General features: G+C 45.9%; 3 protein-coding genes across 22 annotated transcripts; all 3 read left to right on the forward strand.

Annotated features, from left to right (window-relative positions):
• The first annotated feature begins 8,926 nt into the window (after positions 1–8,926).
• On the forward strand, positions 8,927–75,999 carry MYH9 (myosin heavy chain 9). The gene is made up of 41 exons (XM_072329568.1): positions 8,927–9,063; positions 23,287–23,639; positions 28,341–28,497; positions 39,045–39,072; positions 39,850–39,943; positions 43,817–43,909; positions 44,598–44,661; positions 45,189–45,287; positions 46,127–46,270; positions 48,435–48,530; positions 49,597–49,715; positions 50,672–50,824; positions 52,651–52,824; positions 53,732–53,905; positions 54,506–54,620; positions 56,981–57,174; positions 57,511–57,632; positions 58,024–58,093; positions 59,040–59,200; positions 59,947–60,055; positions 61,037–61,168; positions 61,733–61,939; positions 62,387–62,524; positions 63,020–63,143; positions 63,962–64,133; positions 64,701–64,913; positions 65,325–65,469; positions 65,974–66,180; positions 66,985–67,089; positions 67,420–67,572; positions 67,892–68,140; positions 68,632–68,844; positions 69,838–70,050; positions 70,389–70,550; positions 71,235–71,363; positions 71,717–71,805; positions 72,009–72,132; positions 73,235–73,443; positions 73,884–73,992; positions 74,211–74,383; positions 74,755–75,999. The coding sequence occupies exons 2-41, from the start codon at positions 23,307–23,309 to the stop codon at positions 74,870–74,872; spliced, it is 5,883 nt and encodes a 1,960-aa protein (XP_072185669.1). The 5' UTR covers positions 8,927–9,063; positions 23,287–23,306; the 3' UTR covers positions 74,873–75,999.
• A 10,471-nt stretch (positions 76,000–86,470) lies between these two features.
• On the forward strand, positions 86,471–242,238 carry RBFOX2 (RNA binding fox-1 homolog 2). 19 transcript variants are annotated; one of them, XM_072326448.1, is made up of 15 exons: positions 86,471–86,900; positions 118,757–118,807; positions 189,541–189,765; positions 199,849–199,995; positions 210,818–210,871; positions 219,872–219,964; positions 222,723–222,783; positions 225,166–225,219; positions 225,356–225,448; positions 226,511–226,643; positions 231,950–231,989; positions 237,018–237,094; positions 239,693–239,781; positions 240,729–240,801; positions 241,907–242,238. In XM_072326448.1, exons 1-15 carry the CDS (start codon positions 86,697–86,699, stop codon positions 241,959–241,961), a joined length of 1,449 nt encoding a protein of 482 aa, XP_072182549.1. In that variant the 5' UTR covers positions 86,471–86,696; the 3' UTR covers positions 241,962–242,238. The 19 variants fall into 19 exon arrangements, with proteins under 19 accessions (XP_072182549.1, XP_072182553.1, XP_072182550.1 ...); XM_072326452.1 differs by having other exon boundaries at positions 237,018–237,057; XM_072326449.1 differs by having other exon boundaries at positions 199,852–199,995.
• A 12,458-nt stretch (positions 242,239–254,696) lies between these two features.
• Positions 254,697–260,040, forward strand: MB (myoglobin). Of its 2 annotated transcripts, none has more exons than XM_072358642.1 (3): positions 254,697–254,788; positions 258,524–258,746; positions 259,630–259,859. In XM_072358642.1, the coding sequence occupies exons 2-3, from the start codon at positions 258,594–258,596 to the stop codon at positions 259,774–259,776; spliced, it is 300 nt and encodes a 99-aa protein (XP_072214743.1). In that variant the 5' UTR covers positions 254,697–254,788; positions 258,524–258,593; the 3' UTR covers positions 259,777–259,859. The 2 variants fall into 2 exon arrangements, with proteins under 2 accessions (XP_072214743.1, XP_072214735.1); XM_072358634.1 differs by lacking the exon at positions 254,697–254,788 and adding an exon at positions 256,362–256,518 and having other exon boundaries at positions 259,630–260,040.
• The last annotated feature ends 24,811 nt before the right edge of the window (positions 260,041–284,851 follow it).

Below are 284,851 nucleotides of genomic sequence, written 5' to 3' on the forward strand. Positions count from 1 at the left end.
GGCGTCTATTTTTAAAGAAGACATCACAGTGATCTGAAGAGACCTTGGGCTCTTGTATCCTAAGAAGCACAAATAAGGCATCATTATGTGTGCCTAATTATATAGAGTTTTTCCCTCTACTGCTTTACATATTTTCCTGCTTGGGATTTTCTTTTCCTCCTTCTTAATTAGAAGACTAATTTTAGAAATTAGTTTTGTCCACTCTGGAAAACAAATAGAAAATTAGTGAAAACGTGGTAGCATGGAAATGAAACTGAGCCCGAGGAAAGGTAATTGTTTATAACCGAGGGGTTCACTTGACTCCTGTGCCTAATTAACACACCACAAAGGGGAGCCTTTGTTGAAGGCTCCACACCCTGCTTTTCCAATTAAAGTACAAGAGAGATCATAGCAAAAAGAGCTGGGAGACAGCTGGCATGTCCCCTAGCAAAGCCAAACCTGACTTAGCATTCCTTAAGTTAAAAAAACATAATAATACACATACCTCCTCTTCCTGCATGCATTTTTCTCTCCGTGTAATGCAATACTCCTTCTCATGGATTCCAAGTAAGAACTAAAACCTTATCTTTCTGATTCCCATCACTGATGTGTTTCTAAACCACAAGGAAAAGGGGTCAGGGTGGTTATTTTAAGGGTTCTGATGGCTGCTGAAAGAAACTTTGCAGGAAAGCTGAATCAATGGATAAGCATCTAGTTCTCATCTTTATGTGTTCTGCTGTCCCACATCTAAGGGGTGGCTTACGGAAATTCAGAAGGCTTTGAAATATGTACATTCTTCTGTAAAGAGTCAACGAATTAATAGGCCTCCGTACTGTCTCACAATTAGCTGCAGATGTGTATATAGGTGAGTGCCTGAAGTTCAGTGCAGCTGTTGTTGGGGCAGTGGCAGAGCAGCAAGGACCAGAGAATCATAGAATTGTTTGAGATGGGAGGGACGTTTATAGGCCATGTAGTCCAACTCCCCTGTAATGAACAGGGTGCTTCCGCTCCATATGTGAACAGAAAATGCAAGGAGAGAGAGGACAGGACTTCTTAGCATGCTTATTTAGTACATGTTTTCACCCAATAGGTAGAAGACAGTAGAGCTTTCTTCTCATTTAGTGTTTAATATCTGTATCATGTGTGGGCCTCTATCTCTAGTCTGGGTACTCTCCCACCAACTCCTATATCCCTGCCCAGAAGACGGGGGCGTGCGGCACTGCTTCCCTCCCAGCCTAATGCAAGCAGCTGCTCACACAGAGGGGTTTCACAAAGAGCCCCTGAAAACATCTCTGGTCTGTGGGTTTAGTTCTACGAATGCTTTCCTGCCTCTTGATAGCTGAGAAATACTGCAGGGTGGGTGCTAGCTGGAGGTTGGGCAGTCCAGCAGCCTGCTGCTCCTCAGTGACGTATTGATTTTTGACAGGAATTCGTTATACAAACACAGAGGGTGCCCTGTGAGTTGCTTTCTTTGTTGCAGAATAATCCCAGGAAACAATGCTCTCACAAATAGGGGAAAAGGTGGCTGCGTTAAGTGGGGCTCTTGGCTGCATCTTGGCTAAAATGTGCTTCTCCACTGTGCTGGTACCTCATCTATCTGTTGGTATTTTTTCACACCCTGCAAAGATAATGACTCAGTAAGTCTCCAGGACTCATTTTCTGCCTTCTCTCCTGGTACTGTCAGTTCTACAGGTCTTCTGTTCCAGGGCTGAAACAAGGACACTGCACGCATCTCTGCCCAGCTTCCTGCTCTGCCCCATATGTTCTCAAAGGCCGTACAAAGCTGTACCAAACAGTGCATGCTGGCAGTGGGAGGCTGGAGGATATGGGAGAGTGGAGGAGGCTCTCAAGGGAGCAGGGAAGAAAAAAGTCCCAAATGTGGGAGGGAATCTTGGCAGAACGGAAAGGGGGTTGTTGAGGAAAGCACGCACTGGCTTCAGCCGCACAGAGCTTGCAATATGTTACACTGAGAATCTGTGGGTGTGTTTATAAGACCTGCTGCTGACTTGCATGCACAAAGGATGTAGCCTCCTCTTATCAGAAAAATGTGGCTCCAGGCTCACAGAAGAGGGTAAATGCTGGCGTGACTGCACATCGAATCTTCTTTCTGGCTGTAGAGCCGTAGCCCAACAGAATGGGCCCAAAGCTTGGCTTTGACCGGACCGACTTTGGTTTTTGGCAGACAAAAGCAGTGTCTTTAGTTGTGGTAGGCTATAAACTAGTTAGTTCCCCTGCAGTTCCCACAACAAAGCTGTAATGGGCATCTGGATGATTTTCTACAGCACTGGAAAAATCCCTTGTTCCAAGCATCTCTTGGGTATACTTGAATATTTCAAGCTAGTTTCACTTCGTCCCCAGCCAGCTCACTGGAATGAGAACCACAGAGTCACTCCATTTGAGCAAATATTTGGCCTCGATTACTCTTGCAGGCTGAACTCAAAACCAAACAGCAAACATGAGGTAAGCTTCAAGGCACCATTAGCACACACACTGTAACCTTTGGAAAGGCAGCAGGCTGAAAGGGGGGCTGTTTCCATGTCCTGCAGGGATGAAAAAAGGGAGAATCAGTTCCCTCTGGAGGAAGAAGATGCCTGGGGAGGGGGCCAGGGAAGTGAACATCGTTAGATGCCCTTTGTATATAGGACTGTTAGAGGCGAGTGATGAGGAAATGCAGTTTAAACAATGTAAGCATTGTGCAGTAGCTAGCCACCTTTCACCTTTGCAGATTCTCTGAACTTGGTCCTGTTTTGCTGCTACTCTGTTCTTGGTTCTGTGAAAACTGGGCCCAGCCTGAGACCAAGGAAGAAAAAGAGAGGCAGAGGCAACGTATAGCTCTCCATGGTCCTACCTAACCAGGAAAGCAGCATTTAGATGACTTTCACAGAATCACCGAATCACAGAATTATAGGGGTTGGAAGGGACCTCTAGAGATCATCGAGTCCAACCCCCCAAACTTTGGCGATCCATTGCAAGTATTTTCTCCTTATCAATATCTGATCCAAGTCTGGCCAGTATGTTTGCAACCTGTGTGTCACAAACATGACAGCTGCGGGGCGACAGGGATGTTTATTCCCCTTTCAGCTTATCCTCTACTGAGTAAAGAATGCCCCCAAGCCCTTCTGAACTCAGGAATCTGAAGCATTTCTTACCCCCACTAATAAAAGGGAGAAGGACAAGGAGGAATTTGAGATGGTAATGAAGGACGGGTAGCAATTGCTGAAAGAGAGAGCTGTGAGGCCAGGGCAGGCAAGTCCAAAATGTTTTGCCTGGTAGTGGTTGAATTATCACTGAAGGAGCTAAACCACAACAGTTTGTGTGAAAATGATGTTTGTTTTCTGTGGCAAGGAGATGGCATGTTTATTTAAGGTAACAGGATGTGTTCTGCTGGCATTTTGGACAAGCTGCACTAGGCTCAAGGCAGGCAACTCTGATCTCACGTGTTAGTTGGGCAAAGATATTTTGCTGCATGGCTTGCGTTTCTGATATATAACTCCTTTTGTATAATTGCTTTCCTGGCTCTTAAGGCTAGATAGAAAATAGCGATCAGCAGGAGAACAGGAATAGAGGAAAGAAGGTTAGGAAGGAGGTATACTGAACTACAAAATGTATTCTGCTTAGCACAGTGCTTGCATTTACATGGCAGCAATAATTATATTTGAATTCCTTGGAGGTAAAGAGCTCTGGGCCATTGTTCTTGGTATGTCAGATCAGGAATGCGGTGTCTGCAACCTTGCATAATGGAGTTACAATTCCATATCAGGGTTTGGAGGAACTCACAAGCTCCAAGGAGAGCTTTTCTCTACCTAAAGCTGAAGTTTTCGTTTAGGTGTGTTTCAGAGGACACTTCCCATGATTTTAAGCACAGTTGTGACAACCTTTCTTAGTTAGGTCCCTTCTACAACACAGCTTCAGTTCTGTTGTATTGAAAGGAGGCTCTCTGGTACAAAGTAAATTTACTTATGGTGCTACCTACTGATGGGTAGAGATTTATGCCTCTGACCTATACCCCAGCTGAGCAGTGATGCTGTATGTAAATGTTCCGTCTTCCAGCTGCAGGTCTTGTCAGTGGTGCGTTAAGAAAGTAAGAACACATTTCTCTTTCACTGAATCTGAAGCAAGAACCACAATGAAGGGACAGGAGTTCAACAGGTCGTTCACACAAGACTGTGTGGGTGGAGGGCTGGGCAGAGGTGGAAGGTAGGAGAATAACTGTTTGAAATGGTTAGGCACAGCTCTTCCTCCTCCTCCCCAACCTTGGGGTTCAGCTATACTGCCCTCCTATTTTTCCATCAGCAAAGTCAGCTTGAAAGATTCTTGTCTCAGACCCACAATTTAATCCCTCTGGTTGTGCTGCTTCGTCTCTCTCTCTGTGGGCCTATAAACTAGATCAGTGAGCCGATCTTTCTTTCTTAACCTTCTTTTTTAAACTCCAGCAATCCACTTTACAGTATGGTTTGTGAAACATCTACGTCAGCACCACTGTGGCAATGGTGGCTGTGACACAGTATGAGGAATGAGTGGCTGGGGGGAGAACAGATAACATCTCAAGCCAGTTTGGCTGACAAAGACATCATTATAGAATTGCATATGGACACGTGAAAATGAGACAATGAAGCTATACCTTCTTCAGAGCCATAGCAGGACCTGGGTAGGCATGTGAAAGGTAACCTCTTCCTGTAAGAAAAGGGCAAATATATTCTCTTCCTACTGTCTGCTTCTGGCCGCTTCTGAGACAGGTTGCCTGGCCACATTTACGTTAGTGTGGTTCAGCGTGGCTCTTTTACATCAGCTGTTCCTGTTAGAATTTGGAGGAACAGAGCTAGAATTTGGGCTTAAATAGTCATGAAATTTGTAAGCTCTGATGCCCCAGTGGGAACATCACTTGCTTTCACTCCTTCCACATCTTATGTTCATGGTTTCCCACCTTCTGTGCTTTCACAGTTTGAATTTGGCATTTGTTACGGGAGCAGAACAATAAAGAAATGGCACAAGGGGAAAAGGAAGTTATGTGCTAATAGTTGGTGCCTAAATTCCAGACAAATTTCATGTTGTTCAGAGAGCACAGGCAGTGAATGGTGAAGTCCACAGTAATGTTGCTTTCTCCTCCTACATACTCAGTTCCAATGAGCTGTTTCCTTCTGTTACAGTATGTAAAAACCCTTCAAGCTCTCATCTGCACTCAGAGCAGCTGCTATGTATGGGTGTCTGTATTAAAGTCACTCCAGAGCTGCTTTTTTAATTAGTTCCAATTATGAAACTGCTCTGAAACTACTGATGTTTCAGGCATCTGCAAAAGCAGACTTAAAGCTTCTTAGCAATAGCAGATTGTGACATTCTCCAGACCTGTGTGCGTGCGGTTTCTGTGTGTAAAGTCACTGTGGTTAGCATTTAGCAATGTGACTTCTCTGATAAAGTAAACAACTTTTGTCTCCTGTCACTCTTCTTTAAGTCTCTAAGAAACTTCTTTTGGAAGAGATTTCCTCTGCCTTGCGAAGCACTTGGAAATTATTTATCAAAATGAATTTGGATACTTTGCCTTTTGTCAGATATAGAAATCAAATGTGGCCAGTGTTCATCACAAGAGTTCAGGCTTCAGCCTGATTGTCTTGGGTTAGGCCACTGTAGGAGAAATCAGTGTCATTTGGCGAACTGAGTTTGTTTGGTGCGTAGCGAAGGCTGGCAAACTGAGGAGTAACTTCTGGATACTCAGCATTAAGGGGTTTTCTTTTCTCCAAGAATACTAAAATGGTGTTATTTTACACCCACCAAACTTGTAAATCTAGCTGCTGCTGAGAAGCTGGTTTTCAGAATTCAATGACCATTATAAGGATGCTGGCTTACACGCATTGGTGGAAGATGTGAGTGGCATCGATCAAAAGGACCAAACAAACATCCCATGAATTTATAGACAGTAACGGAAGTATAAAATTAATCTGTTAGTTTTTTTTTACTCATACTTCTTTCTTTCTGAGGTGTGTCTCATTTCCTGGGTAACTTCCTGCCATCAGATCAGCACTAAAACCCTTTGCACTTACTTCCAAAATAATCAAGCTACAGAAAATACTTTTCCAGTCTGACTTGTCTCAACTACCGTGCATCCACACATCTGAGCACTGGGCAAATATGCAGAGTTTTCAAAAGAGGTGTGATACAGCAACCTCTGTTTTGAGTTCAGTTTTGGTGCTTGAAGTCATCAAGAAAGATTTGCCATTGATTAAACTGGAAAGGAACCAACTTCTCAATTTCTTTATTCAAGGAAAAAAAGAAGCCAAGCCTGAAGAAGACATTCCAGCCTGATCTTAGCCTGAAGTCTGTGACTCAGGATGTGCAGAGTACATGCAAAAGTATGAGCCAGAAAAGAGCAAGAAAACTTGATATGTTCCCAGATCATGCAGTCCTTAACAATGACCGACAGTCTTTTAATGTCTGCATTTCATACTTGCTATCATTACCTTTTATTTCTCACATTACTTTTGTTGTCAGTTGAATTTTGCCTTTTGTGTTCCTTTGACTGCTTTTATCCTTCATAACCTTTACTTAGACTTGATATTGACTGCTTGCCTTTGTTTACCTTCCTTAGCATTTGGCTGAAGACACAGCCTCTCCTCTTCTTCAAAGGTTTTTTATGTATGTTGTAATCCTCAGTATTTTCATTGTCTCATTTTCATGGGAGAAGTGCAGACTGTGTCCCCATTTAAGATACCTGATCGCTTACATATCTCTGGTTGCCTCATTTCACAGTTCCAGCTTCCTTTCATCCTTTCCCTTAATGTACTAGCTAAGACCCATGTTTCCTTCTTGCTGCCAAATTCTTATTTCTGTGTTGTACCTATATTTATACCATTCATCTCCACCTTTAACAATGACACCTTTGTATCCCTGAGACTCAGCTGTACAAATCTTTCAGAGCTCTCTGAGATCTCTTCCACTGCCTTTTGTGTCTCAGACATCAACGCCTGGCATTGTTTCCCAACTGCAGCGTTGAATCTTTCTGAGCCAGAAGTGTTTCACTTGGACAAGAGGTGCTTACTCAAAACACTTCTCTGCTGATGTCTTGATTGCAGCCTCTTTCATTTCATTTGCCTCTGTGATATTACCTGACAGTACAGAATCACAGAATTGTAGGGGCTGGAAGGGACTTCTGCATATCACCTAGTCCAACTCCCTGCTAAGGTGGGTTCCCTACAGTAGGCTGCAAAACAAAGTGTTATGATAGGTCTGTAAGATGTCCAGAGAAGGAGACTCCACAACTTCGCTGAGCAGCTTGCTCCACTGCTCTATCACTTTCACAGTAAAGTTCTTTCTTGTTTGTATGGAACTTCCTCTGTTTCAGGTGTTTTTTTTCCCACTCTCTCTTGTTCTACTGCTGCACACTGCTGAAAAGAGCTTGGCTCCATCCACTTGACTGCTGCACTTTAGATATTTATAAACAGTGATTAGATGCCCCTCAGTCTTCTTGATGCTGAACAGTCCCAGGGCCCTCGGCCTTTCCTCATGAGGGAGATGCTCTAGACCCCTCACCACCTCAGTGGCTCTCTGCTGGACTTTCTAGAAGTTCCCTGTCTTGATCTTGGGATCCCAGAACTGGACATAGCACTCCAGATGTGGCCTCAGCAGGGCAGAGGGGAAGGATCATCTCCCTTGACCTGCTGGCCACGCTCTTTGTAATGTATTTCAGGATACCAATGGCTTTCTGGGCCACAAGGGCACACTGCTGGCTCCTGGCCAACCTGTTGCCCATCATGACACCCAGATCCTCTTTGCAGAGCTCCTTTCCAGCAGGTCAGCCTCTCACCTGTACCGATACATGAGGTTATTCTTTCCTAGGCGTAGCACTCTGCACTTGCTCTTGATGAACCTCATCGGGTTCCTCTCCACCCATCTCTCCAGTCAGTCCAAGTCTTGCTGAATGGCAGCACAGCCTCCTGGTGCGTCAGCCACTCCTCCCAGCTTCATGTCATCAGCAAAACTGCTGAGGGTAAACCCTATCCCTTCATCCAGATTGTTGACAATGATATTGAACAGGACTGGGTCTGATAACGAGTCCTGGCATTGACAAACTCCACCCTCAATTTTCTGTCATCCGCAAATCTCTCTTTATGGAAGTAGGGAGCCCCTTAGAGAGGTATCCCCGTGTTAATGTGCAGCAAATCTCATCTTTATAGCTGGATCTGATGTCTGGCCTCATGCACACTGTATTCACCGGGCTTTTGTCTCGTTTTTGGCTCCTGCTTCCTCCCTTTTCCCCGCTCAGTTTCGAGACTTTGGAGATGGCCGCAGCGGGTGCCAAGAGGGAGGATGACATCACCTCTCCCTTTTCACACCTCTACTGTTTTGGCGTGCGTTTCCCCATCTGTTTCAGGCTCATTGCTCAGCACCAGCGGCTGGCTATACCCGCCTTCCCGCTCTCCCCAGCCCTGCCCTTTATGGGCCACAACGAAACCCCAATGCTTGCCGTCCCACCGCTACCAGAGCCCGACCCGAGCCCTGCCCGAACCGCCCCTCAGTCACAACGCTTCCGCCGGGGCGCTGCCCGGCGCCCACCCGGCGCGGGGCATTGTGGGGCCGGGTTGGCACAGCGCAGCGCCTTGTGGGAGCGGCTTGGCACGGCGCGGGGCGGCGGGGGAGGGGAGAGGAGGAAGCGGGGCTCGGCCGGGCCGCCAGCGGCCTCAGGGCTGGGCCGGGCCGGGGCGGGGCTTACGTCTGCCCGAGCGCCGCTAACAGCAGAGGGCGCGAGGCGCCGCCCCTCCCTCAACGGCCGCCCGCTTCCCTCAACGGCCACCTCTTTCCTCAAACGGCCGCCCGCTTCCTCGCCCTCGCCCCGCCGACGTCTCCTATTGGTGGTGACGGCCGCCAGTTCTCCCCCATTCGGCCTCTCTATTGGCTGAAAGGCGTCGTGGAGCGGGGCAGTGGGCGGTGCCTCAGCCCCGCGGCTCCTCCTCCCGGCCGGGCGCCTGGCAGTGCCGGTGAGCGAGAGGCGGTGGCGGCGGTGCCTGCGGGAGGAGCCGGCAGCGTGCAGACGCCACTCTCTCGCCGCCAGGAGCGCAGCGCGGCGCTTCCTCACCTTGCCGGAGCCTGGCTCAGGTAACCGCTGGGGTGTGCCGGGGGGGCGGGCGGGCTCTTTCCCTTCTTTCCTCGCGGAGCTCCGCGCCTCTTTGTCCGCCGGAGCGCTGCCCGTCCAGCCGAGTTGCGCGCCTTGCCGTGTTCTTTCCGGCCCGGCCGCGAGGAGCGCCTCGCTGCCCTCCCGCCCTGCCCGCTGCCCCTCGCCGTCTCCCGGCCCTCCCTCCCTCTCACCCCGGGGGCGGCCGCCCCTTCTCCTCTCCTCGCCCCGCCGTCCGCCCCTTGGAAATAACGGGAAGGGGAGAATGGGACCGCTTGGCAGCTGTCAGGGCTGCAGCCTGAGTCACGGGCTGCCCGTCCTCCCGCAGACATCGCGCTGGGCTTGGCTTCCGCCCTCACATCTCCACTTCCTCATTCGGTTGGGGCTGCAGAGTAAGGCCAGGAGGCAGAGGGAGGAGGGAGTGACAGGGCAAGATGAAGCTTGCAGCAGGAAGGCTTGCAGATAGCTCGCTCTCGCAGGCATCACCTCCGACGGGGTCGGAGCGGCGATCCTCCGCCTCTCGGTGATATCCCGGCAGGTGTGGGGAGGAACAAACCTCCCAGCCCCCCTCAGGAGTGGGTTTCCTCAGGCGGGGCGGCTTCTGCTCTGTCTAAACGTAGGGTGAAAGGAGCTGTGAGGGAATACCTCATTTCTGGTGGAGAAGCTTTCTGTGGGCTGTCTGTTAAACTCACTTTTCTTTTCCTCCTTACAGTTCCTCTCTTTGTCTCCTCAAGAAATACGGTGTTTTTCAGCTTTCCTCTTGTGTACCTTTTCCTTCTGCATTAAGTGTCCTGAGCCATGCTCTATAAGAGCATACTAAGAATGTTGGCTTTTCTCTTAGCTGAGTAGCTCTGTCAAAAATGCATCAACGTGCCAAGTAATGCATAAGAAAGTCATGCTTCAGACCTGGAGAGATATGGCAGGAGGTGGACTTTGACCTCCGCCTCGTTGTCTCTACCCTACGCTATAAAGAAATATAAATTAATCTGCACGGAGGCCGTTCAGCTGTGGCTTCAAAGGCTAAATTGCATGCCCTTAGCTCTCATATACATCTTCCTTCTGCAGACCTCAGTGTGGTGAAGTTTTAACTCCTGAATAGCAGCACTCTAATTGGTTGCTGCTTGTGCAAATGCTTTTGAAATTAGTCACCTGGTGACGATGTGGCTGGGTTCACTTATCCTTGGCGTTCCAGTGAAAATGGTAAACCACGACACAGATATTTATTGACTCATAGATGCAACTGTGGCTCTCTTTCCTGAAGCTGGAATGAGATAAGCAAATATTTTTGTTAACTGGAAAGTTGTAATGGGGAGGGGAGCGACTGATAAGTGAAACTGCGTTTGGCACAAAAGGGTTTCGAAGCTGTTCATCACAACCACCATCACCTGTACAAGCACAAGATCGTGCTGCTAACCTGACCTTGTAAAAATAACTACAGGGTGAAATCATGCAGCGGTTCCATGAAGCTCTGCGTCAGGTACAGGTGTTTAAATGGACACGTCCCTCTTCTTGAGAGCTATATTCCTTGTGCTTATTGGTAGCAGCTGATCTTGCTGGAGGTGGACAGGCAGAAGTTTCAGTGTCTTAAAGTTACCTGCGAAATTGCTAGTAGCTGATGGGAAAAGGTCAGAACTTCTTGTATTTTCTGTCTTGGCACCTTATTACGTGGTGGTTCTCTGCATGTGGAGTCATCTCTTGGATGATTGGTTGGTGGTGTTAAGTTTTGATTTGGAAGCTCTCCGATATCTTGAGACTTTAACCTCAAAGTTTGCTCTGTCAGGTAGCAAGAGTGGCTGTTTCTGTATAAACAAGGTGAAAGAATAGTTGGCTATCTATCCCAGAAGAATGGGTGTAGAAATGTAAGGCCTTTTATTGCACTTTGCACAGTTGGTGGGGATATTTCTACTATGGTTACATATGGTTTGGGGTTTTTTTTCTCTCTTTCAAGTTATTCCTGTAAGGGAAAAAAAAATCAGGGTGGTATCTTCATCTGCAAAGTAAAAGAAGGAATGATCTTACTGCATTTTTTTTCCCATTGGGTTCTCTCTCAGGTGCTTTTTGATATGCTTCACAAAACTTTAAGGCCGCTGGCTTGAAGCACTGTACCTGAATTTAAATGAATCATTAATAAGTGCTCTAATAACAGATACAATTAAATGTCTGGCAGAGGTGTAGAGGAGGGATGAAAAGGATTTCTTCCATGGGAGGCTGAAGTGACTTGTGTTGTCCCTCGGGTTACCTTGGTGGGTTTCTGTTTCTAGTTGAGTTCGGTGCTGCAGGTGCTTAAATTCTTCCTGGCAGTACTTGGCACTGCAAGTATTCCTTCAGATATGCAGAGAGCTTTAGCACCACAGCAGGCTAACTTCAGAACCTGAGCCATTATTATCTTAGCAGGTATGCTAAAAAAGTGCTGTACAAAATGTATGTTATAACTAATAATTCCCAGGTTAGCTCTCTGTTCTGGGAGCTTCAAGTAGTCTGCTTGTGCCCAGAAGCTCAGGGTTTGTTCTGTTAATCCCAGGATGCTAAACGGCTGGGAGAGGGCACGTATTGTAGGTGTTCTGGTTTCCCAGCCCATTTTGGAGTTTTACGTGCCTTTTGCTGGAAGGAATGATTCTGTACCTTTAAGTCTGGAAATCTGATGGCTGTTCTGCTTGAGCCCGGTGTCTTGACCACACTGATACATTCGTGTGGCTGCAATAGGGTGAGTTTGTGAGCGGACCCACTGGAGGTACAGGAACTCTTGTGGTTAATGCAAGATCTACCAAAAGGGGAAGTGTTAGTTCAGGTTGTTTTTACCTCCCACCCTGTGTGCCGCATTTGCTTTCTTGCATCGTGACTTCAAGTTATTGGGTAACATATTGAAACTAGCTGATGACTAAAGTGTACTGTGGAGGCCTGGAGTTAGAGTGCACATCTACTAAGAGGTTTCCAGACCTTTAGTGTATATGTATAGGGCTTAAATATGGTTTTGTATGTTTGACTCAAAAATGCACTTGGTGCCCTCTAACATTGTTCAGATTTTTAATTTCTTCTATGAATATTTTTTGTCTTTGTTTTCCTAGCTAGTAATTGAGGCACAGCTGTTTGCATGTTAAGTAGAGAAATTGTGTGCCTGACGTTAAGTCTTTTGTGGGTTGGAACAAAGCTATAATAGCATAGGATTGCCTACAGCAGCATTGTTTTTGCTGGCAGTCGCTCTAGCTCAGTGGTGGCTTGGTGACCTTGTACCTTAAATTTCAGTTAAAGCACATCATGGCTCTAATTGAGTTTTCTGGTGTAGAAAGATATGGAAATTAGTAACCTGATTTAAAAAGGGTATGAGGAGACAAAAACACGCATGCAACTTCTGCCCTGGAAGCTAATGCAAATGGGTGTTGTCCAACTAAATGAAATGCATTGGCTTACAAGTTCCTCTTAATTTCATACCAGTGCTTAATTATGGTTTAGTCCTCTTGCATTTTTTTTTTTAGCGGCTGTGAGAACTTGTTCTGAACACCTGAAGTGGTAATCTCAATGCTGATTGGTCTTGCTGTGCCAGGTTCCTGTAGCAATTAAACACCTTCCCACCAGACTCCAACCCAGTGTTGTTCAGCATAATGCATTAGGTCTCCGGTTATGGCCTTTCAGTCTGTGTTTGGTACCACGTGCTTTCTCTCTGAGCATCCTACAAAGTCTGAAGAACCCTTGGTGTCCATGGTTTTCCATAATGGAACTGCCATTGAATTCACTGGATGGGGAGCCAAGCACTGCAGTCGTGTCATTTTTAAACACAGCAAAGAGGAAATGGTAAAATTGATCTAACATACTTGTCTACTGCAAGTTGTTTCTTAACAAGTATTACAAATGCACTGCTGTTGGATGCAGAAAGGCGTAATAAAATAGAATTCTGCATGCTGTGGTTTGACTCTGTGACCTCTTTATGAAATGTGTACCTCTAGAGGTTTGTACACAGGGCTTGGATTCTGCTTGTCTTCATGACTGCAGGTTTAAATTTCTCTTTAATACATGTATACTGACTCTTCAGAGAGCAGTAAATAAAACCACATGGATGAGTGATTTCAGTAAACTCAAGCTAATAATCAATATGTATTGAGGGAAGCTGAACTTGGAAACTTGTATCGTAAAGTCTGTGTAACTGATGAATACATCTATTCATCAAGAGCTACCATTTTAATGAGCCTCGGCAGGAAAACTATTGTGATATATGCCTCAATGCTGAACTGAAGTTCTCATTTAAACTAAAGCGAAGTAGACATTTAGGCTGGTAAGAAAAGAGGTTCTGAGAAATACAGCAGCTTGGCTTTGATAATTCTGTGTGCGGTCAAGCATTTTTTTTCTGCTGGGCTGCTTCCTGTTTAAAATATAAGACTTAAAGCATGCTCTTGTAATAGTTTACTTCCCGTTTAATTGTCTGTAGTGATCAGAGTACTGCATTCGTCTCTGTTTTTCTTTTAAGGTCAAGACTTGAGCAGCTCACTTGAATGTAGGCTCCCCTAATCAGCCTTGGAGGTACAGAAGATTTGACTTCAACCAAATTGGAATATCTCCAATACTCAGTGCAGCTGGTCTCATTAGCACACAGAGTTGATCCAAGTAGTCATGAAAAAGAGAAGCACTGAATTACACTTAGACAAAACTCCAACCAAAAGTTCATTTTTGGTGGTTTCAGTCTTTTTTTTTCCCCAAAATGTGACTTAAAGCAACCTGCTATAATAATTTGTAGGTACGTTTTTAGGCAGTAAACTCACACTGGCAAGGACTGTCATGTTTCAGGTAATGCTTGCCATTTAGGGCAAGAGAATTTGATCATAATGTTCTCAGAATCAATAAAATGGATTATTTGGAGACAAATGACTGCAAAAAGAACTAATCAACAGAGGATTTTTTTAATTGATAGACTTGTAGAACTTAAGTATATTCGAAGCAATGTGTAATGCTGAAAGGTAGGAACTTGGCAACGAGTACTGAATGAAAATCTGAAGTCATCAGAATGAACTGGATGAGGAGGTTCTTAGTGGAGCACTTGGAGTCATTTTGTTGATGAGTTAGATTGATTTCTAACCCTTTTGTTGTTGTGTTTTTTTTTCTGTAGATGTTGAAGCCAGACTGCATTCTTCTTCTTTGGCTTAGTTGTTCATAGTTTAAAATGCAGAGGAGGCTGTGTACATTTCTTGTTCTTTTTTTGAGTGGCGCTTGTGTGCGTTTTCAGACTTAACGGGCGCAAAAAAACTGTTTAAACCATGACTTAAAGTTTGTTACTTAAACTGGTTCTCGTAGTTTTCGTCTTGTGGGTTAAATACAGCACGAATGTTAATAGCAGATACTGAAGTCTTTGACCTCTTGTCATGCAGTAAAATATGCCGAGTTATTTTAATGGCCCTTCCCAAGTCAAAGTTTTGCTTAGATGAACTTGAGCTTAACGCAGTACATGATGGGAAATGTAAAATGAGAATGCACAAATGTGATGAGGCAGGCGATTAGTCATCATTTTAAAGCGAGACTGTCAGTTTATTAGACAAAATGGTGTAATTCTTAAGAACTGTATATTTGCATATTGACCAGATAGAGCTGCCATATACGTGTGCATAGTCTGGTTATTGTCTTCATCCACATAGTAGCGGGTGTTAGTCTTTTACATGTTTTTTTTTAGGAAAAAAAACTACATATCAGCAGATTTTCGTTGTATTATACTCCTAAAAACTTAACGTAGATGTAACTTATAAATATTACCACATCGTGTGATACCATTTTTATCACCTCCAGTAATGGCTCGCTGCTGCTTGTGTAGATAAGGGGAAGAATACAGGTTGATCTGAATCGGCTGCAATGCTTCAGTGTGTCTGGTCGTGGAGAGTGCTGCTAATTGTGGTAGCAACACATGAAACAGTTCTGCTCCTGCATGATCACTATTTCCTGAACTTGTTTTTGTCTTCTTAGAGCAGAAAGCAAAACAGTGCTGGAAACTTCCTGATCACACGTGCCTCCTTTTATTGGGAGAGTGGAATGGCAAAGTGTGTGAGTCCCTGGTGAGGACAGGAGAATTTCTTGTTTTTTTTCCCTAAAAATCTATTTTCCTCCCATGCTGGAGCAAGAGGGGAGAGAATGAAGTGTTCCTTGTGGCCACTGTTGTAACAGTTCAGATTAGATTCCTGCTTTACGTGCCCTTCTCGCACTAACTGCACATTGAAAGCCAAAAGCCTTTATGTCCTTTCTTACAAAAATCAGTGCTCCAGGAGGGCACAGTTGGGTGAATTCTAAAGTAAGAGAGATCCTTGTGAAAGGTTGATATATTTGATGCTTTGGGAAGGAAGCGTGGGTCAGGACAAAGCAAACTAACCAGAAAATGAGCATGAGGCTGAGCAATGCAGGACAGGCACTCTGCATCAGAGGGCATTCTCTAGGACGGTGGTTATGATGGAGGTGGTTATGATGGAGGGCTAAGCAGGGAGCTGTGAAGCTGTGAAATACCTTGGTTGAAATGAGGAAATGTTTCCTTCCTGGTGTTTCAGAGCTTTCACTAAATAAGTATATGATCAAGAAAGCTGTTTTCATCCTGACCTCCTTCACCCATCATGAAGCTTAAAGCTGTGTAACTTCTCTTTCCGTGTAGGAGTTGTACTTGTGTTCAAGGAAGTGTCACTGTCCTGTCTTCCTGCTACCACCTCAAAGACTGCCATCACACACAGGAGTGGGTCCTCTTAATCGCTCCCTGCTAGCTGGACTAGTTGCAGATCTAATTTGGACCCTGCAGAGATGGCTGACTTCCCCATGCTAGGCTTTTTGCCTACCATGCTGTTGTTAATGGTGAAGGAGACTATCTGAAACAGGGAAGAAAGTGTGAGATGTAGCAGCAGGAGGCTGTTCGGACATGGCCGTGGTTTTGCTCAGCAGGTTGAGTTGTGAACGTCTAGAAAAGCTTGGTTCTCACTGCAGTGTAAAAATAACCCTTTAAAAAATGTCTTGCCAGACGTATTTGCAGGGTTTCTTGGTTCTTTCTGGTGAGATCAGGAAGAAAATTGTTTTTACCAGTGTTGAGACCAAAGCAAGTTTTCTGCTTAATGGAAGTGAGAGTAATTGTTCCTGGCAGATAACTCAGTCTTAGCCATGTATGTGCTAACTGTCTGTATCTAAAAGACTGGACTGGAGTCATATATATATATATATATGAATTTATCCCTGTCTTCTGACTAGGTATAATTTATTCCTTGTTCCACCTGGAGTTGACAGAGGTGATAGAGAGTGCTAATTGTTATAAAGCTGTCTATTAGCAGAACGGCTTTGTACTTCAGTGCTTCTGAGAGCTCTTGGCAGATAGCTATTTATCCTTAAATCAGAATATTAGGGAAGGGACGGAAAGTGACTCTGAGATAACAAGGACAGGCTGAAACTTTCCAAACTCTCTCCCCTTCTCTCATGAGATGTCCCTGGGGAATTCTGCATGCCCGATCAGAACTTTTGCAGGCCATTATGCTGCCTGAAAACAAGTCTTCCAGCAAAACAGCTTGAACAGCAGGGATGGGCCGCAGTCCGCTGAACTACAGCCGTCTCCTTAAGTGGGATTACTTTGCTGAGTGGTCACGAAGAATGCGTTCTCCCCCGGAATGTTTTCCTTGTGGGCACACTGTCTCTGGAAGAGGAATTCTCTCCTCTGCTGAGAAGGCATGTACTGTACATGCACTAATGAGAAACAACAGTTGCAGAAAGTGTATTATGCAGGATTGTAAACTTGGAATATTTATTCAAAGTGAATAGGGTTGGGTGGCAGCCAGCCTAGCTTTGTCATGCTAAAGACTGGACTTGAAATTAACTGGAGGCCTGCCCTCCCCCTCCGTAAACCAGTGCTTGGGGTGTTTAAACAACTGCACAGGCTTCAGAGAACTGGTTCGCTTTATTGGTGCCGTGTTCGTTGTAATATGCCTTTGTATCTCACTGCAGTAATTAAAACACAGGGTAGTATAACTCAGGGATGCTCAGTGTGGACATATTTGCCCGTAACCTACAGATTAAGTGTTTTTATGGCATGCAGCACAGTTGCCCAGGAGCTTTTCTGTGTGTGTGTAGTTTGTGGTGAAAACTTGTGTTATTCCATTTTTTGCTGCTTGGTACCCAAGCTTAGCTTGTTCAGATCCGCATTAATTTACATTACATCCATGTGTGCTTAGTTTGTAGCTTCTGATTGTAGTGTGAATCTAATCTTGTTCTTTTCTTAAAGAGTGGAAAAGGTGACTACTAACCTGGCATGTAAGGACAATGTCTTACTTGTGTAGGGCTTTGTGGTGTTTGCAATTTGCCGTGAAAAGTCCCAGCTTCACAGAGCAAACCTCCTGTGTCAGCTGTTATAGTAGAATGTGCAAGTGCTGCCTCATGCATACCAGAAAAGTGTTGCTTGACAGCTGATGAAAAGAACTGGATATGAAGAAATTGAGAAACTTATTCTGTGTTTGTTCTGATGATGCCTGCCAGCTACCTCTAGGCCACCTGGAAGAGGCAGAATTCCTTTCAGATCCTTTCTTCCATCTTGCAGCATGTGGTCTGGTCGGTAGGTCACTCCTGAGTAATACAAGTGTTGCTTCTGCAGTAGATATTTAGATACTTTCCTTCTTCATTCTTGGAACCCTTGGAGCTTAGAGAGAAAGTATTTCAGTGTTCTACCTTGTGTTCAGCTTATGGTAATAAACATGGTAGCTGGCAAGTCTGGGCAGCACTACAGTCAAACTGAATGTGCAACAATAATTGCCAGCAATCTGCATTCCAGTTATGAAATAAAGCTTTCAACAATGCATTGTGTGCGTCAGAATGTGACTTGAGAGGAAAGAAGTGAACTGCAGTAAGCCTAATAGCAACCATTATGAATCCCAAGTAAAGCTGAACTAGAAGAAATGAGAGTGTATGGCGGCTCAGCGTGCTGAACAACAAGGGTAAGTGTAGCTGACTGCCTCTGCAGCTCAGTAGGTTGTCTGAGGGAGTATTAATTGTGAATTTGCATACTTGCCTGATGTATTCCCCCAATGGAGTAGCTGAAATTTATAATTCCTGAGCTTTCTATTGAAGAATCAGGTACTGGTGTGTCGCAGTGTACTGGACTTGAGAAATGGGTAGATATAAGCAGTCCATCAGGCTCAGCTGCATGACAACTTTTCCCCTTCCCTTCCTCCCTCCTCCCCAGCAAACCATCACCCTTGGTGATTCAGGCTTCTTTTCTTATATAGGTGTTAGCACAAACTACTCTGACTTGTAAATAACAAACTTCACAGTTTTCCTTCCCTTTGGCATCCTGGTAGGTGAAGCAGAGAAGTGTCTGTCTAGCACATTCTAAGCAGATGAGAGCTAAGCAGTTTCTTAGTGAATCCAAGGGAATTAATCTGTTTGGGGGTGAGTCTGTCCTGCACATCCTACTTGTTGCACTTTCTCCAACTGTTTCTGTTTCTTCTGACTGAAGAAAGTGAAATAGTTGAGTTTGCAAAGGTAATTCAAGTATTATCTGTTCAGATTGTATGTGTAATGAGGATTTCTGGCATAAGAATGTTACTGATCAAACTCAGTTGGAATCACCAGCTTCTCGGTGCCAGGTTATTTTTAAACGCTGTGTATTAACAAAGGATCAAGTTTCTTCACTGAGGAAAGTTGAGCTGTATTTGAAATGGAACTATAAGTGACTGCTAATGCTGTAGTTTTCTAGCATAAAAGTTGTGTGCCTGTAGAAAAAGGTGTACATTCCTGCACTCTGTGAAAGGGCTTCTTGTGCTGTGGGCTCTTGTGTCACAACCTGCTAAAGGTAAGCCAGTGTGAAAAACAGCATGGAAACTTTGTTCCTGAAATGCTTCAAAGATGTATGAAAAATAAAGGGTTGTTTGTTTAAATGTGTTTGCATTGCTATTTATTGTTCATTCTTTTCATCACCTTCATCTTAAGGGTAGTACCAAAGGGCATCGAATGAGCTGGGGGGAGTACACAGAAAACTCTTATAACGGCATCTTACTGGTGGATATGAAGCAGAAGAGCTTTTCTCTTACCTACTTACGTGCTCTTCTGACCATATTATGCTTACAGCTACAGCCCTTACTTCCATAGCTTAACATAACACAAGCTCATCTTACTGAACAAGTGGTTTAGTCCTAGAAGCAGCAATTCTGTGGCTGCTGACAGACTTAAATGGTGTAGGGGTGGAATAATGCAAATGGTTCTGGAAAACTGAATTGCAAACAGATAGCATGATGTGCTTTTAGTGCTTGCAAAACACTAATTCAAATTCAAAGGAGAAGAACTTTAGCACAGACAGCTTTTAGACCTTTCAAAGCTGGCAAGGTGTATTTCTAGACTTTTGTGGAATACTCGATGCCTTAGGTAGGGAGAGAAGTGAGTGCCGTGTCTCCTAATTGGAGCCTTACAGCTATGAAAGTGTAGCAAAGGCCAAGGCAAACTTGTGTCCATATGATGAATCAAATTAGGGTTTTGGGTAGTTCTGCCTAGTTCAAAGGGAATGCTCAGCATTTTAACTTGAAGCCAGCATTTAGTTTATTCATCTCAGAAGAATCTGCGGGAAAATGTGTAAGTAAAGGTTTCTCGTAATTCTTTTAAGATTGGCTTATATATTGATGATGTCTGAGTCTCCTCCTACTCAGGACCATAGAGATCACTTTTTCCTTCTTGTGTAACTCCATGGCTTCTTTCTGACAGCTATGGAGCTAGTGAAATAGGGTAAGAACCTCATTTGGCGCCTGAAATATGGAAAACAAGCTATGTTTGAGCAGCTTGTTCTCCAGACTGCTGGGAAACACAACAAGAGCACGCTGGGTTAATAGGGAAGTGACTCTGGAATTTCATTTTTGGAAACAATACTAGGAAGGAGGCATTTAAACTGAAAACAAGGATGGTCCATGTCTTCCTTCTGTATTTTTGTGTCTATTACCTGTAGACTGGTATTGCGGCAAAAACAATATTGTTAGCAATATGCTCATTTGACAGTTGCACAATAGCCGGGTGAAGATAAATGTTCATTCCCCACGTAATTATCTACACCCCAAGTGCAAACTACTGGGCAAACAAATTGCTTCCTAATTTGTTCCTAAAATGGTCATGACTTGTGTTCAGCAGGGCTGTCGTTGAGTTGCAGTTCATTGGTCTGACCGACTGACTGTCCCTTGAGGAGTTCATAGAAATGCTCCATGAAACACATGATAAACTTGGAAGATAAGTTCTGGAGACCACGAGACAGAACTTGCTGAATCTGATTCCTCTGTTGGTTCTGTACTTGTGGACAAAACCAACTCAATGGTTAGAGCTTAGAGGCCCTGTGGGGTAGAAGTCAGCCATGAGAGGAGCGCTAATACCATGTTATTGCAGCATGACCCTCCAGTGCTTTAGTTTTGGTACCTCAGGGTTCTTCTGTTGTGGGCTACTTTGAGATGGTGAATTGAGAGTAAGGCTGTTTCCTGCTGCCCTGCACTAGTTTAATTCTCAAGTGCGTTTGAAGTCTGAGGTGCACAAGGTCTTCTAACCTTGCTATTTAGTAGTACAGCCATAAAACAAACACCCAAAACAAAAACAACCCAACCCTTGGTGTTTGGTGAGATTTTAGAACAGCTGTGTTTGGCCATTTATCATCTTACTTGGATAGCTGTTGTTTTGAGCACTGATAACGAAAGGATAGATGCTCTGTGCGGTGATTCTTTAGGGGCTGAAGAATGCAGTCTTGCAGTTACTGAAACATTTCAGGACTTCTCCTGTAAGGAGACTTGACTCACCTCCCTGTAGCTATTTTCTTAGTTCTTTTAGGATCTAGAGCTGGCTGGGAGTACCTCCTGAAAGGGTTCTCGTGGTCTGATCTATATTTCTTATCTAAAAAGAACCATTCTTTATCCCAGCACAAATCTCCAAGGTGTGTTGACTGCACGTACTTTAACAGTAAGGTGGTGAGGGCTGTGTTTCAGTGTAATGCAGGACACTTGAGGCAGCTGGTTACTTAGGATTCCTCAGGAAATGATGAAACCGAATTTAGCTGAAGCATTCTGCCTCTGTGTCCTGCCTGATTATAGCCAAAAAAGGCAACCAGTTAGAATTTTGGGAGTTGCAAAGGCAGGAAACTGTGTAATGGAGGGTAGAGCACAGCTGCTGCCTTGCCAAACCTGATACAACTCTAGACACAATTGAATACTTATTTCCTTTATTTTACTTCTTCTTCTTCTTTTTTTTTCTCTTTTTTTTTTCCCCCTCTTTTCCTCCTCTCCCTTCTTTTAACCCTTTGACCACAGGAGACACTGCAGTGTCACAGACTCTCAAAAGTCTTTAGACTTCGCTGTTTCCCACTTGCTTTGTCAGGCAAGCAAGAGGGCTTGCAGCTCTCTTGACAAATGAGTGTTTCATGGTGAGCTCCTGATATCTGCACCGCATGTCTGAGTCAAATCTTGTTGTTGTGTTCTCATCCAATTCTGGATTTTCAATAAGAACATGAAAAGCCAAGGAGGTGGAATGGCTCTGGGAATTGTCACTGCGGTGATTGAGATGGAACTGTCAATGACTCTGGCAAAAGAAAGATGATGCAAAATGTGGGGGTGGGTGTTTGCCCTTTCCTGTAAGGCTAAAGACAAAGACTTCAAATGCAGGCTAAAGGGAAGAATTGTTTTTTGGACTTTTCTTTCTGTTTGCTGAAGAGTTTTTGACTCTTAATGTACAAGTACCGTAGTTGCTGGCACAAATTCACATAGCACATACAGTGATACATTTGTTGAGAGGAATTTCCCCTCATGCTTACAAGTGTCTGGTGTGGGCATTTTGTGTCCATCTTTATTGCAGCTGATGTTTTTCTGGCTTTGTTACTGTGAGTGCTGAGATGCAACATCGATTGCTGCTCTTACAGTTTTAATAGGTGAAGCTCAGCCCCTCCCTCAGTACTTTTTTTTGGCATTATCTGTAATCAGACTTCACCTATTTGATTTGTAGGTTGGCAAGTAAATATGCCTATGTTCTGTAACATAGTCATCCCAGTAGCTCTACGAATAGTTATCCCTGTAGCCTTCCATGACGTGAATATTGATATTTTAATTTCCTGTTCCTTCTGGTGGTAAAGAGCTCTAGCTTCTATCCAAGTTATGAGAAGCGTATATTAAGGATGCTGATATCTTTGTGAGGAAGGATCCAAGAAGTAATGTTTATGGGACCTTATAAAGAGGCTGCTGTTACGTGGTTAATGAGCCTTGATGCATGAAGTTCTTTCTCGTGATTGAAAGAATTCCTGAATGGCACCAATAAAGCTGTTGCCTTATTAACTGGAAAATCCCTGGCAGTTGTGCTCTGGTTTTGATGAAATGCTAAATTTAGGGTGCTGTTTTCTTAGCACGCTGCCTACATCTCCTCCTCATAGAGGTGACACTCTCTTCTACCCAAACACAGCTTTGTAACTGCTTTATAGATGGATCTTGGGGAAGAATTTTTGACTTTAAAGTCTTGACAGCAGTATTTTTAGGTTTTGTTTTGTTTTTTTCTCCTTTTTAACTGACGTGGAGCTGTTCTGCTGCTGAACGCTGACTAGAAAAGAGATACCAAATGGTGGGTTTGGTGTTACTACTGAGCTAGTGGTGGAAAGGATGTAGGGTCTGTATTAATTCATGTCCTTAAATTATTCAGTGTCTTCTAGGAGTGAACTGTGTCTCTTGCATCGTCTAGACTGGAATATGATGTTTCTGTGAAGCTGTGAATTTTGTTGTTGTTGTTCATAGTTAATCATGACAAGGAGGTAGGAAGTAGAATTGTTGGTTAAACTTTTTTTTTGATATTTCTGAGCAAGTATTCCCACTGAGTAGAGCGCTAAGAGCTAATCTTACCTGAACATTACCAACGTAGTATCTGATGCTGTGAATGTTGGCACATCTTCTGAATTGTCTGATGCTTGCCACTTTAATGTGCTTTCTCTCTTCTGCCAAATAATGACTTCCAAATGCTTAACGGTCAGTTTTTTGTTCTCTGTTGTTTCTCTTTTTTTTTTTTTAACTGCTTGCTAGTTTGTTTTTTCCCATCCTCTTGGCAGTCAAAACCTTGACCTTATTGGAAGTCTGACAGCTTACCAGTGCTTACTAGCATGTAACTGAAGGCGGGGGGAGGCGTACTTTGACAACGAAGAGCTCGGAGTATTTAGCATGTGCCCATCTGCAAGGAATTTGCGTGGCAACTTGAGGCTTTAAAAATGTTTCTTTTTTTTTCTGTGGCAGGTCCCCAAATCTAAACCACAATGGCGCAAAGAGATGCAGATAAGTACCTTTACGTGGACAAAAATATCATTAACAACCCCCTTACTCAGGCTGACTGGGCAGCCAAGAAGTTGGTATGGGTTCCCTCAGAGAAGAGTGGATTTGAGGCAGCTAGCCTAAAGGAAGAAGTGGGAGATGAGGCCATCGTGGAATTGGCAGAGAATGGGAAGAAGGTGAAAGTAAATAAGGATGACATCCAGAAGATGAACCCTCCCAAATTCTCGAAGGTGGAAGATATGGCTGAGCTGACGTGCCTGAATGAGGCTTCTGTGCTTCACAACTTGAAGGAAAGATACTACTCTGGACTGATTTACGTGAGTAATCTTCTCCATTAAAACAAGAGTTCTCTATTTTGTAGTGTGGGAACTTACTGTAATCAATTTGCTTTTAAAGGGTACATGTTAACCTTTCATTGCCCATATACATAACTCTCACGTGACTCAGCATCATCCTTCTACTTACAGTTCTTTCACTAAACTGTGCCAATACCCCCCTCTAGTTAATGTAGAAGCTTTCAAGGAATGCTGTGGTAAATCAGTCTTTCACATTTCAATGTCTTCATTTGCAGAATGTTTTGAATGTTGCTTAACTTGCTTTTAGCAAGAAGTGAGAGCAGTTGGAAAGTGGTAAACAGGAAGTCTGAACTGAATTAAATAATAAAAACATGATCTTAATATACCTAACATCTGAGTTGCTTTTTCCCATGTCTGGAGCTGGGAAAAAATACCAGTGCCAAGCTGGTTTTTTGTTTGTTTGTTTGTTTTTAAACACAAATTCTGGATCTCAGAGTGTGCTATTAGAAAAGGCACATATATTCATGTGTGAGTTTACAGATGTGGTAACACTTCCTTCTCACCCCAGAATGGAATTATTATTACTATGGAAAAGACAAAGATACCATGTATGGGGCCCATGACCATAACCCTCTAAAGCATGCAATGACTGCTTCACTGCATACCAAAAGTAGCAAATAAGGAAAAGTGAGGAAGGAGACTTTCAAACTTTGACTAGTTCTACAAGTCCCTTCTATCTTAATTCCTATGCAGCCAACAGAAATCTGTCCTACTACTTTTTAATACTCTGTCAACGCAGGGTAAATAAACTCAATAGTAATGTAAAATTTGGCTGCAGTGACTGCTTAAAACACAAAGAAGTGTTCCTTGGCTTGTTTGTTCTCCATATGCCCTCTACTTACAGAATCAAAATGGGTCTGCCAGAAAGAAAATTCCTGACGGATGTAGAAATACTTGATGTTCAGTATTTTAAGACATTATGAAATGTTTTTCACCATAGATTAGAAGATCTACTAGGATGCATTAAAGAATGAATTTAATATGTAAACATGTATATTAGCCCAGTTCTAGATAATAAAGCATATCTAGATACTTTTTCTCCTTCCTTTTGAGCTTCTAAACCCCCAGATCTGCCTCTTTCTTTATCTGGAGATGACACCATAAATAAAAACTGTTACCTTTCTGTATGTTTTTGGCTTTGGTATTGTGTTTTTTTCCCTCCTTTTGTAGTGTTTTTGTTGTTGTTTCTTTGTTTGTTTTGTGTTTTGGGGTGCTTATTACTTCACCTTACACAAAGAGATTTAGTCTTTTTTCTAGTCATCTTATGAGGAAAGCTGTAGACAATTTCTTCTGTCCTAACAGAGCCTGGTTATCTTCAAGCTGCCGCATAGCAGGAGTTCACACTAGTTATCTATCTTGGTTAGAAACCTCTATGGATGGTTGTATTCTAAATTAAGAAACATGAACACAAGCTAAAAGTTCTGACTGATGCTGTGACCACAGCTCTTCTAGTGTGGCATGGCGGTGCACGCACAACCTCTGCTTAAATCATCATAGAACACCTGCAGGGTGCAAAGCTCGTATAAATTCCGTCACCTTCTGGTCTCAAGATTTTGAGACTTAGGAGGTTGATGCAGTTAGTTATTCCATGCAGCTGAACAGCTCTTCTGGCTATTGGTCAAAACGTCTTATCAGAGGGAAGAATCTTGGTCTTGTGTTGAAATAGGATATGCAAGATCATGTGTGTAACATTTTTAGAACAGGATGCATTGCTAGATTATGTAATAAGGTGTTGAAAATAATTCACCAGTGTTGTGTAGTCTGTTGTGCACTGTACAGTAGACTATTTCATTTATCTTGCAAGACATCCTCTGAAATTTCAGACATGATCTCTGGCTGTAATAAACTGAGTTCTCTTAGTTAGGTAGAAAGTAGTATTAAAAGTAAAAAATCCACACCCTTCACACATATAAACTTAGAGTAGTAATGCTCTATTATGGAGCCTTGAACTTGCCAAAATGGTGTTTGTGTGCACTTGTGAAATGGACTGATCTTACCTGTCAGCAGTTCTCTGCAAGTCAGAAGATTAACGTGAATGCTTACGATACTTTCACTGAAGCGGCTGTTGCTTGATGGTTAATCCTCTTGAAGGAGTACGTGCAGTGTACATAGGTCACTCTGAAAGTAATGCCTCCTATTTATTTCCATGGAAACTACAGCTACAAGGAGCATAGCGCTATTTGATAGAGCAGACTCTCAGTTACAAAACACTGATTGTTGACACCATTCATAGCAAGGAAGGAAGGTTTTCCTGCAGGCCTGTTTCATCAGTCTGAGGAAGTTAATGCCTGCCTTCTTCTAAATTGTTGTTCTCCTCCAGCAGAGTGCTTCAGTTCAACTTCAGACCCCTGCGCTATTTTTGTTTGAAAAAGGACTGTTCTTCTTTGTGGGCAACATGTCCATAAGAAGTCATGCAAATACAGACAGGAAGACTTCAATTTCCTTTTCACATATTGCCACTTCTTTCCACTTGCTCTCACTTGTACTCCTCTGTGGCATGAACTGAAGTGTTAAGGAGAACATGTAATTTCATCAGTGCTAGAAATTCCCATGCTAATATAGGGGGAAAAAGGTGTAACGAGTACACAATGAATACAGTACTCTGGAGTAGACTGCTTTCTACCTCTCCACTACTGTAGTCAAAGATGAGGAAAGCATGACCCAGACTTTCAGCTGCTGTTTTCGTACTGTGCAAGTGCTGTCTCTCAATGGTGGAGGACTGAAGCTGAGGTTAAAGGAACTAGCAATGCTGTTAGTTTCTGCAACTTGCTTACAGTTCCTTTCCATTGCTATGTCATAGCTAACTTAACTAGAATATCACTGACATTTAGCTTCCTGAAGTCCTGTGCTGTGTGAATAGGTTAATTACCTAAGATTTAAATGAGTGCATAGAAAACTTGGATATAGAACTGTGAACTGTGTAGTGGATGCTATTTTCATCCTTCTGATCACCGTAATTCTTTCCTTTATCTAGCTAAGAGGCTAAATCTGATTAAGTACTTTCTGCACTTACTGTAGAGAACTCTTTACCACGTCAAAGCTCTCTTCATTGAGAAAACAATGGAAGAGATATCAGCAATAGAAGGTGCTAAATGTACTCTTCTGGTAGCACTACAAGTATCTGTAGAGAGCTACATATATCCAGATGTTTTGGACAGCTGCCTCTAAAATTGACAGGGAAGTCTAAAACTCAGCACCAAGGCATGGAATGCTATTCTTAGAACATCTAAGCAACATGGAAGGTCTTTTCCTACTGCCTTTGCAATTAAAACACTTGTTAGATTTGCTTTTAGATATTTAGATTTCAAAGGTATTTTGGGAAAAAAAAACAACAAAACTTTCACTAAAGCTATTGTATTAGAACTGCAGAATTCAACTCAGTGAAAACCAATAGAGAAATTGAAGTTTGCTTTCAGATCAAAAAATTTTGCTATGGAATGCGTTAGAAATAAACTTTGGCAAATGTTCCTGACTCTTCAAGAATGGAATACTGTTATATTGTTCTCTATACTCACTAGTTTGAAACTACGTTACATTAGTGGCAGTACATTTCTGATTCTAGTTCTGATTACAATCATTACGTGTAAATCACAAAAGACTTTGGGTTGGCAGGGTCCTCAGGGGGCCATCCAGTCTAACTTCCCATTGAGAGCAGGGTCAACACTGAATTCAGCCTAGTCCAGTCATCTTGAAAATCTCTAAGAAGTATAGAAGTATGTTGGTATTCTTTTAGTAACTATTTTGGCACGATTCCCTATGTTGGAATCATGTTTTGACTAAGTGTGGGATGGAGGGGCAACTTTTCATCAAATAAACTTTATATATGTCAAGTTGCACTTATCTGGTCTTCCGCATCTAGAGAGGTGTCCAGCCTATTTTCTGCATACTGAGCATAAGTGAGCAGGGAGATAATAGAAAACAAACAAGCCTGACTCCTACAGGGAATATATTGAGGCCTCACAAAGTGATTTGATGCCACCAGTAACACTCATCTTTCAATAAGACTCCAAGAATGTGTTATCTGTCCTTTCATCTATTTAGTAGCTATCATTTAGCATGAAAACTGTTGAGTGCGGACAAGAATATCTTCTTGAGTGTTGTGCTAGAGTGCCATCCGTGAAAGAGAACGTATATCTTTGCGTTGTGTTTTCTGTAATATCTTGCTGTCTCTCTGCATCATCTGTGCCATTTCTGGACACAAGTAAACTGATTTGCTCTCATGTGAAGTTTCATTATGTTGTAGTTGATTGATTACTAAATAAATTCATCTAGTAGATACACAAACATGATGTAAAATGCTTCTTTTCTAGAAGCTGAGTGCCTATTTTATGTAATGAAATAGACAAATATCAGGATTTTGAAAGGAGGCAAAGCCACTCCTCACAGACTGTTAATTAGCTAGGGAGTAGGCCACTTTGATTATCGACGTGACTAATGTGTCAGTTGATGCTATTTGCATACTTTGAAAGGTTGAGTACCATCCAAGTTGATATAACTTTAGGCGTTGCTGATATTCTAATATTGCTTAGTGGGAGGCATCCCATTTAACATCACTGGAAGAAGCACTTGAAAATGACTGATCCGTTTTCAAATAATATGTTGTTAAAAGGCACGAGTATACAAAATTTTAACTCTTTATTGCTGGGGGCGTTTTCTTTCCAGACCTACTCAGGCCTGTTCTGTGTGGTAATCAATCCTTACAAGAACCTGCCAATATACTCAGAAGAAATAGTGGAGATGTACAAAGGCAAAAAGAGGCATGAGATGCCCCCTCACATCTATGCCATCACAGACACAGCCTACCGGAGTATGATGCAAGGTGAGTGCTTACTGAGGTAACAATTTATTTGTTGAAATCACAAGTCAAGGTTGCAGTCAAAACACTGTAGAACAACATCTTACTGCTATCAAAAGGCATTGCTGCACCATTGCTTACAGACACGACACCTGCTTGGTACTAGTTCTTGTGCTCAGCTCTCTCCTGGTCTGGTGTTTTGAAGAACATTGCAGAAGAGTCTGACAAGTGCAAAATTACATAAACTGATTGTTTTCAGCACAATGGGCTTTAGAGAAGCATGCAAGGATAACTTCCCTCTATAATTCTATGGAGTCATAACTACAGATAGGTGTGATCACTGTTAAAATCCAGTCATGCAGTCTGTTTGGATGAAGCAAGCTGGTATAACATGCATTTTGAGATGTGATGATCGGTAGTAGTTTTACTGATGATTAGTTGTTCTGTTACATTCTTGTTCTGTTAGAAATTTATATCAGACGATACTAAATACATTTGTTGGTTTTTTATGGGTAAAAGCAAACAAGCAGGTTGACATGTTTCTCTAATACCTTGCTTTGTATACCAACGAGAAGAAGAACCATATATATATTATCTCCTTGATAGTCACTTGAGAATTTACTTATGGAGTTCTGAAGGCTGGGTATATATCTCTCCTTCTCTGAGGAGGTTTTTCACAGAGTTGGTGCTGATGTGTGGGATGCCTGGAGAGTGTTCAAACATGGAGGTACTCCGCTTTGCTTCCTGTTTCTTCTTAGGTTATGTGAAGAGGCATGCTTTGTATGTTTAAAAGACAGTTTGATTTGGCTGGTTTGTATAAATTTGACTTTTCTGATGGATGGCAATGATGATGAAGGTGTTGGACTCTCAGAGTCTCATCATTAGTTTCACTTTTTGAACAAATGCCAGTTATAATAAAAATATACCTTAAAATTCTAATTAGACTCAATCTTAAACACTTGTGTTTTTTCCTTGCCCTCACTGTTATTTGTCATTGCAAGCATGGGAAGACTATAACAATGTGGTTGCCCAGAGTGGAAAGAGAGCAAGGAAAACTTCTTCCACTTGCCAGAGTTAATGACTTTAAACAGTTTTTCCTTGTGGAGGATGTCAAGGAGGTTTGCTGAGGTGTGGTGCCATGTGGAGCAGAGCACACAGGAGAGTTAAGATGATGGATAAATTAAGCTGTATTGGTAAAAAGAGTGAAGGGGAGAGCCATACAGCAGTGGACTAGTAGCTACTGATGGCAGTTCATTGAAGATGTGACAGGTCTGAAGAAAATACATCTATACTACTTAAACATTACTCTGAAAGAAGTACTGTAAGCAGATAGAAAATAAAAACAAACCTGAATCTACATAGGGCCTTAATTTCTTTGAACCAAGACTGGATTTGCCATGAATCGCAAAGATAAATGCACCTACTGCACAATATATGGCAGTATGATTGTCTGTAAAGCTCTTATCACTGTTTCACTTCCTTTATTACTTCCTTCTTTCTCTTGCTCACTCCTTCTTGTCAGCTGAAGTACCAGCATATATTTTCCTTAAATAAGCTATTGACTAAGCCCTACCAAAGCTACGGTTCCCTAATGAGAAATCTTTTTTACATAGTATCAGAGACAGACTCTTTGGTATTGCTGTAAGGAGACTGAAGATGTCTTTATCCTTCCATTGTTAACACTTAAACCTCATTCTTTTTCCCTGCCAGATACACCAATATGTTGTAGTGTATGTAGAGAGCTGCAGGAAGGGACAGATGAACTTTGTTTGTCTGAAAGTACTTCAGAGATGGTGATTGATCTACAGGGATATTTCCTTTCCTTTTGAAAAGAGAAGTGTTTCCATTGGATCACTTCTTGAGTGAAGTCTAAAACTCAGAAATCTCAGACTTGAATTGTGTTGGTGCTCAAAGCTGAAGACTGGAAGCCCTGCTACTGTTTTTCCTAGCAGCAGAAAGTTGCTATAAGCTCTTCTGGAGTGTTTGCCTTTTCCAGAATCGTAGAATCACAGAATGGTTTGGGTTGGGAGGGACCCTTAGATCATCTTACTTCCAACCCCCCTGCTATAGGCAGGAACACCTCCCTCTAGACCAGTTGCTCAAAGCTTTGTCCAGCCTGGCCTTGAATGCTTACAGGGAGGGAGCATCCACCACCTCACTGGGAAGCATGTTCCAGTGTCTCACCACCCTCACAGTAAGGAATTTCTTCCTAATGTCTAGTCTAAATCTGCCCTCTTCCAGTTTAAACACATTTACCATCATCCTGTCGCTACATGTCCTTATAGAAAGTCCCTCCCCAGCTTTCCTGTAGGCCCCCCTCAGGTCCTGGAAGGTCGCTACAAGTTCCCCCCAGAGCCTTCTCTTCTCTGGACTGAATCTGGGACAAAGAGCCCCAGCTCTCTCAGCCTGTCCTCATAAGGGAGGTGCTCCAGCCCCCTGAATCATCTTCACGGCCCTCCTCTGGACCTGCTCCAATAACTCCATGTCCTTCTTATGTTGGAAGCTTCAGAACTGGACTCAGTACTCCAGGTGGCGTCTCAGAAGAGTGGAGTTAGAGGGGTAGAATCACCTCCCTCAACCTGATGGTCACTCTTTTCTTGGTGTAACTCAGGAAACAGTTGGCTTTCTGAGCTGCAAGCACACGTTGCCAGCTCATGTTGAGTCTTTCATCAACCAACACCCCCAAATCATTCTCCTCAGGGCTGCTCTCAAGTCATTCTTTGCCCATCCTGTATCTGTTCTTGGTATTGCCCTGACCCAGGTGCAGGACTTTGCACTTGGCCAAGAAAAGCCAGAACTATTTTAGCTACACAGTATTCTCAGTAATTTTGACAATCTAGAGGCTTGTCCCAGCTCTTCTCTACACATTATGTCTGTATGTTTGCTAGCAAAAATTGCCCAGAGATTGTTATAGGGTTATTTGCTGCTTTATTTTAATGGCTAACAGCGGCATTCCACTGTATGCTACTGGGAGCAAAGGTGAGTAGGCTATTGTAATGTCTCTGGTCCTGGCTAGCCTCTAGGGCAATGGAAAGCAACATTCCTATTCTACTTTCTCAGTGCTGCTTAGCAGTGGGGGAGGCTTGATGCAGCAGCCAGTGGTATGGCAGGAATCCATTCAGAGAATAGAAGATAAAAGGGTACAGTTCTCCACATGAGCTAGAGGCATTTAGGATTAGTCTGCCTTCCCTACCATGCTTTCTGAGCCCCAAAGGCAAGGATTCCCTTCATAGTCCGAAGAAGGATAGCAAGGCTGGTGACTGACTTATGCCAGCATATTGTGTAGTTATCTCTTAAGCTGACAGAGTGGAAAAGCTTTGCATGTTCATTGATTTGGACTTTTTATTTTTTATTTTTCTGATTTTCAATCAATTTATGGTATTCTAACAAGCAAACCTCCTAAAGGGAGATCCTTTAGGAAAGGGATAGGGAAGGGAGAGGAAGATGAGAATTTTATTCCAACTTCTGCTAATCCAGAAACTATTTAACCCTTTTCAGGCATCTGTGCCAGTGCACTAAGTTTGGTCCTCTTTTTGTGTCTTCTGTGGTTAGTCTATTCAGGAAAGTGTCACGTGGCATTCGTACATCCCAAAGGGTTAAGTTGTGGGGTGGGTTTTTTGGGGTTGTTTTTTTTTTTCTTTTGGTTAAACTTCACCCAAAGCATTTCTCCTTGCAGCTATAATATAATGGAAAACGTGTTTTAAGTATTTTTTTTTTCCCCTCCTTTTTTCCAACCAAGGACATTAAGACTCAGAAATGAGATAAACCCACAATTTTGCTGCATGGTGCTCGGAGATACTTCTTAAGTTTCAAGAGAAGAACTCTGAGAAAATTATAACATTTTTGTTTTCCAAGAAAACAACCATTTGTCTTAATGTTTCTGTTCCCTGGGTAACCTGAATTCCAGATGCCTCAGGTCTGACTGCTTTCAGAAGAGTTATTTTTCTGGCACCGATGATGGAAGCAGAGTGCCTACAAGTGGAATGGTGTCTTGAGCAGACAAATCATTATTGCAAAGCAGCAGATGTGCATTGAAGGGATAAATTCTCTACCTCAATTCATGTTCTCCAGAGGATCTATTAAGAAAAAAAAAAAACAACAAAACCTTTTAAAGCTATTAAATGGCACCTGTTTGTCTATTCAGAACACACAAAGGAAATTTTCTGTGTCAAATACTGAAGCTAGCAATAAGCTTTGAGTTTTCTTGGTGTCTGGAGCATGATGACCATTGTTAAATGTCAGTGTCTGAAACTTCTTTGTAATAGCTTTGACGTGTATGGTTATTCGGGAACGCTTTCTCCAAAACTCTTTCCTTGTACACGTTCTCTGCCTGTCTATTAACCTTTGCTCAACTAAAAGATGGGTGGGAGAAGGTATAAGCAGCACACTGCTATTGAATGTGCTTCATCTCGCTTCTCATCCAGTTTTTCTGCGTATCAGTATAGGGTTCCTAATGGTTCACCGAACAGAACACTTAAAAACATTATACAGTTATTAAATCCTCCTTGACCTTGATGGATTAGTCTGCAGAGGAACCTACGCAGCCAGCAGCTTTAAGGTTTAAGCAGTCAGTGGGTTTGGTATTTAAAAGAAAAAATCATGAAGCATAGCACCTTTTGAAATTTCTTAGCCTTGTTATATTAAGGGATGAAAGGGTTAGCTATTGTAAGACAAATTACTTGCTTTTGCAGGTCATTAGATGCACCTTAGACCCAGCTGTCATTTTTATAAGAAACAGTCCTTTAGATCTGCTCCTGTGGAACATGACCTTGAAGTATTTTATTCATATTTCTCAGATGGTGACATATTTCTTAAGTTTCCAAGCTAGTAGAATACTTCTGTTCTAATTTCTGGATCTCAGTGCTGCTTTCTCAGCTTGGTTGGTCACTCTGTTCTACTATAATGCACTGTGTGCTGTGCTGCCCCAAAACACCTTTATTTTCTATAAGATATTCTCTGTGTGTTTACCAATTCAGGAGTAGCTGATAGAAGGTCTTCTCAGATTATGCAGGGGCACAGATGTCTCTCTCAAGTTGCATGCAAAAGTCAATTCTGTTTCCACTAAAACCAAAGGAAAATAGCATGTGGTTTCACTAGTTTATTTCTGAGATTTGTCCAAATTTCTGATGCAAAGGGCAGCGTTAAATTGGGATACCAATTACAGAGGATGTTTGTTTGATGCTGTCTGAATACAGATTGCAAGAAAAGATGCACGTAGTTTCTGATTTTTCTTAGGAGGTGTTTTACGTGCTTGGAATCATTTGAGCTTTCTGAATGCAACTCTGAAAAGAAAGCATCTTGAAATGTGGTTCTCAATAGAACAAGAAGCTAAAAAAAGTCCATTGCCCACTTGTTTTTTAGTACTTACCACACCCTTTTTGCTTCATTCCTGCAAACCAGAGCAAGAGCCTTCTGGCAGTTCTTACATAACAGCTCAGCCCTTTCTGTCAGTCCCCCCTCTGCACACTGTCCTACGACCATGAGCAGCCTGAGCTTTTGCAGGCTGTATAGCGGTTTTTCTTTCCTGTCAGAACTTCGTAAACATTTGTGTAGCCTAAAATTACAGCCTAACTTATTTTCCCATTTTGCTATCTCCAGATTCAGTCCTGAAATGCTAGAGAAAGGGGTGAGGGCTTTAGTCCAAAAACAGGCTCAGGGAAATAAATATTTACATTTCATCCTGTAGGATGTATTTCATTTTTTGAAATGGCACTTTTTTCTTTGTTCTTGCCCTCCAGACTTCACGTACCGCAAAGCTGAATCTTGGCACTGTAGCTATCCTGCCAAACCAAGTGACTTTTTCCTTATTCACATCTAGGAGCTGTGTTTTGTAAGAGCTGTCTTAAATATTCCACGCTTATCCTTCTCTTTTCCTCGTGCTCGATGGTAGGTTATTCATATTTAGAAACTTCTCTCCAACACATTCCCAAAATGGGAATGTAAAAAGGAAGTTTTCAGTCTGTGTCTGGGTGTTTCCCTGGGGTGTTTTTGATCCTACTCAAAGCAGCACGTAGGTTAAAGCACCGCTGTGAATACATTTGATGAGATTCTATGCCAGCAGGGTTGTTCCAGTAGCACAGCATTGTCAGGTGCCTGGGGCTCCTCACGTGTCTGGGCCCCGAGGGAAGGACGTGCTTGTAAGATTGCTTTGAGGTCAGACAAGAAGTTTGAGGAGAGACAAGGAACTGAAGCTGCTGCGTGGCTGGAGCGTGCATTTCAGCCCACTTCTTGCTTTAGGTCACCTCCCTAACTTGGCCAGCAGACGGTTGGTTCCCCCAGTTGGGCTGCAGGCCTGCACAGCCTTACAGTAACGGAAACCTACAGGGACGGGCCCGTGGTTAGGAGGTGGGTGGTACCATCTCGCTACGGTTAAGCTTGTAGCCTTAATGAGTCAGCTATAGGCAGCGGATAGCAAGCCAAGCCTTTGCCTTTCAGCTACACTTCCTCTTGGCTGGAGGGATGATGTCACCATTGTGTGAGTGCTATAGCACTTCTCCTTTTATGGAGATGAACAGGCCTGCAACTGCAGTCACTCATGCAGAGGAAGTGGGTGATAAAGGCCTGGTAGGATGTGCTGTAACTGAGGTGGGGAGCCTGAATTGCACGTCCTGTTCTTCTGTTCTAACCTACTAACCTTCTTCTTCCACCCCCCAAACGTATTAAAAGAATTCAAGAGTTTGGAGCTCAGTTCATTAATCAGTATTTGATCGATGTATTCGAACACAGTGGCTCAGAATTCTTCTAGATCTGCTATTTTACAGTAGAATATTTATCTGAGCACCACTAATGTACAAGATTTCTGTCATGTCGAACCAAATTTTGGCTTAATTAAGCTTTTAATGTGTCCTGGAAGGTCCTGGAAGCAGTCTAAAATGAGATCTTTTATTTTTAAACTGAGAGAAGTAAGATATGCTTTTTTCATATAGTAAAATTAATCTAGAGATCTCATTATACCATCCTGCTGTATAGCTTAAATGTGAAGGATGTCTTACTTCCTGCATTTCTGGATGCTTGAGCCCAGTGCTTCTTAGGGTCTCTTGAATACCGTGGTGATGAGAACTGAGGAGGAGCCTAGATAAAAAGCCTTCCTCGGCAGCTGGTCTGAAATACAGAGCTGTTGCTATAATTAACTAATGAGTTGTTATTCCGAATTGTTTTTAATAAGTGACTCTGTTTAGGATTGAAAAGCAGATGCAGATTTCTTTTAATCAGGCGTTTCTTGATTGTGTTATTATAAGCGACTGAGTTTATGGTACCCAGCACATTCTCTTTTGCTGAGTAGGTTGCTTGCACAACTGACAGCACCGTAAAGGCAAGTGCTGACTGAGGTTGTGCAGTACGCCCATGTCGAATGATCGTCTAAAAAAAGTGTGGGGGAGTGGAGGTGGCTTCTTGTCTGGGCAATTGGATTTGGATTCGTGATGGCACAAGTCAGCATTGTATAGAGAATAAATATTGGCATTTACAACAAGTCTTAATTGGAAGCGTGTCTAAGAGTTATGCTTTTGTATTTGTTAGCTCTTTGGCCCTTTGGTAGGCTCCAATTTCCTGTTGCTCAACACATTATTCAGTTGTCTGTCTGTACACAATTAGAAGAATTCCAGCTATCCCAATGACTGCCGCTTTGCCGTCCTGGGAAAGAATTTCCCCCGGATTGCAAACAGGAATGTTGCCTTTTATGGCAGTGTCTGCACGCTGCTGGTGGCTTGCCTGCACTCGCAGGTACGTTCTTGCTGGCTTAAAGCAGAGGTGACTAACGCAGCTGCAGCAGGCCACCAGACAAGTGTGCTGGGGGAGGTAACCCTACCACCAAGACGGCTTTTAAACACTGTCTGTGGCTCTTCCTGCTGAGCACCTGACAACACCTCGCTTTGTGTTAAGGCCTAGAGAGATCCCTTTGCTTGCCCCTTTGTGGCTTCTTGTGGTAATTCCTGAGTGTTGTTGCTGCCTTGCCCCATTGTAGCTCTAACAAGAGCTTCTCAGCAAGTCAACAAAACTTGTGATGATCATTTTTTGTGCCAAAGGAAAACGGAGGATTGTTTGATATTGGTCATCTCTTTTTCCATGCGACATTTGGTTTGTCTGCTTACCAATGTGTTTTTTAAGAGTAAGGATCCTACCTTGGAAGTCAGGGAAGAGATAGCATATGGTAAGGAAGAACTTAAGAGTTCCACTGCCTGTATGAGCCCCAGTGCACAATTCCAACACCAAAGTTGGTTACCAGAAGTGAGGAGTGTCATCAGGGGCATCTTTTGTTCTCTAATAGGCTTCTTAGAAGAGCCACTGTGGTACCTGAATGCAAATATAAACTTTTCTAGAACAAGTGGGCTAGTCAAGCTTTTGTAAGACAGATGTTATTCAGAGGCACAATCTTATTCTTTCACATAGCTGCTTTGTGATAGAGCATTGCACCTAAGTGTTGCACTACTACAGAATACATTTCCTTAGGCGATCCATAAATGAGTCATTAGTTATTCCCCTGATCCACCTTCCCAGTGCCCAGTCATGCAGATGTGCCTGCTGAGCCATTGACCCACTGGGAACTTGGAATGGGTGAGGCCTTTAAGGCTGCCTCACATCTACTCTTCAGCTCTCCCTCAGCAAAAGGAGTACGTATCTTAAAAGCAAAAGAATATAATTCAGCACTTGAAAAAAACAAATGTGCGATATTAATAAACTTGCAGGTGACTGATTTTAGATGTGAAGTGTTTTCTGATCCAAAACTGTATGAGTGACAATTTTCTTTTGCTTGCTTTCTTCCAGTCCTAGGCTGATCAGCTCCTTCTGAGGATGGTATTAACTGGGATAAAGCAGATTATTTTCCTCTAAACTTTTATGCTCACTTGAATACAGGCAGTTTCCAGCAAAGCAAGTTCAGAGCAGGTTACCTCTCCGTAGTGTGTGAACTTAATGTTTCCAATATTGTTTTCATAATAGTTTAAGAAAAGACAGAATCTCAAATTTGGTAGGTTCACCTGCTTTTCCTGCTCTATGAAAAGTCTACCTGACTATAAAGCCTTCCCTAATTAGAATTCAGTCTCACTATCTCACACAAAGAAACTTGAATGGTGACTCGGTTATATCTTCTAAGCAGTTTTCTGGAGGGGAGAGCATGGAGTGCACTTAAGTTCTCTAAGAGAACGGAGAAATGAAAAGAAGTAGCTAAAATGTGGAGATGGTCATAGTTGTAAACATACTGATGAAAGCTACCAATTGCTGAAATAGTTTATTAGAGGAATTCAGTGAATTTTCTATTTGTGAATGCTTGGGGCTTGCAGTCTGTTTAGAGATTAGGCTGGAGTCTGACACAAAGTTGGAGTTCGATGTGGAAAAAGAACAGTAACGAGATGAAATGTAACTGCTGTGACACAAAGGCTCTCAGAGTGGATCTTAACCTAAATAAATAAATAAATGCATTTTGATGGCACAGTGCATGTCTCAATAGCTCTTGGGTGATGCAGGACTTTCTGTGCATGACTTGCAGTTCCTGAGTCTGTTCTGTGTTTGAACGGGTCTCACTTCCTCTCAGATTCCTACAAGCTAGTGAAGCTGTACGTAGTACAGGCACTCTCCAATCTGCCCAGTGCTTCTAACTGGGGGGAGAATATGGTGCAGACTCTGGGGGCTTAAGTGGAACTCAGAGTGGAGGGGTGGATGGAAAGTGAAATAAAGGCAGAAGCAATGGAGCATGTTTGCATAGAAGTGGTTGAGGATGAAGGTGGGATGAGGACCAGACAGGGATTGCCTATGAGGAGGTGGAATCATAGGTGGAAGCTGAGAGGAGGTTAAAGATGTTGGGGAAGATAGTGTAGATTAGGCTGGGTGAAGTAAGTTCTGTAACTGGAAAGATTTCGTAATCCATAGCTGGGAAATGAACGCAGGAATTAGCATGTCTACTGTTTAGCATTCAGCACAATATTCCTGTTCCTGCTTTTTGCAACTTGTCAACATGAAAAGATTCTGCTTTTTTCGACTGCTCTGTTAATACAAAGGAATTGGTGCCACAAATAAGTAATCTGTATAGCAGTTAGGCTGCTGCTCAGCATTGTAGCTTTCAAACCCATTTTGTATAAAATAAGTAACAGTAATTTCTCACTGAGCTTCTAGTGTTTCTTTTTGGGGTGGAAGCCTCAGCTTGATGTGAGCTTTTGACTCTTTGGAATTTTTAGTGGTTCCTGCCCCATTTCCACCTCCCAAATGTATTCTCTGCTCTTCTGATCATTGTTGCAAGTTAGTATGGACCCAGTATAATGGAAGGGGAGGTGAGATGAATAACTAGTATAAAATGATCTCTGCGATAAAGAAACATTCAGCGAGAGAATTCTGTGATGACTGCAGAAAAATTGATGCAAGCAGTATTCTTTTTCTGGATGAAGAAAACATGATGGCACTGCTGAAATTTAACAGATGGTGGGAAGTTGGCTTCTGCTTCCATGAAAGGGGTTATGTGGCCATATTTCTGGTGATGCTCGTCAGAATTTACTGGTTTTGTATTTGATGTTGATTTGTTTCTGTCACATTGATTTAATTTTCAAGTCTAGATCTAACTGCTATTTTAAATTTTATTCTAGACCGAGAGGATCAGTCCATCCTTTGCACGTGAGTATATACATTTGCAAGCTTGTTGGGATGTCTGTGTTAAAAGTCTTGGCTGGAGGACTCTTTTAATAGTTAGCACTTGGGGGTGGGCTTAATTAAATTGAATATTCCTGGAGGGTTAAGGAAGGTCCTGCTTCAGTTCCTCCAATATTTAATCCTTCTGCAGAATAATTTTTATGGGAACTGAAGGAAGAAGGAAAGGAAGAAGAGGTTTTTAGACAGCCCAAATTCCTGAAGTAATAGGAGTTTGTCAATGGAAAAGTCTTGGAGAACTCCTTAAGATTTGATGCAACTGTTGTGATTAACAGCATCAGTGCTGATGAGCCCGATGTTGTAACAAATGGATAGTCTTATTTATTACAGCAGTTTCTCTTCCTGACACAGCAAAATTGGTTGGCTCTCAGTTGGGGACCTTCACTCTGAGAGATTCATTTCTTTACCTTTCACTGCTAGCTCTATAACTGCCTCTGGACTATTCCTCATCCACTTAGAAGTTTTCATATCTAAGCGACTAAAAAGTATAGCTCTTGTGCACATTGCCTCCATTGTACCAGCAGGCAGAATCCATGCCCATTGGCAGACTAACTAGCTGAAGGCTATAGCCTTCCATCCCGCTCCACTCGTGCAACTCTCTGGTATGATTCAGTTTTTGTTGGCTTTGACAGAGGTGTTATGATAGAGTGGATTTAAGGAGCTCTGTAGCCCCTTGGAGTTAGAAATGTGTCCCCCTGTGTCTTGTTTTTTTGTGTGTGAATGAATTGCAGACTTTCTTTACAGAGGTGAATCAGGAGCTGGTAAGACGGAGAACACCAAGAAGGTCATTCAGTATCTGGCTCATGTTGCTTCCTCGCACAAGTCTAAAAAAGACCAGGTAAGACCTAGGTTTAATTTAATGACGCTTTATTGTTGTGCTGACTTTGGACAATAGATGTGTATTGGCTGTCTCCAGGTTACTCAATAAAAGCTTAGATGGTAACATCTCTCAGGGGACTGAGGAGGACAGTGAACCATAAAATAATAAAAGTTTATTGAAAACTGTGAGCCGGGGTACATTGTTCTAAGTCAAACCTCCTCCTTTGAATTCAGTGGAGCTACAGCAGGAATAAACTCATCTACAACCTCTTGGATTCGTGGGTTAGAAACACTGTAAATGAAACATCACCCATCCTGATCTTTTTACACAGACATAAGGCTTACAACCAGTCCAGGAAGTCTAAAACTGATCCTTCTGTGGAGAAGTTGTCTCCAGCCTTCTGTACCTTTGTATGTTAGGCTTGACTATTACATATAATGTCCCAAAACTGGGTAATACAGTGGTAGTTTAGTAAACCTCAGCTGAAAACTTTGAAATTGTAGGAGAACATTAAAAGGGTGGAAAAGAGCCAAGTAGCAGCACATGAAAGGAGGGTGGTGGTGATGGTGGGAGGACTATGAAAATGTCTCACTTATATTTTTTTCCCCTCCCTCTCCCCCGGTGGACTATTGCCGAATTCATCAGTTGTATCCTCGTAGGTGAGCTGCACGTTTACTGCACGTTCTGCACCAGGAATGCGTTTTCTGTCCCATTGTGTGATTTATTTATTTATTTATTTTCTTGAGCAGCTTTTCACTCCACACCAATATCACTTTCTGCAGCTAAACCAAACCCATAGACAATTCACAGTTGTTTTTTTTTGTGTGTGTGTGTGGTGCACAATGATCTTTTTATTAGGATGTTCGATTGAGGACTAAAGTAATGTAAAGAAGGTATACTTGTGTTCTGTGCTAAAAGCTAGCTTATATTTTAAGACTTTTCTTGCAGGAGTTCATGAACAGTTTATTTGGAAAAATACTCCTCAGAGGCAATAGAACTGGACCAGACTTTCATAGAACTGAATATCTAGTATGTGTGGTGTTCCTAGTAAGATAAATGTAGGCATGTGTTTAGCTTTCTCCTCCCAGCAGTGAGATGTGACTGCAAGTTGCAGAGGAAGATGGATGAGGAAGGCTGACCTGCAGACGGGGTGTTCCAGGACTGTGAGCTTGTTAGTCAGAGCTGAACACTTTGAAATGTTCGCTGGTGAGCTGTGTAATAAAATCCAGATGCCAAGTGATCCAGTGTTATCTCTCGGTAAAAGTTTTTTTGCTTGTAGCTTAGTGTATAGGCATGCCTCATGTGTGTAGAGTATATGAATAAGGCATGCTGTGCTTGTGCGCACACATTCTTATAAGTCACTTCTGGAATACAACCAAAAAAAAACACCCTTCTACATGCCAAACTTTGAGACATATGAAGGCTTTTTCCGTGGTCTGTCAGTAGCTGTATTTAGAAACATTCTCCTTTTTTTTTTTTTTCTTTTTCTTTTTTTAAATGTGGAAAACAGAATCGTGGGCTTAAGCTAAGTATTCTTCCACTGTGTAACCTGCGGATTCTTAAATGTTAGTTGGTAAGGAGAGTTCTGGGCAACAATCCTTTACAAATCTGAAACTTGGAACGGGATTATGAGGGGTTATACATTATTTGTTTTTGAGCATCTGGGATCTTGATGGATTTATTCTTTAAGATAGAATATGACAGTGTCAAGCCTTCATGCTGTGATACCAAAAACCCACTGCTAGCACTGATTAGCAAGACTAGATGTGGAACTTTGTCAGTGACAGAGTAGGAAGTATTGACACTTAATCTACCAGGAAGGTTTCTTGACTGTCTTCTTGTCGAAGTTTTGATCTTAAGCTCCTGTTTATTGAAGTATCTTAGCAAAATCTGATTTACAAAGCGTATTTGTCAGCTGTAGCTCTATTGCTTTGGAGGTTGTGGCTGCTTCCACCAAGTCCATCGCATTGGTATATTTAGCTAAATAACTTCTAGCTGCATGGTGTGAGTACTAAGTGCATTAAAGCTGCTTTTGGGGCCTAATGAATTGAATCATATAAATACGTTTTCACTTAATCAAGCTTCATTTGTGGAAGCTAGGAACAATGTTTTCCCCTTTTTAGTCACTCCAACACCTGTGTGACACTAAGGACGCTTTCTTACTGAGGAATTAAAGAGGAGGTTGGGTAGCAAAAATTTCTGTCAACTTTTGACATTTGTGTAGCGAAGCACAGTCTTAATTTTATTTCTAACCAAATAATTGAGCAGATTCAGCCTGACTTCTTTGTAGAGGAAAAAGCAACTCTTGATCTCTTCCCTCCTTGTGCCTTAGTTGAGTTGAAATGTTGACCTCTCCTGCATAGCAACAGTTTGTAGTCACAAACAGAGGCCTGAGACTTCACTGCAGGGTGGTGAGGGAAGTGCGTTCCAGTGTTAATACATGTGCCAGAATAGGAGAGAGAAATGTGATGGCTACACAGTTTCAAGGATTGAAACCTAGTTTCAAGGTTTTCTCCTTACAGAACTACACACTGGCTCTGTTGGGAACAAGTATCCCAGCTTTCCCTTTCCATGGTTAACCAACCCCCTTGTTGTGTATACTTAACAGTGAATGGAAGTGTTTGCAGCAGCTGCCCCCTGTGTGTGTGTGCAGTTCTGCAGGGACTGGAGGTCATGTTTGGGATTTTGTTTGGCGGTGCACTTTGCAAGCATGAAGTGAGATGACTGTGGAATCAAGAAGAGGAGCACTGGTAGTTCTTTGTTTGGTTACTGATGCACCACCTCTTTAAAAAACAAAACAACAACTACACAACACAACTCTACTGCTTTTTCAGAGAGACAATGACCTGTTCCGTAGTGCACTTCAAAAATGAATGACAACAATTTTCCTTTATAAACACCATTAAATATTTTGCCCATGCATTCTGGTTCTCACACATCAAACTCAATTTCCATCTGTTGTGCACAGGAAGTCTTGAATATATACTGATAACTGCTAAAAAGAGAACTATTAATCTAAACAGTCGTCTTCTGTCTCCAGAAGTTTTCCAGGTAATATGCAGAACTCCACATACTTAACACAAAGGACAAATGTTTTTAATAACAGCCAGAGATGTATCTAGATGTATCTGAAGGGAAAGGTGTACATGCTCCAATGATTTAGCACTTGGCAGGGATAAGAGTTGGGATTTTGTTTTTTTCTGCAGCTCCAGCATTTTGTGTTCCCTGAGGGGAGGAGGAGTGTGCAAATATGGCAGTAGAATGTGAGCGATCCTGCAGTTTGTGGGATACCACTAACTCTCTTTTTTCTGTGTGCCTCCTTACAAAAGAGTCTTCTGCTTGTTTGTATTGTGGAAAACAGACTCTTAGCACAATTTGGTATTGCTGTTTTCTTTATATATATGTTTGTTTGTTTTTACAAACATTACAGCTTTTCAGGCTAACTTATTAACCTACTGTTAGCAGAGTTCAGAACTGTCTCACAGTAGCAAGAAAGGATTTTTCTCACTCTTCCTACCTAGAGGGCAAGACATGTCTGAGATGGGGGCCTGATCTTGGATGGAATGTTTTTTCTGTTTGTTTTGACTCTGGGAAATCTGTGGGGGTGTTGTGGCCAAGTGACTTTAAAGGGCTGCTTGTTAACAGAAAGACAACACTTGGGACACCCTTGTCTTGGGGAAGGGAATAAAGTGTTTTTGTGAATGCTTCTGTTTTACCTGGATAACTAACGAGTCTCCTTTTGAAGGTTCTAAGAGATCATCTTCTAAGGTTTAATATGGCTTTTCTGCTACAGATACCAAGCTAGTGTGAGCTGAAACCTCAGCGCTGGTTTGACCCAAGCTTAATGCAGCAAACTGCTACCTACTTTATTCATTTCTAATTTCTCTCTAGGGAGAACTAGAGAGGCAGTTACTTCAGGCTAATCCCATCCTGGAGGCCTTTGGAAATGCCAAGACAGTAAAGAATGACAACTCCTCAAGATTTGTGAGTATTACTATCCAGCACGATTTCCAGTATGCTAAGCTTTTCTGAGTGAGGAATTTTTTTGGTTTTGATTGCACTGGTATCTTGGGATAGGACAGCTATCTGTGCGACTTCCTTGAGTTAATCTGGGAAGAGAATTTCATTCAGTGAATTATCCAGAAAGTGCTTCTGGTAGGTCTCTAGTGTGAAGAACCTGATCCTGTGCCAGGACTGTTTGCACTGATTTTTATCCTAAGTTTATTACAGTTAGTTTTATCCTAAAGAGCAAATAACAACTCTTACTTTACTTGCTCTGGAAAGATGGACAAGTGTCTGAGGCAGACTGAGGAGACAGAGCTGAAGCTAAATGGAAATGGTTGCTGTTGGGCATTGAGGGAAGCAAACTGTTGGAACCGTATAGCACAGAAAACTGAAAATACAGTAATTGTGGAAAATCTAGGTTGAAACATAATTAAGTTGAATTGTAGGCTGTCCATCCTTAGTTAAAGGTGTTTGTTGTCTTGGTCACTAAATTGCTGTTGCGATCAGTAGACTTTGGCTATTGGCTGGTCTTACGTTTTGCATTAAACTTGCCTGACCTGTTCTGAATTTCCTTTCCTCTATTAAAATGATAAGGTTAGCTTTTGCTGCTTATTGCAGTTGCTGGATAGAATGAATACTAACCTTTTTGCCAATACCTTCCTTTCAGGGCAAGTTCATCAGAATCAACTTTGATGTCAACGGTTACATTGTTGGTGCCAATATCGAGACCTGTATCCTTTTTCTAGCCATTTAAAAGTAACAGGGTATTGAGAGTGGCAGTAATAGTGCTTAGCAAACTTACCACACCTTACCTTTGTGAAGTTGAGAATGTGTCAGAAGGCACTTAGATTTTTGCTAGCAAAATTACTGTTGTAGTGGTATTGTATTTTGTGGTCTTAGTGACCACAGTGGATATCTCTTGTGAATTAGTGAGTTCTAAACATAAGAAGCTGAGATGGCAACATGAACTGCTACAAGATAAATGACTTTGGAATTTCATGAGCCACTTTTACCTCTGTGCCTGCAGATGAATGGCTGCTATTTCTCTGTTTATCAGTTAGTATTCTCTTGTCATAGCCATCATTAAGAGGCTGATGGAATTGAGACCAGAACTCAGTGGCTTGTTGGCTGATAACAATTGCTAAATCAATACCTCTGTTAATTGGCACGAGGAGAAAATCAAGTACTACTAGGTTTTCTCCTGTGATAAAAGAGGAAATGTTTTGTATGTTCTGCCATATGCCTTAACTCTTAGAAGATCTACTGGAGAAGTCACGTGCAATTCGTCAAGCCAAAGAGGAGAGAACTTTTCACATCTTCTACTATCTACTGTCTGGAGCAGGAGAACATTTGAAGAGTGAGTTTGATTTTTGTTTTAGTTATGGAGTTTTCTTTTTACCATAGCAGAGGGTCCAAAGTCTTTATGCACTTGCACCTGTTCTTTCATAGTTTCATGCCTCTGCCTCTTAGGTCTGGCCACCCCTTCTCCACTTCTGCATACACATACATCCCTCTGCCCTCCCCTTTCAGTTCCTGAAAACTTGCTTCTCTGGTTCCTTCCTGTGCTTGTCTCCTTGCCAGAAATGAATCTACACCCTTCCTTATCTAAATCACTGTCCTGTGTTTAGTCTAGTTTTGTATGATGTAAGCCCTTCTTGTGCAGGAATGATCCTATTGTGATATGCTCAGCATTTAACTGAATGGAGCAAAGCATCTGGCACCTATGCAACTCTAGGATGCTAGCACATCTACCTGTAAAGCCTCAGCTCAATATCGGACTGCATGTTGTATGAGAGCTGCAAATTGATCTGGAGGAATAACAGAAGGAGAGGGCTTTTCTCATAGCTGCTACTATTTCGAGAGCTATATATTAACCTTCATGTGACTTGAAACAACTAAGGTTTCTGAAGTTGAAGGCAAACTTACTTCAAAGTTAATACCTGCTTTTATAGACCTAAGGCATAATGATGATTGGCACTTCTGTAGTGGAGTATTCCAGAGGAAAGAATAGAAAGAAATAAGGCAGAAAATCTTAACTTCTAATACATATTGTATTTTCATCTGTTGGTAAAACTGATCTTAATCTCAGATTCATCCAGCACCTGCTAGTGTGTGCAGGTGAAAAATTTTCTCTCAGTGGTAGCTTGTCTATTAAAATAACATCATAGTAACTTCCTTCTCATTTTTTATCTTTAGCTGATCTACTTCTGGAACCTTACAACAAATACCGCTTCCTTTCCAATGGACATGTTACGATCCCGGGTCAGCAAGACAAAGATATGTTTCAGGAGACCATGGAAGCCATGAGGATCATGGGCATCCCAGATGAGGAACAATTAGGTATGAGTCCTCTGGAGAGCTTGAAATGTGAGAAAATCAAGGAGGAAATGGATCACATCGCTCTAGACCTTTATTTTTGATTTGTTTCCATTTGTTGGTATTTTTTTGTTGTTACTTTGTTTCTCCTGCCTCCATCCCAAACCGAAAGTGAGCAGGGTGCACGTGGTGAGCTTAGTAGCTTTGGGGTAAACCACCTCAGGATATACCAGCATACTTTCAGTTCATACATTCAGTCTTAGAAGTCAAACTGCCAATGAAAACATTCATCTGTTTGCTGGTTTTGATCCTAGTCTGAGGGCTGTGTATCTGGTTTATGAGTAACACGTCCAAGATACAAGACTTCCCTCTCTTTCTGGAGTAATGCAAGGCTTCTGTGCTCCCCTGCCCCCTAAGGAATGGCTTTTAAGTATCTAATCTTAGTGCTGGCTGGATTAGTGCTTTGAAAATGGCCTGCTCGTAGTGCCTTTCTTTCCAGCTTAACACTGAACTGCTGATCAGAAATTAAATTGTCTGATTCTGGGAGCACAGTTCCCTAGAATCTATGAAGCCAACGCAAAGTGTAACAATACTTAGTCACTTTTTCTGTGCTCTCATTTATAATGTGCCTTACTGCTTGGGAACCAGTGCTCTGCCAAATTTCAGTTTGTAGATGTATAAGGTCTTATAAAACTGGAACTTTTTTTCCTGCATTGAAACAAGCATCAGGGATTTTTTTTGAGGTCACTGCTTCCTCTGCTGGAGGCTGTAACTCTTGTGGCTGGGATATGTACTTGTGCCTTAGCTGTTGCTCTTCACAGTGCAGCCAGCAATAAATCCATGCTTCTGTTATCCACGATTTAATACTATATCCTAATTCATCGAAGACTGAAACTGCTATATAGAGTTGAAGACATGTTTGCCTAAACAGAATTAAATAATTGGCAGCCTAATTTATTGCTAAGATGTCCTACTGTATTGTGTTTGTTGTTCTTGTTTGATTTGCAGTTTGTTTTGTTTTTAATGTATGCTCCAGGGCATGTCTTTGCTGTCACATAGATGAGCTATTGGTTCCAACTACTGCAGCAAAGATAACTGTAGTATTTTGTACTTGCCATTCAAGGTATGAAGTTTGTCTGGGCTTAAAATAAGAATATCTAGCCTGGGCAGTAAGGTTACTTAGTTTTGTTGTGTGATCTAAATGCTAACTTTCTCCATGTATGAGACAGCATCAAAACAAGCTGTATGTCCAAGTGCCAGGACTCCAGATTCAGCTGTCAAAACACTGGATTTCAAAACATGCCACTAGAAACATATATGGTTCTCTTCTGTTAGTCCTGATGTAGTATCTGTGGAACCTTTGTGTGTTCTGCTATCAAAACGATATTGTTTTAAAGCAGCTGTTTCTGTAGCAGGTAAAAAAATAGGAGATGAAAAAAAATCTTTGGCATAAGACCATTTTTATGAGTGACTATCAATTTTTTCAAGGCAACAAGAAGCTGTTATGCAGTGAGCTCTGATAGGTACATAGTGCACGTTAGATTGATGCTGTGACGCTGAATGTTTTTTTTCCCAGTCCTAATGTCTGATGTTACATTTGCACTGTTCAGAAGTACAAATATATGATTTAATAATGGTTGAGATGATTCAGCAAGTGATTTAGTTACGGTACAGGCCCTGTTGCCCACATCCTGCTGCCCTTCCTATATTGTAGTTTGTCTGTATGGTCTACAGATCTTGGTCATGGAACTGAAAGTAATATGAAGTTAAAGGAGCAGAAACTTCCTTCTCTTAATTGGTTTGCACTCTTAATAACTGTATTTTTCATTTGTTCAACAGTATTCGTTGAGAAAATAGTGCATTTTGGTAATCAGGAGCAAACATCAAAAAATGTGGATGTTACAGGTTGAGGTGTGACTCTGGCTCTTGTCTCCAACTTTACTATAGTGATGCTGAGGGTGGGCATATTCCCAGGTTGCACAGTCTTGCACTGGAGAAGCAGGGAAAGTCCTGTGTGCTGGATGGGAGTCCTGTAGAGGAATTACTCATCTGTGGTGGGTTTTTTCCCTCAAATTCCAGAAAGATTTTTTGCTGTTGAGAAGAGCTGCTTATTTTTCATGACATGGTTAACTGGGTCATACTGGGGCTTTTGCTGATGTCTGACACTGAGCTGTTATTATTTCAAAAGGTCTTCTGAAGGTTATCTCAGGTGTCCTTCAGCTTGGCAACATAGTCTTCAAGAAGGAGCGCAACACAGACCAAGCCTCTATGCCAGACAATACAGGTAACCAATCTCCTTTCCCTACCCCTCCACCCCTAAAAAAAATCCTCCATAGAAAACTGCAGAAAAAAAAGTCTATGGGAAGTTCTTGCAAGTAGAAAAATCAATTACAGTATGTAGGGAATTCTGCCGCCCTATTTTTCTATCAGTTGGCTTACTGTCAAAGGAGATGACATGCCCCTTCATATGAATATAAAAAGAAATGCTTTGTCTTGCCAAATGTGGATTTGCAGCCACTCACGGGCAGGAATGTGGCACTGTTATTGTTAAAGAGCTGGGCAGAAAGTACACATAACAGTGACCAGATGAAAAGGCTTACTCTACTGGAACACTTAGCGTGTGACTGTTTTAACCATGCTAAGAATGATTACTTAGATACCTGATTAAGAAATATTTACTAACTTCATATTTAGTAACCTTTTAATTTCATTGCCTATTATTACATGTGTAAGTAGCACTGTATTTCACACAGTGGAATTCTGCATGTTGGAAGGCATCATAAAGTTCCATTATAGAATTACTGCAGAAATGTTAAGAGGTGGCTGATTGCTCTTTAAATGTTTTTATTTTTGGCTGTTATAGTAGAAATTGTGCCTTAAATGGTACCTTAGGAAGGAGAGTAAGATATTTGATTTTTGTCATTTTAATCTGAAATAAAAAGAGTTGCCCCAAAAGCTACTTAGCAGATGAAGACAGTACAATGAGTTTGATTAAGTCAGTCACTGGTGGTGTCTTAAATTTGATGGTAAATGTGAAGTTTATGAGGATTCCGTGTTATGTCTTAGTGGTATGTGATAGTATTGTGTCAGATGGATTCATGTGGCTTTGAAAGTAACCTGTAACCTCAAGCATGGGCTGCTTGAGCTTTTTGGGAGGGTTTCTTTATTTCATTAACCTGCTCTTCATTTTATGGCTTTTTGAGAGCAGTCCTTACTGTCCTGGGAATGCAGTTGCAGAAATGTTTTCTTTTTCTTGTTTTCTTTAAGAAAAACAGAAAACAAACAAGCAACAACAACAACAACAACAAACAGCACATGAATATCTTTGTTGTTTCTTTTCCCTTCTTTAGCTGCACAGAAAGTGTCTCATCTTCTGGGTATCAACGTGACAGACTTCACCAGAGGTATTCTGACTCCTCGCATCAAAGTTGGACGAGATTATGTCCAGAAAGCTCAGACCAAAGAACAGGTAGGCATTCTGTACAAGAGAATGAGTATTTCAGTCTTCAGTTTTGCTGTCGCAAAGCTAACAAATCTATTAAAATTTTCTTTAGCATTTAGTGGCCATCTTCATGGCCGCAATGTTGGCAGCTACACTTAAATAATACAGCATCTGTGTTCCTTCTAGTATTAGCTCTTATGATCTGTATAAAAATAGAAATCACCCCTGCCCCTGTAGCACTTCTTCTCATATGAGGAAAAAATGAGAGCACGACTCTCCTAATTTTAGTGACTGGCTGTCCCAGAGGAGTAAGTTTCTTCAGTGCTCTGTGCAAGGATGACATTTTCAAGTTGCTATAATATAGAAAGCACCATTTCTGAGTAGGCCAGCTACTCGGATAAGAGAATTTGTATCACACCCTTGAAATTGTTTGTATGTTTCTTAATAGTCTTGAATCAGGCTGTGCTGAATGTGTTGTTAAAGTGAACCTGAATTCAAAGCTAACTAATAAAGTAGAGCCCCTGTGCTCACTCTCTGCGTGGCTTTTTCATAAACACATCATTATTCTCAGTGTAAATAAACATGCCCCATAACATGAGAAGGACTGGGAAGTGAAAGTGAGATCTAGAAATATTCACAGACTGTCCTTCTGTTTTGACATTTGATTTCTTACTCCGTATGTTTTTATTTTTGTGTTAATCGCGGGTAGGGTCATGGCACTGAGGGGAAAAAAAATGACTTCCACGAATTCTAAATTACAAAGTAATTTAAATGCGTTTCTTTGGATATATGTGAACATACTGTATTACTTTGGAAGGGAATTGATTTTATTTATTTTTTCTTGAATGTTAGGCTATGGTTTCTCAGGTGGGCAGGGTCCTGAAAGTTGGCTTTGACACGCTACTTTATTAAGACATTCTTTGCTCCCACTTACGGAATATCACTATTATAGTGCGACTACTGATATTTGTCTTTCTACGTAGGCTGACTTTGCCATTGAGGCTCTGGCTAAAGCCACTTATGAACGGATGTTCCGGTGGCTGGTTATGCGCATCAACAAGGCGTTGGATAAGACCAAGAGACAGGGCGCATCCTTCATTGGAATCCTTGACATTGCTGGTTTTGAGATTTTTGAGGTAAGGACTTATCAGGTCCCTGCACTCAGCACAATTTGCCATGGAGCCAGGTAGGAAATTGTTGAAGGAAATAGTTTTAAAACTGGAATAAAATAGAATAGCTTTGGATATCGTGTGAATCCTGCTTTTATTTGAGATCCCTACTGATTTGAACTGTCAGGTTATTTAATAAAGTGTCCAAGTAATTCTTTCTTTCTTTATATATACTACAAATATATTCTTGTATATATATATACAAATATATATTCTTTATATATACTACCCATTGCTTTCTGTTCTGGTGCTTGCATCCTTTTTGTCATGTGCATCACAATTACTTAAATTTCATAGTTCTGGCCACTTGTGATTCTCTATAATTCAACACGTATGAGTTTGCTAGCCTACAAAAAAAAGTCTTTAAAATGTCAAGTGGAGTTCAAATTTTGTCCTATTAGTTTATCCCAAAGCATTAAAAATACAAACAATTGAAGCCTATTTGCATCATTAAGAATTGTTAGAAAGTCTTTCTGCTGCTTAGTTTTGACAAAGGCTTCTGAAAAGACAAAAGAAGGGAGGGAAGAGGGGCAAATCAGGTTCCATGTATTCTCATATATTCTGTGTTCTGTGAGAAGTGTGAAAATCAGGGCTCAGATTCTGGTTTCACATCTATCTAAACTGATGTAACAGTTTCTTGATGAAGGAAAGGACTAAACTTTCACCTTTCCCCTTCTGCTATTCCTAGCTGCACCCTCTTATACTGCTCAGTTTTCCAGCACTGCAGATACCGTTTTTCTTAGGGTGGCATATAATTGAGTCAGTCTGTGAAGGGGAATCTAAGCACAAAAACTGATGCAAGACAAATGTAACAAAAGAAGCAGCTGAAGGAAAGTTGAAGGAAAAGATGGAAAAGGGAAAGTGGGAGCTCCCTCTATAGGTAACAGGGAATGGTTAGGCTAAATCATAATATCCATGAAACTACAGTTTCAGAACGTGGCTTTGCTTTATGCTTAGTCTTAAATAGTCACAGGCTAACACCAGAAAAGAACCATCCTGCCATCCCCATGGCAGCCAGACAACTCCTATAAGCTTGTGTTTTTCTGAATCTAGCTTCTTTTCAGCTGCTACGTTACTTGGTCCATTTATTAATAGAAAACTAAGCCACAGGAAGATTGCATTGTTTCTCTCTGATCACGTTGTTGATCCAACTGTACTTTTGGTTTAATGGTTGCTACATCTCATAATGTGGAACTGCATGGTTAGGAATTATTGGAACATGGAGGGAGTAGAACAGAACCATTCTGTCCAGCAGTTGCATTAAAATTAAGTATGGTCTAACGTGAAAATACATCCTTGGTTTTTAACCTTATCCATACAGTTTGAAGAAATCAGGACACAATGAAGAAATTTTGCTCAGTTTTCTCGTTCTGATTTTATACATGAGGATTAAAAAAGGAATTCCCAGTAAGCATGTTTTCAGGAATCTGCCTGCAGACCTCCATTGCTTCCCCTTCCTATGAAGAGGACTTGCCAGCTCTGAGTTTGTGAGAAAACCGGAGGCTTTTCTGCTCCGGGGTTAAGTGGCTACAGTAATTCTTCTGCTGTTTATGACAAAACATTCTTCTGCAAATTCTGAGGAGCAGCGTGTGAATTTCCCTTGGGAATGACGCAGTGTTTCAGTAGCATGTGACAGGAAATGCGGTTCATAAGCAAAAGGGTTTGAAGTTAAGACAAGAACACTAGCTTAGAGTTGCTGAACTATAACTATAAATGTGATGTTTATTGCTAGAATAGTAGATATGCCCTCAAAAGCAACTGTTCAAATATCTTTCTACCCTTTTCTTCATTAGCTGAACTCCTTTGAGCAGTTGTGTATTAATTACACAAATGAGAAGCTGCAGCAGCTCTTTAACCACACCATGTTCATTCTGGAGCAAGAGGAGTACCAGAGGGAGGGCATAGAGTGGAATTTCATTGACTTTGGCCTGGACCTGCAGCCCTGCATTGACCTCATAGAGAAGCCGGTAAGAAGCTCGTTCTCCTGTCCGTGGACAGCAAGAGATGGCTGCACTAGCTGTGTCATAGAAAAGCTAGTCTCTGTATACAGCTAGCTTTTGTAATCCTCTACTGACATGCTGGTTTGATAAGAAGCAGAAATGAACTGTTTTCTCTTGGTTTTGAAAGTATGTCATCAATAAAACTGTTAGTGTTGGTTCTGTAGGAAGTATTGCATGCAAACAGGTCACCTTGTCACCCGTTTTTTCTTCTCAGAAAATTATCTTTGTGTAGAACTGCATGGTACTAGGTGCATAAGTGCAATTTAGGATAAGTAGTGTGAACTTCCTTTGTTGCCTACAAGTGTGAAGAGAGGCTGTGAACCTCTGTTGCTTTCACTCTACACTTGTAAAACTTTGAAATTCACACATTTCACAGCAGATGTTCCAATAGTAATAACTAGTTTCTGCAATTTTCTGCTCTGGTCTTCCGTAGTGTTCCTTTTACTAAAATATATAAATACATAGTATTTCACTTAAAACACCCTGTACAAGTGTCATGAAAGAGACCTTCTGTTAAAAATGTTCAGAGGCTGTGGATGTCCCATCCCTGGAGGCATTCAAGGCCAGGCTGCATGTGGCTCTGGGCAGCCTGGTCCAGTGGTTGGTGACCTTGCGCATAGCGGGGGGTTTGAAACCAAATGATCATTGTGGTCCCTTTCAACCCAGGCCATTCAATGATTCTATGATTTCAGAAGAAGATCTTGAGAGATTACTAATAATTTCTATTACTATGGCAGCAGTTGAACGGATACCACAGGACAGGGGGGTGTGACAGGGATCGTGGTTAGGTGTCCTTTTTTCCTAGCTGTCCAAGGGTTTTAATTACTGACATAGTCCTGTACTTAATGATGTTTGGATGTTTCCCTCTTTTAAGGCTGGCCCCCCTGGTATACTGGCTCTGTTGGATGAGGAGTGCTGGTTCCCAAAAGCAACAGACAAAAGCTTTGTGGAAAAAGTTGTACAAGAACAAGGCACCCACCCCAAATTTCAGAAGCCAAAACAGCTGAAAGACAAAGCTGACTTCTGTATCATACATTATGCTGGCAAGGTAAAGAATTAATAGCTAAACTGCATGAGAAGAATGTCTGTATTATTTTCCACTGCGTAACTACTGTTTTTTAGAAGTAGCTACTTACCAAAGTGACTGTGTGTGGGAAGACATGGGAGGTTGGTGGGAGACCTCACAAAGCCATTTCATTGCTGTAGACTTTACGGGGCCTAAGGAGATTTACCTGCAGATTATTTGTGTATAGTTGAGGACATGTCAAATCGACACCAATTTAAATTTGTTCTCTGTGACTTAATGGGATTGGAGATAGTTCTCAGAAACCTTGTGTCAAGATTTCATCACCAATAATGGTGGTGCAGCAGTTTTTTGCTTCACGCTCAGGATGATGCATACTAGCATTGCAAATCCATTCCCGTAATTTCTATTCTATTTACCAGTAGAACAGAAAAATCAGCATTCTGGGAGGGGGGGTTGGTGTTTGTAGATATACTTGCTTTGATGACACATTCAAGAATAATTAGGCAGTCTGTTGTTGATTATGCAAACCTTGATGCTGCTTTTCTAGACCTTGCAGAATCTTGCTGGATCTTGTGCTGCAGAAAATGGTCTGGAGTTTCTTGATGTGTTTTTCTTCTCCAGGTGGATTATAAAGCAGATGAGTGGCTGATGAAGAACATGGATCCACTGAATGATAACATTGCTACTCTTCTCCATCAGTCGTCGGATAAGTTTGTGTCTGAGTTGTGGAAAGATGGTATGTAGATAAATTTAATCTCATATATTTTCTCTTCCTGTTTTACAGGGAAAAAACTTGTTGGTTCATCAAAAATCTGTTATGACCTATGTTACTTTTTTTTCCCTGGGGACTAAACCACTGAGATGAATATTATCCAGTACTTCCTTTGCTTAGACCCTGGTACTGCATTTAAAATTCACTGTAACACAAAAGAAAGGCTCACATGCATTGACTTACATTAAGCTTTCTGCATATACTGCAATTATTGTTCCAAATTGAGAATGCCAGATTAAAATATGAACACACCAATGCGTCCTGGCAGCTTGCTTAGCTGCAACACTCAAATGCAAGATCTGAGGTTGAATCTAGGTTTTCTGTCCTGCAACTAGCGTGTTTTTGCCGCAGTGTTGTTCAGTATTTTATTCTATCTCCTCTGAGTTTATCTGCTTTTGAGTCTTACTGTTGCTGTCACTTTCTGTCATGGGTTTTCTTTGACGTCTCTGTCTGTTGCAGAGATGCAGAACATTCAGAGAGCCTATTTCTATCAACACTTTCCTATTCTTCATCTAGAACCAGGTGACTGAGAAATCCAGCTGTTGTGTCATGTGTGTAATGCATCCTAGAGCCATGCAAGAAATGCTTCCATTAACTTCTCTTTGTCCCTTTGTCATACCTGCTTGTCTTTCTTGTTCATTTCCTTTGCTTTGTGCTAGTAGCTCCTCATGGACTTAGAAAAACAAATCCTTGTGAGTGGATACAAGACAAATATGGACACATTCAGGCACTAAAGGTGTTCTTGCAAGACTTTCACAGGAACAACTAAAAGCAAGTCCCTGTCAAATGTTTGAACATAGAACCAGTAAGGCTATTTTTCAGTCCAAAACTTGGAAGAAGGATTTCTAAGGCTGTGTTAAAACTGAAATTCAGTTTAATGCTGATTTTAGTGCCGGGGTTTGCTTTCAGCCACAGATCACAAAAAGGAAAGTTAGTTTGGAAAAGGAATTGGTACTACATGAAAAATATCTATCAGCAAGTAGTACCCAGTAAGGCCTTTGCTGTGTGAGACTGGCACATGCCTTTTGGAATTAGAATGTCGATTGAACCACAGCTGATCAGATCTCATCTATTGTTCTTAGCTGGATCTTCTGTTGCAAGTGACTGTCTTTTTTGCCATATTGATGTAGATTGCAGGGCTCAAGTTTTTAAGAGGATTGTTCCAAACAGAATCTGGGACATTCTTCTATGGATTTCCCTGTGGTGTCATCTAGTAATCTTTTCTTTCTGATAAGACAGCTTTGGCTCTATTCTAATGGCTGCTCTAGAGGTGAGCAGTTGTAAACTGACATTAACTGTAAATGAGAGTGTTTGTCCTTTCTTGTTTCTTCATTTGTGGGGATTTCTCTTGACAGGTTTTTTTGATCAATCCAGTTGAGCATGTTATATATTTTCAGAAGTTAAGACAGGGAGCCTGAGTGTAGGCATCAGGCAATCACTGAGGACAGTATTGAGACAGTAGATTGAGGCCCTTGAGAAAAAGCACCTTAGGGTGTGGGAATTTGTAGTGGTTGTGAGCGTGAATATTTATTTCAACATGATAGAACAACGGGAAGAAGGAATGCTTTAGTTTCTTCTGACCAATGATACTCTCAGATCTAACTGGCTTCTGTTGAAAAAATACAATCTCGGAGTTTACCCATCAAGATGATAGCTTCATTAGTACTTGGGTGTCATTGTGGCATAGTGGAGAAGCTGTTGGGGCAGGGAGTTCTGGCTTTCTCCTAGTGGTGTTGTTTGTGTCTGTAATTCATAGACTACTCGTACTCCAAAATAATTCAAGCAGTGCTGTCTTGGGATTTGGTATCTATCACGCCTTTAACCGTGTTTGTTCAGTTAACAAGTAGATAATGGCTTTTCTGATCACCAACCATAGCAAATCTGCTTGTGACTGAATAGTCAGGCTGGGCTTTTTCTCTAACTGTAGCCCCTTCTGGATCAGAGTTAACTAATAACTCTGGTGGGCTAGCAGCTAGAACTCTTGGTTTGTTGTTTTCCATTGTAACCTAAGCAAGTGGAAGCATCTGAAACGCACTTCTAGACTGCTCTTCCAGATCTGCCCTCCAGAGCATCAGTAGGCTATGTTTGGGAGTAAGTTTGATTCCATCACTCAAACTTCCTGTAGTGAGCTGTTGCTTTTTTTTCCTTCCTGCTCCTATCCCTGCACAAATTCTGTACAGGAGTCGACATCTGTGTAGAGATGAAGCAAAAAGGATCCTGCAGCTCCTCTCATTTATCCTGTTCTACCCAGATGTTCTTTGTACAGAGCAATGTTTCCTCTGGTTGTGGCTGAATTTTAATGCCCTTTCTTGTGTTCTTTTTAGTTGATCGTATTGTTGGACTGGATCAGGTAGCTGGCATGTCAGAAACAGCGTTGCCAGGAGCCTTTAAAACCAGGAAGGGTATGTTCCGAACAGTGGGACAGCTTTACAAAGAACAGCTGGCTAAACTGATGGCTACCCTGAGAAACACCAACCCCAACTTCGTCCGTTGCATTATCCCCAACCACGAGAAGAAGGTAAAAGAGGTTATAACTACTGCCCATGCAGTCATAGATGGACTTCCTTGGCAGGGTATGACTGGGTTGTTATTCCCAGTTTTTGCAACAGATCTTGTAGCGGTCCTACTTATTCAAGATCTCTCTTTACAGTTACCTTAAGTAATGGCACACTTTCCAGTTTGGTAGAGACTGATCTTTGCAGTTATTTCTAAAGTGGCATAAAAGCTTTTGATTTCTTACAACCAGAAAAAACAGAGAACCAGCTGCTTTACAAAAAAGGGGAGGAGACAAGGTGTGTTAAGCCTCTTTTGTACAAGGTTACTGGTATTAAGCAAATGTTTTTTTCCTTAACAGGCTGGAAAGCTCGACCCCCACTTGGTCCTTGATCAACTTCGCTGCAATGGAGTGCTGGAGGGAATCCGTATTTGTCGTCAGGGCTTCCCCAACAGAGTTGTATTCCAGGAATTCAGACAAAGGTAAAGACTAGAAAATAATCTGAATTAGTCTCTACCCTGCTATAAGTATATATATATATGCACACTATATATAAGTGTGAAAACTGAAGTATTTTGTTACAACTAAATCAATGCTGTTTTGAGAGGCAGCAACACCAGAGCATCTATCCCTTGCTATTCCCCTGCACAAAGCCTCCCGAAAGTATCTTTGTCTTTTTCTCTACGGAGCATGGAGTTGTGCTAAGGAGCAGAGGACCCTATACAAGTCTGCTGCTTCATGTTCTTTTGTCTACAGGTGCAATTTCTTGTTCTAACAAGACCATTAGACATTGAAGTCAAAATGTGATAGGAACTAGTGCTTTTTGTTTCCATGTATAACTATGTAATTAACCCAATGCATTCTGCTCTTCAGATATGAAATCTTAACTCCAAATGCAATTCCCAAAGGATTTATGGATGGAAAACAAGCCTGTGTGCTGATGGTAAGACATTCCATAAACTCTGAATAGAATAAACATTATGGATGTGGTGAGGAAGCTGGGGTTGTGCATTCTGTAAGCATAATAAATATATCTTCTACACACAGACAGAAATTCAAAGGACAAATGTTTTGTCTGAGAGAAGGAGGGTGCAGAAAACTGACTTGCCTTCACTTGTGAAGGCTCTCGACTAGCATGAGGTTCAGTAATCATGGGCAAAGAGAGTCCTTCTGTTTCCACAGACGTGTGCATTTTTAGATGCCAACAATATTCACTGAATCAAAATGTTAAGAAGCATTGTTATCTTTAATTATATACTTGAAGTCGAAGCTTCAACAAACTTTTTGTAAAGACCTGCTGGTGGCAAACACTTTCAATGGGAACTCTATAATTTTTGCAGAAATGCTTGAGAGGGAAAGTTTTGGCTTTGTAGCTTGATGACTAGGGGGCACTGAATTGAATTTAAGGGATTCCTGTTTATTCTGTCTCAGAGGAATATAGTTTCTTCCTTTGAACTGGTATTAGTATTGACAACAAATCCTTTAAAGGAAGGCAAAGTTGATTGGGGTGCCTTTCAGATTAAAATTGGGAAAACTTAAATATGAAGAATCAAGAGATGTATTCTCCTTAGGCAAGGAAGAGGACTTTTGGAAGGACAAATGTATTCCTTGCAGCATCCTTGTATCTTTGGGTACTAGATGTGCTGTTATATTAAATTATTGCCTTCTAACGTGTTTTCTGTCTTATATTGCCTCCATTTCATGCTGTGCTTGGCTGGACTCCAATTCTTGTAATTGAGACAGGGCTTTTGCAGGAGTTACCAGTGTTGGCTGACCTGAGTGGGTTACTGTGGGAGAAAAGGGGTATCTTACAGCTGTGACACATGTTTCACAGTGTGACGTGAAGCAATCTTTGCAATAAATGTATTCTTCTCTTTCTCTCATTTTAGATCAAAGCATTGGAGCTGGATTCTAACCTTTACCGAATTGGACAGAGTAAAGTGTTTTTCAGAGCTGGAGTCCTTGCTCATCTTGAAGAAGAGAGAGATCTGAAAATCACAGATGTCATTATTGGCTTCCAAGCGTGCTGCAGAGGCTACCTGGCCAGAAAGTAAGGATCAGATTTTACAAAATACATTATAAACATACGTATTTCTCCTCTTCAGGTGCAAGTTTCTCTTCCCCCCCAAAAAAAAGCTGACTAGGAATTATTTTCTTGTCAGAAAGACCACGATTTGTTCATTGTGTATGACAGCTGATAATGGTTTTAGAGTTGTCCAATCTCTGTAATATTTGAGTTCTAGCACCTAAAGAAAATATATATGCTGCTTTTCTACATACAGAGCAGTAAAGTCTATTTCCTTCACTATACAGCAATACAGCAGGCAACCTTTTAGGTTTGGGTTTTAAGGGTTTTATTTTTGTGGAAGAGCTGCAAGCTACAAATGTGATATCTCAAAGGTCCTAGCAGAGGGATTTCTCTGAAGCTGTTAGGTAGGACTGCAAATGGTATATATCTAAAAACAAGAGTAGTAAGGTACAAAACACCTCTGTTTTACATCTTGTTGTGGGGAAGTGAGAACGAGACTTCTAACATTAGAAGGTGCTAGGGAAAAACGTTTTAAACAGAGGAAGCTGAGTAAAGGAAGTGATAACCTGCCTTACCTGAGCAGAAAAAGGCTTCAAAAAGCTGGAGGAGTTAAGCTGCAAATTTTGTTCTCCTTTTTTTTTTTTTTTTTTTTGAGAAAAGAACCTTCTAAGAATATCATCTCCAGTTATCCACGAGTGGTCTTGATTGAGAGATTAGTGTCCCACTGCGGGTTCCTTTGTTATCTCATCTCCATTTTTACTTTGTAGAGCTTTTGCCAAGCGCCAGCAGCAGCTGACGGCCATGAAGGTGCTCCAGAGGAACTGTGCTGCCTACTTGAAACTGCGGAACTGGCAGTGGTGGAGGTTGTTCACCAAGGTAATATTTTTTCCATTTATGAGAGTTTTGGCGTAAGTTTGTAGTTGTGACTTAAGCTTCTCAAGTTGAACCACAGAAAAAAAAAAACACCAGAACAACAACAAAAAACCACTTCCTTTCCAATTGAACTTACTTACAACTGCACCTTGATTCATTTAGATAGAGGATATTGTGACATATTTTGTATCTGTGCAGTGTGCCTGTATAAAATAGTGCAAGGCTATGTGCAAGTAATGTGGAAAAGCAGATTTAATATTTTATGCGTAGAGGAGGATTGCTTGCTTTGGTAGTATATCACTTCAAAGACTTGCTTACTACATGGCTAGTCAATTTGGCTGGACAAAAATTGTTAACATGGAAAGAGATCTGTCATCTCTTCCTCCAGAATTGTGAAAACAAAATGGAAACACTGGAGTCTGATTCTGCTGTTAGATTTGCACAGGTTTATCTTTATAAAGACAATGAGCACGTGAAGAAATGGTCTTTTTCCCACACTTGTGGCATTTTTTGCTCCTCAACTATGGAGACATTGCAGCTAAATCAAAGTTGAAAGTAGTTTTCTCCTTCCTATGAAGACTTTTAAGGGTTTTTGGTGGGGAAGCACAGAGATGAGTGGTGGTGTTGTTTTCTTTACATTGACTGCCCGTGAACTGTAACTTGCTCCACTGGATGGCAAATCTATTTTACTGTTATTATTGCTTACACCTTGAGAGTCCTGAATTTTTTACCCATTGCTTTCCTGAATTATCCCATCCTGGAGGAAACATTGGTTAGTCAGGCAAACAGAGGGTTAGTAACAGTACAGATTGTATGTAGTCCTCTGTGATTCTCCCATGGTTCATAACAAAGTAATTGGTCAGTCCTTCCAATACAGTACTTATGAAAAACATTGTTTTGTTGGATGCTCATCACGTACAAGAGCATTTTGTCATGTTCTCAGTGTTCATTAAATACATCCCAATCCCTTGGTTTCCTTTTCAGGTGAAACCCCTGTTGCAAGTAAGCAGACAGGAAGAAGAGATGATGGCCAAGGAAGAAGAACTAATAAAGGTTAAGGAGAAGCAGCTAGCTGCAGAAAATAGACTGAGTGAGATGGAGACATTCCAGGCCCAGGTGAGTTGTGTGTAAAACTCATTCTGTCCACTGCCTCAAAAGCTGTTCCTGTGCTTTAATGGTCTGATGCTCAAGCTGCGGGATTCTTGCTTGCTGAAATATGTGACTTAGCTCTACCTTGTTCAGTTTTGCTTGCCCTTCTCCCCAGCTCAGTTAGCACAGTGAATAACTACTGCCTTATTACAGCTATTATATGTAAAGTCTCCTTTGGCTGAGTGTTATAGCAAGCGGTTGAATTCAGCCTCATCGTAAATGGAATTCTTTTTGTTTGGAACTCAGAAGGTGCAGCAGGCTTGTTTTTCTGCAGGGATGGTACTTACATTACTTTTGCAGGGGAAACCAAGCAATCAATCTAAAACCAAACAGTCAAAACTAAACAATTTCAAGCGATCATGGTCTCTAGACCATGTGAATGTGGCTTTAACTTATAGTAGAAGACAGCTGAAGTTGTTATGATATAACTGCAGAACACTGGGGTATATATCCTCAATTAATATAAATTGCTTAGTGCTTTGGTAAATTGGAGTTTGTCTTACTGTTGTTTCTGTTTTGTGTACTGTGAAGCTAATGGCAGAGAAAATGCAGCTGCAAGAACAGTTGCAAGCAGAAGCTGAACTCTGTGCTGAAGCTGAGGAGATAAGAGCCCGTCTGACAGCCAAGAAACAAGAACTAGAGGAAATTTGTCATGACTTGGAAGCAAGGGTGGAGGAAGAAGAGGAACGGTGTCAACACCTGCAGGCTGAAAAGAAGAAAATGCAGCAGAACATTCAGGTAATGCATTAGGAATGCCATCTATGATATCAATAAGCAGGCTAATAGGAGTCAGAGTGGTTTGTTTGTCTTATTTTGGAGGGAATCAGAAGAGTGAGAATAACAAATAAAGGAAATACAATTGAAAAATCTATGCATGGAAATAACAGGGCAGAACAATTCTGATGCCTCAGGTATTCAGTCATCTGGAATGTGTCGTTCCATTCTCAAAGGTGAAGATTATGGCTACTTGTCAACTGGACAAGCTTTTGCTTGAACTGGGTGTTTTGGGAACTGCAGTATTCTTTGCAACACAGTATTGTTTTCTTCTGCAGTAAATTTTATTTGCTAAGGTGCAGTTTGTTGCATCAAGTCAAGACAGAGAAGTCAGTTCTAGAAAGTGCTAATATTATATTGGCCAGTAAGCAGCACTGACAAATTCCTTGCTTTTGTGTTTGTGTTGTGAAGGAACTAGAGGAGCAGCTTGAAGAAGAGGAAAGTGCAAGGCAGAAGTTGCAGCTGGAAAAAGTGACCACAGAAGCTAAACTGAAAAAACTAGAAGAAGATGTGATAGTTCTGGAAGATCAGAATCTCAAATTGGCCAAGGTAAGACTCCTGCAGTTTTCCATGCAGACTAAAGATGTTCCAGTGACTCTCTTGGAGCTACTTGCCAAAGGCTGACCTTTCCCTTTTTATGGGAGGCTTATGAATTAATTCGATCTAGTGATAAGCAGCCCTAACTAGAATTTGTTTATGAAATTAGATGTCTGTCTGTATTTTTTACAGATCAGTGTTATATATTTAAATACAGTTAGTCAAGTTAGCCTTGACTAACTAACAGTAGGTAAGCAAATCTTTTCTGGTACATTGTTATGCCAAGCAGTATCAAGTTACTTCACAAACAGGCTTTGAAAGGGTTGTCAGATACAGATCTGTAAGCCACTGTTTATTGGAGTATTATCTGTAATCCTGAATGGGTTTGTTTCCTTCTACGTTTCCTTGTCACAGTAGTAGGCACTAATGACATGAATATCTTCTTTAAGCATAGTCAACTCTGAAAATTCCAGCAACTGCCTTGACAATAAATTCTCAATTCCACAGGAAAAGAAACTGTTGGAAGACAGAATGTCTGAATTCACAACAAACCTGACGGAGGAAGAGGAGAAATCAAAAAGTTTAGCCAAACTCAAGAACAAGCATGAGGCCATGATCACAGACCTGGAAGGTGCCGTTTTTTAATATATTTTAAAAAGCAGATCCTGCATAGGAATTGTTTGTTCAGTCTTTGGTGGTTTCTTGTTTAAAGCTGTGGAGTTTCAGTTTCATTTCTGAAGCTTGAGTCTCACTCTGGTTTTTGAGGGGTTAAAAACTAGTCTATAGTGTGTATGCTATTGATTGGCTTGATAGAGCTGTTCAGTGGCTGGGTGAAGGTTATGTGCCTCATCAGCTGAGCCCGTGATCTAAATAAAAATCCTCTCCAAAGCAGCAGGCCAATGGAGAAGAGAAGCTGGTTCTCTTTTTTCTCCTACTGTGGAAGGGTCTCTACCTTTCTACTTCCAGCAGCATCGGTTTGTCAGGGTTAGTGTGGGTTTTGATGCTCCATTTGTGCAAGTTCTTCAGAGTTCAAGCTAGATGCACTTTATCGTGGGGCTGGCCAGGTCAACACAGCGGGAGATGGCCTATTTAATTGCAGTAAAAGGAGAGCAGTCCTTGTGCTCAGCATCACTTAATGAATGTCGTGCGGTGTGGATGCTGGGAGAGACTAGCATTGTGCTTGTTGTTTATTGTTTTTTTACAATGAAGCGGGGAAGGAGGTTTGGATGTAAAATGAGGGAGAGGAAAATTGCACATACATCTTTTAAGTGCAAAATACATGAGCCATCTGCATTATCCTGACAGAATAATGCACTCCAGCTAGTTTTTACGGTTGTATTACCAGGAAAGATATTATTGCCTGAATAGTATTATTTTCTCTGCCTTTCACAGTGTTCTTTGAATGACTTTGTGTCATTGTGCAACTTACTTTGTCCTTGTCTGTATTAGAACGTCTTCGACGTGAAGAAAAGCAGAGGCAAGAATTGGAGAAGACTCGTCGAAAGCTTGAGGGAGACTCCAGTGATCTGCATGACCAGATTGCTGAGCTGCAGGCTCAGATTGCAGAACTCAAAATACAGCTGTCCAAGAAGGAAGAGGAGCTGCAGGCAGCCTTAGCTAGGTGAGAATCTGACCTGTGGTACTGCCACATTTGTTAGGAGGTATTTCTTCTAGTCTTGTGTCACTTTGGAATCTTATGTATTTCGGTCTGAACTGTTAGGATTCATATCCTTAGCATCAGAGTTCTTTGGCTGTTACTCACTGCCACGTTCTCTGTATAGAGCTAGGCTATCACTGCAATGTGCGCTGCGGAAGTTTTGCTCTAGGATTTTAGAGGGGGTTAAAAAATAGTGGCAGGGTGCTGTCTCTCTGCGGTAGTTGCTATATTTGTCTATTCAGTGAAGTGTCCAACTTCCATTGTAAAGTGGAACTTTTCCTTCTGCTTCTGTTCTGCTTCTCTTGTCAGTCTCTCTCTGTCCCCTTCTTTAAGGTAAGTAATTGTGCTCTGTCAAGTATTGAGAGTTAAAACTTAGAATTTTGTAGGTGATCTGTGGATCAAAGTTTGAAAGTAATCACGTAGAGCCTATCTGTACCAGCTTTTTTTCTGGATTATTCCTGTAGGACAGGTGGTTTTCATTTATGTATGCTTTATATCTGGCTCTGACCAGAACTCTTATCTTAAACACAGGGTGGAAGAAGAGGCAGCTCAGAAGAACATGGCCCTGAAAAAGATCAGGGAACTCGAGTCCCAGATCACTGAGCTGCAGGAAGACCTGGAGTCAGAGAGAGCTTCCAGGAACAAAGCCGAAAAACAGAAGAGAGACCTGGGAGAGGAGCTGGAAGCATTGAAAACAGAGCTAGAAGACACTTTAGATTCTACAGCTGCTCAGCAGGAGCTCAGGTAACTACAACATGTAGCTTGTTGTATGGTCTGGTTTTGTTTTTGACTTCTTTATTAAAATAAATGCAAGTCTTTGTCAGAGCATGCTGGGTAGCAACCTCCAATGGCTACAGAAGGAGACAGTGTGCAAGCTGTAGTCAAGACTGCATTCCCTTGTCTGGTGTAAGGAAGTTAGTTTGTTCTGTAACCCTAGTGGTGGTGATACCCAAAACATTCATGCTTTCACATTCGATTGTTAGTGTAGTGAGCTTGTACTTAAGAAGGGTACAAAGATAAGTGTTAACTTTGAGAAATGTATTTGTAGCATGTAGGGCTAACCAAACCTTGGTGTTTTTCTGCATTAGAGATGCTGTTTGTGGATACGCTTTGATTCTCTCCTTGCCATCTACATAAAAGCTGTGAATTTTGCAGGTCAAAGAGAGAACAAGAAGTAACGGTTTTGAAGAAGACCCTTGAGGATGAGGCGAAGACACATGAGGCTCAGATCCAAGAGATGAGGCAGAAACATTCACAAGCCATTGAAGAACTGGCAGAGCAATTAGAGCAAACCAAACGGGTATGTGGAACAGGGAATGCAAGACCAAAGCAGTCAGCCTCTCTGAAGTGAATGAAGTGATAGCTGCTCTGTGGCAGTGTCTTAATACATGATGCACATACTTTTCGTTCCTTAGTAGATCATTTTGTACTATGAAGCATATTACAGTTGTATAAATAGTTGCATTCATTCATTTGTTCCAATCAGGCATTTTCTACCGAATAGCCAAGATATTGTTTAGTTCACTGCTAGCATTTGTTGAGCTGTACAACCTTTAATTTGAAACTCTGATGGTGCAAGACTATCTCCTTTATTATTGTCTGCTCTGATTGTTTAATTGTCTCCTGCTTATCAGGTGTTCATATTGTTTTTTCTGAATAAGCAGTGTAAGACTTAGCTGTAAAACATGCAAAATTGGTTTGTTGGAATAATTTGGAGGGGAAAAAAAATGTAATGACTCACTGGATGTATTTTGCTGTATCTTCACTCTGAGGTATTTTGCTATTTTTTCCCTCCCCCCTCCAGGTGAAAGCAAATCTTGAAAAAGCAAAACAAGCCCTGGAAAGTGAAAGGGCTGAACTGTCCAATGAAGTAAAGGTACTTCTGCAAGGCAAAGGGGATGCAGAGCACAAGAGGAAAAAAGTAGATGCTCAGCTCCAAGAACTGCAGGTGAAATTTACAGAAGGTGAAAGAGTAAAGACAGAATTGGCTGAGAGGGTGAACAAGTTGCAGGTGAGTGGCATGGGTTTTCCTTAGCTTCTGTTGTAGCCAGGGAATAGAGAGGAAAGGAGGTTATAGGGTGGTACCTTCCTATGGTTAATTTGAAAACCTCTTGTTCCTCCAGAGGATAAAGTTCCTACAGAAAAACACATAGTTTGCTTCCCAAGGACTCGGCAAACTCCTTAACTCGTTATCAGCTCAGGCCATCAGGACTGATGTCATTAATGAGCAGCCACCAAAAGGTGCTTCCCTTCAGCGTGCAGCAGTTTGTACTGTACAGTTCCGTAACCTTTCAGCTACTTGTGAGCCAAGAGTGGCACAGTCTGGTGATTTGGAAGAACGTATCTTGATAGTTTGTAATGTGGTTGATGGTGAAGAGGAGTGGCTAAAGGGAGATGCTGAAATTCAGGATTTTCTCCAACGCTCTTCAAGATAAACAAGAAATACCTTTGGTTCACACCAAGCATTGCCTATTTGGAGGGCTATCATTAGATGTTTAGCAGTGCTGGTGTATGCATACTCTTCTGGGGTCTGAAAATGTAATTTGGAGTATCTACATGCAGTCCTGAAGCAAATCATATGCGATAAAGAGATTTAAAGACAGAAGGTTGTTGCAATCGAATCTCTTTTGGATTCTTTGTATTTCATCCCTAGGTACCTAGAAATAACACATTTCTTCTCCCAAGAGATGATATGCATGCCTTACTTTTGAGAAGTGCCTTGTTTTTCACATTCAGGTCTTGCAGCTGTTCCTGGCTTTCTTCATCTTCACCTTGCTGATGCATTTAATAAGTGATACTCTCATCTCTCCTTCAGGTTGAGCTGGACAATGTCACGGGCCTTTTGAACCAGTCTGACAGCAAATCAATCAAATTAGCGAAGGACTTCTCTGCTCTGGAGTCACAGCTTCAGGATACTCAGGTGAGAGCTTCGGAGGCCAAGACATCCATATCATCTGTGTATCTTACATCCACTGGCTGTTACAAACGGTCTCAACTAAAGTGAGAAAGCAATCTGGACTGCTGTTAACTGACTATACAGCACTTCAAAGGATTGAATCTGGCTGTTTTGCTAAGGGGCTGTGCTGCATGGTGTTGAGAGCATTACTGAAGAAACGAGCTCTTTCTCTTCCTTCTGCTTCTTCAGTATATGGAACATACGTAACTTTCCATGTCTTAGAATTAGAAGTCTTCCTCTATCCTTGTAAACCAAGGAGATGTGCTGAGTTCCTCTGTGGTGCTTGTATTGTAGGAGCTGCTGCAGGAGGAGACTCGCCTAAAGCTGAGCTTCAGCACTAAATTGAAGCAAACAGAGGATGAAAAGAACGCTTTGAAAGAGCAACTGGAAGAAGAAGAGGAGGCAAAGAGAAACCTAGAGAAGCAGATCTCTGTTCTTCAGCAACAGGTACAGTCTACCTTCTGTAAACCAAACACTTGAGAGGAGAGGAAGTAAAATGTAAATGAGGAATGGGCATCTAATGAGAGAACCTTTGATGGACAAGGGTGATCCTGCTTACTTCAGTGAGTCTCAGATAATGATCTTACTGTAGACTTCTGCCCAGGAATTCCTTTGGAATCACTGATACAATGTTGATGGTTGTAGGTGATTCCTTCAGAACTCAACAGACTTATTTCCTCAGCTCATCCAATGCCAGTAAACCACATACAGTGTTGTGCTACGTGTGGTGTATGCACACTCACATGCAGTCTTTTCTGTCCTTCAGGCAGTAGATGCCAGGAAGAAGATGGATGATGGTCTGGGCTGCCTTGAAATAGCAGAAGAAGCCAAGAAGAAGCTGCAAAAGGACTTGGAGAGCTTAACCCAGCGTTATGAGGAGAAGATAGCTGCATATGACAAGCTGGAAAAAACAAAGACCCGCCTGCAGCAAGAGCTGGATGACATCGCTGTGGACCTGGATCATCAGCGCCAGACAGTTTCCAACCTAGAGAAGAAGCAGAAGAAATTTGATCAGGTATAACTTCAGTCTCAATCCATTCAGTGTAGGTACATCTGACTAGGCAGCTTTGCCTCTAAGAATATCTAAACAGTGCTGTTTGGAGAACGCACGTTTATTTCTGAACTGAGGTATAGCACATAAAGTGGAGAGAGGCTGTCATAGAGGGAAACTTGTTTTGTTTCATGCACAAGAAGTTTAGTGATGCGCCTTTTCCCAAAGGGCTAACATTTATACTGATAACAACATCAAGTTGTAAACGCTGTCTGCAGTTTCTGAGGGGCTGTCGGAACTGATATGGTGGATGCCTAGGGAATCAGAGGTTCATTCATGTGGGGTCAGCACATTATTGAAGATGGGATAGTATGCATTCTCTGAAGACGGGTTTTCTTGAATCTTTCTGTCTGTGGCAGAATGCTACTTAGAAGGCAGTAATGGAAAAGGTGCATGTTTGCCTTGTTCACAATGGCTTAGTGATTTCTCAAAATGCTAATGCTGTGCTCTTGTAGCTCTTGGCGGAGGAGAAGAACATCTCAGCCAAATATGCAGAAGAGAGAGACCGTGCTGAAGCTGAAGCCCGTGAGAAGGAGACAAAGGCCCTCTCCCTGGCCAGAGCCCTTGAAGAAGCCATAGAACAGAAAGCTGAACTGGAACGAGTCAATAAGCAGTTCCGCACTGAGATGGAAGACCTGATGAGTTCAAAGGATGATGTTGGGAAAAGCGTAAGTATGGAGCTAAGGTGTCTGTGCAGGACGTGTCACAAAGACAATAATGTTAGTTTGATGCTGCAGAATATTTATGCTAGTGTTAATATGGTGAATTGCAGTAGAGAGAACTGAATGCTTTGAGGATTTGTGAATATTACATTTGTATTACATTAGTGAGCAGGAAAGTTGAGTAGAAAGAGCCTGGAAATGACCCAGATGACATAGTGTTAGAGACTTGTATTGTGATGAAGAAGGTGTGATGTGAGATGAATTAGAGGCTGTGGCAAAGTGAAAGTTGGCCTTTTCTCTTGCATAGCTGGTGATAGGACTAGAGGGAATGGATTCACATTGCACCAGAGGGGCGTCAGCTTGGTTAGGAGGAAAACTTTATTCTCAGAAAGATTGGTCAGGGACTGGAATGGACTGCCTGGGGAGGTGCTGGAGTCACTGGCCCTGGAGGAGTTCAAGAAACGTTTAGATGTGGTAAGGAGGGACCTGGGTTAGTGGGGAGATACTGGTGGTGGGTGGATGGTTGGACTTGATGGCCTTGGAAGTCTTTTCCAACCTTAGTGATTCTATGTGGAAAATGCAGGGAATAGTTGGACGGCAGAACACTGTAACCCAAACATTTCATAATAAGGAAGGGGTTGTGAAAACAGGAAGAACTAGATTAAAAAAAATCATAATTAGAAGCTAAAAATTACTTTCTTGAATTCTGTCAGAACCAGGGGTGTCTGTCCACCTCTGGTAAGTCAGTCAGGATTGCACTTACAAATACTTCTCCTCATCACCACACATAGATGACCAGAGCTAATAGGTAATCGTAATCCATGTGCAACTTGCAGCTATGTGAGCAGCTGGATCGGAGAGGTATCCCTGCATTAATATAAGGAACAAATACAGTGTCCTTGTGTCTTGTCTAGAGTGGCTGCTCTCAGGCTTTTTTGTTCTTAGGATAGGTGAAACTGTCCTCTTTGTGGAAACCCTGTATGTGGTACTGTGCTGTAGGTCCATGAGCTGGAGAAGGCTAAGCGAGCCCTGGAGCAGCAGGTGGAGGAGATGAAGACACAGCTGGAAGAGCTGGAGGATGAACTGCAGGCCACAGAGGATGCCAAACTGCGGCTAGAAGTGAACCAACAGGCCATGAAGGCACAGTTTGACCGAGACCTCCTGGGACGTGATGAACAGAACGAAGAGAAGAGGAAACAGCTGATTAGACAAGTAAGAATTGCTTTGTAAATCCTGAAAGTGTTCTGCAAAGGCATTTATGCCCAAAGATGGCTAAGACAGTGCCAATCCACTCATCGTTGTCAATGATAACTCTCCAGTCAATGCTTCAAAAGCTTTCCCTTGTGTGCATGACTTTTCAGACAGTCTTTGCCTACCTGAAGATCCCGTGTTGCTTTCTTAGTGAGGAATGTTAGCCCTCATCCCTCTGCCAGTAGGGATTAGAAGAAGTCACGTGCTTGCACTTGAGTGCAGTTTGTAAGGTGGATGTGAAAAGCAGCTTTGGGGAAATCAAGAAGCTGAAACGCTGATGCCTGAATTTCTGTGTACAGGTGCGGGAGATGGAGGTGGAATTGGAAGATGAACGAAAACAGCGTTCCATTGCTGTGGCTGCCAGGAAGAAACTAGAGCTGGACCTGAAGGATCTGGAAAGCCACATAGACACTGCTAACAAGAACCGCGATGAAGCCATCAAGCAGCTCCGCAAACTGCAGGTGAGGAACTGCAATTGTTTTAGTTGTCAGTGGAAAGCATATTTACCCAGGGAAATGAGATACAAGATTTCACCTCATGAGAACCGTGCATCAGTGTCGCAGGAACAGCAACTTGGTAGCAGTTTACCAGGAAAGATTTATTGGCATTTCAAATATCTTTCTAACCCCCTTCTGCCTGTTTAATTCTCTGAGAGACAAGCTGCTGGGAAAGTCTGCTCGAGCGCTTGCCTCATATCAGTGTTTCTGTAAAGGATTATGGAGTTGCAGAGCTAGAGAGACTTAAAAGATGATGTAGGCCTTCTCCCGCCTGAAACGGTTCTGTCATAGCGTTCTAATTCTTACAGGCATCTGTCTGATCCGTTCTGAGGAAAAACGCCAAATCCTCCCTTAGGCCATCCATTCCACTGCTTCACTAGAAAGCTTCCTGTACTCCTCCCTCCCCATATCTAAGAATTGTTTTCCCCTGCAATTTAAGCAACTCTATTTATGTCCATTATGAATTCTCCTTGTTTCTTGTGAAACGAAATGAGATGATTCCTTCATTTTACAGCAGCCTTTTAGGTAGCTGAAGACTAACGTAGTCCCCATTTCCACTTTCCCTCCCTGTATTTCCTGTAAGGTAAATGTAAGCATTTGTTCACGCAGATGCTCTGAAATCCATCCATTTTCATTCTCCTTTTTCAGGCACAAATGAAGGATTACATGCGGGAACTGGAGGACACACGTACCTCCAGAGAAGAGATTTTGGCTCAGGCCAAAGAGAATGAGAAGAAGTTGAAGAGCATGGAGGCAGAGATGATCCAATTGCAGGAGGTAATGGCATATGCATGCAAGTCAAGGGTTTGTTTGTTTTCTTGACCAGGAACCAAGCATGGCAGCTTGAGCTTGAACAGTTGTTCTTTTCCTTTCTTTTGTGTTGTTTTTTTCACTCTGCTCAAATACGAGGTCTGTTTCTAACTGCAGAATTCGGTTCTTTCTTGACAGCTGCAATAGGAGTGATGCAAAACAAAGGAAGTTGTGAAGTGGGAGGGAAACAAACAGTGTCTTATAATTCAGTCTGGATCTAGCCAGAGGCTGTACCACCCATTACTGTTAACTTCTTTTTCCTGTGCTGTATTAGTTGGTTGCTTCCCATTGCATCAGTGACCGTCTCATTTCCATTCCAGGAACTTGCAGCTGCTGAGCGTGCCAAGCGCCAGGCCCAGCAAGAAAGGGATGAGCTGGCTGATGAGATTGCCAACAGCAGTGGTAAAGGGTGAGTAATGTTCCCTGCTCAAGGGTGGAGGAGCTGGTTGGAGAAAATACTTTGCAGGCTGTTATTTTTATGTAGGCTGCAGTATGTCCCGCATCCTCTGTGCTTTCGGAAGACGGAGCTTGTTTTATAAAACAAGAGGTGGCAGGTTTTCCCCCAAGACATTAATGCTGCCAACATCACGTGAATGTTTGTGTGTCCTACAGAGCACTGGCCATGGAGGAAAAGAGACGCCTGGAGGCCCGGATAGCACAGCTGGAGGAAGAGCTGGAGGAAGAACAGGGCAACACTGAGATAATCAATGACCGGCTCAAGAAGGCAAATCTTCAGGTACTTATGCAGGCTGGATGTGTGAGCAGAGGCTCTCTGACCTGTGTAAATTGTCAGGCTGTGCTCTGGAAAATGCCAGCTGCTGCTCTGTGGATGTTACGGGCCCTGGGAAGTCTATAGACATGAGCAAGATAAAAAACACCTGAATGCCACAACAGAAAACGCGGTGGGCAGTTGGAGCTCATGTTAACTCACTGGTTCTGATCCTGGAGTATGAGGTGATTTTGGTAGCTGGAACCATCTCCAAAGTTTTTCAGGAATTTCCTTTTTTTTCTTTTTTTTCCCTTTTTTTTTTTTTAAATTGAGGATCTATGAGGAATATGATCTGGAGTCTGTTTTTCTGTCTTGGCGTGCTGAACAGTGCCACAGTGTGTTTGGAAAGCGACTTTTCCGACAGTTCTATGCTTCTTCAAATGGACTATCCATATGGAATTTGTTAGGCTGCTATAGAAACGCTGATCCTAATCTGCCTGTTCTCTGCTGTGCTTTATCTTTCCGACTTTAGGAGTCAGGCATGCTGTTCTGTTAGCTCTCTAAAGCCAAGAAGTTGGCTGATGGTTTTCCAAGTGGTGGCTCTACTCCAAAGAACATAACTCTCTCCTTGACTATCAGCCAGAGCCCTGGATTGGAAGTGGATTGAGTTTTTGCCCTTTTGTCTTTGAAAGTCAGTAGTTTTGGGCTGCTTCTTTGTAGTTGAAGCAGAGACAGCAAGTAAGCAATAGATCAGTAAAGCAGTGAGCATGTGTATTGAATCCACTTGCCTTCAGGATGGATGCAGTTCACTAGGACTGGTAATTACTGCGTTAAGTGCCAAACTGCTCCTTCACCTGGGAGAGGCACATGATCGGCAAACATAGTCCTAAGAGAAGGGTGATAAGCCTGTTTTTTCAAGTATTTACTTTAAAAAAGTTGGAATAAGCTAAGAAGTTTTGAGTAGTAGTCTGCATCTCTGCCTACAGACAGCTCCTCCTGTAGCAGTTATTCCAGGTGTTCAGCTCACCCTTGAGGGTCCTTTATCTTTGCGTGTCAGCATGTGTCTGAGAAACAAATCAGCCTTTCACACTGGGACACCCGATATGCTAAGGGCTGCTTCTCCCCACAGATTGATCAGATGAACGCCGACCTGAACGCTGAGCGCAGCAATGCACAGAAGAATGAGAATGCTCGCCAGCAGATGGAGCGCCAGAACAAGGAGCTTAAGCTTAAGCTGCAGGAGATGGAGAGTGCAGTGAAGTCCAAGTACAAGGCTACCATCACAGCCTTGGAAGCGAAGATAGTGCAGCTGGAAGAGCAGTTGGACATGGAGACCAAGTATGTCCTAGCCAGAACTCTGGTTGTTTTACAAGCACCCGCCCTCTCAGGAATTTTAAGCCCTTCTGAGCAAATTCTACCTTGTCTGTATGAGGCCCTCATTGTAGAGGTACTGGGTGGTGCATCCTTGCTCTCATTGTAGAGTCTTCTTTGCTTTAGCCAAACTCAACCAGTCCTAAAGCCGCAGCTGTGATGCACTGTTGCTGTTTCTCTGTAGCATCAGGAGAAGTGTCTGTGGCACCAATACCTTTTAGTAGCTTTTAATCATCACTAGGAAACCTTGCTTCCCATCCTTTTTTTTTTTTTCTTCCTTCTTTTGTAATCAAAAATTAGTGTGATTTCTGATATCCTCTTTGTTTCCAACTTACCAGTGTCAGGTCTTGATGGGGGGACAGCAGGGGGTAAATTCATGTCTGAGCTGTCGCTGTATTTCTGTGCAGGGAGCGCCAGGCTGCCAGCAAGCAAGTGCGCCGTGCTGAGAAGAAGCTGAAAGATATATTGCTGCAGGTGGATGACGAGAGGCGTAATGCTGAGCAATTCAAAGATCAGGTGTGTTTGGTTACCTACAGCATTGTGCAGTCTGCTGGTGGGAGGGTTTCTCTCCTGTGGTCGAGGCATCCTCTGTATTTAAGAGGAAAAGCTTGGAGCTGCCAAGTCCGAGGCAGCCTCTTTCAGGAAGGGGAGACTTGGGAAACTGTCCTTATTGCCACTGTAACCGCCGTGCTGTAAGCGAGGGAGCGCTGATCTCTTTCCCTGCCCGTTCTCAGGCGGACAAGGCGAACATGCGCTTGAAGCAGCTGAAACGCCAGCTTGAGGAAGCAGAAGAGGAGGCCCAGCGAGCCAACGCGTCCCGCAGGAAGCTCCAACGTGAACTGGACGATGCCACTGAAACAGCTGATGCCATGAATAGAGAGGTCAGCTCCCTCAAGAGCAAACTCAGGTAAGGCAGAGCGTTTTCATAGAATCATAGAATCATAGAATCATAGAATTACTCAGGTTGGAAAAGACCTTGAAGATCATCAAGTCCAACCGCAGCCTAACCAGTAGCCTATCTCTTAAAAAACAACCACAAAACAATACCACAACAACAAACCTCTGCTAAATCATATCATATCCTATATCATATCATATCATATATCATATCATATCATATCATATCACATAGTTTTGTGCGGTACCTTGGCACCTGGCACAGCGTAGGCTTGCTATAGCTGCCCACAGCAAACAGTCTGTTTCCTTTTTCCCAGGCCTGCGGTGCCTGGTGTGTTGGGTGAATCTGGTGTTACTGATGTGCTGTCTGTCCTTCCCTAGGCGCGGGGACCTGCCCTTTGTCGTCACACGTCGGCTTGTCAGGAAGGGTACAGGAGAGTGCTCCGATGAGGAAGTGGACGGCAAGGCAGAAGCTGGTGATGCCAAAGCTACTGAATAAGTCCTCTCATCTTGCCCAGGTTACACACGATGGAACGACCCATCCACCCTCCCCTTTTCCATTGGACTTTCTGCAAACCCTCTCCTCTTAAATTGGCTGCGGATCTGCAGAGCGAGTCCGGCTCCGTGTATCTGGAGCCATCGGGCATCTGTGTTCCTCGTTTCCTCCTCTTTTCCAGTTTCCTAATCCTCTTTGTATTTAATGCCAAAGAGTTGGGGCTCTGAAATCTGAACGGCAGTTTGGCATCTACAAAGTCGTGTAGAACTGTCTGTGCCACGTCTGCTGATGAATCCTTACACAATTTGGAGGGAGTGGGGTTAGGGAAAGATTATTTTTGCTGTAAATCTCCTTTTTGTCTTCAGACGCTAGCTGCAGGGAAGCTCCTTCCTGTGTTCTTTCCCCTCCCTCTTTGTTTGCTTTCGGCAATCATGTTCAGTGACCTCAGACTTCTGCCTCTTTTCATCTGCCCACCCACACGGTTTGGGAGCAGTTTCAGGAAAAACGGTGTGCTTTGGCCATGGCAAATCAGCCTTTTCTTCTTTCACACGATTCCAGGGAGGGGTGAAGAGGGAAACAACCCCCACCCCCCAACCTTCCCACCGGGACTACCTGGAGGACTTGCCAAAGGTGTCTTTTTTACAGAACAGTTTCCTTCCCCTTTCCTTTTTTCTCCCCCCCCCCCTCCCCTCTCCTCCTCGTTTTTACTGTCCGGACAGATCTCTGAAGTGCAATGATGTCCTGTTAGTGTCTCTGCCTCTGAGCGGTTTCATCTAAGGTAGCGCGGACCAGTAGTTGATGACAGGCTGGGGAAGCAGAACGATGTTCTTGTGCTTGTCTGAGAATCTCTAGGGGACCAAATATATTTAATGGCAATAGAATCTAGGGGAATTTAATAGGGTAGCGGGCAGAGGGTGGGGATGAGGGGAGGGAAATCCCTCTTTTATTGACATGTCCGAGCCTCTTGCACCTGCTCTGTAACCAGGGGTCGGGATTAGTTATTGTGCACCATTGACTAAGAGTATATTAAAAACCCTTTAATCTGCACAGGTATATGTAAGGCCTTTGTATCTCTCGTAATAAGTAATTAAGATAAAAAAAAAAATAAAGGTCTTTATCACTGCCTTTCTATTGGGACCATGGTTATATAGAGATAGTCTTTACTTTTCTACACCGTACACTGGTTGCTGGATTTACCTGTATTCTTAACCATATTGTATATGCTGCATTTAGACCTACTTATGAGCAAAGGAAAGATAATTAAGGCTGAAGCGCCGTGCTGTCTGCCTGGAGCGCTCTGAGTGCAGGCGCCTCGTGTCCCAATGGCTGTCACAAGGAAATTTTAATTTTTTTTTGTTTGTTTTAATTTTTTTTTTTATATATATAAATATATATATATAAAATAAAAGTGCCTTAGCATGTGCCTCAGCTGTGTGTCACCACTACAGTCAGTAATGGATTACTGGTGCTCCACTGATGTTACCAATAAAGATTATCCATGTGCTGCAGTCTGTGTGCCTGCCTTGCCGTTCCCTCCTTCCCCGGCCGCTCTGAGGGCGTGCACCGCTCCCAAAGCACCGCTCGTGTCCTCAAAGCATCGGCCTGGCCCTGGCAGCGGAGCCGCACAGCTCTCTGATGCTGACATTGGATGCTGGTGTATCGCTGTGGCCGCTGGCAGTGGCCAGTGATGTGGACCTTGGAGGAAGGTAACACACCTGTGCTGTGTCCGTGCTTCAGGAGCGTTCCTGGGCCGAAGGTGGTATTTTGCAGCTACAAACAGCTCAAATCTGCTGGAGCAGCTTCTGGAGCCCCGACCGCTGCCTCTGCTGCGTCACACCTGTAGATGGGCTGGGGCCTGATCTCACAGCTCATCCGTGGGCCTGAAATCGTCTCCAGCTGGCAGAGGTTTAAAGCTTGGTGAGAATGGTGAGAAAGGACCCGAGCAGCGGTGAGCGGAAGCGCTGGGGCTGCTGGAAAACGAGAACGCAGCCTGAAGGAAAACAGCAAAGACTCCAAGTTTGCTGCCTCCAGGGGGTGGCATTTGTCTAAGCAATGCTGGGAGGGGAAAGAGTATAGACTAAAGCATGAGTTGGGGAGAGAGGAAGAAAACGGGGCATGCAGAAATGAGGCTCAAAGATGGACTGTGCGTGATGGGTGGTGTGCTGGAGCTCTGCCTGTTGATCCTACCTCAGGGCTGACTGCAGTGGCTATTGGAAGGACCCCAATGAGAAGGGAGCGCGTGGATGTAGCTCTAGAAGATGGTGTGGCTGGCTGTGCCATTGCAAACATTCCCATCCCTGCACCAGCCTTGTGCTGCCTCAAAGGTTCATGGGTCTGCTGTAAACCAGATCATTAAATATAATAACCCTGGCTAAAAATAGGCCTCCTGGTGATGCAGGCTACAGCATGCACTTGTAGCAGCAGAACGGAGCGGGCAGGACGTTCAGCTGCAGCGATGTGGGCGCATATGGCCAAACCTGCAGCATCCCCTGCTGTGTGGAGGGCAGGTGTCTTGTAGCAGAGCTGCTTTCAGCTGATCCATGAGCCACAGCCCCTGACCTGCCAGGCTTGGGATGAGGATTTTGCCTTCCTGCATTTCTTCCCCAGCCATCTCAGATACCTGATCTGGCACTTGAGACCCCCAGCTGTGCTGCCTCCTTGAAAAGCTTTGGATGCAAAACTTGCTGTTGGACCTCATATAGCAGAATTCCCAGCTCCAGAACAGAGAGTTGATGCTGGTTGGCGGCTGCTTGCTGTCCGCCTGCACCTTTTTTTTTCCCTTCCCCTGATGCCCACAATGGGCACAAAAGCAGAAGGAAAAGCCTCCAGTCCTGAACTTGTGACTCCCCAGACCTTGCTGCCATTCTGAGCCTGTGTGGTTCAGCAAACAGCTGAGCAGCGAAGAGGAAAGAGAGCTGTGAAGGAGGTTCTTTTTAGCCCAGAGAAGCTGTGGGTGCCCCATCCCAGGAGGTTCAAGGCCAGGTTGGATGGGGCCCTGGGCAGCCTGAGCTGGGGGGTGGCAGCCCTGCCCATGGCACGGGGTAGGACTGGGTGGGCTTTGAGGTCCCTTCCAGCCCAAACCGTTCTAGGATTCAATGATCCTGTGATACACAGCTCAGTGAGGGCCTGGCACATCAGGGGAGATGCTGGCATCTCAGTCACTGCCATGGGGTGCTTTCAAGTCTGCAACATCCAAATGCACAGAGAAGGCCGGGTAACGAGCAGTGAGGTGAGAGCGGGGACGTCTTTGCCTGGATTACTCTTCTGCTTGAGGCCGCTGCCTGCTCTGCTGTCAGCCTGGGATGCTGCCACCTGCATGGCCGGCTCTGGCGCAGCGCTATCGCTATCACTCAGCCCCAGGGATGAACAAGAGAGGGAAAATGGAGAAGTGATGATGATGGAGCAGCTGGCTTCACGCTTCTGTTTTACTCATCATTTAGCTCTGTGCTGTTAATTAATCTGAAATTATACTGCAGGGGGCTTCATCCGGCACGGCCTTAATTGACTTTTGATGGAAACCTCGCTCAAGAGGGTGTTCTGACAGGGTGCATCGCTCAGGATAAGTGGATCGCTCTCCTAAACACTGTTCTTAGGGAGGGAGACGCAACTCCCACACCTGACCGTAATGCTGGGCTGAAGTGGAGCTCTGCAGACAGTTGAGGGGGTGGTGGTGCCCAGCGGGGAGGATTGCCTGGAAGCAGCACAGTGCCAAACAACACAGCCAGGGGCCACATTGTGCAGCTGGGCCTAGAGCAGGCTGAGCCCTGCTTTTCACAGCATCATGAAGGTTGGAAAAGAACCTCTATGATCACCTGGTCCAACCAGCAGCCCATCCCCACCATGCCCACTGACCACGTCCCTCAGTGCCACATCCACACGGCTCTGGAACACCTCCAGGGACGGTGACTGCACCACCTCCATGGGCAGCCCTTTCCACTGCAGAACTGCTCTTCCAGGGAAGAAATCTTTCCTCATATCCAACCTGAACCTCCCCCGAATTCACTTTTGGATGAAGTGATGGCTTGATGTGGGGAAAAGAAACAGATCTTGGAGCTGTGATTGAAGAAACGTGCTTCCTACTCTTTGCTCCTGCTGTATCCAGGGAAACATCCTGTGTGCTGCCTTACAAAGCAACATCACGCAGCGCAGAGCCCACCTTCTACTTTCTTTCCCCACAGTTCCTGGCACTGAGTGCTCCAGGTGCTGCAGCAGGGGAGGCATCCTTCCTACAGCATGTTCCAGGGCACTGGAGCCACCTCTTCCCTCCAGAGCCCGTTTTCCCATCCTTACCCTGCTCAAGGAGCAGGACAGAGCCCTGGTCAAGCCGCTGGGCCCCGTGAGATGCTGCAGCCTCCTGGGGCCAGCTGATGGGCGCGTGTCAGAAGCTGCTTTCAGTTCCTCCTCAGCACTTCCCCATGCAACACAGGGGGCTGAGAGGGGCACAGGGCCACGTTCCTGATGCCAGACCAGACCCAACCTGCCCACAGCTGAGGAGTTAGAGCTGGATCTTCTTTGAGGTCCATTCCAAGCCAAGACATTCTACGATTCTAAATCTGAGCATTAGTAAGGGAGGGGTAGAGCAGTCACACCTTCTGGTGACGTGCCCCATACCATGAAGGAGAGCCCTGCAGAAGGTTACTCCAGCCCACGTGGCAGGCTGAAAAGCTTCCCAAAGCACCTGGGCTTCTGTTCCAGCACATTGCTGGCTCACATTCAACATGGCATCCAGCAGCAGGACCTTTCCGCCAAGTTGCTTTGCAGCTGGGTGGCCCCTTGCACATATGTGTGTGCAGCTGCGTGGATGTAGGTTGGCACTGCGTGGGCACTATCCGGGGTAAAGTCCACTGTGCAGGTATTGTGATTAACCTGAGCAAACAGCGCAAGCCGGGCGCTGTGGTCAGATGCAAAGGCAAGGCAGGCGTGCAGCTGGGGCACCCAATGAGCTGCTGCCTGGGGAAGGGGAACAGGGGAGAAAAGACACCCTGTGCCTCTAAAATACAGTGTCAGGGGGTCTGGGTGACGACCCTACAGTGACACTGGTGTTGTGCAGCGACGTGGCTGTCATGGGCACTGCAGCTGCCTTTATTTGCGTGTCCCACCTGCTGAAGGATGCACGCAGATGGCTTCCAAGCTTTCCCCTCCCGCAGTCAGGGGCTCCACTGCAGTTAGGCAGCAGCCTTGCGTATCCCCCTCTGCACTGCACTCAGGGCGATAAGGCTTTCCTTTGGCTTCAGCCTGCAGCCCCGCTCTCCTCCTCGGTGGCAGCTCAGCAGGCAGGGCTGGGAGAAAGGGCTGGAGAACATGCCTAAATATGGCTGCGTTCCTGCGGGCTGTGGGGCCCCAGCAGAGCTGCGAGGTTCCCAAGGTCTGTGCAGCACCGGGAGGAGCTGCAGGCCCGGCCCCCACCCAATGCGTTTGGGTTTGTTTTTTTGCTGTTTTCCGTGAAGAAATGTGCAATCTTTTCCCTGGGCCAGCACTCTTGGCACCCTTTGGCCGCCCAGAAAATTGCATTAGGCGTTTGTGTTTCCTGTAGTGGATTATGGGTTGTCTGGGATTTCTGTAATTCAGGGAGAAAGAGAGAGAGAGAGCTTGACTTCTTTTTCAGTAGGGGCTCCAAATTGCATTCGAAATAATTGCATTGCGCTGGAGGCGAGGGAGCGCTGGGGCGGGCTGATGTGCTCCCAGCAGTGCCTTCTTCCACCCACCGCTGTGTGCACGGCACGGCCCAGAGCCCGCACGGCCCGGGAACCTCTCGGTGACCTCAGGGACTGCAGGGATATTTCCTGGGCTGAAGGTTAAGCAAGAGCCTCAGTGCCGCACTGAGTCACAAGGAGAGGATTTCTCTGTGCTCTGACCATCAGTTCTCTCATCCCAGCTGGCTCTGGGCTCGGGCACACGTCAGGTTTTCAGGCAAACTCTTAGGATTTGTGCAGATGTGGCAGTTATGGGGATTTCCCTATAAAGCGGGGCTCCCCACCACTATGGGTGGTGGGCACGGAATGGGCTCCTCAGGGCAGCGCTCACAGCCCCAGATGTTTGGCGGACGCTCTCAGACATAGGGTTTGAATTCGGGGTGGTCCTGTGTGGAGCCATCAGTTGGACTCGATGATTATTATGGGCCCTTCAGGTTTGGGGTACCCCGTAATCCTGTGGTGTGAGCAGCTCACCCCACGGTCCCTGCAGTAGGAAAGCAGGGCCGAGCAGCCAGCAGGTGGAGGCACCCGTAAGGCACAGGGAGCTGCGGTGCTCAGCCAGCCTGCCCAGACACGTGGAAATTTGGGCTGAAAGCTGAGACCAAGGAAAATCTGAGGAATGGAACTGGAAAAGTCTGCGAGCGCGAAGTACACAAAGGGCTCAGACTTGAGCAGCAGAAGAGGAGGGGCCTGCAGAATGTTTGGAATAGCGAAAAGCTGGAGCAATGCTGGCAGCACGCTGTGGCGCGGCTCCCGAGGCGCAGTTTGTGCTGTCGCAATTCGGCTCCGACAGCTGGGAAGCATCAGGGTGCAGCACACAGCCTGCACTCAGCCCGTCAGGCGATGGAGCGAGAGGTGGTGCAGGGGCTGCTGGGGGAACACCGTGAGCCGTGCAGGGCTCTGCTCCTCTGCTGGCTCAGCCCCGTTACAGCCCATCCTGGAATCCTGTGTACAGCGACGCACGTCGAGGTGCTTCTCAGTAAACCAATTAGTGAGGGAGAATCAGCCTCGTCTCCAGAGATCAGCCATGTAGTAAATTGAGTTGTAGCTCAAGGCCTTACGAGCCAGGGTGCTCCGCTGGAAACAAATGAGAACGACAGGATAAAAACCATTCTGCTCTTGTGATGAGTGTTTTGCTTTGCCCTTTGCTTTGTCTGCCCACCCCGCTGCAGACGAACACTGTCTCCGGCTGGGCATTTGCGCTCCTTCAGCAGCGTATTTGGAAACAAGCAGCTGTAAGCAGTGATTAGCGCTGCCTGCCCATCGCCCGGCACCCAGCTCACAGCGCAGGGGCTGCTTCATGCTACGGCTGGGAGAGGGGAAGAGCTGCAGCCCCAATGGCTTCGATCACACGGCGCAGAGCCCCTCCAGCCTGACCTTGGATGTCTCCGGGGATGGGGCATTTACCACCTCTCTGAGTAACCTGTTCCAGGGCTTTCCACCCTTATTGTAAAAAACCTTTTCTTTATATCCAGTCTAAATCACCCCTCTTTTAGTTTGAAACCATTTCCCCTTTCCTATCACAAGGTATCAAGGTGCCGAAGTGCCTCTGCTTCACTCCCCATCCTTACAGGCGTACGCAGGGCAGGCAGCAGGCATTTTTATGCCAACTGCATAGATGCAGATAACTGCATCTGCACTGCAGGTGTTGTGCTGCCTTTGCAGCATCAGTGTTCTCCAAACGATGCAACTTCAATACACGATGCTGCCCCACAGAAGCACGGACCGGCTGGCAATTAGCGTCAATTAAAGGCACTGCAGCAATGTCTGAAGCAGGCAGGAAAATCACAGAATCGCAGAGTGGCTCAGGTTGGAAGGAACCTTAAAAAGCTTTGATTTCTAATGCCGTGCCATGGGCAGGGCTGCCACCCACCAGCTCAGTTTGCCCAGGGCTCCATCCAACCTGGCCTTGAATGCCTCCGTGGATGGGGTACCCACAGCACTGTGGGCAGCTGTGCCAGCACCAAATGAAGCACGGTGATGCAGGGCAGTGTTTGCTGAAGCCAGGTGTCCTCAGTGCAAGCAGTGGCACCCACCAAATTCCAGGCAACCGCTGTGTGCCGCTGCATCAGAGCAAGGTGTTGACAAGGGCCGGCCTCCTCCAGGCAGATGAATTAGCTCAGGTGACAAAACATTTGCATCCTGTTGGCTTATGTTACACACGGATCAACGACGAGAAGAGGCAACTCATGCTAATAAAGTTTTGGACCAAAGAGCCAACCCGGAGATAAGCAAGGAGAAACATTTACTCTTGCCTGTTGATAGGGAAAGCTCTACCTGCATAACCAGGAGCAAAGTGCAGGCTGGAGCTCCACCTTGGCAGCACGTGGTTACCTGTGGCTGCTGGGAGGAAAAGAGACTGGCACCTGGAGCTCAGCTGGCAGGAGGGAAACAGAAGAAATGAGGAGGGTTGGGAGAGCCCTTAAAATGTCACTGATCTGCTCAGCAGAGAGGCAGATTCCAGTAGAAAGGAGGGGGGAACCGCTGCAGGAGGTTGTGAGGGCGAGAGAGAGCCGTGCGGGATGAGCCATGATGAGCAGATGATGGCAGCAGCAAGAAACTTTTCCCACTTGTGGTGGTGGAGAAGAGAGGTTGGCTTTGAAGTGTCTCCTAATGATTTCTATGCCTCTGGGTCAAAACTAATGGCCGCGTTTGTGCCTCATTTCACTCCTGTGCCTTAGAGCTTGTGTGAGTCACCATCTCTGTGCCATGCTCTGTGCTGCATAGACCTTTTGGGCATCCTGGTGGGACGCGATATCCTTCAAGGAAACCCTTCACAGGATGTTTTTCTGAGAAAACAAAACAAAAATAGATCAAGTTTAATGTAAAATGGTACCAACTGGAGAAGAGGAGACTTGGGAAAGACCTGGAAGAGCAGTGCTGCAGTGGCACAGGCTGCCCATGGAGGTGGTGCAGTCACCGTCCCTGCAGGTGTTCCAGAGCCATGTGGATGTGGCACTGAGGGACATGGTCAGTGGGCATGGTGGGGATGGGCTGCTGGTTGGACTGGGTCTTTTCCAACCTTAACGATTCTACAGGTCTGTGATTCTATGGATCAGCTTCTGAAAGTTCTCTGGAAGGACAACATTTCTGATAGCTGTCTCTTGGTCTGTCAAAGACAAGGCATTGACAAGCACTTCACAGACTGGTGCATAACATAATGGCAAATAGGCAGGAGCTGTGCTGCAGAAAGGGTTAACAGCAGAGGCAGCTGTCTGGTTAGCAGTCTCAGATGGCACATACACATACCTAACAGGCAGCTGGGTTGTGTGAAAAGAAATCAACAGATTATGATTGTAGTCCCAGCTCCAAGGCTTTTTTTGTGACTCCAGGAATGCTTCCCATCTCCTCTGTTAAATGGAAGTAATTCCCATCCCACAAGCACACTGCGAAGATTAATTCATTAATCTTTTCTTAAGTGGAAATGCATAGAGCCAGAGAAATGCTAAGACAAAGCATCATGGCAGAATCACAGAATGGCCCGGGTTGGAAGGGACCTCAAGGAGCACGAATCTCCAATTCATGCACCGGGGAGGGCCACCAACCTTCCCCTTTAATACTAGACCACCCTGCCCAGGGCCCCATCCAACCTGGCCTTGAACACCTCCAGGGACGGCAGCAGTGACAGAAAGCAAGCACTGGCACACAGCACACCGATAGAAACTGAGGGTTGGTTTGGCAGCGAAGGCACAGGAACTCTTGTTGACTATTCCACGCACACCAGCACTGAGGGCTCTCCAGGGTCTATTGCTGCCCTGCCAAAAATGCCTTGCCAAGGGACCTGCCCTCAGCATCACCCACAGGCCAGAGCTGGGAGGGATGGGAGTAGGGGAAGGTAGGTAGAAGTGGAGCAGGGTACCACAGAGCAACTCTGTGTTGCAGTATTTCTCAGGGGGAATATCAGACATATGACAGATGTGCGACTATCAGAGAGGAGGGCGACCAAGTGCACACATATAGATTTGTTTCCAAACTGCTTACTTCTAACTTGAATCCAGGCTGTAAGAAAGCACTTGAAGCATCCTACAACATCTCACAGGCAGCATCTTCACCTGTGATCTCCGCTCACAGCCGCCCCACTGAAATTAGGATGAAGATAAGGATGTAGATGCTTTTCTCCCAAGGAGCAGCATCCCAGCCACGAGACTCTCCGCTTCTTTTCGAGCTAAGGGCAGACTTGAACGCGTGCCTTCAGTGTTGTTTGACAGCCTGGCTCACTTTATCAAACCCAGTCGAGATGAATGAGACATGTGTTTACCCTCGGTGGGCGAGCAGACTGAAGCTGTGTGTAATTGTCCTCTGGGTGCCTGCCACTCCGCGGGGATTTGTAATCGTTCTGAAAAAAAAAAGAGAGAGATTTCCCTGTCACTGGAGGAGACAAACTGGCACCTCATAGCAAAAACATACCACTTAAAATAGCTTTTAACGTGGCCTTGAAGACTATTTTTGGATGAAGAAAAATGTGGTGTATGGGAAGACTGGAGCCAAGCATTGTAACTGCCACTCGCAGCCAAAAGCCGTATGGTTTTCTGAATGTCAGCAGGCCTGTAGGGACCCACTAAGACCACCTCGTGGGTGCCCAGGCTGCAGGGCACTCTTGAGAAGTAGAGCATGGCTTCCTTGAGTGTGTGTTGGCACATTGTGACCATCGCCTTTTCTGGTTGACTCCTTCTGATCTGGCTGGATCAATGGGCTGAGGCCAATTGTATGAGCTTCAACAAGACCAAGTTTCGGGTGCTGCACTGTGATCACGGCAACCCCATGCAGTGCTATAGGCCCGGAGCCCGGCAGCTGGGAAGCTGTGCAGAGGAAAAAGATCTGGGGTGTTGGTTGACAGCCAGCTGAATGTGAACCAGCAGTGTGCCCAGGTGGCCAAGAAGGCCAAAGGCATCCTGGCTTGTACCAGCAGTAGTGCAGCCAGCAGGAGCAGGGAGGTGACCGTCCCTCTGTACTCAGCTCTGGTGAGGCCGCACCTCCAGTGCTGTGTTCAGTTCTGGGCCCCTCACTGCCAGAAAGACATGGAGGCCCTGGAGTGTGTTCAGAGAAGGGCAGTGGAGCTGTGAGGGGTCTGCAGCACAAGTGTGATGGGGAGCGGCTGAGGGAAATGGGGTTGGTCAGGCTGGAGAGGAGGAGGCTCAGGGGAGACCTTATTGCTCTGTACAACGACCTGAAAGGAGGTTGTGATGAGGTTGGGGTCAGCCTCTGCTCCCAGGTAACAGTGATAGAGTGAGAGGAAATGGCCTCAGGTTGCACCAGGGGAGGTTCAGGTTGGACATTAAGAAAAACTTCTCAGAAGCAGTGGTGCTGCAGTGGCACAGGCTGCCCATAGAGGTGGTGCAGTCACCGTCCCTGGAGGTGTTCCAGAGCCGTGTGGATGTGGCACTGAGGGACGTGGTCAGTGGGCATGGTGGGGATGGGCTGCTGGTTGGACCAGATACCCCTAGAGGTCTTCTCCAACCTTAACGATTCTGTGACTGTTTTCCTCTGACACGGGTTACAAACAAGGGCCGATATACAGGCCTTAGGCTTCTGTTATGCGAAGTTACACATCAGAAACATGCTGTGAGGGTCCTAAAGCAGATCACCGCCCGTCCAATCAGCGCATCCCCACAGCCAGGGCTCCCATCAGCACGGCGCTCTGAGGCGAAGCCACCGACCTCACCCCCGAGGTGGCAGCCTCAGACCCCCGCTTTCTTCCCGCAGCGGAGATGCCGCAGGCCGGCGGAAAGCGGCGGAAGGCGGCGGGCACGACGAGGCCGTAGCCAGGCGGCCATTTTCCGCCCGCCGCCGGGCGCCCCGTGCCCCGCCGCGGCCCCGCCCCGCCCCGCCGCGGCCCCGCCCCGCCCCGCCGTCCCTCCTCTCCCCTCGCCCCGCCCTCCGCCGTTGCCGAAGGTTGCCGAGCGGGGGTCGCGCGGCTTCGGCACCTCCGGAGATTGCCGAGGGGCTTCGGCCCCTCCCCGGCCGCCGCCGAGCCCGTGACCGAGGCGCTCCGGTGGGTCGGAGCCCGCTGCGCTCGCACGCAGCTCCTCCGCCCGCTCCTTCTCCTCCTCCTCGTCTTCTCCGGCGGGGCCGGGCGACGCGGTGACAGAGCGGGGCGACCGCGGCGGGGGGCGGCCGGGGCTCCGGCGGCGCGGATGGCGGAGGGCGGCCAGCCCCCGCAGCAGCAGCAGCCACAGCCGCAGCTCCTGACCGGCGGCGGCGGCGGCGGCGGCGGGGCCGCCCGCGGCGTGAAGCGGGAGCCGGAGCTGGAGCAACCCATGCCCGGCGGGGACGGCGCCGAGGGCGGCCACAGCAAGCGGCTGCGGACGGAGGCGGAGGCGGAGGGCGGCGGCATGCAGGTAGCGAGGCCGCGGGGCCCGGCCCGCACACGCACGGCGCCTCCCGGGGCCGCGCGGCGGGCGGAGGGCGCGGGGTGCCGCCGGGCGGTGGGGCGGCTCGCGGCGCCGTGCCCAGGTGCGGGCTGTGCCCCTCGCTGGGGCCGAGGCGTGGGTGCTTCCCTTTGTCTGTGTGCGCGTGGATCGCTTTATTGTGGATCGCTTTATTATGGCTAGCGGGTTGGGCTTTTTTTTTTTTTTTTTTCCTTTTTTTTTTTTTTTTTTTTTCCCCCTGTGGTTTCCGTTCCTCGTAGCACATCTGTGGTGGGAGCAGCGCGCTGTATCCAGCCCAACTTCTCCTCGCTCGCTCTGTCGTGCCGGTGAGAGTTTCAGCTCGCCGCAGCGCATCCTCGGCTCCTCTCGTTGTCCCGTGACTTTCCCTTCCCATACCCTGGCTACATCTGGTCCTCGCGGGCCCTCCCGGAGGCCTCCTGCTCCCTGCCGTGTGGCACTGCTGCAGCCTCGTGCCTCTGAGGGAGCACGGCGAGCTGTGGGCCGACTGGGGGAGCTGAGGCTGTGCGGAGGAGCTGAGGAGCTCAGGGGAGACCTCATCGCTCCCTGCAATGACCTGAGAGGAGGTTGTGCTAAGGTGGGGGTCGGCCTCTGCTCCCAGGTAACAGTGATAGGGTGAGAGGGAGTGGCCTCAAGGTGCACCAGGGGAGGTTCAGGTTGGATATGAGGAAAGATTTCTCCTCAGGAAGAGCGGTGCTGCAGTGGCACGGGCTGCCCAGGGAGGTGGTGCAGTCACCGTCCCTGGAGGTGTTCCAGAGCCATGTGGATGTGGCACTGTGGTCAGTGGGCATGGTGGGGATGGGCTGCTGGTTGGACCAGGTGATCTTAGATTCAGCTTTAATGGTTTTGTGATTCTGTGAGGCTGCAGCTTTGCCTGCACATGGGGCCTGGGCATGGCATGAGGGTGTTGAGTGCCACTGGGTCCTGTGCTGCTGTGGGAGGCGTACCGGTTGTGCTGCAGCTGGTGCCAAGCTGGGTGGTATCCATGCGGACCAGTCAACCTACTGACAGTTCCCCACCAAGGGACTTGATCTGGTTTAACAGCCCTAAAATTCAATTTTTACATGTACGTTGTCTGTATCCATTAAAGCTGTGCTCCATATTCGGATGAAGGAAAGCATTTTGTTTCTGCTCATTGACTGCTTTGAGCTGTAGGATTGCAATGGTGGGGCTCCCTCAGTGGGCACACACAGCCATGTTAGCACAGTAGGAACGGATGGGGCTGGGTATCAATGTCCAACACTGCCAAACATCCAGAAAATTAAACAAAGAAATGCAGTTTGTGAGTTCAGTTTTGAACATTAAATGTGTTTATGACCAATATAACTATTCTTTGTAGGAGGGCCCCCATGCCGTATTTAGTTGGTATCCTTAGTGTTCAATCAATCTTGGAATGGGTACAGATTTGAACAGCTTCTTTCAATCTTTTCAGTATAGAGGTTAATAGACGTGTGTGTGTGTGTGTATACACAGTGTGTGTACATGTATAATATAAAGACATGTGTAATATACATATATGTCATATATGCGCATATATCTGCTATCTTGGCCTGAAGTTTCATGTGACGTTTTTTAGCGTTAAAGGGAGTGATTTATCTGCTTAGAGACTCGTGCCATGGTTGGAGGCACCAAACATCGAAGCTGAGGGCGGCCTTGCAGACACGTTCTGCTCTAGGAGAACATGTTCTTTAATGTTTTGAAATTCTATATCTTTGCCCCAAGAAGCGAAGACGGACCATAAGGTGGCTTTCATCAGCCTTTCTGTTCACGTAGCGTGGTCTTTTGAAGTTACTTTGCTTTAAAATAACGGGTCCTTTTTTTAGCAGTTTCTCTGTGTTTAACTGTATGTAATGCTTACCAGCGGAATAAAGAGCCTATTCTTTGATTATTTCTTTTTTTTTTTCCCCTTTCATACGTACTGCAGGCTTTCTGGAGGCTGGAAATAACACCAGCGACTGTTGTACCTTGTTTTTCCTGCAGATCCTGTCAATTTTCTACTTCCTGCTCCCGAGCCACGGGCTGCTGCTGTGCAAACTCCGTGACCTCGTGTTTCGAGGCTGATTGGGAGGGATCCCGGGGTGCCGCGCTTGCCACGGTTCCTTCCGTGCACAACTGATGGCTCAGGATGTGAACGCCGCTCCTGGTGCTGGGAGCAGTCATTTAGCTACAGCAATTAGTAACGCAACTGGAAAACGAATAGTGGCTTTTTTGTTGTTGTTGGTGGTGTTGTCTGGTAACGTGAAATATCAAGCCTAGTCTATGGGAAGATGAGGTAGCAGCTGGTTGTTGAGAACTTGAGGCAAAGAGTGCCTGAGAGCTGCCGGTAGCCCTTATGTTTATGGGGCTTCTTGCTTTTTGCTGCGTGCTCAGACAGCTTATGCCGTTAGGGTTTCATTATCTAATCCATCTCTGATCAGGCCGGATAAACGGTGTTTGGCCAGCGCTGATCTTGTTAGGAGGGTGGTGCAAAGCTGCTTGAGTTGGGATTGGGACAAATCGGATCATGGCTGCTATCTGCTCCTGGGACTGATTGCAGTTAATCGTGGCATGGGAGGAATGGTCGTGCACAACCTGCTGCTTTCCAGCTCCCTTTAGTGTGTGAGTGGCAAAAACCGCTGGCCAGGAATGTCTCCTGAAAGTATTTGGGTGTGTTTGTAAGCTTTGGAAAAGAAGGGCCCCAGAGGTACTGCTGCTTTTTAACTGTTTAGATCCTAGCTAGGAATGGGATTGCTAGCTGCTTGCAGGCTTGGGTGAGCGGAATCGTTTGGATCAGCCTGCTGATCTGCATAAAAATCATCCCCAACAGAGGGGGAAAGCAGTATCCTGGCCTTAGTCACTGGTGAAACTTCACCCCAAGGCAGTTGTTGATGCAGCTGTATTTGATGCTTCTCAGACGGGGTTGCTGTACAGATGGAAGGGAAAGTACTCCTGCAGTAATCTTGTCTTTCATCGTGCGAGGAACGCTGGGAGCAGCGGCCAGTGGGGAAGAGCCCCTTCTTTCCCTTCAGGGCTGTAGATGAGGCTGTCAAGTCAAGATGCTGTGTTCCTTCCCCATCGTTGTGCTAAAGGTGTGCCAGCTGGCTTAAGCTGCTGAGGGAAGTTGTTATTAAACTAGCTTGTAGCTTTGCATGGGGTTGAATGAGTTGATTTGGTCCCCAAGGTGAATTTTGATTTAATTTTTCTGAGGTCTGCTCTGGTTAGTGAATTAAAAATGTGTCTGAGAGTAATGTGGTAGGAGTTAGATGAAGAGTGTGTAGAATTGATCCTTCTTCAAGAACGACTTCTGTGCTCAGTATCCCCGCGTCCCTGGGATGTGGCTGATCAGGGAAGATGGTTAACACAGCTTCTGGCCTGTGCCTTGTCTAGTCCATGTGAACTTTCAATGGCAGCAACAAGTGACAGCGTAGGGTTTGTAAAGATGGCTGGTGCTTTGGGATCAGTCCTTTGTAGCAGGAGAGGTCCAGGCAGGGATGCGATGTCTGTTGCCAGTTTGACTGAGGTGAAAATTCCTGCGTGGTCTGAAATGAAGCTGTGTGCTTAACCTTGAGTGGTGCGCATGGGAGGGATCTCAATGACTGGCCTTGCTCCGTGGTTTCATGGTTCAAGCTGCGGACCCTCTGTGGTTCTTCAGATGAGGATGAGAGATGGATCTGCTAATAATTTCCCAAGATGGTTTTGAGCTTTATGAGTAGAAAGGCTGACTGGGGCTGTGAAACAGAAGGGGCCTGTGAACAACAGCTTCTGAACCGCGTGTGACCCTGTGGAAATCGGAGTATTTAAATCTTATGGAGGTGAACGCCTAGTTCCAGTCCGTCATGGAAAAGCATGATTCAAAATCAGGTTACCCCTCTTATTATTCATGGTGTGACCATCATCATTAAGAAGCAGCAACACGAGGGGTCTGAGATATACAAGAAGAGAAATGGAATTCCACTTTTACAAAGCTGACCCCCTGTCTTGGGTCCAGGATGAGGTTTGTGGGATGCTGTTTGGACAGGCTGCTGTGGAGGTGCTGAGGCACAGGGAATCACCTTTTCCTTTGTTGTTACTTCTCTGTTTGCTTTTGACCTATGGTTGCTTTTTCTTCTTGTTGCTGTTTTGTTTTTGTTTTAAATATTTGAGTGTTCAGAGTTACCTGACTCTGTCTGGGAAGGCTTAGAAAAACTCCAGTTCAAAGCAACCTTTTGGCACGCAGGCTGAATGTTGGGATTGTGGAGGTGCTGAGAGCACTTTAAAGTTGGCTCTTTTCCTGCCATATTTGGGAAAATGGAAAGCCCCAATCAAGTATTCTGGATACTTCAGTACCCCTGCAGGCACTGCCCGTGTTTCTCTTTGGATTTCAGAGGTGATGGCTGGAGTTGAGAGGTTGGAAGCTGAGCAGAGGCCTGGCTTTTGCTGGAGATGGTTTCCTTCTGCATGTGTGTACCAGCTGTACGCATACGCTTACTAATTTTTCCTTTTCAGAACTCCCATTTAGGCACACAAGCGTGCTGGCATGCTGCAGGATGCCTGGGCTCTCTTTTTGCACGAGCTGAGCTCAGAGTGGTATGTCTCTCAGTCTCGGTTGGCTTTTCCTCCTAGGGAGCCTATCAGCAGGGCTCCCACTCGCTCTCTGGCATTTATACCTCACCTCTCTGCTTCCAGGTAATAAAACCAACAAACCCACACCAAGTAGAACCAAAGTTAGGCCAGTGGTGAGCCATGTGTGTGAAAGCGATGGACCTGAGCAGGGCTCTGTGTGTGGCCTGGGGCCCCCCGGAGACCTGCTAAAGGGCTGCTTGCTGGTAGCTTGTGAAAATAAGCCTATCGCTGGTGGCCTTCGGGCTGCTGCGCGGGAACCTCTGGCCCTCAGGGCGTTTTGGGTAGAAATTGTTGTAAAACCTATTAGTCGGTGCTGATGGCTTGTCTTGTGACGTGGGGCAGACTCCAGTTTTCAGTCGAGAGAAAGAGAAGCCGGTGTTTTGGCTGCCTGGAAACTTGTTTAATTTGCCAATCTTGGATATTACTTGACCTTCTCTGTGTGTGTGTGCTTTTGAAATGCCGTGACTAAGGGATCAGAGGAACATCCAGAAGTGAAGTGAGAGAAGCAATTAGAGGTAACGAGTTCCAGTTCATTGAAGCATCCTGTTGATCTACATTTTACAGTGGTATTGAATGGAGGCTGGAGTGTAGCTGTCATGAGATAATCCCAATGTTTAGGGATTAGTTGCTTGACTGCGTTTTGGGCCTTAGCTGCCTTTGCTCTCCAATAAATTTAATTTTGCCTGCAATCTTTTCTTAAGTCAAGAAAGTGCTGGTTTGCAAGATGTGCTTATATTTCTCCAGGGGTGCTTCCCCTCTATTTCTCTTTCGTGAGCACACCGCCATTTTGTACAACCACCGAATCATTTAGATTAGATAAAACCACTGAGATCACCTGGTCCAATTGCCAGCCCATCCCCACCATGCCCACTGACCACATCCCTCAGTGCCACATCCACACAGTTCTGGAACACCTTCAGGGACGGTTACTGCACCACCTCCCTGGGCAGCTCCAATGCATCACTGCTCTTTCAGAGAAGAAACTTGTCCTAATATTCAGCCTAAAAGTTCTCCAGTTTGTCCTGGAAGCATTGCAGAGATCCAGGCCCAGTGCTGGCAGGGGCCGTGAGCACCTTCCTTGCTGGATGCAGGCTGTGCCGCTACCTTGACCCACAGTGCTCCTTGTGACTTCTCATTTCTGGATGGTGCCCAGGGTGTTTAGGGAGACACTTGTGAACAGTTCTACTCCCTTTCCCATTTGCCTTGTTGTGTGTACATACAGCATTCGTTGAAACCACCTGCAACAACTACAGCTAGAAAGAGGAAAATGGGACTGTAACTCCTCAGTGACAATATGATGTATTTACGTAGCTGTGAAGCAAGAAAGGTTGTTGTACAAAACTCCTGTTGTTTAATGAGGGCCAGCAGCTGAATTTGAGCTTGATCCAGAGTCTCTTTGGATACAGCCATGCAATTTCCATTAGCTCGCTTGGTAAGACATTGATGTTCAATCGTCTATCCCATTGCCACCTACTAACCTTTGGAGAGCAGGCAAAGCGTACTTGTGATTTGTACCAACTAGAAAGCTGGGCATGAGATCTTTTACTCGCATCTCTGGTGCAGGACAGTGGAATGTTGTTACAGTGACTGCGCCTTCCCATTGCTGCTGCCTTTGTCTAGGAGAGTTCGCTGTGCAGGAAAATTGGATGCTTTCTTCAAAGAGTGTGGGCTAGAAGCAATTGTTGTTTTTTCTTTATGACTTTCTTGGGTTTTATCTGCTCGTAATTGCCTCGACAATAATGCAAGTATTACTTAGCATAGAAATGGGGAACAACATGCACCATTTAAGGGGAGGGGAGAAAGTGCAGCAGCACATCTTACCCTGTGGCTATATGTAGCTAAATTTCCTTTAATAGAGAGGCTGAAGAAGCAACCTTATGTGGTGTTTCTGTCTGTTGCAAATATCAAAACATTCTCCCTAGAGGCTCCCAAGCCCTGGGATCTGGATCCAGCTCAGGTTTCTTGCAGGGCCGTGTGCTCTCCTTGCACAGGCTTTCTGCAGAGCTCTTCTCCTGCAGGAGATGCTCGCAGGTGCTTGGGGTGGCTGTGGCTCTGGGGGCGATACCCAGGAATAAAACCCTACCAAGGCTTTACAAGGCTTGATTTAGCGCTGCGTGGGTTGAGAAAAGGCTGAAGCTGTGATCCCGAGCCTGTAATTTGCTGCTGGTGGTTGCTGTTTCTACGCTGGCAGTGGGGTGGGAATGTTGCTTTTCTGAGTCCAGAGAGTTGGCCTCCACAGGGCCCTCCTTATCTTCTCCCTCGGGTCTGAATCTTGCAAGCAAGAAGGCTGGAGGTGATGCTCTTGAATGGCAGTGTATGGGAGGTGGTGCTTCAGAGTAGCTCCTGCCGTGCGTTGATTTGTGTTCTACTTCTTTGCATCCCCTTCATGGGAAGAAGAAATGAAGAGCTTCTCCATTGCCCTTCTTCTGTTCCAGAAAGAAAAAGGCTGCTGTCCTGTGCTGCCAGTTAGAAAAGCCTTGGAGTCCAGCTGGATGGGGATGGGTACATGTGCAGGTGTTGGGCTCTGGATGCTTCTGAAAGCTCAGCTTTTGAGTAACTTATGGTGGTTTCTGGGATTCAAGGCAACATTTAAGTGATGTTTTTCTAGTCCTGTGATAGAGTGGGGCACTGGGAGAAGAACCCAAGCTGCTGCTGCTGGCATCTGGGCAAGTTTGCTCCCTATGGAGTCCAAGCTGAGCGGCTGTGTGCTGTGTTTTTATAGATGACCTCATCTCTAAGGGCATCAGATGGATAACACTCACCGAGGTGCTGTTAAATCTCGAGGGAGTTCTGTTATCAGATAAAATGGGTGCAAGTTCAGATCAAGAGCTGTTTGGTATTTCATTTCTTGTTTTCATCTCTTGTCTGACCCCAAATCGTATTTACCACAGATAATCTAAACCCTGCACCGAATACAAGACTATTAATTTTTAATGGTCTTTTCTATGGTACTCATCTCTGTAGCGTGGGTGCTTCATAGCTGCTAATGATCTTATTTCTTGTTTTCCTGAGAGGTAGAAAAGATATATTATCTTTTATTGTAGGAAATGAGGAATTGAGGTACTGATAATATGGCCAGCTTGCAGAAATCTCATTAACAACTGCAACCTGACTCTTTTATATTCTTCTGTTTGTTTTTACTGTAGCTGGTGGGTCTGTGGTAATGTGTAGACATTTGGTCTGCAGCTCTCCACAGCTTCCACTGCTGCCACAGGCTGATCTCTAAGTGTGCCATGTTGGGCAAATGCAAAGTGATGCAGCTTTCGTTTGGGGGGAGTGAGAAAGTGGAAAAGCTTGAACTAATTAACGTGGTCATCACTGTAAAGGAACTTTGCTTGCAAGGTGAGCAAGGTTTGAAACCTAACTTTCTAAGCAGAGGGGATGCTGTTAGCTCAGACCCCGCATATCTCTGTTTCTGCAGTGATGGGCAAGTGCATTGCACAGCTGTTTTTCTTCTCTAAAAAGACCTTACTGGGCATAAATAAGAGTCAGGAACAAACTGCATAGAAGTCAGTGTACCTACATGAAACCAGATGGAGTTGCATGGATATCTGTAGCCTGTATCTTTTAACATGGAGCTCTTTTGCAAATGAGATGATGTTCCAACAGAGGATGTAGCTACCTTACCTTCGAAATAAAAAAACCCAGAGCAGAACTTTTTGGTCTTTTAACAAGGAGCAGGCTGCTGTTCACATAAAGAAGGACAGGGACCAGCACCTCTGCTCTGCAGCTCTTTCAGTCAATGTGGTGGCTGCCAGCAGGGCACCTCATTTGCGGGGACCCAAGGTTTGATGCAGGAGAAAACGGAGTATAGAAATGCGCTGTGTGGCTGGGGCTCTGCCATCTGCACAGAGAACTAAAGAATAGGATGAGGATTTTGGACTGGGTGCCTGATCTTGTTGCCAGGCTTGTCAGACTACAGCATAGAAAGTAGTATAAAGCTGTAGTGGAGGGAAAAAAAGGCACCATATCCCTCCGCTGCCTTTTCCCAAGAGGAGGTTAAGACCAACCTGGCAGTGCCTCCGTGCAGCAGCATGAGCTTCAAGAGCTGTTGTTGCTTTGAAGTGAGAGAATGAGTGCTCATGTGTTAGCAGGGCAGACCTGGTACCTTTTGATACTACCTGGGCATATCTAATGTCTTTTTTCTCTCTGTTACCTGTATACCTAAACACTTCTGACTTCCTGGGCAAGTTGGAGCTTCCCAAGGGTGGTGTTCTTCATACCAAGTACTTGTTGTGAGAGCTGGGCTGAGAGGTGATGGGCACCCATTGCAGAGGCAAGGCTGCTGTTTACCAGGGCGTGTGGATTCAGCAGGAGGTGACGGCAGCGTTTGTTAATAGTGTTGTCCACGTGGTTATCCATCAACTGTTGGTAGGAGGGAGCTTCAGAGGAGAGGGGAAGAAGAAAACCTCTACTGTGGATTTTGTTTTCCTTAAGTGAAGGAGTTACAGAACAAATGGAGAATGGTTTTAAACTAAGGGGTAGGGGGTGGGGAGGGAGATTTAGATGAGATGTTAGGGGAAAGTTTTTTACAGAGAGAGTGGTGAGATGCTGGCCCAGGCTGCCTGCGGAGGTTGTGGCTGCCCTGTCCTTGGAGGTGCTTAAGGCCAGCTTGGATGGGACCCTGGGCAAACTGATCTAGTACTTGATCTAGCAGTTGGCAACCCTGCGATTGGCAGGGAGGTTGGAACTTTATGATCCTTGCAGTTCCTTTCCAACTGAAGCCATTCTATGATTTGTAGCGTTTCCATCAGTCCATCCACGCTTCCAAGGCCCACTTCTGACCCACAGAGTTATTCTCCAAGAACTGGACTGCTGTGTTGGACTTGGGTGTGGTGAATGAGGCTGGGACTGGCGTTTGAGTCTGTTCCAATTACCCATTTATCAGACATGTGTAGACATAGGTGTCTGAGCGCGTGTATGGAATATGCCAAGAAACTGAAACGATGCATGCAATGAGGTCTGTTTTTTCTTTGTGTCTCACTATCTGCTGATTGAATCCTTGCAGAAAGGACTCGCTGCCTTTCACCATCTTACCTGGTCTCTTCTGCCTTCTTTCAAGTACAGGAGCAGTGTCACATGCTCAGTGCCAAACGTTGCAAACAGATTCAGAAGAATAGCTTGTCTCTAACTGTTGATAAGTCACAAATTTGCATCACTAAATTGTTCATGTTTCATGTTCTGGCCTGAAATCCGTCTGTTTGTGGGCTTAGGAATGTTATCTGAGCTTCTTTCCATCAGGCTTTTTGACTGTTGGAGAGATTATCTTGGGGTAGGTCTTTTCAGTGGGGAAGGTGTTGACTACAGTGCATGGAGTACATGGAGGCACTATCAGACTCCGTGTGTGGATTTGGTTGGTTTTCTTTCTTGCTTCTTTTTTCCTTCTGCTCCCACTATTCAAGGCTTAAGGAGGTAAGTAAGGATTCTTCCCCCACTGCTCAACACACTGACGTTTTGATCTTGAGTGGTATCAGTTATTCGTGACTGCCTTCAGGGAGGAGCTTGGACCACGATTCCTTTTAGCACAAGGAATTTGTTGATGTGTGACTAGGGTTAACTGTGGACTGTTAGCTGATGGATGTCGATGGAGCATGTCCATGCTGCTTGGAAAGGTTTCCTTAAATAGGCATGACCTTTCCAGTGAAAACAGGAAGATAATTTTTGCCATTTTTTTTTCCTTTCTTTTGAGCTTGGTGCTTGTTTCAGTTTTGGAACTCCTGATAACTGCAGGCACTTGCCGTAGAAGAAGCAGGTTCCAGTCTTGGTAGCTTCATGGGACAGGGTTTGTCAGCTTTCCTAGAGTTTGATAGAGAGTTTGGCTTGCTTTTCAGTGCAGCGTTCTTTCTGTATAGCATTCTTTCTGTGCCAGCTGCTATTTTTTCTCTTTTTTAACCTTTGGTGATCTGTTTCTCTTTCCTTTTCATGCTAGCATCCGAAAATCTATACATAAGGAAAAGACATGAGGGCAGGGGATGTGTTCTGCTTCTGGTTCATCATGTGATACGAAGCTTCATTTCTGTTGGCTTTTGGTGTTTGTTGGTGTGGGCATTGCAACTGAGCTGGGGACAGTGGTCCTTTCCCCACAGTCAGGAGCCCCTGGCTGCCAAGTGGACGTGGTGACAGCCTGCTGCCCAAAGCAGGCACTGCATGGGAACACAACACGTGTTTCTAGCTCCTGCAGGCACTCGCTTTTTCCAAGATGACAGATCTCTGCCTTTTCATCATTGCCGCTGACAAGGTCTTAGCGGGCTCTTCTATGAACTCTGTAGTCTGTTTCTCTCTAAATAAGCAGGAAATCTATATGCTTTGGCCCCTATTGTAAGCTGTCATGTGGAGTTGATTCTCGTGGGTTTAATTCTTGATAAGGAGATGGTTCAAATACTCTAAAGAGTGGACAGGTTGACCAGTCTTGATGGCACAGTGGTATCAAGTATTTTATTTGGCTCATGTGCCTTGCTTGGTCATCAGAGTTGGTCAAGATAGTCTGTGGAAATACAGTTATTATGGCCATTCTACTGAGCAGTTCCTTACTCCAGGTTACCAGTTTGATTCCTGAACTCTTGGATTCTACAGTGAAGATGCAGAGGTTTGTCTGTTTGCCCATTTCCTTCTGGGATTAGCAAACTTTACTTCTGCTTCCAGAATAGGATTTTGAAGACCATCCCTAAATCTCTGAACCCTTTAAGCAAAAGTAAACATGTGGCATTGTTCCCTGCCATGGGTGAATTCCTACCATTGTGAGACTCTGTCTGGCTGTGACTTCCTGAGCAGGATTTTGATGATGAGTAAGTTCATACTAAGTAACAGAGAACTTCATAACGGGCTGCTGTTCAGTTCTAGTTCTTAGGTAAGTATTGTTCTGTCTTGTATGGATGCTCCTGGGGTGTGGAGGCTGTTGGGTGATCAGCTTCACTCTTGGCAAGATGTATTTCTTTGTAGATCATTACTGCATTGTGCTTATCACAGAGGTAACTATCCGCGTGAAGTTACAACCAGAAAATGAGGTGAATTTTATACAGGCTGCATTCAGAAAGCTGATCTATGGAAATAAGACTGTGCTGGGAAGCATGGATGGGATGTGGCACGTCTTGTCTCCTGCAGGCTGCTGCTGCTTCCCTGGGTGACTCAACAGAGACTTTTACCTCTGGCCACTGTTGAATTATTCCTGGGTCAGGACTCGCTGGAAGCTGTCTTGTTGAATGCTAATTTGACATGCTATGTGTGAAGATTATTAATTAGCAAGGTGGGAAAACCAGCGTGCCTGTGGGATGCTTTCCTCTTACCTGGACGAGCTCAAACAGTAAAAACGTAAAGCATCCAGCAGATTTCCTTGCACCGTTGTCAGTGAGAACCAAGAGCAAATTGTACTGCCTTCAGAGCCCTCTGATAGTATTGTCATGACTTCTGCTTCTGTTTACAGATTTCCCGTGTAGCTGAATTAAATTAACAAGACTGGTCAATTCATTGTTGGTGTTTTTAACGCCCTGGGCAGCAATGAATCTGGCAAGGATGAAGCATCGTTTTCACGTGCTGTTCAGAAAGGGAGGATGTACAGCTAAAAAATGAAGCAGCGTTATTGCTTGGGGGAGAGGTTCTCAGTAACAATGAGGATGTCAGGGAAAGGGGATGGAAAACACTTCCAGCAACTGGTTTTCCTCTGCCACTTGCAGGGTGGTCAGTCACTAGGTGGGCCAAGTTGTTTTTGTCATGTATTGGCTAGACAGAAACTAATGTATCCACAGAGTTTATACAAGGCAGATAGCTTTGCAGGAATCAAAGCAGATCTCTTGGTTCCTGTTCACAGATGTAATCCTTTGTTTGCAGCAGTTAAATATCCCTGTATTCTTTGGCCTAGCCTCCGTTATCATAGAACTGAGCCCTTCTTAAGTCCTTATGCATGTAACGGCATAATGCTAGGAACAAAAGTTTTGGTGTGAGAATGCACCCAGAGTGAGAATTGACTGCACCGGGCTGCTTGTGGAGAAACAGATCTCTGAGCACTGGGTTCAGACCATCATGGAAGAGGATGGTCCTTGGAGAGTGCTGTGGGAGTACCAGGAGCTGCATGCTGCCACATCGTGTGCTGCAGCAGCTGACTGTACTACAGCATCTTTTTCTAGCACCAAAGTTCATTGAAATACTCACGTGGATCTGTAACCTGTTGTTAAGGGTGGTTTCTGTGGTAGCCACGGTGCTGTGGCTTCCGGCATGGGATGTGTGGTGTGAAACCTTACCTTGGGGCTAAGCCAGTCTGACTGGAAGAAGCAGTCTTCTACCTCTGCTCTCTCTTCAGTTCTGATTTCTCCCTGTGTTATGATCTCATAGAAGATGAATAATGCCAAAGAGGAATTTGTCGCTGAAGCAAGCTGACTCAGCTGTGGTGGATCTTGTGGCTTGGAAGATAATCTTTAAAAAGAGGACGAGGTTCTCAGATGTGCTGTTTGTTTGGGGAAGGACACTGAACTGCGCCTTCTGGATCCTGATAGGTGTTGGGCTAGTTTATTTGGCACGTGATCCTCAGTATGCAGCATCTGTGCCTTCCTCAGGAGCTTCACCAGATCCCAAATGAAGGTGCCGTAATGCCTGCCAGCTGAGCGGTGCTGCTTCCTCCATAGTATGCTCAGATCAGTGCTGCAGGGAGCAGGTCTGGAGCATGAGTTGTAAGAGGACTGGCTGAAGGAACTGAGGCTGTTCAGTCTGGAGAAGAGGTGTCTCAGGGGTCACCTTATCGTGTGTGGCAAAGATTCTGAAAGAAGCGGTGGTGAGGTGTTGGTTGATTTCTTCTCCCAGATAACAGTGATAGGATGAGAGGGAATGGCCTTCAGTTGTGGTGGGGAGGTGGTGTTCAGGTTGGATATGAGGAAGAACTTGTCAGAAGAAGCGGTGCTGCAGTGGCACAGGCTGCCCAGGGAGGTGGTGCAGTCACCGTCCCTGGAGGTGTTCCAGAGCTGTGTGGATGTGGCACTGAGGGACGTGGTCAGTGGGCATGGTGGGGATGGGCTGCTGGTTGGACCAGGTGATCTCAGAGGTCTTTTCCAACCTTATTGGTTCTGTGATTCAGAACTTTTGTACAATGCTCTCACACATAGGGTTTGAATGCTGGGTGATCCTTGTAGTTTCCTTCCTATTTAGGTTTTTCTGTGATTCAGTGAAAGTTCGTTTACCTTCTCTAAACTGGCTCAGTGTGGAGTCAGATGTCATCAGGACGCAGGAGAGGGGAGTGAGTGCTGCAGGGCAGAGCTGGAGGCAGCTGTATAGTTCAGCCTGAGTGTGTCTGGTGCCATTAACATGGGATGCACTCTTCTGACTGAGGGTGAGATGGGAGGGCTGGGCAGAGGCTGTTAGTGACAGCAGATGCTGGGATCTGCTGTGTTCCTGAGGCTGCCATGTGGTTGGGAGTGTCCCTCTGCTCTTGTCCTCCCTTGGCTCCCCTGCAGAGATGGGGAATACGTTTGCTCACTCTGCTGCTTCCCCAGTGTACTATAGTCCTCACTTTAGTACATGTCTGTGACTTGCATATGGACCAGACACATCAAAATCCATTTGAGTTGCCATGGCAGCCCTTGTTGCTGTGGGCTAGTAGAAAGGCAATGCCTGCACATAGTGGAGTGAGCAGGGCTTGGGTAGAGGCTGCTTGTGCCAGTGGCCCTGAGGTTGGGTTGGATGGGTTGGCGGTCACTGTGAGCCATCAAGGGAGAGAAAGGCCAGGGATGCCTTGTAATGAGGTTTGACCAATCGCGCTACATTTCCACCTCCTGTGTAGGGATTCACACCCTTCCTTTTATTGTCCAGGAGTGTCTGGCTTGTAGATGGGTGTTTGCAATTGAACGCAGCACCTCTCAGCATGATGACTGTGAGCTGTTCCAGGCACAGAAACTGGGAGCTAGAAACCATCCTACATGCTGAAGTAACTCATCTGGCCCCTTTCCAGCTGTTTCCTCTCGGTAAATATTCCTTCTCGACTCTTACTTTGCTGTTTCCTGTAGGTTGAAGGTCATCATGTAAAACAGCTCCTATTTCCTTGGAGTGAAGCGGGTTTGCTACAGAAATGAAGGCACCGGGACTCTCGGCGAATTCTTTTGTGCTGCTGCATTAGCAGAAGGCTGTCATGTTTTGATTGTTGGCTGTATAGACCTCTGTGTGTCTGCAGGTGTCAGGGGGTAATAAAGGCAGCAGATGCTGATGGTTTCTGTGCTTTTCACAGTGAATTTTAAGCTAAAGGAAAATTGCATCCTTTATCTTTTTACAATAAGTCGGACAGGGTGCGCGTAAGAAGTACCAGTGCAAACAGCACCATGCAAACACAATGCAAGCACAGGGAAAATCATATAGAAAAGAACTTGTAGGAAATCAATAAATTCCTTGAAAGGTTTGAGTCGGGGCAGGTGGGAGCTGGTAGCTCACTGTGTATATAAAACTCGGGGATACCAAAGCCTGCGTTGTTTGATAGTCCTTTCCAATTTGTGCGTCATTCCTTGTCTTTCCAGGATGTGCCCTGAGACCTGTCCACGGGTGAGCTCATTGCTTCGGCCTCTCCTGTGTTCTGGAGCCTATTGTGGTTCAGGCAAGCTGAGATGTGCCTTTGGTTCCCTTTGATGGGGAAAACAGTGCTGGGCGACGCATGGAGGCATGAGGTGCTGTAAAAGCGAGCAGGGTGAAACAGCCCCAGGGGTGGCTGATGTGGGGGCTGGCCTGAATGCCTCTGCCCTTGGGGGGTCATTCCCAGCTGTTTGCAGCTGCCCCAGGACCATGCCCCACTGGGATGGCAGCGGTGACTCACTCAGTGGGGATGGCTTCCTGGGGAGCGGCAGCAGCAGGATGCGGAATGCTTCCTGTGCGTTTGATCCCTCCGTAAAGATGATTCTGCCTCTGTGTAATTAGGGACTGCTGCTTTCTTTACTGGTGTACTAAATATAAATGGAAGAGCAGGTCTAATATACTCCAAGTTGCAAATGTCAAGTGTCGATAGCTTTATTTTCCTCTCGCCAAATCTGATTTGTTTTTAAGTGCTGCCACTAAATCTAATGATGCAGTAATTCTTGTTTGTTAAAAAGAATGCGAGGTTGAGGTTGAGAGGGACTATGTATTCTTCCCTGTTCTCTCTCTTTCGTGTCTTGATCTAAAAGTGCCCAGTGCTAAGTTTATGTTTGGCTAAAATATAGTTAAAGTTTTCTCTCTGCATGGTTTTTTTTTTGCTATGGATTTGTACATTTCAAACGCTACATCTGCGACAGTCAGCGGAGTGCAGAAACTGTAAAAGGAAAAACCGCAGTGAAGACAATGAAGCTGCTGCTGGAGCTCAGGCTTGTGGGGATTTACTTGTGGCTTCACATTGGGTTTGGGATTCTTTGTCTGCTGAGCTGCAGCCTGAGCCCTGGCAGGCTCCAGGGAGATGTGTAATGGGACGGACATCTGTGTGTAAGATGCCTTGGCCTGTATGTCTGCCCCCATAGCAGGAGGAGTGGTGACAAATAGGAGTTTTTCTCAGCCCCCAGGGATCCTGTGGGGCCCAGTGGGCCCTATCCAGATCGATCTACTCATGCCCTGGTCTGAGCATGGAGCAGCCTGGAGCCAGGTGTGCCTTAGATACAGGGGTACCCTACACCCTGCAGGGTCAGTCAGGACTTTTCTGGCCTTGGGAATCATGGTCTAGCACAGCAGTTTCACTGTAAGTTATTTTCTGGGAGTGGGGGGCGGGGTGAGGGAGTCTGAAGAGGTGATCTTTCATCTGGAGGTCTTTTCGTCACTAGTGGGAGATGAGAGTAACTTCTGCCTCTGGAGCTGGAGCTCCTATTCTCAGCCTGGTTGGAGATGGAGAGCTGGCCCTGTACTGAGCATGCCTCTGCTCAGCTGTAGGCATTGCTGACCAGCACAGCGGATTTGTTTTCCAAAAGCTGTTTCCTCCAATGTGTGATAGTGTTAACAATCGCATCTCTTTGAAGGTTGATGTTTTCTGTATCTCCAAACACTTCTTTAAAATTGCCTTTTCTTCTTTCTTTCCCCTCTCTCCACCTTCCCTCTTTCTAATAACCTAACGCTGCCTGTTCCTATGGAAGATGAGATCTGCCTGTCTCCTCAGCAGCTTTCCTCCCAGGGCCGTGCTGCTGGCAAGCACATGACGGTCCCAGCAGCATTCCCCTCCCAGCAGCACACAGGGAGCAGTGTGTGCGGGGACAAGCGGCCCTGTGTGGCTCTGCCGGCGGGCACCCGCAGCATGGCTTTGCCTTTCCTTAGCACGATGTAAGTGATCGAGGGCCTGAATTATTCACTGCCTGCCTGGCTGTGGGTATTGAGTTCCCTTGGGCTGTGCGTGTGCCCCGGTGCCCTGCGCCGTCTGGGCAGTGGGTTGCTCAGAGCATCAGGCATGCCCCTGAGCCACGTACCCGCAGGTTGGTGACATCGTGCTGCCCTGCAGTCTGTCCATCTGTGGCCTTTTTGCTGTTCAAACAGCTGTCAGCAGGTCTGCGTTGGTTTCCATCCACGTTCGTGCTCCGTTAGTCTTATTAATCTGAATAATTTTATTGTTTTATTGTGCTCGCAAGATCTCTACTGATGGTGTTATCACAGCTCTTAAGAGCTCCTAAGGTATACTTTCAGCTTTTGGAGGAGCGTTTTGCACTTCGGTGAGAACTTCGGGATGTTTGTGTTGCTCCCAGCCCTGCTTTGTTCCCCTCTTTCCTTTTAAAGTGGTGACAGCAGGTGGCTGGTCCCCGGGGAAGCTGTCTGTGACCAGAGTGCTCGTTGGTCCCCGGCTGATGGTGCTGGGATGGGGTTTCAGGTCCTCCTCCTGGCTGCATTGAGCCCTGTTTTTTCACCTCTAATTGGATCATGTAAATCAGCTCTTTCTTTATCTCGTCCTCTTTGTCCAGAGTCTCCTTCAGCTGATTTTGTTGAATAAATCAGCCTTGCTGTTAGATTGATTTTTTTTTTTCTTTCCCTGTTGATCTTTTAAAAAAAAATAGAGCAAAATAGGGGTAATTGAGCTGTGACCAATAATTTCCATCAAAAACTGACTTCTGCAGTAGAAATCATAAGCAAATGATTGAGTGCAAAGTGACAATTTATTTCATTCTTTATAAATGCTGTGCTGATACAGCCCATTGGGATTGCAGTGTACTATAAACTGCTTTGGGGTCCCTCGGGTCTGACAGATGTTAGGGAAAACAGAGCTCCCTCTCAGGGTGGGGACTGGGGGATATCTTTCCTGCTCAGCTTGGTCCCTCTGTAACATGAGATCTTCACGGCCTCAGCTTGGGAACCTGCAGGTGGGTGTTCTGTCCCCTGTGCCCCTCTGAGCAGCCGGGTGTGCTGCTCCTTCTGAAAAGGTCCTGAAGCATGACCAGAGAAGGGCAGCAGAGCTGTGAGGGGTCTGGAGCACAGGTGTGATGGGGAGCGGCTGAGGGAAATGGGGTTGGTCAGGCTGGAGAAGAGGAGGCTCAGGGGAGACCTCAGCACTCTCTACAATGGAAAGGAGGGTGTGGTGAGGAGGGGGTTGGCCTCTGCTCCCAGGTAACAGTGATAGGGGGAGAGGGAATGGCCAGGTTGCACCAGGGGAGGTTCAGGTTGGATATGAAGAAAAACCTCTCAGTAAGAGCAGTGCTGCAGTGGCACAGGCTGCCCAGGGAGGTGGTGCAGTCACCGTGCATGGAGGTGTTCCAGAACCATGTGGATGTGGCACTGAGTGATGTGTTCACTGGGCATGGTGGGGTGGGCTTATGATTGGACTGTATGATCTTAATGTTCTTTTCCAGTCTTGGTGGTTCTAACAATCTATGATGGCTCGCTGTGATGTTTCTGCAGTGAGTGGCAGAGGGGACCCAACGTGATTCCATGCAGTGAGAAGCAGAACATAAACCCCAGGAAAGCCTGAATCATCGCCTGTGTCAGTGAACATCGACTGGTGATTGAATTAAAAGGCTGGGAGCAAGTGAGCGGGGGGTGGTGATGCCCTTTATGTCCTTTGTGCGTTTGGGGATAGAGAAAGATAGTGTGATTCCTGCCAGCAGAGAGGAACAAGAGAAGAGGGAAATATTTGAAACAAGCTGCCTCTGATTGCCTTTGAAGCAGGGCGAGAAGAAGGGAGAAATGAGTAGCACAGATGCTTTTGTGTGAGGCCTGCGTGTGTCCATGCAGCAACTGAGAGAAGGTGGTGGGGTCTGTGCAGGATGTGGAAATGAGTTTTCCTGAGCACTGAAGCACTCAGTCTGCTCAGAGGCAGCTGGGCTGGGGCTCTGGGTGGCGAGGCATAGATGCCACAGGTTGAGAAGGTGGGCTGTGTTTTAGATCTTGTCTCTCAGGCTGCAGGAGGGAGCTGGAGTTTGCTACCTCTTTGTCTTCTGTAACAGCAATGGGAGAAGGAACTTCTCTTCCCTCTTTCATCCCCGCTTCCCCCCAGGCGATTTTTGACTCCTTCCAGAAAGCAGCAGATTTCCAGCTCCTTCCCTCGTGCTTCTGGTCTGACCAAAGAGCAACAGGAGTGAGAAGCAATCTCAGTCAATCTGTGATTTGCACGTGCTGAGACCTTCTGTCCCAAATATGTGCAGCGCCTTTCTCTGCTGCTGGAAAAAAAAAACAGCTTTTGTGCGTGCAGCAGCATCTCTGTGAAATTCCAGCATCATCTTATATTATTTTTTTGCTGCTGCTGCTTTAAAGCTGCAAGTAATCCTCCAGGCACTGGCGTTGTCTTTTGCTAGACTGACTGATGCAATGCTGTCTTCCTGTTGGTTGGGATTTGGGAGGTTTGGTGTTTCACCCGAGAGGATTACAAGCTTCATTTTGACGCAAACACAGATACACTGCAGGTGGTAGTGTTGGTGCATCAACACTCGACTTTTGGCACCGAGAAGCTGCTCTGTAAGTCAGGCACCTTTTGTGGGCCTTTCTTCTCTTCTGTGACAGTTTTCTTGCTGCAGTTGCTCACTGCTGTTGGCTGTTGCCGAAAGGTTTAGCGATCTGCCATGTTTTGGTTTTGGCCCAGTTAGTTTAAAGAGACGTGCAATGTGTGTGCACGTCTGTATATTTTATGAACGTCCACGTACATGTTGTCCTCTGCAGCCAGAATTGGGGTGTTTTCTTGTGATGTGCTAAGCAACGTGACTATTACCGCAAAGTGTTTGTGCTCTCCTGTTCCGTTTCTCTCTCTAAAAAGCAGTTCCGTGCCCCTTCAAAATTTGCTTTTTCTGTTCAACTTCTTAAAGGTAAACCAAAGATTTCGATACACGTTTCTGTTAGAGGACACCAAGTACTTATCTGCCTGCTGCTCCTGGGAGGTGATGAAAGCTGTGATGCTCCTGGGCTTCAGAAGTAGCTTGTTTGGCACTGCGACCTGTGTGAAAGCTCCCATGGAGATGTGCTCAGCCACTTGCATGCGCAACTGCAGCATGTCAGGGGATGAAATTGTCAGCTCTAGGCTCCGTGTGATCTGGAGCTTTCTAAAAGCCTGAAGCTTTGTGCTGTCACTGTCACCACGCTGTAGTCCAGCTGGGAGGTAATGAAAGCATTAATAATTGAAGCCAGGTCATTTTCCTTGCTGAGGCAGACTCTCTCAGCTCTTGGACTGTGCAGACCACGTTACTGGAGGCTGTAGCAACAGGAAGACATGCAGGGATATTTCTGAAATAAGGGCCATCTCTTGAGAACGTGCCCTTCTAGGCTGCTTATTAGTTAAGTTAGTGAAATCTTCAATATGCCCCATCCTACCACCAACACCTTCCCCAGCATCAGCGTCGGTCAGTGCTTCAGCAGTTGGGCTTGTCAAAGTAGTTCTTGGCATCTGTGTGTCTGTACCGTGTGTGCAAGACATGAAGTAGGGCTGCACACTTGGGAGCAGAAGGAGAAGAAACAAGGCGATGCCCTTCCGTGCTTGTGTGATTTTGAAATTGGCTCGGTCTGATTGTAAAAGCCTTGCTCTTAAAAGAAAGCACTTTGTATCAGCGTGTAGCTCAAGGGGGTTGAGATTTCATCTCTGTTACCAAGTGTGCGGAGGGAAGGAGCACTTAGAGCTGAATTTGTGGGGCTACAACTAGAGCTCTGAATAAAAACGTTGGCTGTATTTACAAAGGAACCTTGAAAAAAGAAATCAAAGAAGGGCAGCGGTGCTTTGGCGTGGTTTGAAGCTTTGGCCACTTTTTGCCACGGTGCCTTTGGTCTGCTCTAGTACAGGAGCTTGCTATACCACCAGCATCTCTGTGCCTAACTTCAAGTGTTTGTGTGTGTGTGTGTGGTGGGAGGGTCGCTCCCTTTTTGTTTCCTTCAGCTGGATGTGTCGCATAGGAAGAAACACGGTGCTGTAATTTCAGGAGCCGAGTTCTTTCAGATCTCTGCTGTTCTCCATTTTATCCTCAGACTTGGGGAGGGAGATAGAACTTCTTAATGCAAATAAATCTCCTGGGGCTGCGCACGGAAGAGGTTTTTTAGACTAAATTGTGAAGGAAACAAGATTCATGTGAATGTGCTATTACAATCCCTTCCCACGCACGCACGCTTACGAACCTAGTGGTAATTTCTATTGCTCTTACAAGCTGGTAGGATTGCAATATTGCCCCGCTCCTGAAAGCAGCAGGAGAAACAGAGATGGGGCTGGGGAGGTCTGGGTTAGGGCCGTGCTGAGGGAAAGGCAGTCAGGATAGTGGGTTATGGACGTGGAGCAGTCAATGCCAGTTGTCCTGCATATGTGGAGCTTGGGCCTGTAGCGTGGGCTGCCTGCCTGGTGGTACTCCCATGTGAGACTTGCACTTGGGGCTGAGGTTGCTGCTGGTGGGAGGCTAAGCCGATCTCCCCAAATCTGAACCAGTTATGGTTAGCCGTCTGCTGGACAAGGGGCTTGTTTATTGCATTGCCTGGAAGGCAGGGAGTAGACGGGGCTTTGATGCTTTTGTGTGGTACTGCAGGAATGTTCCGTCTGGGAGTCTGAGACCTCTGGGGGTTGGTTCTCTTCTTCTAGTGGCTTTAGATGATCTGTAGAGGCAGCAGGGTGGAGCTGAGGCTCTGTGAGGAGGCTGCTGGCTATTTCTGAGGACTTCCCAGGCTCTAACTGAACTTAAAGCTGGTAAAATGAAGGAAGAATGCATCTCAGGGTTGCACGATGCTGCAGGGAAGAGCTGTATCCTCCTGTCTGCTCAGCGGAACTCTGTCTCATGGGTTGCAGTAGCTTTGGTGGTTCAGTGCTGCAGTGACCACAAAGGTCTCCGGCACCCGTCCTGATCTTCCCCAGGCCTGCTTTGTTCCTGGGGCCTCTTGTTTAATTTCAGTCTTATTTTTGTGTCTGATGGCTGTATTTAAACCTGGGATGTACGCTAGTATAAGAATATCCAGCGCACGAGACTGTTGGCAGTCTCTCACTCTGTTTTTCCATTAATACATAAAGTTCTTGGCCTTTCTGGGTGGAATACAAGCAGCGGCAGCTTTTCCCTTATAAGCAGGACTAGTACTCTGATCTGGGCCAGACGTGAGAATTCAGAGCACTTAAAGACATCTCACTGGATAATTGTGCACGGCAACACGATCTTTGGAACGCCTTCAGCGTGATTTGCCTTGCTCTGCGTGCAGTGAAACAGCAGCAGCCATTGGGTGTGGGTATGGTTGGGTATTTCTGGTAGCTTAGGCAGGATTTTTTCTTTATCATGTGCTTGGCAGAGGGGCATGCCCACAACTACCACGCTGGCATCCTATGGCGGCTGTGTTCAGTAGTCAGCTCTGCAGGAGCAGCGAGGAGATTTGTATGGCATATGTGGATTTCACCGAGTCCTTGGTTGATGGTTGAGAAAACCTATTATTTGAAGACTGTATTTTTATGAATCGTCCTCTGATTATAGAGGGCCTTGGCGTGTGGCCACGTCTCATCCAGACTGCCTGTGGCCCATAAAGAAATGGCATTTGGTTATAGAGAGGTTGTAAGAGGAAAGCAAAGATGTGTTTTCTGTGGTGGAATGGCATTGTGTTGTAGTGGCAATCAGTCCCGTTCCTCTGCGTTTGTAATTGCTTAATTGGGATGTTGAAAGGTTAACTTTGATTTTGTTTTGATAGGTTTCTACATTTTTGTAGGCAAATGTGTAGCTCTTGGGTGTCTAATTAGAAGAAAAAACCCTGAAAAATACGGATGTGTGGGAGAGAGGCGAATAAAGGTAACGGCAAGGAGGGAGGGAAGGAACCCTGCGGGCTGCTCTTCGTTGCGGAGGTGGCAGCCATGGCAAGCTGTGTGCCAGGGAGTACCTCTGGAATAAACAAACTTCTCTGGAGTGATTTACTCTGGTAAAATTCAACAGTCGCTACCTTTTCCCTTTTTAAATACCAGTGAGCAGCCTGCAGGTGACAAGACGCCCCTCCACTGTCTCCAGAGCGTGTGATGGGGCAAAGGCTGAACCCTTTGGGATGGAGATGGCTCCTCCGGGTTGTTGCCCTGGCACCTCTGCAGTAGGGTGGAAGCAATGCCATTGTGCTGTGCTCTGTCTGCATTGGGGCCTTTCCCCTTCAAATGAAACTAAAGCTCCTGCACGTGTTTGGAGCATTTACTGTCATCTGTGTGCTGATTTGGCTCAGAAAGGAGACCTTCCCGGGGTCACAATGGTCAGTGAGCAGCCAGCTCCCATTTGGGAGATATTCTGGCTGCAGACGGGCAGTGTCGAAGCTGGCCCATGTAGGTGTGATTAGTGCTCTGCATACCCTTTCACAGTGCTGTACAGACACTAGGAGGGGTCTAATCCTTCCATTTTCTGCAGTGCCATCTTGGGATGCCTCTCATAAGCAGAGAGGGCCACTGAGCCATGCAGGGGGTTTCTGCTAGGCCATAGATGCCCTTTTGTTCACCGCTGTTGCAGGGAGAGGAGCTTTCCAGAAGGGGGATGAAGGGGCCAGGCTTAATGGTCTTAAGAGTGACTTTTAAAATATTTTTCCTTCTATTTTATTTTTTTTTCTTCTTTTTTTTTTTTTTTTTTCTTTTTTTTTCTGGGAGGGAAGGCCTGAGAGTTGTTTCTCTCTAACTGTTTCCAGATGGTGCTGCTGGAACACAAAGATTACCACTGTGTTTGGGATGGCAAGGACTGAGACCACCACCCCCCTCGCTCCCCCCCCCCCCCCCCAGCACTTCCTGTGCAGCTCCACAGTTGTGCAGGCTTAATCAGAACCAGCCGTGGCCGTGGGGCTCGGATGAAGCCTGCCTTTTCTTCACCCCCAGCCCTGCCACCTCCCTCCTCCAGGCTTTTAACCCCTCATTTCTCCATCTCTGACCCCTCTGGCTTCTGCCTATTTCCTGGCTTGGTCCATGGCTGTGAGCACCAGAACTCAGGAGGTAGAGCTGCCACTGCCTGAGCAACTGACCCCAAGAGATGATGTCTGTGGGGAGAGGAAGTAGTTTGTAAGATGAGCCTGGAAAAATCATCTCTGTAGCTATCTGGGGCAGTTTATGCAATCAGGCCAGGATGTCCATGGCACAGAAATTTTCTCTTGCACCTATTTGCCTGCAGGACTTACTATACAGCATGAGTTTGGCCAAATTGTGTTGTTGTGCCACTCTATTTTTTTGTGCCAATTGCCCTAAAACTAAGGCAGGTTTAATTTTATATTGCAGCTTCTTCACAGCCAACCCACAAATTAGTTTCAGCCTTCCCTTCTGCAAGCAATATAACAACTATAATTTCTTTCTGCGAAGTAGGAGTGCGCTTCTTTCCTTTTAGCCTCTGAGCAGCAGTCCCTGAATATCTGCGAGATCGGCCAAGGAGTTTGTGATCTACCGACTTCTCTTGTTTGAGATGTGTCTTCTCCCATGTTCTGTTCCCTCCCACATTTCCCATCCTGTGTTCCTGGAAAAGCACAGGCGGAGAAGCTGCCTGCAAAGGCAGGATTCAGCCGTCCTCCTTACCTTGCAAAAGCTTGCGGGTGCTGTGTTTGAGCAAGCTAGATTCTCATGCCGTGAGCGTGCTGCCCTGTAATGAGTGGCTTAGAGCGCATGAAATGCTTCCCCAGCTGCATGTGGTAATTACAGCATGCAAAAGTGCCCCCCAGTGCTGGATTTTTAAAGCCTTGCTAGGAACCCTGTTCTGTTCCTGTTGAGTAGGAGTGGAAGGGAAGACGAGCTGCCATTTTAAAATGCTTCTGCCTACTAAAAAGAGGAGGGAAATCAATATTCTGTGCTATTGACTTCTGTGCATGCAGATTGTCCTTGTGTTTGCTGGATCATAGACGTCACGCTGTGCGCTGTATTCCCAGGGGCTTTAACTTGTGCTGGATCTATTGTTGCCAGCATAGGTCATGGAGCAGCAGAGACAGGCTATATTTCCTCAGCGCCTCGAGCGGGGTGAAGATGCTGCCTTGTGTAGTCCAAAAAAAAAAAATAAAAAAAAAAAAATAAAAAAAAGTACACTTTGCACATTTAAATTACTTGTAATTAATGAAATCTCGTCTCTTTGAGAAGCTGAAAACACCCCTTGGCTGATCTGGAAAATGAAAAACCCAGTTGGTGGAAAGCTGCTTCTGACCTCTAGTAAGCTGCTTCCATTATTAATAAAAACAAAAGGAGGGGGGAGGAAACACGTTGGAGGAGAGAGAGTCTGCATTGTTACAGAGAACCTCTGTAAAATACTTCCATTTTAGCTCTCCCAGGTTAGCTGTGCGCTCTGTGTATGAAGGTATCCCTTCTCTCTGCAGAGTTACAGATGTCTGTATTGTAATGTCATGGGTTTTAAGATGACGGCATCCATGAGTGTTTGTATACTTCATGCATACTGCATTTTTAAGACTTGAAAGTTTTAATGCTGTCTTCGTGTGTGGTTTGGTCAAGCATGTGTAATAGTGTGTGTGTGTGTGTGTAAGATTTCCCTGGTCTGAAGTGCCCTGAGGTTGGAATTAAGATACTTATTTTGAATGCATATGAATAAAGACATGCCTCCTTCCTGCTGGACAGTCACACCGATAAGTTTGGGTGACTTCAACACTGCTTTGTTAGACAGGGACATGGCCTCTCCTGTGTTTTGTCTTACTGGCTACATCATAAGCTCGCCTGGCTAATTGCTCCAAACTGTTCAAATCCTGGTCAGGTCAGAAGGCTATTTTTATTAATCTGACATCACCTTCCTTTCTCGTCTCCGCTGTGTCACTGGGTAGCAAAACAACCTCGGGCTGGGTCTCTGCCCTGCAGAGCGCGTGTCTCTTGGCGTGCTGCTCTGCTCCGCAGTCTGCTTCCTGCTCGGGGAGCCCATCGGGACTGGGTGATCCCTCCTCCGGCCTTGCTGACGTCCTGCTGCCCATGGCAGCTGTAAGGGAGCCTGCGAGCTATGGGCTGTGTGGTTGCCTGGGAAGGTGGGCTGCTTGTACCGACACCAACGTGCATTAGAGGGGGAGGCAAGAGGCTGGGGCTGCCTCTTTTTATTTAGTCTTCTCTGTTTTTCCTGGCAGTCTACCACCTTCAGTACTGCTGGAGCTACAGCATGGTGGGACGCACATGGCAAGATGGCAGCTATGCAGGGAGACTGTGGCCTCGTTGGTGCACAGGGGCTGGCCTGCAGCCTCGCTGTGTGGCACCCCTCCCTGGCCTGTGGGAGGGAAGGCTCAACGCCCTTCCAGGGCGTTTTGGGAATGTTGAAAAACATCCATCCTGGGTGGGAGACCCGGATGGCTGCTCCCCAAGGGCGCCGTGGTGCTGTGAGGAAGCATGGGCCCTGCACAGCCCACACCCATGAGGAATGGCCTCACTGCCTTCTCTCCCTGCCCACTTGCCCTGGCTCCTCCTGAAAACACCATATTTTTAGGAGAAGGGGAAAACTTGGAGGGGGCGGGCCCAGCTGGAGGCTGCTGTTGCTGCGGCAACAGGCTAGAATTCCAGGAAGGAAGAGGGCCCAGATGGGCCTCCGGCCTCTAGGCCCCGATGGAGCGAGGCCGGCACTGGAGCCCATGGTGGCGGTGCCTCTGGTGTTCCTTCCCTCAAGGCACGACCTGAGTAATTCAGATATGGAAAGTCAGAACCATGTGAGCCAGCACTTGTCCTCCAAGTGATCAAGGGCAGCAGTGTTCAGCATGCTTGGCAAAGTGCCTTTTATCAAAATCTCTTGCTTTTAGTCCCACAAACATACTGTAGAATAACAGAGGATGAGTAAGGAGTAAAGACTAAGTCCTGCTGCTCGCGTCCCTATAAGCATGGGCTGCTGATGTCAGGATGCTAACAAGGAAGTGGATAAATGGAGGTTCTCTGCTGGATGATGTCTGCATGGTTGGAGTCCGGCCAAAGCTGAGATCCAAATTTAATTGAAAGTGAAGACAGTTGAAGGGAAGCGTCCCACACTATAGATGCAGTTATTGGAACTGCAGAGTGATTAGCAAGAGCTGTGTATCAAATTAGGGTAAGTATCAAGGGAGAAGGGTGACATTAAGTTCCATTTAAAAGCTACTTTAGTTCAGTTTTTTCATTAGTAATCGGTAGTTCAGCTGTAGATGCTGCTTTTCCCATTAATTTTATCCACAGATAATTTGAGGTAGGGAAATGGCACAAACAATCGAGAGGGCAAACTAAATGCATCAGATGCACTTGGGAAAAGAAGAAGCTATTTCCTGTTTGCTTAAATGCAGTGATTTGTACAAGGAAAGAGTCTAATGAAAGCGTACCTGTTTTCCTGGGAGCTGGTAATAATGTCAAAGCATTTACCATTTTACTACTGCCTTGCCATAGCTGAAGCACTGACATGTCCATTTAGAGCCCACCCCTCTCAAAGCCTGGGGTTTCTGTCTCTCCTGCTGTGTAGGACATAAAGCAGAGAGTACAGTGAAACCTCTGAGCTGCAGAGAACGGTGCTGGGATTTCTGTCTGGCTCGCAAGCTTTACTTTTTCATATCTGCCACTTACAGATTAATAGCTTAGTTGCCAGTGCTTTTTTCAACTTCTTTTTGTGAACCTCTTTGTGTTCTGGAAAAGTAGCTTCTGTTTGTCTAGCTCAAGTCTCTGATAAATGGGTAACTTTTGCTATCTTTTGCACTTCAAAATCCCATTTTGCTTTCAGATGAAAGAAGTAACTTTCTGTTGCCTTTATGTCCTTGCTCTGGGTAGTCCTGGGATTCCTGGCTTCCTGGGGCTCACCCTCCACACGTATGTCCCAGTCTCCTGGCTGCTGTGCTGGTGGGAGCTCAGAGCAGAGAGAAAGGAGTTATTTCATCCCAGCTGTGCTGCCATTGCCTGGACCCTAAAAGGTGGTTGTAGAACTTGAAAGAATTGCATTAACTTCACTCTGCTTTTCCTCACGCTGTCGAGAAAGCAGGCATCCTGCAAACCCAGTGGAGAGATGACTTGGTCTTATTTCTGACATTCTTTTTGCAACTGAATGGGCTTTGCACTTCAAGATGAAGTCTGAATTCAGTGGGAAATCAATTCTATGGCTTGGGAAATATGGATTAGCTTACTGAGCTAATAGCACCTGGTAGTGCAGCTTTAACCCTGCAGGCTTTAGGCTTAGTTTGGCAGTCAAGAAAATTCCTCATCAGGCTTCTCTGATTGTTGAGTCTGGCAAAATGAGTCTTAGATGTAAAATTAATTTGTTCTGGGGTCAACTTATGTCAATGAGAATTACTTCCTCTTTAAGTGAAAATTTAGCTTTATTTTAAAGGAAAGGGAGAGGAGACTTTTAGGCCTCCCATGATCCATTAGAGCTGTGACAATCCAGTTGGCCAGCCCAGGGAAGACTATTCCCAGAGCACAGAATGATGCTCTGGTGCCCCATGGAAGTGTGGAAGCCCGTGTGTGAGACTGTCAATACAGCTGGAATAAAATCACAACGTGTGCTACAGAAACCTGATGTACTGTATTATTGTCTATTTTTCTCTCTCTGCTCTAAAGCAAATTGCAAGTACCTGAGAAATGTCTTTCAGTGGTAAACAAAGTAATGAAACATCCCAGTGGCAGTTTGATCTGATTTGGCAGGCTAGCACTGCCTAACTCGATTTCTCTGTGAATGTCTGGTTGCATGGTGGTAGAGAAAGAGATGGGTAATTGCTGGGAGAAAGCCAGTTAGCTGGGGCTTCCCTCTTGTGCCAGGCTGCTGAGGGAAGGAGGGACCCTGCATGTTTGAGGGCAGGGAATCTGCGTGTGATAAATGTTCTCACCCTCTCTTTTCACTTGCATTTTGTGAGATGAGCATGGTGTGTCAACAGGCTGAGGTGAGGCGGCCGTATCCCTGCTCTCTGCTGCCTGCGATCCTCTGCTCCCTGATGGGGCCGTCTGCACTGCACTGTCCCATCCCAGGCACAGGAGTTTAACTCCTTCACTTTCTGCTCTGTTTAGTTTACAACAAAAGCAAGCTCTGTATGGAATAATCATGCAGCAGGCCCCGGATTCACCATTAGTGACCTGTAAAATTGGTAGTGCTGGAGATTATTGGCTGGAGACAGTTTCCCTAGGCACTTCTTGCCTTCTCTTGGAGAGCGAGGTTCAATTAGAGCAATGATATGCACAGCGGGGATTTTGCAAATAGTTCGGTACTTCGTGGCAGTCTTGCTGTATGAAAGGCAGAGATAGCTTTGGCCCTTTGGTGACCTTAATGTTCCAGCTGCTACCCTCTTTTAATGTCTGCTTTTTCCAAGCTTCTTGGAGTAACAGTCTTTCACCTTTTACCTTCTGTTGTAATGATATCCCCCAAATAGTTTTACTCTGCTGTGTGCGGGTTTTGTCCTGAAGAACAAAGCAGAGCTTGGTTGCTCTGTTTTCTTCCACTGGATTTTTTTTCTTCTTCCTTCTTTTAGATGTCTTACGTGCCGTGGATCATCCTTAGATCTCTCTGAGCATATCTCAGTTCCTTTTCACACTCTCGTGATGTGCTTCTACTCATAAAAACACTGTTTCTGAAAGCGATTTCTTTGCACTCGTGTCCCTTGTTTCCAGGTATCTCACAAAATTTTGGGGCTCGTCTCTTTTCTGTCACTGCTTTGTGATGACAGTTCATTTCCTCAGTCCCTGGTGTGATAAGTAACATCATCCTTAAAAGGACAGTTCCTGTTTTTCTTTATTATTATGTTCTAGTTGTGTTCACTGCTGTCTTCACTTAACTACCTCCTCCATTTATTCCTTACTTACTGTGTATTCAAGGTGTTGTTGGCACACATGTTTGCTGGAAGTGCTGACCTTCCATGTGTGTGTACAAAGTGCTGTTCAGACTAGTCCTGGAACAGTCTCACGGCAGGAGAGAAACAGGAGGTGGATGTTTATTGCACTCTTCTAGGTTGGTAGACTGCGTGGGAGAAGCATCAATCAAAGTGTTTTCTTGCAGTGTGCACTTACATTGAGGGTATGGAGGAAGTAATATCTGTGCATTTCATAGAATCACAGAAACATTTTGGTTGGAAAAGACCTCTAAGATCACCTGGTCCAACCAGCAGCCCATCCCCACCATACCCACTGACCATGTCCCTCAGTGCCACATCCACATGGTTGTGGAACACCTCCAGGGACAGTGACGGCACCACCTCCATGTGCTGTCTGATAGCATTGCTTGGTTTTTAATTAGGTTCATGGATAAAAGCAAAAGCTGGGTCACCCTGTGGTAGCAGAGTCATCCGTGTCCCCTTGCTTCTTCGGGTCTCTTTGTGCTTGCTTCTTCTGGTCTGTATTTGTGGAGTTTTGTACTTTACCTGCTTGCTGGCTGTCAGTGCTTGAAAAGAATGTACTCACAGGGTGGTCCATGTAATTAATGACTGTGAATCCCCCAAACTGGCTGCCAGAAGTTGTGCTGTCCTTGAAGCTCATATACCCTGCATGCTGTAATGTGGGAGCCTGAAGATGAGGTTTGATGTTTCCTGGCAAGTTTCCGCAGATAATCCCCTGGGCAGATTTGAAGTAAAAAGGAAGAGAGGAAGGACGAATGCAAACTTAAAATAGCATTGCTAGGCTGTGTATTGAATTATTAGTGTCTTGCTCTTTAGTAGATGTTGCGTTAAAATGTTTGTGTGTAAATTGTGAAATGATACCCACGATTGCATACCCTGCATAGGGCAAAAACTGCCTTTCTGGTTGGAGCTGGCAGGCGGGAGCTGAACATCTCAGCATTGGGAAAACAAAACCTGAAGGATCTCAACACAAACTTGGGAAGGTCTGGAGGTAGCTGAGATCTGTGATCACTGTCAGCTGCAGGCCCATCATAGCTTTGCTGTTGACTGCTTGGGACTGTCTCGCTGTGTTCCGTCAGTGTCTCTCCCTTCCCCAAGAGCTGCTGTAGAAAGTGCAGGGCTGGCTTAGGAATTTCTCCTTGTCAGCCATAACAAGAGAGAGGAATGGACTTGGAAACTGATTGTGGAGGACTGCTGGCCTCCTTTCCTCCCAGCCTTCTGCAGGGAGCTGCTCATGACCATCGCCTGATGGTCCTTGTTGTCCCCTTCCAATTCAGTCCATTTTGTGATTCTATCAAAAAGGCATTGTGTAGTTTAGTTTAGCATCCACTCAGGGTGAAGGATGCATGTTTCGAATAGGACGTGTTGGAAGGAGAGTATTGGAGAAGAAATTGAGACTGAGAAATAAGCAGAAATTAATAGTTAGGAATTATAACAAGCTGTGTTATCTCAATCTCTGCTGGTAAAATAGAGAAGAGCCTGGGAATTTAATGGAGAAATTCCAGAAGTGCTGGAAGTTCATGTGTTCCCAAAGAGCAAGGTGACACTAACGTGAGGAATGTGAACTTAGGGTCCCTTCAAGGGTGAAGGAAGAAAGTCTGAAGGATTGATTTCTTATCATGTGAGGTATTGCTTAGGCTTGAAAGGGTAATTGAAGTAGTGCTGACTGCTTTTTAAGCTCGTGCTAAGCTGTTGGGGTGGTTTTTGAAAAGGAGAAAGTTGACACTTTTCTGGCTATTGTTTAGGGAAGCATTTCTTCAAGACTGGGTGACATGGGCAGCAGCTTCTCCCTTTTCTTGTTCTACTTTATTCGGTTTTCCTGGTGGTAAATGATGCTTGCACGTAAAAACTGTTGGGAAAAAAAAATGATTGGAGATGATAGGGGGTAAGGTGGGTTTAGATTATGCTTATTTATATGGCTTTGATTTTTCTGTATTCCTTTTGCACAACTCAGCAACCCGTAGGTGAAAATGAGTCTTAGGTATATTGGTTTGCGTGGGTAATAGGAAGTTAGCAGTGTACTTTAAGCTTTGCTATTTCTTCCCCCATTTCAAGCGTGTTCTTGTTTTTGGCTGAGTTAAGACAGACCTGTAATGACTTGGTTTCCATTCCTTGTAACCACTACATTCACTCTTTGTTTTCTTGTCTTGCAGAACGAGCCTCTGACTTCAGGTTATCATGGATACCCAGCAAGAGACAATCAAGTAAGAGTCTGATTGCAGTAAATGTGTGCGTGTGTTTCTGTACACTTGTGGATGTTTTGTCTTGACAGCTTCCTGACCGGCTTGTTAAGGTGTGGAAATTATTTTGTTCTGTTGTGCAGTGCTCGTGGAGATATAGATGGTGAATTGAATGTGGCCTCCAGCAGTATGTGGCAGCGTCTCTGGTGAGGAGTTAAAAATGATCCACGTTGCTGGCGGCTCAGGAAATTGTTGATTCTTAAAAATTTTGTAGCTTAAAATCCCCATTTTAAGCTCACGTTGTATTTCCTCAGAGTTAATGAACGTAAATGTTTAGCGTTCCCCTGTTTTATTATGGGAATTCCAGCATCAGGGGAGCAAGATGACAGTGTGTTCGAGAGCCTCCTGTGCTAGCTTTTTTTGTGGAGTAGGGAATGCCGTGTCACACTGGGTTGTTCCAGTTACTGTGAACTTCTCTCCCTTTCCTTTTATGTCCTGCAGGGCCCCCGCCCCTTGCTCTCATTCAGGATATTCTCGCTCTGCAGCAGTAAAAAATTATTCTGTTCAGTGCATTGCAACTGTAAGCATTCTCTTGTGTCCTAGCAGAAGACAGAGAAATCCCAGTTGATGAATTTGTGCAAGGGAAGGAGGAGATGCTTTGGAACAAATGAAGTTTAATGGATTATGAGATACAACTGTCACGCATTAAATCTCCCTTCTTGGAATGGAGGCTCTTTTTCTTTTCAGTTTTCTGTGCTGCAAAGCAGAGCATGAGCCAGTGTAACAGGAAATTAATATGCACGGAAAATCAATAATGCAGCACATTTCAGTAATGAACAAATAATATGAAACTAAAATCAAGTTCTTTAATACTCTCAGGTACTGCTATATAAAGAAAGCGATTTTCATCATGTCTTGATGAGGCCTGAGTGTATGTAGCAGCGGCTTAAAGGGAGATATTTTTGTAAAGGAACTGCAGCATCAGCAATTGAAGAGCTCAAGCCTTCGGTGCTTGTAACGCGTGTATGAATTTCAGTGTAGGAGGGAGTTACTCAGAATGCCTATTGGGATATACTAAACTGTTAACCAGCACAGATAGATAATATGTGCTGGGATGCTCTGGGAGTTGTGTTGCTACTTATCCAGGCTAAGTAAGGAATGCCGTTGTTGAGAGTCAGAGCTAGTCCTGGCTCCTTCAAGCAGTTCCCATCTGCTTTCAGTTTTTCCATTCTGGTTAGCAGTGTCTGCATTGGATTTTGTGTTTCACTGTATCCATTTAGGAGCGCTTTGGGGTCACCTTGGAGTTTCATTTTGGTGTCCTGCTTCATGAGTTTCCTTATTCTCATCCCTTAATAACTTCTGATTAGTAAGTCCAGAGCTGCATTTGCTGACTACTCGCTAAAGCAGAGACGATGGGCATGGGAGGCCTTACAGCAACCAGGGGTGAAGTGAGGGTTATGGTCTGCACAACCCCACAGGGCGCCGTGTGGGTGAGCACAAGGAGGAATGTATGTGCGTGTCCTTCAGATGGCGTGTACCTTCAGGGAAGTGTCGCAGTGGACAAACAGGGTCAGTTTCACTTGAGTGTTTTCATTTCAGCAAATGTTTGTTAAAAATAAATATCTACATTAATCTGTTCTAGGTAATATCTTGATCTGTGGTAAACATTTTTCCTTCCTTTATAGCCCTGAAACAGATTAGATTCAGGTCTGGCTTTCGCTAATGAGGTTCCAAGGCTTTTAGCTAATCTGATTGGGAGCCTCTAAGATGATAGCAGCAGAAGGAAGACCTCTCTTGCCACAGGCTGGGGAGAGGCAGCTCTGCCTGATGCATCGCTTGCTTTTTTGCACTCAGGAGGGAGGAAGGAAGTGGTGTGAGATTGTGTGCATCCTGACCCCGTAACAAAGTCATTATGAGATGTAAGGACAATTGTGTCAGATTTCTCCCTGTCATCAGTTTAGGAACTGGATGTGAGCTGGAAAGTGTAAGTATGTGCATCTTGCTCTTTGCCAATGCGCTTATTTGTAAATACAGGTACTGTACTTTACTATTGCACTTATTTATTGTAAATACTGTATTGTGCTTTTGACCACAATGTTTTCCTTAGCTCAAGCAGCAGAGCTGAGGCTTATTTTCAGGGCACTTTGTTGTGTGACCACAGTAATCCTGCTAGGAATTCTGGATATAACTTACCCTCTCTTTCACCTTACGTAGCATCCTCTTCCTCTACTTCATTTGTATGTCCTTTTCCTTCCTTTCAGCTCTCAGCTCCACTAATTGCTGGCTGCAAACCTTTCACTATGCTGTTTTTACACCCTCTAGTGGTTAAACCATACCCAGATGTTCCAGATTATTACAGGTTTTCTTCCCGCCAGTGGAAATCAGTGATTGGTTTGAACCCTTGCTCTGACCATTTGGGAATGCTTAGGTCTACAGTACAAAGTTTATCTTGTATCCGTTCCCAAATATTTAAGCGTTCTGTCAGCATCACACACGGGCAAGCAGCACTGAGGCAAAGCAGATGGGTTCATGCTGGGGCTGGATTTCTCTTAATTCAGGCGTTGCATGATTGCTTTAAGACAACCCATAGCAAAGCTGCCCCGTTCCTTTCCCATCCTGCCAGAATACCTTTTTGTGGTAACGGGGCTTGAAGAGCGTGAGTGCTAAACCTGTATGGTAAAACTTGTCATAAAATGAGAAGGCTTTCTGTTGCTGTGTTACGCTGCTGGGGATGTTAAAGCTGTGTAAGGAGCTGAAAAGCTCTTTTGGGTCTGTACTCCAGAATTCAGGGTTTGTTCTGTGGGTGTCTAATGCGTACACAAGTGTGGCAGGATGCCCCTGCTTTTCCTCGTGCTAGGCTGATGGCAAGAACAAGGCATTCTGTAAAGGGAGAATATGGGAAGCATCAGCATAATGCTGTTAACGGAGATGAAAACCAAGTCTTTCGGTGAAGAGAGCTTATTCTCTGGGGACTGCTCAGTTCTGTATCCCTCTGTTGGGCCTGCCAGCAAAATGGTGTTTCTTTTTTTGTAACATGAGTGCCTGCCTAAAATGCAGTGAAGCAAGACTTCTTTGCTTCATTTCCCAAGCTGTGACAAACAGCTCTGAGATACTATGAGTTTGTCTCAACATGGAAAATGACTAGAGCAGCTATACTGATACAACTTTTACGTACGGACAAACTCATCAAGAACACTCTGCCCCTGGAAAGCTGTTCCATACTAAGTATGCCAGCTTGTTTAATATATATGACCAAGGCCTGTGTCTTATTGCTTTAGTGCTTTTCGTGTGTATTAGACACGGTGTCCAAAATTTGAGTTACTGCTGAATGCTGGTACTTCTGTGGCAACATCTGGAAGCTGTGCAGACTAAATATATTCTCCAGAAGGAAGCAAAATGAGCAAGAACACCTTGTTCAGCTCCCATTGAAGGGAAGAGGGGAGGAGAGAGTTTATGCAAGCAGGAGGTAGTTGCACATGCTCAGAACTGGGTCAGGGTGTTAGAGCTGTTACACCTCTTCTGTTACGGGAAGTGATCCTCAGCCATCAAGGCAGGTTAGGATGTTGATTTGAAGCCTCTTTTTAAAAGCTTGTACTTCCGTGAGTGCCATTCTGAAATTAAACTGGGCCACTGACTTGGTACTTAGGTGGTGGAAACATCATTACCTGTCACAAGTGACGCTTCCTTCAGCAGCATAATTTCAGAGGCTGATCTACCGTCTGAGTGCTTCCCAGGTCTGACCTGTTGTTCCTGTGTATGTAGATGAGCCCGTAGCCTAGAGTAGCCTGGGTGCCCATGGCAACTACTAGGAACAGCTTTATCACCATCTCTTCCACTGGAGTTCAAGCTTAAGGTGAAATGCTGTTAAATCCTCTCCAATTGTCAGCCTGTTCCCCTGGGTTGCTGCTTGCTCGCTGCGTTGCTGTAGTCTGTTGGAGAATTGCAGGCACCAGCAGACTGCCTGGATCTTTCCCTGTGGCTGAGAGCAGGTCCGGGTGAACAGCACAGCAGTCTGTGAGAACAGGAAGCCTTCCCTCTCGCTTGTGTTCTGTTTATTTTCATTGTGTGGCCCCCCTCGTAGTGTGGGGAGCTCAGCAAGGAAGTCCTTCATCCTGAGATGTGGGGGGTGTATGAGCTCCCACAGCGATGTGGGGCCTTCCTCTGGAGGCACTGCTGCTCCATTCCCTTGGTGCTGTCTGCCCTAAGCAGCAGGGCTCTTGGCACAGAGTTCGTGGGGAATTCTCTTGTCTGAGTGCTCCAGGCTTCCTTTATCATCTTTCTCCTCTCTCCATCATGTGGTTGAGGTGAGAATTTAGGGATATTACAACTTGCTTAGCAGCTTGGTGGTTTGATGTGGGCATCCTGCACTTGGGTTGGGGTAGTCCCATGCACAGATATGGGACGGGCAGAGAATGGCTTGAGAGTAGTCCTGAGGAGAAAGATTTGGGGGTGTTGGTTGGGGAAAGGTTCAGCATGAGCTGGCAATGTGTGCTTGCAGCCTAGAAGGCCAACTGTATTGTGGGTTGCATCAAGAGAAGCATGGTCAGCAGGTTGAGGGCAGTGATCCTGCCTCTACCTCTGCTCTTGTGAGACCCCACCTGGAGAACTGCATCCAATTCTGGAGCTCCCAACACAAGAAGGACATGGAGTTGTTGGAGCAGGTCCAGTGGAGGGCCATGAAGATGATTTCAGGGGGCTGGAGCACCTCCCTTATGAGGACAGGCTGAGAGAGCTGGGGCTCCTTGGCCTGGAGAAGAGAAGGCTCTGGAGGGAACTTGTAGCGGCCTTCCAGGACCTGAAGGGGGCCTACAGGAAAGCTGGGGAGGGACTTTTTGTAAGGGCATGTAGTGACAGGATGATGGTAAATGTCTAAATCTGCCCTCTTCCAGTTTGAAGACTAGATATTAGGAAGAAATTCCTTACTGTGAGGGTGGTGAGACACTGGAACAGGCTGCCCAGTGAGGCTGTGGATGCCCCCTCCCTGGAAGCATTGAAGGCCAGGCTGGATGGGGCTTTGAGCAACCTGGTCTGGAGGGTGGTGTTCCTGCCTATAGCAGGGGGGTTGGAAGTAAGATGATCTTAAGGGTCCCTCCCAACCCAAACCATTCTGTGATTCTATGATTACAGCATCAACAAAAATTTTTTGTTTATCTTTGTTGACATTATGAACCGACTGAGATGCTCTCATCATAAATAAATACTGTGTCTGGGGGAAAATTGTCTTGCCACTTCTTTGTCTTTCTTTGTTCAATGGTAGCATCAACCATGGTCTTTCCAGGTTAAAAAAGGCTTCATGTCTGAAGAGCTGAAATCTTTTAAGTGGTGTTCCTAAAAACCAGTTTGTTTTTCAATTTCTTTTCCTATTTGTTTCTGATATGGAAATACACCCTCTAGTGAGTATTCTGTCTTCCTATGCAAGTGGTAGGATTGCAGCAGCAGTGTTCTGCTATGAAGGAGCTGAAAAGGAGGGTTGGTGTCTGTGGGTTTTAGGTTTAGTTTGCCCCGTAACTTTGCAGTTCTGGTTTGAGTGAAATATATTTAATGCAAGTCCTTAAACTGAGGGATAGAGGGGAGGGATAAAAGCTGTAAATAAAATTTAGAAGCCTTTTGAATGAAGAGCCAGGACGAAGATCAGGAAATCCTCTGTATAAAATGGAGAAGGCCTGTCGTAGTGATCCTGGTGCTCTGGGGGAGTACTTCTTTGCTTGGAAGCAAACAAAGCTTGGGATAGAACCAGCTTAACGAGGGAAAGCTGTTCTAAACATCTTCCTTATCTAAGATTGGGTGAATTATGGATAAGACTGCCAGATCTTCTGCTTCCTGGCTCCCACAGAGTCTCTTCATCCAGGAGTGATGGGATGTTCTTTTATTCACCGAACTGCAATGTCCCATAAAAAATAAAGAGCTTCGTTTTAGGGAATGCAGGCCGAGCAACATCTAACGTATTCAGGAGATGGGAAGTATCTGTGAAGCAGTTGCACACATGGGATGTTCAGTGGCGTGCAGTGGGTTAGCTGCGGGGGAATACTGTGTAGCACCTCAGCAGTAAAAGGTGTGGGGATAGTTTGAAGGTGGTATGGAAAGGCAGCGCTGCAGAAGCGAAGGACTTCCTCAGACATCCTTGATGAAAGTGCCTCCAGCTCTGTAACTCTCATCATCAAAAAGGGAAAACATTGCTGATAGCGGGAAGAGAGTCTACTATGAAGACTCATCCAGAGCTTTAAGCAGCATGTGAGCAAGCATATTGTACCATAGCTGACACGGGTCCTGCAAATGGATCGCTCTGCCCATACATTTATTTCTCTTTTCCATGACGTCTGCTGTCCTCTTAACTCTTTTGAATGCAAGGTAGTGGTTCCTTTCCTTGCAAAACTTCAATAACAGCAAACGAATTGTGAAGTTGTAAGAGAAGGAGAAAATAAGAAGTGCATCTAATTCACATACATGGGAAGACTTCCTGACAATAAGATCCTTTAGTCCTATAAACAGCTTCTCAGGGGAAGTAATGATTACCTTGCTGATGAATAGTCTGGCCAAAGCTCTGGAGCTGCAAGGCGTTGGCAGGAAATAGGCTGGATGATGTAATGAAAATTCCTTTCATGTTTGAATTCTCTGATTCAAGCAATTTCTCATCTCTGCTTGGGGTCAAAGAGAGGAGATGTGAGTCATCGTTCTTGGGTGAGGACCAGGAGACCACTTCCTTTGTTCTCTGATGTCCTTTTTGACCGTTGGGGTGTTACCCGGTGCCTGCAAGAGTCTTGGAGTCTCCCGGCCCCCCAGTTAGTTGGGTGAGTGGGACAGCAGTTTGTTTACATTTCCTCCCTCTGACCAGTTACAGGAGCGTTAGAGATCGTGTCACGTGTGTTAGATGAAGTCTGTAAAGCGAGCAGTTGGAGTCCTGCTTGCTGAGGCCAAATGGTGTAGAGAAAACAGCTTGTTGATGGATATTACAACGTACTGAAGAACATAAACATCGCCGTCCTGGGTTGGACAGGAGGTTTCTGCATTCCAGCGTTCTGTCTTTGACAGTATCTAATGGCAAGTACTTAAAGCATAGGGAGCAGTGCCAAGATTCAGCAATACTTCCTATATTCCTATACTTCTTTATCCTCTTTAAGCTGTCCATTGGCTTTGGGATTTCCGGACCAGAGGTATTTTCTGAGGTCACCTGCGATAGACAGGCTGAATAAAGCAAAATCTAAATGGTTTCTGAGGCTGCCTGAGTCTTTGGCATCTACAACATCCTGCGGCAATGAGTCGTGCGCTTTAGGTGTGCTTTATGAGGAGCACAGCTCCATGCCGTTCCCTCGTGCCCTGTCGCTGTCACACAGAGCAGAGCTCAGCGCTGCCCCTCCGCTCCCTGCGAGGAGCTGCAGCCGCCATCAGGCCTCCATCAGGCTGCCCTGCTCTGGGCTGAGCCGACTAGGGGGGCTCGGCGTGCTCCGGGCCGGTGCCGCGGTGGGGCTGAGCGCTGCCAGAAGGGGGCACCCAGCGCCCGGCCTGCGCCGCTCCGCCCGCTCGGTTTGCAGAGCGTAGCTGCGGGGCTGCGCGGGGAGCGCCGAGATGGGCCCGACCGTGAGGTTCGTAGGGAGGGCTCTTCTCCTCCATGCCTCTTCGGCAGGGTTTCGTTGCGTGTGTGTATAATATAAGTAACAGTCCTCCATCCTTTGTATTTCTTTATTTGTGAAGGGAGGGTAGAGACCCTAAGAAATACAACCAGTCAGTGTAGTTTCCCAGATGTTGATGGAGATCAGATGCTTCACTAAAGGAAATTAAGGCAACAGCAGATGTACATTGCTAATTTTTAAGGACCAGTCACGTCAGATCAATTTAATTTCTCCCTTTGACGTGGCAACAGGCCTGGCAGATGGAGAAAGCCACTGGCTTTGGATAGAGCGTGGTCTGACCTTTACATACACTGGGCAAATGGAAGGTGAAATTAAGAAGCGGCTGAGCACCTCCTTGGAAAGCCACGTCTGGAGTCATTATGTCATGGTTATCTGTGTGTGTGTCATCTGGAGTCTTAGCGTGGGCTGTCCTGGCTGCCGTGTTCTTCTGTGCTTTTCATCACACATAAGGGTAATTCAGTGACTGAATATATATATATATGTATATATATATATATACATGCATACATATGTGTATGTGGGGATCTGGCAGCCTTTAGAAGGCAGGAATAGGTGACAGAATTATTGTGATAAATGGCAGAAATGGTCTGAAATTCAGCAGTGTGAAATTCAATAAAACCAAGCTGTATTAACAAAGGGAACTGAATACACGATGTAAAATGGAGAGTAGCTGGCTAAGCAGTAATATCGAAGGAAACATCTCGGGTAACAGAAGATAACAAACTGAATACGTAGCGCTGTTTTCTTGTGGTTTTAAGAACCTGGAATGTCTTTCCAGCTATGTCAAGTAACTACAGAAGGTAATTATTCTTCAGTGCTCGAGCACAGCGAGTTGAGCCCCAGTTTTAGGAAAGATACAGACAGACTTTGGAAAACATCCAGGGAAGATCAAGAAAAGGAGGCTTAGAGAGCGTGATATATGAGGAAAATATCGGGGTTGTTCCTTCTTTAAAAGCAGGGGGAAAAAAAGAACAAGAAAAAAAAGAGCAGAGTGTGGAGGATGGGGTTTGATTATTTACTGTGCCTACTGAAGGCTGCTTCATTTGCACCACGGTCTAAATTGAGTATTACGGGGTGAAACGTTTTCTGTTTCCACTCAGTGAAGCACTGAAGCAGGGTAATTCTAGGGGACCAGAGTTCCTGTTTCTTGGAGCCTGTAATAACAAGTTAGGCAATTTCTGATGGATGCTTGTCTAAACATGCTCTGTGCTGCCTCTGAGCGTGGAGGACCTCTCGTCTCCCTTGCCCTGCATTAGCAGTATTCTGTGACAGTCGGAAAAACAGTTGTTAACCAGATGCATAATTGCACAGCCATACGACTGCTGTTGTTTTGGACCTTTCTCTGTTTTGGGGGTGTCTACATTTTATGACAAAGAGGCTTCTTTGCTACTGTATGATGTTCCAAGTGGCAAGTCCTTTCTTTGAGACAACTGTCTGATAGCTCTGTTTCTTCCTCAGCTCGCTTATTACTCAAAAAGAGCGCAGGATGTTCAGCATCTCTGAGTCAGTCCTTCTCTCTGCCTCACTGTAATAACGTGTATCATGTATGATCCTCAGAGCTGCTTGCTGTCTTCATTTCCCTTTAAGCTCTCTGGCCAGATCTCCTTCTCTGGTGCTTAGAAATTTCCTGTTTTTTTACATAAACACCTTCTTGCTACCCTACCTGCAACTCCCGCTGCACCAAAAAAGGACGGAGACAATTGGGCAGGAGCTTCCCTGCTGTCAGGATGTGCTGTAGGAGGGCAGCCGTGTGTTAACTGCTTCGTTGCCCAGCCCGTGCCAGCCGCTTCAGCAGGACCCTGAGCCAATGAGTGGGATCACTTGCTCCTCTGCTTACTTCTTCGGCACGGTGAGTGAGCAGCTCTGCACTTGCTACTGAAGGATGCTGCGTGCAAGCAGGGTCCCTCAGTGAGCTAAGCAGATGCTCCCCGGAATAGCTGATGGAGAGAAGATGGTTTCATTCTTCTCAATATTAAGGGAGAGGTGTTTCCAGCAGTAGCATAACGTTACTTGGAGCAGGCATTTGCCAGATGGTTTCAGCTCCCCCGAGGCTTTGGGATGTGAAAGGGAAAGGGCCAGAACACTCTTCTGATTCATTCCATTAGTAGATTAATCGGCACTGTCCCGGCTTAATAAGTCTCTTAGATTTCCCAGTGGAAATGGCACATGTAATTCTGCCCAGGTCACACTCTGCACACCTGTGTTGAAGCTTGCACTGCAAGAAGCTGTGCTGCTGCCAGCAACATCTGCACAACAGGGCCTTGTGGGGAGGGCAGGCGTTTTGGTAGGGGGAAAGGAAAGGTGGGAGAAAATGTTTTTGATGAGTGCTGTTAGGTAATGCTAGTGGGAGAGAGATGGCTTGTGAGAACATGCTTGAATTCTTCTGCCATTGTGGTGGGAGATGTATTTGAAAAGCTCGTGGTGCTCATTTGATGTTATGAAGGGTGTTTTTTCCTTCTTTTTTTTAATGATTTTGTATTAATTGCTGGATAAGTTGCATTTTCCAGGAAGTCTGTGATTAAAGGACAAAGGTGCTCTTCCTGCTAAAGGTCGGAGGCTGTTGTCTCCAGAAGCTGTAGGTAAAACTAAGGGACTTACATGACTGATTTTAGCTGAAAACCTGAGCATATGAAGCACTGCTATTTACTTGGGGGCGGGGGGCTCCCCCCTGACCTGTCTCTTCTCCGCCTCTCTTTCTGCAGGCCAGCCAATTGCTGGGGAGTGGATTTAGTTGCTGCTGCCGCCCACACAAGAGAAGGTTTGTAGCTCTTGGCAGTTTTAGCAGGAATCTGCGTTTTTAACACTTCTGGTGCCAGCGGATTGCGATGAGCTGCTCTGTGGTGGCACAGCAGCATTAAGCCATAATGCCTAATAAAGGTTTCCTGGGAGGACTGTTTCTGGTGAGACCCATTATATTCCTTCACGGTTGGGTTTTAATGAGGAGAAACTTGAGTTACTGCCAGCAAACACATCCAATCGGTTTTTGGTCCATCATTGCCCTGATACACCTGGAGAGCACAGGCTGCCCTTTCTTACGGGTCAACAGGACAGCAGCGGCTAATGTTGGCAACGGTTTGATCATCATCTCCATTTCTGGGGCACCTGTCACCGTGGCTCCTTGCCACTGTTTCCCTGAGTTAAAACAGCTCTCCTCAATTTCAAGGGCTTGGAGAACATGTTGTTTTCCAACCATTTATGGCAGCTAGCTCCAATCCTCTGCGGGGTCTGCAGGAAGACTGACAAGGGCCAAAGGAGTAAATGTCATAAGCTCGGGAGCTTTCTGCTGAAAGATGAGCTAGAGGTATTTTACGTCCCGCACTATATGTAGCCGGATTTAGGCTCTTCGGTATTTCCAGTAGAATGGCATTTCAGAACTGGGAGCTGAACTCTTTGACAGCAGCGTTGTCCCCAGTTGCTGCCAACTTCACCCCAGACAGAGAACTGCTGTGTTTCTTGAGCAGCTGTTGCTGTGGAGCATTGCAAGTGAAGAGTGCTGGTCTCTGAAATAATTTGAAATATACTGGCACAATAGACAGATAGAGCCAACCCTCTGAATTTCAGTCAAGAATTAATCTAATCACTGTGTAATATGTTCTTACTGGTCTATCCTACCTAAAGGGCAAACTTAACTACGTTAGGCACAATTTGGAGCATTTGATTTCCTTCAGACTTAGAATTAGGATACAGCTGACTACCCATGTGCATATTTCGAGGTTTCTGGGCATCTCTAATCCAGTTTGTAGTGACATTAGCATTAGATAGCCATAGCAGGGCCTTTATCTGAGAGGAAACACGCATTCTTCAGGTCACAAAAGGATGAAAAAAGATTGTTCTGGTCACTGTTGCTCTCTGAGAATCTGGGAGCAGGGAGGAATTTCATCTTTTGTTTCTGCTGGCTGTTTTGATACCGAAGTGTGTGGCTTCTGTGGATTGTACTGTAGTTGTCAGAGGGTATGTCTACAATTCAGAACTTAACTTTGGAGTAAGGCGAGAATCTCTTCTGTAGGAGCATTGGCACTGTAATTCCATGTGTTGGCTGGCCATTGTCACTTCACACCATTCATCTCATCTCAGCTGAATGCGAGGCAGCTGCTACTCTTGCAGGGAAGAGCAAGGAAGTTGCAATCAATCTGTAATGGAAGAATCTAATTTTGTCAGGGTTTCATCAGACAGGGCAGCAGAGTGGAGTTTACAGTACTGTCCTTTATTTTGTCGTGTCGGGGTGGGGAAGGAGAGGTGGAACGACTTTAATATGGGCTCAGCTGAAAGTGTTTGAGAGTCCCATTGTGTTTGTTCCCCATGGTCTGCAGTGATGCTGAAGACCAGATCTGTGGCCAGTCTTCATATGAGTGTCAAAAGGCTCCTCACACAAGTATGTTGGTTGACACATGTGCCAAGAAACATATGGGAATTTGCTGGAACATCCAGTGTTACAAGTTCCAGGTGTTTAAAGTGTGTATAAGATCTGCAGGGTGGATTATCTTAAGAGATACGGGTAGATGCCTATCAAAATGTCTTCAAGTCCCATATTAAATACACTAAGAAGTGTATTAAGACCAGCGGATGATGTTTTGCTGGTATAGCAGGAAAGAAGCAGCTTAGTTAGCCTTTGCACATACACACAGATCTCTCTATATTCTTGTGCTCCTGATGCAGCAGGGAGCTGGTCGGATGGAGGGAGCTGCTGGCTGCAGCCATTAGACTAATCCAGCTTGACAGTGGTGGCGAAGGTATGGTTAAGGGCTGCTGTGCTCGGAATGAGATCACAAGCAGAATAGCTTTTCTGACAACTGACCTTTGCTGATCACTGTGAATTGGAGTTTGAGATATTGTATTCTGTAACTAAATTTTTCCAGTAGCGTCTCTGTCCTCCAGAAATCTTCCTGTATATTTTGTGTCTATTTATGCCTCTTGCCTCATGCTTTATTAATGCCTTTTACATTTGAACAGGCTGCCGTTCCTTTATGTGGTTTGACAACTGCCAATACCCCTGTTGAAATATTTTGCTTTTAGTTCAGTTAATGGCGATTTCGCCTGGATTTTCTTACGACCGTTATGTAATGGAAGTATCTGCAGTCCCCTGACACGCACGTTTGGTCTCTTCCCACCCACCCTTATTTATCTTGCTGATGCTGCCTTCCACCAAAGTCTTTTAGCAATTTAGCTTTGTTGTTTCTCGGGAGATGTCTCTTGGTGTTTATCAGTGTTACCTCTTCATTAGCTGGGGTCAATCCCCTCTCCTTTGCTGATTATAAACTGGTGCCATTTCTCATAGTGAAGCTGTACTTCAGGCATTCGGCTAACAAAGACGTGGCAAACTTGAGATATTTTGTCTTCATTAGGTATGTAAGGCTCCTATGTAGTGTCAAGGATTATTTTGCTCCTCAGAGTGTCTATTGAAAGAACGATATTTGAATAAGGAAAGAAATAAAGCACTTCTGACAACAGGATAAAAAACAGAAAAATTGCACAACGTATATAATTTGTTAAGTTGATTTCTTCACTCTCATAGGTGTATTTCCAGTCTGGGGTTTGTTAGTCTTTCGGTTTGTCTAAGTTGGAGACAATACATTTTATACTCTTAGAAGGAGTTGTTAAAACTTGGTCTTCAAACTAAGTGAAACAGGAGAGAATTTCATTCAAGTCTCTAGCAGCTTTACTATCCTAGGATTTGTAAACTGCTTTCTAAGCTGTAGTAAATTAGATCCCAGCAGTGCAGGGCCTGTGTAGATAAATATAGTAAGCCATTATACTTTGATATAGTTGTATTGCCTAGGAAATTACTACTGTTATTGAAAAGGAATTTGCTCAGGGCAAGAGAGTATCCATTACTTCCTGAATAACTCCCTAACATTGTTAACCTCCCTTTGTGCAAACAAGCCAAAAGGCGTCCCTTTCTGCAGGATGGTTTTATCCTTGCTTTGCATTGCCCATTTTCAGCAGGAAGCCCAAGCCAAAGTTTCAGCATATTAATGAACGCGTGTGGTCTGGGGAGGAGAACTGTGCCCTCTCCTCCTTTTTCCACTGTCGCAATACTCTCATCTTCATATTGTTTCTCAATTTGCTGGACTGTTGCCATGCTGATGGATCACTCACGCAGTACGGCCACTTGGCATGGTAAGCAGAGTTGAAAAATGGTGCAGTGATGCTGCATCTCCATTGCTGAGATACCTGGAGCAGTTTCTTTCTTGCTACTCGGTGTCTTCTGCCTTAAAGAGGATAACACTTGGGTGCCATCAGTTCATCCTTTGATACAGCCACCATTGTGAACTATGCTGAGGTGGGAGCTGAGTTTGGGTTTTTAGTTATGGCTTTCTCTTCTGCAGGTGAATGTCCAAACCAGCTGTAAGAGTTCCTCATATCAGAAAGTTTCCCTGCTCTTCAGTGTTTGACTTTTAGTTCTCTGGCTTCGTGATTTAGTTTTGTTGATGTGGGTGTTTTTCGTCTTAATGTAAAAGTATATTTCTGTCCGGGAACATATTTTCAGCAGAATGCTTTTTCTAGTTACTGAGCTCATTGGGTTTCTCTTGTGGAATTGGCAGTGTCTTTCAGAATGGTGTTCCTGAGCTACTTGTCAAGGGAGGAAAATCCCAAACAAAATGTAACAAGCTTTTCTTGTTACCCATTTCCTTTCTATTTGCTACATACTTGCCTGTGAATCGAGACCTTCTGAAGCTCATTTAATGACTTCAATTTAATTACCGTGTGAAGTCAGTAGCAGGACAGTCCCTGAGAATTGTTGGTTTTGTTTGCGTGTCAAGGTGTTTTACTGCTTCAGGCTTTCTGCTCTATTCTGTGGAAGATAAACTAGCCCTTGATCATTTGCTTTTAAATAAGTAATCTCTTTTCAGAAGCCTCTTTCTTCATAGCCAAACCGTACCTGCCGGAGAGGGAATAGGGAATCCAGTTTTCCAGTAATGAAGTGAGTTACTCTGTAACAAAATGGCTTTTTCTCTTGTAATATGCCAATGTTGAGCTTATTTGCTTGGCTAAACATCTAAAATCTAAAACGGATTGTGGTGTTCTGAGTGATTTATTGTATGCACTTTGTATTTTTCTTTCACAAATGGGATAATGCAGAAAGAGACTTCCCGGAGTCCTTTTGGACCTTCAGAGGAAATCTACCTGATGGTTCAGCAATGCTGATAATCAGAGGTAATGCCAGGATCCTGAGCGGTGGGAATCTTCACAAATGAGAGGTAGTTTGTCACGGGGGTTGTCTCCAGCAGCACCCAAAGGAGCAAACCAGCCTCAAAGAACATCCTCTTATCTCCATAGGAACTGCAAGTGTGTCTAGAGCTGCCTTCAGTGCCTTTCCCCGGGTAGTTCCCATCTCCAATCTTCTTTAGAAAAACAAAAAGCCAAGACACAAGGCATGCTCAAACCCTGCAGATAGCAGGAGTCCTGTTCCTGTGTTCTCTTGCTGGGACATTCTGCCAGAGTCAGATAAGCTGTGGAACACAGCCACTCACTCAGAGAAATGTGCCTTTAAGCATTGCAGAGCTTCCCATCTGCAGTCAGGCCTTTGTGGGCAGTGGGTGTTTACCTTGGTGGGACAATGGGCATCCTCAGTCTGAATCCGGTGCCTGTATAAAATGTGAGAGCAGCTACTTTGAAATGAAATTGGCCTCTTCAACCCATCCCAGCTTCAGAATACCTCCCCTCCCACTTTTTAGCCGAGGAGAGCTGCCCAGTGAAGAGGAACACACGCGTTCAGAAGCAGTTATTAATAATCATAAAAGAACTTTGTCTTCCCTTAGTGTTCAGGCTATTTTTAAAAGCTATTTTTCAGTTTTGTTTTATAGGAGGGGTTGCCAGGAAGCCACGTTAAACATCATGAGTGGATGTTGTTATGGTCAGTATCTTTCATTCATGTGTCTGACTGCTCTCCCAGACGTGTTCAGGAGCACAACTGAACTTGCGCTCCCCTACCTGTGGCCTTCAGCCTCCATTTTCTTTCTCCTGTTATATAAGACCCCACATTGTTTTCTTTGCTTTGTTCAGTGCTGGGATGTTATTTGAAATCTCATTAGTGAAAGAGTTCCTGAGCGGATGCTTCTAGGAAAATTCAGAAGCTGCAGAAATTGGGATTGGTAGCTTCTTCAGTAGTGCTGCTTCCCTGATGTAGCGTTCTGGAGTTGGTGGAGGTACAGCTTTTTGGCCAAGCTCAGCTAACAGCAGCAAGGCTTTCACGATACAGCTTCCAACCATTGTGCTTTTGGTCCTGCAGCAGGAGCAGTGTAGGCTCAGTGCTGTGAATACACACGGAGCAATTAGCAACTGCAGGCCTTCGTAAGTGTCTACACCTGAACGTGTTCACAGATGTATTTTGGTTAAAACCCACTTGTTATCCGGTTACATCCCTCCTGTTTGTAAGCTCTAGCTAGATAAGAGGACAACAGCGCTGTTTGTTGGGAGGCTGTTGGAACATCTTCCTTAGTTACTGTTGGAATGGAAGGCATTTTGTTATCACGGGACCACAACAGCTGACTTTTTTTCCAAATATAGAACAGAAATACGTATTGAATGCTTTAGTTCTATCTTCAGTATTGCCTGTGTTCCTACCTTTTCCCCATCGTAGCACATCAAGCTGATTGCTGTGGTAACTTCTTGAGAACTGTTGAAAAACTCATTTCAGCTTTGGCTTTAGGTTTCTCCTGCTGTCTGTAGGACTCCCTTGTCTTTTTTTTCCTCCTTTTTGCCCTTCCTAATTAGTTTCCTTCTCTCAGCTTTGCTTTTTTTTTGCCCACTTGCTAGAATATGTAACAGCGTTTCATTGCGGGAATGTGACTGGCAAGCCCAATAAGTGATCTGTTTGTCCAGGAAAAGCAGGCCAATGTACCTCTCTGGTCCCACTCAGATGCCAAGTATATAAGTAAATGTACTGGCTTAGTTTCCTTTCTGCTTCCACATACCAAAATGTGATTGTCACAATCTTTTTTTTTACCTAAGCTACCACTAATTTCTATTTTTACGATTGATTGCTCTCTTCTGTCAAGATGAAATCTAATATGAAATTGCTCATTTTAAATGTAACACTCCTTGAACTAAGAAATTGTTTTCTATCATTTAGAAATTTCAAGGGTGTTCTTTGGCATTAGCTGCACGCCGCCTCCTGTGTGTGCCATTCCCTTTGAAATTCCTGGTGATCATATGGGTTTTTCCTCCGTTATGAAGAGGTGCTTAGCTAGCCACTCATCCTGCTTACTATCTAATGTGATTTCAGTAGTGTGTAGCAGACACACCAGCTCGTACCCTGTCTTGAGCTTTATCTGCTAGAATGTTAATCCACAAGCATTTGAAATCATATGCCTCTGAGACACAATCAGCTAGAAACAGATAATGTCAGTTTGAAACGGTGCCATACCTGCTCCTCATTTGCCCACTGAGATCTTTCCTAAATAGGTTAGAACGTCTTAAAATTATTCCTTTTTTAATCACTTGGCTTGTTGGAAACGTTTTTACCAGTGATATCCTGAGACTGAATTGTGCGCACATAACTGAGCAGCTACAATTCTTCCTATGTATATAGAGCTTTTGATACAGATGCACAAGCACAGAATGGCAGGATAACCCATGTTGGAAGGGACCCAAAGGGATGATTGAGTCCAACTCACAGGTAGACTTTTTTTTTTTCCTGTTTTACAACCGCCTCTTATATTGCCAAATAAAAGTGGTTACTTGCTCCCTTTTGTCTCAGTCCCCTTTGTTACTTGCTGACATCTTCCTTACCTCTCTAGCAAGCACTAATATCTTCCGCAGGCTGTTTATTCCCTTTTCACTTTGATTTACACTACAGCTTCCCCTTGGAGATGATGTGCCCATGTTTCACTAGGCTACAGCTCACTGAACATTTTTTTTTTCTCTTAGCTCTGTCTATATTAATTTTAAAATGTGTTTCTTTTTCTTTCTAATCCTTTCTGAGACAGGAAGGATCCCTAATAGATCGCATGCATTTCCACAGACAGCAGCCTTCTGAATTCTGTAGCATATACGTCCTGGAAAAAGCTGTCACTAGGATGGAGATGAAGAATTTGCTGAGGATCCTAGCTACCTGTTTCAAAGCCCTGTCTTAGTGATATCTTGCTTTGTGTTTGTTTGTTTTCCTGGGATCAGACTCATTAACATCTTGTTGTCATCTTGTTTATAACCTGAAGCTAGCATGGTCCCACTGCCACCAGTACTGTCTGTTGCTGCAGAGAGCCTCGGGAGCCTTCATGTTCTTGGGCATTTCACTGACCATCTGGGCAGTGCTCAGCTGAATCAGAGCAGCAGTGCTGCTGGAGTCATTCCACAGCATCATTTCCTTTCTGGTCTGGTACCCTCTGATTGCTTGAGAATACGGAGCATAGGGAAACCTGCTCTTTCAGTTCCTTGTGTCCAGAGAAGGGCAACTAAACTGGTGAGGGGTCTGGAGCATGAGTCTTGTGAGGAGCAGCACAGGGAGCTGGGATTTTGTTTAGCCTGGAGAAGAGGAGGCTCAGGGGAGACCTCAATGCACTCTACAACTTCCTGAAGGGACGTTGCGATGAGGAGGGACATTTGGATGACCTGAGGAGGGCTGATCAGCCTTGCTTCACTTTGGAGGTTTAGTTGCAACTGACCTGACCTTGCAGCTGGCACATGAACTGGAGCATCTAGTTGTGATACTTGGGAACATCGCTTTTCACCTCTGGGCCTGACCTGCTGTGCTGAGGGGTGAGAGCAGAGGCAGAGGCCTGTCTGGCATTGTTCATGTTTGAGGCCAGGCCTTGGCTGGGAGCAGAGCTCGCTTGTTCCCCACTTTACCATGACTGGAACAGGGCATCCATGCTGCTGGTCTGCTCTGTTGCCTTCAGGTAGTCTGTAAGAAAAAGGAGCGGAGGGGACACATGTTAGAGCACCCTCACTCTCTCTTTGCCAGAGATAAAAATATTTCTTCAACACTCATTTCCAAGGAAACCGCTGCCTCAATGAAAACACGTTTGTTGGTTTTTTTTTTTCTCTCCCCATTTGAGAAGAGGCCAATTTTAACTTAGCATTTGGAGCCTGGAGAGGAAAGATGATTCTACATTTTGAAGCGGGGAATGGAAAGGGGTCGTAGAACCCGTTTCCCGAGTCTGGCAGAACCGTGTGACTGTTGAAGGAGATGAGAAGTGACACTTGTCCCCTAGTGCTGGGCACGGGCTGGGCTGAAGGCTCACTGGGCCGGGCCTGTCAGGTCTTGCTGGCCTGGGGCAGGAATGGGTGACACAGAGAGGGGAGAAGGGTGGGAGCGCAGCGAGGGGCTGCTGCCTGGGCCGGGCTGTGCACGACACCCGATACGCTCCGGGGAGCTGGAGCCAGCTGCCGCTTTCCCTCCGGCACTGCCGAGCCTGCGAAATCCATGCCGTGCTGAGCCACCTGCAGAAGCACATTAACCCCTTTATCTGAGAGCTGCCTCTCTCCGAGCTCACTGCGGTGGCGTTCGCCTGGCTCGGGGTGACCGGTGTTGTGTTTTTCAGTGTCAGGATTCCCCTCAGTGCCTGCCGGTGGTGGTGATTAAGTGCGGCTTCAGAACCAAGACCAAATTGTGGGTGTTGGCTGATGGGGCAGGTGAAGGCACGCAGCGCTGTGAATAGCACTAGGCTGTGGGGACGGGTTCTGGAAAAGCTATGAGCAATGGGGACCTGTCCCCAGCCCCAGAGGATGGCTTTCTGCCTCCTCCGTGCACAGACAGACCTCTTTTTAAAGGAGCACGTTCGGGCGCTGGGAGCTGGGCTGCATTTATTTCAAACCCCACCCATCCCTGCCTCTTGCAAGAATCTTGCGAGGCCGAGATCGTGTTTTCAGAAGTAGAATGACAGAGAGAAATTCCCTGGAGGCAAATGCAGAGTGTGTGCTGTGCACGCCAGTGCAGACACACGGGCTGGGAACTCCCAGGGAGAGATTAAGTGCGAGAGCGCTGCGCGGAGCAGCCAGAGCTGGAGGAGGGGGGAGGAGGAGGCGAGACGCTTTCTAAGCCTCAAACTGAGCCATTCGGATTTGTTTTATTTTTTTATTTAAAAGAAAAAAAAAACAAAACAAAACACCATCTCAGTCTCGACAGCTTTTTCCTGAAGTGCCTCCCGCGTTCCTGGATCATCTCACTGCTGGGTTTGAGCGACCCAGGCTAACATGATGTACCTCTGGGTGAGTAGAGAGCTGTGTGTGCGGGCTTGCACACTTTGCACATATAAGGAATGGAAAGCTGAAGGGCTCCTCACTAACACGAGCGGCCTTCTCGGTTGAGCTTAGCTCTGCAGCCTCTACACACAGCGGGCTTTAGTTTCCCCTTTAAAAAAGAAAGCTGTAGAGCATGTACTGCTAACTGGGTATCGAGCAGGCTTTTCCTGCAGTTCTGAGTTCCTACGGAGAGAACAGCTTTGGGCAGGTGCCTGACATGCAGAATTATCCATCTAATGCTGCTCGCTGTCTCCCATCTGAAACCTGTGTGTCCTTTTTCCCTGTGCACCCATACGCCTCTGCTTTACAGGCTTTTGGTGCTGCTGACAGACAGCCCAGGTAGCGGAGGAGCCCTGCTGGAGAGGATCTGTGATTGTGGGGAAACAGCGTGATCCGGGGGCGGGGGGAGAAGCTGCTGGGACAAAAGTTGGATGCGAGGTTGTTTTTCCAGAAGTGGCACAGTTGCTCAAGTTTCTGGTGGAATATGGAAAATAATGTCAGGAAAAACATGTGTAAAATGTTATATAGATCCAGCGAGCAAAGTAAAAGCATACAGAAAAGCATATGTATTTTCAGCCTTTGAGCAGGGACTGGAATTTCCTCTGGAGCAGCCAGCAGCTGGGCTGCTCAGTTTGTCTCAGACACGCAGCTTTGTCTGCTCTGGGCACCCTTGAGATCAGCAGTTTGCCCTTGGGCTCCTCACCTAGATACGGGAGGTTAAAAGTAATCAATGCCAAAGTTTTGGCCTTTTTTTTTTTTTCTTTTAATCTGTCTGTAACTCTGAAGCTGGGGGCCCTGATAGTTTCTGCCCGTAGAGCCTGACTCCCTATCCCTGCCAGGAACAAACACAGATTTATTTCAACAACAGAACAAGCCTTGGAGCCCAGGCAAAAGGATTTTCCTTCCCTCCTGTGCGCGCACACACACACACTCTATCTTTGTTGCAGAGTAACTTGACTCTGCACCGGGTATGCACAGTTGCTTGCTCCTGTACAGCCGGCCCTGCTGGCAGGCACGTCGCCTCTTTGCCTTTCCCCCCGCAACCTTGCAGGCAGACCCTGGCTTGGCACGCCAGTTTTTATCGAGGGAGGCTGGGCAGGCCCTGTGGCTGGGCTAAGATTTGTGCTTCACTAGCGCGTGGGTTAAGCCAAGAAGTAATTCAGCCACGCTGCTGCTGATGTGAGATAAGTGGTAAACAATGGGGATGTTCCTTACCGGGCTGAGAAGCAGAGGATGCCGGCCGGTGTCTTTCTTCCTGCTGCTGGTGGCGGGTGTATGATTGCCCTGCTGGGAAGCAGAAGTGTCAGCCAGCACGGGGACTGGCCTTGAGGCAAAAGATGAAGTGCTGCAGCCCTGTTCGTAAGGCGGGATTGAGTTCTGGGTCACTTTCCAATGAGTAGTTGCCCTCTGCAGGCTTCCCCCTGACTTAGGGCAGTGCTGGTGCCTTGCTTGAATTGCAGTTAGACTTCCAGGAGATGGGTAAAAGAAGCATTAAATACCAGAATAGCTGAGCGGGTTGTAAGGGCATCATCTGGGAAGCGTGCCACGTTAATTATAAAATATGAGTAGATTTGTGCTATCTGGGTATGATCTTCCCAACACAAGTTATCCTGTTACTTTCGGGGAATCTTCCCCTCCTCTCTCCTTTCAGGAACCTCTTCCTGCATGCCTCTTTGTCTTTCTGCTTTGAGCTCTTTGGGCCACGTAACCTTCCATGGGAACAACTGGGGGCCCTGAGCTGCATATCTAGCATGGTGAGAGCTTTGCCGTGCTTCCACTGTGCTGCTTTCTTGCTTCCACGATTGCAAGTTCCCCTTTGCATTCCCCACGCTGCTGTGTTGCTGCTTTGAGCCTCTTGTCCTTGGGACATCAGGACTTCAGGAGAGAGATTTGTACTGAGTCATTCCTTAATTCGATGCATGAAGCTACATTAATGCAAAGTTATATTTGAGGTTTTAAATATGCAAGTCTTGAAATCCAGAATTAAGGTTCCCACAGCAACCGTAATGTTTCTTCCCCCCTTAGGGGTGCAAACTACAGAATTATCTTCCTCAAAGAGCCTCTGCAATACCGAATGCCGTCACATTTGACGAGTAACACAATTAGAGGAGAGCACACCTTTCTAAGTAGCTGTAGCCTGGCGTGGATGCTGGACCCATAAGTACAGCCTATCTGCAACATCACAGTCCTTTGATTATAGTGCTTATCCTTTAAAAGGAACCAGCTCTGCATCCGGTGCTCAGGCTGACATTCCTGCTCGCTGAACTGTATTCCCTGGAGTGAAACTTGTTGCAGAATGCTTTAAATGAGGGCCTTGGAGGCTTCAGGGGATTGTGGGCTGTGGGGAGCCGGAGAGTGGGAAACTTAAATATCTGTCGTGGTGACCTAATGCTTGGCATTGTGCGGGAAGTGAAGGCGGCAGACTAGCTGTGCCATTAAATATCAAGAGAGACTATTTATCTTAACACTTTTATTGTGTGGGATGCAGTTGTATGAAGCCTTTCTGAGGCAGAGACAGTTTGATAGTCTCTTTCTGATGTCGCAGGCTGTTCAAGTGTGTGCATTCAATCATCAGTGCTGAAATTCAAGGTGGGCACTTCTTTCTGTATGTAGCAGCTCTGGTTTTGCTGACAGCGTTTTGTTCATAGGGGAGCACATAAATCTACCCCTGTCCCTACTCTCCCTCACCACCTTCGACTGAGCTCCCGAGCTGCTCAGAAAGGCTCCTGGTCATTGATTTTGTGGACGGGCCATGGGATAATTGCTGATAGGAAGGGGACCAAGCCAGCACCCTGCAGAGGCAGCCAGGAGCAGGATGGTTTGAGTGTGGGAAAAGCTTTCAACTTTTCTGGATAAGAAAGCCCTATTTTATTTTATTTTATTTTTTTTCATTTATGAGCAGATGAATCTCCGTGTGCTGTGAGTCATAAGATACAATCTAGAGTCATTTCATTCCAAGTGTTTTCTAAAGAGCATGATGTGTTCTGAGAGTTGCATGTATGAATGTTGCCTTGTCAGAGGTCTGTTGTTACAAGAAAGGTTAAAAGGAAGGGGCAGCAGCCCTAGCAAGCAATTTATCAACCATCCTTCGCCCATGCTCAAAGGCAGCAGAATCTATCAAAGCCAGGAGAGACCAAGGTAGGGGGGGTCCATGCTGTTGCTAGGCTTCTGATAGGAAAGCGCTGGATTCGTCGCTCTGATCTTCGATTATAGTGGGTATAGATAATTTCCTTGTTTCCTAAAGCCATGTGCAGAGGACATGCTGAGTGTTTGTGAGACGGCTGGCTGCCTATTGCAGCTAGAAATGATTTCTTTCTCTGGAGGCCTATGAAAGTGAATATCGTACCTAGACCTACTAATTATCTACCATAGAAGCAAGAATAGGCCTAGTAAGCTTGCCAAGCTCATTTTGAATTATTTCTGTTGGTTTTCTTCTTGACCTGCCTTTTACTTGCCTTTTTGTCACTTAAAAGCCTCTCTTTGCATTCACTGGAATAAATTTTCCCCCTAGGCTCCAAGCTCATCAGCTTTACCACCAAGGGACTGGAAACCCAACTCTGCTGCCAAACTTGGGCCTTAGCAACGTGCTTTTCCTCACGCCACATCTTTTTTGTTGTTGTTGTTTTTATTCCTGAGAGGTATGGTCATTACAGCGTGGCTTTCAGAGCACACATTGGGTAGCAGCAGAGCAAGCGGCTATCTGGGAAGATGCCCTGCCTGTTCTGTTTTGGTGCCAGGCCTGGGGAGGGAAGTCTGGCTGTGCCTGTGGGCCTTTGGCTGGAACTTGTTTGGTAGGTATGGCAAATAAATGCAGCAGCCATAAACTGAGCCTGTGGAGGGTTGGAGAGCATGCAGCTGTTGTGAAGGTACGCATGCAGCGTGGTCAGCACAGGGAAAGGTGAGGGGGTGGGAGCTGCTGGGGGGCTGCAGGGAGGTTTCCCTGAATGCCAGTGTGCTGCACTCTTCAGAGGTCAGATCTGGGTGGATTTCTGTGAAAGTGGCAAAAGGCACTTCTTGCTAATAGAAACACCAGGTTTAGATTCATGCTCCGGAGCAGGAAAGCCCTCAGAAATCGTAAAATGGAGCTCATGCAGAGATCCCTGAGCTAGCAGCCAGTAAGCTGATTCCCCAGCCTGCAAGTCCTTGTGGTCCCATACTGTGGCATGCATATGCAGCAGCTTGAATCCTGAGGTAATATAGTTCTGTTTGTCCAGCGCTGCAACTGAGATAATGAGTTCTGCTGCTCGATAAGGTTTATTAGCTTTGGTGCAGCACCTTGTGACCACGCCTGTACTGCTTCCGTACCCGAGCTGCTCTGTGCACGGCTTCTTTTGGGACATCCTCACTACCTTCCCCAGGGAGGAGTGTGACAAAGCAACTTGCATCTGTTTGCATCTGGGGTTTTAGACAGGCTTTGGAGATTTGGGAAATGGAGAAAGAAGATTGTCTGAAAGAGATTACATAATGGGACCGCCGGTGTTATTAGGGGACTAGAGCTGATAATTCAGGCAGTCTTTTCCAGTTCTGTGTTCCTGCAGGCCTGTAATCCCAGAAGAAGCCAAGGTCACTACAGAAAAAAGAAAGCCCAGTGCAGCGTAGAGAGAGAAGGCATTTCAGATTAAGCTACCAGCTTCAGAGAAGAGAGATTAGGAGTCATGATCAGCCATTCAGCGCACTGCACCTGATTAGTATAAAAACAGGTAAAATCAGCAACTGTCACATTACCATCATATTCAGGAATTTACTTCCTTGATGAGTGCAAACAAAAGAATCAGAAGGATTTTGGCTGGCTGACTTGGTGTGAATTTCTCCTGCAGCTCTTCTGCCTGTCTGCTCTATTCCCACCTGTCCAAACAGCAGTGAGCACAGGGGACTCTCTTTGCTGTAAAACTGGCCAAGTCTTGGGAGGCTGATGGGGACTGAGTTCTGTGTGAGTTAGTTTTCCACAAAGCAGCCTGTTTATCTTGGAAGGAAGAGAAGAAACCTTCAGAGAATAAGAGAATAAACCTCAGCCTTCCTGGTTTCCAGCTGAAGGTTTGAGGAAGAGTGTAGATAATAGCGACCTGAGGCTGAACATCTGTGTTTCCTGCACTTCCCATGGTGCTTGTTTGCAAATCTTACTTCCAGCAGTGCCAGAACTTCACGCTTGTCCCAGCCCCAAAGGTTACAGTGTTGATACAGGAAAGGTCTTTTGAGTGGATCTGGGTTTGGATGACATTTTTGCCAAAGCCCTAAGCAGTCACTAGGGACACATACGTGTGTTTGCTACACTACAAGATGACTTGAGTGATTAGCTGGAGGAGATCCCATGCTCCATCAGTGAGGGCTTCTGGGTACAGCAGAAGTTTGAGTCAGGCTGTGATGTCAGGCAAATATTTTCTTTAGGAAGTAAGTTTGGAGGAGGATGTGCAGTCTGCCCTGTCTGTAGTGTGGTGGTTCTGGCCCCATCCGTAGCACAAGGTGATGCATCATGTTCGCTGGGGAGGCAGGCTGTGCGGTGTTGGAGCAGTGCGGTTAGTCCCACATTGGAAGTGAAAACAGGTCTGCTGAGACTTAAGAAATCAGTCGAGGGTGTGCTTTGTGCCCTCCAGTGCTAAATTCTGCTGCTGAAAGTGTTAAGGATTCCTCAGAGCTGTGAAGAAGCTTAAGCAAGTAATTAAGTTCCCCTTGTCTGTCCCTCAAATTTAGTTTTCATTGTTCTCAGAGTCCTACATCTCATGACTAATATGCTGCCTGCACAATGCTGTTGATTTTTTACCAGATGGTTCTTGGGTCTGTAGCTGAGTCCAGGGCAAAAGCAGTTAGTTTTATTCCTACCCAAGTGAAACATACTGTCCTTCACACAATGCTCTAATTGAATTTTGGACATTAAGACGATGATAATGTGAAAATATTTTGACCAGATGACAATTGTTTTTTAGATATTCTTGGGGATTATTATTCGTCGTGATTTAAGGAGCTGGCATCGGTTGATACTGGAACACTGCTCTGTACTTTGTTATAATTTATCAATCATCTGGTGTTGAAACAAAGTTTAAATGCAGAAAAAAGCTCAAGCCGCATATGCCAGTGTGGCTAGGAAACAGAAAATGCATGCGGTGTGATCTGCCTGTTGCTGCTTTGTAACTCTTCATTTCTGTCACAAGAGCCTCCTTTCGTGTCCTCAGCCGCTGCGGTGATGCCTGTTTGAATCCTTAGGGTACCTTTGGGGTGCAGAGCCCTTCTGAGTAAAGGCAAAGCTTCTCCTGGGAAGGTGGCAAGGCCTCTTTGGCAGTGTAAGTGGGATGCACAGCTCCGTCAGTGCTGTCTCAGTGACGCTCCCCAGCTTATTACTCTGAGATTTTGACTGATGCTTAGTTGTGGAAAAGCAGTGAATGCCAATTACTGTTCTTGTCCAGCTGTCTGAGAAGGAGGGGCACATCCAGCACAGGTGAGGACATGGTGGCATCTGTCAAGTAGTGGGTGGTATTTATGTCTTTTAGTTTTGGTCCTGGGGAAGCTTCTCTTCAGCTAGAACGCTGTGTCTGCTGAAAAGAAGACAGACTTTGCTGGGGTGCGTATAGTGTATGTATAATCACTGTTTCTTAACATCTTCCGGACTCAGAAGTGCTGCAGAAATATGAGATGCTTTAATGCTTTTTCCTTTGCATGTGGAGCATGGCTCTCAAATGCAGCTGTTGAGAACAGGTGTGTGATAAGCACTCCTTCCCTCTTCAGCGAGCAGAGTGGTGATGGATACCATCTAATTTAAACATACATGCTTTCTCTCTCCTACAAGAATAAGAACTTCCAAAATAGTATACATGTCTAGAAAGAACCAAGTGCCTTGTCCTGGCCCCCTACTCCCCTCCCCCTGCTACCAACTCAAATTACCAGCAAGCTTTGGAAACTTCAGGGCAGTGGAATCAAGGTGCAGCTGGCCCGCATGTGTTGCACCAGCTGTAACGCCAACGATATGTTCTGAAAGAGGCTTTTCTCACTTTTGTAATTCTTGGATATTGTCGTGCAATGGGGACACGCGATAATTTGTCTTAAATGTGTTTGCTGATACATTCTGCAGAGTATACTGCTCCTTTTGTTCCTCTTCAGCAAGAGACAATATCAAAATCCAGTTGCCTGTCTGCAAGCATGCCTGGATACAGCTGGGACTGTCCTCCTGGCTTTCCCAACCGTCAGTCACAGGGTGATCCCATTGCACTTGATACCACTTGGTTTAGAGCTGGCTGGAGCGGTTACTTAGTGAATCGTTGGCTCTTTTGGCCATTTGGAACACTCATTACACGCTCAGGTTCTCATCCTTTATTTCTGGATTTGGTGGTGCCTTCTGCTTGGTGGTGGCAGGGCTGAAGTGTGGAGGAGCCTGGCTGAGCCCCAAGAAGAGTATTGAGGGTCCTCGTCAATCCTTCTTCTCCATATCCAGAGCAGTGAGACTGTGGGCACTGGGGGCTCAGTTGTGTAAAAACAAAAGCTGATGTTGATTTAATCCCATTACATTGCGTTGATCTCTCAACCACTGGACTCTTAGTAGGATTCTAGCTTTAATCCTGTCAGGATCAATCTGGCCCGTTGCTTTTCTGTCCTGATCCTAAATCCCCCTTTAATCTTGTTAATTACACCAGGCCTTTTTCGGTCTCATTTTTTTCCCCTAGCGGACCAGCAAAACCCCATTACATCTTCACGTTGCCATCTCCCACCTGGTGCTTTTGCCCTTTATGGGTCCTGTTCCGTAGTGGGGCGCTCCTGACAGTATCATGACCGGATGCTTTTGACTTCCACAGGGTGAGGTGCTGTGCCCAGTCCCTTCTGGTTCCTTTCAGGGCTCCATTTTTTTCCCCATCTGTTTTTTGATAGTGTGTTGTCTGAAGGAGGAGGCAAGCATGGAGCATGAGAGCCACTTTAACCTAGGAAAAAAACTGAAAGAAGGAGGTTTCTCTGAATGGCGTCTCATTCAGGTCACTGTGAGAGAAGGAACTTTTGGGGAATACGGAGCAATCCTGTGGTAACGAAGCAAAGGCTCAGGGGGGGGGTTTGGGAAGAAGCTTGGATGGTCCTGTGACCCCAGATCTATTCCGAGGGTCAAGGAGGATTTCAAGCTGCTTAAGTCAGCCTTTTAATTTTTACGTGTACCCAGTTGCTTAAGGAATGAAATGATGTGCATTCAGACTCCAGACTCTTTATCTTCCCGTTGCACTGTCTGCTGGCCTCCAAACCCAGAGCTGCCTTTTCTGTGTAATGCACAAGGCCAATTTCTCACTGTGACAATCTGCTCTTGGCACTCGCAATAATAGAAACTAGCTGTGCTTAATGTATTCATCTCTGGTATTTCCTATACTGTAGAGGAGAAAACTGACCCAAAACTGCACCTCCATTTGTTGTAACTCGATCAAGAGCTGACAGATCATTGCTGGGACATGTCTGCACTGGGATCATGACCACCCTGCCAGGTTTTCTTCCTTTATCTCGTGGGGCTGTTCCCTCTTTCCTGCCAGCCCTGCTCTGCCTCATGCAGCAGAACCTCCTGCTTTTCCAGCCTTTCGGCCAGATCCCGGCTTCCTCCCATCTTGCCAAAATGCTCTGATCTCCTCCTCATTGCAGTGACAGGTCTGCGGCATGAGCAGCCACGCTAATTCCCTTTACACCAGGGAGAGGGAAAGGGATTTTGGATCATGGGGTTTGAGCTCTCCGGATGTGTTAATGCTAATTGAAGCAGCCCCGGTGCTTGATTTTTGGAAAGCACTTAGAGCCACGACAAGAGGTGGCAATGGGTTTGAAGCAGAGGCGTGGGCATTTTCCCAGCAGTTGTAGGGTTAAGAAAACTGCAGAGGGGTGACATGGTGACTGTGTTCCATATTTTTGTGTGTTGCCAGTAGCGAGAAGGGGGAAACTTTGATTTCTAATCCGCTTTGGAGGAGGCTCCGTATCAGGGCTGCACAGAAACATCCAGTCAAGCAGCTCCTTTATCATAAAGGGGATTTTAATTAAAACTGTTCTCGCATCATGAGCGGAATGAGCGTCAGTGCCAGCCAGCCCTGTACTGGGCATTTATCTCCTTCAAACCACATTACCAGTAATTGCTGCATTAAATCAAAGTCGAGGGAGATTACAGGTCTGAATTGGGCAGGCGGCCGGTGCCGGTGCAAGGAGCTCCGTGCTGCCGAGGCGCTGATATGGGAACCCCCTCGCCCCTGGCCGTGGGTGAGGGTGGGAGGGCTGCAGGATCCCCAGCATCCCTTCCTTTTCCCAGCGGGGTGGGAGGTTCCCCACGAGCTGGGAGGAGCAGAGCAAAGCCTCTGAAGCTGCCACTGTTTTGCTGTTAGCTCCCTTTTAAAACAAACAAACAAAACAATAACAAAACAACCCGTTAGGCTTTGCTGTCCCACCCCATTCCCTGTTGTGATCCACCACAGCCATTCCCTTTTGTTCACCCTCTAAATGCTTATTCCAGCCCTTAAGCTCTGGAGTAAATTTCTCCTCTTGACACGTCCCTTTCTCTCCCTGCTTGTCACAGCCCCGCTATAGAGCTGTAACCTGGTTCCCTTCTGCTTCAGAAGCCGCTCCCCATCCTTGTTTCTCCCCTCACCGAGGACTTGTATATTCCTTGACCTGTGCTCCACGGCTCATTAGTCTGTTTAATTATTTTTCTAGGTTTTTAAGTATTTTGTCATTTCAAGCTCTGGAGCAGGTGTTTCCCTTCTTCTTGTCCCTACACTGTGACCTTGTTGCATGGCCCCAAAATCTGTCTGATCATTGCAGCACTGTGCTCACCTCCGCTCTGCACGCCTCTGGTGAGGCCAGGCTGAGAAATGGCCGTGCCCGCACGAGCTGTTGGCCATACGGACTGGCCGAGGTAATGAGATCTCAGTGGGCAATCACTGAACTAGCAAACTGTGACAGCTGGATTTGTAGGGGCTGTTATTAGAGCTATCCCGTAATTGTACAGGAGGTAAGTCAGGAACGGAACGTGCAGAGAGCGTGGTGGTGTTTTTTATGTAGCCATCATTCTCTTTGCATCTCGATGGCGGCCACGCGTTTCACTGGTCTGTGACAGTTGGATGGCATTGTCATTTTTAAGGCCTTTTGCCCATAGATGCCTTTGGCACTTTGCCATTCTGAAACTTCATAGAATCATAATCATAGAATGGCTTACATTGGAAGGGGCCTTAAAGATCTAAAAGCTCCAACCCCATGCCATGGGCAGGGCTGCCACCCACCAGCTCAGGCTGCCCGGGGCTCCATCCAACCTGGCCTTGAACCTCCAGGGATGGGGCACCCACAGCTTCTCTGGGCAGCTGTGCCAGCACCTCACTACAATGGGTAATGAATTTCTTCCTAACAACCTACCTGAAGCTGACCTCTTTTAGTTTAAAGCCATTTCCCCTTGTCCTATTACTGTCTGCCCTGTGCTTTTCATTCGCATTTCTGTGCTGAGGCCTGGATGATGACTATGAAAGAGGACACTGCGGCTTGACTTGCTGCTAAGGAGTTCAGTCACAGACACCCAAGCTGTATTAGATTTTCAAGATTCATACACCTTTTTCAGAAGCTGTCTAATTCTGAGCAGCTGCAGGAGGTGTGCCTGCTGTGCTCCTTAAGAGCTTGAAGTTGCAGCTTTTGCTTCATTACAGCGTGAGTTTGAGATGCAGCTTAAGTGTTGCCCTAGTTTGACTCTGGCCCACGCACAAATCCCTAGCTTGAGGTAAGCGGTTCTCTTAAATTCAAGCTAAGAGACCCGTGAGGCTGAGGTTCAAGAGCTGCTGTTACCCAAGCTGATAGCAGTGGGCTACTGTTAATTTTGGCAGTGGTAGACCCATTACTGTGAGTGCAAGCAGCTCCATCGCGGTGTAACCAGAGAGGTGCACGGAAAACATGAGCCGAGTCCTTGGTGAAGATTGCCTGATAGGGGTAGAAAACAGAGAGGAGAGTTTTCATGTGAGCCAGGAAAGCATCTTCACAGCATCCTGCTTTTGGTTGAGTGGATACAGACAGTGGCAGCAGTAAGATGAGATGTAATGGCCTCAAGTTGTGCCGGGGAGGGTTCAGGTTGGATATGAAGAAATGTTTCTTCTGAGAAAGAGCAGCGCTGCAGTGGTGCAGGCTGCCCAGGGAGGTGGTGCAGTCACCGTCCCTGGAGGTGTTCCAGAGCCGTGTGGATGTGGCACTGAGGGATGTGGTCAGTGGGCATGGTGGGGATGGGCTGCTGGTTGGACCAGGTGATCTTAGAGGTCTTTTCCAACCTTATTGGTTCTGTGATTCTTTGAAGTCAGGGTGAATTAATGTGTGTGAGTTGCAGAGGTCACAGAAAGCTGCTGAGGAGATGATGTTGGTGCTACAACCAGAGGAGGCCCTCAGTGGTGGCAGTGCAGAGCCTCAAGATGCTTTGTCCTGTTCTGAGCTGGTTGGGAGGCCCACGGGCTTCAGGCTTCATTCTGTCCTCCTGGATCTTGGAAAAGTATTTTTAGCCATTACATTACGTGCCAATAGAAGACTACTGAGCCCATGTCTTGAGACTTCGTGAGGAAAATAATCCCGAATTTTGGGCTTTGATCATTGCGGCTTTCTCAGAAATAAATAGGTTTCCCAAGCAAACAAACACAAAATCTAGGTCTTCCCGCCTCTTGCTATTTTTGTCTCAGTCTGAGGCAGAAGGTGACGTGAAGACTGCTTGATACCGAAGTGCTGGCGTGGCCTCAGTTTACCTCTTCTTTCTCCACCACAGTGGGGCCGTAACACCCACAGCAGTAACCAGCGCTTCTGCCTTGAGGAGAGGAGCCCCCAGGGTTGCTCCTGCATTAAGGCACATTTTGCTACTGTTGCCATTCATTTAGCAATTCTTTCTTTCAGGGTAAACTGTGTTGTTCTTGCCAAACCTTGGCTTTACGTGCTATTTCTGGAGCCTTTCTGTGCACTCAGCAAATCCACCAAACTCTTCACTGCAGCACTTCTGGTATTTTGCTCAAATCTCTTCTGAGCTGGCTGCAAGTTTGAGATTCCTTCCTTCCTTCCTTCCTTCCTTCCTTCCTTCCTTCCTTCCTTCCTTCCTTCCTTCCTTCCTTCCTTCCTTCCTTCCTTCCTTCCTTCCTTCCTTCCTTCCTTCCTTCCTTCCTTCCTTCCTTCCTTCCTTCCTTCCTTCCTTCCTTCCTTCCTTCCTTCCTTCCTTCCTTCCTTCCTTCCTTCCTTCCTTCCTTCCTTCCTTCCTTCCTTCCTTCCTTCCTTCCTTCCTTCCTTCCTTCCTTCCTTCCTTCCTTCCTTCCTTCCTTCCTTCCTTCCTTCCTTCCTTCCTTCCTTCCTTCCTTCCTTCCTTCCTTCCTTCCTTCCTTCCTTCCTTCCTTCCTTCCTTCCTTCCTTCCTTCCTTCCTTCCTTCCTTCCTTCCTTCCTTCCTTCCTTCCTTCCTCCCTTCCTCCCTCCCTCCCTCCCTCCCTCCCTCCCTCCCTCCCTCCCTCCCTCCCTCCCTCCCTCCCTCCCTCCCTCCCTCCCTCCTTTCCTTCCTTTTTTTTTCTAATGGGGATGAGGAAAAAGCAGGATTCACTTGCAACTTTGCAGTCATGCAAGATTTTAAATCGAGGCTGACAGAAATGAATGGACAGATGTAATTCTTCTCTCACAAAATGGTCTATGCAGATTATGGTGTCATGTTCTATATGCTGCCATGCTGGAACCACTTCCAGACTGTTTTCTGAGATGTATTTGGGACATGCTGTTTCAGCATCTGAAGGAACCTACCTGCACAGTGTTCTCCAGCTCCCCAGTTCCTACCAGTATCTCACGCAGCCCATGCTTCCTGTTTATTTCTTTTTTACTTCCATTCAATTAAGAGTTGAGCTTAAATAATATTTTTGACATGTTTTGTCTTTTGCTCGCATGGTTACAGTGTGTGGGCAGCTGCTCTTCTGTTCTGATGGAGCCAATTTGGGTAGGGAATGCCTTTGCTCCTGCATAAAAAGAACAAACGACTGCCTGGGAAATCCTTTCCTCCCAATTCTGGCTCTGTGTGCACGATAGGGAAGCCATGCTGATCTAAGGTAGGGGTGAATTTCAGTCAATACCAGCGAAATATAATGTGTGGACGCTCTTTATTTTGACACGAGTACCTTTTGCTATTTTAGTTTGTCACATGGGAGCAATTCGATAAGCAATGGGGGGAGGAAAACCCATACCCAACCCCTCCCTGCTAGGGCTCGAGTGCTTGGCAATGTGAGCAAGCCACTGCCTTGTACTGAAATGCTCTGTGATAACTGATCACGTGCTGCCTTCGCCCCAGGCTGAGGCAAGGTGAAACATGTTGGCTCCAACCCACAACACAAGGGGTCTATTTGGTGAGCCGCCTCCGAGCATCAGGAAGTGCAGCGACTGTCGTTCCTCTTCACACCACCGGTGAAATCTCCAGTGTAGTGCAGCCCTCGTTTGTGATTCATTCAATTAAAAATACTTGGTGAGAGTATCTCGGATATTACCATCTGGTGACTTTTAATAATATTTATTCCTGGGAAGATAGATCTTTTAATTAAGGAATTAACCTTAATTTTTGTAGGCTTAACGTAGATCTGGAGAAATGCTCAGGCTTAAGTCTTTCTCTTTTGGATCTCCGTGTTAACCGTCTAGGCAAAAGTTGTCCCCTGAATGATAGCCTCATTGAACTGCTGCTGCCTGCGAAGGGAAAATCCAAGTGGATTTTGGCAAATCTGTACTCCAAGTGGGCAGAGCTGTTCTCTGAGGATCTGGAGCTCACTGCTACATCTAACAGGCCTCTACAGTGTAGTGGAGCTCTTGGCTGAATCCTTCGTCTTTGTTTCCCCTTCTCCCCACCCCAAGGAATAAAGAAAGGCAGTGTGGCTGTCATGTAATGTCTAAACTACCAAGAGGAAACTTCTTCTCTTCTTTGATGTTGAAATGCTGCATCTGGAAGTCTTTTTGCTTCTCATGTAACAGGCAGAAAGCATTTTGATGGACATCTAGCATTACCAAGATCAGTGCATACACAAGCGATCCCTAAAGAAAGCTACGCTACGATCACATCCTTTGCCAAATGGCTTAGCCTAGAAGTACACTTATTTTCTTCCTGAAGCAATGCCAAGCACTTGGAGTTCTCCTTGAAAAGAGGCCCAACACATGGGTATTTCTTTTTCTTTTTTTTTCTTCTGGAAAATGTATATATTTTCTTTTCCCCTTCATATTGTGCCTCTGGTAATAACTGAAGTGATGGAGCCTGTCTGGTTTTAGAAGCTCCTTTAGGGCTTGTCGCGTGTCATACTCAGATGTGCTGGTGTTTTCTCAAGACAGCATAATTAAAACCTGCTTTGTAATGTGTGTAAAGCAGCGGGTAGACGTGAAAGTTGAAGTTGTGTCTTACGCGTGCTGCTGGTATATCCAGACTGCTGTCAGCTTTATTTTGCAACTTAATCCCTAATATATTTTTGTGAGTTATTGTCCTGTTAAAGCTGTCTTCCTGGGAGCTAGCTCTTTAGCTAGCATGATGCCTAAAACGTAAGCTTTGGGAGCACAGTCTTCTGACAGTGGATATTTCAAACTTCAGATGAGCGTTCATCACCGCCTTACATTTCTCCTCTGTAATAATTTAAAGAGTCAGACTTTGGGCAATCTCAATTTTGCCTGAATAGACTCTGGGTCTTTGTTTGGCAGCTGAAGTTGCACGAGCAGGATCTGTATCAGTGTGAGGTTTCACTAGCTCCAAGAGGTTTGTGCCTACACTGATCTAACTTCAGGATCAAGAGACCCTTGTCACTTCACTGTGTCATTCTTGACAACTTTAACTGTGCGGATTGGGTACTCGGGGATCCTGGATTCTGCTTGAGGAAGATCCAAGCTTTTTCATGCTTTATTTTATAGGCTTCTGGAGCTTGCTGATGATCCTGTTCTACTGGATGGCTGCAAGAAAATTCTAAAAACTGAAAAAGCCAGTTTTCCAGTAATCAGAGGCCTTGCACTGTGCTACTTTAGCAGGCTCACACGGTGTCCTGGCTCTGCCTCCATTTTCCATGCCCTTCCCTAAAGCAGAGTATGTTTAGGCTTTGAAAGTAAGTGGCACTTAGGAAATAATTATCTTCAGTTCTGACCTGTCCTCTTATGCAGTGTGTTTGCAGCTATGTTTTAAAACTGTGCTAGTTTTCCAGTCTAGACAAACCATTAATATTTAATAGCTAAGTGTAGGTGTTGCAGGGAAGAGCAGAGGACAGTAACAGGATGCAGGTATCTTATGACCGAGTTCAGAGTGTGCATCTTGCCTAGCTGCTCAGCTACTTCAGATCGGTTTAAGGACTACAAAACTTCCTTTGGGAGTGGTGCAGGCAAACAAACTCCATCACTAATAAATATCTCTCACTGTCCCTGAAGCCTTAGCTTGAGTCTGTCCAGGAGTTTCAGATTGGATATTACGAAGAGTTTCTTCTCAGGAAGAGCAGTGCTGCAGTGGCACAGGCTGCCCAGGGAGGTGGTGCGGTCACTGTCCCTGGAGGTGCTCCAGAACTGTGTGGATGTGGCACTGAGGGACGTGGGCATGGGGATGGGCTGGCGGTTGGACTAGATGGTCTTAGTGGTCTTTTCCAACCTTAATGATTCTATGAGTCTTTGCCTTTTAAGACATCCAAGTCTCCTGAGCTCCCTGACCTGCATGCAGATGCTGCAGCTTGAGGAAAGATGCTGTTCTGGCTATAGGAGTAGAATTTATGCTCTCCCCACCTCACCTGCCATCTTATGTTAGAAACTAAGGTGTCTGAGTGGTCCAGGTGACGCTTTACAGAGGTAGGTGAGAGTATTTTTTCATATATCTTGGAAGCTTTGCTCCCATTAACTCAAAAATCTTTCTCGTGGCTCCATCACTGTTGGAACAGCATTCCCAAGGGCTCAGCCCTCTACAGACCTGCTGGGAAGTCTGTGGCTCCATGCAATTCTTCCAGCTGCTTTCTCTGTGGCCATAAAGGCCTGTGGAACAGTGCCTTGGGAAAGTTGGTTGCTTGTATTGACTGTGCAGGTGTGTGCAGATGGTTTCACGTTAGGCATTGCTAGTTCTGCAATCAGTGCTGGGGATATTCTTCTGGATTCTGGTTTCTTCCTTGAACTGCTCCTCCCATCCTTTTTGCTTTTTAAAAATAGCTGTAGTTTGAGGTCATAGGGAAAGGGTTTTTATTTCTTTTTAATTTGTTTTATAAACTAGGTGTAGATATTAAAGTTGGTATTGCGAGGGGAGCTGAAAGCTGAGCGTAACGCTTTGATAGGGCGCATTGCTTTGCGAATGGAGGATGTGTAGCAGATGATTGAAAAGGGAAATCTCCAGCGCTCTGAGGGGAAAGGAAATGAGCAGGAACTATTTGAGAGCTTCCATTTTATTAAATAAGGTCTTTGGTATTTTTCTCTTTGGAACGTCTTAAAGTCTTGAACTGTGTCCATGAAAGCAAGAGAAGGTAATGACTGAGGTCCCATTGTGTGCCCGAGAGATTTCCTTGGCAGGAGCAGCGCTGTGATGGGGCTATCTTCTCCGCTGCGTGTAACTCGATATTGGCCGCTCTCTCTAGCTTTGGGCTTCTTAGCTCTTTTGCCAGAGGGATTTTAATTTCCTTGGATTCAAAGTGTATTTTTTTGGTAATTTCATTTGTACTAATGTGGTTTAGGAACATTAATCCTAATGAATGTGAAGAATCAGTAACACTAACTAATCAGACCAGGTTTGGGAAAGCGGTGGCTCCTATGGCTTTACTGGAACACTGAAATGCTTCTCTGTGATGTCCTTATTACACTAATCCAACATACTCCTGTTTGCTTCTGCTGCTGCTCCTCATCCCCCAGACCTGCTGGTTCCATTTCTGCTTAACGCATCTCATCCCTGATCTTGAGCATTAGCATGCTTAACATGTTTCACTGGCAAAAACCCACGGTGGCTTGGTGCTGAGTTGTTTACTCTCCTGAATAGCTGATCCGTCACCAGTTCTTTGTTCTAGTCCTTGGTTATATCACATTTGGAAGAAAACAATCACGGAGCTTTTCGGAAAAGAAGTTACACCTATTCACACCAAACAAACAACCAAACCAGAAGACCAGAAGATGCAGCCCTGCCTGGGAGTGATGGCTTTGCAGCGCAGTTCTCACCTGGCATGAGCAAAGGCAACCTTTGTGCCCAGGCTGTGGGACTTGCTTTGATGCAAAATGAAGAATCTCTTGCAGCTTTTAGAGATGTAATCCTGGTACCTTGTGCTGTTTGTCTAACACTGGTACGAGCTGGCTGAGCTGCTTGATCTATTTAGCTGCTATGGAAATCAGTACATACCCAGCCAGAAAATGCATCCTTGCTTGCTGGCATGTTTCCTACATTTACATCAGTCTTTAAAAAGCAGAGACATATTGTAAGCTGCTCATCAGATCCCTGATGACCCAGTTTAGCAGATGTAGTGATTGGCTAATTGTTAAAGATGCCATTTTTGGTGGGTGAGAGGAAGAGCATCAGCCAGGCTTCTAGCGATGAAGAGTTAGAATCAGCGGAGGTAAGAGCTCTTTAGTGGGAGTAACTAGATAAGGCTTAGATTAATTTGTCTGGAGAACAGAGAATTATACTAAAGATTTTATAAATTCAGTTTATAAAATGAAACTGTTGGTGTAATTTCCTTAGTAAAGATCAGTGTGGTGTAACAACTGTACGGCATGGAAAATAGCTGAGACTCCATGCCGTATGGCTGTAACCCCACAGTACTACGATTTTTAGCAATTTGTGAAAATTATGTCCGTGGAAAATATCTACCATGGATGCACTTCAAGTGCGGGGAGACCATAACAAGGCTGTGTCCGTCTGACTCTACTTGGAACTGTGGCTTAGCACGCTGGCTCTGTGCAGCCGGAGGAGAGCAGGCAAAGCAAAGCCCAGGGCTGTGGTCTTGTGTTTTCCAAAAAGCTCTCCTCAGTCTGCAGACATCAAAGAGAGCTGTGCATGTGAAATAAAATCCTGGGTTTTGAGAACGTTGGGAAGAAACTTGTGTAATCTCCGTGCCTTGCTTCAGCACACAGAAAGAGGAAAATGAGGTAAACGCTGCTACAGTGGCATGTAAAACAGTGTCTCTAGGCAAAGTGATGGGTTGGTTGGAGATGGAAAATCATAAAATTCAGTGTTATAGGAAGGATAATAAAATTCAGCAGTAACTGGATGGGTGATGCTGTTAGTAGAGGGAGCTGTGAGCTGTGTGATCGGTAAATATGCAAACACAACAGGGTTTGGTTGTTTTTTTTTTTCAGGCTCCTGGCATTAGAAATAGCAAGTAGAGGAACCAGAGCTACTGGTGCAGAACATGAAACTGGATATTATAGGGATAATATCAATCTGCAGGAGTAGTAATCGTGACTTTAACATGTATTCGAGATTATGTATGGTTCAGATAGGGGAGATGTAAAAGGTGATAGGCTGTATTGTATGCAGTAGACTGTAAAGAAGAAAAAAAGGGTAATACTGATAACACAGGATCTGTTCCTGGTCAAAATTGCTGTGGGGAAGAATGGTAAAAGAGGTCCCAGGGGGAGCCCTGAGAGTCTGCTGAAATCTCTCCTAGGATTGGATTCAGATACAGACTCGAGTCTATGAAATGATATTATTCCCAGAACCATTAGAGAGATAAATATTAGTACGAGAAACTTTAATTTTTTTCTCAGATATAGCTTGGAGAACAAATGCTGCTAATAATAATAGGGTTGGAAGATTTCTTCGCTGTAGCATCGTCTGTTGTTGAGGCAGTGGATGTATCATAGCCAGGGCGACTGCTGCAGGAAAACAAGCTGTTCAGAAGCCGCCATGTCCCCAACTTGGGACTGGGTGATAGTGGTACAAACTTCAATACGTGAAGCAGCATCTTTAATGAGGTCAGTGAGCTGGATTGAAAAGTGAGACACTTGAACGTAGAGCTGTGTGGTGGTGGGGGTTTTACTTTATAAGAATCATCAGAGCCTGCTCTGTCTTCAGGGTCGAGAAATGTGGGGATGAAGGGGAGGACTGCCAGAAAACTGGCTGAATTAAACCTTGAAAATGGTACTGAGAAAATGGGTGACTGTTTCTGAAAGTACACTGAGAGAGAAAGGAGGATGTGGGGCCACTCAGTGTTGAGGACAATATAGTTAAGGAAGATTAGATCTGTAGGATAAAATAGATAGATAAATCACTAGATATACCTAGGATATTCTTATATATATATATAAGATACATATATATATATATATATATATATATATATATATACACGTATCTGTAAGTAAGATATAAACAAAAGCAAATGTTTTTGTGTTGTTGAAAGAGTTCATCATGGGCCCAGAGGATGGGTGGCAGGCATGGAAGTACTGTAGGAGCAGCCATGTTAGAGACATGTGATGGGCCCTAGTATGTGTGGGCTGGGCTGGGCAGCAGGTCTGCATGGGTAGCGATGATACCTGATTCTGAAAGTGAGAGAACAAAGCTGCAGATCTAATGCAAGTTTTACTAATGCTATCAAATCAGGAGTGGCATCATTTGCTTGGAGAAAAGGAAGCGTCAGAGCCCTCTTCGTGAGGGATGACCTGAGTAAGTACAGACCTGTTGGTCCAGCCTCTCGTATGCAAAATCTGAGATGGAAATAGTAATTAAAGACTAGGACACTAATGAAGAATGGGATAAAATACAACACAAATCCATCGGAACATGATTGTGCCAGATCAACCTATCTGTTTAAAATAACAATTTGTTTTCTTAATGGATTGACACCTCCCATTGTAGCACAGATCCTACAGCATGATGGTGGTGCTACAGTGGAAAGTGCTAAGGAGGCAAAAGAAAGTGCAGTTTAGTGCTGGATCGGTGAAACGAATTAGCTGCTAACCATCTTGTTCTGGCTAATGTCCTTTTTTTATTCAAAAAAGAAGAGAGAAGATGAATGCAGGCTAGCTCAGGTGGAAGAAAAGGCTTCCAGAGATTGGGGAATAGGAAGCCTGTTGTGAGAAAAGTCTGGAACAGCTGCTTGTTTAGAGGGGATACATCAGGGAGGTTAATTGTAAGGGAAGGAGAAAATACATTTGAGGCAGAAGACAGCACTGGCAGAGGAACAAAGGACAAACAGAAATTGTTCAGGAATAACTTTAAGCCTGAGATGAGCGCAGCCCCCAGCTGCTGACGGGTGATGTTCTAGAGCAGGCTTTTGCCCAGGGGAGCAAGCATAGCTGCAGAACCTGATTCTAAGATGTAGCCAGCTGAACCTTAGGAAGAGATCAGGTTATGTTATAACCTATGTATGTATAGTAGCAGTTGATCTGATTCTTTGTGTCAGAAGGTCTCTTCCAGCCTGAATATCGCTGTAATTCGAGATATTTTTTTGTCTGCGTAAGCATTTGCAGGAGCAAGGCTATGGTTTTACCGCAGTTACCTGGCTTGTGTTACTGGAAATACATGTACATAGCAAGTCATATGGTAATGTAGTTGGGCATTTATCTCTGAATAAAATTATGGAGTGCAGCCTTCTTATATTTGACTAATATTGTTGTTGGGAGTCAACGTGCAGTGGTAGACCAGCTGTATGGACAGCAGTTCTTTACTGGTCAGTAAAATGCGGGTATTCCTGCTGTGTACATATTGGCGGTTTGTGTAATGCAGTTTTCTCTGGGACACGGGAGACGTGATTCCTTGTTGCTGCAGTGTCACCCAGGTCTCCTAATATCGGTAAAGGCAAAGTTCTCAAATCCGCATTAAGATCTCGAAAGCATTGCGGTTCTGCGTGTGTCTGCTGTAGCTGAAGCAACCAAGAGGTTGGGCGATACTCCCTGCTCCCCCCCCCCCCCCCCTTGTTTTGTTGTGCCCGTTTGGCAGTTATTTATAGATAGCAAGATATCTGCACTAGGATTTGGAAATGGTTTGTTCCCTGGAGGCCCGGTTGAAAATAACAAAAATTGGATTGTGAAATAAATGTAAGGTTTTTAACTTAGTTAGGGATTCGCTTTTAAAACCTGGGGCAGTAATATGGAGTGGAAGAAACAAGATGTGGAAAAAAAGACTGGGTTTTTGTAAATTAATGCCTTTTCATAAACAGATGTTATTGGAGATACTAAATTGCCTGGATGCATAATAATGAGCTGTGCAAAAGAATGAGGGGCAGACACCTATTGAACATGTGGTTACAGGAAGGGGGAAGAAAGAAGAGCATTGGCTGCTGAGAGGAAACCTGATCCAGTCTGTGCCCTGTGGTGGGGCTTGCGGGGATGGCAAAGAAGGGAAGCCAAGCAATCTAAGTAATTAAAGGGGGGCTTTAATAAAGATAGGGGACAGACTCTTCATCAGGGTCTGTTGGGATAGAACGAGGGAGGGGGTTTCAGACTAGAAGAGGGTAGATTTAGACTGGGTATAAGAAATAGGATTTTTACATTAAGGGCAGTGAGGCACTGGAACAGGTTGCTCAGAGAGGTGGTGGATGCCCCGTCCTTGGAGACACTCGCAGTCAGGCTGGAGGGGCTCTGAGCAACCTCATCTACCTGTGGGTGGCCCTGCTCTTTGCAGTGGAGGCAAACTAGATGGCCTTTAAGGGTAACTTCCAACTCAAACAATACTATGAATTATAATCTTCTGGAAGTGAGCTCCATAAAGTTGGTGTGAGATGGGGGCTGGGTCAACTGGGCATAGGCAGATGGACAACTGTTTGGGAATCATCCTTCTCCTACAGCAAAGAGCTTTAGAAGCGTAGCTGCTTTCCTACTTATGGACAGTTAATTTCTCTGTTGTCTTCAAATCTTCAGACGTAAACAATGACTATAGGAGTGTTTTGCTGGTGGTGTTTAAGAAGTACAAAATGGCACACTTTGTACTCTCGAATTTGTCTAGGAGTGGCCCTAGGAAAGCTAATGGGAGCGGGTGGCAACTGTCATTGCTGCTCATGTTCTTCTGCGAAGGGTCACAGCAGAAAGGGTGCTGGGGGCAGAGGACACGCCAGGAGCTGCCCTGCTGGTGCAGAGGTCAGAGGCTGCGGTTTAGGCACCCATCTCCATGTTGTGAAGTGCCTGGCATGCAAACCACGCCAGCTAATATAACCTCTTAGAAAAAAAAAGAAAAAGGAAAAAAAAAAGAATAAATAAAGAAAAAAACAGAAATTAACTCTTTCTGAAGGGAAGGAATTTACTTGCAAGCCAAGGGCAGAGCTCAGACTTTCAGTTCTTTTTTTTTTATGTTCTGGTGTCTGAAGTAGAGTGAAGGTAACCACAAGAATGCAGTAAGGGGGCAGAATGAGGGAAGGAAACCCAGCTCTCCTGGCTTTAAGGCTGAATGCTGTCGTGCAGAAGTGGCTTTGAGAGCCATGGAAAGAGCAGGTAGGTAGTACCCAGCTACTAAGTAGGAGTAGCTTGGGCTATGTAGGAACTAAGGATCAGAAGAGGTTTAAGAAAACAATCAAACAAAAAAACCCCACCCAGCCTACAAACCACCCCACAGTGTGCACTAGAAAGAGTAGAGGGGATTTGCAGAGCTTTCCTTCGTTTTGATCACTGTAGCATTCTCACTTTGGAAGCCTCAGAGGGAGGCTTCACCTGCTCAGAGGACAACTGGAGTTATGTGTAGGTGTGGGCTGCTGGCCATTTGGTAGACTCGGTGCAGCCATGGGCAGCAGCTCACACTCTTTGCCGTGGGTGCTCATTCCCCGTCCGTGTGGTGTCTTCTAAGAATCACTGGTGGGCTCTCAGATTTCGGTAACACGTCCGGCACATGGAGCCAGGCTGGGTGAACCTGCTGGCCTTTTGTCAGAACAGCCCAGCATCTGTCCCTGTCAGTTATCCCTCCCCAGGAACGCGCCCACTTCTTTGGACAAGGTGCTGGGGAGGGGGACGCTTCCAAAAACGGGCACAACAACTGGTTCTGCCCCATGGCCCCAGGGCAGCGCCGATCCCCTGGGGGGAGCGGGACAGCTGACAGTGGGTGACCTGCTGGCCCTGGGGTCCCCCTGCCTGGCTCCCCCCCTGGCAGCTGCCCAGCCCCGGTGTGGAGTGAGGGCGAGGCGTCAGCCGATACCCAGCCCGAAAGAGATCCCTTGGCGCGAGGCACCGAGGCGGCCACTCTCCTCTGCCCCCCTCCGCAGCACCAAAGGGTTCTGCAGCGCTAATCCCAGCACCTGTCCCTGCCTGGGGCGGCAAGGAGAGTTTGGGGTTGGGGGAGGAGCGGTCCCATATGTTTTTCGCTGTCCTGGATTGGGAGCGTTCCCTCTGACGCACCTAGAGCCCAGAACATATGCTCTCCTCAGATCCGAAATGCTGTCTGCTTCCTTCCATCCCCGGTGGCTGCAGCAAGGATCCTGCCTTCCCTGCTCCCCGGCAGCCGTGCCACTTGCTGCCCGGGCACTGCAGGACGCCGCGCGGTCAAGGCTTCCAGGGCCGTTCTCCGTACGGGATTTCTAATTTTAGGAGCCTCTGCTGCGTATGGTTGAGCGCTGTCTCGCTGGATCCCAGAAGAGAGGGGCCGAGCCGAGCCAGGCAGCGCCTTTTTATTTTCAGCTGAGCCAGTGTCAACCTGAGTGGCCCCAGAGGCCTGAGCCAAGCACTGCGCAGGGCTGCCAGAGTCCTTCCCACCAGGCTGAGAGACGGAGGCTTGCGTCTGAAGCCTCCAGTCCCGCGTCCTCTTGGCCTTCACCTGGAGGATCTTTGGCTATGTATGGTGTGTATTGTATGGATTATCAATACCCAGTCGTCCAGGTAAGCGGAAGGAGAGCGATGGCTGTACGGCGGCACGGTGCTTGCTCCTGGGGCACGCTGCAGCCTGTGCGCAGGTTGGGTAGGGCGCTGCTCAGCGCGTGCCAGGCCTCGGCTCCCCAGAGGCTCTGCCTTGAGCCTCCCTGCATGCGAGCGCTCCTGTTTGGCACTTCAGCTCCCCGGACTGCAGTGTTTGAGACCTGTGTGCTTTGTTTTGCATTTTTGGCTTTTAAAATACTTCTTTTTGTTGTTGTTGTTGTTGTTTTTTTGTTTGTTTGTTTTTTTGAGGGTGGGGGGGTGAGATTTGACAGCAATGTCACGCTCTGCCAACTGCTGTGTTGTCAAGTGCCTCGCTGCTTTGTCCAGGGCATGTGACTTGTGAGTGTGACTGCAGTCTGTCCCTCGGGGCTGGCAAGCCACCGGGAGCGGCTGCTTGCCCACTTTTCCTCTTCCTTCCCCTGAAACCACCAACAAAACCTTGGGCAAAGTCTTTGTCACCTTCCCATTCTTGGAGACCCAGCGAGGATCTGTAGGGTGACAGGAATTGGGTGCAGCGCTTTGCTCAAGCCTTGCTGGGGAGGGGGCTATATTTGGAGCACACGTGTGTGTTCCTGGCTGTCCTGTGAAGTCTTGGAGGAGCCAGAGGCCGTGGGGTCAGGCTCGAATGCTTTCGGAGCCAAGTGAAGGATGATGTTCTACACGCAGCCCTCGGCTATTCAGTGTCAGCATTCCTCCTCCTCAGAGGCACCAAATTCATCCAGAAAATGTGAAAGGTAGACTACGAGCTGAAGATTATCTACCCTGAGATAGTTCAGATAGCCACTAAAGGGTATTTTGTTAGGTTACCTTGTACTGCGGGTTTTGTTACGTACATGAATAGGCTCCACAACCAGAAGTGTGTCTTTTGGTTGTTAAGATTTGTTCCTGATAAATTGGTTCTTTACACTTGAACCCTTTATTTTTCCCCCCCTCCCTCTGGCCTTGATCCAGCTGGCAGGTTTGCTCCATCTAAACTTGAGCCAGCACAGAAATGCAGGTAATGGGATGTTAAAATCGAAGGCTGCGCTTTCCTTCCACCCTAGCGGTACAAGGGAATTAGAGGCGTAGCAAAAGAAAGAGTCCTGAAACTTACTGAAATTAGGGTGGTTGTGGCCTTCCCTTCTCTCTCCACTTCTGCCAGTTTGGAAGTGTATGTATAAGCCACTTGGTCCAGCTGAAGGTTAGTTCCTTAGTTGTGCTCTCTCCGGTGTGATCTCAGCAGCCTTGCTCCATCACCTGCTGCTTGAATGGTCTCGTCCAACTCATTTCCTGGTAGGGTGTGAATGATGGGAACTAGCAAATGTCATCTGATATATCTGAGGTGAGCACTGGTTGGATATGAGGAAAAATGTTCTTTGAGAAGCAGTGGTGCTGCAGTGGCACAGGCTGCCCAGGGAGGTGGTGCAGTCACCGTCCCTGGAGGTGTTCCAGAGCCGTGTGGATGTGGCACTGAAGGATGTGGTCAGTGGGCATGGTGGGGATGGGCTGCTGGTTGGACCAGGTGATCCTGGAGGTCTCTTCCAGCCTTCATGATTCTTTAGATTCTGTAATGCCACTTTCACAGCAAGGGAATGAAGTTTCAGCATCTATGTGCCTGTGATGCACTAAACCCCTTGAGAACCACAAGATTTGGCATCTAGATGTGTTCTAAATATGTGCTTTTTGAATAAACGCAGCAAGTAGGAAGGGCTGATCTCATGGCTCCAAGCAGTATGTTGCTTGGGCTCTGGTGCTTAGCTCTGCTTGTGCATTCTTGTTGCTTTCAGCGCTCTGTTCTGCAGTTGGGGTCCTCGGTTCCCTTTTATAGAGGGCATAAAGGGGCAGCTAAGTAGGGGCCCCACCAAGCTTATTGTGCTTGACCATCAGACAGTGCTTGAACCCCAGTCCTCAGGGGGAAAGGTGACTGGCACAGATCAACCAATTAATTTTATCTGCCTTGTTCATTATCAGATGTTGCTTTGTTGGCTCCAGGGTGAGCCCAAGACAACAAAGACCTCAAGTGTTAACAAGTGTCATCTTGTTCTTGAAGCTCTTGAAACTCTGTATTAGATGTTCAGTTCAGATGGGTTGGGGGCAGTCAGAACTCCTACGGACCCGTGATTCTTGTTGCCTACATTTATCCGTTAGAAATTGTGTGTTTCCTTCTGTTAAACAGGAGCAAAGGTAGATGAACTTCAAGCAAGGGAGAGGAGATGCTTCAGACCGATGGGAATCCCCAGTCCTCTGGCACAAGCTCAGAGCGGTTGTACCAGCAGGGCGGCGGAAGGCAACGCAGGGCAGGGTGCAGTGTATGAGTAGGGACTTAACCCATCCCATCCTTTCTGCAGAGGACTCTTCTGTGACACCTCCTGAGGCGGAGGCCGGAATGGGTTAGAAAAGGGGGCTGTTTCACTGAGAAGCGGTTGGATGAATGTAGCACACCTATGTGGCAGGTTGGATGTGAGGAAAAACTTCTCAGAAGGAGCAGTGCTGCAGTGGCACAGGCTGCCCATGGAGGTGGTGCAGTCACCATCCCTGGAGGTGTTCCAGAGCCGTGTGGATGTGGCACTGAGGGACGTGGTCAGTGGGCATGGTGGGGATGGGCTGATGGCTGGACCAGGTGATCTTAGAGGTATAATCCAACATTAATGAGTCTGTGATTCTAAAGGTCCGTGCTATATCCTTCAATCCGTGACATGAAATTGCCACCCTGTGGCACAGCAGAAACCAGGTGAATGCAAAAGTTAAGTTTAAATGAATGGAGATGGCGCTGATTTACAGAGGGCTGAAGACGAGATGCATGTAGCTAAAACTCAGTGCTTTGCCCAGGCAAAGGGATAAGGAGCTCACCGTGTTTTGACCCAGAATCGCGCTCTGGAATCTCAGGTTTGTAATAGAGGGGGAAAAAAAAAGAAAGAATCCCAGACTTTCCCTGGTTGTGCAATGTTGCCTGCAAACCTGTAGTGTCTTCAAAGCTGAGTTAGTGGAGAGGATGAAATAACTCAGGAGAACATGGACTCCTGAGTCAGAGCCCCGTGGGGCCGTGTGGGGCCTGGCTGCCTCCCAGAGGACCACACAGCAGGCTGCGCGCTGCGGCTCTCTGCATCCCAGTGGAGCAGTGAGGCAGCAGCTTGCTCGGGCTTTTCCTAGTGAAGGAGCAAGCCGGGCTGCAAGGCGTGCTCCTGCTGCCCTTTGGCTGAGCAGGAGGGAGGGAGCGAGGGAGGAGGAGGTGGGTTTGCAGCCATCAGATTGGGAAGCAGCATGGAGCAGCACAGTGACACAAGGCCGTGAAGAATCACCGCTAGGTGTATATATCTATTTAAGTGTAAATTATAATGGGCTATAAATGCAAAGGAGAGCAAACGGGGATGAAAGGTATTACTGCGGTGTCTTTTCTGCTGGAAAAGTCTGGGGAGCCTCTTGAGTGCCTGGGGTCAAGAAGAAGGGCAGCTCAGCTCAGCACTCCGCTCTGGCCGAGGACCCGTGCCCGGTGCTTGGATCTCTGGGTGTCTGGGGTCCGGCTGCCCGGTGGGGCACCACCAGCGGGCCCTTCCTGGGCTCCCTGGGGAAGGAACGCCGCCATCCGCAGGCAGCTCAGGTGCGGAGGTAGTAAAGGCCAGATGCTCACTGAAGATAAATGGGGAGGTGCGGAGAAGGGGAAATAAGCAAGCTGGGAAGGAGCCCGGCGCCCTCCGGTTTTTATCACGAACGAAACGCAGCTCCCGGCGCTGCTACTGCTTCCGGTTCAGCACCCGGGCCGCGCACCCCCTCCGCTCCCCTTTGTGCGGGGCTGACAGCTCCGCACCCCGCGTCGGGACGCGCCTCTCCGCCCCGCGGCGCCCGGTCCGGGGTAGCGCCGCTCCGCCGGGCGGGGGGCGGCCGGAGCTCCCGGAGCCGCGGAACCCCTCCGGAGCCGGGCTGGGGGGCGCCGGGCCGGGCCGGGCGGGGCGAGGCGGGCGGGGTGGGGGCGGGCCAGGCTCGCATTAATTACCTTCGGCATTCGGGGGCGGTGCTTCCCGCAGCCATCTGGCTGAGCCGGGGGGGGCGGCGGGAGGAAGGGGGAAGAAAGGGAGGAACACGAGAGAAGAAAGGGAGGAAAAAGGGCTCGGGGGGCACCGCGCCGGCGAGGTAGTGCAGCGAAGGCACCCGCCGCCCGCCCGCCTCCTTGGGGCTGCTGCTTTTTGGGTTTTTGTTGGTTTTTTTTTTTTTTCTTTCCCTTTTTTCTTTTTTTTTTTTTTTTTTTTTTTTTTTTTCCCCTCAACCCTCTTCTCCCCCCCCCCCCCCCCCTTTTCCCCCTCCCTCTCCCTTCCCTTTCTCCTCCTCTGTTGCCGGGCTTCCCCCATTTTGGTTTATGGAGAAAAAGAAAATGGTAACTCAGGTAAGGCTGGCGGGCGGCTGCCGTGCCCGGCTTTGTCTTGGAGGCGGGAGGGCAGCGCTGGGCTCTGCCGGAGCCCGGGCGGGGGGGGGGTTGTTGGATGGGAGTGAGCCCCGGCGCTCCGCCGCTCACCTGGCGCGGGGGTCCCGCACTGCCCTCTAGGGAGAGCGGGGCTGCGGCCGCCGGGCCCGGAGAGCACAAAGGTGAGCGGCTTCTCCCGAGCCGAGAGCTGCCCGGCGGCCGAGGGGGTGTGCATCGCCCGCTGCTCGCCTTGTAAGGCTGCTACGTGGTTTGGGTTTTGGGTGGGTTTTCTTCTTTTATTTTTGATTAAATTTGTTATTTTTGGCATGGCATCTGCAAGTCGCCGCCGGAGGGAGGGGGGCAAAGGGAGGAGAAGAGCGGCATCGCCGAGCTGGAATCCTTTGGAGTTGGGCATTATATAATGCCCCGCAGTGCCTTGCGGAGCTGGGAACCTTGGGGGGATATTCCTGAGGGGAGGCGAAGGAAAGGGCTCTTGCAAGGAACTTTTCTTCAGTTCGGGTTTTTTCTTCTTTCTTTCCTGTGGAGCTTTGCATTTTCCTACCCAGATGCACACTGTAGCCCCGGCTGCCCACATTGCCCCTGGCTGCATCCCCCTGTGCCAGCCCTGGCCGAGCTCTGCATGTCCCGCTGCACGGGGCTAAGCAATCTGCTGCAGGGAGGGACACCCTCTCTGACCCTTCTGTTTCTTATCCTGCATTCATTGTCAGGGGCTGAAAAATGGGTCTCTGTCCTATGCAGTAAGGTATCTCCCAAGCCCCACCTCTGCTCCTGCTGTTTCGTCCTATCCATTACCGATTCCTTTATATCTGGACCAAGGCTTTCTGTTTTGAGACTGAGGAGCTCTGCAGAACTCTCCGGAGGCACTCTGTACCTATGTTTAGTTCCGTGAGTGATGCAGGAAAGCTGTCCCTTTGCAGGCGGGGTCCATTTGTGTGTGGCTGCATGCTCAGGTCGTGCCAGGCTGGATGGAGGGGGATGCCCACGGGCACGCTCTGGAGTTGCTATGCACAGCTGTATATGCAGGGTGCTCCCTGCCACCGCTGTTATGCAGTGTGGGACGGTGCCGAGTGTGTGCAGTCAGTGTGTGCCTGGGAGCTGGCACCCCAAAGCTGCCTGATTGGAAGGAAGAGGTGCTGGGGAGGATGGGGTGCAGCTGCAGCACTAAGTAAAACAGGAGGGCACAAACTGGCCTGAAGGTTGGAGATGCAGTTGGGCTAGACGGTCTTGGTGGTCTTTTCCTACTGCAGTGGTTCTTCGATACCCTTGTGGACCGCATGTCATTCGCATTGCTTGACCTTGCATTATAGCTGTCTTAAGAGCATGCAGTACCCAGGCTAGAATCACAGGGTTTTGCACTGCATAGTCATGCACTGCTGTTGAGGAAGATGCACGTGTGAGAAAGCCCCAACAGTAAGGGAGGAGAGCTTGGGCTTCCTCTGGCTGGGGCTCTGGGGATGATGATGCTCGCTCAGATGAGCCCCGCAGTGCTGGGCTGCACGGGGGACAGTGGCATCTCTAGGGCAATGTCCCCACCACAGCATGCTGCAGTGGCGTAGCCTCATTCACAGCTTGTGAACTTGCTTCCTTGGGGTTGCATTTAGTTTATGGGAAGTCCAGTCTTGCTGGTGCCTGAAGCTGCTGAATGAATTTGGCATTGCCGTGGCAGTGCTTTGCTCTGCTTGGTTCCATCTCCAGGCGCTGCTGTCTGCCTTGCCCGTTGCTTTTTAGGAAGCAGCTTGCCTGTTTCCTTTGGAGATCCGGGAGATGAACTGCTGTATAGGCACGAGGGGATGGTGAGACAAGGTGGATGGCAGCGTGTGGGGTGAGAAGAATGGAAACAGCGATAGACGGGAGGTGCTGGAAGGCAAAAAGAGGAAACCTAAATTACTAATGAGAGCGAGAGCTCAGATTCATTAACAGAAAGTACTCTGCTCTGATCCCCCCCTTAATCCTAAATCGGTGAAAATGAGTGTTAAACGGAGCCCAGTACAGCATGTGCTAATTGCAGATGAAAGAGAAACTCTTGGGTGGACAGGAATTCCACGTTTAAGGGCTTTTTCTCCTTGCGGTGCATGGCGAGGCTGCTGGCTTGCACGGAGCACAAAGCCCTCCCTTTCTTGGACAGCCCAGTGCCGTGCTGGCGTTTTCCTCCGAATCTGTTTCCCATCAGGGCTGGGAGAGGGGGAAGGTGTCGAGCATCTCAGGGAGCGGGAGGGGAGCTCTGCCTCGGTCAGGAGTCTCGCAGCCCATGTGGCAGCGCTGAGCGCAGGGCCGTGTGCCTTTGTAATGAATCACCCCGCCATTGTCTGCTCCCCTCCCTGCTGCCGCGATGGAGCTTTCACCTGGGCTGCTGCCTGCGCGGGCCTTCTTCCAAGCTGGGAAGAGGAGGAGGAGGAGGAAGGGCTGCTCGCTGTAATTAAAGCCAGAGCAGGGAGAGCTGCTATTTTCAGCCCGCAGCACCCCGCTTTCCCTCTTTCCCCGCCTCAAGTGGCTGCCTTTTGATGTGGGTGTAGGCAGGAACATCTGAAGGTCCCCTTTTGTGAGGTTGTGGGATCACCAGGCTCCATTTTGCGGCACCATCCGAGGTGCCTTCACCGCCAGCGTGCCCCCTCCCGTCCCCCAGCACCCCTCGGCGGCTCCAGGCAGTGCCGTTTATCTTGGCACGTGTTTCGCTCGCTGTGCTCTGCCCGGGGCTCGGGGAGGTGATGGCGTTTGTGGCTTTGAGACTAATTTATGTCCTTGTTAAAACGAACCAGCGAGCAGCCTCATTTTTTCCAGAGGTTTTCATCCCTTCCCCCTTCCATAACCCTTTCCCTTCCAGACCCCGTGTGCAGCTGGAGACAACCTTGCGCAGCCCAAAGTTGCTCACTCAGCCAATGATTTAAAAAAAAAAAAAAAGAAAAAAAAAAAGGCAAAGCTCCATAAATGGAGGTCTTATTTAAATCAGAGCGGAGGCTGACTCATTAAAGGCCTCTCTGTCTCCTTTTCTTTCCTCTGCCTCATTCTCTTCCCCTATCTCTCCCTACCTCCCGTGACAGCCGTCTGTGCTCACGCTGGGCTCAGGCAGTGGGGGTGAATTTGGGGACCAGAGCAAATGCCCGTCGTGATGGGCCACCTTGCAAACATGCAAAGCATCTTGCTGTAGGAGAGCATCCTCCTTTGTTTGCACTGTCTGCAGGGGAGCCTAAGTGCCAAGATAGCCTCTCCTGCTGCCCCCCTATTGCTGCTTTGGGATCTCCTTCCCCCTGGCAAGCTGGATGCTCCAGCATCTTCTCCTTTCCCCTTTCCCCACCCCTCCCTCTAAAAAGGGAATGGTGGTGAAGAAAGAGCTTTTTCTAAGCATTGAGGGACTCTGCTGGGAGCTGCTGCTATTCCCCAGCCCCTTTCCTTGCTTGAAGGATGGCAGCCCACTTTCCCTCAGCCTATTTGCTATTTGCTCCTTGGTTTGGTGTCCCCCTGCATGAGCTGTCTGAAGGGGATTGCTCTTCTTATATCCCACGGTCTCGTGCTCTTTTCCTTTCGTTGCCGTTCTGAACGCGGTGCTTGTTTATGCGTTACCTGACTTTCTGCCTCTGTGTACCCCCTAGTTCTTGCCTCCCTTCTGCTGTTTGTCGTAGGACCTCGGTTTAGCGCTGCGGGCACCATGTCAGCAGCAGAGGTTTGTGTGAGAGGAGTCCTGGCCAGGCCCTTTTCCAGGAGAATCTCCCCCGGAGATTGAAGGATGGACCTGCAGCTCGCTTGCCCTGATGTAAGGACTTGTTTGTTTGATGTGGGCCTGTGGATTGTGTCTATAACTGTCGGGATGCATAGGGATTTAACTGCTGGTGGAGAAGGGCTTGTTCTTAAGGGCTTTTTCCCTTAATCACCTTTCCTGAGCGCTTTCAGATGTACTGGAGTTAAAAGCAAACTCACGGGGCAGCCTCGGGATGGCAGAAGTCGCTTGTAACATTGCCTAGGAGGAATGGCAGTGCTAAGGGAACCTGATACGGCAGTGCCATTTCCTTAAGTCCCTGTCTTAGAAGGGACCTCACTGCTGCGCAGCGCATTCCTTCAGCAAGTGGCTGGGAAGCTGATCCCGCAGACCTGGGAGCTGGGACAGGAGGGGGCATGGGTTTGCCTCAGTGCATGCTTTCCTACTTGGATGAAGAGGCTGCGTAATACGAAATGCTGCTGTACCGCTGTCTTAGGAACTGATAACTTGTAAAGTATCTAGATTAGTGCAGAAGGTTGTAGCGAGCTACCCGAAATACCCTCAGTTGGAGGCTGTGAAGGAGGGAGCCCTTAATATCTATCAGTAATGCTTTTCACTGCAAATTGTTCATTTATGATGGCTCCAGTGCATTTAATTAGTATTGACCATCATTTTACTTTAATATTCTGTCCAATACCAGTGCAAAGAGAGCTGGGGGGGGGGGCTGTTATTGTTGTTTGTTTTTCTTTATTTTCTGATTCTGGGCTTATTAAGTGCTTCAGGTAAAATGCCTGACCTATTTCCCTCCTAGCTGCAAAGTCACAGCATTCACAATAGGGCATTCCTCTAAATACTCGCGGGGAAGTGGTTATTTTGCCTCAGTGTGGTCGCGAATAACATTGGAAGGGCTGTAGTCAGGTACTCTTCCTGGAATCCGAGTAGAAGGATGTTAACGTTCCTACCAAAAGCATTTTGGTTTGCTCCTTTGGAGTGATTTGTGATGCTGTGCCACGCGGGATGGTTTTTGCCGTGGAGACTGGAGATGGATAGGCTGCTTTTGTAGGGTTCCCAGAAGCGAGAGCAATTAATGATCAAGTGAAAGCCGTGTAAAAGTAGCGTGCTTCGTATATAGAAAAGAAAATGGGACAAATGCAGGGTCTGTTCAACAGCGTGATTTGTTTAAAATATCTGATGGATTTATTTATATTGCTTTGCAAAACTGTCTGTTGATACGATTCAGTTCATGAATAATGTTGCTGAATTGAGAGTATCGAGATGGTAATGGGAAGGCACTTCAGTTCTAGGGCATTTCCATATTTTAAGTTGGGAAGGAAACCTTTGTTTGCTCTCTGTATTTCTGTGTCTATTTCTGATGGTCTTTAATCACATGAGTGCCTGCTATTTTTTTCCACACACACACACACACACACACAAAAAAAGGAAAGAAAAAGCAGACGGCCGTCCTCCCATCCCCCCAGCTCCAGTCCATGTGGCACCATCATGACCTCTGCCAGTATCAGTAGCAGGGTTGGCCATTCCAGATGCATCCCACAGACCTCTGCCACTTACCCCGAATGTGTAATTAGCTGTCGTTTTCTGTGCGGACCGGCTTGATGTGTGTTTGCCAGTTGGTTTTATAGATTTGCTGACAGCAGAGGAATGGTGACTTTTTTGCAACGTTGGGCTTTGAGCATGCACAAATAGGCATGTTCTCCCTTCTCTTCCATCCTCATGTGACCCTTGCGTGAATGGTTGAGGTGAGATGGACCTTCTCACTCTTTTCTCAGGAGCTCCAATTAATAGCTTGGCCCATCCAAGTTCACCCTTTCCTGTATCTATTGCAGTCAAACTTGTCTCATCTCTTTCTTCCTAAGTAACTGTATGTCCTCTTGACTCTCAAACTCCTTGTCCCAATTTACTTTCCTTCTTCTACTCCTGTAGTTCATGATTTGTTTGTATTTGGAGTGGGAAACTGCTGTGCAATGCTTCGTAACCCCTGCAAAGGAGATAGCTGAAAATACAGGAGACGGGTCATCCTTCTGCTGTTGCTGGTCTCCAGACATCTGGCATGGCCTGTGTCTCCTGTAAGCTGTGGGTGAGACCTGAACTAGAGCATGAAATCACAGAAAATGACACGTGAGTGGCACTGCCAGTAGTCCTCAGGAGCGTCCCTGTTTCCTGATACAACTGATGGCATATAAGCCATTGCTGTGGACAGCTTGAGCAACCTGCCTTAAAACATTTGAGGTGCTGTTGCCTACCCTGGCAGTCCAAACCCTTTGTTTTCCTTGCATTACGAAGTCTTTCCTAATACGTCATACTTCTTGTCCGCGTTTGTTCTTTCCATGATAAACGCAAAGAGCAGATTGGTTCTTCCCTTTGCTACGGACAGTGTATGCTGGATTATTTTTATCATTTTAGCCTTTTATTTTATTTATTTATTTATTTATTTATGGACCATCGTGTATAGCTTTGCTAGTGAACTCGGTTAATAGAATGTAAAACTAAGCAAAACCAAAGGTTAACAATCCCCAACTAAAGAATGCAGGTAGCACAGGTAAGAATCTGGATTTTTTTTTTTCAGAGCTGTGAACAGCTGAAAGCAGGGTCTTGTAATGGGAAGTATCAGCAGCCTTAATAATAGGTGGCACTACCAGCTCTGCCTGTAATGGAGACTTTCTCCCAGAGTAGTCAGTCTGTAAATACCGAAGTGGAACTGCAGTCTGAGTATCCTATAATCTGGGGGTGCAAGGAGACACCAAAAACGTCCAAGTGATTGCAGAGGTAATCTTTTAGCAGGCTCTGAAGCCTGCCCTTGGGCTGGGAGGCTGGGATACTGTTAAAACCCTCTCAGCTGTCCTCCTGTTATCCTGCTTAAAATTCACAGTCTGCACTGGTGGTCCTGGGGAGTTGGGGCTTTCTACGTGCTTTGTGAGTCCTGATCTCACTGAGCTGTCTGACTTGGAAGGCATTTTTGACTTCCACATAACTGCTTTTGATTAACTAAGATTTAGATAATCAGAGATTGCCCTATACTGTGCAGAGACCATCGTTCACCTATCGGGTTTTGCTGAGGCCCCTTATATGAAGCCTGCATTCTCCCTCCAGTCCTAATAGCGAAATCTGCTTCAAATTACTTGGAGACCGCTTTTATAAATGCCTTGGAGAGGAGGTCTGATTCTTTGGATAGTGCTAGTCCTCCTTTGTTTCATGTACCCTCAATGAATAGCAAAACCCTTAATTTGATTTGTTGTTCTTCGTAGCCTTTCTTATTTTTGCTATTGTTTGGTATGGCGTATAAAAGGGGGTTATCAGAACTGAATGATTATGCAAAGGACTCAGGAATATTAGGCGAGCAGAAGCAAGAAAGGCTTTTGTTTTCCAACTTGTGTCCTTTCCAGCTCTGTAAAATGTAATTTAGATAAATAGGGCAGCAGGGGAAAGGACTTCAGGATTTCAATAGGAAGGGTTGTAAATCTGTACTATCCTGTGGAGGATCCTTCCAGTGTGGATCAGGAGTTAGGGGAGAAGCATGGAAGTCTGATGAAATTAGTAGATCAGACTATTTGTAGCTGTTGGTTGGACTGTAAGGCACTGTGGTATGTCAGCTTTGCTCAGCATTGAATTATCTTGTACACATTATTTTGCTCCGACTTTCCCTTGGCCTTTCTTTGCGTGCTTGATGAAACTGTTAAATTTGGTTGCAGAATTGGCGTGTGAAACCATTCCCACATCTGCGTGTCACCTTATTGTAGGATGAAGCTCTCTGCTGTCTTAAAGCAGCACAAAGAGGAGAAAGAGTACTTCGAGGAATCCCTCCTAGGTGCTTTTGGCTTTGAGGCTTGTGTTTTGGTGGTGGGGTTGGGTGAGCCCCTGTGTGGTGAGGCTGATGTGTGTTGAAGGATGTGGCGAGGAGGGAAATGGGAATGCCAGAGGCTTTAAGGGGAGCCTGGCTTCTCCACTCCAGGTATCCATACAGGACCAGGCTCTGATTGAGCATGCAGTAAAAGCGGCTGATGAAGTGTCTGAAGAGTAATGTGTGCTTGGCGCTGTGCTTACCGTGGGGTGCCATCTTTGGGAATTCCAAAAAATGCCATTTCACAATCAGCTTAATCTTACACTTGACTGAAAGTGGCTGTGTCTGTGATCCCTATGGCCCATTGCCGTGTGGCGATGCTGCTCCTGGACCACTATTAATTTACTTTCTCATTTGGTTGCGGTAGGAACGGTTCTCAGCTGGATCGTTGTGTCTGTGACCGTCAGTACCAGCACGACTGTGATGCAAAATGCAGTCAAGGGAACTGCAAGTCTTGGTGGCGTGAGGAATTTGGGTCATCCAAGGTCTGCTGTCGGCCTGCATCTTAACAAGTAAATTTTGGAGGGACTCTTCTAAGTCTTCAGAGCTGTTGTTGGTTAATGTACTGGAAGGGATGTGAGAAGTTTGCTGGTAACGCGAACTGAGGAAGGCGGGGAAAAAAAATTGCTGCTCATGTCCTGATGCACTGTCAGAAAGTGAGAGATGAGCTTAAATAAATCATGTTACATCAGATTAACGATCTCGGAGCTGTATTTTCCATCAACTCTGAAACTGTAGCTTTAGGCAGCTTGGTGGCAGCTTTGGTCACGTTGAGGGTCCCCCAAAATCAGCCCTCTGTGAGGAGGCGGCAGAGGCAGTGATGTAAATGTCCCTCTCAGCTTTTGGCTCAAACGTGATTTCTCAGGATTTTATTTTCTTTTCTTTTTCTCCTTTTTTGCTGTTAGCGATACTCTTAATTAGTTCTGACAACGAGCTGCGGGAGTTGCAGTGAGTGTGGTACAGAAGCAAGGAGAGAGCTGTGCCGGGGGCGGCGGGCTCCAGCTCACTGGGGAGAATGCATGCCAGGCCCGTTCCCGTTCCATCAGATAGAAGCCATGAGGCCTGTCTGCTGCATAAAGCACAACCAGAAAGCCAGAGAGGCAGACTGTGAAGCTCTGAGCTGCTCGATGTGTCACGTGGAGGGGAAGGACAGCTGGAGCTGACTAATAGGGATTTCTTAATATCTTTGAGAAGCATAAAGGAAGCTAAAATTCACTCTTCTAGGTAGGTTATCAAGGAGTGGAGTGCTTTCTGAAGTACAGTAGGGCTCTAGTATGGCTGTGAGACTCAGTACATTGCCATCCAGTTGTTCTGAGGTGCTGTCTGACCTCAGTCTTGGAGAAAGCAAGTTGGTGGTGGAAAGGAACCTCCTGTGATTGACATGCAGAGCATGCTGGGCCTCCTGGCTCATACAAAAGTGTGAGCGTGCAGCTAAAGTGGTTTAGGAGCTGCCCTTAACTGCATCTGTTCCTTCCTGAGCCCACTGCTTCCTGCAGTGATGGTAGCAGCATCCATCAGAAGCAGAGCACAAAGCAGGGCAGTTGCTGATGCTGTTCTCTCTTTGGTCACCAAAACTTGACCACAGCTATAACATGAAAGTGGTCCTGGTTACACTGTAGTAGGGAATTCCAGGGTTCTGGAAAGGCTTTACATCCTAGGCATGCTAGGGGAAGCGCTAACACTGGCAGGCTGTCATCACATGTTCATCTTAAATGATTTTTGGAGCGTTGCTCCCTTGAATAAACACTGTTGTTTAATTTCTGGATTTGAAGAAGTTTTTTTTCATGTGTACTGACCTGCCTGTTAAATCTCCTCGTGTGTTTTGAAGATGCAGGAAAGCAAAGGAGTTCATGGAACAATACACTGGCTGCTATAGGCTATTAATGACACTGTCACTGGCCACTTTTGAACGTCAGCTCTCACTGCAAATTTAGTAGCAGGCACACGATCTGTTTGCAGAGCTTTACCAGGCTGGGTTACGTGGAGCTGGAGGGGATCTTGCAGAACAGCGGTGTGAATTGGAGCAGTGATCTGTTCAGCACCTGGCTAGGCCTGCAAGTTCTCAGCATTGCCTACCCTGTCACTTCCAGCAAAACAGAGAAGCTCAGACAAGATAAAGTTAAAACCAAGTGCTGAGGGTTGTTCTGGAGAAACTGAAGAATGTTTCTGAAGTTTGACAGTGATGGAATATGTCTGTGGGCTGTGCTGGCCCAGCTGGGGGATGACTGCATGGAGCCCATCCAGCCAGGTCTCCAGCTTACCAAGGAATGAGTGTGTTTGGTCACTCTGTTTTGAAGGAACTTTTCTGGGGGGGGGGGGGGCAAAGCAACTGCCTGCCCCTATGCCATGCAGTGCTTTCAGGTCAGCAAGAACAAGTCCAGTTCCTGATGTTCTCGTTGCTTTGGCTCAAAACTTGTACACCTTGAAAGAAATGGTTCGCTTTGGCTTATTTCTTCTTTTCAGTTAATTGTCCTCCTTCTGAAGCAAAGAGCATTATCATTTTGACCACTTATGCACTCATGTTCCAGGATCTCCTTCCTCCTTGCTCTTGGTTTCAATATTAAGTGTTTTGCCTCTCATCTCTTAAAGGAGGCGGTTGCACCTTTGAAAACTGTTGGCAGAGCCTGCTGAAATCTTGTGGTGCTTTAGGTCAGCTGTCAGTGATAGCAACCTGATCTATGGCAAATCTCTCCCTCCCTCTCCCCAGGGTGCCTGCTCTGCCATTTGCGTGCCATTAGGACTGATATGATCCAAATTAACTTCTTCATCTGTTTACATTTATTTTCTGAGTCATGAGAGGTCCTTGGGAGCCATGGGATTAAATGTTGTTTTCTGTCTTCACGCTTTTCTTTGTGTATTTTAATGAACTTTCTTTTCTTTCTTGCCTGGGTCAGATCCCTTCTTTCTACCTTAGTGTGCTGGTGAGTACATGGCCCGTGATGGGAGCAATCCACAGCTGCACTGTCAGCAGAGGAGCACTCATTATTTTGATGTCTGCTGCAAAATGGTGGCTCCTGCTCTAAATTACTCGGTGAGGTAATTGCTCAGCTTCCAGTGTATTTTGCTTACGCTGTGCACGAGGTCCCTTAATAGGACAGAAAAGCATAAGGTGTTTCTTCAGGGCCAGGCTGGGTCTGGCTTCTTACTTGATTCTTTTTCAGTTGTGGTGATATAAAGGACAGTTGTGGTGGTGGTTGGGAGCAGAACTGTAAAATCCTGGCACTCGCTGCTGGCAAAGCAGCGGGATTGTTGTCACTCACTGGACTACACTGCTGTGATTGCTATTTTATATTTTTAATATAAACAGCATCTTTTTGGTGGTGCTGCTGCTGGTATTCCAGGAGCTGTGATCCAGAAGGCACGGAGGGAGGCAGCGAGTGATTGATCTGACTGCTCCTTGAAATACTGTCTGCAGAAAAGTTTTGCCGTCTGACAGCTCGATACTTTGCTTTGGAGCCAATTTCTGCAGGAGTGGAGGGCAACAACAGAGAATGTCATGAATATGAAGCTGGCTTTCCTGAGCAGGCTTGTGCAGCTGTTGGGTGCTGGCTTAGTCAGGGGGGAAAAAAAACACATGGAGGGAGCGTGAGTCTCTGCTTTGCAGTGGAAAGCTTATTGATATCCATCAAGGTTGATTCTGTGTGCAGTTAAAACTCAGCTGTTCCCTTCAAAGCAACGGCAGCTCATCCCTAGAAAAAAGAGGGCCCAGTGCAGATCGCTTGTGGGCTATGGCAGCCCAGCCTCATCTCTTTCTTAGATAAACCCTTTGGCTGCTCCTTGTGAGTGTGTCTTGGCTTCCCTTTTGTAGAATCATTAAGGTTGGAAAATACCTCTGAAGTATCTTGGTCCAGCCAGCAGCCCATCCCCACCATGCCCACTGCCCACGTCCCTCAGTGCCACATCCACACGGCTCTGGAACACCTCCATGCACGGTGACTGCACCACCTCCATGGGCAGCCTGTGCCACTGCAGCACCGCTCCTTCTGAGAAGTTTCTCCTCATATCTGTTACCTTTGTGTGGGGCAGGCTTAATTCGGCCTTCTGAAGCTTCCCTGCCTGTTATGTGACCAGTCAGTGTTGTATGTCTTGTGAATCTAGGAAGGGAAGTGCTGGAGGCTGGCATGGGAGTCCAGTTCTGAGCATGGCCATGTGTTTTCTTTGGAATCTTACATATTGACACAGCCACAAGTGCCTTATATGGGATTTCGATTTCCTTCAAGACTTGTGTTTCTCCCTGGACTTTTAAAGAAACTTAAAGTTTCTTTATGGATGTGATTAAATAAAGAAGAACCAAGCTTTTAGTACTGCGCTAGTCAAAATAGCCCCCCTAGACATGAATGACATGCAGATGACAGCTGATTAAATGAAAGCATTTTCTGTTATGTCCTAAACCTGTTTTCTAGCCAATTTTCTTCATTCCAATGATGGCAAAGTTCTGTGCATCTGTTAGCATCCTGCAGAGAGCCAAACAGAGCTGCTAGCAACCAAGAAACACCAGCGTGACTGCACCACTTAAATGAAGGAGAGGAGCTGCAGGGGAAAGAGATGGGCTTTCACACTTCTTTGCTCCACCGGGCACCGAGCTTTTAGGTTTAGTGATTTTGTTTTTGTTGCGTTCTCGAGGTGTACTACGGGGGCATAAAGCAAATCCTCCCAGCTTGCCATCGCTGCACCCCGGAGCCAGCAGCCCCATGAGAGGTGGAAGCGCACCTTGCTGGGAAGTAGAGCACCTTTTTACCTTTTTGTGTTATTTTGTGTGTTTGGATGGTAACGGGAGCTGTGCTCATGAATATTTGAGGCGCTCAGGTGCCTGTTGAGGGCTGGAGGGAGGGGAGGTGGTCGGGGCAGAGCAGGGAGCGGCCGTGGCCCTGCATGTTTGTGTCCTCTCTCTTATTCTAATAGACTTCTCATCGGGATGGATGTGCTCTGAAATATTTATCGCCCTGTTTAAATATTCATCGCTGCAAAGGCAGTGCAGCCGGATGGCAGCAGCAGAGCCTCAAGGGACGGGGGCTGCAGCAGTCCTTGGCATTTCCTTTCAGTAATATGATAAAAATATATATATTAAAAAAAAATACTGGGCATTCCCCCTCCCCCACAGATTGACAGAAGCAGCCAGGCGTGCGTCTCTGGTGTTTTCGTGCTAAAGTCTTGCTCCTTGGCTTGGGTGCAGGGTACTGCTCCTGGCTGCCAGATGCTAATGTTCTTCTCTAAGCCCACATCCTGGGGCTTTCTGCATCCTGGTGCTATGGGCAGGAGGAGTCAGCTGGCAGGATGGATTCCAGTCCTCTGTAGTCTCTCCTCTGCTCTTCTGGAGGTGTAAGCTGGCAGATGTAGCTGGGAGAAGGGCTCTACTCACTGCCATAGAGGTTGCTGAGAGCCACCAAGGGGTGAATGTCATGGGAATGTGCGTAGTGACGCACTAATGGAGCAGCAGGTGCTGGCAGGCATGTCATCAAAATGAGAAGCTCTTCTATCAATTCAGCTTTTAAGTCTATCGATTCAGCGTCAGTAATATATAGCAGCTTAAAAGTGCGGCTGCCAGTAAGAAGCAATGGTTTAATCAGAATATTCGTTGCCTTTCTGCTGTTAAACTGAATGCTCAAGGCGTTGCCACTCTGGTGAGGCGCAGGTGGGCCATGTGCAGGAGAAGCCTGAGCTGGTTGCTGGCTGCAACAGGAATTCAGTAAACACACCTTAGCTAAAAGGCCTGAGGGAAAGAGGCTTTGTAAGGGCTTAGAAGCAAAGGGGTCCTCTTTGCTGAGCTACCTGACATCCGCGGCATGTAAATAAACAACTATTATGCTAGCTTACATTGGGACATTCTTGAAGTTAAGCATAAGCAAAGCAGGTTGTGGCAATAATGCATGTTACACATTGGCAGAACCTCTTGTTCTGGGATAAAGTAGCTTTCAGGTGCGTTCCAACCGCAGTTAATGTGGCGTATCCATGAGCTGTGCAGGAAGAATGGTCCCCCGCCTGCCTGCCCCGGCCATATGCTGCAGCCTCCTCCTGCACTGGGCGTCCTGCTTGGGCTGATCCCAGGCAGGCCGCCTCGGTTTGTGGCTGAACAGAAGGCTATTGTTCGGGTTAACTTCTGGCTGTGACACGGCTGGATCTCACAGCAGCCGGGGAAGGAAGCAGAGTCACTTCTTCCGAGGCTGGTGGATAGTTTATCACAGCAGCTGGTACACAGAACGGCAGCCATGCTTCTCGGCGGCTTGTTCCTCTCAGGGAGACTGAGCCATTTTACTGATAAACGTGCCTGCTGCTCAGTCTCACCTTGAAGCACTGACTACTAGCTTTCCAGAGCGTGGTCCTACAGACCATCCTTTAGGTAGTCATCTGGCCATGTCTGCCTTGTAGGCCCTTATGCCTCACCTGATGCCTCTGCTTTGAATTGAGGAGCGCTCTCAGCAAAAAGGCACGAGGGGAGGACTGAGTTCTTCCCAGTGGCCGACTTAATGACTGCTGCTTACAAAATCAGTAAGCAAAATAAAACGGTGTCTTTTACCAGAGCTGAATTTATCAGACTTGGCTCTTTGCTATTGGTTTTCTTGATGCCTTTGCTCATTAGATTAAATACTATTAGTGCCCAGTGTTTGGTATTTTGTTGTCCCTAACCATTAATTTACTTTCACCAAATAATCAGCTGGCACTTAATTTTTTTTAATGATAAGAAAAACAGATGGGAGTTTTCAAGTTTATTTCAGTGTATACCCATGTTTGGATTTGTGGTCACTTTTGTGGCTTTTTCCTGTTCTCATTTATATATATAAATATATTCCCTTCTTAGAAACGTGCATATGGAAGTGTGTACCCCGTTTCTTATCTGTCCAGGCCCATGTGCTGAAGTGATGTTGCTCCCATTTCCTACTTGGTGGTAATGGAGCTGAATGATTTTACTTGTGCCTTTCACCTGGCTTATTGCTCTGCTGAGTTGCTTCTTAGTGACTCCCCGTTCCTTTCCAGCATCCCTGCTTTCCAGGACACATAACGGAGCCTTCCTTGAAAATGGAAAACTCATTTTGGAACAAATAAGTAACAGAAGATAGGAGAATGCGTTACTGGAATGGAAAGTTATTGTGGGAAGGACTCTGTGTTTTTAAACTGTCAAATTTCTGTTCTCGAGCATATGCCAAGTCACAGATTTCCTCCCCACCGCACCCCGACAGCAGATTGATTATAATATTGTTGCTTTGTTACCCTGGCACTTGAGTCACAGATGAGTCTCGTTTGCCTTGGCTGGAGCTGTGTGCATCAGAGCCCGTCTGTTCAGCGCTGAATTGTGGCCGTCCCTGTGATGGGCCGGCAGCAGTGACAGGGTTGGGAGATTTAGCTGCCTGCATAAAAGGAGGGGGGGAAAGAAAGAGAGCCTCAGGAGGAGCTCTGATATTGTTTCAGTATGCTGTATACGTCTCATCTTCCACCTTTGCTCCATAGTCACGTCTGAAAGCACGACTTCTTGCTCTGCTTTCTGCCAGCTCTGCAGTTCTTTCCGAGGCATTCAGAGCTTTCCCAATTGATTCCAGATGTGCTCGCCTTCCCTGCATTTTTCTCCCTTCCTCCTCCTCAGCTGGCAGCTTTTCTGGGAGTAGCTGGAATCAGGGCAGGCAGGCAGGAGGGGAAGGCTAGCACAGGCTGGTGAGACTGGGGGGCTAGAAGGGGCTGTGTGATACAAGTGGAGATGGCTGACTGGGCTTTGAGGTTTTAATTTTTTTCCCCCCTGATTGTCCATCCTCAAGCTAAGCCAGCTTAGTGCAGCACCATCACACGTCTCCTGCCGCTGAGGGGAAAGCTGTATGCCAGAAGCCATCTTCAAAACCCTTCCTAGAAAAGCAGCAGTTATTAGACAGAGATCTGGAAGCATATTGCAGATAGGTATGTCACATAGTAAGGGCTTTGAAAAAATTCCTCTGACTGGAGTAGATACAAATCTTGCAAAGGGGTTGAATGAGCTTCTTAAGGGTTTAACTTTTCAGGAATGAAGTCTGAATTCTCAAGGCTGCAGGAATAACCCTTCCTACAGCGTGGTTTGGTAGTATGCTTGTAGATACTGGGAGACAGCCCTTCGGCGGAGTAGAGCTGTGGGATGAATGGGAATGGCTGCTGCTCAGCGCAGCCCAGGTCCCTGATCAGATCTGGGGACAAGGATGCTGGTTTTGATATGGCGTCACCTGGAGAGCTGCCATCTTCCTCAAAACAAAGCTACTATCTGACTGCAGGGCTGCCTTGACATCCTGGAAGAGAACTACTGTGGGATTTTCTTCCATATGGGCATTCTTGTGTTCTGCAGCACTTACTTCTGAGCGGCACCTACAAGCTGCTGGTTAGCAGTTGGGATAGGTAGAAAACCAGCGCTGTGCTGCATTATAGCCATGTAGGTGTGTCTATTCATGAAGTCTATTCAGAGCGGACACAGTTGACTCCCAGTTGAGCTGATACTGCACTTCTTCCCCACTGCCAGCCTCCAGTCCTTGCTGCCTCCCAGCATGGGAATCCACACTCGTGCGACTGCAAGTGTGATCGGTTTGCTAATCCGCTGCAAAGCTGATCACGGTTAGCTTGGATTAAACATACGTGACACATCTGCAGAGCACTATGTCTTAGCTGTGGTTCATTTCAATTCTGGTCCAGAAGAAGAAACCTAACCCCCTTCGCCAAACAGTAAAGTAATCCCACTCGTACGGGGATGCTTCCGCCGTGCTGGGTGCCTGTTGGATTAGCGTGTGACTGGATGCAGCACATTCAGGGCTGTGCTTTCATACTGATTTGTTGAAAGCTGGTCGTCGTCTTATAGAAATCTCTCTCCCAAGAACGTTTGACAGTGAATGCCAAATGGAAAATACTCGTGTAGGGGATTGCAGAGCTGGAAAAAACACTGCCAGGGCAGATGCTAAAGGACTGGTTTAGAGCGAAAACGTGAACCTGGCCTTTCATTTGCCTGCTGGCTTTTCTGCTTGAGAAGCATCCATCCTGGTGACCTTTCTCTTTCATCCTCAGCCCCCCCTTCTTCCCTGTAATGTTCAGAGGTAGTTTCATTTCTAATGTGGAATGGAAACAGATGTTGAGGCCTTGATGGGGTCTCATGAAGCACATTTCTCTTCCTAATCAACCCCAGAGAGCGTGAATTGATTGAAAGCATTTGGTAGGATGCCTTAATTGCCAGTAACATTTCACTTTTTTTCAGGTTTTTTTTTTTTGTTTTTTTTTTTTTTTTAAAGGGGGAGATAATGTAGATTTCAAGAGCACTAAATCAGTATTGAAAACTGAAAGCCCGTGAGTACGTTTCAGGCTGGCAAGCCAACACAGCTTTGTTACTGGCACTGCTCTGGCTGTATAGTGCTGGGAGAAATGGTAGTGTTGGGATGAGCGAGTGCTTCCTGGGTAGTTCAGTAAGATAAGACTGCACTTTTCTTTTTTCCTTTCCTATAAAAGTAAGGCTTGAACTAATCTATTAAAAAAGAAGTACTTAAATGCATTGGGGAGAAAAAAAAAAGAGGCAAGAAAGCCAGCTGTTTTCTTTTACAGAACAGTTTTCGGTGGCCTGGAACGATAGTGTATACTGGAAGATAACTTACTCTTCCCTTGCTTTACATATCAAGGAAAAGGAAGGAGAAGATTAGATAATCCGGTGTAAGTTTGCTCCAGGAAGTTGGAGGAAACATGCCTTTAAATGGTTAGATGTGTGCCTGTCTGTGTGCAGGCAGCTATTTTGGTGGAAGGTCAGCTCCGTTAGGCTTAAGTTGAGCCAACTGAAAAAGAGCATCCTTAAAATGATTGCTCGAAGTTTAGATTAAAAAAAACCCACCCGAATGTGTGCCTGTCGGCTTGTAACAAAACTGCTATAAAACTCCACCACGCTCTCGCCAAACTGCTTGTAGGCACAGCATTATTTCTGGGAGGGCTAAAGAGGGATTGCTGTTGGATGTAAGGGTTGAAATCCTCAGCATGTTGTAAATCAAATCCCAAAGCCTCCATTATCGTGATCTTCCTGAAGGTACGTTTATGATCAGTTCTCATTGAGGAATGAAGTGTTGACTTTATCCAGCTAGGTCACCAGGCAGACATGCCAGCCCTGCACCCTGGAGCCACAGCAGTGCCTTTGTGGTGTGGGTGTTGGGTTAGGGCCGTGCACCCCTGGGCTCCAGCAAAGGTTTGTACAGGGAGGTACCAGGGGATGGTTCTGTAGTAACCGTACTTGGAGTTGTTCTGTACTGTCCCTGGGGGTTGTAATTATTAAGTAACACTTGTGGGGAAATCGTGTGCTTTCTAGGACACTTGTCTATTTTCATTCTTCTCTCCTTGCTTTCCCTTCCTTTTCCTTTCTTTTAAGCTTTGTATATCCTTTCCATCTCTCAACTTTCCACCCATAGATTTCTTTGCCTGTGTGGTAGGTGCTAAAGGGCTAATTGATAGAGAACAAAGACCAGAAGCTTTAAAACTCTTCCTGTACGGGAATGAAATGGCTGTGATGTGGAAAGTGTTTGGAGGTAAAGAGCTTGTATGATGTTCTTGGGTACCTGAGGAATTCACGTGGCTGGGTCAGCATTCAGCAGGATCTGAGGAGGTAAAAAGCTATCGCTAATCATCCCATAGACATCACTTATATTTGAATGTCTTCATGAGCTGAAGAGCAGAAGGACAATTTAGAGAGATTGTAGCTTCAGTTCCAGGGTCTGTGAGACCCACTGATATTCCCCGGTCCTTCCCTCCCCACTCTTCCACCCCCTCACTGTTCTGGCTCCAGCTCTCCTCACCCTTTGCCAAGATGTTTCAGCGCTCTCAGCTGGGAGCAAAACTAACCTGACAATAAAAAAGCAAGTCTTTTTTTCTTTTTTTTTTTTCTTGCCATTTTTTCTGGGATACGTGCTTAAAAGGGCTTGCAGAGGGTAGAGGCTGGGATGCCCAGAGGCTGGGACCTCAGTGACAGGAGCAAGCATGGGGAGGATGTGCTCTGCCCCCCCCCCCCCCCCCCCCTCGGGCCAGCCGTGACCTGGTTGGAGAAGAGTGGTGTGGGTTCCTGTGTCCCATCAGGGGCAGCATGGGGTGGGCAGTGGCTCCGGGTTGAGCTGTTGGTTCTGCAGATAGGAGCTGGGAGTGTTTTTTGCTATTTGCAGAAGGGATTAGGGTTGCGTGGAGAGCAAACAGCCATAGCTGGGAGCACAGTGGTTGTCACAAACACCTTAATTGCCTCCAGCTAGATGGGAGGCAGCTCCTCCCAGGCATAACAACACAGGCATGGTGAAGGCGAACCTGTCAACAGTGGGCTGTCCCTCCCCCCCCCTTCCCTGTGTTCCATCTATCGCAGTGCTTGGGGGTTTCCAGAGCTGAACAGTACTTTAGAGAGGTTACTTGATGTGTACATGCTGTAGCATTGCCTCGCGCCTTCCTCTGAAGCTCATGGCTCTTCATAAGGTAGTGGACAACGCAGAGCTTATGGCACTTCACATGGAGTTGTCCATGCAGAAATTGCACCAGGTCAGTTTTACCAAGATTACCATTTTAATCTGCTACGCTTTGCTATCAATACAAATACGGGCGTACCAATACAGACGGGATCCACGGTCACCTCACTCTGAGGCTCTTTTCACGTCCCTCTAATTACACACGTTTCTCCAGCGCACAAAACAAAACCAGCCCCTTGCAAAATAAACCGATCTTTGTTAGCTGACAGCTTTATGGAAGTGGGAGGCCTTTGTGCATGTTTGCGTGCTGGCGCTCGGTGCCGTGATCTTGGATCACCACCTGCTGTCTGCTGAAAGAATTCATCTGAAATCGCGTTTGCGGAACCACGTTGTGTGCTTGTTGAGGCGTCCCTGGCTTCCTCCCCTCTACGAGGTACTGCTACGCCTGTTTGCATCCCGCTCGGCTGCTTAGCTTGGAGCTGCAGAGCTCGTTAATTAAGGTATGTGTGCATCAGCTCTTAAAAACGTGTCCCTGTTTAGGATTTTTCGGTGGCTTAGCTAAATTGTTTTTTCAAACAAAGCGTGGGATGAGCCGTAGGTGAAATCACAGCCCAAAGAAGGGAAGCTGACACCTCGAGGCATGGCCAGAGCTCTGTAGATTTGGGAACCCAGGCTGGTGTCCCGTGTCCTGCTGGTGCCCTGGTCAGGGTGTGCTGGTGAGACCAATGTCAGAGCTCTGCAGGAGGGCAGCTGCTCTGAATCTCTGCCTGCTGTGAGTGCTTCCTGTGGGAGCCCGGGAGCTGAGTGAGTATTCAGCATAGGGGTTTCTGGTTTTCTTAGAACTGTAAGTTACTGTGTCATATTGAGGCTTTCTCCCTTTCTGAGAGGTTTGGTTAATTGTTCTGAGTTACAGTTGTGTTGAACGGCCCATCCCTGCTTGCTGGGCATGGGGGGGCAGCTAGGTTAACACGTGGTGGTACGAACTCATATCTGCTAACCTGGAGCTGCCAAATTTTTTCCTGCAGCCGGATATCCCTCAGGTTACCTTCCTGGAAACCACCATCCATCTCGTGTTGTGGCTGAGAGAAGTCTATCCGAGCCTGGACGTTAATTAGGTTCATTTTATGCTATTGCACAAGTTGATAACAGCAGTAATTAGTGGGAACTGCAGCTGAGCTTTCTTTGTCCCGCGATGGCATCTGTGCGTGCATTTGGGGATGGTGACTACTCTTTGACATATTCGTCTCAGTCTGTCGATGTTGAGTCATGATGCTGAGAGGTTCATGAGCTAAATCAGGCAGCGCTGGTAGTGCAGGGAGGCACACAGTTGAAACAGGATAAGACAAAATCCTTCCACCTCGGCTCTCTTGGTTGCGTCTCTCTCCCACATGCCCTCGCTGTGGGTTTTCTCGAAGCTCTTTGTACCTCCTGGGATGTGGGAAAATCAGCGCTTCTGACTGCAGGACCTTCTGCAAAGGGTTGGAGGTAGGGAAAGGAGTTCAGGTTCTGTGTTGGGATATAAGCGGGATCTTTTGTGCGTGTTCTTGAAAATACAAAGTAAATGCTGAAGTCGGGCAAAGCAGCAGAAGAGGAGGGTATCAGTGCACCATGAAACCTGCAGGGCACACATCAGGAGTTCTTCATAGGCACGAATGGGGGCAGGAAGAGTAATTGTAAAGCACTGCAGGAAATTAAAATGTTAAAGAGTAATCAGACAGGAAACGTGTAAATAATAGCAACCATAGGAAAAATAATTTCAGGTACAGGTAACTCTGTGGGATGGTGAAAGCTGGACAAGCCATAGTAGTGATAGATTTGCTGATAACCTGAGATTCTGCATTTTAATATCTTTAATATTATTATAAACGTGAGATTAGGAAAATCCCTGAAGTTAGAGTGGTATTAAAACACCGCATCCTGCACTAAAAATCCCTTATTTAAAAATCTTGGGAAGGTCAGAGAGATGTAATAAATAAAGTTGTCAGGCTGTTTTGGCTTGTGAGATGTGATTAAGCTTAAAATAAATGTGTTATCAGAACACCACAAGAAACAGGGGAGAGAGAGAGAGAGAGAGAGAGAGAGAGATAGCATTTTTCATCCCTCAAACACTTGTAGATAATTGAAGAAGGGAGAGAAAATATTTAAAAGGTTGAAAAGCATTTAAACTAGGAGGGGAGCAATGTTAACCGAGGGAGGGGGGGATGTTGGAAATATGATGGCGTGAGGTTTGTAGGCTGGCATTTTAAGCAGTCGAGGAGTGAGATGAAGCAAAATGCTGGAGTGTGTCCTTTAGGGAGCAACCCTATGCTGTTGGGAAGATGGCACAATGGGTTTTGTTGGTGGCTCATTAGCATTCTCTTCCTCCTATCGGGGACACCAAGGGCTTGTCAGTCTGGTTTGTTCTAAGAAGATTGGAAATAGTTTCTGCTGTGGCATCTTCCCAGGGGTTGTTGTAGCAGGTCTTGAAATAAAGTGTAAAAAAAAACAACCCACCAAACAACAAAAAGCAACAATAAAACCCAACCAAACAAAGTTTACAGTTTAGTATTCAGATCCAATGTTAAACGATCGATGTTAAGCTATGATTAAAATGAAAGAAGCAGGCGGACCTGAGCTGTACGGAAGCATGCTAGAGATTGGGTATAACAAAGTGCAGGTAAGGCCCTGCACATTTCGGACATGGCTGAGGCTGCATACAGCTCCCCACTGCTTGGGCTGGACAGAAGACAGAGTAAGCACAAATGAAGCAGGATCAGCCCTAATCTGGGGAGCAAACCCAACTCTTCCAGGAAACATGGCCTTGAGCAGGCTGGGCTCTGTGCAGACACCTGAAGGAGCAATGAGGTCATGGTTGTCATCCAGGCTGGGAAGGGAGGGCTGTAGGCAGGGAAAAGGAGCATGAGGTCTGCGTGCTCTCTGGTGAATTTCCCCTCCGCCTCTCTCTCCTGTCTGTAGGACAAGCTCCCTCTCCCTTTTCCTCCCTTGGTTTAAGCATGCTGCCGTACCTCTGGGCTTTGTGGGGGAGGACCAGGGCCTGGAACAGCAGCCAAAATTTAAAATCAGGATTAGTCTGTTGACACGCACATAAATCAAACAGCCGTGCTCTCATAAATCTTCTCTGTGGGTTTTGCTGCTGTGGCAGTAGGAGCAGTGCAGCAGGCTGGGCTTCCCAGGGCTGGATTTCAGCGTTGAGACACTTGTCCTTCACCTGGGTGGCTTGTGAAGGTCACCCCAGCTCCCTCCTGTCCCCTCCGCGGCAGCCTTGCAGTGCTACAGGCTCTGGGTTTGCTGCTGGGTTATTTTTTCAGGCATGGTAGGATGAAGTATCTTCTGGGGATGTATTTTGCACAGTCAGCTGGCTGTTTCTGGGTTGTGCAGTTGGTGTGCTAAAAGCTGCACCTGTGCTCAGTGCTCATCGCTGCCAGCGCAGGGGAAGGGGCTGCTGCACAGATGTGTGCTTCTTTCTCTTGCTGTAATGTAACAGTGTGCCCTTTAAACACGGCGTGCTTGGATGCGGAGATGGAAGAGATGGACGTAGCACCCTGCTTTTCTGTGCGCTTCCATTCCCAGGTTCCAGAGCCTCTCTACCCTTTCAAAATAATGCCTTACTGCATGTGAGATTTCAGGGCTGTGCAAGTTGCAGACCCTATAGGTGGTTTTCCATCTGCCACTCCAAAAGTTGCCCAAGTATGATTAAAAACCAGTGTGATGACTCAGCGGAGCAAGGCCTGCTCTTCTGATAGAGAAGATAATAGCGGATTGTTGCAGCGAATGGGATATTTACATGAACCGCGTGGAATGTGTGTGATTGTGGGTGCTTTCTCAGACTGATGTTTCCATCTGTCTTCTGTGGTGTGTTTAAAAACTGCTTTCTCTTTTCTCCAGGGTAACCAGGAGCCAGCAGCAACTCCTGATGCAATGGTGCAGCCATTCACCACAATCCCATTTCCGCCACCCCCACAGAACGGGATTCCCACAGAGTATGGGGTGCCACACACTCAGGACTATGCAGGCCAGACCAGCGAGCACAATCTGACGCTCTATGGGAGCACGCAGCCACACGGCGAGCAGAGCACGACCACAGCCAGCACGCAGAACGGATCTCTCGCAGTAAGTGAGGAAAAGTGCAGGGCAGCAGAATGACGCCTCTGGAATAGGCAGCTGTGCAGGAGGTGGCTGCCTGTTGCTCAAGTGTGCAGCAAGTCATAGGCTTGGAAAGGAGAGAATGGCAAAAAGCCAGGGGTTCTGATGATTCATTGCTGCGTTCTCATCTTTCCCTTTCTGCATGTTCCCCTTGTAAATAAACGCCTGCAACAGTACCTGAGATCATGGTGCTTTTACCGCGATGGTGCTGTCCAAAACACAGACCTTCCTAGAAAGATTAGTTGCCTTGAGTCTCTCGGTGAATGATGATGTGACAGGGGCAAATTCTGGAAGGTTGATAGCATGAAGGATTGGAGAGAGCACGTGTGTTGTAGGTGTAATCTTGGAATACTTCTGCTTTCAGGAAGCTAACAGAGTAGAAAAGCACTTTTCTTTGACTTTCTGAAAATGGCAGGGAGCTTCAGGAGCAATGATAGGAGAAGACCTCTCAGCTACTAGGTGCCCATTTACCAAACAAACATTTCCACCTTCTTACATTTTTTTGCATTCTCCTTCCCGTGGCCTGGAACTGGCACTGGGCAACATGCTGGCAGATTATCCCAGGAAAAGCTTTATCCACCCCTTAAGCCACTTGTTAAGACTTAACTTCCTAATAAAGAGCCTTATGGTGAGAGCCTTCGGTGCTCAGGGGTGGATTTAATCTGTTAATGCTTTCAGTTTTGCTTGTAGTTGGGTGTTTGGCTCGTAGAGATTACTTTCCCCCGTGTAAGTACCGAGTGAATTTAGTGCCAGCGATGGGAAGAGCTGATAGTGCCAGCCCGAGTGTGCACGGCTCCCAGCATGGGGCCTTGCTACTTCTGCAGTGCGTACTGGTTGACAACGCCAGCTATGGCTTTGATAAGGTATCATTGAGCTTATCCTGGGAACGCCTCAGCTGGGAGAAGACGACGGTACAAACCCAGTAAAGCACATTGATAGCGTGTAAAAAGAACTTCAGAGGCCTTCCTTGGCCTAAGGCGAATGCAAATGTAGACAAGAAGAGATTGGGCTGGAAATAAAACTTAAGGCTGATGCAGGGTACAGCATGCAGAAATGCAGTTGGTCATAAAGGCATGTTGTTCGAGCCTGGAGGATCTGGGCTGCCCGTCTCCAGCAAACAGCTGGGTCGATGAGAAGAGCGGAAATGGGGAGCAAACCAAAGCGGTGCCTTTTCTCCTGTGTGCATTTGCTCTTCTCATCTTGGCCCAGAGCTTGTGAGCCTTTCTTTTATAATGGAAGCGATGCGAGCCCTGACCTTGGCTGTGGGCTCTTGCCAAACCTCTTGCTCCTCTTCCTTATTAGGAGCCGTCCCCACAGTGCTGCAGGGCCTGGCTCTGCCTCCCATCAGCCAGCGCCGGCTCCGCACAGCCCTCCGTGTGCGCCAACTGGGGATGGGGACGAGCAGCCTGTGTGTGGGAGGGAGCGTTGCTGGGAGACTGCAGGGAGAAGCTGGTGTTGCCAGGAGGGAGCGTGACTGGGAGAGGTGATCTGAGAAACAGGCAGGGTAACGTGCAGCGCTGGTTCTTGGGAGCAGGTGGGCGCATCTGGTGTGAGCACTTAACGCGGTTAAAGGTGTGCAAGCTGAGCGTGCAAAGTCAGTCTCTGTGGCCAGAAAGGAGCGAGGGTGCATCTGAGGGTGCTCAAGCCCAGAGCATCCCTGTTATTGCTATGCAGGGCAGGGAAGGCAGCTCGGCCGTGGGCATTCCCACACTTCTAATGCTCTGGGTTTTGGATTGCCTTTGTCCCTCTATCTCTCTGTACAGGAACCCTACTGGATGAATTTATTTTCATTCCGTGGGGTGCCTTGGGATGTAATTGCTTGCAACTTTTCTCCTTCTCAGTACGCTGATTAATGATGTAGGAACTAGAGGGAGGAAGGAGGCTCAGCAGTTGCTCAAGCTAAAGCATGCTGTTAAAATACAGCAGAACAGGTTGGTTGTTTCATCTTGAACATCTACAGCTACCGTCAAGCATCTTGCCTATCACACAGGCTGGTTATTGCTTGTTTGACAGACATGTCCAATCTATGTGGAATAGACTGCTATGCTTTAAGGAGCTTTCCCTTCATTTTGTTGTCTTGCTCAAATGCCAGTGCTAACTTTAACATTGCAAAAACTCGTTGTGGGTGATATACGATCCTCCCCTCCCATTATTGGGATTGACAAGCACAGCTGCTGTCATCTGTGCGAAGGCGATACCCCTGACTGAATAGCTAGCGGGTTTTTTAGCAGCTGACTGCAAGCCTGTGCTCCCATGGGATAGCTCACACATTTCCTTAGGCCAGGCAGATCAGGTCCCTCCTTGCTTTTAAGAACAAGGCTTGTAAGACTGCCCTCCTGGCAGGACAGAGTGAGATGGCAAAAAATGTGTGGATTTTTGGCTTTTCAGGATGGTAGTGTTCAGGAGAGTTGCAGAAGTAACAGAATATGAGATGACTTAAAGGTCCCTCATAGAAAGAGGAGTATCATCTGGTTGGTATTGGATTATGCAGCAGTGTGGTGGGGTCTGTATTGGGGTCCCTTACACAGTGTAGGGTTATCTTCCCATAGGAACTTGTCAGGATCTCACGAACAAGTTGGATTGAATGACTTGAGATTAGCCATGGGATCTGCTGAGTTAATGCACGGTGATGTGGAAGGCTGAGGTCAAACAGCAGCTGTGAACTGTAGTGAAAGAAACCTTGGTAGTCGAAGCCCATGCCTCCCTGTGTGCGCATCTAGGCTGAGCAAAGCTCTCAAGTGGAGGGGCTGGCTGGTTGGTGTCATCAGCAGAGGGTGAGCTTGGTTCTGGAGGCCAGAGTGTGGTGGAAAGCATTCAAAGCTCTCGGAGCAGGGGAACGGGAAAGTAATTGACACAATAGGTGGTGTAATACAAACAGCTTAATACTTTGGAACCTTTTTATTTTGGGATCAGGCTTCATCCATGGGGCTTTGTTTCTTGTCTGGCATGTTGGTCTCCTGGTCATCATCTCTGAGCATCTGTCCTTTCTCTTGATACTGTCCCAAAGCACAGCTGAAAGACCTGCCTTAAAAATAGCCCGAGGTAGCAGACCATATTTGGCCTACTCTCTCTGCCTGTTACAGCCTGTCTCTTAAACTGTTGACACTCTGCATTTCACTTTTTATAGTGCCGGGCTGCCTGGCTTCTTCCCCTTCCCCTTTCTTGGTTTACATGAATTCTCCCTGCTGGAGACACCCAGCACAGAGAGCCCCAGGGAGCGATGCTAACGAGGCCACGGCTCCTCTGGCAGCTGAGCTGATCTAAAGATTCACTGCTGTCAGAAAGGAGAGATCTGGCTCCCAGCACAAATTCCCACTCCTGTTTACCGGCTCTGGCATTCCTCACGTGAGCCACTTGAATTCACTGACCCGGCAGAAAGCTGTCCAATTCTTTGGCTGGGTTAATGAATTAGAGGGGCTCTTGGAGGAATCCAGAACATGCTGTTGTCGCAAGGTAGGCACACGGAGAGCGTGGCCAGGAGCCGAGAGCAGTTGTCAGCTCGCTGCATCTCCTGGTGCTCTACCCGCAGAGGGAAGATTAATCATCGCTGAGCTACAAAAGCTTGCTTGATAGTAAATGCATTGCACTTAATACTGTGAGCTGATTATTCAGCTCGTTTCTCTTGTTAATGTCAGAGGGAAGAATTTGTGTGTCTATATAAATTACAGAATGCAGCTGGAGCTATGGAAGTCGAGGAGTAAGTTTATGCAAATGACTTTGCACGAAAATGGCAGGTGCTGTCGCCTCGGCACTGCGTTGTCGTGAACCAATATAAAGCATTATTTAATTACAGAGCAGCGTGTCTCTCGGCTTTTCAGCTTGCCATACTGAAGCATATTTAACTCATCTGCCGCACCATAAAGGGATATAGTCTTCCAGGTTTTGTGAAGACACATCTGTGGTAGGGGACCCCTGCGTACCGTGTTCGGAAGCAAGATGGGAGGCTGCTGGGTCAGCTGGCTGTGGCCCAGGCATCCACCAAGGGTTGAGAAGGGAGGAAGCCAGCAGCATTATGGAGGTTCCTCAGTTTATTTTTATAATGCACGACTTTTTACGCTGTCGGATAGTGATAGGACAAGGTGAGAAGGCTATAAAAGGAGGTTTAGGTTAGATGTCAGGAGGAAATCTTTCACTCAGAGGGCAGTGAGGCCCTGGCCCAGAGAAGCTGTGGTGCCCCAGCCCTGGCGGTTCAAGGCCAGGTTGGATGGGGCCCAGGGTAGCCTGAGCTGATTGGTGGCATCCCTGCCCACAGCAGGGAGTGGGACTGAGTGGGCTTTGGGGTCCCTTTCAACCCGACCATTCTATGATGATGCTGTAAGGATGACTTTCCCTTGGGTATTTTTTACCTAGTCTGAGATAGAGGAAAATTTTCCTCTGTAATTATTTTTCATCACTGCAGTAATTAAAGCGTTTGCTCTTGTTAAGGTATTTCAGGTGAGAGATACGCTTAATGAGCATCCTCAGTTCTCTTTTGATACCGCCGAGCAGGTAGATGTGAGGAGGAGCGGGCTCCCAGTATGTATGTAGCTGCTGGTTGTTCAGACACCACAGATTGGAAATCGCTGTCTGGAGGTAGCAAACTCTGACATTTAACATCAGAAATTTGCTTTGAGTATGAGGCAGATTATTTTGGTTGTCAGCGCTTCCAGACTCGTGTCTAGTGGGGCAGATTTAAAAATGATTTCAAAGGAGAAATAGAGAATAAATCAGAAAATATCATTATGTGAGTGTATACAGCCGTGGTAGTGCTGTGTATCTCTCAAAGGTTAGAGGAGATCTAGAAGCAGCGCGGAGAAGGATAATAGCGATGATGAAAAGGGTGTAGCGGGTTCTTTATGAGAAGAAATGAAATCTTCACTTAGGAAAAGAGCCGATAGACGAATGAAGGGATGTGACATGGGTAGAATACTGAGTAGTAGTGAGAACTCTCCCACTTTTTTCACTTACCAGAATGCATGCAGGAAATAACCCTGTGGTGTGCGTATTTAAATTGCAAAAGAGAAAGAAAACAACAACAACAAAAAAAACAAACAACCCTCACAACTTCATGTTTTTGCCCATATAATGAAGAATCAGAGAATCAGAGAATTACTCAGGTTGGAAAAGACCTTGAAGATCATCAAGTCCAACCACAGCCTAACCATAGTACCCTAAAGAATAGTACCCTAAGAATTTACGTGTGGGACTCTTGTACATAGAATCACAGAATTGCTCAGGCTGGAAAAGGCCCTCAAGATTGTCAAGTTCAACCCTAACCTAACCATCCTACCTTAACAACCCTCTGCTACATTGTGTCCCTGAGCACCACTTCCAAATGGTTTTTAAACACATCCAGCGATGGTGACTCAACCGCCTCCCTGGGGTGCCTATTCCAGTGCTTAACAACCCTTTCTGTAAATAAGTTTTTCCTGGTATCCAACCTAAACCTCCCGTGGTGCGTTCATGGGATGCTTTGGAAGCTGAGAGTATGAATGGGTTCATTAAACTCGCAAAAACGTTTCATGGGCAAATGGGTTCATTGCCAGTGACCAGCTACAAAGAAGGCATGACCTGGCTCTGCTTGATGGAGGCTGAGAGACCTTCAGGGTGGGAGGCCAGAGGAGCACTGCTGAGCATTTGCCCCATTCCTATGTTCTTAGCCAGGTAACAACCAAAAGCAAATATACCCAAGGTTACCCTAGCTAATAGAGGCAGTCAAAAGCTCAGCAGAAGTGGTTTGGTATATGCTTAGCCATTTTTTGTAAGCGGTGGGAGCTTCTGCATCCTTCACTCAGTGCTGCCCAGGTGCAGTGTAATAAGATAGGAGAGGTTTTGCCATCCAGTGCCCAGTTCCTTGCTCATTTTTCCACCAGATCTTCTATGTGGATGTATGTTTGGTGGTGAGTGCATTCTGGTTGTTTTGACCCAGGCATTTCAATGGAAATTGCAGAGATCTTCCAGCATTTACTGCGCTCCTTCTGACAGAGGGTAGGTTGCCTTCTGCCAGCCCCAGTGTGCAGTCCCTGTCTCCACACAGTTCCTCAAGGTCTTGATCCCATCAAGGTGTTTTTGCTTTTTATGCATCCAAGACTGGTCTAGAAACAGTGGAGTGAGCACAGTCTGTCTCTCAGATGCTTACAAGCCACCCAAGTCCCCTTTTAAATATAGCTGTTAGTTACAGTTTGTATTCTGTAAATATTTTCTTTTGCAGTGATTTATGGTTTATGGTGGTTTGCAGCCTTTGGAGTGCCTGTTTCTTGAGGCAAGAAGTCAGGGGGTTGTTGTTCACTTTGCTGTGGCTTGGATTTGAGGCAGTTCCAGTTCAGAGGAAGCAAGTGGGAAGCAATGTGTGGCCTGTTGGATCAGGGACCTTTTTGCTCCTGGTGGAGTGGCCCCTTATCTGCTGGCACAGATGGATGTCTACTCCAGGCTCAGGTGCACCCACTGCTCCCCCTCCCTCCCAGAAGAAATCCTTCAGCATTGGCTTGTTTGTTCAAGCTGTTCTGGGGAGGAAAGCCTGGTTGGGAGTGTGGCTGTACAGCCATTTCCAAGCCCTGCAAGATGCTCTATTCCCCCTTTATCTGTACGTTTCCCTTTGCGGCTGCCCCTTCTTGCTTAGGGTTTCTTTACTGCCCGTGGGTGTGAGGAGGCGACATGGGGGCAAAGGGAGGGAGGAGCTGAGCGAAGCAAATACCGTGTGCGTGTTGAGCTGCGGTGCAGCTCTCGGTGACCTTGAGCAGCTCAGAGCTTGTGTGTGCAGGCGTGAATGACATTATCGCTGCATAAGTGTATGTTACCCGGACTACAGTGAGGAGGCAGCGGGGATCCGGGGCTGTTTCCAAACATGGGGTCTTTGCCCAGCTGCGTGTGCTGAGACCCAGGGAACAGCTGTCAGCTCCCTTCTGTGTCTCAAAACCTGATGTGGGGAAGGGAAGGAGTCGGGGTGAGGAGCGGGTGCTGGGTGAAATGTGATGATAAAAGCTTGGGCTCGGTCAGGGCAGCGCTTTGCCAGTCTCCATTATGTGCTGCCGGAGAACGGGCTCGGGGCCCTTCCTTTCATCTCCTTCCTAATGAATTAAGACAAGGAATAACTATAAAAGGAAGGGGGGAGGGGAAAGCAAGATCTGAGGAGACTGTTTCTTTCATTAATGTCGCAGCTGAATGTGTGGCAGTAGACAAATATATTGAGCTAATGTTTTAGTGGCAGAAAGTTCAGCTCTTACCTTGGGGCTGTGGATGCAAAGAAATGAGAGAGGTTGCAGCGTCCAGAGAGAAGAGGTATTTAATGTTAAGCTACTGCTGAAGAAATCAAGGAGATGAGAGGGCCTGCAAAAACATGTAGCCAGAAAGGTAAGGTTGGGCTGAGGTCCCCATCCCTTCTCTTGTTTCTCCAATTTAAAGCCTTTGACTTGTACACATCTCACATGCTGGAAAAGTGACTCCTGTGTGACAGCAGCACACTGCCATATGTGGGAACAGCTGTGAGTGTTTTTGAGCAGGCCGCTGTACGTGATAGATTGCACCCTTGGTAAGAAAAGAGTTCTGCCCTCTGCTTATAAACAAATGGCTGGGAGAAGAGTTCAGGCAACCTCCCGGCTCCCTCTCTTCTGGCAGCAGCAGGACCAGTCCTATCCCATCTATATTTCAATTTAGGGTCTAACATGGTTTTGTTGTCATCATTCAGAGCCTCTGTCTTTTCCGATTCCCAGTGCAGAAGGTACAGTGTTGAAGCATGAGAATGTTTGCCCACTTGCCAATTCTATGCATGACTTGGGATGTGGTGAATTGCTCTACCAAGACTCCAATACGTGCTTGAAAATGGGTCAGAAAGAGTTACCTTACAGCAGGAGCATCAGTGATTCTGGGGGAGTTGTTTTGGAGCGCTCACTCCAACACGGGCATTGTGTGCAGTGGTGATGAATGGGCTACCCCTGTGCTTTGTCCTGCTTGGACAGACTTACCCCGAGGAGCAAAGGACTCTGATGGAGTAATAAAAATAAAACCACCAAATAGCATGGTGTGATTTAATCACAAGCCAGCTGCATTGATTCTTCCCCCAGGGTACGCTCTGTGTTTGAAGATGCATTTTGTCACAGGGGTAAGGGTAGGAGAAGAGTTGGGATTTGAAGAGGAGATGACTACTTTTTAGATACAGTCAAATAGAGGTTTCTGAGGTTGTTCTTGAAAATCTGATATCTGAGTAGTGGAGGGGTTGAGCCTTGGCCAAATAAAAATTCTTCATCCTGCTTTGGCTTCTCCCGAGATTCACATGGCTCTGGGGAGTAGAGATAATTGCAGGGCAGTATCTCTGTTCCTCCTATCACAGCTTAATTTATATTAATCAGATCAAACGTGTTTTACGCTGTCCTACTAAAACAATATGGAAAGCTGCCACTGCTTTGCTCAGCACAAGAGCCTGGTGCTTAACCATTAGCTTGTTTTTGTCAGCCCGTTACAACCACTGTACAAGTTCAAGGTCATATCTGTCAGGGACGTTTCTGGCCAGAAGAAGCTCTCTTAATGTTGCCAGTATAGTTTATCTGTGGAAAGATAAGGGTTTTTTTTGTCCCAAATATCCCCAAGTGTTGTATATGAGGTGACATGCAGGGCAGTCTAGTGTGCCCAGACAGTGGTTGGGGATCCAGTGCGGGCAACTCTCCACACGCTTTTCTTTTTCGTAGACAAACATATATTTAGAGAGAGAGGAGAGGGAAAAGAAGGAGAGGCATTCGCCAAAGCAACCCCCTACTTCTTAATTGTGAGTTTGAAGGCTTGACGGTGCCTTAAAATGGCTTACAATTACGCAGTCTTTGCTTTCTCACAGAGCTTCTTTTCACTTGGTGTATTGAGGAGAAAGTCAGGTTGGCACCTAAAGAAATGAAAGGACATTTTGAAGTGCATCATACAAGTGTCAGAGCATTAGTCCCACGGGGCTGTGGCAAGCAATAGGAGATGGGAGTGAGGTGGGTGGATGCTCTTTGAATACCTTTACCCATCCCTGCTTGCTCTTGCACAGGGATGGAACAATATAACTGGCTGTGTTATGGTCTGCTCTGTTCTGTGGCTTTGAGTGTTCGCTGATGTGCTTTTGACAGAAGTGCAAAATCCCCATCATTTTCTCATCACTGCATTTTGCAGAGGGTCTGTCCCTTGCCTGTTGAGTACTTTGCTCAGATGCTGCTGCCTTTTGCTCTGAGCCCAGCACAAGCGGCTGAACTTCTCTTCCTTGCTTCTTTTCTGTGGAGCCATTAGGTCTCCTGGCACACGTGTACCTCCTTGCTGTATGTTCTCTGTGCACAAGTAGTGAGATCCCACCCTTGTCCTGGCTTTGCTGTACCAGTTGGTGCTTGGGAGCCCGGACCCAATTCCTTTATTTTAGTTGTATAGCTGGCAGCGGAAAGTAGCATTTGGAGGTCTTTATAAATCCAGCAGTGCTAATGACTGTTTCCTGTCCCTGGGATGGCTTTTAAATGTACTAGAAAAGTTAATCAAAGACATCCGTAAGCTGTTGATACGTGGCTTTTACCATTTAATTATAGACCTTCGTTTGGGGGTGGTGTCTCTCTGAAGGGAGCTTGACGGAGCAGATGCCATTTTGCCTGGAGATGCATTTCTGGTATTGGCCCAGTGAAGAGCTGCCACTTCAGCTGTGGGATTTTGATGATTGCAGGAACATCCTGCCACATGAGATTAGAGCGGCGGTGCTACCTCCCAGCTTCAGGATACGGAAGATCCGCCTCTTCATTAGAGCTTTCATATGGTGGCAGCTGAAGTGAGGAAGAGCAGGGGAAAAGAGAAGTGATTTAAGAAAACCAAAGGCAAATCTACTAAGCTAAAAGGTGATACGAGGGGAAGGAAGATGAGATCTCATTACGGTTTAGTTGTGGAAAAGGAAGGGAATTGCAACAAATCAATGGTTAAGCATTGCTGGCTTTATCAAAGTAATCGTCAAGTACTCAGATACTGCAGTCACAAATAGAGTACTAATACATAAAAAGAGATGGATGAAACACATTGAAGTAATTTGTATGGTTTCTATTCACGCACACACTTGTGTCTTTCTGATTTCAGCAGACAGAAGGAGGGGCGCAGACAGATGGACAGCAATCACAGACACAGAGCAGTGAGAACACCGAGAGCAAATCCACTCCAAAACGACTTCATGTGTCTAACATTCCCTTCCGCTTTCGAGATCCTGACCTTCGACAGATGTTTGGGGTAAGTTTACTAAAGCCCTTCAAAGCACAGCAGATTCTCCTTCAGCACAGGCAGAATATACAGTGCTGCCTTATGTTCTCTGGGGAAACCTTTCTTTTGACCCTATCCCAGTTTACTGAGCACCCTCTAAAGTTGTTGCAGGGTTAGGGCAATTAGTAGCATTTGGTTGGTACACATGAAAACTCTGTGCATATACAGATGTTAATTATAAGCTAATAATAGGCTTGAGAGGGATAATACAAACAATACAACAAAACTTCAACTTATTTCCCAGTGAAGACTAGGATTAAACATTGACTTAATATATCCCTCACAAAGCACTGTTTTTCAGTTGCTTAGGAACTTGTTGAAATATTTATGTCTTTCCTTGTGATGCACTTTCTATGATGAAAAATTACTGCATGGAACTGGCCAACTAGTAATTGCATATGGAAAAGCTAGTGCAAGTCAGCTGGTATTTTGAGTTGGGTATGATATACATTTTGTTTCTTTTGATGGAATACTTTGTCTCCCCTAATCTTCATGTGCTATTCATCTTCTCAGTTTATAAGCTCTTTGGGGAAGAGTTAGTTTACGTGAATATAGCTGGTGGCTTTTTCCATGTGGACCCAGATGAGCTGGGTGCCTCATGACCCAACGCTGAGGTGAAGTTGGCTATATATCATCATTGGGAATCTCTGACTTGTTGGTATGATGGTAGCGTTCTTGGTTGATGATGTGTTTCAGAGTCTTTAGAAATACTTCTTTATAAAGGTAACAGGCCTAGCATGTTGCTGCCTATTTAAGATGCAGTGCAGAGCACTCAAGTCAGGAAAGAACAAAGCTAAGGTTGCCTTACCGTGCTGCTTTGAGTGTGTGTCCTTGATCCCAAGCATGTAGCCAGCTATTCCTTCAAATTCTGCACTATTCTGCAGTTTCAGCTATTGCATCTCTTTAGATATCTGTATATGTGCATGCGCCTGTGTGCACTGTCAAAGAGAGAGTAGTGTTACAGTATTTTAAGTGTGTCAGATTGACATTTGAATTAAAGTTTAAACTTGCACATGAAAAAGGGGTTAACTGGAACTATTGATTCATTGCTTGGACAATAGAAAGCATGCAGAAATACTAAAACTACCACTGATGGTCTTCAGCAGGAGCCTTAAGTTGCTGTATATTGTGAGACGCATTTGGGTTTTGTTCTTGACATTTTTTTTTTATTTTAGTTTTTTATTATTATTACTTTGTGTTTTTATTTTCTTTAGCTGTAAGAAGCTATTTTGTGCCTGAAACCAAATTGAGGAGTTGTGAAAATGCCAGGGGGGCAGGGCTGCTATTCAGAGGGACCTCAGCAGGTCTTCAGACACCTTCCATCCTGGGAGGTGTTTGACTTGGCTGGATACAGCCCAGCCAAACTGATCTCATTAGACCTGCTCTGAGCAGGTGTTGAACTAAATGACCTCTGGAAATAGGTCCCAGTTGAAATTACAACTCTCTGATTCTATCGCTAGAGGCCTGGATTGGCATTCCTTCTTGTTCATGCATTAGATTGCTGCACTTTTGACATCTGTGAGAATGTTTTCAGGGTGAAACTCATCTCCTGGCAATCTGCGATTGCTGAGTCTTCAGTTGCCTGCTCTGCTTGTGTTTTTTAGCTTGCTTTTTGCTGTATCAGAGCTGTGCAGTCGGCATTTCCGTCCGGTTTGGATAAACTGGTTGCTGAAATCACAGCCAGTTCTTGGACCACCTGCTACAGTCTGTATTTAGCACACCCTGCTCTATGCTGCTGCTTCTCCCTTCTCCTGGGAGCTGTATCACTTACATAAACTGTTCTGTGTTTGTGCTGCCCCTTCCCTTGGGCCTGGTGCTTGGCTCAAGACTGGTTGCTTTCATCCACATTCGCACTGATACTTTCCTCACTGTACTCGTGGCATGGGGACAGGAATGAAATGGAAATGGCAAGAACATCCCTGTCTCGGTGACTCTCACCTCTCATGTCTGCTTTGGAGATGTAGAGACGCAGGAGATAAGATTGAACTGATGTTCTGGTATGGAGCGTGTAGAAAAGATGGCTGCTGCACTAAGGTTTCTTGTCTTTTTTGGGGACCCGGATGTTGCCACTTGTGCACTTCCTAATCCCTTCTGTGCACTGTGTGAGTTTCTGTTGCTCCCCAAGTCATCTGATTTTGGTTTACTTTTTGTCTGAATGTCACCTGTAGTTCCAGCATGGTGTTGTGATTTTGACTCAGGTAAATGGTGTATTCCCTCTAAAACCTTTTTGCTAGTTCTCCTGGCACTGTGTTTTCTGAGAATTATGCATACCAAACCACCATCCATCTTTGGAGGCATTGAAAAAAAACTGCTCTTTTCCTGTAAGGAAAAACTTTATTGCTTTGCCAAAGAAATAATCAGTGCTTCTTGCAGCTCTTGCTTCTTCTCCGTGGTGCTTCTCTCAGCAAGTTTAGAGCCTCAAGCAAGAGAGAATTTCTGTCTGAATCCCCGTTGCTCCTATTTCTCTTCCAGGATCAGGATGCTTTCCCCTGGGTGACTCACTGAAACCAACCCTTTCTCCTACAGGGGACTCATGGTTGTCTGAATCTTCAGCTGTGGCTGCCTATAACCCCCATCTTCTCCCTCTCCCTTCTGTGTGTCAGGTCACATCTCTTCAACGTCATATCTGAGAGACTCAAAATCCTTGCCTGAAGTGGTTTTCCCAAGCTACTGTACAATGAGAGAAATTGGGTAGACAGCAAGGCAGCAGAGGAGGAGGAAATTAATGTGATGGTGGGGAATAGGAGGAAAGAAGTCCCCTGAGGACTCAACAGCATGCGAGAGAGGTCAGCCCAGTCCTGAGGCACAAAACATTAGCTGATGCCTTCATCCCCAGTCCTGAGTAGAGGTGGACTTCAGATGTGTTGTTGTGTGTGTGATTAAGTGGAGATTACATAATGCTGTCCAAACCATTGCCATTTGGGAGAGCTGCAGACATAAGGATTTCCTGACAAATTCAAGTTCTTTGGGTTTCAAGTCGTCTCTCTCCTGTCACGTGTTTCTGACAGGTCCCCGAAATATCCTCTGCGATGGAACAAACATTTCCTTAAGTATATGCTTCTTATAGGCTGGCAAATAAAATAGGCTGCTTAGAGCAGGTAATATTTACCTGACATTTTGTGATGCCAATGGAAAGACTTCAAGAAAGCTTCTAGAAAGAACAGGTCATTTTTAATGCACACAGTTCTGCACCCAGTGTGGAATAAATCAATAGTTGACCTTGTTCTAGGAGATAAAGAAGAGTTAATAGCTGATCTGAAATCCCACGGTTGCCTAGGTACCAGTGATTGTTATTTGTCTGTATTTACTTTGTGCAAATAGAATATGGCATCAGTCAGTAATGCAAGGAGCCTTAGAAGAGTCTGTTTCTTAGTTTAAACAATTGGGGAAGGTGCTTTTAAAAGGGGGAAGCGTTAATGGAAGCTGTAAAGTATTCAGCAAAATCATCCTGATGGCCAAGAAGGCGTGATTCTGCGGTCACGGAAAGTGTGGTACCATAAAGCAATCTGCACATCACACAGGGAGGATGAAGAGAAAGAACAAAATAAATAGCAATGAATGTAATTACTTAAGCAAAGAATTAGGTGGGAAAGAAAATGCGCTACATCTCTGGGCTACTGGTGACGTAATTTCAAAGGAGAAAGTGTCATTTATTTACATGCAAAGAACAAAGGCCTAATAGGGCGTAGGGCAAGTATAAAATTAGTATTTAAAAATTGAAAAACCAAATATTTGCATAGTACTTGCTGCGTTTGTGATGTAATAGGAAGTATTTTTACCGTATCCGGTTTTGTATATAATTTATAATGAGGGAGGATGAGATAGTGCTTGCTAATATTTATTAGAAATCAAGCAACAACCAAAAGGCCAAGCGAGCATTAAGCAGATAGATAAGGTGTGCCCAAGGACAACAGCCAAATCAGTGAACTCTTTTATTCATTAATATTAATTTTTAACTAGTTTGTGTAAGCTTGGGAAATTGGAGAGGGCTGAATTCAGTATTTGGAACAAAATAAGGGGGTGATTTGGAAAGCTACACGCTAATTATATGAGTGTTGATGCAATGTAAAAATGACTTTGGGAAGTTCTAAAAAAGCATTAGAATCTGAAGGAGGAGTTTACTGTCATTCAGTGCGACTTTCTGTAAGGTAATGCATCTTTCTAACGCATTTTGTCACTTTTGACAAGACTATTCAAAACATTACTGAGATAGTCGAATATCGCTTAAGCAGTTGGATTAATTAGCATGACCTGTTTTTATTTAAAACAAGACTGTAGAAGAAAACATGTCAGAGAGGTTAAAAAGTCCTTAATGGTAGATCATGTAAAGTCATGCTTACTGGGGAGACATCAATGATCAGGAGTGCTTCTAGTGTAGGTTTCCCCAAGGATCCTTTTCAGTCTTGATCTTACTCAGTATCTTTTACATGTGTACGTGTAAAAACTTGAGGTGAAGGAAGATTAGATTGCTGTTAGAGAATGACTTGAAACGAATGGTCAACTGATAAATGCAATAAGAAATCCAGCATGACTGTGTTAGATGCAGTTTAGTACGAGGTACTGTGTGTTTGGGTATGAGCTCTGCCTGTGGGATAGAAGGTTGTAGTTGGAAAATGCTGATTTGGGAGAGAACTGGTGATGGCTGAAGATAACTGCTTCAGTAATGCAAAAGGCACTATTGGGTTGAAGGAGGGATGTGATCTTGCTCATGTTCAAAGCTGAAAAGACTGCGTAATTTTGTTGGCTTCTGAGTTCAGTGTAGGATCATAAAAATAACTTTTAAGATGAATGCCTTTTGAGGTGCGTAAGGTGTTGGGTTCATTTCTTCAGCTTCAACCTCAAAAAGAGGTTGGAAGATGACTAGGTTGTGCTGTACAGGAGCTTACACATGGATGATACCTACTTATAGAGCTTTTAGATCTTATTTGCAGCCATAACAAGATTTTCCAGCAGGAAGCTAGGAGTTATCACAATTAACCTTGAAATAGAAGGATAAGTTCGTAGACAGGCTGATAGAAACAATGGAGCAGCTTACTGGGGAGTGAAGGAGCTGCTGTCAGTGCTAAAAACAAGCTAGCCCATATTTTTAAAATGTTCTTATCTAGTTTTTGAGGGTCGTTCTGCAACTTGTGTGTGAAAGGTCTCTGACACAGTGGTAGTCTCCTTAATTGCTAGTGGGCTGCTCCCTTCCTTAATGGACTATGTAAGCAGAAGAAAATCTCATGTTTCCATCAGCGCGTTCCCAATCCTTTCAGCTTTGTGCTGTGATAGTGTCTGTGACCGTACCTCGTCAATGATACCTTCAATCCTTCCTTCTTTGGCTTCAAGAAGCAGTTTGTCTCCCAGTATAAAACTGACTGAGATAATGTGGTCAGCTCTGATGACCTTCAGAGTCTCCTGGGGAAGATGAAGGCTGGGCTGGATTGCTGAAAGAGAAATATCCATCTGCTCATTGGCTAAATCACAAATTTCCTCTGCAAACGAAAGCAAAGTGGATTGTTTTGGTGGTTCAGGGAGGCATTTGTGTACTAAATCCTACTTACCTGTAGTAGAAGCAACAGCACAAGTAGTCAGGAGTGATTTTTCTCAGAATTTGCCTTGGTCAAATGCTCTCAAGTGCTCACAAATCTTCTCCTGTTATTAGAAATGAGAGGAAAAAAAGATCATAAGATAAAAATAAGGAACATGTTGATGATGACTGTAGGTGAAGGTGGGATAGCAGTGTAAAGAGTGTGAAATCTCAGGCTCTGGCTTCATATGGCATTGCTTTTTTCTTTTTAGTGCAACATTTTGCCTAGCTTTTGTCATAGCTTCTTCCCGTAGGTTGTTAATTGCTTCTGTTGAGGGAACCTCATCAGCCCAGCCCAGGTGATAAAGGAAGCTTTATGTGATCCAAACAACTCAACTCTGGGAGCTCTGTAATGGATATTCTTGGAAGGTTTTGCAACCTGAAAGTCTCGGCTTCTTGGCACTCTTTGTTTCCTAAAATAAATCAATGGATATGATTTCTCATCTAACTTTCTTCTGGTGTCAAGAGTGCAAAACACCTCTATGTGCCTATGCTTTCAAGCTGAAAGGTTGATGGTAGGGCTTTCTACCAGTAAATGGATTTGAATCCACAAGTAATTAATGATACACAACTGTTGACAATGTCAGAAAACTACTCATTAGGTATCAAGGTAGGCAAATAATACGATGGAGCAAGAATAATAGAAAAGGTCTGGAAAGGAACTTGTCTGCTTTTTGATTAGATTGAACATTCAAAGGAGGAAATTTATCTTTCGGGTATTGAGATCGTTTCCTAGCTCTTCCTGTGGCAAGGTAGCACCAGGCCTTTGCTTCTGCTGATTGATCTAACCGAGTAGTGTTAGAAGGGCTGTTCATCCTGATGTTTCACCAATGCAGTTCCTGGAGTCACCTTCTGTGACTGAATGGTGGTGCGCTCAGCCCTGCTTGAGCATCGTGCTCTGTCTGAATGGCCACACTGGGGATCACAGCACTCCTCTACAGAAGTATGTGTGCCACAACAGCTGTCATGAGTTGGACTGTCTCATAAGGGTTTTACAAGTCCTCTCTAACCCATCTTGGAGTCTCTGCTGCTTCTGTGGGTGCAGTTCCAGATGCAGATGTTCTCAGCTGAAAGGCATCCCATCAAGTCGGGAGCTGGAGCAAGGGCACTCACTACAGCAGGGGCCCCTCCTGCATGCAAAATCCTCTTGCTTGTGCACCTCAGGCTTGAGGACCTGAAATTATTTCCTGCATAAGCAATTGGTTTCTTGGTGATGTTGAATTTCTAGTGGAATTTAGATTCTCACTGAAAATGGACTGTTGGATATCTTGTGGGTTTAGGTACTTTACTGCACTCATCTCTCAGTGAATTGCATAGCTGCTTGGGCATGGAAAATTCTGTTGTAGCAGTAGGAGGTTGTCAGATAGTGGCTTGCATTACCTTTTGATTGTTCCATAACTTACAGAGAATTCACCTTATAATCCCTCTTGCTGGCTTCTGTAGGGTTAAGTTATTTGTCTGGCACGTTTTGGATCTGGTTTCTGAAAGCTCTAGACAGGCAGTGGAGGTAGGGCCAGCTGGAACAGAGCCTGCAGGAGGGGCCCTACCAAACTGTCAGTGCCTTGGAAGGCAAAAGCTCTTTGGTGCCAGATCTCTCAAATTTATTATATGTAATGTACTTATGGCCTCTGCTGGAAAAATCTGCTGCCTTTGTGTCATCTGGGTAGAAAGAAACACACAGCATGCATGCTTCTCCTTTCACAATGCCCTTGCTCCTATGAGGTGCATCAACTTCAAGCAAGAAAATTGGGTTGTGTTCATGGCTGCTGTCTGTTAATACCTGTTAAAAATGTAATCTCCAGCAGCCCTTGCTGCCATTGCAGAAAAGATGATTCTAATTTACCTGCTTTCCTGAAAAACAACTGAACACACGTACAAGATCGCTTCAGGGAATGGAGGACTAAGGCACAGCAAGATTCTGAGACACCTATGCCATAGCATAATTGAAAGCGTGCGTGTACATACATACACACCTGCCACATGATTGAGATATGTACGTGTTATGGTTGTACATATATATCTCACACACAGGCAGTTCATGGAGAAGGCTTCTTGTGTGACCTGATGTGTAGCAGGATGATGTGCTGGTCTCTCAGTCGCATAGTAAGCTGCTGAAGTCATGATGAAGAATGTTTGAGATGTGCAGTTCTAATACGCTTTCTTTAGAAGCTTGTGCTCTGAATTTTTTTTCCACTGCTGCTTTGCTGGGTTGTAAATAGACATTCATGGTAATAATTGAGTGAAAGAATCGAGTATGTGAGCACAGTGATTCATGCCTTCAAGGTCAGAGATTAGAGGGTTAGTCCCCATCACGGGTGACACGAACACGGGTCTTGTTGTATTTGGCTCGAGCCACTGTCTGCTGTAAAACACAAACATGCCTGTATACGTGACTTTAAAAAATGAGTGCAGGGGCATTTGGTGTTGATCATTGTTTTTAGATGGCCCGGCTTATCTGTACAGAATTTGGAACCTTTTGCAAGGGAGCTCTTAAAACTTCCATTGTTTGCAGTCGGTTGTTGACATTGGTAGGGGAAGCACCATTGGAAAACAAAGTGCCTTTTTATGTTCCACTCAATTAGATTCAGCTTTGAAGGAGATATAAAGTGCTAAAATGAACTAGTTCTTTTTTATCCTGCTTTCATTCTCCAGGAAAATCCTGGCACACAACCAAAAAATGAAACCCTCCACTCCTGGATCTACTGTAACCATTGCAGCACTAAGGACAAGAGCTGTGATGTTTGGAGCTGCCAGAGCAGCTGTAGCAGAGTCTTGGATAGCCCAGCACACGTCCTACTGCCTTGTAGCCACACTGCTTTCTTCCAAGGAATTTCACAGAGCACAGAGCCTTTCCAGCAAGTCTCAGTATAGCAGTTAGCTGCTGTTGTCCATGCTAGTTTTTTCCCTCTTGCTTCATCAAACATAACTTACGTGGAAAAGTGGTGAGGTGGCCGTAGCCCTCTGTAGGCTTCAAGCGTGTACCTGCTGCAGCAGCAGCAGACTTTGACTGTCTTAATTGTCACCTGGGAAACAACATGTATATTTTCATCTTCAGGGTAGGGATTCAGCCCTCCATCGCTCTCAGAGCTGGGTCGGACCACTTACATTCAGCATTACCTCCAGCTTTCTGCCAGTCCTGAGGAATTAAACACACAAGACAAAGTTTCCCGTTGGTGTGGAAACTCTGAGCGGTGAGCTTGGCCAAATGGGGCTGGCAAGCAGCTCTGGCAGCAATACCCGAGTATCCAGGCCCAGCTGGGTGTGGAGAAAGGGGAAGATGGCAAAGCATAATTGTGCACCAGAAGCTGCACAGTTTGTTCTCTTTTAAGATGACTCTAATGAAGAAGGAACCGGTGATTTTTTGATGGCTCTGAAGTTTCTGAAAATAATTTTGCCATTTGCATTTATCAAGAGCCTGCCTGTTTCAGCATGTGTGGCAAGGCTAGACAGCTGAGCTGATCTGGCAGGGACGGATCTCACTCTTGGGCTGAGCATTCAACTCTCTGTTCTCTCTTGCTTCTCAAAGCCTTACGCTCCCATGACCCTTTGAATCAGTTCAGACCAGTAAACCGTCAAAAATGTGTTACTCGTTGCATTTGTTGGGCTACTCTTTTGTGGAATTGGTGAGCTGTATCAGTTGATATATGAGTGAGAATGAGAACTAGGGCCAGCTCTTGGAAGCTGGTGGGCCCGGGCAGGAAAGATGAAGGAGCAGGAGCAGCACTTTGGCAGCCGTAAGCTGTCAAATTGGTTCAGCCTGTCTTGTAACTACATTGAAACACTTGTAGTTTATCAGGAAAGCAGTCGTGACTGATTTCTTTCATGGCGGTGCCCAAGTAACAAAGACAACAAAAAGCAATCAATGGCTAATCTCCTTTATAGACAAGCCCACACCAAGCATGGGATAGAAATAGAAAATGTATTTCAGCTGTGATTGGCACAGCAGTGGTCAAAAGAGGATCCAGCATGGATCAAGCCTGGCTGTCTGGGATGTTGAGGCTTAAAGGAAGATGCAGTCGCTGCTCACGTTTACGTTAACATTATTCAAACTTTGTGTAATGTAAGATATTATGCATTCAATTGTTCTGGAGATGAATAGAAGATCAAGTATTGTCCTTGCACAATGGAACAGTAAAAACAACATCTGTGATCCAGCATTTGTAAAAAGAATACAACTATCTCCTTTTTAAGAATGGAAGATGGAAGCAGACAGAAACTATAGCTAAAATTGTTGGAAGAGTTTCATTTGCATAAAGACGATTGAAGGGACTTAATAGCTTTTTACTGCTTTACATATCCAAAGCTTCTCTTTAGTCATCATGGCTTACTGTTGCAAATGTTCCACGTCTGCAAATCTGGACACAGATCTCTCAAGCAGGGCACTCAGAAAATAAGCATTATACCCACTTGACTCAATATGGAAATGTTGATTTAAAAAAACAAATTGACAAATATCACTTCGCACTGTGGCCAAGCTGAAGGATGCTGGTGCCTAGAGGTGGTGGTCATTATCTTTCCTAATTGTGGAACCATCCTTTCTTTTGTTGTCTGTTCCTTCATTTCCTACAGTGTTTAAACCTTCTGCAGGTGATGAGATGGAAAACTGTGATGTTGAAAGCTTTTGTAAAGAAAAGAGTAGGAAAAATGCTTAGATTCTAGAGACGTACGTTGCTTTGAAACCAATTATGACTCTTCCATATGTACCTGAGAATGAGATCTTGGGCCTGTCTTTATGGAGAACAAACCTACCCTTTGGAAATACAGCATTTCTAGTGGAGTATTATGGGGCTCTGTTGGAGTAGTCATGTCTCACAAATAGTTAACTGGTTTGAATCTGACCAGCTCCATAACAGCACTGAAGTATTTTACCAGCTAAAGGATGTGATCAGTATATGGTTTCACAGTGTGGAAGCCTTTCTAACTTGTAGTTCTTGTTGTCCTCAGTTTTGATCTGTGCAGGGACCAGCTGGAATCCCTAAAACTCTTCTCAAGATCTTTCTTCAGGCTTTTTTGAGAAAAAAAAACCACCTTGAGTATGTGCCCAAGAGGGTCTGCATGACATAAGCTGAAAGAATTCGGTTGCATCACTGCAGTTTTATGCCTTTGTGTATATGCTAGAGATGGAAATATTCTTACCTCCCTTCTTATGTTTAGCCAGCCCCAAAACGTTACCTGAATTGGATTGCCAAAAATAAACCTTTTCTTCCCCTTGTCTCTTTGCAGCAATTTGGCAAAATCCTTGACGTAGAGATAATCTTTAATGAGCGCGGCTCCAAGGTAAGTCCTGTTTCTGTACTCGCTTCTCATGTTTTGATTGCACAGAATAAAAGGCAGTTCATTGCCTAGAGAATATACTCTGTAGAGATCAGCAGGAATTAGTGTGATGGGGGAAGGGAAAAGCTATTCTGGGGACTGTCTCCTGTTCCCTCTGACTCCAGACTCTGAGCACAGTCATTTCTGGGCAGCATGTACGAATGCTCCTAGATGCCCCCATCTGTAATAAGGGATCAGGTTCCCAGCCCTTCAAACAAACAGGGAGTCACTTGAGCCTTCATAACAACCCCTACTCATTGCCCTAGCAGTGGGTGCCCTGTGGGGAAGGCAGTGTAAATTCAATGTCATGTGAAGGGAGCTGGCAAAGAATATATATATATATATGTATATAATAATAATGAAGAAATAAAGGCTAACAGCCCTGCTCCCCTGAAGCCACATCTTCATTGCATTAAAATATTCCCCTAGAATAACTGTAATATCTAACATGTGGAAGGATCTTGTTTATTCTCCTTTACAGACTTGCTCAGTGTTTCTGAGAAATTGACCTTTCGCATTTGAGATATTTGATGCTTAATAAAAGCATCCTCATTCCCCTCGCCCTGCCCCTGTGGACCTCTCCCCATTGAATTTGCACTTGCACACCTATCTTCCTCCTTAAAATGTGTTAAGAGGGAGGTTTTGTTGAGAGCCAGTGGTAATTTATTTCTCTGAAAATGAGATTTTAGATGTTGCTCAGGTCAGTTGCAGAGAGATTCAGTGCTCTTTGTCCTAATTGGCAGTTGGTTCTCATCGTGTAACCAGTGTCACCACAATGACAAATTGATGTGATTCTCTCTCTGCCCAGGAGGTTCAGCACTGGAATAGCAGGGAGTTTTGCAGGTCAGGAGCAAGGTGCATTGCCAAAGCTCTATGGGGGAAGCTTGCACAGTGCATGTCTATACTCTGCTTGACTTAATCAATGCTAAGATTCCCATTTTCAATTAAAACAAAACTTCCCTACTCCCCACGTACACGTGTGTGCACATGTGTGCATGCACACAAGAGATTTTGAAGTTGCAATCCAGCTAAGCAGTTCCAGTTTAGAGTTTGTTATGTCTGTCTCCTGGATTTGAGGTTCACTATCTTAAGGTGGCCTCTTTGCTTTAACGTACCTTCTGAGGTCTGTTCATGTTCAGAGCCCTCTGCAAATTCAGCCCGTGTTCCTCAAGATGCATTCTGAAATTCTTCAGTCTCTGTGTTATCTGGAAACCAGCAAGCAGTTGATCTGTATACAAAACAAATGAGATTCGGCTCTTTCCCTTTCCACGCTTAGTTTGTGCTTAAAACTCCACCACCAAACATGGTATTTCTTATTTCTTTTTGTTGTTCTAATAAAGCAGTCTGGAAGAGTAAATGCCTTTATGGCTTAGTTAGAGAGCTTTACTTCCCTTTGGGGATAAAAATCTATACGCTTTACCAAAACAATCAGCTATGCTGAGTTTGTAAATATTTATTCTGCTCTCTGCTGTTCTGATATTTATAGGCCAGGACCGTCTGCGAATTAGTCTCAATTTTAGTCATTTCTATTTGGCTTTGGGAATAGCCTCTGGCCTCTATCAAAATCCCTATATATATATATATATAATATATATTTTTTCTTTTGGATGTAAGTGCAAAAGAAAGAACGAAAATAACTGGCCTGACAAAGTGGTGAGCTCTATCCCTCATCTTCCTCTGCCTGTGCTTTCCAGCACATTGTTTTCTTCTCCGCACCTGAACTTCACTCTTGTTCTTCTATCCATACATCCTATATTAAACACCCACTGCTGCCCTTTTCCTTCTAGGCAACACTAACATTGGAGGCTTTCTGTGAAGGCTTGATTTATGACCATGAAAGCTGTTTGCTTCTGCAATTGTTAAAGATCAAGGCTTCTGGTTTTCAGTTAAAACAGAAATCGTTGCTGAAGAGTTCCTTGACCAATTTTATCCCGAGCCCGTAATAAACATATGAAAAAATAAAGCGATCCAAAGAGTTGTTCTTCCAGTTAATGACCACGCAGTTTTCTACTGCTTTTTTTGGTCATCTTACAGCAAAAAGCAGTTGCAGAACTGATAGCCAATATGAGGAATGGGGCAGAATCTGAACAGAATGAGAAAACACCCAAAGAATAATTTTGTGGTACCCCTGCATCCTTCTCAAGCTAAAATAATCAGTGTTTTTAAATAACGTGAGATTATTCCTGCTTAGCATGAAAATGGGAGGCCCCAGTGTTTGAGTGGGGTGTAGCTGCACGAAGCACCTGGTATTCACATAATAATGGAAAAAACAATAGCCTGGTGATCTGATGGTGAAGCAAAGGAAACGGATCTTTCTGGAGACCACTCACTCACTCTTGGGTTCTTCCTCCACCTTAGGAAAAAACAAAATCGGAATGCATTTTCCTGCCCTGTGGTTTCCATTCTAATCTAATGATATGAAACCTCTCTCTCTTCTTCTTCTCCTCCTCCTCTCTTTTGGGAAACCGAAAGCAGATGCTCCTGTTGCCTGCCTTGTGCTGTGTTCTCAATGCTCCCTCCCCTTCCCTGGGTTCCTAAGGGTGTAGAGTTTTGTGTATATGTTTTGTTGATATTTAAAAGGTACAGGCAAATCCCAAACTGCCCACCCAGGCTACGATGAGCAGCGCTTTGACCCTGGGCCTGCTCCAGTGGTGGCAGGCAGGAGGGCCTGGAGGAGAGCTGCAGTGGGTAATCTGCCTTTTGAATCCATCTGAGATGACCAGGCAGTGTTCTTGTGTTGTGCCTGAGGGAACCGTACCAGACAGACTGTGTGTTCAGGGTCTCTGTGCATTTAAGTTCAGAAGAGCAGTGTGTGTACATCACAGCCACCTCATGCCTCAGGTTCTCCTGCTTGGCTTAGGACGTGTTATTTGTTGTATTTCCGTATCATGGCAGACTAAGAGGCAGCTAATAATTAGTTTTGCTGATTCTCCTCTGAAACCAACGTGAATGATTGCTCCCTAACTCGATTTCTGCCTGGATTCAACAAATTTAGTAGGATTATGTGGGTAGACTTCACACTGATGCTGCTCGGCTACATGTGGAAACAAGATACAAACTTGAAACATCCCTTGAATCCCATTTAGTTTATTCTGTAGCTTGTATGACAGAATGACATTAGTCTTCCCTCAGTTTACGTATTACTTTTTGCTTGCTTCCAGGAAGCTATCAGTTTGCTCCAGTTGTCCTGTATGCCTTCACAATCCTAGTCTGACCCATATAAATAAATGCCTAGAAATAGCACTCTGTTCATGGTTGCAGTTTGCCATGCGCTTCACTGAACCGTGAGTAAAACACCTCCTGAGCAAGCTGAGGGGTAGGATTCCCACACCTCTTGTTGTGGAGTTGTATCATGTAGGTGCATATTTTGGCACTGTTGTGCTGAACTGAACAAACGGACGTATTTGCAGAATTAATGCAGTCTGCCTGAGCAGCACTTAAAACGAGAAGCCTATGACATTCATAAAGCTGCAGGGGAGGGCAGTCCCAGCTCTCTGCTCGATGCTGTCTGCCCGGTGGCATTCTGAGATGTGCCCTCAGTGACAGATACCAAGGGCACATAAGCACACAGCAAAGCTTTGGCTGAAGGAGGGGCATGTTTTAGGTTTCTGTATGGTAAGAGTTTGTGTTAGTGCAGACTGAAAGCCTAGGATTTCAGGACAGGGCAAGTCTTTCCCCTACTATTAACCAGTTGGGAAGCCCAAGTCTGTGAAATGAAGAGTGGTCTCTGAATTCTTGTTTAGGAGTCAAGTGTCAAAGTGCGGTATTATCTCCAATAATTGTATAGATGCTTAGATCTGGTCTTCCCAAGGGAAACGCAGGTGTTGGGTGGGTGAAAATCCATAAATACATCTGTACTAACTAGAAACTCGTGCAGAAAGCTGTATATAGAATTGCAAAATCTTTGCTTGCAGTTAACTGCAGGCTAAGATAAGAACAGTTAGGTTTTAATAGCTCTGCCTAAAAGATTGGATGTTTGCATGCGTGCTTATTTCATTGAGTGAAGTAGATGCTTTGAGTTAGCCACTGCAGTTCTGGACTTAGTTTCCACCCAAGGAAATAAATACGCTTTCTTGTTACAGAGGTAACAAGAGGTATTTTCATTTTAATTCTATTTTTAACAAGATTTTTTATCATTTTTGTTCAGATGTCAGTTGAGCTAGAAATTCAGATGTTATTAACTGAGAGGTTTAAATACGAGTCGATGTCAGCCAGTGTCACTTTCTTAGGTCAGCAGATCTCTTTATAATAATGGTGGCTTGAAAGGAGATGTGACCTTTGTCCCTTAGTCACAGTTTGCTCAAGTGCAATGTAACGCCACGGCTACCTTCAACTCCATGACAGTAAATGAATGAGTTACTACTGTGAACTGGTTTACTTAAATTTGAGTAATTAAGGTTGAAGTTGATTGGGCAGGGAGTTGCTAAATTAGCCAAATTGTGGGGGGATGGATTTAAAAATCATAATAAAAAAATGATCTGGGAGAGGGAGAGTTTAATATTAAGCCAGCAGAAGATAAGCTCTCATTTCTCTCCTTTTTAGCTAGGTTCACTGGGTGTAGTGCAGGTAGACGGTCAGGGCCTTGAATTTCAAGACATGCTCAGGACTCATATGGGGATCTGGAAGGGCTGCTGAAATGATGGCAGCTTTGGTTTACGCTGGTTCCCTCACCAGTTTGAAGTGAGTGCGTGTAACTCAGGTAAAGTGTGCTGAATTTTGGGCTGTGTTCCTGTCAGTGCATCTCAGTCCTGCTCATCTCAGGTGGATTACACTGAAACCCTCCTCCGCTCTCAGGTGCCTTGGAAACAGGTAGCCTAAACTTCTGTACCATGGCCTTTTTTCAGGCTCCTAAAAGGTGGTTTATGTATGGGGGAAGGGGGGGGGGGGTGGGGAAGGGGAAGGGGAAGGGGGAGTATATAATCTGTTTAAAAATGAGCACAGCAGTAGAGGAAGGCAAAGCCCATTGCTGGCTGCGTGCTCTGTGGGGGTACAAGGCAAAGACTCTGCTGCTGAGGTGACTGTCTAAACTCCATGACAAATGAAGGGTTAACAATGCATGGATTTCAAGGGGCTCTGTTTAGTTTCCTTTGTTTTTATTTTATTTTATTTTATTTTTTGTTTTATTTTATTTTTATTATTTTTGTTTGTTTAATTTCTGTGTTCTGGCCACACCCAGGAGAACCGTCTGCTTTTGATTTCTCCCTTTACGGTTACATGGTAAATTTTCTTTCTCATTCTTCAGAGATGGAAACGTTCAAATACTCTCTCTATACATTTTATTTATTTATTTATTTATTTTGACACTGCTCATCATGTTGCTTGTTATTTATTGCAGAGTCTGAGGCCAGACTAAAAGGGTGACAGTTACTCGGTCTCTTCAGGCCCTTTGAATAAACCTTTGGGTAAATGGGGTCTTAGTCTGGCCCTGCAAATTTGCTCACAAGTTCTCAAAATGTTTGCTGGGGTTATTCAGTGCCCGCTGGGTACATTGAAGCTTACGTTTATTTTCTGCTTGGAAAAAGTTCCCCCGCAGATGTTGGTGGAGTGGAAATGTTGCAAAAAATCAGCCTTGTTATTATAACAGCCTTATTAAATGCAAGCTATTTGTATGAATTCTAGAAACTTTAAGTCGTCTTATTATTATTATTATTATTATTATTATTATTTTATTGCTTTTTTAACCCAGGATTGCATCTTCCCTTCCTCTGGCTCCACATATAGCACCGTGGGGCAAACCAGTACCTGCTGTAGATCTGAGCTAGCAGACATTGCTCATCTGCCTCCTGTTCTTGTTGTTTTCTTTATGGTTAAGACAACCTTTGGAGGGGAAACTGAGAACACTTTGTTGAATATGTTTCTAGGTACACATTAATCCCTATTCTTTGCAGGTCATCTGTGAGAAGGAATTTAAAATACATGTATAATTCTTCTTCCCCGCTTCAAAAATGTGTATTTAATTGCTGATTTTCAAACTTGGAAATAATAGAAATGTCAAGCATGGCTCACTTATTTTTCCTGATGAAAATGTGAATGTCTAAGAGTTGCATTAAGAAGACTAACCAAGCGGGCACAAATATTGACTCTATCATAGTTGGCTGTGTAAAGTGTTAATTCAGCATTGACGTTAAATTGTTTTCAACAAAGAGTTGCATAAGCTAAGGACTGATCTGTGAATAATAAAAAATACGGTTAATTAGTTATGTTGTTCGGAATCAAATTAACTCTGTTTTAATTCACGTTGTTAATTATTCCTACCTAGTCTGCATGTGGATTGTACCCTACCTTGATTTAACTTAAAAATACTGAAAATTCCAAGTCAGTTTAAAGGTATTTGATGATAATGTCATAAAATCCCTTACAGACTTCATTAATTGAGAACAAATGTGAATTTAAATGGTCTTAATTTGGTTCTAGTCTGCACAGGCTAATGTCTAAAAAATTACCTTCCCTCTGCTCTCCAGCTTTCAGTTCACAGCATCACAGAAGACATAAATCGTGCTCAGGCTCTGCAGGATTGTCTAGAACAAACAAAAATTTTCATGTCAAAAGAGAAGAGGGGAAATAGAGATTGCTGTCGCAGTCTTTTTCTCCCCTCCTCCTCAAACCTTTTTTAAGATGCTTTTTCCCCCATTATATCGAACGGAGGGAAACGTGTTACTCTATTTCTCAGTCTCCCCTTTCTCTGTGAGGGTTCTTTGAAGCAGATATAATGCACCGTCCCTTCATAATCAGCTTTGTTATTATACCACCCCCCAGTTCCCTGCAGCCTCTTTGAGAGTTGCGTGTGGTTGGACTGATTTATTGGCCCCTATCTCTTGTAGCTCTGATTTTAAATCATTGCAACTGAAAGCATTTGTTGTTCTGAAAAAGGCAACAGTTTGTTATCTGTACAGCCTTTTATTTCCTTGAAGCTGGAGAAAAGAAATTATCTGAAGTTTTAGATTAGAGGCTTGGCACCCAAAAGGGAGAGCTCTTATTGGTTTCAGTGTGACAGTATTGGGATATCCAAGTTTTGGTTTTCTTTCTTTTTCTTCTCCTTTTTTTGATTACTGCTGTTTCTGAGATAGGAAATACAGAAAAGAAAGGCTACATTACATTTTACAGACATGTAACGGTTTTGTGCTGGAAGCCTAGCTGTGGATGATAAAGGCCAGCATGTGCAAGACAGCTTCTTAAGATTAGTGTGGTGCAGCCTTTTAAAAAGCACTTAGAGTGATGGCTTGCTTGTGTCTTGTTGCTAACAGCGCCTAGAAATCAAGGTGGTATTTTTTGAGTATCCACGCATCCTGACCCTGAGCTTCATGGAGGGGATGCCAGGCTAGCATGCCATTTCCCTGATGTGGCATAGCTTGCAGTTGATCACCTTACCCAGTGCTCTGCTTAATATCAGGAGTTTCCATTGCATTGGATGCAGACCTTGGTGCCTTAAACTGGGATTTGCTTTGTAGTAAGCCATAGAAACCAGTTCACAGTATCACAGTATCATGTGAGTTGGAAGGGACCTTAGAGATCATCGAGTCCAACTCCAGGAATTTGAGCCCCCCTGTGTAGCAGAGCAGCACTTCTGCCACAGTTCTCCTCCTGTTCTTAAGGTACCCTGAAATCAAAACACAGGCAAGTTTTTGGCTTGACCCTGCTCTCTGCAATGGCATGGAAATCATCTCCTCATGATCGTCTGTGGTAGAGCACCATTTTCTACAAGCTAAATTCCTAATCCCCTTAGTCGTAGATCTGCTTGCCTGTCAGCACACTCAACTCTGTGAAAGTGAGCATGTTTCCCAGTGCCCTTGTACCCATCTGCTTGAGTTGATGGCCATGTGAGCATGTGGGACAGGAACACTGCAGGTGCCCTTTCTAGACGCATAGACTAGGTAAATCTGAATCACTGTTACAATCAAGGGGGACACATTGGTATTCCCTAAGCTTGTTGCTGCATGTTTTCTTCAAGCTTTGTAGTGTATCTAGACAGGATCATCACCACCCACAGCACAGAGACTCCCATCTTAGAACAAAGCTAAGTAAGATGGATGGCAGTCCCTGAAGGAGGGAAAAGTAGGCCAGAAGTGCCAGAAAAACCCTCTCTTTACCTACAGGCCTGTGTTGAGGTGTTCAGGCTTAACTGCAGATCCAGTATGGCACAGGTAGGAAAATATGGAAACTAGAACTCTAAAACTTCATGTTGAGTGATGTTCTTCATGTTGCTCTAAAACTTCATGCTGAGTGATGTTCTTCTCCTGATGCTACCACGAAGCCCTCCTTTCTCTCAGGGCCCCATGCATTGTTAGGGAAGTCATAGGCCTAGGAGTAGGCATGAGCTATGCCCTGAAGAGCTTGCAAGGGATGCTTTGCAAACAGCCTTTCCTCTCAGCTGCTCTCCAAGGTAGGTGATTATTAATGTCTCCATTTTACAGGTGGGAAAAACAAAGTTCAGTGCTTGAATTTCCCGATGCCAGGAACTCAGATGGCAGTGAATGTTCAAGAGCTCGAAGTGCTGTCCTGTCCTGTGCCTGGGGCAGGAAACGGGCTCAGCACTGTGTGTGTTTGCTGTCAGGGACAGGACCTAACCCTCTGCCTATGTCAGGTTTACTGCTTTGAAAAGGAAAAAAGAAAAAAAAGAGACAGGAAAAAAAAACAAACAAAAACAGCAACCAAAAAAACCTTAAAACAAATTGTCTCGAGTAACTTTGTACTTCTTTTTTGGTCTGGCCTCAATTGCTTTTATGTTTTCTTTTTGAAATTACTCTTATTATTCTTATTATGATTACAGTTCCTTTTGTTTTATTGAATTTTAATTTCTTTCATTTATGAAACATGCATGAACCGACAATGTGACTCTAGGAGGTTATTGCTGAGTTGTGCTGATGTCGATTTCATACTGTGATATTTTTTCTCTATTTACCTAGAGATCAGTATTTCAATATATAACGATGTGCATGTTTTCCCCCCTTCTCCCGCTGCATGCAGGGATTCGGGTTCGTAACTTTCGAGAATAGTGCTGATGCAGACAGGGCCAGGGAGAAATTACACGGCACCGTGGTAGAGGGCCGTAAAATCGAGGTGCATGTCTTCAGTAATTCAATTTCTTCTTTATATTTATTCTTTTGATTTCTTTTTGTGTCTTGCCTCACTTATTTCACATTTGGATCCCAGTCTCGTGTGTGCGTGTGTGTTTGTGTCTGTGTCCTTCACCTCCCTGCACTGAAACGTATACAAGTTTTACACCCCTTTATGAACTATTTTTATCGTTGTTTTGGGTATTCTTCTTTTCCGTTTCCTTTTTTATTGAGTTTTTTGGTTTTGGTTTTGGTTTTCCCCACCCACTCCAAATTTTTGCCCTTCTGCTGTCTTGATTTTTCCTTTGCTTCAGTTTGCGAGGCTCCGATCTCCTGTTATCAGGCCTGAACGACACTAACCGAAAGAGTACTGTCCGACTTGTAACTCTGTGCCCGCACAGAGAGCAGGGGGCCAGCCAGTCTCCTCTCTTTCCTCCAGGCCAGTTCTCCTCCACACAAGTGTGAGATGATGGGTGGGGAGGTGGGGGAGCAGCTCTGGTTCTGGGCTGCTGGGTGGCAGCTAGGCTGCAACGCTCCTGGCTCTCACATGGGCCCTAGATGGGTGTGAAGGGGTGATGTTGGGCGGCCAGCAGGGCCGTAGACGTGGGGTAGGCCCAGAGCTGGCCAGTTTGGTGATCCACCACGGTGAAGGCTAACTGGCTCTTCCTTCTTCTCTCCCTCTTTCTTGAAAACAAGCAAACAAAAAAGTACGATTATTTGAACAGATATGAAATCAAAAAAAACAAAAGCCGCCGTTTTGAGTAAGATGTCTGCATATTTTGCTTTTTTGTTTTTGTTTTTTTTTTCTGTTTGTTTTTGTTTTGTTTTTTTGTTTTTATTTCCCTTTTCGATGGTCTAGCGTTTAGGGCCCTTCACTTGACTCACTCTTTCCATGGTAACTATACACAATGCTGGCGATGGTACGAGTTGGCGGTAAGTGAAACGAAAGCGCTAGAGAAGAAGCTTTTTTTTTTTCTTCTTTTTTTTTTTTTTTAATTTTTCTTAAAATTACAAAAAAAAAAAGAAACAAAATTAAGAAAGAAAAAAATCCATCTGCCATCTCACATTAACACAACGAAATGTGATTTGACTTGTTGTCCCCACCCACCTCCTTCTCCCTTCTCCCCCTTTTATTTTCAATGCTGTTGAGTAATGCCGCCTGGACTTTGGATGTACATATCGTTTTGTAGCAGTCTGAGCTGTTTGATTACTGACTTCATGGTGATTTTCCCCTTGCACATCTTACTCAGAGTTACTGAACTCCAGTTTGGCTGGTTTTTATTAATGCACCCATTTCCTCTTCTCTATCTCCTGCCCCTTCTTTCTGCCGCTCTGAGACCTGTTTGTAGCTGTTACTGTTCCTTTCCTATACCTTTTTTTTTTCTTCTTTTTTTCCCCCCACCTTTCCCAGTTTATTTCTTTACTCGTTTAAATGCAGCTGTTGGTCTCTTTGCTGACTGGTGGTTTCTGATCGGTTCTGGCAATTTTTCCTTTAAGTGCTTGTGTTGCACTTTGCTGTAGCAGCTGATTTCAGGCACTCGCTCCATCTTAATGATTGTCTGTGAGACCCTATCTCCTCCCCCCTCCCTCCCCACCCTCCGAATCAATTGTGTTTTATTTTCTTTCTTTTATCTGTGTGTGTTTTAACTGCATGCTCTCAGTCTCATCATTGTTGTTTCCCATTCTTTCTTTTTAAATGTGAAATGTTTCAATTGTTTTGGGGCTAAAACGAGAGTAAATGCAGTTCCAGATTCCCCGCCTCTCATATGCTCACCTTTCCATAAGTCTCAAGGGCCCAGAACAGCTTTTATCCTTATAGTATTCTTTTTTTTTCTTAGCCCTGATTCCCATTTGGTAGGTGTTTCGATAGATTATTGACACTGGATTAAGACTTCCGCCCTCTTTGCAAGAACTCTGAGGCTGTCTGACGCAGGGCTGCAGTAACTTGGCTTCCAAACTGGTCCATCTTTTCTTTGTCAGCACCATCTCTGTGGTAACACCCCACTTGCTTGAGCAATCAAACCGCTTGGAACTATGCAGAGCTCTGTAAAGAGGGTGGAGGGCACAATAAAACAACAACAACGAAAGACCCATCTCTACTGCCATCCATTTTCTTCTCTTTATTTGAGGAAAACATCATTTGGAAAAAGATTTAAACATGGTGGGGAGCAGATCAGTGAGCACAGTCTCGCCAGACGCTTTGTGACTTGCCCAAAATCTCAAACTGTGGCAGTTCAAATCTTAAGCTGATGGGCTGCAGGTTACGTTTTCCTATCTCAGACCTCTCTGTGATCTGTGGGCCCCAATCCAGTGGTGGGCTTGAGCAAAAAAGGTCAGCTTGTGCATCACCTGCCTTGCTTTCCTATCCCGGGCGGCAGCTGTGAGCACCAAATGTTTTGCCCTTCAGAGGGATGCGCTGGCGTTAACCATGCAGCAAGGGGTGCCAGGGTGTCTGTGAATCTGCACTTTACTCTTGTTGGCCTTTTGTTTAATGCATAATTGAAAGTGCCATGTTTAGCTGTAACATTTAAAATTAAATGGCAATTGTTAAAAGTAATTTGAAAACTGCATTTTTGTAAAATTAGTTATTTGATATTATTTTATTTTTTTTTGCTCAGAAAAAGTGTAGTGTGTATGTGTGAGTGTGTGTGTATGTGTGTGTGTGTGTGTGTGTGTGTGTGTGTGATATCAGAGTTTTCCATCATTTTCCCTAATGTCCTCTGCTTCCTTCCCTCTCCTCCCCATCCCCTTTTTGCTTGTAGGTTAACAACGCCACAGCACGAGTGATGACCAATAAGAAGATGGTCACGCCATATGCAAATGGTAAGAGAGACTGTTTGTACTAGTGATGAGCTGAAAGGTTAGAAGGAAGACAAAAGCTTCCTAGTGAGAGAAGGTCATGGGCTCTCATCAGGACCTCACCAGCCAAAAAAAAACCCAACAAAGACCCCCTCCCCAAAAGGAGAAACTGCTCCTAAGCGCCAATCTACAGCATTATGTTTCTGTATAACTGTACGAGTTTATGAAGGAGTCCCATTTTTCAGGTGGAGAAGTTAGGGTAGAGAGAGGAATAGTGTTGTGACCAGTATGGCCAAGCTAGGAAGGGAACCCAAAGTCTGATGTGTCACCTGCCACTGCTGCAGGCTGATGCTGTGCCAGCCTGCAGTGGGTTGACCACCACTTAAATACCTAAATAAATGGAGTATCCCTTAGGATACATAGCTGGATATATCTCAGCTCAAATTCTAACAGCAAAAGCGCAACTGCCCCCAAGCAGCTGGGAAAATAGAGGCACTGGGTTATTTGTATGTTCCCTTGTTGCAGGCTGTGTCTGGCATTCATTCATTTTCCAACAGACCTGAATAGAGAATGACCAAGTTGTTTGGGCAATGAAGAATCCTGTATTACTGGGCTATCTAGGTTCTTCTGTCTGTGCAGTGATTTTACTGCGTGGGCTCATATATAGCATTAAAAAGTCATTCTTCTCCTGTCTGAACTGAATGCTGCTTTGATAAGCATTTTGAATTTCAATCTTAGTCCTGAACCAAGCAGGAAAAATTCTTCTTGGCCTGAAAATGTTCCTGAACAGCTTCAACAAGCAGGAAGCTTGTTGCATAGGTAGTTGCTTTTGCAAGAATCTCTTCTAATTACAACCTAAGATTCAGAAACAAGAAAATAAAGATTTTATTTGTGGCTCTGCTGCTTAGTTGTTGTGTGGCTCCTTGCAGATCATGTAGTTGGTGTTTGGTTTTGGTGATAGAACTGGGGAAGCAGGAACAGGCAGAAAGGTTGGGATTCTGGCTTTTAGTATTTGAAAGGAATTAGGAAGTGGAAGGTAGTACAACCATGTTACATGCACATGAGAGGAAGGACAGAAATTGTGTGTGGCTGTTTGGTATCAAAACTTGGTCTTATGACTTGGGAAACGTGATAACAGGAATATTGTGCTTTAGCAGCCAGCAGTGTTTGCTTTAAAACTGTGCAAGGGACTCGGTATTAGGTCAGGCATAAGGCATGCTAGCAAGTGGTGGTACAGTTGCTTCTATATCACAGGGCTGATCCCAGTCCAGTTATTGCCATCACTTGCATTAGTGTTTGCCAGCAAGGTGTGCAGTGCAGGACAGCTTGCCCACACTTAACAGAGGAAGCATGCATTGCATCCCACTGGTTCAGATGGGGGGAGTGGTGCTGATGGGCTGCGCCTCACAAGATTGCTCGTGAGGTTTCTAGGCTGGGTAGGAGTGGTGAAAGTGCAGTGTGTGTATCAGGACTCCTAAAGCAAGACAGAGGAAAGATAGGAATCTGTTTCAATAGAAATACTTGTGTGATTGCTAGCTGAGCAGATACAGTCTTCCCTCTTCTTTCTGCGCCAGCCCAGATCATGTTGTTAGTTTTACACCCATCTTGTGTGCCCAGAGAGAAAGCTGGTGGGGATGCCAGACGGGTTTCTAGATCTGACAGAGGAACGTGCTCTTCCTCACTCTCCTTCCACAGTGGTAGGCCAGTGGTGGCTCCTTTAAGCATTATTCTCCTGCGTGTTTTGTGTTGATGACTTCAGTTCTTGCCAATTATCCAGATGATATTAAAACCAGTTCTCTGGGAAGGCTTTCATCTGAAAAGGAGCGTAAAGGTGATAGGAAGCTCTAAAATAACACGGAAAGGAGCAAATGTGAGATGAGGAGAGTGAATTGCTTTTTTTTTGCAGTGCAGCCGTGCAATCCAGTTAGCGAGGAAATCTCAATCACTGATGCTTTTTAGATCTCTAGCAAATATGACAGAGCGGTGATTGGAGAATTTAAAGGTGTAAATTGACTTCCCCGTGGCTTCGGAGAGGTTTTTGGATCCACGGCATTCCACGTGAATGCGTGGAGGAGCTGACAGCACGGTTCACACAGGGAATGTAGGTCTGCGCGGTGCTCGCGGCAAGTACGTGTCTGAGGCAGTTGGCAATTCCCTCAGTGCCCTCCTGCAGGTCAGCTGGCGTTTGGCTGTTCCCTTCAGTACAGCAACCTACACCTAGACCTCGATGTTAGAAAAAAGCAGTTGGCCTCCATCTACACCAAGGGGGATTGTGGTGAAGCAGAAATTGGAAAGAGCTGCTGCATGTGAAGCTGGGGCGCATGCACGAGACCGTTCCCCGTACCCACGCTGCCTGCTCCTTCTCGGTGTAGATTCTGGCATTCACTGCAGTCTTTGTTGTTTCAGGTTGGAAGTTGAGTCCTGTGGTTGGAGCGGTGTACGGCCCTGAGTTATATGCAGGTAGAGCTTCAGCAGACACTTCCACTTCTGCCATTTAACTGCAGTGGTGTTTGTTTATGTTCTCAATTTGCTGTTTCTTTATAACCTTTTTACGTTTTTGTTTTTGTTTTTTTTATTCTTTTTAAAATTAAATTAGCGTCCAGCTTTCAAGCAGATGTCTCGCTGGGCAATGACGCCGCAGTGCCCCTGTCAGGAAGGGGGGGTATTAACACTTACATTCCTTTAATCAGTAAGTAGCCCCCATTGGCCCCCTCTCTTGTTACTGTGCTTGAGTTAACTATGACCTGTTTCCCTTCTTTTCTCCGGTCTGTACGATATATACTTGAAAGGATGGGTCTTGTCGGGAATGAGTTTACCTATAGCCCAAGTATGCTGCGCAGTGGCTGTAACCCGTTCATCTGCAGTTTTTCTGTACTATGAATGGGTTCATCTATATGTGACAAGGAGGCTGCAGACCAAGGGGAGGGTGTGTGCAAGGAATAGGCCGTTCGCTTTATTTCCCTCCGCCCCTTTGGAATCAAAGAAACCAGACGGACAGTCCCTAAAGTACATATTAGACAAGCTGTCCAGCTGTGAGTGCACAGGGCCCCTTGGTTTGCACCTGGGTGCACGCCGGGTTGGGTTCATGCCTCTCCACTTGTCCCTCTTGGTACCTACTCATGACGTGTCTGCAGATGCCTCTAGGGCTTCACGTCATTCCACGGTGAGCCAGCATCGAGTGTAATAACATTAAATGAAGAGGGGCTCTCAGTAAGCTGGCACTTTATGGGAAGTTTCTGCTGCTGTTATATGGGCTATCTTGTCTTTCAGGCTTTAAAATGAACATACAGAGGATTGGGTGGCAAAGAGTGGGAGGGGAAAGGAGGGAAGAGACTGATGTAAGTTGATTGACTTTAAGGGCCTCTTGACAAATTATTTTAAAGAGCCTCTGCAGTTTTGGAAGAGCCGCCTGCTATATTGATAGTAACTCTCTGCGCTTCTCGGACTCTAACCAGACTGCATGGCGGTGTCAGAGGGGGGGATTTGGACCCTGTTTGTGGTGGGTGAGGCATGCCAATGCATTAACCTCTTGCATGCCAAACCTCTCTGCAACCCCTCCTCCCTGAAAGGCCATGGTGTAGCAGGACGTATGTATACGATGCTTGCTGGGTTAGAAGCATGCCCCTCCGCAGGATTGATGCAAAACATCCCACCGCTGCGGAGCTCTTGTGTCACTTTGTTTGAAGCAGGCGGTTGTTCCCTGGGCCGGAGCTGGGATCCTTTTCACCTTCTCCCTTGTCTGTCTTTACAGTTCCAGGCTTCCCCTATCCAACTGCAGCCACTACAGCAGCCGCGTTTCGGGGAGCCCACCTGAGGGGCCGAGGAAGGACGGTTTATGGGGCAGTCCGGGCAGTACCTCCTACAGCCATCCCTGCCTACCCAGGGTAAGCATTGGTCACAAGAGCAGAGTGCTCTGCACAACCGTGTCAAATAATGGATTGGCTAACAAAAACGTAACTAAAATTGTCTGGATGGTGAGAGTCAGGGTATTTGCTTAGCGCCAGAGCGTTCTAAATACGATGGCATCCAATGGGGACAGTCCTAAATTCTGCTACATTAAGTTCTGGCCTGAGAGAAAGTTCAGTACTTGCAACAGCCTGAAGTGCTGGTGTCCTCCTTCTCAGAATTTCTCAATTCATCTTCCGGTATTTGTCATCCATTGACCCAATACATTGCAGCATTGCTGAGAAGGACGCAAAGAGGGGTCTAAGATGTCCCAAAAAGTTACAACTCTCTGCACTCCTATTGTGGTTTTCTTGCCCAGGAATGAGGAATATTATCTCTTACCTTCATGCCTCACCATCTGGCAGTAGGACACAGAAGAGCCAGCTACCCACAATGGATTTGCTTTCTTTGTTGGAGACGGTTTAAAAAGGTTTAAAACAAAGATGAATCAAGTCCATTAATTTGAAGTTGGGAGTGTTTGGGATACCAAAGTGCAGCGTTACTTCTGATTGTTGTATGAAGCAATGCTGAATTTGCAGCCTCAGCACACTTCTCTGTCCTCTGACTTTACACTAGTAATGCAGTGGAAGAGATTCTGTTACAAAACAACGTTCTGCTGTTCAGAAGTAGAAGGAACCGGGTTGGTACGTGTGTTTTGTTTGGTCGGTTAAGTGTGATAGAATGACGGAGATCACAGATCCCTTCCGAGCTGTCCTTTTATTGTTTCTGGTTTTGAGGATGCTTTGTTCGTATTGTCTCTTTAGAATTTTATTGGCCATGTTTTCAGATAGGTCTCTCAGAAAGGAATAGGAACAAATCCTTCAACACAGAGAATGGGCTGATCTTTTTTTTTCTTTCTTTTTTTTTTTTCCCTCAGACTAGCTTCAAAAGGGCAGACATTAAGCTGTAAATCTTTTTATTAGAAGGGAGGAGGAAGCTACACACATTAACGTAAGGAGCTGGCCTGATATAGATAAGCTTGTAATATGTTCTGTAGCAGATGAAGTGGGGAGAGTTTCTGTGGCCCTTCCTTTTTGGTGTCCTGTCTTATAATTAAAGTTGAAGGTAGCAAGCTGCAGTGGTGGTGCAGTGGTCTAGCTTTGCTCTCAGACAAATCTAGCAACGTTTATATTTAATTTACTCAAACACTTTAATTGAAACCTCCTCAGAACACGTAGGCTTTTGATTGGGGAGTGGTCTTTTGAGCTTTTAGATCCATCTTTTTTGCCACCTCCTTTAGTTCATATGTGACATCCTCTGACTTAATCCTCTGACCTGCAACTTGTCAGCCTGTTGCTCTGAAAATGACCCAGCCCTGCTAAATTAGGAAGAGCTCCACAGTGAAACAGAGAAGCAAAGTTGAGGTACCATCTAGTAGAATGTGAAGTACCTGCACTGGGGAGGTTGTGTGCTTCATCCCTGCGAGTAACGGCTGGAGCATTCCTGGCGAGAGACTGTCACTAGGAAAGACTCAAGCTCTGTCTTCCATATAAATCCAGCCTGAGTCTCCTGTAAAGCATGTATTTAATTTGGAATATGGGCCAGGCTCCAATGATTATCCTTTCCTAATACAGTCTTGTGGCTGCATTTATTTACATTATGTTGGGTTTGTTTGACCCTGCTGACCGATTTCATGTCTTCATGGGCAGCGTTCTATCCAGTAAACATTTGCAGGATAGCAGTACATGAGTTGCCTTCAGAAGTAGTCCAGAACTTCCCATCTTCCCAAGCACTGGGATGTAATTAACTGTTTCTGGTGTTTACCATTGTCATAGGCTGAATCTCTACATAATATTCTGTAGAGGGAATTTGTTTCCTTATGGAATAGTGTACACTGTGCTGTTCAGATCTGTGTTGCAGTAACCTGTACGACAGCAACAACTGCGGGCGCTGCTGATCTGCACTAAGTCAGGGCAGATGCCAGAAGGTCAATCAGCAGCACACGAATGATGGGAACATAGTGAGCCTTGTGGAAGAAGGCAGTTAAGTGAGCTGTGGGTTTACTCCAACATGGTAGAGAGAACTGACTTTTCACAAAACTTAGTGGCGTTTAAGTTGCTTTAAAACTTAATGGTATAACAGAATTTGTGAGCTCAGCAGCATTATAATAAATAAATAAATAAAACATTGTAGAATGATACAAGCTTGTTGGAATTGCTATACTGGATCAGACCTGAGCACTGTTCAGGTTGTTGTAATTTTTGACTGTCTATAGTGCTGGATTCTCCAGAGGAAGGTGTAAGAAATCATATCATTCTTGAATAAATTTCAAGATATAAGACTAAATCTGAAGCTCAGATCTACTAATGCATATGTAAAATGTACTTAAACGTATGTGGGGACATGAATTTTTACTCAGGAAGGGTTATTCAGATGATAGAAAGCAATGGCTCAGAGCAGTGAAGAAGCTGGTGCATAATCACCAGAGCCTGACCTCAGAACACCAGTGCAGCCCTCAAGGTATAACTGAGGCAGCATTCAGTACAAGTGTGGAGACACAGTAACCTCTGTTCTGTAGTGTGATTCGAGGCAGTGCTGGAGTATTGCCCTGATTTGTAGTGGCCACGCTTTCCAAACGAAAGCTGACAAATTGCTCTTCAGACCGAAAGCTGTAAGAATTAAATTCAAGCCTGAAAAAAACCCAACCTTTGCCTACTCTAAAATTCTGAAAATGAAACAAGCGTGGTCAATTTTATGTCTCAAACTGCAGGTTTAGGCATTGGCTTGTTCATGGTTGTTAAATACAGATACGAAGAGCAGGCTTGTCATGGTAAAGTGTAATTTAGTTTAGGAGCGTAAACATATAGAAGATTCTCCAAGTCGAAACCGAGCGTAGATAAAAGTCAGACTAGACATAAGGCAGTGGGGATTTTGTGGGATTTGTCTGTTTTATTTTGGTTGGTTTGGGCTCCTTTTGCAACGTAATCAACTGTTGGTACAACTCAGTGATAGAACGGCTGCTATACAAAATCTGCATATGTCTTGTTCTTGTGGATGTGTTTTAGCTCAGCTAGTGGGCTTTTCACGGATGCCACTGAGATGTGATGGGGCTGTTCTATGCTTCTGGTCAGTCTGCATAACCAGAATAGCCTCTGTGCTTCTCAAGTGAAGTTTTTGCTAGCATTGAGAATCAGAAATTGGGCTATTTTAGTACATAAATAAACCCTGCTAAATTTCAGCCCCAGCAATTGGTGTAAGGTCCTCACCGAAGGAGAGACAGGATGCACGTGTGCTCTGTTGCTTGGGCAGCCTTGCTCTTACACGTTACAGTGGTTTTTTGCAGTTTTCTCTGGAGAGCTGGCGCTAGCATCTCTTGCTGACAGAATACTAAGTTACATGAACAGTGCCCTGATCCAATGTGGTAATGCTTTTACTTAATCCAACTGATTGTGTTCGGAATAACTGTCGAAACTGCTAACGTGTTCATAAACCAACAGTCACTTCCTCTGTCATGCGTTTGCCTTTCCTGCAGGAGCAGGTGGAGTATCACTGCTAAAACGCTCCTGATCCTAGATAGAGAACCCAGCAATGTAAGTCGCTGCCCCAGGAGCCCACTTCTTTGTTATGTGATTGTAAGAAAGAAATTAGCTTCAACAAACGTGATCTTATGGCCTGCTTCTCTCTGCTGAAGTGGCTCCCCTCTTCCTCTAACAAGGGTCTCTATCTTTGTATCTGCTCCCAGCCTTCTTGGAGACCATAGTAACTCTGTCCAGTGGGATTGCAGTGTACTTTTCCTGGGGAAGTCAGCAAGACTAAATTATTGAAGCAGTAGCTAACACTGCAACAGATTTTATTTTATTTTATTTTTATTTTTAGTAATAGCATGCAGAATTTTGGCGAGATGTGCTGGGCTTTCTTGTGTGTGCGTGCCTTACAGTAGGTGGGTGTCTGAGGGTGGCAGGCTCTTGGCAGCATTTCACATTCCATCCGATGAGTTAAAAAACAGTAGTAATTAATAGAAAAGCTGGCGTTCCATGCCTCCTTCTTTCTTAATGCGACTGGTAAGTCGTGCGCATTAGGTCCGTGAATATCATCAACATGATGGGACTCTAATGCTTCTTTAAGGCCTTGAGTGAGGTTGTGCAGAGCTGTCCAGAGGACGAAGCAGGAGGAGATTCCTCCGTACAAAGGAGAGGCTGAAGGCACACGGGTGGGGGGCATACCCTCTCTTCCTTCCTCATCCTTCCCCAACCCCTGTCCCCAAAGTAAGCCGCTGCGTAGTCTTATGCTAGCGAATGCTCTGGCAAGACTGGTTCTTTGGGAACCCCAGGCTCCAGTTTAACTATTTTTCCTGCTTGAAGTTCTGAGAGAAAGAAACCGATGGCTTAAAACAGAAAAAGTATCATCCCATGGAAACACTTCCAGTTGCTCCTCTCTGCTATGGAACATGTCATTACTACCAGGGACTCCCACTGCACCTTTCAATTCTCAGACCTTGGACCAGTCACCTAACCTTTTTAGCTCATTATCTCTGCTTGTGAAAGCAATGCATTGTGGGTATTTTTGGTTTTTTCTTTTTAATTACATTTCTCTGTGTTTACTTTGATCAGAATTGATTGACTTGTTTTCCCGAGGTGTTGCATTGGTTCTTTAAGATGCTGAATAATAATACTTTGCATGCTTGTGTGATCAGCCAAATCTTATCGCATGTCTAATGTGCAGGGTAAAAGCAGGTGATGTATGGATGTCAGAAACAAAGCCAAGCAGCCCTGTGAAGCTCGAAATATGTAATCGTACACAACTCTCTGAAACGTGCTTCTGACATAGGTGATTCCAGCCCCTGTGGGATGCCTTCTGAGGGGCCTCTCGATTTCCAAGCCCATTTCATGAAGCCAATGTTTCCACATGTGTAGGGGGTAACTTAAACAACTCCAGGAGAATAACCAGAGCGGAGGTTTCTAAACCCTTGTTTCTCTTCTTCAGGACATCAGATCTTTTTGAGTCTATTTTTATTGTACAAGATGGTTGTTCCCCTCCCTCTCTCCTTTACATACTGTCTCCCCCTCTGCCCGCCCCTTTCCCCTTTGCATGCCGTGGAAGATGACTTGGAGCCGTCTAGCGTGCGTGCGCACACATCCTCTCGCTGATTTGCTCCTGCCAAAAGCCCAGGTTATGGATTCATACATCACCTGCCTGTGTAAAACGCATGTGCATGCTGCCGTCCTCAATAACCGGAATGTGTTTTCTGTTCTTTTGTTTTCTGTTTTTTTGTTTTGTTTTTTGTTTTTGTGTGGATTTTCTGCAGTGTGGTTTACCAGGACGGATTTTACGGTGCTGACCTCTATGTAAGTACACACACCGGAGCCTTCTCATCCCCAACCCCTGACAAGCCAGCCTTTTTTTTTTTTGTTGTTCTTTCTTATTTTATTTATTTATTTATTTATTTTATGTTTTTGGTTTGTTTGTTTGATTTGGTTTGTTTGTTTTTTAAGTATCATTTACTTTAATTTTCTTCTTCCTTGTGGATATATATTTATATATTTAGGAATGCAAGCATGCTTCTCTGTCACTGCGCTTGCCCCTGGGTGCAAGACCTAAGCCTTTGGGTTTCCTGATCATTGCCAGGGTCAGTTTACTGGGTGTCCTCTCCCTCACATGCACACTGCTACTAATCAACCTGAGAGATGATTAGCGAATTAAAATTTCTCTCAACACTTCTCTCATTTACATAATTTGGATATAAAAATAACAGGACTGGTTTAGCCTCAGACCTTCCCTTTCCTTCTCCCCCCTTCTACCCTCCCCTTTCTCTCCACTCTTGGGACCCTTTCAGGTTTGATTTGTGCAGCCCACACTAAACGGAGCAAACTGGATGTTTAAAAATATTCGTGTGCCGCTGGGATGTGGAGCTCATCCCTTTGGGGAAGACACTGGGACTGATGAAAAATGGAGGCCGAGATGCTAGAGTGAAAACCGACACCTCCATTTGCTAGTCAGAGTGGTACCTAAATAGGCTAGATCCTCTTACCTCTTTGGGGAATTGTAAAGTACAGATAGGTGGAGATGTTCGGTTAGAAAAGCCAGCAGCCTCCTCCTGGTTGGCTGTTAGCTCTGGTACCACAGGAGATGTTGTCCTGTCATTGTCTGTGTCCTACCCAGCCAACTGATATTGCACATCTCTAAAGTATCTCTGTGAGCAGCTGGGTTGTGGCCGCTGTGGGTCTAGGGACCCTGGCCAGCAAGGAAAGCCATTTCCTCTCTAAGTGGAGAGCTGTTGTAGAATGGCTCTGCTAGGAGTATGCCCTTCAAAGCCAAAATGTTCAGGCCTATCGCTGCCATTGCTGCTTGTGGCCTGTCTAGCTCTGGCAAAGTTCTCTTGTGTGGCATTTGTAGGTAATAGTTCTTTGGAGCTGGGGAAGCTTTGTATTGGTAGTGGCATGAGTGTCAGCATGGATTTCACATCCCTGCTCCTTTGATGATGCTACTCCTGACATTTATGAAGAGGACCCCGGGGGCTAGACTGAAGATAATGGATGGAATTAGCTTTTGGATTTTGTTGGCTTATATTGGAGGGTCAGGTCTTATAGAGGCACTTTTCCCAACACAGTTACAGCAGTCAGAAGACATGCTCTGTAAGCACAGAGATTTTGGGTGTGCTTCTTCATGCTTACATAAAGTAGTATGTGCACATCCCTCTAAGAATTGATCTGCCTAGTCCGGTGTTACTTTATAAGATGGTAGTCCTTGACACAAGACTTTTGGGTTTTCCCGCCTCAGTCCTAAAATGTCTGTTTTACAGACCACTGGCTTTGCTACAGCAAGCAAACACAAGAGCAATACCTTCTGCTTAGTGCGTCTTCCCTCAAAGTACGTGTAAGATGTTGTCATGTTGAAAGGGAAGACTGGCCAAGGATACTCCCCGTTTCTTTTCAGAAGGCTCCTTCAGAGCTTCCATTGCTGGTGGGGGAGAGATTCTTATTGAGCACATTTTAGGGACAGTGACTTCAGCAGTGAAGAATCCATCGTCACTTGGTGTTGCAGTGCAGTGGCATCATGGAACATGTAATGGCCTCCAGGTCAGGTTAGAAGTGGGAGGTGAACTTCTGGTGACTTTGCTTTCAGTTGCTCAGGTCTCACTGCGAGAAAGCAGGATAGCAGAATGGGGCACTCATCGAGGGAGATGATGGTCTGTTATCCTGTGTTACTGCTGCCTGGCACCCTGTCACAGAGCTCAGGAGAAAACACTGTCCTAATACAAAGTTGCTGTTCCAAGCAATTTGCTAATTGGCACATGCAGAAGGGATGCAGCATACCTGCACCTCGCTAATGTACAGTGCTGTTCCCTGCAGTGCTTACATCCTTCTGGTTGCTGCAAAAGGATTGTGCAGATCATAGAGAGGAAGGCAGAGGGTTCTTTGATTAGTATTAGTCCTTTCTGGTTGGATTAGAGGGAAAACTGAACTGAGGCTCTCTTCTGAGTCAAGGCAAGGCGGCAGAGACCCTGAGCTAGGTAGGAAGGAGGGGTTAGTGGTAGGCGAGACAAAGGAGTAGTGTCCCAAACTCAGGCTGCTTTTTCCACATAACTGCTGTATACCAACTTCTCATTTTCCTCCTTCTCCTCTTCCTCACTCCTTCTTTCTCTCCTGGGGCAACCAGCCTGCTAGCCATGTCTTCTATGATGAGGGCACTCCATCTCTTGTTGGATGCGTCCCACTCTGGCAAGACACCTGACATCATAAACCAAGCAGCCCCAGGATGCAGAGGGCTTCATTTCGGATCCTAAGAAAGATTATTTTTCAATGGGGTTAATCTGGGGTGGAGGGGAAGAGGAAAACAAAACAAAACAAAACAAACACAAACCACCCCAGATTGCAAAGACCGCTCCTGCCTGTGAAAAGCGTGCTTGCATCCACTGGAAAGAAAAGGCTGGTGAGCCCCACTGCGGGCTGTTTGTATGATTGTTTCTTTCCACAGCTGTGTTTTTTTGAACTGCTCTTCCTGTGTTCTGTTATAGAATAGTCTTACAGGAACCAATCATTAGCGCTAAAATACCTCAGGTAGGAGTGCCAGTGTGACCTGCCAACCAATCAGATTGTGGATTGCAGTGGAAAAAACTGAATTATACTAACCATTCCAGCACCACATTAGAGATGGGAACAGAGGCTTTTTTAGGGCAGCGCAGACTCCCGTGTGAGCCAAGCCCCCGCTGTAGCAGGGTGGCATGTGTCCAGATTTCACACCGAGTGGCATTTCATCCAAAAAATGTATTTATGTAAATTCAGTGGAAGAGTTAACAAGGTCATGCTTGTCCCATTACCATGTAGAAGCACCTGCTGGCTGCAATGGACACTGTTGTCCTGTCACCTCTTTTAATTCATTCATGCTCATTCCTGGTGCACGTATGCCACCCTTCTAATACAGAAACACTGGAAACAGTTCTAGCCCATTCTGCTTCTGACTTCTGCTCTAGGGCAGTTTTGGGGTGGAAAAGACCCAATCAAGCTTCAGCAAATTAAAGATCCCTAGACTGGGCTCTCAGTCTAAACCTGGCAGGTGGTGAAATGTTTCTAACAGGGATGTGAGTTAAGCGTTTCTTAGTGGCATAAAGAATGCACAGCCACATTCTGCGCCTAAGGCGGTAAGGGATGAAGAAAAGGGAACCTTACAGCCATAGAATATGCTGACATAGTAAGCCGTAGGCTTGGATCTCCTCATATTCCCATTGCAGTGATGATCCCATTGCATTGAATACCTAGCATGCCCGAAGAGCGGAAGAGAAGATGGGACTTCTTTTGAGCTGAAGTATATAGCTTTAACACGCTCATTTATCTACATTAACATGTTCAGTAATTGGAATGCTGCTTTAGCTGGGATTGCAGTTTTCTATCTATGTTGTTTTGCCAAGTTTGTCTCATTCCCTGAAATAGCACAATATTGAAAAAGCTGGCAACTGATGTTAAAGAAGGGATAAAAAAGTTTTTTGTTTTCTGGGTTTGTTTTTTTGCTTCCTTGATGAGCCAAGGATAAAAGCATGACAAAGAGTCATTTGTAATACGGGCTTTTGTGAACACCTGGACAAGTCCAGTTGTTTGCCAGTTGAGATCTATAGGCTCAGGCTCTCTACTCATGAGAAAGGGGGTATAGGGCATAGCCCCCAGCAACACTGGCAATACAATAGGAAAAATGGAACTTGAGTTAAAATAAGCAGTGTTATAAATTGTGTCAGTCTATCTCACATGCGCTCCAGATAATCCAAAAGACTGTAGCAGGAAGATCTAGTCTTGGTTTTAGACAGTCTTTTTGAATGTTAATCGTTGCCCAGTAGAAATGCATAAGCTAAGGCAGCCCTTAGATTGTCCCATAGACAGAAACATCTTGGACCGGGCGTCTTCATAAGGAGCTGAGACACACTTGTCTCCTTTGAGACAAGGCTAATGATTTTAAAGACTGAACCTAGGAGGGTAAACCACTTCACCTAAATGGAGTGGAAATATGCGTGTCTGTCCTGTGTTTCAGGGATCATGCCACTCAACAGTGTCTTCTGTTGCAGTCCAGAGGAGTGCGGTGCAGCTAGCAAGGGCCTTTTTGAAATTATTATTCATGTCATTGGCAAACATGGTTGCTCCTGTTTGTTGAGGATGCTCTACTTCCATGGTTTTCACTTTCTACAGTACCTGAATGGCATCAGGAATCGCTAGGAGTGGTAGGACCTTGTAGCTGAGGTTACGGGTGAGCTTTGCACGCTAGTTGTCTGAGAACAGGAAGGGCAGGAGAAAAGCTGGTGCACTGGACAAGCTGAGTGGGGCTTTCAGATGAATTGAGGGAATTACACGTGGGTTCTGGGTTACGGAGAACGGGAGCTTCAGCTGGGTCAGGCAACCTGCACAGCGTCTCCTTCTCTGTAGTGCTCCCAGAGCTTGGCAAAAATGCTGATGAAATTAAAAGGAGTAATTGCTGCGACTTTCTCCTTTTTCCTTCAGCCTGTTTTGGTGTATTTGGACCTGCCGGTCATGCTGAATACATCCCCTTGTCAGAAATCCCCCAGCTGCCTGCACTCATTGCTCCTAAGACAGGACCGTACCATGGCCATTATAATCCCCATCTTTAGTTTTATTTGAAGTACACACAAGTAGAATTTGCAGGCTGCTTTGAGCCGAGCAGCTCTGCCTGTGCGTGTGTACCCGTATCCCGTGACTTTATTTATTCTTTTGGAATTAACAGTAGCTTCAATTTTGCATCAGCGCATGGTTAAAAAGCAATACACGTCAGCTATTCCTTAACTTCATTTCTCCAATGAATTATTTCTCCTGTGTTTCTTTTTTTGTTGTTTTTTTTTTTTCTTTTTGTTTTGTTTTGTTTTGTTTGTTGTGCAGTTGACTGAAGAAATGTTAACATCCCGCTCTAAATCTCTCAGTGGAGTCTCTGTTCCCTTCTCTGATATAACAGATGGGTTATTGCTTGTTATAATTATTAACATTGTGGTGTGGGACAGGGCATGGGTGGGAGCCGTTCTGGGGGGGGGGAGGAGGGGAGGCTGCGGGAGTCGTTGAGGTTGGAATGTTAACTCCAGTGGTGACTGACTGTTTCCGTAATAGCAGGTTGTTGTGGCTGCACGCTCTAGTACTTGAGGCTGTGTACTTCACTGAGCTTGTGGTAGAGCCTAGGGCGATCTGCTGTCCCAAGAGAATGCTGGGATGGATAGAACTAGCCAATATGAGTCTGAACGTGGTGACTTTGCTGGTTGTTCTAGCTCCAGATGTCAGCATGCTTAGTTTTTAATTTTGATTAATAAATGTTACGCCATCCCTCCCCCCCTTCCCACACCTGATTCCAACCCTCCTTTTCTTTTATTCTTGTTTTGGTTTGGTTTGGTTTCATTTCCCTTTACGAGAGATATGAGTTAAAAGAGAATTACTTGATAACCCTTTCTGGGTTTCAAACTGCATCTTGCTCTCATGCGTAGTGTGTGTGCCGGTCACATTCGAAATGGCTTCTGATGTGACAAGTGGCTGATGGGTGAGAGGGAGAAGGGGACAGTGCTAGGAAAATTTTGCTTCCCTGCCATGCCCGAGTGACAGTCTGCACCAAGAGATCACTGAGGTTGGAAGCTTAAGGAGATACCAGGAGGTCCTAATTTGGTGAGGTTGGTCAAGGCTTCATTTGCATTGTTCTTTGTTCATCTAATTTCCCTCATGTTTTAGAGCTGAGGGTAATCGTGGTGTAATGCTAGCATGCCAGAAGTGTGCCAGATCTCCCCAGATCGCCAGTCTGAAACACACAGATTGAAACAGTTTGGCAAGAGCAACCTCGTGATTGACTTCACTGCTGAAGATTCGTGTTACTCTCTCTTCTATTAACTAGAAGATTGAAGGTCTAGCAAGTCCCTCTCCTCCAGAGTAGGAAACCACACCTAGGCATGTTTTGGATAGCCTTTCCACAGGGGCAACCAAAAGGAAGTTAAAGTTATGACCTCTGTTTTAAAAACTATCTGTCTCAAAACTGAGCGCTGCTGAGCAAAGACAAATCGTAGAATCATAGAAATCATAGGAACCATGGAAGGAACGTTAAGTTCCAACATCTACTTTATGCATTTATGACATCTATTTTAAATGTCCCCTCTTTTAGTTTAAAACCATTCCCTCTTGTCCTTTCTCTGTCTGCCTGTGTAGATGTAAAATCCTTACAGGTGGAGGAGACCTCCAAGATGAGGTCTAACCGTCATTACTATTACATTTATCACCACCATTCCCACTAAAACAAGTCCTATTCTAAAGCATGTCCTGTGCTCTTAGTTGTATACAACCATATGATGTATAGAGGTAGTGATATTTTGAGCCAGTGCTGGAGGTGAAGGGCATAAGTCTGCCTTCTGGTCCTTCAGACTCTGAAATGTCAGTTAGAAAGAAAAAGGAAAAAGCCTGAAGCAATCTGGAGTTTTCCGATGTTATTTACGGCTCGTTGTGTTTCTGGCAAATCAAACCCATGGTTCATTTACCATTGCACCTCCCTCCTCTCCCCCAAGTTAACAGAAACATGTTCAGATGTGTACAGTCAAGAAAGATCTGACCTCGGCTTCAGAGCTTGGTCCTGACTGCCATGTGCAGCCCTCATCCCCTGGTCTGAAGAGTGGCTGGGGTCCGTCCCTCGTTGCTGTGAGGTGCACAGAGAGCCATGGGTGTGAGCCTGGGCTTCCTCTGCTGCCAGAACTTCTGGTGTGAATTCCAGCAGGATGTTCCCAAGTCTTCCTCTGTGTCAGGATTTGTTTCACCTACTCAGATGGAGCTTTATTTTCAGAAACTGCCTCTTCTGAGTGTAACCATTTTAAAGATCTTTAATACAGAGGTGCAGCATAGATGGAAATGCAGCAGCAGTACAGGCAGTTCAGACATGATTTCTGCCAACCTGTTTCCTTCTTACTTTAAGGGAGGGGTATCAATGCTGGTTTGCTTGTTGGCACCCCTGAGACCACCAGAAGTTTATCTCCCTGGCCATCGTTTCCTGATTGCTTTAGACTTTCCTGGCTATTGATGCTTTTATGCATCAGAACCCAAAGAAATTCTAGCCTTTTGGGTCTCCCAGGCTCAAAGAACAAAAAGAGACAAAATCAAGGGGGGAGAAAAGCAGGAGTTGGTCTGAATTATGCCCTTTCTAAAATACATGCTTCACAGAAAGTGCCCGCCTCTGATTTCCCCAGTGTAGGAGGAACAGGACATAGAAATGATGTCGCATGCAGTATTTCAGCTCTCTTCTGGATTTCTGTTTCCACATGCCAAATTTAGTTTCCTACAGGGATATCACCATGCTCAAGCTTGCTTTAATTTATTCCTTCTGCTAAACGGGGTAATGGAAGAGTCTTCATAGTCCTGAGTGAAGGAAGACGCACGAGCTAATGGGCGATGCTCATAATATACGTGACATGGGAGCTGATGCAGTTTGAAACACTTCCTCTCCTTGTGATGTGTGATTCCTTTTTCTTTTTATTCTTTTTTTTTTTTTCTCTATGTGGGTGGACAGGTATCTGTAAAGTCAGTTCTCTTCTCTCCTGCAGGGTGGATACGCAGCCTACAGATATGCACAGCCTGCTACTGCAACAGCAGCCACGGCCGCTGCAGCCGCTGCAGCAGCTTACAGCGATGGGTATGTAAGGGGCAGGCATCCACGGGGCTGGCTTGCTGTGCTCAGAGACTTGAGGAGCAGTGATCCATTACAGTTCTTCTCTACTTCTTCCCCCATTTCTTTGTCTTACTTGCACTCGCACACATGCATGCACATCCCAACGTGAAGGATGAGTGCACGACTTGTCTCTGCTCCCAGGCAGCATTGCCTTCTGGTGTGTGTGAGCTGGCACAAATCCTGGCCCCTTCCTTTGCCTGGGGACTCCTTGTGCAAAGGAGGACATGTGGTCACTGCTCAAGGTTGAGAGCCCCGGTGTGCATTGCTGGCTCCTTGCTCTCTGACTCTGAGCAGGTCGCTCCATCGCTGGGTGTATTTCTCTCCCCATCTGGAACTTAAAAGTTGCTCAGCTCATATGGTATAGGGTGCTTTAACATGCAGCTCCGTATAAATGCAAAGGATGATCATCATCAGAGTGCTCGCCTTAAGATTTTTCATCTCCTGTGCAGTGAGACTGTGTTTTAATCTTAGTACACGTGAGAGCGTTAAAGTTGGTGCTCCCTTCTCGTTCTGGAGAACCCCACACTACTTTCCATTCAGCAGCCGGTACCGTACCAGTAGAGCTGGCACCGGGAGCTCACCCTCCTCCTGTCCCACATCACTCGAAGCGAGGGCTGCAGTAGTTGCCACGTCCAAGGTGCTGACCTCTTTCCTACAGGTTGAGCTCCTGGTGCTGCCACGTTCCTCCTCGCAGGCCTGTCTCTCGCCCATCTCATACCATGCATGGCGGCATGCCCGTAGGCTCTCTTCCAAGAGGGGCAGCCCATGTGCATGTGTGTGCATGTATGCATACATGTGTGTAGAAGGGCATGCTGCTTCTTCCATTGCCTGCGGTCAGACAGCTGTTTCTCTGCCCCTCCAAAGTGACTCTCTTTCTCTTTTTTTTTTGTATGTGTTCTCCCTCTCTTCAGTTATGGCAGGGTGTACACAGCAGATCCTTACCATGCCCTTGCCCCTGCCGCTAGCTACGGAGTTGGCGCTGTGGTAAGTGCAATTTTCTTTCTTGTGCTGTTTCTCAACCCCGGTATGGGGGACAGCTGCTCACTGCGTGTCAGGTACTGGAACTTCATCCTGAAAGATTCCTTCATTGAGGGAGGAGGTCCCTAGATGCAGTGCCAGCTCCCTTATAGTTGTGCATTCGTACATCTGTGTGTGTGCACTGGGAAAGGAGCCAGGTTTAGGAGACCAGTTTTCACTATTGTATGAAGGAGGTGGTGGGAGGATCACCAGAAACATCAGGAGCCAGAGTGCTGTTAGTGCTGTATCAAGGAGATGGATAGAGTGAGAATCAGCAATGTCTGGAGATGCAGGACATTCTTCCTTGCCTTTTTCATTAGCTTTACAGCTCTGTTGCGTATTGAGAAATTGGTGCAAGGTAGAGTAAGGGAATAAGTTGCTCTCGTGACATCTTGCAGCAGAGCTACTCCACTTGGTTCCCTCTTCTGCTAGCAGAAGCATGAGGTGTCCTGCCTGCCAACAGCGGTTATGCAAGGGCAGGAATGAGGTATGCTGGCATTGCATGGGAGTGGCACAGCTTGCTGAGAACACATGCCTGCCCATCTGCTGCTAGCCAGTGCGGTATCTGTGTTACTGCAAAGGCTGGAATGCAAATGTGTGCGGAGAAAAAAATGCACCTAAATATAGATGTCTGCAGTGTAGCACCTCCGTTTGAGCCTCAGCTCATCGTGTGGATTTTTTTTAGAGTCAATGGAGGAAACAGAGGTTCTTCTAGGATAGCAGGTCATCGTGCCTTTGTCAGACCTGTACTTCAGGGCGAGGTGAAGAGCATCCTAGAAGTGTGCCTCTGCTGTCTGAAACGCCAGCCTAGGCAACTGGCTTGGAGGGTAGGACTCGTGAGTCCCTCTCATACTGAGGTCCCCATGCCTGGGACTTGCCAGACTTCCTCTCCAGCTGGCTGCCTGTGAGCTAGGCTACGGCTAAGCCATAAGCTACGGCTTGCTTTAGCAGGCGAGGTGATCTTTTGTCTCTCACATGGCGGCAGGTCAGTGCCAGGACGGGTCCGCTAGTCCTGAGTGCCTGCAGGCACGGTTTGCCCTCCTAACAACCTCTTCTCATTTGATTTCCGCAGGCGAGTTTATACCGAGGTGGCTACAGCCGATTTGCCCCCTACTGAAGTGACGTGAGCCCCCTGCAAGTGGGACAGCCCCCCCAGTTCATGAGGCCTGGCTATTGCAATATTTACTAGTAGAGGAACTCTATAGCAAGACGAGGAGGAAAAACAAAAACAAAAGAGAATACTTTTTTATACCTCACTATGTTCTTTGAATATGTATTTTTTTTTTTCTCCTTTAAATTTCTGCCTTTAATTCTTTTGTTCCAAAGATTGTGGGTTTTTTTTTTGTTTGTTTTGTTTTCTTTTTTTTTTTTTTTTTAATCATTATTTTATTTTAACTGTGGTATAAAAAAAAAAAAAAAAGGAAAAAAAAGAAAAAAAAAAGAACAAAAAATAAGAAAAAAAAATAAGAAAAAAAAAGAGATAATGCATTTCCGTGTCTGTATGTTGGTGCAAAGCTTATCTTACCAATCACGGAAAAGGCGATTAGCGATAAGGAAAGCTGTTAGGAACCGCTGTCGTGAGATTAATCAGGAACACGCAGGCAGAGTTGCTGCCCTGGGCCCTGCACTCGGTGCCCAGGAGGACGTGAGGGAGGAGTCTCCACCTGCCGTGTTTCTGCTCTGCAGAAGGAAGCGCTCCTTGGCTGTGGCTGGGACCTAAATGCTGGCGGGAGATATTGCATACGGAGAAGGGGAAGATGCGGAGACTTCCCTCCTTCTTTTTATCAGCACCCGACGCGCGCGGTTGGGACAGTTGCAACAGTGTCAGAACTTTAGACTCGGCGAGAGAAGATTTCCTCAACCTGCCCAAAGACTTTGGCTGTTACCGCTGCGTAGGGGACGAGACTTTGAAAGGAGTTTTTCGAGGAGGAGGATCCTTCCCTCCCGCACACACAACTTACTCTAGCTGATCGTTGTCCATTGCTGGTGGCTGTAACTCTCTTAGTTTTCCATCCTCCTTTTCGAGACCCTTCTCCCTTGCTGTCCCTTTGCTCCTTCTCTTCCTCGAGGAGCGGCCGATGCAGTGCGGCATCACACGGTACCTCTGCTGCGGACGGCAAGCGGTTCCAGCTGCGTGCAGCCATGATGATGCAGAAAGCTGTGGCTGAAGAAAAGCGTGCATCGATGCTGACATCCAGCCAGCAAGGTCTCTCCTCCTCATCCTGAGCTGCTTAGGCACTGCAGCGAGCGATCTGTTTCTAGTAACGTGAGTGAGGAAAAGCGAGTCAGTGTGTAAGCTGCTGAGGTGAGGGGCACATGCATGTGGGTTTGTCTGGGGGAGGAGCGTCCTTTATGTTCAAACGTGATCCTGAAGTGGTTTTGTTTTGGTTGGGAGTTTGGGAGGAGGCAGGAGCAGCTTGTACAAGCTCTGAATTCATAGGAACTTCCCACCTCAAGCTCTAAGGCCCTTTCAGTCATGTTGGAGCTCTGGGTCTGTTCTGCCCAGCCTCCCATAGAAAGTTGCACACCTGGGCTGCTGGGTCCATAATGACACTACGTATGACAAGATTGGGAAGTGGAGAGCCTGCTTGGGGTTACAGCTCCATAACCCCCCCAGCACTGTCTCCCTTCTCTCCCCAGCAGCCATTTGGCTGGGTCGCAATGTTGGCATTCTTGGCTGACCTCCACCCGAGGTTCCCAGCAGCCCCAGTGCTCAGAGGGAAGTGCTCTTTCACCATCCCTAAGCCGTGTTAGAGAAGCGTGGTTTCGTTGAACTGCCTCAACTCTTGCTTCTTGGAAGGGCTTCTTGGAGCATGGGTTTGTTGGTGGAGCCTCCCCTACTCCTGCCATACCCCTGCTTTGCATCCACTGCTGATCCCACAATAGGAAACCTCCTGCATTTAACACTAAGCAGTGTCCGCAACCTGAGCTCCCGGGGAGGTGTCCTGGCCCAGCCATGCACAGCCACGCATTCTTTGCTCTCCCCCAGTGAAACACAGCCTCTCTGGGTGCAGCAGAGGGAAGGATGGGGAGACCATTAGTTAAGCTAGAGACCCTAAAGCTATTGATTCTCTGGAGGAATAGCTAGAAGAAGGGGGCACCAAACTGCCAGCCTGTTGGCCACCTTTTGCTGGGTTTTGTTTTTGTTCTGTTTGGGTTTTTTTGTTTTTGTTTTTTTTTTTCCTGGTTTTATTGTTGGTTTTTACTTTATTTTTTTCCCAAGCCAAAGTTTGGTTTGTTGCTGTTGTGACGATTTTTTTGTTTGTATATAAATATTTTAGTTAGATTGAATAAACAGGGAGGGGAGCGCAGGGTGTTGGGGCTTTCACTACAACTAGGAAATGAGAGGGAATCGGGGCTCCTGGGGGCTGTCTCTGAGCTGCGGGAGGCTCTGTGGTAGGAGCAGTGTGAGCGGAGCCATGCCCACTGTGGGGTTTGCGCCCCTCTGCCCCTTCCCTGCAGTTCAGTTGGTTCTCGCCCTTCTCACCCACCCCCCAACTCTGCCTCTCGGGCGCAGGACGCCGGCCCCATTTCTGCCTCCTAGCAGAGTCTATGCACGGCAGCTTTAGCTCGTCTGTTGAGAGGCCAGGGGACTTCATTGTGGTGCCCCGCTGTACGATCTCTGAGTAAAACCTGCTCCAGAGCATCCTGGTTCCTCCTGCTCCCGTCGCTCCCCACTGGGCTCCCAAAGTCTGAAACGCTGCAGTGAGTGGTGGGGGTGCCGCGCTCCCCGTTGGCAAACAGCAGGTGTGGTTTTGCTTGGATCGTAATGAGGTGCATTCAGAGCAGCCAAGCCTTGGCTATACTGTCTTCTGGAGGAGTGAGGACAGAGCCTATATCTCCCTATGCAAAATGAGTTGCTCTTAATGAGTTTAACTGGGTCCTGGCTTGTTTGGCAGACAGCAGCTTACATTGTCCCCGAGGTGGCTCTGTAGGCAAGTCCCCAGGGCTTGGCTTTCACAGGGACGGCAGGGGCTGGCACAGAGCTTACTGCTGTCACCTCTTGTCTGGTGGCACCCAGGGGTTCCTCTTGGTGCAGGGGGAGGGAAGTTCCTCTGAGTGTTGCTGCCTGTTCTGTCTTACAGTGGATCTGGCCAGCGCACCGTGTAATAATGATACAGTTTTGAGTTGAAGAGCTCCTTTTGTTTTTACTTTAATGTGCCGGTCTGTCTTTCCTTGAGGGTATGGTTGTGCTGGTATACAGCTGAATTGTACTGGCATAGCACACTCTCTACTGGGAATAGGTCTCATCGGGTGCCTGGCATGCAGCACAACCCTCCCAGCGCTACCCAGCTGCTAGGAAAAGCTTTAGGAAAAGCTGTGCTGGGAGCTGGGACTGCGGGGAGCTCACCCAGGTCTGGGTGGCTCCAATGAGGGGTTTGGAGAGACAAAGCCATGTTTTGAAGTAGCCTGAGGGAGAGCAGGCTGTCCCAGCAAGGACTTGCTCAGGAGACCTGTGGTTCAGTCAGAGCTCTGTCAGTGACCTTCACATCACTGCCCTAGGCTTGCTTCCCCATCCCTAACGCGCAGGTAGTAGTTTGTCCCCTGTTCTCACCCATTTTATCTGTGGAAGTGTGCAGTACGAGAGCTGTCAGAGTAGCAGGCTCAGGTGTTGGCTGCGGTACCCTTGGTGCCGCCATCTCATCACCCGCCTTTCTCATCCTGAAAGGAGATGTGGGTTGCTCACTGGTGTAGAGAGCTCCCAAGTGGGGAGTGCAGAACCCCCCAGTTGGTTCCTACCCACACACATCCCCAGCCCTTCCCTGTCTGCGTCCCAGCTCAGCCCCAAAGCAGGAGACGGGCAGAGAATGTGTTTGGGAGCACTTGGAAACGTATCAAAGGGAAACCACCATGGGCTCTGGGTCCGGCTGCGTTGTGGAAGCGCGCAGGGGACTGCAGCCCTTGGTGCAGAGGGTGATGGTTGAAGCGTGTTACCTGTTTGCACTGTTTTCATATAGGAGTGGGGGGGAACGGAAACCAACCCAACCTAGTGAATGCGATGAGCATCCAATGTAAACTTCTTTGTGTTTTTATTTTGTCATGCTCTTGGAAAATGTCAAACATTTTGTAGTATACACCAGTGAGACTTGATTCTTTGTTGCATAAAACACTATTTTTGGTGATGTTAATGTCTGATGAGCCCCTTCCCTCCACCCCACTTTACTGGTTGCCCTCAAACCTTGGTCTCTCTTCTGCAACAACAACTCCAGTCCCCAAGGTGAGCAGGAGGCCAATGGCCAGCGTGTGAAATGGGGCCCTACTCAAGCAGGCTCAGGGCTTTTCCCTGGTACGTGTTCCTTTAGCAGAACTCATCAGGACAGCCCCCCTCCTTCCCCAGCGTGCATTGAGGGCAGATCCATGCAGCTGCAGGTGTCCGGGTCCTATCCCTGCCGCCAATTCCACATTGGGAAGCACTGCCAGTGATCATCCCCTGGGTTTGGGGCTGCGCCTCTTGGCAAGCCACAATCCTTCCCTGATTGACCAGGAGACTGCTGGTGTTTAAAGCCGTCCACCCCAACGCTCCTTTGGCTGGCAGTCAGTGAAACACCACTTCTTATCCCTACACACACACTTCTTTTGTCCTGGAGTGGGTCAATGAGAAATCTTAGACCGGGCTCCCAGTTCTCCACTGGTGGAGCAGCTCATTGCTTCCCCGGTCAGTGGGTTCCGTGCAGCATTCAGGCCTCCTGCAGGAGCAGCCTCAGTTTTGGTCATGTTTTCCTCTGACTTTTTGTTTGTTAGTTTGTTTGATCACAGTATTTTGTGTGCGCATTGTAGTTTTGGCAGCTTGGATTTGGCTGCATTAACCATGTGATGAAACGATCCTCTTTTACCCCAGGGGATGTGATTTGGTTTGGGGCTTTTTTCTTTTTTTTTTTTTTTTCCCCCTTTTTGTTTAGTTTTGTTTGGGATTTTTATACTTTTCCCCCCTATGATAGAATCCTGCTTGTAAATAGCTGGAGCTCAAACCCGGGGCCCACAGCCGCCTCGAAGTGGGGCCGCAAAGCGATGCCGACTGGCAGAGCATGGCGCTGACCTGCCAGGCTGACCTGTTGGAGGGTTCCCTTGCGAGGCCGAGATGCTGCAGCGCCTCCCGAGGCAGCGAGGGATTCATCCCTCCCCATGGCCCCCCCAGCACCTCCCATTGCCAGGTACCGCCGGGGAGCGGGACGTGCCCCCACGGACGCAGTCCCTTCTCATTTCCTAGCCAGTCCCTGGCTCATTTCCTAGGACGCCCGAGCCGCTTGCCCAGGGTCCCATTTCCCCGCTGACTCTGGAGAAGCAGCAGCTGCATCCCAGGGCTTTGTGACAGCCTCTTGACTTCCCACCCTCCCTCGTTAAGTATCATATTGTATAGTAGCTTTCAGACCATACAGTATTCATTGGGTTATTCCTATAATTATCAAGTAGCTGGAATTGTGAAGGTCGGAGTAGTTAGATCTTTAGCTTTTATTCCTTTTTTTGTTTTGTTTTTGTTTTGTTTTTTGGTTTTTTTTTGTTTGTTTGTTTTTTTGGGTTTTTTTGTTTTTGTTTTTTTTTTTTTGTATTACTATCCATGTGTATAAATTATTGATCATGTTGCTGGCTTTTATAAACTCTAAGCAAGGGGGGAAACCCTTCCTAACCCTTTGCAAATGGTAATGAAGCACTGTTTTTAAATAAAAGAGAGAAACACCAGTCGGGTGGCTCCGTGGTGTGTTTGTCCATGCATGGGTGGGTTCCAGCAGCGCATCTCCCACAGGGCACTGCTGATAAGGGGGGGAGATGGAGATGGATCCACGGTGGGCAATACCGGCGGTAGGCGGATGGCTGGACTAGATGGGAGCTCAGTCCTGTTCCAACCACAACAGTTCCGTGGTTCTCTTGTAAATGATGAAGCCTGGTGCGATCTCAGCCTGCCTGCCCATAACCCCGCGCTCCTCCAGGAGCTCAGACGTGGCTTTAACCACTGCTCCGCTTCTCCCACCTGCACCAGTGGCAGCGCTGCAGCCAAGCAGGAGTTCATTCGTATTCTGTGAAGCGCTCAGAGATCCTCAAGTGAAAGATGTCATGCAAATATATATATATATACACACACACACAAATAATCAGATGCCTTTTCCGCTGAAATGAGCCTAAAAATAACAAATAATAAATCCCCGTGGGCAATTTGTAAGTAATTGCGGAAGCATCAGCTGAGTGAGATGATGGTGCGGAATGGGCCGAGTACAGCTGAGGCCAGCACGGGGTTTGTTCGGTTGGTTTTGGAGACGTGAGACAACGGGCACAAGAGGAAGGGGCTGTGGGCAGTGCTGCGGGGCTGCGTGTGCTCCTCCAGCATTCCTCTGCGGTGTTTACTGAGGAGCTGCAGTGTGTTCCCGTCAGATGATGCTCGCTGCATTCTAACAATAACTTGAGAGGATGTTCAGCAGCAGCTGCTAAAATTAGATGCCTGGGAGTCAGGGCTGATGGTGGCAGAGCTGGAGCAGGGGCTTTGCATCGGGAGATGTCTGGAGATGAAGCCCTGCAGCGCTGGGACCAAAGCACGAGGCAGTGGGGTGCTCAGCCTTCATTTCAAGGCATGTGGGTAAAATGGCTGCTCTTGGAGCTGGCTGTTAAGCCCTTAAAGCAGTCATAAAATCACAGAACAGCTCAATTTGGAAGGGACCTCAAAGCCCACCCAGCTCCATCCCATGGCAGGGGCTGCCACCCACCAGCTCAGGCTGCTCAGGGCCCTATCCAACCTGGCCTTGAACCTCCAGGGATGGGGCACCCACAGCTCTCTGGGCAGCTGTGCCAGTGCCTTGCTGCCCTCTGAGTGGAGAATTTCTCCCTAACATCTGACCTAAATCTCCCTTCTTTTAGTTTAAAGCCATGTCCCCTTGTCCGATCACTATCAGCTCATATAAAAAGTGGTTCTCAATGCAGTAACATTTCTGCTTTGCTCAAAATAGGCTTGCTGGAAATAAAGCGTATCCAAGGAAGTTGATGGTGATTCTTTAGCAAGCTGACCAAGGGTAAGAATGGTCCATTAGGAGTGGGGACGGTGGGGATGGAAGTGTCTCAGTGCTGGCCCAGTGGCTGTGGAGCAGGAGGCCCTGCACAGTGCCGCTGTCCCTGGCCTGGTGATCTGGTGATGGCCTGGGCATTCTTCTGATGGCCTTTAACTTCGGCTCAGGCAAGGTGCATTTGTTGTTCTCAGTATTAACATCCATATGAGCTGTGCTGCATGGTATTGGCTCCTGCAGCTGGGGCTGAGCTGGAGCAGCTAGAGGTGGAGGTGGCAGGAACAAAGGAGATGAGACTGCCAAAGCTCATCTGCTTACTCGCCCCAAAGAAGGGCAATTAGTTGCTTTCTAGAAGTACCTTACAAGGAGCAAAGCTCTGGCTTTCCTAGTGCTGTTACACACCCTGCTGTTTGGGTCTTGAGGCTGGAAAACTCCAGCCCTCTGTGTGGGCCGCGGGGCTCACTGCAGTGAGTTATGGCTGAAGCATTTCTAAATGTCACATCCCAAGCCGGGAGCTTCCAGTGACTCATGCTGGCTGGCCCTACCGCTGACCTTGTTTGTGGTGACTCGCCCGCTGGCCTGGCTGCTCTGCCTTCACCCTATGGCCAACCCCCTACAACGGAGTGCTGCTGCTCCTCCAGCTTTTGCATGCTCCCGTTTCTCTCCCTGCAGCAGCAGCAGGGCAGGAGCTTCACAGCCTTTGGCTGCTTTGCTGCAGCAACGCATCCATGCTGGGAGCCATGCACAACCAGCAGCCCCAGCAGCTGTCCCAGTTTGCAGAAACTTTCTTGCCTTTTTAAGGACATGCCGAGAGCCGCACTCTAACTTTAGCACAAAGGTATGGTTGACTTGGCTTCTTTTATTAATGGGTGGGTATAAATATATCTGCTCTCGGTGCCTGTCTTCCATGTGTAAACACCGAGCTCTGTCCCAGCTCTTTTTGATGATAAATTCCTCATCTTTTGAATCACAAATCACTTTTGTGTGTCTCAGGAGGAAGCGTCAAAACTCAAAGTCACTTTACTTTTTATAGCCCCGTCGCTCCCCAGCTGAACTCCGCTCGGAAATCACTGATTTCCGACAGCCCTTCGACAACAGCAGCCCCCTGTGTGTTTACATCACTGCCAGCACAGCCTCGTGTTGCCATCCTCTGCTGTTTGCCAAGGATGCTCCCATCCTCCCAGAGGCCGGGAAACCTCACCATGCAGAAAACCTCCGGGCCTTTGCTGCTCCTTTGCTTGGTGCTGCTGCTCTCCAGATAGAGCTCACACCTTCATCTGGGTTCAAGCAGGTTTGAGGCACAGAGCTGCCTGGGGGGAGAAGAACCACTTGGTGCTCCATGGGGACATCCCACAGCAGGGACATCCCTGCAGGGCCACAGACCTGCGCAGGTGCACAGTGGGTCTGTGCTTGGGTCTCCTTGGGCCATGAGATGTTGAAGGTCCCAAGGGCTGAGAGGCCCCCAAGGCAGGAAGGGGGCAGAGCATCAGCATCTTTATGGGTACCATGGGGCCAAGGGGCTGGAAAACAAGGTCTGGAGGACAGCCAGACAATTGCGTGTAACTCCCAAGTGAACCATAGGGATTTTTTTTTCTCTCTTAATGATGCTCACATGCATCCCTTCCCTTTCCACCACCGCGTAGTTCTCTTGTAGTTCCCCTACATTGTTCTCTATCAGTTATCCCAATCTGAGCATCCCTGCTGAAAATACAAGGAAATTTGCCATGGGGACAGCAGAGGTGATGGATGAGCCTCCTTTCTTCTGCACTTTCTGTGGCCTCTTCATAGAATCAGAAATGTTGGAAAGACCTCTAATTTCACCTGGTCCAACCAGCAGCCCATCCCCACCATGCCCACTGCCCACGTCCCTCAGTGCCACATCCACACGGCTCTGGAACACCTCCAGGGATGGTGACTGCACCACCTCCATGGGCAGCCTGTGCCACTGCAGCACCGCTCTTACGGAGAATTATTATTTATTAGATCACACCAGGCTGTGCCTATAACTGCGATCCCCATGTGGGGAGTGCCCCTGTCTGGTTGCACCCCTTCACTCCTTTGAGTTCTGTGCATTCCTCAGGGTTTGAAGCTTGTTCTTCCCACCCTACCTGGCTCACATCTCATAACTTAACCTCAGCAAAGGCAGCAAGAGACATTTTGGGTCTTGCCCAGCATGCCAAGAGCCCCAAGGTCAGGCTATGTGAGTAAGAGGACAGGAGTGTCCCTTAAGTCTTTGGCAAGGCCTGGCTTCCATGTCAAGGCCCACAAGCAAGCAGGAATTGATGGTGGCAGTGCTGATGTAGGTGGGTGATGCCGTCCCCGGGCCTGGCTGCCATCCAAACCATCAACGGCGTTTTACAGGAGATGTTTGTCTGAGCGTCGATGTTTGTGCTCAGGGTCAGGTCTATTTTTGCTCCCACGCCATGTATTTTTAAATCCTGTTTGAGCAGCACACAGTGCCCACGGCGCAGCTCCTCTCAGATCATTTGTCATGTCAGAAAACGGTTCTGAATATCTGTCTGCTCATTTCAAGCTAAATATTTACCCCGTAATTAGATTGTTTTCTTCGAATTATTGTTGTTGTTGTTGTTTTTATGGACAAGAAGTCACCATTTGGCTGTGTAAAGTGATGGGAATATGAGGCTGGTGGGCAACGCGCTTCTGCAGTTTCTGTTCTGCGGGTGTGGGTGGCTGGCCTTCATGAGACACCCCTCCTAATGGGCCCATCACTGTGAAACCTCTCCCTATCAGACTCTAAGACAAGCACGTGATGGGATATTGCAGCCATGTCATGGGGGTGAGCATGTGGCTGGGTCGCTTAGCGCTGTCTCCTCAACTGGACCTTGGGCAGTGTCCAGCCATGCAGAGCCATCAACACCCAGCCCCAAATCCGTCTGTGTCGCCCCTGATGTGGGGGCAATTGGGCAGCTCCATGCGTGGTAGGATGCACAGCTATAGGGAACGGAGAAGGTCTGGGGCAAATGTGGGTTAATGCTCTTCTGCTGCTCGGCTGCCTGAGGTCATGTGCCTGCAGAGGTGGAGGGAAGCCGAAACATGCATGTGTGGGCAAAGACAGAAAGGAAGGAGCACGTTTCATACCTCACTGAGGCACTTGAAAAGCATTCACTGCTGCTGTAATTTCACTCCTGAGCAGAGATGTCCAAAATTTCGGTTTCTGGTTCATTTGTGAGTTCAGGCTGGGGGGGAAGGAGGGTGGAGCTGAAAGAAAGAAAGAAAACGGTGTCAGCCTCCCTCAGGCTGAAGATACTTCTCTGGTTGCTGGCAGCCCCAAAGCCCCCCGGGGCCCTTTGGCTGCTCCTTGACATAGGGGTGCCACTGCCAGCAAGCGACTGGAGGTCCCTCATTCCTGCCCAGGTGGGACAGGGGCACAAGGACAGCCCCCAGCAGAACCTCCCGGTGATGCTCCTACAGAGACAACAGAAGACGGTACGCGAACTCACAAAGTTCACAGCTGTATGGGTAAGAAGAAGGAAACTAAAGGTAAGGAAGGAGGATAAAGATTTACATTAAACTCTGAGACGTTGCTTCGAAGGGCACAGCAGGTGGCTGAGCTGCTGGGGAACACGATCTGAAGTTTGGGGATTTGGCTCTGGGAGCATCTAAGAGCGTTGAGCCTCCACATAGACCTGAATTTGGTGCCAGGGGAGCTCTGCCTCAGAGCACAACCTTCCGCTTAATTATTTCTACCCTAATCTGTAGGAAGTAATTGTGTACAATGAAATTATCCCACTCGACATACGATAGCTTTGTACTCGCAGCAGGCGCCTTTATTTTTCTTACCCTGTGTAAATTAGGCACACATCCACCAGCTGTTTGGTAAATAAGCTCCTGCCAAGGAGTGCGTTGGCCCTTTCTTCTTCCTCTTCTCACCTCTGATGGCTTCTGGTGATGTTGTTTCCCGTCTGCATAGCCGAAGCCGTGTTAAAGCAGGTTGCCTGCAGCAGTTGTGTCTGCTAAGATGTTCACAGTGTTGTCTGACTGCACCTGCCCGGGGTACCCTATGGGAGCAGGTGGCTCTGAATGACCAGGGTGCGCCCTTCTGGTCCCAGCGCTGTGATTTCATAGACCTTAACTGAAGAAGGACAACAGAATCAGAGAACCATGAAGGTTGGAAAAGATCTCTAAGATCACCTGGTCCAACCACCAGCCCGTCCCCACCGTTTCCACTGACCTCGGTGCCATGTCCATATGACTCTCTGGTGAGCACCCCCAGCACAAAGTGCTGCCTCCAGCTTTGCCAGCCGTGCTGTGGATGACGGGCACTGTGGATCCTTGAGCTGACAAGTCGATAGATCTCCATGGAATCGGGAGGAGGCAAAGCTGCAAGAATGACAGTAGCAGGGAGAAGATCCTGTGAACACAGAGCCCATCCCAAACACGGTGGTGGATGCCCTGCAGCCCAGCTGCCAGTGCTGTGCTCAGGGTGTTCACTGCCACCCGGTGTTGATCTGCTTGAAGAAAACATTTATCTTTTGCCCAGTATTTTCTATGCAGAGATCTGTTTCCGGCATACCCTGTAAGAATGCTGATGCACAGAAAGAACTACTGAATAGGGGACCGCTGCAGTTGCTGCTGCTTCGTGGAAAGGAAAAAATCTGGTTCCTTGAGGGAGTGCTTTGTGTGGGAATGGTAATGCGTAGCGGAATGTGAGCTTTGAAGGTGCTGCTGGCCTTCCAGTCTACCACAGCACCTCTGGCTAAGCACTGGTAGCTGGAGGGCTACTCACTGACCCACTGTGACAACAAGAGGATTTCCCCTCTTTATTATTCTGGTTTGTAGGGCAGAAATCCCTGGGTATCACTACAGCAATAGGAGGCTTAATCCCCGGGTCTGAAGGCCTCAGTGCCTTTCTGGTAGTGAGGGGCCCAGAAGTGAACACAGCACTGGAGGTGCGGCCTCACCAGAGCTGAGTACAGAGGGACGGTCACCTCCCTGCTCCTGCTGGCTGCACTATTGCTGATACAAGCCAGGATCCCTTTGGCCTTCTTGGCCACCTGGGCACACTGCTGGTTCATTCTCAGCCAGCTGTCAACCAACAGCTCCAGAAGCTTTTCCTCCATACAGCATTCTAGCTGCCATGCCCCAAGCCTGTAGCACTGCATGAGGTTGTTGTGACCGAAGTGCAGGACCCAACACTTGGCCTTGTTGAACTTCAACCCATTGGTCTCAGCCCATCGATCTAGCCTGTCCAGATCCCTCTGTGGGTTCTGAATGAAGGCAGAGCTCCCTTTGACTTAATGGCATCCCATGCTAAGGCGCTCCATGCATAGCACAGCTCTGTGACCCACAGCTCAAACATTCCCCTGGTGCGGCCATCTCTTCATCCTGCCTCTTCCTTTCAAACAGGCACTGAGGTCACCTCCCAGCTGCTGAAATCCATCAGTGTGTGGGGACCCTGCCTGCAGCACTGCTAAGAATAGAGCTTCAGGGTGAAGGGGGGAGAGGAGATGGGCTTGCAGCACAGGCCTGTCCCACCAGGTCTTCTGCAAGAGGCAGGAGCCCCACAGTGCATGCAGTGCCTTCTGATCCTGCATACATTGGAGCCAGGCACAGCTGGAAAAATGCAGTGCTGTTGCCTTGCTTTGGCTGTAGGCTTTGCTGTTGCCCTGCTCTCCCCAGCTAACACCACAGTGTCCCACCTGTCTGGCTGTCCGTCTGCATGGCACAAAACCACAGGAGCTGAAAGCAAAGCACAGCTCCATCTTCTAGCAGAAGCCACGCATCAGCAAAATGCCATAGATACCGAAGCTGGGCTGCAGAGGGCCTTATCCCCAGCATTATGCAATGCTAATTATGTAATTGGGATTTACATAACGTGCCCAGCTTTTTTTTTTGTCGCTCCCTCAGCACAGCACTGGGTACCACAGTAGGGCCGGGCCACGGCCATCCCCTGTTCCTTGTGGGGTTCTTTTAATTGCATCATGGCGAAAAGGTCCATTGAAAAGGTAAGAAACCAAAAAGGGAATGATCAAAAGATCTGCTCGCCTCACTGTGCTGTTCTGCAGTGCAAACACAGAGGATGCTGTGGGTTGTTAAAACTGGGTGTTTGTAGAGCATCCTTTTCTCCCTCCTGCCAGAAAGTATTTAAAATGCGAAGAAAAAAGAAGACAACAGCAAAACCCCCAAATGAAACGCTAGGCTTCATCAGTGCCTCTGCCTCAGGTGCACGTTTCATTGCAGCTCGGAATCACGGCAGCGCGGGGCTGCGGGGCTCCCATCTGACAGGCCGTGGCTGCGTTCTGTCTGCAACGGCGATGCTCTAAGGAGAAAGAAATGCGGCCCAGAGACGCGGGGCTGTCCCTGTGCGTCCTGCAGCCTGTGCCCCGCTCTGCTTGCCTCTGTCGCCCGTGGCCACTAGGTGGTAGCACGCCCTGGCCGACAGAGCGGAGCCATCGCCTCTTCACCTGTAGAAAAAGCAACGAGGACACCCATATTCTTCTTAAGCCCTCTGACAGTCTGCTGTTAATGCCCGCACACAGGCTGTTGGCTTCCCAGCCCCGCGGAAAGCTGCAGAGAGGGACGTATTAAGGCAACATGGGGAACAGGACGGAGCTTGGTGTACAAGGAGCAGCCCCTCGTGTACAGGGAGGACATTGCTCCGGCGTCTGAAGGGCATGTAAACCGGTAAGGTCAGCCCAAGGAGGAGCCAAGCGGGATGCAAATCCCTGTTTAGAACGAGGAGGACTTGAGGAGAGAGGCTGCAGGGTGGGATCTCTCCAAGCGCTCCTCTGTCAGTTTAACCAAGCGTAACTAAGTGATATTGCCCTGCTGTCTGCACTGAGAAATCGGGGTGAAATCTTGGTTTTGAGGTGTTTAAGAGAGGAGATTTCAGACATGGAGCAAACTGGTGCATAGGTGGGAGGGGGGAGAGAAGTGCAGGTTGGCTTGGCCACCAGGCAATAGCTAAACCCAGCAGGAGAAATTCCCCTACCAGCACCTCAACTGGTTTGGCCACCCTGCCTACCCAGGCTATTCCATTTAACCCTTTGGTTCGTCTGCCCACACTCACCTCTAGGAAGGGATTAATTAAAGATGGCCCAGAGGTCCCTTTCAATTCCTCTCATTCTGTGATTTGTGATTCTGACACTTGGCTTGAGAGACCTCAACCCACTGCAGGGAAAGGAGAGGCGTGTGGAGGGCAGAGTGATGCCACCAGCCGTCCCTTGGCAGGCAGCGTTGCCTTGCAGACGAATATGCTCTTCTGGAATCTCCTGCTGCACAGCTTGACACTGTCAGTGGGACCTTGGGAAGCCGGGACAGGCTTCTGGCAGTGTGTTTGGGCAATGCCCTTTCTGTTTGGCACGGGACATATGCCAGTCCAATACGAAAGGCAGAAATGATGCCATCAGTAGCACTCACAATAGCACCTGACCCAAAATAGCTTCCTAGAAAAAAAAAAAGAGACGCTGATTAGTTAGACAAGCCTGAAAGAGAGCAAGATGTCCAGCTGACGATTAACAGGTGTAGGTCTACGAGGAGGGGCTATAAAGCCCGCGGGTGAGCTCTGCAGCCACCCTCTGGGGAGAGGCAACCGCCGTAGGCAGCACTCGAGACCCGTTTGTCTCAGCCACCAGCAAACCATGGGGCTCAGCGACCAGGAGTGGCAACAAGTCCTCACCATCTGGGGGAAAGTGGAGGCCGACATTGCTGGCCATGGACATGAGGTTCTGATGAGGTAGGCAATGAGCATCAGTTCTGAGCTGAGAGCTTTGGGTGAGAGACCACAGAATGCTGAGTACTGGGGCTGAGCCGCGTGCGTTTCAACAGGCTGTTTTGTTTCATTGTCGGGAGGTGGTTCTCCATTGCTGTGGTTTCTGGGTTAGAAATGGAGAAGCTATGCTTTTGCCACTCCATGTGTCAGATCTCAGGGCTTTGGAGCGGAAAATGGCACAGTATCTTTGCCTGTCCTTAGGGACCAGCAGGGGTGAAGACAGGGGGTCCCTCTCAAGGGTTACCTCGGGCTGCACTTAGCACACAGTGCAAGGTGGGTAGGGACACCAAGGACAGCAGTGGGTATCTGGGGGGGTTCCTATCTCAAGCACAGCTAAAGCAAGAAGCCCACACCACTGGGCAAAGCCACAGTCTGTTCAAAGCCTTTTCCACCTCGTTTCTCATTCCTTCAGGGGGTTTCTGAGGGAGAGAAGTAGGGGAAGTGGAGCAGACTTCTCTTGGTTTAGAAATGTGACTGCTTGTGCCTCAATCAAGACTTTTTAGATAGGTAACATATCCAGGGAATATGCTTAGGAAATATCGATCCAACTGAACGTTTTCCAATGGAAACAAAGAAACGAGCAAATACTCCTTGGAAGAATTTTCAAGAGTCTTGGGAATATCTCATCATGGAGGACACGAAGAGAGAACTTTGAAAGGAGATGCCAGCAAAGCCCGGTCACTCATTTACAAAATGTTTTTGCTTCAAGACAGCTTGTGTTTTCCATGCAGCTGAGGTATTTGTTAATGCAGCCTGACCTACAATTACATCGCATAATGGAGAGTCTGGCCCTCATCCTAATGGCCACCTATATGGGAGGAATGTTTGGTTTGGGATGGATGTAAATACTGCCATTGCTCCTGCTGGTGCTGCAGCGACTTCGGTTATGCCCTTCAAAGGGCATAATACCCACAAGTATACTTGAGCAACGGAGCTGGTGTCTCTCAACACCAAATTATCAGACTGCTCCAGGACAGGCAGTTTTCCCTTCTCACCCCAGCTCTAGGCAAGGAAAAGAGTGAAATTTCCTTACAGTTCGGTTGCTAGTGGTGTCAGCATCCTGTCTCCTGGGAAATGCAGCAGAGGGGAAGCATGAGACAGCACCAGCCTTCCCAATTTCATTTCAACTTTGGAATCAGAGCATCTGTGTATAGCACTGAATGGCGCTGGTCGATGCAGAGATGGACTGGGAAGGTCTCAATGAGAACCTGGGGTCTGACAGGGTGACAGGCTGGGGGAAGTAGAGGATGGATCCTTAGTGAGGCAGTGTAGGTAGGTGGTTTTGCTTGGTTTTGTTTTTCCCTCAGGTTAATGTGAGAATTCACCTCCCAGTGTCACCACCAGCCTTGGCACCCATCTCTGTCTTGATACAGTTGCCATAACTCTGGGGACTGATGCCAAAGTGTTTGTGAGCAGAGCTGTTCAGAAATAAGGATGGCTGCTCTGTCGCTCCAGTTGGATGTGGTTAGGGCAGTGTCTCTCTCTCAGCCAGAGCGAATGTTAGGACATATAAGAGTGTGGGGTTAAAGCAGATATAATACAAAGGGAGGTACATCACAAGTTTCTGCACTCCAAAGACGAGAGGCATTTTATCAGTTGCTAATGATAAAAAGCAGCCTGGATAAAACAGATGGTGAAATAAACTTCTGAACACAGAACGTCATCAGGTTGTGGAACAGCCTCCCAGAGGAAGGATGAAAAACACAAATTCAGAGTAGGGTCAGATGCTTTCCTGGCTTATAAACGTGCTAAATGCAGTGACTGTGAATGGTGACAATTTGGAAAGTCTAAAGCATCAGAGTTCTCAAATGAAGGCAGGCTTTACTAGCAGGGACTAAGATCTGTTTGGGGAGGGATGTAAGTTATCACACATTTGCCTGTCTGTATGTGTCCAGATGAGCAGGACCTTGGCTGTGCTCTGGCTGACAGCTCCCTAAGGTCTCACACATCCTTCTGCTTCTGCCCACAGACTTTTCCGTGACCACCCTGAGACTTTGGATCGCTTTGAGAAGTTCAAAGGCCTGAAGTCCCCTGATCAGATGAAGGGCTCTGAAGATCTGAAGAAACATGGAGCTACCGTCCTCACCCAGCTTGGCAAAATCCTGAAGCAGAAGGGTAATCATGAGTCAGAGCTGAAGCCCCTGGCTCAAACCCACGCCACAAAGCATAAAATCCCAGTCAAATATCTGGAGGTATGGAAAAGACAGGGAAACTTGGTGTCTGATGTGTGATGGATGTGCACAAGACAGCCACATTGAGAGCTGCACTTCTATTTCAGGCTGGGTATTAGGAAAAATTTCTTCACCAAGAGAGCAGTGCTGCAGTGGCACAGGCTGCCCACCTGCAGTCACCGTCTCTGCAGGTGTTCCAGAGCCGTGTGGATGTAGCACTGAGGGATGTGGTCAGTGGGCATGGTGGGGATGGGCTGGAGGTTGGATCAGGTGATCTTAGAGGTCTTTCCAACATTCAAGGTTCTCTGATTCTATTTAGTGACGTTAACTGGACTTCAGTTAGCACTTTCTCAAGTCAAAGGTCTCTGCGTACAGGCAAGAGGAGGCACAGAAGAACTCCGCTCCTGTGAATCTCCATTAGATTTCCATTCCAAACACTATACGCTGTCTGAGACACTCCTAACAATAATAAACCAGCCCATGCAGTCCCTGCATGCCTGGGAAATGGCATTACATAAGAGTTGGCAGTGGCCACACACAAGGGATGTACAATTTTAGAGTAAGCCCTGGGGGGAAGAACTGGAGAGCAAGACCCATGAAACTAAGCGCTTTACAAGTTCAGGACATGGATTTGCAGCCTTAGTGGATGGGCAGACAAAGAGTGGGAAGGACTGTGGTCTACTCAAGGTCACAGAGTGTATCAGTGTCCAAGCCAGGAACAAAGCCCAGCCAAGGCTCCTCGCATGCTCGGCCACAGTGTTTCTCTAGAGACTGCCGGAAGGGCTACTGAATTAGCCTGGAGATATTTCCAGGCTCTGCAACCTATTTTTTAGTCTGGATATTCTGAAAATAAACCCTGAGAGTCCCTTCTGTATTTTTTTTTTCTCTCTCTCCTTCCTCACAGTTCATTTCTGAAGTCATTATCAAGGTCATTGCTGAAAAACACGCCTCAGACTTTGGGGCCGATTCCCAGGCTGCGATGAAGAAGGCTCTGGAGCTGTTCCGAAATGACATGGCCAGCAAGTACAAGGAGTTTGGTTTCCAGGGTTAGCGTGTACACAGAAGGACACCACGATGGAGGCCTTGCCATGCATCTCAGAGGAGCATCCCCAGCACTATTCTGGACATCTTCCAACTGACCATCCACGACGTGTGGGAAGGCTTCAATGAGAGGCCAAGAGTCACCCTAGGCGGCACAGAGGCACTCAGAGTGATGTCCACGATAAATTGTTTCCCTTTCCTGCTTCACGTATGCAAAAGAAATCATGTTTTCTTATGAAAAATAATATAAGGGGTTATCTGTCACCTTCTGCTTATTTCTGTGTCCTTTTTCTTTCCTCGTCCCCAAAACCCAATCTCATTCAAGAGGGAAATGGCGTGGCAGGAGATGAGGGGATGTGGAACAACGTGGGGCGTGTTGAGGAGTGTGGTGAAGGAGTGGGTGAAGAGAGAACTCAAAGGTGCAAAAGGGATGTTAGAGTGGGAAGTGGGGACACAGCATCTGATTCCTCCCCCAGGTGAGACTGTTAGCAGGTGACTGTGGAAAGCTTTCAGCACCATTGCTGGTGTTACCTTGTTTCATGGGGGTGAACGCAGTCAGTCTCCAGGGGCTGTCAGCTTGGCAACCTGCTAAACTCATGTTAGCAAAACCATAAGGAGTAGTGCGCTCTGTGATCTGTAGGCTTCCGGCAGCTGCTGCTATGCACGTAAAGTTGTGTGGCTCTGGGAAGCAAAATACGTGCTTCCCAGAAAATAAAAATCCCTGCACTGATGCTATGGAATTCACTCCAATGAGATGGCAGAAACACAGCGTTTTGTGTACAATCCCATCCACCAGCGCTGGTGCCATGGTACCACCCCATCACTTGAGTGACATGAGGGGACTCGGGCACTAATGTGTCACCATGAGGATGTGACCTGGTCCTTCATTCCATGTCTCAGCGCTAAAAAGTGCTCCATGACTGAAGGCTGAGGTCACAGCTAAATTTGGGGGGCATGGAAGGGATGGGTGGCTCATAAATGCTCCACAGTTTGCTTTGTGCTGAAGGGAGCCTATTGCCATGTCTTGCTGTTTACACGGAGGTGGCACATGCAAGTTGCCTCAGGTCTGTGCAACAGCAATGAGTGCTTTCAAGCCACAAGTTTTGCTATCCATCACATTTTGCAGTTTTGCTGGGCGGTCTCTGCAAAGTCTTGACCTGACGCCCAAGTTCACAGCCTGACTGTATGCAAATTGTGCAGTTTACCTACTGGAAGGGCAGCTATACTCCACAGTGAGCACCGGAATCTGTGCTCCCTCCTCTTCCTCCAACCCCATCACTCAGCTTAGGGCAGTATGATGATGTGAATCTCGGCACGTACATGCACCCACACTGTGTCCATGCAGAAAGGGTGCAGCTTGCTATCTTTCTGTGTGTGTGCACAGGGGTGAGAACATCCATGACAGAGTCACATCCCTGCACAGCAGTGGGATGCCACAGAGGTGAGCAGCTGGGTCCTTGGAAGGGAAAATATATGGCGAAAACACCATTGCTCTTTTCTGGTATGGAAAAAAGTAATGCAGTTTTTCTCCCAGAGACAGCATGGGGGCAAGCATGAGAAAGAAAAACGAGGTGCTTAAAATGAAGAGCTACAAGCAGGGTCTGGTTCAAAGCACTCTTTGCTGGGCTGTGTGCAGAGGAGACAGCAGGAGCCACCAACTCCCTTACAAATCAATCATCTCAAACCAGTGTGATCCACCAGGTCTTTGGTCAGGGCAAAGGCCACAGAATTTCAGTCTCTGAAAGGAGGAGGAATGAATTCCTTCGGAGAACAGAGCATCTCTGATTTCTTGCTCTTTATAAACCCTCACTATACCTCTGGGAACTTGCTTGGGGTTTCAGCCTTTCAGAGAGAGTCACAAAAGCATATGCTGTCACACAGATGAAGTTACAGCCAGGTGGTCCCTGGCTTAAGCAGCCCGCTCCTTCTGACTCTTGTCTAGCCTGTCTGGCCTTGCAGGAAGGGCAACCTATTTAATTAAGGTCTAGGATTGCCTGTCCAACACAATAACATTTCCTGCCAGTGACAACAGGCTCTGCTTTGGGATTAAAAGCTCCACTATGGCAGCTGCCTCTGTCAGTCTGAGTGGCACTGTAGTCACCTCTAGATATATTTATGTAAGGCAGCATGGTGGAGGAGGTAGAATTTGCATGCATATTGTGTCTGCCTACTGGTTATCATTACCTGGAATATTTCCTGGTAGACTGGAAGAGCTGACCCTTCACTCTGCCTGCCTTACCCCCTATGTCAATGTGCAAGGGAGCATCTTAAAAGCCGTGCTAGTAAGATATGGGGTATGAGGTAGGTTGCTTTGTTAAGCATATGGCCTCTTGAAGTTGTGCAAGCCAGAATGAGTTCGGACAACAATAACTTGGGGGCCAAAATCAGTACAAGCTGATGGTTTTGAGGGCATGATGGTGATGGAATGACAATTGGACTAGATGGACCTAGTGGTCTTACCCAAACTTGATAATTCTATGATTCTATGAAAGGGATTGGAGGGGAGAAGATCTCTGGCCTCCATGCTATATTGATTGAGCATCTGTGTTGGAGTCACCTTTTCCATGGTGCTGTTGGAAACCATAGCTTTTCTGATCTACGTGTGGGACAAAGTCCATCAGTGGAGATAATCTGTATCAGGGTAAGCTCTGAAATTGGCCTGCCTCCTTTCCAGGAACAGCTTTGCATGAGAAGGCTGGGACTCAGTTAGCACAACCATGTGTCATATACGTGTTCCTGGTATCACAATGGGAAGTGGACTGTGTGGCTGCCAGCCCCTCACTCTGGCACGTACACACCAACTACAGCCAGGTGCTGGGAAGCCCACAATTAATTGTGTGGTCTGTCTCTGGGTCAGCTTACCCAGTGGAAGAAACGGACTGGGCTCCAGTGGCAAACTGTGAGATGTATCTGTCCCCTTCAGGTGAAATTTCTGACACCATCCATGTTTCCCCCTCTCTGTGGGACTGACATGAGGAAGAGGATGGGAAGTTTCCAGCCTCATGATGATCACTGAGCAGATATGGCAGTGCCATAAGGCTGAAATGTCTGCACGACACAGAATTTTGCTAAGAGACTCAAGCACTCACACCACATGCTTCCAGTACCACAACTGCTTTTTATCCTGCCAGCTAACCCAAACCTCTCCCGTATGATAACATGATAGCATAAGCCACTGATGAACATAAAGCAGTGGTGGAGCCAGGTGTTCCTTTGATGCAGCCCCACCTGCCTGCCATGGCTTTTACTGTAGTACTATAGGTGCATGGGATCAGAGCACATCCTCCACCTCCCTACACTCACTTGTTCTCAGCTTTGCTCAAGGGTGCATCCTTGCTGTTTTGGACCGTGCCAGGCTCAGTGTTCACAGCTACACACAAGCACCAGTGTTCACAACACACACTGTCAGCAAAGCTCCTCTGGCCAAATCCTTCACATTCCTGCGTGCTTTTGTGCTGGTTCTTCATATAAGAGGAGGATATGTGTCAGTTCTAACATTGTGCGTAAATGAAACGTGACAGGGAAATCAAGTTCTGCTGAGGTCTAACTAAGTGAGAACAGGGACAGTGTGAGGGCGTGGTACCTGGAGGGTACCAGTAAGTAGGAGGGGTATTACATTTCATGAAGGTATGCAGGCAAAGTCAAGGAAGCCATCTGGAATTACAGTAAGTGAGAATTCCCAATCGGTCTCTTTTATCCAAGAAGTTAATAAATGACCATTAATGAATATGATACAACAATGCAGCCTTCTCAGCCAGCACATAAATCTCTCCCTCCACTGTGATCACAGGCATCGCAAGTCCATCTCCAGTCCTGTGACATCTATAAAATCCTTAACCAAATGTTAGCAAAGGTGACCTTGTGGCTTTTTAAAGTACTATTTTATAGTGCACTTGGCTGCACTGTTCCAAGACACTTTCCCTGTTTGGATTCCATCTCCTGTAAACAAACAGAAGAGGCAGGCTCCACATTGCCCCAGGCCATGCAGAAGCCATCTCTACAGCAGTCAGAGGACCCCAGGAGCTTTGTGGGGCAAGGCAGGCCCTGGCACAAGATATACCAGCATGGCTGGCAGCTGAGTGGACAAGGAAATGCGTATTTGGGAAGTGGAGGGTACTGGAGTATTCATCCCTTATGAAGTGCCCCTGAAAAACAGAGACAAAGAGCAGTTTGGTGGTGCTGAGCTGGTTGGATGGTCACTTAGGTTATGCCCATGCAAATGCAAACACAAGTGCAGCAAAGTCAGGGTTGGCAGCCTAGATGTGAGGCTATTCTGCTGCATTTGAGGCACCGCCTCAAAGAAATAGCAGAGGTTGTGGGGCTGATCTACTGAATTTGATGAGAGGAGGCTGCTGCTGGTATGGCTGCCCTGCAATCCAGCAGCAGATGCAATCCCAAACCAGTTTTATTCTAACTACCTTACATATTAAAAATGAGTGCAACATAGATAAACTTGTCTGTGAAGTCTTGAATTTACCAAAGACATAGGGCTGAGGAGGGGGCTGTGGCCACACAGCTATGCTGCTATTGATATCCAAGACAGCTACCTTAAAACTAATGCTGGCATATGTATTTTAGCTGCAGCCTTATGTATGGAGTACAGCAAAAAGAAAACTGAGCCTGTTCTCCCTCTGCAAAGAAAGCTCAGTATGAATGCAGCCTCTGAATCTCTGATCTTATTTTAGAGTCTCCTTAAAGCAGGTTCAAACATTCCAGTGATAGAATAGCTTTGGCTGGAAGAACTTCTGGATTAATGGCACTTAAGTATCTATGTCTCCATGCTTAATTTGTGGATCTTCTGTGGCTTTGCTGTGTGTGCAAGTAATGGTGCTTTAATTCACTGGAGTTTTTCTTCTGTCCTCCCCCTACAAGTCTATCTGTTTCTGTTTTCCAGCTGAATTCCAGCATCCAAACTCACAACAAAGGGGTGAGAAATTCCTGGAGCTGATACACCCATTAAGATTTTGTATTGCTTTGCCCAGGGCATGCATAATAGCAGTCTTGTCCTCTTGACTCTTGGTGAGCTTTTGGGTTATCTGGAGAGCTAAGTGGTATATAAGTGATATATGATGTCAGAGTGGGTCTGCATCTTTTCACTCGCTTCTCAGCTGGATATGCACACACAGGAATAGTCTGGTGCCCTTTGATGGATGTCGTATGTCACAGCTTAACCGTGAGTTGGTTGGGGAAGCAAAAGAAAAAGACAGAGAAACAAGCAGAGCTTTGCCTAAACCGTCTGTCCAGTGTCCCTGCAGATCCTGAGTGAGAGCCTGCCCTGAGCTAAGGGCTTGCACCAGATAGGCTCAAACAAGCTGTGCAGCCACAGAAAGGAAAGCAGGCAGGGCATGCCATGTGCCACGCTCACAGTCATTCCACACTGCAAGCAGATGGATCTGTGGGGTCTGTGAGGAAGAACGGCAAATAAAATGCAGATGGGAATCAGAATCACTAGGGATCTCTAAGATCATCTAAGAAGATGGAGGCACAGATCTCTGCCTGGACTCCTAAGCCCAAGGGCCATCAATGCCTTTTGAAGAGCAATAACATCATTCCCACAGCTGCTCTGCTCTAACAGGATGGGGGGGATTTCCAAACATGAGCTGGTAATCTGTGTGGTTTTGTATGGGATGAAAGAGGGACTTGGTGTTTCTCATTGTGCTCACAGTGTTTCTCAAAGCTGGCCCATAAATCACAAGAAAAAATATTTCTTGCACACTATTGGTTTTGCTTTGACAATAGCAGGTATCGCTAACCCAGCTAATCCCACAGCCAGTTTCAGCATCTCACATTGAAGCTTCTGTCCCTACATCTTTTGCCATGTCCCCTCTACAGCTGAAATGATCCCTCACTGCACATGACGATCATTTTATTCTGCTTTTCCAGTCAAAATCGTCTTTCCCAAAATGGAGCCATTTGTAACACTCACAAAGTGCAAATCTGTAACAACAAGAATTATTAGAAAATAATCTCTAATGTATTTCCTCCTACATTTCTTTTCTACTTCAGCTGTCCTGTAACTTGTCTGTTTTAGATCATAAACTTGTGGATTGTTCATGAGCATCATCCACGACAAACTCTCCTCTGATGGTGGATAGTAATTAAGAACTGATTCACCCAACTTAAAGTTCTACATATAGATGCATTCCATCTACAGTACTGTGAAACTATAGGGGTAAGCTGAGGCAGAGCCAGCAGCATATCCACTATTTGTGCTTTGGTCATTCAGCTGCCTACCAGGCAGGGCTGCAGGATATTGATGTAGAAAGACGTGGAGTTGTGCCATCCGCCAGAAAGCAGCTCTTGCTTTCATGTGGTTACATTTCAGCAGTTGACAAAGGATGTAGCTGTCCAGCTGGAATAGTGGTGTGGCGTAAATACTCAGATTACAGATGCTGCATACAAAGCAAAGCGGCGTAAAGACCTTTGGGCTGAACTTGGAATGAAGTGCTCTGGAGATTAATACTCTATGGTATCAACTGGGACACTGCTAACCTTCTCACTTTCAGAGGAAAAAGTCCTGGACTGAGATCATAAAGGACTTAAATAGCTAAAATAGGTTACTGACAGAAGCGAGGCCCCTAAATCCAAGTGTATGCCCAGACTCTGAGGTTGCTATGCTTGCAACTTCTCCTACCTAACTCACTGGCCGTTGCATCTGGATCTATCCGCACTCAGTTCTCCACAGGAGAGAGGCAGTGCAATGGCAGAAAGACAGTTTACTTCCCTTCTTGCTTGCAGCTGTGCCCAACTGGAAGGAATTTAGAGATCCCATGCACAACAGTCGAGAAACATCTCCTCTGCTGGGAAAAATAGAAGGAAATGGAAGTAATGCTTTTTCTTTTTCATCTCCAGTAAGCTTGAAGATAGACAAATTTAGTCTCAATACTGCAACCATCTCAGCAGTAAAGGGGTTAACTGTATCCATGGAGAGTGTTAGGGCCTCTCAACATGAGAAATGGACCAAAGCAAAATTAGTGAGTGCTTCAGAGTACATCATCCTTTTAAGCACTGGCGTTGGCAAGATAAGAGATAATATTTACTTTGAGAGTATATATTGAGAGAGAGAGAGAGAGAGAGGGAGGACATACATTGCTTGTATCTTGAGGGCAGAGTATCCCAGAAATAAATTTAAGGCATAATCTTTTCTTCAGGTATTTCATTTCCTTCCTGTTGGGAGTCTTTAGTTTACAATTAATTCTGTGATGAGAGTGTGCATGTGGAGGTGTGTGCCTATGTACAGCACAAAGCCTATAGTTAGAACACGGAACTAAACGTTTTGTTCTGGAGCCCCAAAGGTACACAGCCTCTATGTGTTCATTAATTTCAGTGGAGGTGAGGCCTTTCAAAGACAAGGATTCATACAGCAAATTCTTTGCCACAGTCTTGGGACCACTCATTTCATTCTGCTCATGATGCAGTAGAAATTTGGAAACCAGCTCTGCATCTATTCACCAGCTGCAGTGTGAACCCCTTTATTAGTGCCTTTTGTGGCAATAGCTGTGATCTATTTAAAGTGCTAAGCCTTCAAACAATTTCCCTGCAGCAGATGTAGTAGAATATATCCATGGAAGTGAGGCAAAGTGAACTCGTGTTGCTGCTTAAAGGTCAGGTTCCACCCCAGTCACTAACAGTTATCTAGGTCCTGCCACTTGAAGATACATTTTTGGTTCTTTCTTTGGTGGTTGGGAGCTTAGAAGGAGGTTAGGTTTCCTAAGCAAGTTGCGCTGCAGTTTATATTCCCCGCTTCATACTCATGCTCTTTCACTTCTTCCCCTTAGAGGGCATTCAAGGAGAAGGAGACATTCTGTTCTCATGACCTATCTCTGCATCCTCAGAGATGTCATGGCTAAATGCAGGTGGCATGACTGCCAGCTTCTGTCCCAAGTTAACAGCACCCAACTCATTCTATACCCAGCATCTGGTCCTTAAATATGAACTTTAAAGCTGTGTGAATGGGTAAATATTGCAGGAAATGAGAGGGCCTCAGACAGATCCTTTTATAAGAGAAATTGCTGAGATATTTTCTTGTATTTTCTCTGTACTGACCATTTTATTAACTTTGCACTATACTGATCGGTATCAGAGTCATCCAAGTGCAGGATTTCTCTGCTTGGACAATAGCCTGGCAGAATACCATGATGGGCTATAAAGAACTCTGGATAGTAAAAGTTTGGCTACAAAATTCTACTTAAACAAAGGCTCACAATCACAAAAACTGATGTCTGCCAGGCTTTTCTCATTGGGGTGGGAATGGAGCAAATGGATGAAACAAAAAAGAGGCACTTATGTATGTGCCCTATGAAGGCAGGGTGGTGTCCTCAGCAGTGTCTCCTGATCACGTCTTCTTGCCCCCATTCTCAGCTTTTCCATTCTGCCCATCCTATCGGGTCCTGAATGAATGAAATTATCTCACTCTCACTCAGGAAGCAAGTTTTAAAGCACAACACAGTACCATGAAGTTGCAGCGCCTCATGGTTGCAGTCTCGTTCCTGTAGGCCTCATACTGTCATGGCTGTTATAAAAAGAAATACAACTTATGCTTGTTAAGTAAAGGTTTCTTAAAGACACATTAACTGCATGAAAACCCTTTTATATTTCCAAAGGGTGGAAAAAAAGAAAAGAAAAAGCCATGGCTGAGAATCAACTGTTTAAGCCTTAGTTCATGCATAGCAACAGCAGGGTATTTCTGTTTAGAAGAGGTGTGGGAGACAGGGAAGAAGCATAGCTATTTTTCTACAGGAGTTTAGTCAGTATCTGGGTTTTTCTAGTCCAAAGGAGCATCTGCTTGTCTTCTACCAAGCTCTGTCAGGCTAATGCTTGGAGATAAAAAGTCCTGGCAGGGATATAACTAGACAGAATGCCACCCAGACTCCCCAGCGACAGCTTTTCTCTTGCAGCCACATTGTTGCGCATGACGCCCACCAAGCTGGTGGAGGAGGGGACTGTGCAGTTCACAACCAACAGGTGAACATCATGGGGTGCTCGGATTACAAGTTTTGCTCTGTTTCTTGAGTTTCAGGCTGTTGTCTCCTAAGAAAATTACAGAGTAATTAGTGCAAACCCCTAGTACAGGCTGAATAAGTTGTCATGACATCACTTGTTTATTCTTCTTCCCTTCCCTCCCCTCCTCCCCCCCCAAAATATGTCTGAATAATTGTTATTTGGCTTGTGACTGACAAGAATAGGAAACATATTAGCTAACCCAGGCTTTAGAGAATGCTTTTGGATGAGGTACCAGCATTAGTCAAGTAGTGGTTTGAGTCACACCTGGTATCGCGGCACAGCTGACTTGAGAAACAGACCTCTGGGAAACAAAACAAGGAAAAATGAAAATAAAATAAAATAAAATAAAATAAAATAAAATAAAATAAAATAAAATAAAATAAAATAAAATACCTCTAAGTAGCAGTGTGATCACCCTTCTTCTCTTTGTTTCCTTGGGATGTTGCCTCCCACATTACTGGAAGAGACACTGTTTGGTCTAAGTACTTCTCTGACTCCTTCCTCCCAACCCCCCAGTAAATCCTAAAGTACTTTTCAAACCAAGACAGCTGGGACTTGTGGTTCATACTGTTTCTTTCAGTGTTAGTCTCATGTCCCGGGTGTGAGACAAGCTGCTAACACAGAAACATCTAACCACAACTCACACAGGAATGAGAATTAGAGTGGAGGGAAGGAGGCTAGGGTCTACTGTTTCCACCTGCTTCTAGACCACAGATACAGCAAGGGGCCATGCAGGTCCACATTCAGGTGACAAGATGCATAATTTCATTATACAGACTCATTCTTAGCCTCCCACAAGGCATCATTTGTCTGACAAGGAACAAAAAAGCATCCTTCCTCAATGAAGGTCCTTTGATTTGTTTGCGATATTGCCTTTCTTGTAATAGGTGAAGGACCAACAGTTGCTTGGACAAAATACAAGACACCCAAGGACGCACAGTCTCTGCCCTACAGAAATGGAGACAACCTTGCTGATCTAGGTTGCTAATGAGGCCTGCATCATCACCTTTTGCCAATAAAGCAAAAGTAATCTGTTCATGTAATGTTACAGGGGCTTCACTCTATGTGAATACAAAAGTGCCATTCACTTCAATGAAAAACAAACTTTGTCTCAATTGCTTCCAAATGCTATGTCCTGTTGTGCAAGGTAATGTGATTTTATTTCATTATATTACCACATATACTTGACACCACCTAAAACAGAAGCAACACCATTCAGACACAAAACACGCTCCAGTGTCTGCTCTCCACACAACTCCTCTGAGTGGTCATGAAAGACAACACACTATCTGTAGGAACAGGCACCAAGACACAAAGGACTTCAAAGACTCATTCAGATAGAGAAAAGGTGTCAGAAGAGGCTGCTTGAAGTACTTACAGGGTAACCAGGGTATAGTTTGCAACAACACTGAAATCAATTGCTGATTAAAAACAGCAACAGCAACAACAAAAACCCAACCATAACACAAGGAACCTTATTTTATTAAGGACTCTAGCTAATGTTGTACTGAAGGACAGACAAGATGACCTCAGTCTTTATGGATGATCTCTCCTACTTTCTACAGAAAAACAACAACTTGTTTGTTCTAGTTTAAGGTAAAGGCCATTACAGCATTTCCAGTGACAGTCATTTGAGTTGACCTAGAGAGAATGAGCACTGGATGCAGACAAAGCAGATGTGGAACAGCTCCTTATGCTTTCAAAATGTGCAGGACTCTTGAATGTGAAGTACAGCAAAAGAAACATAACCAAAAAAAATGTGGTATTCTAAGACATGAGGTTCATAACTAGCTATGCCAGTGTGTGAGCATATCCATGTCTCACTATGCAACAAAGCACAACACTTAGCACAAAGAATCCTACCAAGGTTTGTCCGGGATACATTCACATTGAAAGTTCAAAATCTTTTTATATGGGGAATTTTGGAGTAAATGTTTCAACTCCCTTCATTCTTTCAGATTTTAAGGAAAAGTTTTTATGTGAATCTGTGCTAAGGAAGGAGAGACAACAGTAGGACAGACATCACCTCCAGAGGATAACACATCTCATGCCCTGCCATATGGTGGCCTATATTGCAGGACTGAGCTAAGAGAACTGTAACCTCTAGAGGAGAGCAAACCCAGACCTGGATCCTGATTTGACAGTAAGCTGCTTTCTGGTCCAACATAGACATTTCATTAGGAGAAACAGCATCCCCACCTGAGGAGCATATTGGCAGGAGGGCATTTGCTTTCCCTGAAGAATCTGAAATAAACTTCTAAGGAGCTCAGTTGAAAGAAAACTGCACAGAAGAGTGCATTTTCCACAGGTCCTTACCCCTCACGTTCGTTTCAGAGTACACAAGAAACTTGTTTGCCAAATCTGACTTAGCCACACGTCATCCTTGAAGAGAAGAACTAGAAAAGAAATCCAAAGACACGTGCACTTGTGAGGTACACCAAAGACGCTAGGGCAAACATGAACATCTTGTTCTTAGCTACACGAAACATTTTTGGTTGGTACTGTCATGATACTCGCTTCCACTCAGGAGATAGGATGGGGAGAAGGCCGGGGCGGGGGCCGACGAGAGCAGGGTCCGCCCCGGGCCGTAGGAGGCGGAGGGATGCCGGATTGCGGCTGACAGCGGAACGGCGGCGCCACAAGATGGCGTCCTGCCGCCTCGCGCCCCGCCACAGCCGCCGGGGGTGGAGGCATGGCGGCTTGGCGTGGGCCTGCAGAGGGGGTGGCTGGGGTATGGGCTTGCAGTACCTAGTCGGCGCGTCAGGCTGTCACCACGTGCTTTGTGTGCTTCTTATTTATTTATTTATTTATTTTTTAATTTATTATTATTTTCACAGCAGCTGACTGTGAGGAATGCCATCTGGGCTGCCATGCTGACACTTAGGTTTGGTAGCATTACCCTCCTGCTACATGCTGCCCTGTGGCTGGGTCTCTTCCTAGCCCTCTGCAGCAGCTTCTGTGCAGTTTAAAGCTGTCTTGAGCGTGTGAGCTCCTGTAGTGAGATAATTTGGCATTTTCTCCTGTAATACACACAGCATTTGGAAGCAAATGAGCAAAATCTGCTCCCCTCTCACGCCTTACCACTGTCGCTGCCTAAATGCAGCAGCTGTAGCCTAAGGCTTGGGAAGCACAGGGATCAGCATGTCAAAGAGCACTGAAGAGACTCAGGATCACAGCATCATAGAATCATGAAGGCTGGAAAGGACCTCTGGGATCTCCCTTTCCCCCTCATCATTCCCACTGCCCACGTCCCTCAGTGCAACATCCACATGGTTCTGGAACATCTCCATGCACGGTGACTGCACCACCTCCCTGGGCAGCCTGTGCCACTGCAGCACCGCTCTTCCTGAGAATAAACAGTTGCTAATATCCAGCCTGAACCTCCCCTGGAGCAGCCTGAGGTTATTCCCTTCTGTTCTATCTCTGTTACCTGGGAGAAAAGGCTGAACCCCACTTTTCTACAACATCCTTTCAGGTCATTGTAGAGAGCAGTAAGGTCTCCCCTGAGCTCCTCCAGCCTGACCAACCCCATTTCCCTCAGCCGCTCCCCATCACACTTGTGCTCCAGACCCCTTGCGGCTCCTCTGCCCTTCTCTGGACACACTCCAGGGCCTCCATGTCTTTCTGATAGTGAGGGGCCAAGAACTGAACACAGCACTCGAGGTACAGCCTCACCAGAGCTGAGTACAGAGGGACAGTCACCTTACTGCTCCCTGCTCCTGCTGGCTCATGTTCATCTGGCTGTCAGCTAACACCCCCAGAACCTTTTCCTTCCAGCCAGTTTCTTACCCTGAGAAGAGTATGCCTGTCCAAGCTACAGGCTGCCAGCTTCTCCAGGAGAATACTGTGGGAGACAGAGTCAAAGGCTTCACTGAAGAACCAGTGATGAACCAGCCCAGATGAAGATGTGACACACGAACACCCCTGTCATCCAAACCTGCCCAGCACATGCCTGCTCTCAGCAGCTTCGCCTTCCTCTCTCCATGCATTCTGTAGCCTTCATCACCTCCAAGGAATGATTATGTGTAAGGAGTATAAGCATCTCTGCTGGAAATAAAAGCCTGTTTTGTGAACTCAGCTTCATTTTTGCACTTTAGATGTCATTTAATTTGATGCTGGAACTGTTGGGTGTACTTTTGTTAGGGAGTATAAACCACATCATTGCACTCACCTCTTCCTATGTTAAAATTTGTGCATATCTCAGAATAGTGGCTTATCTCAATCATCCTTAGCAGCACTGGAAAGCTTGCCGGACCTGCTGTTGAGGTTTTTGGAACCTCTACATGTTCCTTTAAAAAAGCTCTTAGGTCCATTGAATTGCAATAGCATGAAAGGCTTTTGGGCAAGAGAAAGAGTGGAAAAAATGATAGTTCAGCTACTGAAAAACAAACAAACAAACAAACAAACAAACAAAAACCCAACAAATAGTGGAGGTTGCTTTTTCTAAGTAGGGGTTTTTGTTTATAGGTGATTACCAACTCAGTTAAGAATAAAACAACCCCAAACTGACTGACATTAAATCAGTTAAAAAGAAAGGGTGGGGAGAGGAGGTTTGTAAACTGCAGGAGACAAACTGATTTTTTGGAAACATATTTTTCCCTTAATTGGACATCTCTTTCTGGATAGAGTCATTTGTGTATGGAATTCAACTGTACAGCTTTTGTTTGACAGTCAAATGATCAGTTCCTCAGAAAGTGTCAACTTCATGTGGGAGAGCCCCATCACAGCTTTAGAAAGGACTCTTGCCCTTGCAAGGCTTTGTCAGCAGTTTCAGAGTGTGAGGATTCAGTCTCTGTTGTAATACGTAATTTTATGTCATCAGATAATGGCCTTTTAATGGTAGCAGTAGTTTTGTGGGTTGTAGTGAGAACCCCAAGGAGAGGGTGGATTTGTATGTGCCAGGTGCTGCAAAGAGTTGGGATAACATGGAAGCTGTTACTTTCACAGGCATCACAGGAGAGGCAAAGTGAGGAAGATCTGGGCAGAAGCACAACAGAGCTGCCTTGAGCAGCGAGATGTCAGAGTAGAGAGATGTCAGGCAGCTTCAGCTGCTGATTTCCTCCACCAGGACCATGAAGGTGAGGTGGCTGGGGCTCTCACGGAGTTTGGTGGGGGGTGATAACTAAGCCTCATAGTGTCTATCTTAGCAGTATTAATAGCCTAGTTTTACAGAAGCTGGAACTTATACTACATAACCTATCTCTGTCCCATTGTAGACAAGACTTTCCACCCTCTTGCTGCATTAAGTCCTGCCCAAAGTGCACTGAATAGCTAATAAGCAGCACGGATGTTTCTGTCACACTGTAGTCTAAGGCATAAATTCCTGTTTTTGTCTTTAACCAGATTTCATCTGGGACCCTCCATAACTCACTTCCCAACTCCGCAACATCCAAATAAACCCTTACACAGGATGGTGACCACAGCTCCAATTCCCAGGAATGTTTTTTGGCAAGATTCTTGTTCAGATCTTTGCCACTCAGCACCATTGGTAGCCACTGAAGTCACCTCTCTTTAGACCAATCCTTGGCAAAATTATTTTTTACAGAGCTTCCAGGATTTTGGCTGCCAACATGCAGATATGAAAATCATTCTCCTGCCTCCCTCCCCTTTCCTTCCCTGCCTATGTATCATGCTGCAGAGCTTTTTGGGCTCCTGCCACATGGAGCTAATCCCATAAAGACAATCAAGCTATCTCTGCCAGATGGATATTGATCACCTGCCTTCACAAGGGATACACCATAACTAACATGATTTCCCGATATATATCACCACCCCCTAACCCTGAACCATTTAATTGCCAGGACATCAAATGGTGCTCCTGAAGTCAACCTACCTTCTCTTTTTTTCCCTTTAGTAAATTAGATCATTTTTTTCTTGCACACAATAAAATCAGCTATGAGTCCTCCAAGACGTTTTCATCTCCTCCTCCCTCCACCTACGTGGCATGAATCTCAGGCTGTATTTCACATACTTGATTTTAAGTAAGTTTCTTACTGCTGGCAGAATCTGCCTCCGCGCTCTCCGTGCTCATTCAGTGAGTGACACTAATCAGTGGCGTGGGAGGTAGGGACAATATCAAGCACTGAGGTGACTGACAAGCCTCACTCAGAATTTACATGTACCCCAATAGGTACATGAGGGTGAAATAGAGTGGATCTATCATTGTACCTTTGTATCATTGCCCATTGCTTGTGGTAGTTCTTCATTGAAGTTAATGGTTCACTGAGAAGAAAACAATAAACAGATTTTTTTCTTCCCCAAAAGCCCTATTTGATGAGGGTTTTAGCTTTTATATATATATAATAATATATAATATATATATATATATATTTCCCCTCAGTAAATGAGCAAATACCTCCATATTAATAACAATCTGTAAACAACATGAAATATCAGGCCCTGCTGGGCAGGGAAAGATACTTTGAATTATTTCAGCAGGAGGGCTGGCATTAATTTATTGCTGTTGTGCTCCAAGTACTTCTGATGCAAAAGATGACTGGAGCTGAAACTTTGCAACTTGACTTGTTCATCTACGTGTAGGTTTTTGCATAGATCAGCTAGGCAACATAAATTGGCATGAGCCCCTTGAAGCATCATTAGAGTCAGCAACCTAATCTTTTCCTCCTTGTTTTCATTTTAAACACTCTTTCTTCTCACCCCACCCCCCACTCCCCACCACCACTTTTTTCTTACCAAGCAAGAGACCTAAATGTAGAAGTGTTCTGCTGTTTCTCCATAGTTCCTTCTAGAAGGATGAGTTTTGTGCCAGTTCTAGTTCATTTCCATTAATTTACCAGTGGGTGTTTTATAAAGAGAGGTAGAGCTGAAGAAGGCAGACACAACTCTCTTGAAGAGATGTAAAGGATGATGTTGTTTCACATGATGGACAGGTTACAGAAGATATATTTACAAGCCCTGTAACCTTTTCTGCCTTCCTTCAGTGGTAGTGTAGGCTGTAGCTGTACTAGAAAATTAAATGCAGGCCTTTTCTCTGGCACTGACACCAGCTGAAATGGTCTGTAGCCACTCCATTTAATCTCATTACCCTCCAGAACTGGGTGGCTGCCTGCAAGCTCCTTACTAAGAATTGTTCCTTGACATGGCTAAACCCCACGTGACTTGAAGGAATTTTCTGGGAAGACCCCCTTAGTCTGGGCCAAAGCTGTGACAGGAAATTTACAGTTTAACAGAATGAGTGATTCAATTCCAGAATCTAAGACCTGTACTTCCAAGAGATAACTTGCCCCTTTAACCACTGTTCAGTTGTTTCAGTTTTTTGTTTTGTTTTGTTTTTATCAGGTATGAAAGAGCTGTTCTTTGGTATACTGATTTCCTTTGTCTTTGGTTAACATTCAAAAATCAAGCTTTTTGGACTTGCATCATATTACATGCTAGTATGGCCTCACTTTGCTGACATGTTCCCACAGCTGATTTGGAGGCACAGACTTCTCGTGGTCTGTTGATTTTACATTAACCCAGCAAGTTGTAAGTCATTGGTTCCCAGCTATTGCTGACCTGATGTCAATTTCCAGGCCTCAGGAATAACACTACCAGTCGGTTAGTTAACTGAGACATCTGATATACTTGTCTACTTCCACAGTTTTTGTTAATCTGGGTTTGCTTTTTCCTCAGGATGGCCTTCACTTGGGTTGAAACTAAAGGCTTTCGTCTTTTCATGCCTCCTCCTGAAAGAGAAGTCTGCAGAAAGCCAGAGCCTAAGCTCAGGAGCGCATCGCTGGAATGCCTCTCCTGGGTCAGGGTGTCCATTTCCTGGCTATAACAGCCTATCCTGTCACAGAAGCTCTTTCCCAGTGCGTCAAGCTTATCTTTAAAAATAGTCAGACTCCTTGAAATTGGCCTCTGGAGCACAGGCAGAGAACAAAACTTGTAAAACAGTCTCAAAGCAATATTTCCTGCCCAGAGGACAAACTTCACCCAATGACAGCTTTGTTTTTGCCTGTTCCTGCAAACATTTTGTGCACTCTTTTTTTCTGCCTCTTCCAGGCTCCAGAATATGAATGGAGTTGAGGCATTTTGGGGCAACCTAAAGATTGTCTCCTGCCATCTTTTGACCTTATCTTGTTCCAAGTACACTACTGGAACACATGGAGTATCTCTTGCAGCACATCACAAGTCCCTTATAGAATATTCACCCAATTCTTCTGTTTCTGCAGAGCAAACAGTGTGAATGACTAGCATGTGCCTGATGTGTAGAAAGGACACAAGGAGGATAGGCACTGAAGAATGGAAATTTGGAAGGACTCCTTTAGTCTCAACTTACTCTTTCCAGTACTGTAGTGGAAATGCTAAGTCACGGCCTGAAACAGTGACTGAGCACCTGGTAGGAAGGCAGGGCCAAGCCAGAGGAGCTCAGCTGCATGCAGTGCACCTGAGTGACCAGAAAGGGTGGAGCCAGGATCCATCCCTTCCCAGATCTCAAGTAAGTGCTGACAGTGGAGGCAAAGGGATCTTGCTGGAGATCCTTATGTACCTGAGGCCTTCCAAAGGTAAGCAGCTTTTCCCTTTTGTTTCTGTGTCTACAGCTGCTGCATTTGGGCTTGTCCTCATTTGCTGCAGCTGTAGACCTTACCACCCTGTTATTATCACTGTACTTTCCATCACGTTATAGTGTTACAAGTATAGTTTCTGATGCTTTGCCTGGTACCATTACTTACGTGGCTGAAGAAAGAGAAAACAAGGCAAGTGCCATAGTTCTGGCAATCACTTGTCATTTTGTGTATTGATATCATGAATTGAAATGACGCCTGGTGGCACTGTGAGGTGGAGCACAATAGATTGCAGTAAAGAATGAGAGTGACAGTAGGAGTCACTGTGCTGTGCTTTTGGGGACAAAACGTCTGTGTCTCCACAGCCACCTGTGCCAGCCACAAGTGCCAGAAGGGAATAGCATCTGAGCATGGCATCTGTACAAGCTTGAAAATCTGTAGAAGCCCTGAATGAGATCTTGTGCCAAAAGCCATGAAGCAGGACCCAGTGTGTACACTGAATGTACCAACATGTGGATTTTGTTGACAACCTGGTGATGATGGATGATGTGCAGGATGGGGAATGTCTAGTGATTTAGACACAGCTCATATGGAATACGACTATGTTGTGCAGCTGATGACGCATGGGCACAGGTTGTCCAGAGGGGCTGCGAGTTCTCCTTCTTGAAGATCTTCAGAAGCCACCTGAACGTGATTCTGGGCATCTTGCTCTGAGCATCCCTTCTTGAGCAGAGTTTGGAACAGGTGGGCAAGTGGTCCCTGCCAATCTTAATTCTGTGACTTTTGTGATACCACTGAGGGGGAAAAAAAGCTGGGAGAACTATTCACTGTGTAGCAGCACATCGCTGGCATGTGTTCCTTTTCTCAGTTCTTTTAAGCAAAACCTTATCATTTTTTCTAATGTAAATTAGTGGGAAAGTAGAAGGGCCTCTCAGACAATTCTAGTTTTACTGATGAAACTTTTCCACTTCAAGCATCTCTCATGCAGAATTACTTATCTTTTCAGTTTTCTTCTTCAGTGGAATTTTGGTTCAGAACAACTTTGCCTCCTGATAAATCTGAGTCCTTATATGATCCCTCTTCAAGCAACCAATTTGGATAAAGTTGAGAAAGTGCTTAAGCGAGCCAAAGCTTATCTTGTTTTCAACAGTCAATTCAGAGTCTAAAGTCTCATGGAAAATCAGCAAAACTCAAAGCTTCTTAATTAATGACGTGCTTTCATAAATTTTCCTCTTTGGTAAAATTCTTTTCTGACAAGAGAAAAATATGGTGTGGAGGACGTCTTAAGTCCTAAGAAGGGATAAAAAACTTATACAACAATCTTGCCACAGTCAAGGACGTTCACATCTTTTTCATCTGCTTGCTGTCTAGCACACTGAAGTGTCCTGCTACATCTGGGGTACTCTGTATCAGCTGGGATCTTTATCATCTGAAAAGTTTTACCATTCTTTTGCTGGAAAACCTTTATCCAGCCATCATGCTGTAGAGGGAAGAAAGGATGTTTTATGATACTGCAAAGTGTTTTGACAAAGCTTGTGCCAGAGTTACTTGTCTTCGGGAGATCAAGGGCACACAACAGCTTTTTGTGTGGGCCACCGAGGAGATCCTCCATCCTTTCTCTGTTTTTCCATTGTTTTCAACTTCAAATCTGTAAGTGGATAAAAATTCTTCCTGCTTTGCAGGCCATAGTTTAATTTGTATTTCAGAGCTGGGTAGATGCCCTGCTCTTTGGATTATATTACCCACTTCTTTCTTCTGAGAGCTTTGGAAAGTCCTGGAGCAGCTCACAGGCAGGAGAGAAGCAGATGTCCCTTGAAGCATCAGCTGATCACTAAAGGACGGGGCAGTCAGCAGGCTTTTGTCATTGCTTGGCAGTGCCAGCATAGCTACCTCTCTGCCTCAGCCAGCCCAGACCCAGATTTCATGACAGCAGCGTATCAGGCAGCTTGCTGACTGACACAGAGCACAACTTGGAGCTCTCTGTTTCAATGCATCCAACTGAAGGAAGAGCAATACTAAATTAGACCAGGTCTTGCCGCTGCTGCTACCTCAGCGTAGTAACTACAAGATCTCCATAGAAATAATCAGCTCTCATATATTAATTGGCAAAGTGGTGGGTTAGCATTGCATACAGCACCTCCTTTTCACTCTAGCTTCCATGTAGGATGCTGGTAGGAAAGAGGTAGATAGTTATGATGGGATAGGATGGATGTTGTGTAGCACAGGATGGGTATAACAGATGCAGGTAATAACAGATTCTACCCTGACTTTTGTGTACATTAGGACTTTTCATTTGTTTTCTATCTGTATATTGTCTGGTGTAATTGGGTCCTGATCTGTGGGCAGGGTTCCATAACACAAACAAATACCACCATGACTAATGACAGACCCTTGTGTAACTGCCCCAAACTTGATGAAAGTTGTGAGTGGTCTGAGTCAGTGCCATTGTGTAAGGGGATAATTTCTGCTTTGGCAGTATTGTGACCAGCTGGAATTGTTCTCTCTGATAATTGCCAATCTGGATTTCTCCCAGATGGCAGCATCTCATAAAGAGTATCTGTGAAGAGCTGTGATCCACTCTTTATTAAGGCTCCATGAGAGAGCTGTTCGTCCCTGTCACCCCTTGTCCGTTGCCTCAGGCAGGTCTCCTGTCAATTTGCAGAACAAGTCATTGCTCTGTGTTTATTTTTCCTTTTTATTTTATTCCTTTTTAGAAACTTGTATTTATTACCTTGGCAGCACGCCAACCAGCAAGGAACAAACTGTTTTGTGGCAGAAAAGATGAGACATTCTGCCTTGGATCAACCTAAAGCAATGGCCCCTGATCTTTGCTGTGCTGTCTCTTAACCCCCCAGGTTGCATTTAATGAGGCTGCATTTCCCCGAGTCTCGTTTCTCCGGCAGCAAGAGGGTAAAAGAAGAGCTTATTCTGTGTGTCTGCCCAAGGCTCCTTGTGCCCAAACCTTTCTGCAGCGTGCTCCCATTTAGCACACAGGTAGGAAGTGATGGAAGAGCTGAGGGGAGCTGGTGTGTAATTTTAATTCTGAGGCTCCTGGGAATTGCCAGCTCAGTGGATGCTGAGCTGAACAAGACCGTAGGTAGCGGAGAAATCAGGGATTATGCAAAATGTAATTGCTCTCCTGTGTAGCTGGCACTGCCACAGTGCGGTTTTGATTGAGCTGATATTTGTTTTTGGTCTGCCTCTTCAGCCTGTAGCATGTTTATCCATCACTGCCATACCCAAGTGCCTCACAATCTAGAAGGTGTTTATCCTCTCTCAGCTCTCCTGTGAGTGCTGTTGGCCCAGTGTCAGGGAGGGGAAACAAAGATGCTGATTTATGTAAAGAGATTGGAGACTTGTAGGGCTATTCCTCTGGACTGTCTCAAGGAACAACATACAAACCCTTGGTACCTAATGTGTATTTTAGCAAGTTGAACATACTTTAACCCCCAGGCTTCTAGGAGCTTTTCAAAGGTTGTGAGGGACCAGGTGAGTTCTGCCACTGCTTTAATCTTAGGATCATTAAGGTTGGAAAAGACCTCTAAGATCACCTAGTCCAGTCATTAACCTATCCCCACCATGTCCACTAACCACGTCCCTCAGTGCCACATCCACACGGTTCTGGAACACCTCCAAGGACTGTGACTCCAACACTTCCTTGGGCAGCCTGTTCTGATGCCTTACCATTCTTTCAGAGAATGAGTTTTCCATAATGTCCAACCACATGTTAGTAGGATCTGAAATGCAGACTCTGGCCTCACTGCTGGGAGTGTGTTTCTGTATTGCTTTGGTTCCCAGTCTAACACAGAAAGGCCACCAGTCCCATCTTAGTAGATTTCTGTAGTTTTCCAAATAGGGTCTCATTGTGTGAAGCATTGCTTCTTGGAGACAGAAATTTCCTTTTCTTTTTTTTCCCCCTCTCCATTTTATTCACTACAATTGTAGAGCTTATTTTCTCTCATTCTCTCTCTCACTTCTATTTTTTTTTATTTAATTTCAAAATATGGACTTGACGTATTGCTGAAACCAAGCTAAAATATTCAGTGCTCTCATCTGTGAACTGTTTTATATTAACTGCTGAATGTCAAAAGCTTTCAAGTGAACAGTCTTGAGTAACTATAGTCCTGGAGAGGAGGAATAAGGGGCTAAAAAGGAAGTTTTCTTCCCTCTAGGTCAGAGTGATGTGAGGACACATATTCAAGTTGTTGTTTTTTTTTTTTTTTCCATTTAAATTCTTTTACTTTGCTACTAAATGTCCTGAAACACAGTGACCTCATCCCTCTTTGTTTCCGTGTTTAATCTGAGCTAATCTCAGCTATTCATCCCAGCCACAGCACAGTACACTTTTGCATAAATCATTCATCAAATACTTCTGAACAATAAACAAATACGCAAGGAACTGTTCAGGGGTAGTTTGCCGAAGGAGTTCTTTGCTGCAAACAGTCCCAGATCTTTGTAGAGATGGTCTAATAAACAGGCTCTGACGTAAGAAGCCCAGTCTCTATTGTAAGTGGTCTGGCTGGAGGGGACTGGCAACTTACTTACCCTCTGCACAGGGGGTCAGGAGGCTGCGGTAAGGATGGGCAATCTGGGGAATTTCTTTGAAGCTGAATTTATATCAGGCTCCATCCCAGAAACAAGTGAAGTGTGAGGGCTAGAATAATCTACTGGCTAAGCCAGTCCATCTCACTGCCAACGCTGAGTTACCTGTATTGGCTAGGTAGGTATCAGTATTTTTTTCCCAATATTTTACCAATGAGACTTTGATGGCATCTCTTAGAAAATTTGCAAATGCATTACATTGCCCTTAAGTCTGCCCTACCCTTTCACCAATGACTTCCCAAATAGTAATCTTGATCCCACTGAGATATCCCACTGTCCAGCTCCAAACAATGTTCTGTCTTAGCTGTCATATCCATCTTTTGAATGTGTCTAGGTGTTTCCAGCCAGCTTTTCTCAGACTTTGTTTTCCTATGTGGCATAGAATCATCCCTTTCAAACTCCTTTCAAGGCTTACCCAAGTCAATCCCCCTTCGCTCATAAAATGTTTGCTCTTGCTGGTCCTTGGCCTCTTTCCAAACAGTCAATAACTTTCTAGGAATGTGGTGCCTGGGACTCAGGACTCAGGACAGCCCTGCTTGCTGTAGATGTCCGATGATGACAGGGGCAGGGAAAGGTCTTTGACTGATATTGTCATGAGAGCCAAAAAAAATACATCTCCAGGAAGTCTCAGGCTCTGGCTGCATCCTGTGGCAGCCTGCAAAGACTCAGGAAAGAGAGAAGTGGGGGAAAATCTCATAGCTCTAAACTTGCATGTGGAAGATGGGTTTATAAGTGGTGGAGTCACTGTCCCTGGAGGTTTTCAAGAAAAGGGTAGGCATGGCACTGAGTTTAGTGTGGTTTAGTGGGTATGATGGTGATGGTTTGATGTTAGATTAAACGTTCTTAGAGGTCTTTTCCAGCCTCTACGATTTTCCAAGGCAGGTACTGTGCTACAAGCAATGCTTCAGTTTACAATAATACCATGGAAATTACTTTCTTATCTGTTATAGAATATCCCACAGCTTTACCAGACATGCTGAGTGGTTGGCAGTGTAGGTCTGGCTGGTGGTCTTTGTTTCTCCACATCACAGAAACTGAAGGGAGGAGAACTTCCTGTGAGTGCTCAGAGGTGAAGGAGTGAAGGATCTAGAACAGCTCAACGCTACTTATCTCCCCCCTGCAAATTCTTTGATCTTTCTGAATGCAGAGAGAAGAGTGTTGCTATAGAAACCAATGGGGATAATGTACATTTTATCACATTTTATATCTTGTTCTAAGGAGACCCTTTAATCTTAGCCCGCCGCTATGTATTTTTACAGAAACAATATTGCTAATAAAAACCCTAAGAGTAGTAGCAGCAATATCAAATCAAATGAAATAATCATCACTTATTTCAAAAACACTTCTGCTCAACCCTCAACCCTAGCCAAGATGCTGGGAGAGGGATAGAAAGATTAGCTATGGTGTGGAACGTGAGAGGAAGATAAAACCGAGGCAGCAAAAAATGTGATGGAGGATGAAGCTGTGTGTGGGTTTGATGCAGCAAGCGGAGGTTAACATTTGAAGAAGGACAAAGTCGAAGTAAATAGTCATCAGACTTCGTTTGTGTGTAATGAAACGTGAAATAGGGTGGAAGTTACATTTCTTAATGTACAGCCAAATCTACCTTTCTTTTACTCACCCATCCTCCTACTGCCACTCTGGGGTCTTAAGGAGACAATGCCACTCACACCCTGAAAGACTTTTTCTAGCACCAGTCTGGCCTAGTCGTGGCAGTCCTCCTGGGGATCCTTCAGAACGGAAACCTAATTTAGTCCTCTGGATGTCAAAACAGGCTTTTTCTCTGCCCTTCCCACCCTCAGTTTATTCTTTTCTTAATTCACCGTGACCATTATTTCCTTCCTGATTTGTTCTGACCCTGTGGCTTAATTAGATTTTCCTCATTTTTTATTTTTTATGGTAGCTTCTATAATGTGTTGAGTTGTAATTTCTTCAAGACAAGGACTTTTTCACTGTGTAGAGCACTATACAAAATTAATCTCAGCCCTGCCTTTTTCCAGGGCTATGACTGATCCTAAGACTGTTATATGTCCCTGCTCCTTGCCCTGATGGAGGGTACACAGAAAACAAAACAAAACACACTGAAGCTTTGGTTCACTTATACTAGGCTTTATAGACTGCAATGCAGAACAAGGTAGGACTTGAAATAAATCAACCTAATTATGCTAGGTAAGCCCAGTTAAGTGTGGATTGTTCATGAACAAAATTCTCTACCTTCTTGCAGCAACTTTTCAGGATGGATCTCTTCCTCTAGGCTTGCCCTTAGTCCAGCACATTTAGTGACTTAGAAACATGGAATCCTAGAGTCATTTAAGTTGGAAGGGACCTTTAAAAGTCATCTAGTCCACTTCCCCTGCAATGAACAGAGATGCAGATAGGTCAGGTTGCTCAGGGCCCCTCCAGCCTGACTTTGGATGTCACCAGGAATGGGGCATTTACCACCTCTCTGAGAAACCTGTTCCAGTTCCTCACTACTCTTATTGTAAGAAACTTCTTACTTGTATCCAGTCTAAATTTCCCTGTTTTTAGTTTGAAACCATTTCACAACAACTTCTGAGAGATACTTATCTTTCTTACCAAGGGCTAAGCAATACGTCACGTTTTTTGGGTTACAGAAAGCAGATTCCATGATCCCACAAAGAAAAAAAATACAGTTATTTCGTTGCCTCTGAGACTTGGCTGCGAATCTGCTCTCTGCTACTTTCTGGCTCTTGCAGTCTCTGCATGTTCTTAATAGGGCTTCTCATAGCACTCTGCCCTGCTCTGCCTTGCAGCCAGATACCAACTGTTAGCAGGGGAGGAAACAGTTCACCTTTTCTCTGCCTGCCTTGCCTTGTGTCCTTTGTGCAGACAGGTAGCCTTGCTAACCAGCCCCATTCCTTTTCACAGAACATAATGGCTGCTAACTGTGAATAAACAACTGAGGTATGTTCTGTCTGTCTTAGGAGCTGTAAGCACTTCTAGAGTCCAAAT

The sequence above is a fragment of the Excalfactoria chinensis genome, chromosome 1 (genome assembly GCF_039878825.1).
Source record: "Excalfactoria chinensis isolate bCotChi1 chromosome 1, bCotChi1.hap2, whole genome shotgun sequence".
In the NCBI taxonomy this organism is placed as follows: Eukaryota; Metazoa; Chordata; class Aves; order Galliformes; family Phasianidae; genus Excalfactoria; species Excalfactoria chinensis.

Bases quoted from the DNA above. Each gene is read 5' to 3' on its own strand.
- MB (XM_072358634.1), top strand. From the start codon at position 256,424: ATGGGGCTCAGCGACCAGGAGTGGCAACAAGTCCTCACCATCTGGGGG. The intron at 256,519-258,523 runs GTAGGCAATGAG...TTCTGCCCACAG, and splicing joins GGACATGAGGTTCTGATGAG to ACTTTTCCGTGACCACCCTG. The intron at 258,747-259,629 runs GTATGGAAAAGA...CCTTCCTCACAG, and splicing joins TCCCAGTCAAATATCTGGAG to TTCATTTCTGAAGTCATTAT.
- RBFOX2 (XM_072326448.1), top strand. From the start codon at position 86,697: ATGGCGGAGGGCGGCCAGCCCCCGCAGCAGCAGCAGCCACAGCCGCAG. The intron at 189,766-199,848 runs GTAAGTGAGGAA...TTCTGATTTCAG, and splicing joins CGCAGAACGGATCTCTCGCA to CAGACAGAAGGAGGGGCGCA. The intron at 226,644-231,949 runs GTAAGCATTGGT...GATTTTCTGCAG, and splicing joins GCCATCCCTGCCTACCCAGG to TGTGGTTTACCAGGACGGAT.
- MYH9 (XM_072329568.1), top strand. From the start codon at position 23,307: ATGGCGCAAAGAGATGCAGATAAGTACCTTTACGTGGACAAAAATATC. The intron at 57,175-57,510 runs GTAAAAGAGGTT...TTTCCTTAACAG, and splicing joins TCCCCAACCACGAGAAGAAG to GCTGGAAAGCTCGACCCCCA. The intron at 71,364-71,716 runs GTAATGGCATAT...TTTCCATTCCAG, and splicing joins AGATGATCCAATTGCAGGAG to GAACTTGCAGCTGCTGAGCG.